This window comes from Botrytis sinoallii (assembly GCF_014898435.1).
Source record: "Botrytis sinoallii strain Bc 23 chromosome Unknown BSIN_012, whole genome shotgun sequence".
Lineage (NCBI taxonomy): Eukaryota > Fungi > Ascomycota > Leotiomycetes > Helotiales > Sclerotiniaceae > Botrytis > Botrytis sinoallii.
The window spans coordinates 426,331-655,755 of NW_024066039.1; the positions used below are offsets into that span (position 1 = coordinate 426,331).

General features: G+C 38.6%; 54 protein-coding genes across 54 annotated transcripts; 27 read left to right on the plus strand and 27 right to left on the minus strand.

The window, feature by feature from the left end:
- Positions 1-46,278: 46,278 nt before the first annotated feature.
- EAF02_007160 (uncharacterized protein) lies at positions 46,279-47,752 on the minus strand. The gene is made up of 2 exons (XM_038903208.1): positions 47,432-47,752; positions 46,279-47,326 (listed from the first exon to the last, which is right to left on the minus strand). The coding sequence occupies exons 1-2, from the start codon at positions 47,477-47,479 to the stop codon at positions 46,691-46,693; spliced, it is 684 nt and encodes a 227-aa protein (XP_038756687.1). The 5' UTR covers positions 47,480-47,752; the 3' UTR covers positions 46,279-46,690.
- A 324-nt stretch (positions 47,753-48,076) lies between these two features.
- Positions 48,077-49,352, plus strand: EAF02_007161 (uncharacterized protein; the record flags this gene model as incomplete). Its single annotated transcript, XM_038903209.1, has 5 exons — positions 48,077-48,401; positions 48,460-48,478; positions 48,530-48,604; positions 48,658-49,188; positions 49,238-49,352. 5 exons carry the CDS (start codon positions 48,077-48,079, stop codon positions 49,350-49,352), a joined length of 1,065 nt encoding a protein of 354 aa, XP_038756688.1.
- An 856-nt stretch (positions 49,353-50,208) lies between these two features.
- Positions 50,209-51,783, minus strand: EAF02_007162 (uncharacterized protein; the record flags this gene model as incomplete). The annotated part of the gene is made up of 3 exons (XM_038903210.1): positions 50,209-51,117; positions 51,171-51,602; positions 51,655-51,783. The coding sequence occupies 3 exons, from the start codon at positions 51,781-51,783 to the stop codon at positions 50,209-50,211; spliced, it is 1,470 nt and encodes a 489-aa protein (XP_038756689.1).
- Positions 51,784-52,616: 833 nt separating this feature from the next.
- Positions 52,617-53,348, minus strand: EAF02_007163 (uncharacterized protein; the record flags this gene model as incomplete). Its single annotated transcript, XM_038903211.1, has 1 exon — positions 52,617-53,348. One exon carries the CDS (start codon positions 53,346-53,348, stop codon positions 52,617-52,619), a length of 732 nt encoding a protein of 243 aa, XP_038756690.1.
- Positions 53,349-59,575: 6,227 nt separating this feature from the next.
- On the plus strand, positions 59,576-60,770 carry EAF02_007164 (uncharacterized protein; the record flags this gene model as incomplete). Its single annotated transcript, XM_038903212.1, has 2 exons — positions 59,576-59,933; positions 59,995-60,770. 2 exons carry the CDS (start codon positions 59,576-59,578, stop codon positions 60,768-60,770), a joined length of 1,134 nt encoding a protein of 377 aa, XP_038756691.1.
- A 4,644-nt stretch (positions 60,771-65,414) lies between these two features.
- On the plus strand, positions 65,415-66,471 carry EAF02_007165 (uncharacterized protein; the record flags this gene model as incomplete). The annotated part of the gene is made up of 2 exons (XM_038903213.1): positions 65,415-65,570; positions 65,629-66,471. The coding sequence occupies 2 exons, from the start codon at positions 65,415-65,417 to the stop codon at positions 66,469-66,471; spliced, it is 999 nt and encodes a 332-aa protein (XP_038756692.1).
- A 236-nt stretch (positions 66,472-66,707) lies between these two features.
- Positions 66,708-68,313, minus strand: EAF02_007166 (uncharacterized protein; the record flags this gene model as incomplete). Its single annotated transcript, XM_038903214.1, has 2 exons — positions 66,708-67,586; positions 67,684-68,313. The coding sequence occupies 2 exons, from the start codon at positions 68,311-68,313 to the stop codon at positions 66,708-66,710; spliced, it is 1,509 nt and encodes a 502-aa protein (XP_038756693.1).
- A 548-nt stretch (positions 68,314-68,861) lies between these two features.
- On the minus strand, positions 68,862-69,595 carry EAF02_007167 (uncharacterized protein; the record flags this gene model as incomplete). The annotated part of the gene is made up of 2 exons (XM_038903215.1): positions 68,862-69,352; positions 69,415-69,595. 2 exons carry the CDS (start codon positions 69,593-69,595, stop codon positions 69,168-69,170), a joined length of 366 nt encoding a protein of 121 aa, XP_038756694.1. The 3' UTR covers positions 68,862-69,167.
- Positions 69,596-69,971: 376 nt separating this feature from the next.
- Positions 69,972-72,339, minus strand: EAF02_007168 (uncharacterized protein; the record flags this gene model as incomplete). The annotated part of the gene is made up of 6 exons (XM_038903216.1): positions 69,972-70,448; positions 70,513-70,778; positions 70,827-71,098; positions 71,150-71,537; positions 71,695-72,032; positions 72,287-72,339. 6 exons carry the CDS (start codon positions 72,337-72,339, stop codon positions 69,972-69,974), a joined length of 1,794 nt encoding a protein of 597 aa, XP_038756695.1.
- A 284-nt stretch (positions 72,340-72,623) lies between these two features.
- EAF02_007169 (uncharacterized protein) lies at positions 72,624-74,401 on the minus strand (the record flags this gene model as incomplete). Its single annotated transcript, XM_038903217.1, has 3 exons — positions 72,624-73,256; positions 73,308-73,478; positions 73,526-74,401. The coding sequence occupies 3 exons, from the start codon at positions 74,399-74,401 to the stop codon at positions 72,624-72,626; spliced, it is 1,680 nt and encodes a 559-aa protein (XP_038756696.1).
- A 427-nt stretch (positions 74,402-74,828) lies between these two features.
- Positions 74,829-77,184, plus strand: EAF02_007170 (uncharacterized protein). The gene is made up of 10 exons (XM_038903218.1): positions 74,829-74,873; positions 74,940-75,153; positions 75,206-75,310; positions 75,368-75,476; positions 75,527-75,681; positions 75,736-76,085; positions 76,139-76,569; positions 76,622-76,702; positions 76,755-76,832; positions 76,889-77,184. Exons 2-10 carry the CDS (start codon positions 74,965-74,967, stop codon positions 77,050-77,052), a joined length of 1,662 nt encoding a protein of 553 aa, XP_038756697.1. The 5' UTR covers positions 74,829-74,873; positions 74,940-74,964; the 3' UTR covers positions 77,053-77,184.
- Positions 77,185-77,846: 662 nt separating this feature from the next.
- Positions 77,847-80,441, plus strand: EAF02_007171 (uncharacterized protein; the record flags this gene model as incomplete). The annotated part of the gene is made up of 6 exons (XM_038903219.1): positions 77,847-77,927; positions 77,992-78,048; positions 78,102-78,193; positions 78,246-78,868; positions 78,921-79,540; positions 79,596-80,441. 6 exons carry the CDS (start codon positions 77,847-77,849, stop codon positions 80,439-80,441), a joined length of 2,319 nt encoding a protein of 772 aa, XP_038756698.1.
- Positions 80,442-81,067: 626 nt separating this feature from the next.
- Positions 81,068-83,769, minus strand: EAF02_007172 (uncharacterized protein; the record flags this gene model as incomplete). The annotated part of the gene is made up of 7 exons (XM_038903220.1): positions 81,068-81,713; positions 81,798-82,583; positions 82,632-82,822; positions 82,873-82,907; positions 82,958-83,069; positions 83,117-83,539; positions 83,626-83,769. 7 exons carry the CDS (start codon positions 83,767-83,769, stop codon positions 81,068-81,070), a joined length of 2,337 nt encoding a protein of 778 aa, XP_038756699.1.
- Positions 83,770-89,922: 6,153 nt separating this feature from the next.
- EAF02_007173 (uncharacterized protein) lies at positions 89,923-91,445 on the plus strand. Its single transcript, XM_038903221.1, has 2 exons — positions 89,923-90,676; positions 90,731-91,445. The coding sequence occupies exons 1-2, from the start codon at positions 90,112-90,114 to the stop codon at positions 91,036-91,038; spliced, it is 873 nt and encodes a 290-aa protein (XP_038756700.1). The 5' UTR covers positions 89,923-90,111; the 3' UTR covers positions 91,039-91,445.
- Positions 91,446-93,130: 1,685 nt separating this feature from the next.
- On the minus strand, positions 93,131-93,726 carry EAF02_007174 (uncharacterized protein; the record flags this gene model as incomplete). The annotated part of the gene is made up of 2 exons (XM_038903222.1): positions 93,131-93,376; positions 93,436-93,726. 2 exons carry the CDS (start codon positions 93,724-93,726, stop codon positions 93,131-93,133), a joined length of 537 nt encoding a protein of 178 aa, XP_038756701.1.
- Positions 93,727-96,243: 2,517 nt separating this feature from the next.
- Positions 96,244-96,606, minus strand: EAF02_007175 (uncharacterized protein; the record flags this gene model as incomplete). The annotated part of the gene is made up of 2 exons (XM_038903223.1): positions 96,244-96,449; positions 96,510-96,606. 2 exons carry the CDS (start codon positions 96,604-96,606, stop codon positions 96,244-96,246), a joined length of 303 nt encoding a protein of 100 aa, XP_038756702.1.
- Positions 96,607-100,021: 3,415 nt separating this feature from the next.
- Positions 100,022-101,759, minus strand: EAF02_007176 (uncharacterized protein; the record flags this gene model as incomplete). The annotated part of the gene is made up of 4 exons (XM_038903224.1): positions 100,022-100,918; positions 100,964-101,427; positions 101,476-101,626; positions 101,676-101,759. The coding sequence occupies 4 exons, from the start codon at positions 101,757-101,759 to the stop codon at positions 100,022-100,024; spliced, it is 1,596 nt and encodes a 531-aa protein (XP_038756703.1).
- Positions 101,760-103,184: 1,425 nt separating this feature from the next.
- Positions 103,185-104,191, minus strand: EAF02_007177 (uncharacterized protein; the record flags this gene model as incomplete). Its single annotated transcript, XM_038903225.1, has 3 exons — positions 103,185-103,432; positions 103,482-103,865; positions 103,939-104,191. The coding sequence occupies 3 exons, from the start codon at positions 104,189-104,191 to the stop codon at positions 103,185-103,187; spliced, it is 885 nt and encodes a 294-aa protein (XP_038756704.1).
- A 2,481-nt stretch (positions 104,192-106,672) lies between these two features.
- On the minus strand, positions 106,673-109,891 carry EAF02_007178 (uncharacterized protein). Its single transcript, XM_038903226.1, has 2 exons — positions 108,346-109,891; positions 106,673-108,276 (listed from the first exon to the last, which is right to left on the minus strand). Exons 1-2 carry the CDS (start codon positions 108,611-108,613, stop codon positions 107,651-107,653), a joined length of 894 nt encoding a protein of 297 aa, XP_038756705.1. The 5' UTR covers positions 108,614-109,891; the 3' UTR covers positions 106,673-107,650.
- EAF02_007179 (uncharacterized protein) lies at positions 108,950-109,544 on the plus strand (the record flags this gene model as incomplete). The annotated part of the gene is made up of 2 exons (XM_038903227.1): positions 108,950-109,196; positions 109,291-109,544. 2 exons carry the CDS (start codon positions 108,950-108,952, stop codon positions 109,542-109,544), a joined length of 501 nt encoding a protein of 166 aa, XP_038756706.1.
- A 960-nt stretch (positions 109,892-110,851) lies between the features above and the next one.
- On the plus strand, positions 110,852-114,262 carry EAF02_007180 (uncharacterized protein; the record flags this gene model as incomplete). Its single annotated transcript, XM_038903228.1, has 4 exons — positions 110,852-110,961; positions 111,014-111,313; positions 111,359-112,189; positions 112,246-114,262. The coding sequence occupies 4 exons, from the start codon at positions 110,852-110,854 to the stop codon at positions 114,260-114,262; spliced, it is 3,258 nt and encodes a 1,085-aa protein (XP_038756707.1).
- Positions 114,263-115,340: 1,078 nt separating this feature from the next.
- Positions 115,341-116,559, plus strand: EAF02_007181 (uncharacterized protein; the record flags this gene model as incomplete). The annotated part of the gene is made up of 3 exons (XM_038903229.1): positions 115,341-115,752; positions 115,828-116,465; positions 116,515-116,559. The coding sequence occupies 3 exons, from the start codon at positions 115,341-115,343 to the stop codon at positions 116,557-116,559; spliced, it is 1,095 nt and encodes a 364-aa protein (XP_038756708.1).
- An 853-nt stretch (positions 116,560-117,412) lies between these two features.
- Positions 117,413-119,303, plus strand: EAF02_007182 (uncharacterized protein; the record flags this gene model as incomplete). The annotated part of the gene is made up of 5 exons (XM_038903230.1): positions 117,413-117,589; positions 117,671-117,969; positions 118,043-118,218; positions 118,279-119,180; positions 119,235-119,303. The coding sequence occupies 5 exons, from the start codon at positions 117,413-117,415 to the stop codon at positions 119,301-119,303; spliced, it is 1,623 nt and encodes a 540-aa protein (XP_038756709.1).
- Positions 119,304-119,788: 485 nt separating this feature from the next.
- On the minus strand, positions 119,789-121,118 carry EAF02_007183 (uncharacterized protein; the record flags this gene model as incomplete). Its single annotated transcript, XM_038903231.1, has 3 exons — positions 119,789-119,809; positions 119,862-120,484; positions 120,548-121,118. 3 exons carry the CDS (start codon positions 121,116-121,118, stop codon positions 119,789-119,791), a joined length of 1,215 nt encoding a protein of 404 aa, XP_038756710.1.
- A 777-nt stretch (positions 121,119-121,895) lies between these two features.
- EAF02_007184 (uncharacterized protein) lies at positions 121,896-123,615 on the minus strand (the record flags this gene model as incomplete). The annotated part of the gene is made up of 4 exons (XM_038903232.1): positions 121,896-122,317; positions 122,405-122,821; positions 122,870-122,987; positions 123,055-123,615. 4 exons carry the CDS (start codon positions 123,613-123,615, stop codon positions 121,896-121,898), a joined length of 1,518 nt encoding a protein of 505 aa, XP_038756711.1.
- Positions 123,616-130,999: 7,384 nt separating this feature from the next.
- EAF02_007185 (uncharacterized protein) lies at positions 131,000-132,028 on the minus strand (the record flags this gene model as incomplete). Its single annotated transcript, XM_038903233.1, has 1 exon — positions 131,000-132,028. The coding sequence occupies one exon, from the start codon at positions 132,026-132,028 to the stop codon at positions 131,000-131,002; it is 1,029 nt and encodes a 342-aa protein (XP_038756712.1).
- Positions 132,029-132,588: 560 nt separating this feature from the next.
- On the minus strand, positions 132,589-134,241 carry EAF02_007186 (uncharacterized protein; the record flags this gene model as incomplete). Its single annotated transcript, XM_038903234.1, has 6 exons — positions 132,589-133,361; positions 133,415-133,573; positions 133,626-133,730; positions 133,788-133,889; positions 133,944-134,110; positions 134,162-134,241. 6 exons carry the CDS (start codon positions 134,239-134,241, stop codon positions 132,589-132,591), a joined length of 1,386 nt encoding a protein of 461 aa, XP_038756713.1.
- Positions 134,242-137,067: 2,826 nt separating this feature from the next.
- On the minus strand, positions 137,068-137,853 carry EAF02_007187 (uncharacterized protein; the record flags this gene model as incomplete). The annotated part of the gene is made up of 3 exons (XM_038903235.1): positions 137,068-137,289; positions 137,398-137,636; positions 137,709-137,853. 3 exons carry the CDS (start codon positions 137,851-137,853, stop codon positions 137,068-137,070), a joined length of 606 nt encoding a protein of 201 aa, XP_038756714.1.
- A 1,289-nt stretch (positions 137,854-139,142) lies between these two features.
- EAF02_007188 (uncharacterized protein) lies at positions 139,143-140,235 on the minus strand (the record flags this gene model as incomplete). Its single annotated transcript, XM_038903236.1, has 2 exons — positions 139,143-140,003; positions 140,059-140,235. The coding sequence occupies 2 exons, from the start codon at positions 140,233-140,235 to the stop codon at positions 139,143-139,145; spliced, it is 1,038 nt and encodes a 345-aa protein (XP_038756715.1).
- A 182-nt stretch (positions 140,236-140,417) lies between these two features.
- EAF02_007189 (uncharacterized protein) lies at positions 140,418-141,911 on the plus strand (the record flags this gene model as incomplete). The annotated part of the gene is made up of 3 exons (XM_038903237.1): positions 140,418-141,247; positions 141,297-141,423; positions 141,474-141,911. Exons 1-3 carry the CDS (start codon positions 140,976-140,978, stop codon positions 141,909-141,911), a joined length of 837 nt encoding a protein of 278 aa, XP_038756716.1. The 5' UTR covers positions 140,418-140,975.
- Positions 141,912-142,073: 162 nt separating this feature from the next.
- EAF02_007190 (uncharacterized protein) lies at positions 142,074-142,588 on the plus strand (the record flags this gene model as incomplete). The annotated part of the gene is made up of 3 exons (XM_038903238.1): positions 142,074-142,193; positions 142,254-142,414; positions 142,507-142,588. The coding sequence occupies 3 exons, from the start codon at positions 142,074-142,076 to the stop codon at positions 142,586-142,588; spliced, it is 363 nt and encodes a 120-aa protein (XP_038756717.1).
- Positions 142,589-143,199: 611 nt separating this feature from the next.
- On the plus strand, positions 143,200-144,231 carry EAF02_007191 (uncharacterized protein; the record flags this gene model as incomplete). Its single annotated transcript, XM_038903239.1, has 1 exon — positions 143,200-144,231. The coding sequence occupies one exon, from the start codon at positions 143,200-143,202 to the stop codon at positions 144,229-144,231; it is 1,032 nt and encodes a 343-aa protein (XP_038756718.1).
- A 2,054-nt stretch (positions 144,232-146,285) lies between these two features.
- On the plus strand, positions 146,286-146,888 carry EAF02_007192 (uncharacterized protein; the record flags this gene model as incomplete). The annotated part of the gene is made up of 2 exons (XM_038903240.1): positions 146,286-146,502; positions 146,560-146,888. 2 exons carry the CDS (start codon positions 146,286-146,288, stop codon positions 146,886-146,888), a joined length of 546 nt encoding a protein of 181 aa, XP_038756719.1.
- A 2,189-nt stretch (positions 146,889-149,077) lies between these two features.
- On the plus strand, positions 149,078-150,047 carry EAF02_007193 (uncharacterized protein; the record flags this gene model as incomplete). The annotated part of the gene is made up of 2 exons (XM_038903241.1): positions 149,078-149,339; positions 149,404-150,047. 2 exons carry the CDS (start codon positions 149,078-149,080, stop codon positions 150,045-150,047), a joined length of 906 nt encoding a protein of 301 aa, XP_038756720.1.
- Positions 150,048-152,167: 2,120 nt separating this feature from the next.
- On the plus strand, positions 152,168-155,323 carry EAF02_007194 (uncharacterized protein; the record flags this gene model as incomplete). Its single annotated transcript, XM_038903242.1, has 1 exon — positions 152,168-155,323. The coding sequence occupies one exon, from the start codon at positions 152,168-152,170 to the stop codon at positions 155,321-155,323; it is 3,156 nt and encodes a 1,051-aa protein (XP_038756721.1).
- An 838-nt stretch (positions 155,324-156,161) lies between these two features.
- Positions 156,162-158,614, minus strand: EAF02_007195 (uncharacterized protein; the record flags this gene model as incomplete). The annotated part of the gene is made up of 12 exons (XM_038903243.1): positions 156,162-156,299; positions 156,404-156,433; positions 156,510-156,549; positions 156,620-156,684; positions 156,787-157,032; positions 157,087-157,127; positions 157,244-157,493; positions 157,564-157,673; positions 157,725-157,816; positions 157,881-157,920; positions 157,979-158,093; positions 158,207-158,614. The coding sequence occupies 12 exons, from the start codon at positions 158,612-158,614 to the stop codon at positions 156,162-156,164; spliced, it is 1,575 nt and encodes a 524-aa protein (XP_038756722.1).
- A 680-nt stretch (positions 158,615-159,294) lies between these two features.
- Positions 159,295-161,350, minus strand: EAF02_007196 (uncharacterized protein; the record flags this gene model as incomplete). Its single annotated transcript, XM_038903244.1, has 2 exons — positions 159,295-160,677; positions 160,724-161,350. The coding sequence occupies 2 exons, from the start codon at positions 161,348-161,350 to the stop codon at positions 159,295-159,297; spliced, it is 2,010 nt and encodes a 669-aa protein (XP_038756723.1).
- An 812-nt stretch (positions 161,351-162,162) lies between these two features.
- Positions 162,163-163,823, plus strand: EAF02_007197 (uncharacterized protein; the record flags this gene model as incomplete). The annotated part of the gene is made up of 3 exons (XM_038903245.1): positions 162,163-162,257; positions 162,319-163,038; positions 163,136-163,823. 3 exons carry the CDS (start codon positions 162,163-162,165, stop codon positions 163,821-163,823), a joined length of 1,503 nt encoding a protein of 500 aa, XP_038756724.1.
- A 1,148-nt stretch (positions 163,824-164,971) lies between these two features.
- EAF02_007198 (uncharacterized protein) lies at positions 164,972-165,480 on the plus strand (the record flags this gene model as incomplete). Its single annotated transcript, XM_038903246.1, has 3 exons — positions 164,972-165,244; positions 165,303-165,365; positions 165,427-165,480. 3 exons carry the CDS (start codon positions 164,972-164,974, stop codon positions 165,478-165,480), a joined length of 390 nt encoding a protein of 129 aa, XP_038756725.1.
- A 1,706-nt stretch (positions 165,481-167,186) lies between these two features.
- On the minus strand, positions 167,187-168,858 carry EAF02_007199 (uncharacterized protein). Its single transcript, XM_038903247.1, has 3 exons — positions 168,189-168,858; positions 168,045-168,135; positions 167,187-167,993 (listed from the first exon to the last, which is right to left on the minus strand). The coding sequence occupies exons 1-3, from the start codon at positions 168,728-168,730 to the stop codon at positions 167,433-167,435; spliced, it is 1,194 nt and encodes a 397-aa protein (XP_038756726.1). The 5' UTR covers positions 168,731-168,858; the 3' UTR covers positions 167,187-167,432.
- A 309-nt stretch (positions 168,859-169,167) lies between these two features.
- Positions 169,168-171,646, minus strand: EAF02_007200 (uncharacterized protein). Its single transcript, XM_038903248.1, has 3 exons — positions 171,361-171,646; positions 169,599-171,311; positions 169,168-169,549 (listed from the first exon to the last, which is right to left on the minus strand). The coding sequence occupies exons 1-3, from the start codon at positions 171,610-171,612 to the stop codon at positions 169,259-169,261; spliced, it is 2,256 nt and encodes a 751-aa protein (XP_038756727.1). The 5' UTR covers positions 171,613-171,646; the 3' UTR covers positions 169,168-169,258.
- A 92-nt stretch (positions 171,647-171,738) lies between these two features.
- Positions 171,739-173,581, plus strand: EAF02_007201 (uncharacterized protein; the record flags this gene model as incomplete). The annotated part of the gene is made up of 7 exons (XM_038903249.1): positions 171,739-172,402; positions 172,450-172,516; positions 172,573-172,681; positions 172,738-172,824; positions 172,876-172,956; positions 173,005-173,076; positions 173,132-173,581. The coding sequence occupies 7 exons, from the start codon at positions 171,739-171,741 to the stop codon at positions 173,579-173,581; spliced, it is 1,530 nt and encodes a 509-aa protein (XP_038756728.1).
- Positions 173,582-175,790: 2,209 nt separating this feature from the next.
- Positions 175,791-177,162, plus strand: EAF02_007202 (uncharacterized protein; the record flags this gene model as incomplete). The annotated part of the gene is made up of 2 exons (XM_038903250.1): positions 175,791-176,832; positions 176,882-177,162. The coding sequence occupies 2 exons, from the start codon at positions 175,791-175,793 to the stop codon at positions 177,160-177,162; spliced, it is 1,323 nt and encodes a 440-aa protein (XP_038756729.1).
- A 188-nt stretch (positions 177,163-177,350) lies between these two features.
- Positions 177,351-178,220, plus strand: EAF02_007203 (uncharacterized protein; the record flags this gene model as incomplete). The annotated part of the gene is made up of 1 exon (XM_038903251.1): positions 177,351-178,220. The coding sequence occupies one exon, from the start codon at positions 177,351-177,353 to the stop codon at positions 178,218-178,220; it is 870 nt and encodes a 289-aa protein (XP_038756730.1).
- Positions 178,221-179,978: 1,758 nt separating this feature from the next.
- EAF02_007204 (uncharacterized protein) lies at positions 179,979-181,478 on the plus strand (the record flags this gene model as incomplete). The annotated part of the gene is made up of 1 exon (XM_038903252.1): positions 179,979-181,478. One exon carries the CDS (start codon positions 179,979-179,981, stop codon positions 181,476-181,478), a length of 1,500 nt encoding a protein of 499 aa, XP_038756731.1.
- Positions 181,479-183,098: 1,620 nt separating this feature from the next.
- EAF02_007205 (uncharacterized protein) lies at positions 183,099-184,152 on the minus strand (the record flags this gene model as incomplete). The annotated part of the gene is made up of 2 exons (XM_038903253.1): positions 183,099-183,305; positions 183,550-184,152. 2 exons carry the CDS (start codon positions 184,150-184,152, stop codon positions 183,099-183,101), a joined length of 810 nt encoding a protein of 269 aa, XP_038756732.1.
- A 3,376-nt stretch (positions 184,153-187,528) lies between these two features.
- Positions 187,529-190,903, plus strand: EAF02_007206 (uncharacterized protein; the record flags this gene model as incomplete). Its single annotated transcript, XM_038903254.1, has 6 exons — positions 187,529-187,568; positions 187,630-189,599; positions 189,653-189,742; positions 189,794-189,962; positions 190,024-190,149; positions 190,200-190,903. The coding sequence occupies 6 exons, from the start codon at positions 187,529-187,531 to the stop codon at positions 190,901-190,903; spliced, it is 3,099 nt and encodes a 1,032-aa protein (XP_038756733.1).
- A 583-nt stretch (positions 190,904-191,486) lies between these two features.
- Positions 191,487-192,623, plus strand: EAF02_007207 (uncharacterized protein; the record flags this gene model as incomplete). The annotated part of the gene is made up of 1 exon (XM_038903255.1): positions 191,487-192,623. The coding sequence occupies one exon, from the start codon at positions 191,487-191,489 to the stop codon at positions 192,621-192,623; it is 1,137 nt and encodes a 378-aa protein (XP_038756734.1).
- A 3,283-nt stretch (positions 192,624-195,906) lies between these two features.
- EAF02_007208 (uncharacterized protein) lies at positions 195,907-196,830 on the plus strand (the record flags this gene model as incomplete). The annotated part of the gene is made up of 1 exon (XM_038903256.1): positions 195,907-196,830. The coding sequence occupies one exon, from the start codon at positions 195,907-195,909 to the stop codon at positions 196,828-196,830; it is 924 nt and encodes a 307-aa protein (XP_038756735.1).
- Positions 196,831-196,964: 134 nt separating this feature from the next.
- EAF02_007209 (uncharacterized protein) lies at positions 196,965-197,654 on the plus strand (the record flags this gene model as incomplete). The annotated part of the gene is made up of 1 exon (XM_038903257.1): positions 196,965-197,654. The coding sequence occupies one exon, from the start codon at positions 196,965-196,967 to the stop codon at positions 197,652-197,654; it is 690 nt and encodes a 229-aa protein (XP_038756736.1).
- Positions 197,655-198,835: 1,181 nt separating this feature from the next.
- Positions 198,836-201,379, minus strand: EAF02_007210 (uncharacterized protein; the record flags this gene model as incomplete). Its single annotated transcript, XM_038903258.1, has 4 exons — positions 198,836-199,187; positions 199,257-200,312; positions 200,471-200,692; positions 200,820-201,379. 4 exons carry the CDS (start codon positions 201,377-201,379, stop codon positions 198,836-198,838), a joined length of 2,190 nt encoding a protein of 729 aa, XP_038756737.1.
- A 1,680-nt stretch (positions 201,380-203,059) lies between these two features.
- On the minus strand, positions 203,060-203,731 carry EAF02_007211 (uncharacterized protein; the record flags this gene model as incomplete). Its single annotated transcript, XM_038903259.1, has 1 exon — positions 203,060-203,731. The coding sequence occupies one exon, from the start codon at positions 203,729-203,731 to the stop codon at positions 203,060-203,062; it is 672 nt and encodes a 223-aa protein (XP_038756738.1).
- A 1,212-nt stretch (positions 203,732-204,943) lies between these two features.
- On the plus strand, positions 204,944-206,268 carry EAF02_007212 (uncharacterized protein; the record flags this gene model as incomplete). Its single annotated transcript, XM_038903260.1, has 2 exons — positions 204,944-205,822; positions 205,970-206,268. 2 exons carry the CDS (start codon positions 204,944-204,946, stop codon positions 206,183-206,185), a joined length of 1,095 nt encoding a protein of 364 aa, XP_038756739.1. The 3' UTR covers positions 206,186-206,268.
- A 738-nt stretch (positions 206,269-207,006) lies between these two features.
- EAF02_007213 (uncharacterized protein) lies at positions 207,007-208,540 on the minus strand (the record flags this gene model as incomplete). Its single annotated transcript, XM_038903261.1, has 3 exons — positions 207,007-207,458; positions 207,529-208,213; positions 208,307-208,540. 3 exons carry the CDS (start codon positions 208,538-208,540, stop codon positions 207,007-207,009), a joined length of 1,371 nt encoding a protein of 456 aa, XP_038756740.1.
- Positions 208,541-229,425: the final 20,885 nt, after the last annotated feature.

Here is a 229,425-nt window from a genome sequence, read left to right on the forward strand (position 1 = left end):
TATATACTAAATGTTTATACTCCGAGAGCAGATGGTGAAAGGAAAAGAGAGGCCTGATCTTTGAGATATACAATATATGGAAACCGGCATATGATATCTTGAAACCGGGGAACCTCAAGCTCCCCTGTGGGGTACTCTATAGATTTATAATGATGAGAATCGGATATGATAACTTTGTAGTCTATTATATCAGATTTAATTACAAAAATAATATGAATATCTGTATATACGGAACTGAGAAAAGCCTATTGTACTTCTTTCAATGCCCAATCAATAATTAGATGTGTAGCGACTGGCCACTTGCACCAAATCATCTTCGATTCGAATGGGATACAATAGTATATATCAATCATATCCTGTGGATACAAAACAATTTCACTAATCTCCTTGCCAGATCCAGATTCTATATTAGGATATGCTCAAACTACGTGAAATCGCGTAAATACTAATTTGTTTTAATACTCTGAGAATGAGCTTTCCACTTCGAATAATCTAAGATCCACATCGATTAGCTATATGTATTCCAAACGTACTCCCAATCGATAATAATCGATCTGATTATCCGTTAATATCCGAATAATATACAAAACAAGATCCTTTAAAAGAGGATTACAACCCTTAGATAGAACAGCTACAGAATTGCTACGAGCGATATTGAGCAAAGAAACACTAAAGACAATAAACTTCTGATTAACTAATATTATATTATTATAAACAGCGGAAACGTTAGCGGTTCGTAGGCCCACTCCTTAGTATATCTAGAATACCCTTCGGGAGGTCAGACATTAAACGTTAATCACTATAAATAAATAAATAAATACTAAATATCTTACTATAATTCTTTCAAGACTCTTTCCAATATAAAAGAGGAGGGTAATAGATCGCCATAATTATAAAGATGTTTGGTTTGTTTTTTTCTACTTTTGGTAATATAACTATCTTTATTTGTTTTTATATTATAGAGAAATGATTGAGCTATAAATACTTGTTGAAAATGGTATATAGAATTAGACCTATTTCTATTTAGATAGTTTTTAATAATCTTATTATAATTCGATCTATTCTTGAGGATATATTCGAGATCCTTATAGTATTATATTCCATTTTCTTTATAGAGATAGATTTCCTCTAAGATAGTTTTTCCCTATTTTGATTGTATCCAGAGTCTGGGAGATTGTCGATAACTTTGAAGCATTACAGAATCTCTGAATAGTAGCTCGGCCTTTTCTTTATTCGATATAGCAATATATTTATTTATTATAATCAATAGAAAGCAATATATGGGGTTCAGGTTGTACTATTCAATTATTTTATATAGATCTCGATCTGATTTATCTTATTAAGGAATTTCCTTTAGTATCTCTTTTGGCCTGTTATATATATAATAAGAATGCTTTGTATTCTATAGAGTAATCGCTATTGGTTATACAGCTTCAAAGATATATATCTTGAGCGATTATACAATTGGGTATCCATTAGGGGACCGATTTTCCTATCTTCCGATTCGGTCTTTCTGTTGTTCTAATTACCTATTATAATACCTTCTGTATATTTTCGATAGCTCGATCTAGGGCTATACTTATAACTACTATTTGTGCCTTCCATTTGATTCCTATTATATTAATTAATACTATTTTTTGAAATAAAGGTAGGTCTTTCTTCCTGATATAATATATATATTGGGATCTCAGTACTGAGCTTACTCTTTATATAATAGTAAGGAGGGTATTATGATCAGATCTGTAATATATATCAGCCCTTATTTTTATATATATTTCTAGGATATTGACAAAGATTAGATCGATTATATATCCTGCTCTATATATCGCTTAATTCAGAATGTTTATAAATTTAAAACCTTTATTACTAAATCATTCCGCAAGCCGATTATTATTTATACACTGTATTTATATCTAGCTTTGAATAGTGTATAATGAGTATTAAAGTTTCCTCCTCAATGATTATATTCTTAGTTAATATCAGATCAAGAATTATCTTCAGGATTCTTAAGATATTCGGTTTTTTATATAGATTTAATAATTTAATTCTATTTATAAAAAGCTATATATAGTTTTATACTACTCCTTTCTACTAATTGTAGTATTTATAATCTAATCTTAATTTTAATATATATTATTACTTGTAGGCATCCTATTACTGAGACAGGCGGGCGGATAGGGTTCTAATAACTTTGCCCTAATCTGGCAAAGTTATATTGATTCGGGTAATAGGTTCAGATTGAGAATTAAGACATATCTCAAAGAGCTATAATACAGAATCTTCTAAGTTGAAGATATACAGAATTTTTATAGCAAGCTAGCCCGATTGGGCTCTAACTTGTTTGCATTTCGATACGAGTACTCCTTTTGGTTCTCTCCAATAAAACCAGTATATTATATAGCTTATATTGTGATATTAATTCCCCTCCTAAGAATTAAGCTCTATTGAAATGGTATAATCACAGTTTATAATCTACAGGCAGGTAGAGCCCAATCAAGTGGAACTGGGTTTTGTATAGGGTATTTATAGTAGAAGTTATGAATCAGTTTTTGTGTGTTTTTCTAAATAGCTTATAGATTCTTCAATCGATATATTATAATCGACCTAACGGATAGTATATTTCAAATAAGGTTCTTTACGACCTTTTCTTTTTTAGTAGGAATTCAGGATTTCGATAATCTTAAAATACTTGAGACTATCTATTTCTATAAAGGTGATAACAGATTATACTACTCAGAAACAGAATTATTGTATATAGGATATAGTAGATTAATATAGAAAACAGAATAAATTTTTATCAAAACCGGGAGCTCCAATTTATAGGTATAAGGTTTATCGGATTTAGGATTTTGAAGAATCTAAGATTCTTCTAATCGAGTTTCTTCTATAAGTATAGGGTCTTGATGTTTCTGGTATTCAGTTAGATTAGATTATTGGGCAGATATTTATGGATAGAGGAATAACAGGCATCAGCATTTTTCGAATATCGGGCTTGATTAATAATTAGTTTGGTTTATGATATAAGGAAATAGCTTTTATTTTAGCAATGAATTCTTCAGTATTTTATATAGTAGGACAATTATTTTGGGATAATATAAGCTCGAAGCTCTTGGAGTTAGCTTTTATAATAATAAGGAATAGTATTATTATAATGATAGTGGAAGATCTAGTCAGTTTTAAGCTTGAGGGATAAATCGAATATATAGAATAAGAGTTGAATTGAAGTCAATTTAGAAGAGCTAGGCTGAGGTTGAGATGAATTGCTTGCTTTTTCCTAGATTTTCTTTAAAGAATATTCTAGGTTTATATAGTTTATAATGAAATTCCAGTATATTCTATGCTTATAAATAAGATCGATTTAAATCGTATCTTATAGAATCATTTTAGATTAATAAAAAGAAAGTACAACCAATCAATTTAGCGATATTTCCTGTATACTTCCATCTAGTTCCATTTTCATTCTATTCCATTATAAATCAATTTGATAAGAGATACTATTATACAACTATATGATAATATGATTTTAATAATATAAGATCATATTATATGTGTATTAGTCATCAAGATATCCCTTATTTAGTAAGATATTAATAAGTGATTAGTGGACTTATTATGAATCCTCACAAGTCAAAAGCTGCCTCTGGTTGACATATAGTTGCTATGTATGCTCCTCGAGCATGTTGTGCAATATACTGGTCTTTTACTGTCGCCGACTTTCTGAGCTTGCCATATATGCCTTGCATATCAGATAGTTTTGATTTGACTAGATGAAGGATTTTGTATTGCTTTTTTTGATTGAGATAGATCGTGCTATTATCCCGCTAAGTGATCAGACTACTATTGAATTTAAGTGATATATTTGGTATAAGTATTTCATGCTCTTTTGTTATGAAATTTGCATTCTTGAGCTCAGCCTGCTTATAAACTATAAAGACTTTATTAGCTATAATGAGTATATCATCTGTTTATAATCCAACAATACCAATACTATATCGTCTTTAGTTGTATACAACAAATATAGATTGTAAATTGACTATATCATTTTGAAAGTATTGGTATAGTACTTATGATAGGTGTTAAACCAATAATTGCCTGCTTCCGGGATACTATACAATGGTTATATAACTTGCAGGATAAAACCTTCTGGAACATCCATTTCCAGTAATAATCGAGTATAAAACTTCTAAACTAAATTCGATATTGATTATATATATACTTATATAATATCGCGAATACTTATGGTATCTTGTTCTTAAATAGTTATCACCATCACTGCCAGTATAATACATTAACTGATACATTGTATTATTAGCGATTGTATTAAAACAACACTTTTTCCTTGATCTTTTCATATTTGTATAATTAATTGGGACTTGAGAAATGCTTTGTCAATTCCTTTATTCTTAATCTCATCGATAAAGCGAAAGTTAAAGATTCTTATACTTATAAGAATATCCGTAATCTTTATAAACTAAAAAACACCGTTTTCCATAAGTCTGTCAATCTTCTTCATCTTGATTCCACAAAAATTGTTGATAATATAATATTAGTAATCGCTATATAGCACTTAATGTATTATATATCATTAGGCTCATCTTTATTTAATATAAAGATTAACAATCCAATGGATATTCTGTGGATTCCGCATCTTCTCCTTTTACAAAAAATATTAATTGTATTAGGATTACTATTTAAAGGATCCATTGTTATTGAGATCGGAAATCCTTGGATATATTCAAAAGGGTTTCCTCTAGATTCCTATTCCTAATGGTAGCTGGTGAGAGGGTAGATATAACTTTGTCAGATTTTGATAAAGTTGTTTTGCTTGCATTAGGTACAGTAAGTTGCTTTTGTTGTGTTAATCCAACTTATACAGATAATATTTGTACTGATTCGGCAGATGGTTGGGATTGATTCTGAGGGCCGATTCTGTATATCCTCTACATAAGGTTTAATCTAAGTAGTATGGAATTCTGTTGATTTGCTTAATAGTTATATTATGTATATTTCATCTTTTATACCCAATAAATAATATAATTCCGTTTATCCCTTATATTCTCTCTATATCTAAACCTTCGAATTAACAGGTAAATCATATAAAGCTATTGTAGACAGTCCATTTCGCTAACTCAAAGCATCAGATATTTGTTGTATAGCTTATAGCTTATAAATCTCATTTATTGCCTTCTTGATTACTGACTATCGCTATAGAATTGTAGATGCCGGGTGGGTCAGATTCAGATATCCGTGGATATACTTTAAAGACTAGAAAATATTGGAAGTAATTCATTTGATTCTGTAATATCGTTTATTGCTTTTATAGCCATTTATAGCATTATCTCTTTTTATAATAAAACTATCAAGCTCATCAGAGATAATAGTATAACACTCTTTTGATAACTATATAATAGTATTCAACTACATCAACTGACCAGTATACTTCAACTAATACAACTCTTTGTTTTTATCAACATAGTTGTAGTATATTAAACGAATTCCTTGCTTACAAAGTTCTTCCCAGTATCATATATAATAAAATCTGGTGGACCTGTTAGAGTAGATAATAGCAATGAATCAACTAGGTGTAATATAAGCACAAAGACTTTTCATTAATTCCTCTAAACTATGAAAATTCTACAATTTATAATTGTGGCGCGGGTTGGCATCGCGGCCCGGGGTAGGCCTGCAGGGCTACTTATATATTCTCGCTAGCCCTTACGCGGATTGATTGTGACAGAGCCCCTCATTTTGTATTTCGCGTTTCGAGATATATATGTTTACCTTTTGAAATCGGTTCGTGTAACACAGAAAATGAAGTGCTGTGTGATTATATCCAGGTTGCATTTTAAAAGAAAATAAGAATATTATAAAGTCATAAATAATCAATAAACAATATTCTAATATATTCACCCGCTTTATCGATAGATCAACTAGAGGCCCTATAAGTTCCCTTTACTTTCCTGAGTGTATTTGCCGTTTCAGTAGGTCATTCTTTATCCGTTCTCTTTCCGGTCCTTATCTCATCATAACCACTCTTTAACCCGTCGGTCCCTAGGCGATTGCAGCTCGATCCGCAGCAGGCTCTGCTAATCTAATTATTCCTATATATCTTTGTTGTTCTAAGTGTATTACAATCTCTATCCTTAAAGATTTCTGTTATTATGATAAGGATTCTAACTTCCTTTATAGTTATTATCGTGTTCAAAAGAAAGTCTGCTAATTAGTATTTCCGTGATATATTTTTAATGTCAATCTTATATATTAAACTCAAGCTTTTTAGTTAATTATTTCTATTAATAATCAAGAGGAACAGGATGCTGAAAATGTACTAAAGTGTTAGAATAAATGTTATATCAAGAGTGTGGAGACCTTTTTGTAGAAAAAAGATAAGCAAAGTGGTATTAAAAAGCTAGAGTCAGTAGAAACACTATCTCTATTTATTATAAAAAAGCTAGATCGAATAGATAATCTTATAAAGCATTTTGTAGACTTCTATTAAGTTATTATTGGTTACCTCTTTATTCCTTTATAGAATTGTTTTTTACTAATATTTTGGACTTTAGAATAATTTGCTTGTATTAGATACTATTATTCCGGGTTCTATTTTGAAACTGGTGTTCATAAATGGATTTAAATGATAAGAACAAGTTCCTTACCCCGATTGTTCATCCCCACATTCTTATCACTCTCAACCCCACCCTCTGCTCCCACAGAGAATAAGGCTTTGGGTGCTGTGAACATAATAATTGATTCGAAAAGCTATCGACCCTCTTATACTGACATTAAATCATTATCTCATCCTCATTCCCGTATTCATTCCTCAATACACAAGAAAGATTGAATTAGATACCACCCCAAAGAATCTCTTTCCGATTCTAATGAGAATAATAAGAATAATATCGGGTGGTAATAGTAAACACTACTTTTCTTTACCAAACTATCGGGTACCACCCCTTAATACTTCGATATTTCCTATATCTTCAAAGGCAATATCGAATTACTATTCTTCAGATAAAGAAACATATTTGTGAGGATTCATAATAGTCCACTAAATCACTTATTAATATCTTACTAAATAAGGGGATATCTTGATGACTAATACACAATATAATATGATCTTATATTATAAAATCATATTATATATAGTTTGTATAATAGTATCTCTTATCAAATTGATTTATAATGGAATAGAATGAAATGGAACTAGATGGAAGTAGTACAGGAAATATCGCTAAATTGATTGGTTGTACTTTCTTTTTATTATCTAAAATGATTCTATAAGATAACGATTTAAATCGATCTTATTATAAGCATAGAATATACTGGAATTTCATTATAAACTATATAAACCTAGAATATTCTTTAAAGAAAATCTAGGAAAAAGCAAGCAATTCATCTCACTCAGCCTAGCTCTTCTAAATTGACTTCAATTCAACTCTTATTCTATATATTCGATTTATCCCTCAAGCTTAAACTGACTAGATCTTCCACTATCATTATAATAATACTATTCCTTATTATTATAAAAGCTAACCTCCAAGAATATTTTCTGGGGGTTTGATAGTTTTCATTTATTGATTGTAACCAGAAGGTTGATCTTTCAAGCTATCCTCCCTCCTTGTAAAACTATTCCCAAATAATTCCGAATAAAAGACAGCATCGATTATTACCGATTTCTATCTGATTTTCAATATCGGGACTATAGTGTTTTCACAAAAAGTTTAAGGTTCCTTTTATGAATTGTAATATCTATACTGGAGAGTCTGATGCCTATACGGGTTTTCCTGAAAGTATTCAATCCTGTAAACACCAGCGGATTGTTGATAATCAGCTAATAGAGGGTTGATTGTTCAGCAAAGCCTTTATAGAAATAGAGAAAAAGGAGAGTGAGAATAAGAATAAAATTGATATAAACCTTTGGTGGAGGAAAATGAGCACAATGATAGTGATATAGATAATACTATTTTTGGTATTCTTTTTCCTATACCAAATCCTTTCGATGCATAGGGTGAAAGGGTTAATTCTTGTTATAAAACCTTTTCAATACATTAATATAACAACACCTTTATGATAACGTTTTTCATATTAGTTAAAGGTATATTATTGTAAGGGACAGGCTTTATAAAAGGAATGACAACAATTCTATATACTGAGTACCGACAAGGATTCATTAATATTGATTTTGATATCCACGAGTTGAAGTCTGAAGTATTCAAGAGATATCAGAATAAATTGGTACGCTTAGTAGTAGTATATAGTATATCGATAAGTGAAGGGTTGTGTTCTTGTTCTTATTAGGATAGGAAAACAATAAAGGGAGGAACATCGTGAACAGCTTCGACTTGTTAGTGGTTCGCTTATGGATACACAGTGTAACCCTATTGTTTTGTAGGCTTTTTTCCTTTTTTCTTTCGAATTCTATATTGGTAGTTCTTCTTTTTTATTATATTCCTTTAATGCTTTTTTGCATTATTTCAGATCACAAAAAGGCTTCTTATATATCTTCTGCTGGCTGGTAGTCTTTTCTATTGAATTAGATACTAAATACCTCTATTCTTCTTTTTATATACTATAATTTTCTTCATTTCATATTCCAAGTGATTATCTATCTTCTTCTGATGGTAGTGGGTCAGCATACCCTATCGCTTATATCATAGTTCTAGTAAGGAAATATGGAAGATATTGTGAAATCTTATAGATAAATGATAGCTTGAGTTTATATATTTGATTATTAGTTTTTATATTTATTACTCGAAAGAGGGTTATAAATCTATCCGAAAACTTCTTTTGGATTAAAGTTATTTGATATTTCAGATATTTAACATTACTTTATCCCTGATATTGTATTGCTAAGGTACCGTGCTTTCTGTATTCTTTGATTTTCGATTTATAACTGCTTGCTACAATTCTTTCAATTTATTTCTTTCTTCATTGAAAAAAATGATTGCTTGTATACAGCTGGTGTCTTTTCTGTAGTATCAGTGTTCTTACTGATGTAGTGGAATATTGGTAGGAATCTGTATATCGCTTAGAATGGACTTGTATTTATTGTACTATGTCATGTAGCATTATAAGTAAACTCTGTGAGTGGTAATAGTGAAGCCTAATCGTTCTGCTAGTAATTAGAATAATAATTAATATAGTGAATCAGATTCTGGTTTTGCTACTCTATTTGCTCGTTGATTTGAGGGTGGAATGTGATAAAGAGCTTGCATTATATTCTGAGGTAAATAGAAAGCTATTCTAGAACTTGCTCACAAATTACAATCCCCTATCCAAAACAATACCCTCTAATACTCCAAAATCTTTGAACACATTTTATATCATATTTATACAAGCTTTAGCGAAGTGATCGCTTTATTAACAAATATATATCAAGCAATTTTTATAAATCTAATCAACAACTACTAAAACTATATTATAAACATTCTTACCTAATTTCGATAGGGGTAGATCTATAATAAAATCTATAGTTATCTCTTTCCAAGATCTACAGAATATGAGAAAGGTTTGCAACTTGCTGTAAGGTTTATGTCTTTTGACAGCAGTCCATTGGCATATTACATATATTTTAATATATATTTTCACATCTTTCCTCATTAAAGGCCAGAAGTATTTAGATCTCAAGATTTCTAGAATTTTAAAAACACCCCAATATCTATCCGTAGAATTATTGTAATAGGCTTCAGAATCTCTCTCTCAAAGCAGAATCTGGCAATATATAAACATTCTCATTGTATCTAAGAAGCCCATTAGCACTCACCTATTAAGATAAGGCGACTCCAGTAAAGTGCAGTCTTTGATTCAGATACTCTTTATTCTTTATAAAATCGTTATTCGCTTAGAGCCATAATAAAGCATTTCTTATTATCTCCGATACTGGCTCAAATGCTGTTTTGTTTTCTACTAAAATGCAAGCTATCCAATATGGTATTGATTGTTGCAATTAGCTTCAATCAGTGAATTTGATTATCCATGGAATGTAGGCTATACTTTTTTTTTTGTAAAAGGCCTATAACATTATATAGAGGCTCTGTCTTCTTGATGGAGGAACTTTGAAATAATTTTATAATTATTAATCTATTCCTTAGTTTATTCTGAGGGTCGAAAGTATATCATTAATATTCTCTATATCGATAATATAATCGGGACGGCGCGATGGCCTATTTGTAGAATTCAATTTCCCATTCTGTATACTATCTCGAAATCATATATAGCCAAAATCTCCGCCCACCTTGCTTATTGACTATTCAGGCTTTTCTTTATCATGAAATGCTGGAGGCTATTGTAATTCGATTAACTATAATAATATATCGACTCTCTATTGTAATAATAACGCCACTATACAAAAGCAATATATATTGCTAATAATTCTTGATTGTGAGTAAAATATCACTGTTCCACTAGATTAGCTTTTTTGAATAAAACGCAATAAAGTGTTATTATTGGATTGGTGTATTTTTTGATCCCTTCCAAAAAAAGCTATGACAATACACAACCCAATACAAGATCGAAGTATTGGTTTCGATTATCATACAGAGTAAGAGATCAAAATGCCAAAGAATAGATACCGATGTGAAAGCTCTCTTCAATATTTCGAACGCCTTTTGTACTTCGTCAATCCACTTGAACTCGATTACCGTTTCCCTTTCTACATTCCTTTCAATCAACGTAGTCATACTGTGAGCTACTGCCGAATAGGCCCTGATAAATCGTCGATAAAAGTTCGCGAAGCTAAGAAACATTTGTATATCCTTTAGGCTATTAGGTGTTAACTATTCCGTAATAGTTTGAATACATCCGGATTCCATTGTAACCCCCTCAGCTGAAACAACAAATTCTAGGAATTCGATTTTGTTGATATAAAAAACACATTTCTTTAACTTTGCAAAGAGCTTATACTCAATAAAACATACAAGCACCTATTGGATATCCACTGTATGTGTAATTCTATCTTTGGAATAGATTAGGATATTGTCGAAATATATTATATATATATTATCCGCTAATCCTGCTAGCACTTAATTGATATATATCTGAAATATTATAGAAGTATTAGTAAAATCAAAAGTATCACCTTATACTTATACTAGCTATATTACATGCGAAACGCTATCTTCCACTCATTGCCCGCTTTTATATAGATATAATGATACATATCTTTCAGATCTATTTAGTGAATATAGCACTTTATTAGAGTCGGTCTAGGGATTTACTAATAAGGGGTAAGGGAATTCGATCCTTTTTTGTAATCCGATTAAGCTCTCGATAATCGATATATAATTGATGGCCTTCCCCTTTCTTTAAAACAAACATGATAAAAGCTTCTACCGAACTAATAGATCTTTTTATCCACTCTTTCTTTTGATATTCCTCTAAATATTCTCATAGTATTACTGACTCTTCCTTTAATAAGAAATAGATTGGGCTTCATAAAGGGATTGAATCGGGCTTGAGATTAATGTGGTATTCTATAGGGTAGTGTTCAGGCAAAAGGCTATTTTCTTCTTCAAAGAAAGCTTTCTTGTATTCTTGGAATTCCTCTAGTATTTCATATAAGATTAATGCAAATATCAGGCAGCCTTCTTTTATCTTTGAGCATAATATCATCTTATTCGGAAAGATTGCAAAAACCGCTTTGCTTTCTTTTATCTCTTAATAAAATTCTTTTACAAGAATAATCTCAAGCTTGCTCAAGGTGTAGTGGTATCAAAGTAATATCGACTTCTAATCGATATCGGGATTGACTATTTGTAATTACGGGAGACCTAAGATAATATCTATTTATGGTAGGTTCAGCACTGCTGATATGAAACTATGGGTGTGGATTCTCCTTTCTCCTTTTTCATCTTTTATTTCGATGGGGAATTCGTGGTTTTTATATAATATAATTGCGATACCATTTGCTAATATAAAGGAAATGCTTTTCTTAATAGAAATCTAGTCCTATTCAATATACTTACTTTACTATATAATATTAGCTTGCACTCCTGAGTCGATGAGGTACCAAAACGCTATCGGTTTGCTATTGTTATTAAAGATTGCTATAACTATAAAGATTATCTACTTTTCCTTATATAGACTCAATATCAATAAAATACTCATTATAATTGCTGGGTCTAGATATTTCTTATACGAATAGTCTCAGATAGGTTACTTTGACAATCGGATTCTCTATATCTCCCTCTACAACATCTATATACAACATTATTCCAATAGGTCGTAGTGTAGTACCCCTTTTGTTAACATCTATAGCATATAGCGTTCCGAATGCGATCCACATACAGTATCTCAACGGGATATTTCAGGGCCTTAGGAGATTCCCTTCAAGAGGGTTGGTTGGATTCTTGGATCTCTAATTTAGTAGTTAGGGTTGGGTTGTTTTCTAGGTGGGGGTGTTTAGAAGGGTTTCGATATCGAAAAAATGATTAGTTGTGTTTGCGGGATTGCTGTGGCTTCTCTATATCTTTTCCTCGAAACAATTTCTCCACACTTTCCAATTTACAGGCTTATCTTATAAACTCATTATACAACTCAGGTTATTGTAGGGATTCCGAGATTTTTCTGGCTATACTGGGTAATAGACCTGCTAAGAGCTTTTCGATTTGAACACTCTCTGCTTTTTTGTTTGATATCTTCTTCAAGGCTTTTTAGGTAGGTTATAAATGTATTTACAATTTCTCCTTCCTTTGTCTTATATATACAATCTTTTAAATTACTTATTGCTACCTAGTTCCTTTGTTTATAATAGTATTATATATGTATTCCCTAAAGTTTTCCTAGTTTATTTCTTTGTAATTCGATTTGCTTATATATCAATGTTAAATCGCTAGAGGCTATCTTTCAAAATATTAGATGATATATTTTATCTTCTTCATATCAATAGGGAAATGGTATTTACCATCGCTTCGAAATATAATTTCTGTCTGGAAAAGAAATTCTTAGCTTCCTCGATATTCTTTCCTTCATATTATTTTAATCTCTACAACTTCAATGGTTTTTCCTGAATTAAGGTTAGCAACCTAGTAGATTGCATTCAATATAATTGCAGGTCAGCTATACTCAATCAAAATGATTATATATAAAATGCAATCCATAGCCACTTTGTAAGCTTCTTTTATAACTACCATTTCTTCTTCATTTCTCAAAGTTATTAGATCAACAATGTATCCTCGCTGTTATTAAGAGGGCATAATGAAATTGAATAAATGTTGTTGTTGATATCCTACAGAAATTAATCAACAATTTCATTGGATTGATTTTGAATCACACTACAAACATCCCACTTTCCCCTTAGAATAGATATTCTTTTTGTTGAAATCATAATGGTATTGATAATTACTTGATTAAGAAATAGTTGACGGATTATTTTATATATAGAATGAAAAGAATTGTTAAAATAAATAATAATAATGAATCAATTAGATATAATATAGCACAAAGACTTTTCATTAATTCCTCTAAACTATAAAAATTCTACAATTTATAATTGTGCATGGATTGGCGTTGCCCCGGGGTAGGCCCGTAGGGCTACTCATGTGTCCTCGCCAGCCCTTACGCGGATTGACCGTGACAGGACCAGTATAAATATCCATCCAGTATTTTCGAAATATATTGAAAATATATTTCGCAATAAACGTTGTCCAGTCATTGTGCAGCTTGAAATTGTGTACCTTCATTAATAATATATAGAATAGGGTGAATATCAATATATATAATGTCAATTATTATTAAATGATTGAAGTCAATATTATCTTATAGATTGAACTTAAATCAACCCGGTGATTTTCTGTATTTTTAATAATATTAATAGAACTTGTTGAGCTTATTAATCTCAGCTTTTAAGATATTATTATAACCAGTTCGCTATAGTATTTATAAAAGTCTATATGCCAATGAATAATCAAAGTGATGGTATAGGTATTATAGTTTTGTATCGGTAAGGTAATACTCACTACTCTTAATGATTTGTTATATGAACTACTATATATTTATTTGCCATAATAGAACTGTATACTTATTGTAGTGAATGTAAGGATAACTTTCTCCTGTTTTTATAACAATAATATCGATAATATTATTGTAATATATACCGAGACGATCCATGTTATTAAGTGATAATAGGAATAGTGTTTCTGCATTCATAATATGAAATTCGATAGTTCCTAGGGGTAGATGGAATTTGACTGATTCGAAAGATTCAGCTCTTCCGATCCCGAATACCATATTTGCGATTCCTGCTTTACTTTTGTTTAAAATAACATTCTCGATAGTTGATTTATATATCATATATTAATTGAATTCTATTATGAACTATTCCGCTATAACTATATTAACAATAATACCCTTAAACTCTTTAGAGTCATATCCGTTTATGAATATGATTTCCTCTCGAGTTTAATGTGGTTAGGGTATACATAAGTGTTTTATTAGCCAATTTCATTATAATCTCGTTACTATTAATAAGTTTTTTTGAATAACAAAGCTTGAATATAATTCTTATTTTAGTGAATCTTGAAGTTCATATTAAACGAAATAAGCGTCAACCTTCTTATTAATATCAATATCAGATTTCTCATATTATTTTGATTGGGATCTTTGTATTCATAAGAAATTACTTGAAACCTTTGTTAAAGTTTATTATTAATATCTTTAAACCACTCTTTGTATTTGTGTTATAACTTGTTACACTCCTCCTTGTTATATTTAGTTAACCAATAATTATCCTTTTTGTAAACAAAACATTTCTTTTAGTTTGTAATTTATAAATGATTATCAATCACCTCATCCAAATCCTCTATTCTGATTATATCCTTTTCCATATTAATACTTCCGATTGATGGGATACGATGACTCTCACCTGTATGTGGTGTATTCTACGAACCTTTGATCGTGCGATCGAAGAGCTAAGTAGAGTCAGTTAGAGCTAGGTGGTGGTTGTACACTAATCGGAGGCTGTATTGGGAGCAAAGATATATGTAATTGATCATTAAAGGGTAATTACAAAGATACTCAGAATAGAGGATTATTAGTAAAATGGAAATGAAAATTATTTGATAGTGGAAAGAAAATAAAAAACAGGATTAATACAAAACTATACTTTTACGAATTTGTATAGAGAGCAGAGCCAGAGTATATCACAACAAAACATTTGCAAAGCGGAACTAGCTCTTGAAATAGTAGATAATGAAGCTTCTATAATATAGCTGAATCTGACTGAAGCTTGTGTTAAGAATAAAGCCGATATTCTTAATTTAACAAATAAAAATCGATAAAACATCTTTAGGGTGTTAGTGTATAGAGTTTTTATAATCCAATAATATATATGATTTGTGGATATATTGGATTGGATATTTACAAATAATAAGGGAAGTAATAAAAAGTATATAAAAATTAGAATAATGTTTACTAGAACTAATAAGAGTATATATAGAATAGAAGGAAGAACGTTTTTAGCATTTTACCTTTGAATACACAGGAGCAGTATAGCGGCAAAGGAGCTCCAATATAGAAAGAATACTTTTAGCAAGCCATACTCAACAATACTTGATTAATATTACAACAACGGAGGATTTTAGATAAAAATCAATCCTATGATATATATATACAATACATTTTTAGTACTTTATTTCGATTACAAATTATATATTGGGGGAATGGATTTTACAAGCAGAACTTTGGTTAGTGGATTGGAAATATTATAGAAGGGCTGTCTGGCTAGGGGTTTGAAATAATAAGCCTACGAGATATAATTGGTCTTATTGTATAGAAGAGATCTGGTAAGGTAATGCGAAACAGTTATTAATTGCAAGACATAGTATATAATAATAGCAATAGCAATACTATTTATATAGCTCGAAAGGATGAATGTGTGTATCAGTTTATAATCGGATACTATAGAGCAAAGGGCATAATGGAGGTATTAAATAGACTTAAGGAGCAAACAGGAATAGAGGCATAAAGGAATAATTTTGGTTCTGGCCGGAACTTCTGAAGGTAATCATACAATAAATAATTTAATATAGTCAAAAGATTCTATAGAAGTTTAGTACTAGTGGCTTTATCACAAGTGAGCTGGGAAAGTGTTTGTAGGTGTAGTGAACCTACTTTGTGTTATAATATATTCTAGAAAGTAGTTATAATATAATTCATTTCTGCCTCTGCCCTCTATAGATCCGAGGTAATGGTACACAAGCCGAACAAAGCCAAACCAAGCGGGGGGAGCCGCCCGTAGTACAATGATAAGCACAAGGCTGGGTAGTCACATCATCAAGATCGATTGAGCGATTGTTCTAATAGCAAAAGAAGTTCTACCCACTTGGTGTATAACTCCAACCATTATGATCCTGAGAGACTCTGGATTATTGCCCAACGAGCTAATATTTGAATAGATATAAATAAGATTTGTGCTCCGATTCTACAAAGTGAACGAAAATCATTCACTAGTGATTCGTTTAGTATGGACAATCTCAATACAAAATGAATAATACTAATCTCTACAGATTAACCGGATTGATCCCAAAAGCATTAAGACTAATACTCTCCCCGCTATACTTCTTTGTAGGGAGTCATAACGATTTTATAAAAGGTATAAAGAAAAAAGCAGTTGTATTTGAATTCACATAATAGTGGAACTGTCTGCCTAATAATCATATCATAGTTTTTTTGGATGGTATTGAACAGTACTATTGAAGGCAAAAAGATAGTTTAGCTATGGCTATGCAATCTACTGGAACAATTTCCAGTAGCATCCGGTTATGGGGTGATCAACTCGCTTTTGTATGTTTTCGATGTCGAGATAGTGGGGGTGTTTTAAAAAGGTCTGGAGTATATTATCCGACTGGAGCTGGCTGGGCAGATCACTATATATATCAATAGCACCTCATTATCTGGATATATCAGGGGCAACATCTTCAACTCATCCTAATAGGCGTTTTCTGTACTGTCATGAGATTATAAGGACAAGCAAATAGCAATCCGATGGTTGCCTAAACATACTGAAATCCTTGGAAACGAGAAGGCCGATCGCTTGCCGATCTGGGCGCTCGCAGTGATTTGCATTGAAAACGATAACTTATTATTTCCCATTATTAATAGAATAAGCTCAATAACTAGAATTCTTAAATAGAAACAGAATAAAGATAATGAAAAACGAAATAAGGTTATCCTTGCCAACCGATACTATCGCTAGCACCTCAGCTATTAAGTCAAGGAATCTAAAGAACTTATTTTCCCTGCTTATTCTTTAGTAACTAGTAATACTCAGAATTGAATATAAGGACTTTGCATCCTATCACCAATACTTTCAGTATAATAATATTACCTCAGAATGCTTCTACAAATATAGTAAAAAAGTCTAAGCACCTAATACTCTATCAATACTCTCATATCTAATTCGATAACTGGCCGAACAAACCCGGCTCAATTCTGCAAAATACAAAGAGTACAATCGATTATCTCTCTTTTCTTTTGAAATCCCAATAGACTTTGCAATCTTCCTAACAATCACCAATCACTTCGAGCAATCATATTCAGTCTCTCCGAGATCCTCTGATCTCTTACTTTCATATTGCTAACCAGAACTGTACCCCCCTTTGAAACCGCTTTCCCCCTTCCACTATTATGTACAAACTATACCAAACAAAAACTGATAATATAGAGTCCTTTAGCCAACCATAAATCTGAATTATCCAGTATAAAGTAGATTGAACAGTATCAACATTGTAAGCAAGAGATAAGCGGTAGGAATACGTACAGCGTTTCTGATCGCTTCTCTCCCAACCTGCATCACAGCTATAGAAAAACGGAACACGTAGCTATACCGGCACCCCCGCTAGCATAGTCCATCCCTAGTACCCCCTGGGAGGTCGTGGCGAGCCCCTGCGGCTTGCCCCCTGGATGTAAATTAAAATAAATAAATAAATAAATAAATAAATAAATAAAATACTTCCGATTGATGTAGAATATTATATTTTCGTTTGGATAAGCCAGCTTCTATGTTATAATAACTGAATAAAGTTCTTCAAGAAGATTTGGTATATTATCAGCTAGACGAAAATAAACTAGAAAGTGTCACGGGATCACTTCTGGGAGTATTCAGAAGCTTTACCGCTGAGCTAAACGCCCAAAAGACTAGGAGGTAGAACTGGAAGTTCTACCTTACTCTCACATATATAGCAGGACAGGACAGGACAGAAAGGGCTAGTGTTACCTCGTGATATTACCCTTTCCTTAAGGTATGGTCTCCATACCATCACCTACTAGGAGGTTTCAGGATTCTGGATTCTGGATTCTAATGTCTCAGGCATTCAGACAGGCAGATAGGATCTATATATGCTAGCCCCCAGACCAATGGCCTGTAAGCTATAAGTGGGCCCCCCGCACAGCTTCACATATAACCAAGGGTAGTTCTATCTAATGTCATGGGATCACTTCTGGGAGTATTCAGAAGCTTTACCGCTGAGCTAAACGCCCAAAAGACTAGGAGGTAGAACTGGAAGTTCTACCTTACTCTTACATATATAGCAGGACAGGACAGGACAGAAAGGGCTTAGTGTCACCCCGTGACAGAAAGCATGCTGGTACTGGTATATATATATTAATAATCTTTTAATAAAGCAAATCCTTGTTCTAATTATATTACTAAATCCTTTATATAAGTGACATAATCTCGTCACCATCTATTATAGATAGTAAATAATTGATTTCCCATTATTCTCTGATTGTACTATCATACTCTTTAGTATAACAACTTCCCATTACTATATGATATTCCTTTTGTACTCGGGGCCTTTGAATGTATTTACAAATAACTTACGAATCTCCCATATCAATATTGGTATAGTCTCTAAATTTGTATGATAGAAATCAAGTGTTATATCGATAAGTATAATAGGGAATATTCTTGAAAATAGATTGTTAGGTAGATCAATATATTGGTAATTATTAAGGAATATGTTGAATTTGTATATGAAATTATCATCTTGTCCACTATATTTGTTATCTTTATCGTAAAGTTTTATAAGATTTCCGAGAAATTGACCGATATTTATAACTCTTAATAATGAATTTGGGAAGTTCTCCTGAATACCATAACTATATCCTGAATCACCTCCACCTCCTTCTTTCATACCGCCTCATCCGCCACTGTTTCCATTCCCACCATTTCCATTCCCACCATATCCGTTACCATTTTCATTCCCACCATATCCACCTTGTGAGAAACCGTTTCCTTATTTCTATTACCTTCTCCACTTTTACTTGATCTATCATCACTACTAACAGATTATTGAATAATTAATCACCTCTTTTTATTGATGGTGATATTGGTTGTGGTAATAGTAGATTGGATTGCCAAAAAGATTTTTCTGATCGAAAAAGTCCAAAAGTATTCTGAACTGTTCTCAGTGATAGTAGTTTATTCCGATTATATATTGACGTATAATTGATTTATTGGGTTCACTACTTTCTCATTAAGATAGATCCGGGTATATACTCTTTGATATTGATAATACTTTTTATCCAATATCAATATTCTTTCCCTTGGTATATAAAGGCTTGAATCCTGAAACAATTTCGATTTGTAGTAAAGCAATCAGTATCTGCGGTAGTTGATATCAATTAAAACCAGACGGTTTGGGCTAACTGCTTACTTGAAATACCTCGGGTTCTTTTAATAATTCATATATTCGTATGTCTTTTTTATTTATTCTTTTCTGTATACTTTTCAATTAAATGTAAATCCCTTATTCGCGAAAGCATCCTTAATCTCTTTATCAAACTACTCCTTATACAGTAATCGGACTGTATCAACTAAAGCATTATAAACTATCGTAGGTCATGAGCTAGTATATGAGTATATAGTATATAAGAGGGAATAGACTAATATTAGTCTATTATGGGAAGCTGGCTCGTATTAACAACTAAATAGCTATGAAACACGTGATTTTCATGAAACAGTATATTGATATTCTTATTTTTTTTTTTTTTCTATATTCGAGGGGAAAAGGCCTTATTTTATGCTTTTTCCTACTAATCTAGCTTTCCACTTTCGTTTATTTCTCGTAGATCTCTTCCTAATCCGGCCATTCCATCAAATAAAGCTTTTCTTTCTTATTCCTTATTCGATTTCGCTAGTACTATGTCGATCTTACTACGAATGGATTGAAAGAACTAATAAAGAGCTAATAAAGAATTGATTTTCAGGCCGTTCTAGGCTAAGAGCTCTCTTAAGCGACGATCATGTGATCTGATCATGTGATATTGTGATTTGCTCTTAGTATACTATATGAATATAGAACTATATATATATATAAAAAGATATATTATTATATTATTTTTTATATAAAAACAATATAAACAGATTGTATTATGTATATTTTGTATTTCACAATAAATACACTGCACAAACGTAGTTTGTATTTGAGCTTATATAAAAGATTTATACCAATTACTTGAAAAGCTTTCGAATTGAAGTGTTCGAATGTACGAAAATAATTCGACTATAGCTCATTATCATAGTAATTTGATTGTTGATATTCGTAAAGTTTGTACTTACAAAAATCTCTGACCTCTCTTATACCTACTTTCTTTGTAAAATCAATTGGGTTGTTTTGCTATCTCTTAGCTATTATATTAAAATCATCATTTATAATGACTGATGGTACAATCAACTCTGTCACGCTTCTGATATCATTGTTGGGCTTAGGCTTATGCTCTGTAGAGTCGTTTCTGTATGATCCTGCCATATTGACGGATAGCAGGTAAATAATAAGGTGAGGTGTATAAATATAATTTTGCCAAAATCTGGCAAAGTTGTATTTAGTTGTAAAAGGTGGTGCTTAGCTTGAGCTAGTAACTATTGGTTTGTACTTTTCAACACACATTGTTTTAAAGAATAAAATGTAAATTAAGATTGAGTGTAAGGGTTATCGCTATGTCGCTAACTAAACTTGGTTTTGTTAGTATTAAACCACATTGGATTAATGCTGAATACAAGAACTACCGCTATATTGCCGATGATCCTTATTTATATAAGGGTAGATATTAAACCATATTACTTTAATACAAGAGCTTATACCTTTTTAGAAAAATATCAACCTTAGTTACAAACCCACATTGCGTTTGAAATTAAGGTGCCAGATTCCTGATCTATAATATCACTGATTAGTATTGGTATCACCATAAGGATGGTGAAGTAATATAGTATTAATGATTCACACTGTTGTAATATTGCTTGAGGTTCTAAAGCTAAAGGCTACGAACGTATATACTATAGTGCGGGGGCGCTAGCGCGGTCATATGATCCCTGTCCCAATAGTATTAAAAGAAGAAACAATTTTTTCTTTGAGATGGATCTTATAGTTGTATAATCAATAAAGGGATAGCTTTTCTGTATTCTTTAAGAAGAAAATATCTTTCTAATTTCGGAATTCAAGTAATAGATCTTTAGAATCGAATACCTTCTTTTTCTTATTTAGAATATCATCGATTTGTTTAATCGATATTTGGAACATTTTATATTTCCAGTGGGTGTAAAGCCGAATAGACTTTTAGGGAGATTGTGGCTATATCCTTATTCTTTAATCTTTTAGGATAAACAGATAGATATATAGATTGGGTTTTTGAAGGAACATTTAGTAGAGCTTTTATATAGGACAGGCGGGATGGAGTGTTACAAAATTTGTAGCAAAACGAGTTATCAAACTGAAACGAGTTTGTTGCGAAATCGATACAGAGGTTGTATTTCTTAAACCAAATTATTTCTAGTACAATAGTAGTAGGCTAGCTCGGTTATATACAAAATAATCTTCTTTTTGATATAATTGTTGATTCTGAGTTCTATTTGAATATAGAAGGTAATTCGATTGTTGGGTAGGGTATTTCTATCGAATCCTATAACTTTGAATACTGTAAACAATTGGTATATTAATATTTTCTGAAAAGATATTTAATTTTAATTTATGAAAGCAATTCCTTCGTATTCGTTATTAATTATAGTATATATTAAAAGAATATCTTTTTCCAAAGTAGGGTGATGGATAGAATTATTAGATTTGTATGATTATTTAGTTATTTTTCAAAGAAAAGCTATAAATAGTAGTAGCAAATAAGCGGAGAGTATACGAAGGATTATCCTGATTACGGTTTAGATCAGGCATATCCCGTTTCCCGAATTGATTGAGTTAATTAACAAATGGGGAGGAGAGTAAAGTAGGAAACGGATAGGAACTCAGTTTCTTAAAGGATTATTTGGTATAGGGCTGATTCTTGTAGAACTGATTATAATAATAATAATTCGAAGTTGAATAGAACAAGTATCGGGATACAAACAATCTTATATCAGATAGCTAACAAAGTCACAATAATAGTATTCACCGCGTTCCTACTGCGAACCCAGATTCCTAATAGTATATTCCTTTTTTCCTAAGTTTAGATTTATTAAATCTTTAGAAATAGATTTCGGGCTAACAAATTATAAAAGCGAAATAGTAATTATTCTTCGAGATGAAGTTTTGAAAGCGATAGAATAAATACAATAAATTTATTATTAATATTAACGGAATCGATTATTGAATTGTTATAGGTAGTTAATATATTAACGAAATTTATAGGTTGAAGCAAGGTTATGCAATAGTATATCTTATAGTTTGCAAAAGATTTCTTAAAATAGGAATAGGGTTAAAATATTATCAGATATCTCTCCTTCTAAAACGAGTCTCTGGAATTCCGTAAAGAAGATATTAAAATCGAGATATCTTTGGTTTAATATATATAATTTATTCTTGTCAGAAATAAACAGCAAGTTACGCATAAGGAGTGATATATTGAAATATGTATGTCAGATCTATATATCCGGGAAGTCCGAAGAAGGAGTTTTATAGTAGTATATACATACTACACATATACTATACATATGATTTCCAACATCCCCCCTATAATAGGAATCTATTATCTAAATCACATAAACTCTATATATACATATTTATGAAGAGTCTCATTAACTTTTACAACAATACCAACATTCCAGAATTGCTTGTGGTGTTTACATCTCTAGTAGAGTTCGACAGTCTTACGATTTTAATATCGTATTGTAGTATAAGAGTATTCTTTATCTGAATCCTGTTTTCTCTATCTATATCAGATCGAATCCAATTTATCTAATAGTTCGAATATCAATCTGCTTTTGTAAAATCCTTTTTGTATATATATCAACAGATTGCTTCAGATTCGTTACCCTTCAATCATAGGATTACCTTTTTAGTATAGTAAAACCACTTAAATCTTATTGTATATGAACAGACCCTCCAGCTTATCTATTACCCTATATGGTTTTCTTAAAATAGTCAATTTGGTCAATTTGGTCAATTCATAATAAATTGACCAATTCGACCAATTTAGACAATTTTTAATAAATTCGATAAATCTGATAAATATAGTGAATCTAATGAACCTAATGAAATTATTGAAAATAAGTGTATTTGGTGATTTTTATCAATTTGGTCAATTTGGTCAATTTGGTTAATTTAATCAATTTGGTCAATTTGGTCAATTTGAGTTAAATCAATTAAAATTGATCAAAATAATTGATTTGACTAAATACAACTATTAACTCTCTTTGACACATTCGTATTCAGTATTTCAGATCTAATCCTAAACTTTTTCTATAAATTATAAAGCTAGAGTATATAAACTGTTTTATAAGGATATCAGCTGTTTATTTAGTTCCTAGAATCCATATGATATATAGTCTTTTAATGTCAATTATGTCTTTTCGAATATAGTATTATCGAATATCGATATGCTTCACACACGAGCTTATAACAACCATATCTACGGATATCCCGAAATCATATTATACAATACATACCAGCGCGATCGCTGTAGCGCTCCGAGCTGCTTGGCTCGAGAATGCTGTCGCAGCAGAATCAGAGAGGGCCGGCGAGCCAGCTATTACCTATAGGGACAGCGGGCTCCCCGATCGATCTCGATGATCGCTCTTCAATCACTGTTCCGAAGAGAGTGCGGATTAGCAACAAAAGCGCTGGTCCCTTTTTAAACTTGTTCGAAAGCGGTCAGAACATTATTGAAACAGTTGTGAAGATAGCTATTCAGAAGAAAATCGATACACAACAGAAGCGCATTGCAGACAAGGCTCTAGTATTCATCAGCTTCGAGATGATCCTTGTATAGTTCGCAGTGCAATTTGGTGGAACAGGATCTGAGCCGACTAGCAAAAGAAACTGGTACGTAGAGTATTAACACCATCACAGACGGTACAAAAGGGACCTTCAACTCGAAGCTAGTAATAGAAAGCGTGAAGCCAATTACGCAAACATATGCGGGGGATGCTTCGAATCCCCAAAACCGCAACCGCTACTTCCTCCAGTGCAACTGTGGAAGCAGGGGCTGCAAACGGCCCAAGCGGGGGATTAGTGGAGCACCGAGATTAGAACGCACAGACGAAAGACTCTTCCTCCGACTCGACGAACGAATCAAGATGGAGTCGTCCTTATGGGGGATCAGATAGGTACTAGTAAAGGCGGTCCCAGAGATTGCTACTCTAGGGGCTAGAGCTATTGCGGCAGTAACATCCACCCGAACTGGGTGGGCAGTCACAGCTTCCCCAGAAGCCCGTATAGTCCTTCTTGCGAACAAGCAACAGGCTATAGCAGCTACTAAAGCTACAGATCTTGCGATCAGTGAGCCATGGTATACATATATAGCACTAGGGGTCCCGATGATCATTACCGATCTCCTGGGAATGCCCACAGAGATTGGGGAAAAACAAATGAGGGAAGAAATCTGGTATCAGACAGGACTACGTCCAGTACGGGTAGCGAGATCCAAGCTCGGAGCAAATGAGCAGAATCGGATCACCTGGATACTATCCTTCCAGGAGCAGCTACCTCGTTGTAACCTATTCAATAAGATCCGAATGTTCCCAACAAATAGAAGACGAGCCTTAAAAAGACACAACCCAGAGTGTTAGCAATATTGTGAAAGTTGGAAATGCAAAAAAGAAGCAGTATACAGAAAGTGCGCATACCCACTATCTACTCATGAGCCAACCGGGGATTGTAATCACCCAACACAATGTGCAGGATGCCACAGGCCCTTCCCAGCGGACCATGATAACTGCCCTATCAAGCTCCAACGGGTGAATGGCAAGGACAGTGCACCCAGATCGAAAGCAGATCTAGATCATCCGACGAACAGGGGAAATCAGCACTACTATCGCCTTAGCACCAGCAGTAACAGTTCAAATACCGGTGATAGTACAAAGAAGGAAAAGGAAATCTAGAATGAATGCAGTCTCCCGACACGAAGATAACAGCAACTCGGAAAGCGATATTGGAAAAGAGTAAGCGAACGATATCTTGGGGAGCTCAACGAATAAAGAGTGAGATACGTAAGATCAACATATCATCCATAATAAAACAATAAAGATCAACAAGAATCTCAACCTTGAAGCTCTGAATAATCAGACTATAACTAGGGAACATGATACAATAATGAAAGATCTATATAAATAAATCGAATCCGCTATCTATTACCTGGATAAACATGCGGAAAAACCTCGTACCGCATACAACAGCATTACAGCGAGCGTTTGAGGAAAAGATCGATGTAATATGTATACAAGAGCCCTAGATATCCAATACACACACTCAAACATATAACGGATACCAATACCTGTCCCCAGTGACCTCCTGAAGGGGGAGCGGGATATGCGAGGAAGGGTAGGGACGCCTACGAGTAATGATATATATCAGAACTAAGACTAGACTACAAGTATTACAATTAACAGGAGAGGAGTATAGAGACTATATATGACTTTCTATAAACAGAATTAAACTACTAAATCTATATAGAAAACCGAATACCTCAGAAGTCCTGAAGATGATCCTTAACCTAATACCAACTGGGGATACGATTATTATGGGAGATTTCAATGCTCACCATATACTATTCAAGCTAGGTGTGAATACAGTGCATGATGGTAATCGCTTGCAAAATGGTTTAGCAATAAAGGCTTCAAGTTCACGAATATCCGGGTCAAGCGATATATAGAGTAGGATATGTGATTAATCTAGTCTTTTTCTAATATCCCAGAAATTATATAAGAAATAAGGGTTGATATATATTACGATTCGATTACCAATACCCTCCTTATCATTATACAAAAATGAATTTAGCATTGAGATCCCAATACGCATATCGCATCAGAGAGAAAGACCTACCTTTGTTTCAAAGAATAGTATTAGCTAATATAATAGGAATCAAACGGAAGGCATAGATAGCAGTCATAAGTATAGCCCTAAATCGAGCTGTTGAAAAATTGCAGAAAGTACTATAATAGGCAATCAAAACAACAGGAAAACTGATCGGAAAAACAGGAAAATCGGCCTTTTAATGGATACCCGATTATATGATTATTCGAGATGTATATTTCCGGAGTTGTACAATTAATAGTGATTACTCTACAGAATGCAGAGCATTCTTATTGTGCATACGATAGGCCAAAAGAGGGTACTAAAGGAAATTCCTTAATGAAATGAAATCAGATCGAAACCTATATAGAATAATCGAATAACACAATCTGAGTCCTATATACTGTTCTCTACCAATTATAGTAGATAAACGCATTGTTATATTGAATAAAGAAAAGGCCGAGCTGCTATACTCGGAGATTCTGTAATACTTTAAAGCTACCAATAATCTCCTGAACTCCGGATATAATCAAAATAGGGAAAAACTATTCTGGGGGGAGCCTATCTCCATAGAGAAAGTAGAATGTAACACTATAGGGATCTCGAGTACATCCCCGGGGACAGACCAAATCACAATAAGACTACTAAAGGTTATCTAAACGGAAATAGGCCCAGTTCTATATACCATTTTCAACAAGTATTTACAGCTCAATCACTTCTCTACAGTATGGAAGCAAGCAGAGGTAGTTATGCTACCAAAAATGGGGAAGATAGACCGAACATCCCCACGATCATAGCGGTCTATCGCTTTTCTTTTTTGTATTAGAAAGGGCCTTGAAAGGATTATAGTAAAACATCTAGTGTGGATAGTCCTAATATAAGAAATACTCAGCCTACAATATTGCAATGCCCTTCCGAAATGATCGGCTATAGACTTAGTAGTGTTGTTTGTTTATAATATAGAAATAGCACTTAACAAAGGCTACAAGATCACAATGGTTACATTAAATATATAAGAAGTATTCAATACTCTACTTAAAAACAGACTTCTAAGACGAATGAGGGGATAGAGGTTCTCATAGAACCTGATCGCTCTGATCGACTCTTTCTTAACCCAAAGGCAACTTAGGGTTAGACTTAACGAAGCAATAACTGGCTATAGTATAGTGGAATACAGTACCCCACAAGGCTCACCCCTTTTGCCAGTCCTGTACATGCTTTATCTCGCAGAGCTACTCCAGTAAGACCCTAAACTCCGATTTGGGTATGCAGACAACATCTGTCTATACCGATTATCAGCAAGCGTTCAACAAAACATTGCAATGCTAGCAAGAGATATGAAAAGCATATTCCACTGGGGAACTAGGAACAAAATAATCTTCACACCCGAAAAAATGGAGATAATCCACATAACACGGTACAAGCATTCCATCAACCCAGCATACGAAATAAACCACGATTGCATTATCTCTCCAATCGCATCAGGATCAGCTTTACAATAGCTAGGCGTGTAATTTGATCACAAGCTCACATTCAAACAGCATATCGAAACACGAGCAGTTAAAGGCTGGAAATTGGCTCATTATATCCAAGAGCTAGCCTGGATCACAAACAGACCCTCAGTAGCATTTTACGGAAAGCAGTGATCACTTGCTTATACCCAGCCCTATTCTATGGGGCAGAGGTATGGTACACAGGACAAACAAAAACCATTGGATAGCACCGAGACGGGACACTAATAGTAATAAGTGCCCAATTAAGAGAAGCAATTCTAGTTATCAATAAGGTCCTACAAATAATAATCAGAGGAATCCTCCCAGTCTAGCGAACAACCCCGATATAATGATAATAAGGGATAGTGCTCTCCCACCAGTAGAAGTAGTATTAGAACAAATAAAATGGAGAGCAACCCTCTGTGCCCAAATTATTAATCCAAAACACCCTTTTTATTACCAAGGATAAAAGCCACCTACTCCTCCGGCAGTAGGGAAGGCCAATTGCAGCCAGCCAGAACAAAGGTCCCAGGTGATCAGCTAGTGCCTTTCCCAAATCAAGGAGATGACTTTAGTAGGGCCCTACTACACACCAGGGTATCAAACGGATTCTATTAAAAGCTTTACGAAAGAGGTAGCGGCCAGAGTAGTTTCAGGAATGATAGAACAAGTGCACACACAATCAGATCACCATATTCTCTGATAAATCGGAACAGACCAACAAGGATAGGTAGGCGAGTAGGATATGGATATGTCGTATATAGAGGACAGATGGTAGTATACAAAGGAAACGGTGGGATTGCATCACAACTCTCATGTATTCGACGCAGAAGCGATTGGAGCATACCAAGGCCTCCAAGCAGCAATCAGAAATATCACCGGTATAAAACAAATGGAAATCTGTATATGCATTGATAGCATATCGGTGATATAGGGAATGAGAGGTACAGCCTCTATCACATCGCAGTGGGCTTTCCTCAAATGTCACAAACTGATGCAAACGCACTCGATCCAGATCAAATGGTCGCCAGGCCATACAGAGATCGAAGGGAATGAATATGTGGATACACTCGCTAATAAAGGGATAAGAAAATCAACCTCAGAGCATACAAATCGATCTACAGCAAGCGGTATCCGCTCTATAGCAAAAACTGCTATGGAATCGATAGTACAGACGTGGTGAATCAAACAGAAACCAATGCTCTCCAAACAGTACCAGAAATGGAATTCAAGGAGTACAAACAAATGCCCTAATAAACTAAAACTCTCACAGCTACTCTCCACCACATACTAGCAATCCATTTAGCATACAGCGATTTCGAAAACTATCACCAATAATTTAAATACAAGAAAACAACAATCCATTACTCATATAATACATACAAATCCCTCGAGTATATCATACACTACCGCAAAGTCCTTACAACCTACAAAACCTGGCCCCAGATATCAGGCTCAAATACCCACCCCGCAACCGAGTGGCTCAAGAATGACTACTGAAACAGCTAATACACACACCAGCCAAGTTCGCTGAATTTATTGCTATAACAGACCTTTTACAGGAACATATGCCCTAGAACGCTACCAGAAGAATAGGAAAAGGAAATGGAAATGAATTGACCGATCCAAGTAAACACAAATACAAAATAGGAGGCGATCGATATAGCAAAACTATAAAGAACAAAATCAATATATACAATACTCTGCACTACACTAGAATACATACAAAAGCTACCCTTACAGAATAAAGCAGCTCTCAATCAAAACATTATATAAAAAAATCGAAAACGCGTACAGAAACGCTCAGAGAATCGGAAACAAAAGCGCAAGCGTGCTAACTATGCTTGGGAGGTTACTGAGGGTATTGAGACCTCATTTTTAGGAGAGGGGGATCATGTAAATTAGAGATTATCCAGCAGTTAGCCCAACCGTAATGCCCCCTGGGAGGCTCGCCTATACGGCCCGGTTGAAAATTACTAATAATAATAATAATAATAATAATAATCTTTGTATCCACCTGATCATCTTTTATAGACTACTGAAACGATTCTTCTTTTTAATATTATTCTATTAATCCAATTTGTTAGTGCGGTGTGTAAGCATATCTACAAATAGATTATTCTTTTCAATATAATATATATAATAAAATTATAATTGACAAATAGTTCTACCCAGCACACTTGTTAAATGTTTAACTGTTTAATTAATATAAAGTATTCAAGCACTTTATAATCGATATATACTTTGATCTGGTGTAGGGATCCGGCAAGTTTGGCTTTTCAGTAATCTAGGGATTTGATGATTGCAAGCATTTCTTTATTATGAACTTTGTAGTTTAACTCGGCAGTAACTATCGTTTTCGAAAAGTAGATAACTGGTAACTATTCGTTGCTGTACTTCTAAGATAGCATACTAGTAACTATACTATCAAATATATCAGTTTCCAGTATACAAGGTAGTATATAATTGTAATACTGCAGAAGAAAAACGGAGATAAATTTATCTTTGAGTATATCAAATGCAATTTAACAAATTTTATCAAAATAGAATTTGATATTCGCTTTTGTGAGTTTATAAAAAGGTTTTTACTATTATATATAATCCTTAATGAATCGGTAATAAAAGTTACAAAAACCTAAGAACAATTGGATACCCTTTATAGTAGTGGGGTAAGTTCAAATAGTAACCACTTTCAATCTTTTCTAGATCGATTTATACATTATTTGTAGAAATAATAAAACCTAAATACTTTGTATATTTGATATTAAATTTGTACTTCTTAAAATTTACCTGAAGGCCAGCAGATTCAAATCGTTTGAGGATACACTTGATATATTCCTCATGTTTATCTTCGTTTTCAGAATATATAAGAATATTATCAAAATAAGTAATATAGAAGTCATCTAAATAATCAAATAAGACATTGTTCATATATCGTTAATAAATCGCAAGACTGTTTGTTAATCCAAAAAGTAAAACTTTGCATTTGTAGAAACCATATCAAATACGGAAAATAATATATTCTTCGAAAGCTAGATCCATATAAATATAATGGAATGCTTGTCGAATATCTAATTTGATATACACCTTTGTATTAACAAATCGTACAAGTATTTTGTTAATAAGAGGTAGAGGGTACCTGTCTTTATATATTAAAGAATTGAATAATCGGAAATCTATACAAAACCTTAAACTTCTATTCAGCTTTTTTATAAAAAGATCGGCGCTGTGAACAATACTTAACTAGATTTTATAAATCTTTAACAAGGTTTTCTGTAATGTATTCTTTAATGATCTCAAGCTATTCAAGCGATATTTTATTATAGAGGACTATATTTGAGAGCTTTTTCACCTTTTCCTTCAAATATAATCTTGTAATTATATAACCGGGAGAGAGGTAGAATATCGGATTTGCATTTAGAAAATGCTTAGTGATATTACTGATAAACTTCGAAAATCGAAGACTCCGTCTCGATATTTGCAATAACATGATTGAGAGCAGCGATAATTTCTAGTTTAGAATTATTTAAGGCAACAACTACAATTGAGATTTGATGGTTGTTGTTTTGATTAGATTTGTAAATCGAGATAATATTATCAATCTCTGTACATATAATTGTAAAGATCTCATAATCCTTGCTTCTCTTACAAATAAATTGAAATTGAGTCAGTTTAAATATATAGATATCGAATATATCGGAAATACAAAACAGAAAGGATTTGTAAAATAGATTGAATAAAGATTTGATCAAGAATAGGTTTTTTCTTCAGATTGACTGGAACCTGAGCTTCGATTGCATCTGAGATTACTATATTAATCTTTTGGGAAAGAGTAATAAGTATTTCAGGTACAATCAGTGCTATGATCAGTTGTCCATTATCAAGTCGGTGGTACATCTCTTCCAATCAAGCATTCCGATTATCAACATCTTTCTATTTCAAATGACTGATTCTGGATTGTTGAAGATTATCTCTAATTAAAAGTATATTTTTGATAAGAAAACAATAGGAGGATACTTGGGAGGCTATTTGAGATATCAATTAAAACAATCAATTTTAACTCGGATCTCTGCTAACCATTTGCGATCTAGGATTACACTATATAAACCCAAATCGGTAATGAAAAATAGCAAATAAGATTGTTTGTCGAGTATCAATTGTGGAAATTAAGAAATGTGAAATGAGTGATAGCTTCACTTTGTACACCATTATAGCTTTTGACTTCAATCAGTGATTCGAGTAATATAAAGCAAGGTTTTGAATATAAGGAATAATAATAAAAGGAGTGTCTTGTCAATAAAAGCGAAGCCATTCGCTCCGGAATCTATAAGAGATTGAGTATTATATGAATATCCGTTTTTCGAAAGTGTGCATAGTAGGTTCATAGAATCACTTCCCATTAGTTTTATTAAATCGAGAAATCTCATATCCCGGATTGTGCTTAGAAGGGAACTTTTATCTAAGCGTGTTGATTTAAACATTAATCTTTGGTAGTGCAAGCGGACTCGACAGCTTTCGCTTGCACTTTTGGTTTATATCCTCCTCGATATTTTCTTCTACATCGTAAAACTCTTCGTCTTCTCCAATTTCTTGGATTTCGGCCATAACACTTACATTACCTATGCATAGCATGAAACTGCGATTCACTCCCAATGTAGAAGCGGTAGTACTATGATTGAAATTGTTTCCTGGAAATGGAGTATTGTTTAGCTTAAAGGTTCCTATATAACCAGTAGGAGTGCGAAGAGGATATTGGATGTAAAACTGAATAGATGGGTTTGAATTACCCAATAAGCAGAGAGTGCTTCTAGAGGTAGTTGACGAATCAGTATTACTAGACGGCTTTCTAAGAGGTATCTCTTTAGTTGTTCTATAACAATTGCGTTCTCGAAGCGTAACTTCGAGTTTATCGATCTCAATAAGCTTGATAGCTAGATTCTTAACAATATAGCATTCATTAATATAAAGGCTAATAACTCGTTAGAGGAAATCGGATATTTTTCTTTCCAGATTGTAAAGAAAAGTTGTCGGATCGGTGATTTCCGCCTGTATAGCTAATAATCTAAACCTGCAATACTATACTAGGAAGTTTTCTTGTTAAATATTATTAAGCATAACCCAGTATTCGTACTCAGTTCATGCATAATCAGCTTCAACCGGGTTCTTGTAAATAACTGCAAGCTGATCGATCAATTACTATCCTATCAAGCAAGGAACTTGAGTGTACAGCAAGAACACATATTCTTATGCCTCTCCTTCCATCTGATCTACTACATAAAATCACCATTGCGCTTCCAAAATAAACGAATTTTCGTAAAGTTCGAGTCGCTCGGTGACCAATAGCTGCCAAAGGCTTGCTTTCAGCTCCACACCATCTTTGAGTTTGAATAAAGATTGATGAGCTTCGGAATATACAGACACTCTACTGCAGTAGTAGGTAAACGAGAGTGGAGTGTTCAGTGAATTTGTAGATCGCTCAACAGGGCAACCGGATTTGAGAAGGATCTGCTATCGATACTCAAAAGGAATCATCGCGAAGACTGACTTCGCGAGCAGGGGTTTTCTTGTTCTTCCTTTTCCGGTAGTAGAGATGCCCTTTCAATAGAATCGACTAGAACATCAGAAATCCGGACTCCATGATTTGCAAGGGAATCTGTGTGATATTGCTATCGGTGTCTTAGAGATTGAGATGAATAAGCAATACTAAAACTACACTGTAGCAATTTGTCTTTGAGTCTTACAATTTCATTTTGCAAGTCCTCAAAGTCTCTAAAAATCGGTATTTATTCTTTTGTAACAGAAGAGTATACGTCGACATACTACCCTCGAGAGTTAATGCCTCGATCGAGGAGTCGTTTCCAGACTATTTACCCTTTCCACATCTACCAGTATTTACATTAGAACTATAAGGACTGTAACCGTCGCTCCGTTGAGATTGACTATCGTCGACTGGGAGCACTCGGCCAGCAAGAAGAGAAGAGTGATGGAGTCCCTTTAAGGTAAATGGGTCGGATATGATAGCAATACTTGTAACTCTATATATTAAGGGTTTGTTATCTTCCATCGAATAGATTTACTCGGAATCAGCCCTCTTCCTATAAGTGATATCGAATATCCTCGATATACCCAAGAAGGTATTATGGTTATAAGGTATTATTTGATTGGCCACCAGATAGCCGTATGATTATATAATAAGTTATAAATAATGTGACACTTTGCCTTAAAAGAACTGCAAGAGCAGGGTACAATTTATCCTTAAAATCTACAACTACAGAATCGGGAGCAAAGCGCTCATAGAGCACTCCTATATACTAGCTATATACACATGATCATGCACATGCACAAACGCGCACATGAGCGATCGCAGCTGCGATTGGGTGCGATCCGTGACAATTATTGGATACTCTACAGTCCTATATAGCGATTCTCATAGTCTTTCGGAATTCTATGGCCATTTTCGTATATACAGATCTCTAATTGCTACTAACAATTGTTGTACTATATCGGATTTCGTATAGGTATTATTAATCAATTTGTTGATAGGCTTGTCTCCCATAGGTATTATCAAATCTATAGGTGCCAGTATTACTTCCCTTGTCAATTCTTTATATAGATCAATATCGAACCTTTGTATTAATAAAACTATTCTTTTTCTATTCTTCAACTACTTATTATCAGGATTCGAAAGATTTGGTCTATCTTCCTGCTTACAGCTCAAGGTATTCGGACAAATGATTTTAGTACCTGGTCTATATATAATACGGAAGTTGTATTGGGATAGAAACTCGGATTATCTAATTTGTTGTTGATTGAGGGCCTTTGTTGTAATAAAATATTCTAAGTTCTTGTGATTTGTAAAAACCTCGAACTCTTATTACAAGCTCTGAAATTCAGATCGCTATTCTTCTATTGACTTGATTATTGCTAGAAGCTCTTTATTGTAGATTTCGTAATTACACTTTGCTACTAAATACTTTAATAAAAAGTAAACTATTAGTCATAAAACATTCTTATTATTATATTGAGAAAGTACTCTTCTAAAGATTTAATCCGAAATATCAGTCTCTAAATCATATATTTGTTATAATCAAAATATATAAGAATAGATATGGTTATAAAAGCCTATTTTAGTATTTCAAAAGTATCTTTATACATTTGATCCCATACCCAGAAGATATCCTTATATAACAAGTTATTCAAAGGATAACAAATCTTCGAGAGTTTTTTATAATTATTGATAGAAATTGGCAAATCCTAGAAAAACACTATAGGTCCTTTACCGAGAGGGGTTGCTCTTAAGATATAATCGCTTTGACTTTATCGGTGTCTATTTTGATATCGTTTATAATGATAATCAGGCCTAAATACTGTATAGATGTTGTTTCGAATTCGTATTTACTGATATCGATCTGTAGGCCTGCATTAGCGAGTTTTTGGATAATTGTTTGTATATACTTCCTGTGTTTTGTCTTATTATTAGAATAAATAAGAATATTATTAAGGTATACTATATAGTATTGTCGAGTTTATGAAAAGTATATGGTTGATGTAATACTGGAAAGATGCTGATGCATTGTATAATCTAAAGAGTATAATAAGGGATTCAAATAATCCAAAATATGTAATAAAAGCTGTTTTTCATTATTTCTTTCTATGATATGCAATTTGTTGAAGGCAGCGATAATATCCAGTTTGAAGTAAATCTTAGTATTATACAATGTATTAAGAGTTTTTTGTATAATAGATAGAGGGTAGTGATTCTTTATTGTAATATTATTTAATTCTTAATAATCTTAATAGATATAGATTCCACCTTCTAACTTTACTGCTAAAAGGAGTGGTATTGTATTGTGAGATTTTGATTCCCGAATAAATCCTTTAAAGAGATTATTATCAATTCATTTTCGAATTACCTCGAGTTCTAATAATGATAATGGCCGGTTTTGAAATAAGGTAATTCTTTGTCTGGCATTAATTCGATTCTGTAATCCCAAGTTTGTTGTGGTAATAGTATCTTAGTGTTTCGAGAAAGGAAAGCTGGTAATTTATTTTGAAGTTAATTAGGGAGTATATTTTGTATCTCTTTATCACTGAGGTCTGATTTTCCTATTAAAAACTTGTATATTAGTCTCAGAGATTCTTTGTAGGTAAGCTAGTTTTATAATAATCTCAAACAAAATCCATATAAGTATAATAGCATTATAGAAAGTACTTTCGTTAGGCTATTATATTCCTGAAGTACATTTTTATAACTTTGCTTATTTTTAGTAAAGTTATTTACAAAAACATAATCGAGCTTCTATTTAAATACTATAGCCTAATCTAACTCATCCCAGATAACTCGCATTATACGAACATGTTTTATTGATAGAAAGAAATAAAGCTTGAGGTATATAACCATCAAATGTTCTTCATATTTGGGCTTATTTTGTGTTCTCGAATTATTGATAATGATATTAAAGGGATGATAATGGTTTCCTTGCTGGGTTTGGTTTCTTTGTTTTTGTTCTGCAATTTTGTTTATTACTATTAAATATATCTTTGGCTGGTTTTATATCATCTGTATTTATATATCTGTATTCCTATTACAAGTCTTTGTATAGTAATAATTTATACTAGAGGTGAGCATTGCTTCAATAGGTATATCTTATTCTATATTAGAATTTTCAAATTGTCAAGGTACGGGTAAGACTTATATTGTACCATAAGGGTAGAAGAGCTATGAAAAGTGAAAGCCCTACTTATAGGAAGTAGGGCGCGCTAGTATGCTATACCTGAGGCACGAAGGCAACTACAGATCATATAGTTGGCGTCGTGACAGTACCCCCCGCTCAAGGGCGATCGGTCCATGATCGCAATATCAATTGACCGTTTTTAGAAAACAAAATAATATTAAAATACTCTAATTTCTACTATTGGATTAAAATAAACTTTTTTGGGAGTAATAATCAATTACCAGAGCTTTTTAGGTTTGCCTCGGCCTTGATTCGGGGGTGTACTTGATGTAAGTATTAGCGGGGGATTAGGAATAGTAAATCTTTTAAAATTTATCAAGTGGGCGGTTCTGGTTTTATCTAGATTTGTTAAATGAAAAGTGATAATCATATCTTCCTAACCATAAAGATCTTCGACAGATTACTAAGATACTAAGTAATATTTCTATTTGACTTGGTAATGAAATCCGTTCTTGTTATGGCAATCAAGTAGTTTATCGAATTCCTATTGTTTCAGTTTCCTCGTTTATTTGTTTATCTCTTTCTAGGAATACGGTCTTAGTTTTGACAAGATTCGGCTTTATTAATTGCTTCTTAACCAACTAGTTTAAATAAACGGTGGGAGTAATTAAAGTAATAAATTATGGAATATTAGAAAGATCTTAAAACTAATAAAAAACTGGAGTAGATAGGCTTGTTTATAAACTTTTAGAATCTTATAGAAAACCATCCCATTTGTTATCACCTTTTTTCATCGGGTGATTAGTTTTTATATTTTTAGTACTAATCTATATTTTGTTATTTTCTTTATATAAAGGGGTGTTAATACAAATCTTGTTAGTGTAATCTTTATATTTCTAAATGAATTGAGTAGCTAGAGCTTTCAATTTTGTTAAGATGATATCAAATCGGTCTGCAATCTCATTGGCTTTTAGGAACTCGTATTTGTATTGTATAATAGATTTGGGGAAACAAGTAAAAAGGGCTCAACACCGAGGCATAAATGAAAACCGTAGTTAGCGAAGAATGGGGATATGTTGGTAATCTCTGAGATGGTATTATTAAACACAAACTCTGTGAATAGAAACCCAATCATACCAGTTATCTTGGTGAAAGTTTATAAAAACCCAAAGATATTATTCTACCATAACATTAATCCTCTCTATTATCCGTTGGACTCGGAATAGAACGAGGAGGATTATTTTAAAGTGATTGATAGATGTTTGAATAAGTACTTCCAAAATTTTGATATAAATTGTAAACCTCTATCGAATACTATATTATCAGGTACACCATATAGACAATAGATTTTTTCGATAAACCAATTAGTAAGCTTCTTTACAAATAGTTTTATAACCAGAATGAAATAATACATTTTTATTAAACAACAAATAACTATAAACAATATATTGATACTTTTTGCTATAGCATTTGCTGATTGATAACGGTGTTTGTAATATAATCAATGGAGATATTGGATCAGGGATGGAATGGTACTAGCAGGGGTTCTAGAAATCCGGGTGTGACAAGATGGGAGGCTTTGGTTCGAAAGCAGAGTTAACAGACTTGTACATAAGTTTCGATTTCCCTCAATATATTGAACTACCAATATATACGGGAGACGAAATCAATAGTTTTAATTTAACCGGGGATGTCCTGCCGGATTAATAAGTGCATTTGATATATAATCTGAATGTGAAGTTTAGTGAAAGAGAGAATAAAAGAGGTAGTTGCGATTAGAAAATTTTATTATTGATTAATCTACAATCTTGAAAAGCAATTCGAAGATCTTTTTGGATCGATAGCAGCTAATGGCAAGCAATTGGGTTCTAAAAGTGTTTTATATATAGTAATAACCAATTCGGATAATTTGTATACTTTATCGATAAGATTATTAATCAGCTTCTCAATATTGGGATAATTATACCTATAGGCATTGCGATAAGATCGATATTGTTTATTTGTTTATCAAATAAGATCCTTGAATACAATAATATCGAATACTCTTTTCAGAAGGATTATTTGTAAGTGATTCTTGATTTGGTTATTATTAGGATTAGCGTGTATAAAGCAATCTTCTACTTTCCTACTCAGTGTATTGGGATAAACTGTTTTAAGACCCAGTCTATATATAATACAAAAATTGAAATTAGTCAGAATTCAGCTTATTTAGTTTATCTTTGATTTAATATCTTTATTGATATGAAATACTCTAGATTCTTATAATCAATAATAATCTCGAATAGCTTTTGAATTTTATATAGTTTAGGTCTCCATTTTTCTAAGAATTTTGATGATAATTAGTAGTTTCTTATTATAGATCTTGTAGTTATATTCAGTAATACTATATTTTGAGAAAAAATATATAACCAGGCATAATCGGCCTTTATTGTTATACTAAAAGAGTACTCCGCCTGCAACCCAATCAGAAGTATCTATCTCGATAACTATACAGCGGTGGTAATCAAACATTGCAAGGATTGGAGTGGAGACAAAGGCATACTTCAGATTTTCAAAGGTATTTTCTTGATTAGCAGTCCAATTCCATATATTCTCTTTTTTCAGTAAGCAGTTTAAAGGTTTGTAATTTTAGAAAAATTGCAAATAAAACATTAATAGAAATTGATAAACCCTAGAAAGTATTAAAGATCTTTTAGCTTAGTTAATGATTTCCATTTAAGAATAATCTTAATCTTATCAGAGTTCATCTCAATATTATTAGAAATAATGATTAGGCTGAGGTACTTTATTCTTTTCATTTCAAATTTGTATTTATTAATGTCAATTTGTAATTCAGCGTTAATGAATTTCTGAATGATTTTGCAAACTTACTTTCAATAATCTATAACATTTTCAGAGTAGATTAAGATATCGTTTAGGTATACTATACAATTTTTATTCAGAAGATCAAAAAGAATATGATTGATATAGTTCTGAAACGAGGCAGAAGTATTACAAAGGCCGAAAGGTATCACCAGGAATTCGAATAAACCGAAACGAATTATAAAAGCAATCTTTTATTTGTGATCTTCCGCAATCCGTAGTTTATTGAATATAGCGATAATATCCAATTTAGTATAAACTTTAGTATAGCATAAAGTATCAAGAGTTTCTTTAATTAGTGACAGTGAATAACAGTTTTTAATAGTAACATTATTCAGTCCACGGTAGTTCTAGCAAATTCGAATGCCCCCCCCAGGCTTTGCAGCTAGAAGAAGTAGGGCAGCTAATCGGAAGTGGGATTTGTGAATGAATTCTTTATTTAGATTATCATCAAGCCATTTACAAACAACTTAAAGCTCGGCTAGGAACATTAGGCAATCTTTATTGTACAGGGGCTTTTTGCCTGGTATAATTTCGATCTTGTAATTTCAAAAGTGTTATGGCAAAAGCTTGTTAGTGAAGGAGGGTAAGAACCCAATGAATAGATTGCAAAGCCAGGGTGATAGTTTACTCTAAATCTCTATTATAGATAATACAAATCGATTAGTCTTTTCTATAAACTTTTTGATATCACTTCCATAATACTATAACATAATTGAATAGGATTGTTATTACTATACAATATAACTCGCAAGTTCTATCTAATTCATCCCAGATTATTTTTGTGATATAAACTTTCTGATCTTTATAGAATTGAATAAAGCTATTAGCTGTAAGAAACTTTATATTGTTCATTTTCTATTGGATATTTCGTAAGGCGTTAGTTGATTCCTTAGAGGGCTTTTGTAGCGATAGGGGGTTCAATGGGGATAAAACGTTTTGGTTTCGTAATGGTCTTTTGTATATTCTAAAGTTTACAATAATCTGCATTAGGGCTGGTTTCAGGATTGGCCGGTTTGATATCATTTTAATACGAATTTCTGTTTTTCCATTGATTTGGTGAGTATAACAATAATTTGAGTCGAATAGTATTGAATTAGCAGGATCTATATTGTAAAGATTTTTATTAGTATTCTTCTCCATAACTGGAGTTGGAGGATTGTATTCCAAAAGTATCAACTAGTCTTAAATAAAAAAAAGGAAGTCTAGAGACTTTTATCGATAACTTCTTCAGCAAAGGTACGATATAGGGTTGAAATAGATTTCTTCAAAATAAACTTCAAAATAGATTTTCTAATAAATGTACATAATATTGGATTGAGCACTATATCTATTGAGATCGGTATATCATTATAATCGGGGATAACAATTGTAGTAGAGTTAACTGGGCAGCAATATCTGGAGTAGTACGTGGACATGAACTTAAGAGTTATTGTTGCCCAATTAATGATAGGGTTATAGCGTTGAAGCTATGGAAAACCGAGGATCATAGGGTTTGCGTCAGAAAGATTGGTAATATAGAATAAGCCAATTTCTTTATAATTATTAATCTATAGATCTAACAATGCATATTGAGATAGGATATCAGAAGTTCTTTTATTTGCAAATAACAGGTTACGGGTAGTAAAGAGAGGATGTATAGGAATACTAAGCTTGGATATAAGGATTCTATTTATAAACCTATATCCCATAGCTTCACTATCTATTAAACTAATAAATAGGATAATCATATTAGATGTAAGGAAAATTTCTATTGAGATTTTAAAAGATTTGCTATTTATTGTTTTAAGATATAAAGAATCCCTAAATATAATCAATCTTTTAATCCACAAAGGCAAACTTTCTATAAAGAATCTTGATTCACAATTATAAATCGAGGTTAGTCTTTTAATATGTTTGGCTGGGGAATTGAATTTCCGCTATTATCCAAATATACAAAGCCTTCAACAAATCCACCCAGATCTCTACTACCAATAAGGATTGGAGAGGTGTATCGAAATGGTGCTGTGGCAGTTGGGAAACGATTAGCAGGTGGGAATGTATTCTAGTAAGTAGGGCTATAAGTGTTACAATAGGGTCCAGGGTTGTGATAGTGATCGGTAACAGGAAAACGGTGGACATTCAGAGCGTATTGGTTTGTAGCAGAAGGACGATCAGAATATTATATAATTCTTGAGTTGGTATTATATTTTACATTGTTGCATTGCTTTTCTTTGTAGTTGAATTTGATATGATCAGGCTTTTTGTAATAAAAACAAAGGCCAAGATCTAGATATTGTTTTTTATTGTAATATAATAAGGATTGTTGGTCTTGGTAAGCAGTATCTAGTTGTATAGGATCTTCAGAGGGATCAGGTGTAGGTATTACAGCAGCGATAGCAGGTTTCTTTTCATTGGGTTTTTTCTGATTGCTGAAGTTGATGCTTTGGTTCTTGTGTTGATTATCAAGATGAATCTTTTTCTTTAAGTTATTGTAGATATCTTGCCACTAGACTATCCATATATCAATATTAGTAGCAAAGGTTTATTAGGATAGTTAATTAAAGTATCGATTAGTTTTTATGAAACTTTGAGTTTAAAATCAACAACTTGTTGTTCAGCAGTCTTCTTGCATTTGATAACAAGCTGCTTGAATTCGGTAATAAAGTTATCAAATAGGGTCTTCTTCATTTTATATTTATTGTAATCTATGGAAGCTTTGTGTGAGAAATCTAGAATCTAGTATTGCTTGTTTAATTTATACTAGATGCTTACTACAATGCGCCATCCAAAGGGCTAAAGGTTAGAATTATATGTGTTATCTGTAATTATATCAAAGTGTATCTGATTGTTTGTATAAGTAGGGCCAGAAAGTAGGCTAGTAAGAAATGTGATTTTCTGAAACTCTAATTTATTTTTGTAATCCACGATCAAATAACGATTGATTATATTATAAAAAATCGTATACTGATCTTAGTACTTTATAATATCTTACTTATTACCACTAAACTTTTCAGAAACAATAAGATACTTGTGATGAAATAAAGCTTACGAATTATTATAAATAGTAATTTTCAATATCTCAATTGTATCTTTCAATTCGACAATCTTTGATTGAGTATCAATAGCTTGAATCTAAGCAGTAACAGTTTGGGCTTGTAATGAGCCTGTAATTGATTCGATCGATTCAAACACAGCTTGAGCAGTAATGAAGTATATAGCATTTGGATTATTAAATAGATTTGTAAAGGGAGAGATATCGGTTTCAGCGGAGTTGAGAATATAGTTCAAGAAAAGGAATTGTGGAGGTAAGCCAGATGCAGATGTTTTTGGTGTAGATGTTTGTTTATTCATCTTCGGCACTTTTTGAGACTCAAAATATCGGTGGCAGGGTGTACAATGAATCAATGGTAGATGTAATCAATACAATTGGGATAAGGTATCGATAGGGCTTTGGAAATAAAATAAGAAATAAAATTGTAATAGTTTATTTGAAGATGGTACAAACTGTTAAGGTATGGATAAAGACTTATATTGTATTATAAGGGTAGAAGAGCTATGGAAGAGTGAAGCCCTACTTATAGAAAGTAGGGCACGCTAGTATGCTGTGCCTGAGGCACGAAGGCAACTACAGATCATGTAGTTGGCGCCGTGACACAAATCCATAATTATTATCAAATTTGTTATTGTTCTTTATATATAATAACCAATAATCTTTTATCTTATAAGCTTTTTGAAAAACAATCTTTAATAATAATAATATATCCAAAACTCTTTTGGTTTTTGAATCAATATTTTGAAGAATTAAAGTATTATCAGATTGTTACTAAATCGATTTGATTATAGATACTTGAGGGCATAAGCTCCTCTTACGATAACATTACATTGTATAATATTGAGAAATAAAAGAAAGTGTTATATTTGCTCAATTTATATGCGAATTGTAATATTGTAACTATAGCAAGCCAAAAATAATTAGTATATTGAAGGAGAGTTTTGTAATAAAGAATATCCAGATTTCTAAATATAATTCTATTACTATAAATATAATAAAGTATTCCATAATAATATCTGCTATATTATTATTAACTAAGCAAAGCTGTTAATAATAGGATAAGAGTTAAATGTGAATTTTATATTGATTGATAAATGATTGATTAGTGAATACTTTATCAAAGTATTTACTATCAATCAGACTAATTATATTAAAAGGGGAAGTGTATATTGGAAACATAATAGTTTGGATAAATAGAGATTTGCTATTTATAGAACTAAGTTATAACGGCTCAGTACTATCTACAGTATATCTTATCCATTCCTTATTTCTTGATAACCTCTATGATCAATTTATTATGAAGGTGATATATTTCCCAAGAACTCGTATATGCTGTTGGATGGTGATGGTGATATTGTATTGTTGTATGGAGAGATATTAGAGACACTTTTTGAGAGTGCTAAAGAATTATTCTCGATATAACTATGGACTGTATTAAGCTGTTATCACGTGTAGGGCTGTTATTGATAATCATATTTCCAAAAGTCATTCTGATTGTAATTGCTATTACTTCGATATTGTCCACCTTGGTCGAATTATTAATTTCCTTTTCCGGCATTATTGCAATTATATTCTAATACCCCTTTTAAGGATTCTGTATTGTATTCTCTAATTACTTATTGTGTATCGATTTGTTTTTTCATATTACAATTCTAGATAGAATAATCTGGTTTCTTATAGTAATAGTAAAGGCTGAGACGACACTCCTTTTTGTATTGTTATATTTTGTTTTGGAATTTGATTATATCAAGCTTTATAGGGTTACTATATGGAGTGGTGGCAAGTGTAGGGGGGGGTTGTGTTGAATCGAGATTAATTGTGATTGTTTTTTGATAAACTTATATTGTAATGATCATTTTCCTAGTAATTCTGATTCCAAATTGTAAATTTCTTTTTCTACCTTTCAATATCATCTAGTGCGCAGGGGCTTAAGTCTATACAAATCATAAGTTTTAGTTTTTTAGAGACTTTTTGCTTTAAAATAAGAATTATTTTTTGATTAGACTTGTAATATTGATTGTCTAAATGTTCCAACTATATATAGAATATTGCAAAGGCCTGTTTCTCTGATATCTTGAGTTTATCAAACTGAATTACTGCTTCCTGTTCAAAGTCGATTGTAACATAAAGGCTATCAAGCTTTTTGAGAAACAAATCAGTAATTATATAGACCGAGTTATTTTGTAAAATATTATCAATATCTTTAATCGTTCTTGGTATGTATATTCTCCGATAAGGAAGGCTATATACAAAAGTTTCTTCTTCTTAATATCAAATACAATGATATCAGATATCCAGCAAATTTGTAATCCTTGTTTTCAAGCTAGATACTTATTCTATTATACTATTATATTAGTCTTCTCTCCTTTAAAGGTTTCCAGGTTTTTGAAGATTTATCGCTGAGTGCTAATAGGTAAATTGAAGGTCTAGTGTCACGGGGTGACACTAAGCCCTTTCTGTCCTGTCCTGTCCTGCTATATATGTGAGAGTAAGGTAGAACTTCCAGTTCTACCTCCTAGTCTTTTGGGCGTTTAGCTCAGCGGTAAAGCTTCTGAATACTCCCAGAGGTGATCCCGTGACATCTAGGCTAATGTATTTTGTAATAATTGGGAAAGCTGGTTTTGTAATACTATATTCAGTTGTATCTAGATTTGTAAGTAGATTTGTATATCAACCAGGGCTGTATGCTCGTTGCTCAGATCTATATCCATTCTAATTTGTATGTTATGAAGTGACTCTAATGAATTATTAATAATGCTATATAAATAGTATAAGTATAATTATTCATTCTTAGAAAGACTGAGCACTAGATTTTGAAGATTGGGGTTGGAGATGTTTGAAAGTTTACTTACAAGTTATTACCATTCAGCAAAAACAATTCGAATACTTGTTCTAAGATTATCGAATATTTGAACTCCGTTTTCTGCAAACGATGAATTAGGTATATCCGTTATTTTAAAGGCAAAGATAAAGATAAGGATAAAAACAAAAATAAGGATAAAGATAAAGATAAGAATGAAGATGAGAGTGAAAATGAAGTTTTTATCAGAGTATTATTATCAAAATCGAATTGCTATTGATATATAACAATAGGACCTTTAAGAAGATAGAATATATTATCACGGTGTAAGGAATAGATATTAGATTGAATATATGATATTCTACAAAGAGATTGAAAGTGGTACGATGTAACTTTGCCATATAATGACAAAGATGACTAAGCATCCACTACGCTAATATACTACGCTAGTGAACCCGTGACAATTCTAGACGTACTAAGGAGCGGGCCTACGGGTCGCTAGCGTTCCAGCCGCTCATAGTAGTGTAATGTTAGCTAATCAGGGGCTTGTTGCCTCTGGTGTTCCCCCGCTCAGTACCGCTCATGGCGATCCTGCGGCTGTTCTGTCTAAGGGTTTGTGGTCCTGTTTCAGAGGGCCTTATATTATTATTATAAACTTTCTGAATTTCAGATTTTTATTTCAAAATGTTATATTAATTTATTCAAATTATCTCAATTCTAGATTTCAAATATTTTCATTGCTTTTTTAATTTTTAATTCAATTTAATATAACATTTTATATAAATAATAAGAGCGTGCATATAGTAGGGCCGTGTACATAGTAGGGATATCGGTTGTGAGGATTCATAATAAGTCCACTAAATCACTTATTAATATCTTACTAAATAAGGGATATCTTGATGACTAATACACATATAATATGATCTTATATTATAAAATCATATTATCATATAGTTGTATAATAGTATCTCTTATCAAATTGATTTATAATGGAATAGAATGAAATGGAACTAGATGGAAGTATACAGGAAATATCGCTAAATTGATTGGTTGTACTTTCTTTTTATTATCTAAAATGATTCTATAAGATACGATTTAAATCGATCTTATTTATAAGCATAGAATATACTGGAATTTCATTATAAACTATATAAACCTAGAATATTCTTTAAAGAAAATCTAGGAAAAAGCAAGCAATTCATCTCAACTCAGCCTAGCTCTTCTAAATTGACTTCAATTCAACTCTTATTCTATATATTCGATTTATCCCTCAAGCTTAAACTGACTAGATCTTCCACTATCATTATAATAATACTATTCCTTATTATTATAAAAGCTAACCTCCAAGATCGGTTATAATAATATAATTAATAAAATAAATTATAGTATTGAAGAATAAAACACATCAAAAATGGAAAAAATGCATTTCGGCTAGTAGGAGTGCACGATAACTGTAGACATGTTTTTGAGAGGAAAGTGAAAATGCGATCATAAGCATCAGACGTACTAACATCGATGCAATATTAAATTGAGACAGTTGTACATCATAAAAAATTACTCGTTGATCCTACATGCCAGTTTCAATTTCAGCAAAAACAACAGACAATTCCCCTTTACATCTCCGCCAAATTATACCCATTACCCTTTTCCATTGCACTCTTCCAAGCATCTCTCTCTTGTATCCTCTTTCTCCACTGGAAAATCTTGGGGTACTTCTCAAAGTCCACATACTTCTTTGCAGCCAAGAAATCCATGGGCCAACTCAGCATTACATCAGACCTTCCCAAATTCTTTCCATTGAACCAGTCATCTGTCAGTTCCTTCTCCAGATATTGAAATTGAGTTGCATATTCCGGCCCGGTGAAGCTTTTATGTACGTTCGACTTGACACCACCGAGTAATATTGATAGTGGCCACGGAGATCTTCCTGCCACGATATCAAATATCAACTCAATCATTCCGATAGTTCCAATAGTCGACCCAGCGAAGGACGACAAACTCTCATCGCGAACCTTATCCTGTGCGGCAAATCTACCATCTTTATCGTACGTATCAATCAGGTATCCGAGGATTGCACTACTTTCTGCGATGGGCACATTGTCGGATGTGACAAGAACTGGGGCCTTTCCCATGAAATGAACATTTTTGAGTTCGGGTGGTGCACGACCTTCCACGCGTGTATGGCATACGAGGTTGTATTCAATTCCCAATTCTTCGAGAAACCAGAGGATTCGTTGGGATTGGGAGTCCTACATGAAGGGATGGCGTCAGCATGTGTGGGTGCATTTGGTGGGGGGACGTTGGTTTATACTCCGTAGGTTGGGACCGATGGAATGATTGCCCGGCCCACTTACATTGAGGTGGTGGAAGGTTGGGAGTCCAGGTTTGTTTGGAGACGCCATGATTAACGTCGTGTAAGATTTTCATGTAGTACTAGTGAGAAGACGATAGTCGTTAGATGCCAGATGAGGTGCCACGATTTATACATGTCGTCGTCTCCCCGGACTCATGTTTCCATCCGGCCCGTTCGGAATTGCGCGTTCTGGGGTTAAAGTTGAACTTAGAACCTTATTAGTAAGGCATTAACTTCTTTTCTTTTGTATGAACTTCGTGCCATCATACGACTCAGCGCAACCAATCTTATCTTATACTCGCCGCCATGTATACAGCTGATCAGGTGCCAGCATCGATAACAATCGATAAAACTTTGATTTAAACTTCTTCCAATTGATGATTGGTCTTGTGAAATCGAGTGGTGGGTAGTAGTCTACACAAAGCTGGGCAGAAGCATCTCCGACATGGATAACTGCATATGCAGTGAACATGCAGTGACAAGATTGTTATCGCCCGCACCCAAAGGCCTCTTGTCAAGTCACTATAATTCCTTCAGCTAGTAGTGAGGATTCATAATTGAATCATATCTTCGACTTCTTGATCACTTGCTATCCCGCTTTTTCTCTTCACACCGAGTCGTGAACTGTGTTCTTATTATGATTACCATGACTACCGTCAAACCAAAACCGATAGTTCTGCACATTGGTGACCCAGTCAAATGGAACCTTGATTTATATGAACAGTTTTCTAAGGATTTTACAATTATACGACCTTCTACAGAAGAGCGTCAACGTGATGAATTCATGAAAGGCTTGAAAGAAAACAGATGGGGCAACTTTTCCGCCATATTTAGACCGTTCTGGAATACTGGTGGTGAAATGGGTAGATGGGATTCGGAGCTCATCCCTTTAGTACCTGAATCATGCCAAATATTCGCATCTGCCGGGGCTGGTTTTGATTGGGTCGATGTAGACCTTTTGGCCGACCGAGGTATGGATTCTTGTGTGATAAGTGTTCAGCCTGTGTTACTAACGCATGATCCGGATAGGTATTTTCTATTGCAACAGGTTTGTGTGACTTTTAGATTTTCCGCATATGTAATTAATAAATTTGTGCAGCGCCACAGCTACTACCGAATCTGTAGCAGATTTCGCTATTTTCTTGATCTTAGCTACATTCAGAAACCTCACTTGGTGGGTTTACAATCTTACCTGGATCACACATTATAAGTGCTAACACACATAAGGTGCACCCAAGCTGCTCGTTCTGGTGCTGCTTCGTTCCAAGATTGCCACACCAATGCCGCAGCTATGTCTCACAATCCTCGTGGCCACACGCTAGGTATTGTTGGCTTGGGAAACATTGGCTATAACATCGCCCGGAAAGCTTTTCTGGCATTCGGAATGAAAATCCTGTACTACGACATCGTCCGAAAGACTCCATCCCAGGAAGCTGCCATTGAAGCACAATTCTTTACTGATTTGGATGGCATGCTAGCCCTTAGTGATTGCGTAGTTCTTGCTACACCTGCTTCTCCAGATGGAAGAAAACTTCTTGATCGACAGAGGTTGAGCAAGTTTAAGGAAAAAAGTAGATTTGTGAACATTGCAAGAGGTGTCTTAGTGGACGAGCAAGCATTGGCCGAAGCTGTTGAGTCAGGAAAATTGGTGGGTGTAGGACTGGATTTTCATGAGCATGAGCCCAGGGTAAACGACAGGTTAAAGGCTTCCGGGAATGTCACACTTACCAGCCATAATGCTGGTGGGACACTTGAAACGTATGCCTTTTTACATAAATTGTTTCACAGATTGCTGACACTTCTACAGCCACATTGGATTTGAGGAATTGGCAATGAAAAACATCGATGCAGTTTTGAAAGGGAGGGAGCCATTGACACCGGTGAACAAGCATTTGATTGGGAAGGCGAAGCATACTTTGTGAGGATGTATCTCGCCAAGTAGGTACTATGGCAAGTGGGCCTCGGGAAAAATATTAGGAGATACAACTACTCCGCATGTTATCCCAGAGACTTTTGAACGAAACCAGTATCTGGAAGGTTTCAAATGGTAGTCGAATCTGGAAGAATGTGGTGAAATTTGATCGCAGTTCAGTAAATGAAGGAAGGTGCATGGGAAAATTTCGAGGCATGGATTAGTTTCCAATGTTTCACATCAAGTAGCACTACGAGACTCATTCTCAAGATGAAAATTATTTGTATGGATCACATTATGCACATCTCAAAGCAGTTTTAATGATTCAATGAAATATCGATAATCAGCTATAGAATTGTCCTATTTCATGATAGCTTCAGCGAAAAGAATCAAGTTACTTGACCTTGGAAGTTCATCTGCCACTCCAAATTCAAGATAAATATCTTACCCCGAACCCCTGTTGCAATTAGAAACAAATCCTACACTGGCGGGTGAACTGATTGAAGGAATGTTGCTAAAATTGAACTCCGCGATATCTTTTGGATTGTTGATTGAAGCACCTAAAAGGCAGAAAGATTCGCCACCAATACGATAATGAAATGATTGGTTACGATATTAATCAATTGGGCGTTGGATACATTATAAACATTACATCTGTCAATCGATATGCCCAGTACCAACCCACTGGTGCCCTAGCAATTCTGACATCTGAAAGACATGCGCGGGCCTACCCAATTAGTCAAAATCAGATGCATGTTGCTAGGAAATACCAAACATCCTTCAGGGTGAAGTCTACCATCTCCTCACGCGCTGGCCAGGAACCCAGGTACGGGGTGCGCTGTCCTGGTCTACCTTCGTTGAAATGTTCAGGATTCGTCCGTGATTCCATCTGACACCACCATGTGCATCCGAACATTTCCAAACATCATCAGGCTTTTCTGGCAGTAATCCATATCTATCTTTCGATGATGACTATCCGTTGGCGATTTTCCAACAGAGCCCGGATTTGTTTGGGATGGGCAGCGGGTGACAGTCCAGGTGCAAGTGCTAGTACCGTAACTACCTGGACGTTCGTGTTCTAGCGAATCTTTGTGGCGACTATAAATAACACTCCGGACTGGAACATGGGCTTTCCTGACATCAGTATTCGACAGGTTGGTTGGTATATTACATGGTGTATTTAGCTGGTTGACATATCGCTCGTCGACAGACTTCATCCATTGAATAGACTTTCCCCACTCGTATCTATGATCTGCAAAGCAATCAGATGGATAACGACCAGTTGGATGTTCGAAGTAAGCGCCTAGTTGAAGTTGCTGGAGATTTGGTAGACCAGAAACCACTTTACCTAAGATACTATACATCATGCCGTAGTCATACCCCATCTCTTTTTCCTTTTCGGCACTTCTATTGTCGGTGTCAAAGGCGAGAGAGCGCTGATGCAAGGTGAGCTTGCGTAGTTTGGGACAGACCTCTGCTATTATGAGCGTATACATGGGCAGAATTGCTCCAAACCCGAGCGCCGGGTTTCTTTCGCCACGCGTCTTGAGAGTAAGCGTAAATCCTCCATCAAATTTAATGTCTCTCAGTAGTGAAGAGTTATTGCGTCCAATGTACGCCATAAAACGAACAAATGGATCTTTTGCAATGAACGCTGGCTGATAGCATTCTAAATCGAAAAGTTTCTCAATAGCGATACTAATAGTGGCCTTACTGGGTAACTCCTCAAACAGCGGAAAACCAGGGACATCCCATGGGTCTTCAGCTGGTGCATCCTATGACAGTCTGATACATTAAACTCATATTTGTTCTCTCCGTAAAGAATTACAATGCACTCTTGCTCCATTTGTTTGCAAACTCGCATGATACTGACAGAACGACCAAACGGGTGTATTTGAAATTCGGTCTTCTTTATGATTTGAGGACCAAATCCGTCTCGATGATGTACAGCACATTTAATTTGCCGACCAGGCTCCGAGAAATCATCAATCGTGAATTTTTTGGCTCCACTTTGAATAAGTTTGAGTTCCTCCAGGGTAGGGTTTGTAGTCCATGCAATTTCTTGAATAATGGTGTTACCATCGACATACGTCTCTGGAATAGGCGCCTGGGCCCACCCGTAACTATATTTTCGTTGAAACCTACAATGCTTGTGACCTTCGGCTTGACTCCCTGTTGCAAATAGGTACTCCCGTTTGCGAACCCTTGGGACGATAGCAACCGGTCTCAAAAGGATGAGTCGCCAAATATCATCGCGAATCTCTATTGTTTTATTAGTTCCTAGAGTCAAGATGAGAATATTGATTGCTTACCTCTAGGAAGTTTGTCGAGGAGAGCACAAACAGGCTTTGAGTTTTTGTTACTGGTTTGAGCATCATAGCATCTGTTGTCGAAGCCTTTGAAGTTGTATCAACATCCTGTATCCGTTCTTTTCTCGCCATTATGAGTGCGACAATTGCTAGACAGGCAATCTAAACGATGAAAATGTTTTTGTGATTTTGGGGTTTAGGCAAGGAGATTTTGACGTAGCTGGATAAGCTAGCTGTAGTTGAAAGGGAGCAGAATAGATAGGATAAGTCTGTTTATGACTATTGAAGGCGAATCAAATATAGGCATGTATTATTGGAGTCTTGTAGAACTATATACTAACAACATAAAGAGTGAGTTAGTTGTACTGGCGTACTAGAGTATCACGCTAGTTTAAGCGTAGTAGTGAATATGTGGCTATCACCTAATTCAAACGATGATACAACCGAGATCTTGACTGATACTGTAGGGTGGCATAGAACTAGCACTTTATACGAAATATAGTATGGGCAATTCATAGATCCGCCCAGGACTCTCAGTATTTACTAGTCTAATATGCAAACTGATATCAATTCTTCAATCTTTTTGACCTCCAACTTGAAAATTGAACATTTTTCAGTGGTGAACTGCATTCCGAACTATTGAAGATTTTGAAGACTACTGTAATAGATTACTTTGATTGAAATGTTTTGAGAAAAAGCAATACATCCACATTCATTGATTGAATAAAAATAGAGCCAAGTACTATTTGGTGAAAAATAGAAGACGTGGGTGAATTGACACATTGATTGATCATCTACTATACGAAAGAAGGAAAAAGCTGAATGATGAGAAGAATAGTTAACCTCACTAGCAACGCGCATTTTACACCATCGGGTGGTGCCCAATAAATACTGAGTCCTTTAGCATCCTCATCCCTTCATTCAGAGACATTTTCCAGTACTACGAATGCGCGAGGCGATTTATGCTACCTCGAACTCATCAACTTCGTGGTTTTTCCCCCATTCTCCTTTCTCTCTTCGCGTTCTGATTCTGCCAGTGTGCGGCTCTGGGCACGTCGTTCAACGAATCCTATCCACTTCAAAGCCATCCCCCACTCGTCCTCTGGGTGCACCAATTTTATGATATCACTACCAGGAGTATCCGGATCATATCCACACCCGGCTGGTACGAATTCATATCGGCCCAATTGTAGTTTCTGAAGATATGGAAGCGCATGAACAAGTTTCTCTACAGACTCATTTATTTGCTGGTCCCTGTCCATAACTCGCGGATCCAGCCGCTTTATTTGAGGATAGCCCCGGTCGTCGTCATGCAAAATTAGGGTATGAATGTTTTCACAAACTTCTTTGAAAATAATAGTATAAATTGGAAGAAGGTCATGAAGTCCGACTGGAATAGACTTCGTGTACTGCCATTTACCGATGATCCAGTTAAATTTTCCCTGAATGACAATTTTGGTAAACTTCGAAGCATTTTCCCGGCCAATTTCCATCAAAAATCTAGTGAATGGGTCCTGGTAAATGAAGTTTGATTTCTGTTCGTTTTTTTCTAGGTCTTTATAAGCGAATTTCAGTTTGTCTTGATCCTGTTGGAAGATCAAATCAATAGAGTGAGAAATCTGTTCTGCAGTTGGCATAGTTCCATCCTTACGTTGATGACCAGGAATCTCATCAAAATCATGCGAAATTTGGTCCATGGTGACAACACTTTGAGGTCCGGTGAAGCTTGGAGAGCCGCGTGTGTCAAAAAGAAAGGAGTTCTCCCCATAAGTACGGCAAGTCCCAATTTGCTAAGATGTTTGCAAGAACGCAGGATCGCAACTCCTGATATTGCGGTAAGAGTTATTTTCGATCGGTGAATGACCTGAACACCAAAGTCCTTACGATCATGTAAAAAGCCTTGGATTTTCCGACCTGTTTTGGTTATTGTTGTAAGCTTATTATACCCAGCTTCGATGAGTTTTGCCTCCTGCTTCGTAGGAGTTGCCGCCCAGAATATTTGTATAGGTTTATCTTCCATATACTGGGGAAGACGATGCAGTTCATATCCCTCTTGACGTGCCTCGCTCCATTGGTATCTATAGTGCAGTACTGGGGGCTCGGCCCTACCACCTTTTTCTCGAATAATAACTGGCATTATGTGTGTCTGGGGAACCAACATGTCTCTCAAGATCTTCTCTAAAACGTCTAAAATAGTTAGATAACTCTTGGGAACATAAATAAAAGCATTGGACTTACTTGTGGGAAGATCTAAAAGTCCTATTCTTTTTTTAATTGGGGAATACTTTTGAAATGAAGACTTGTTTCTCTTCCAATGCTCACTTGAGAGGGCGAAAGGATTGTCATAAACCTTAGCCTCATCATAGAGTTATAGGCATTCATTGCAAGGCGACTTATTGATGGTTTTCTGAATTGTCTTTTGGTTGAAGCACTCTGATTTGGAAATTATGAGATAATTTAAGATATTAGATTATTTCTAAGCGCTTATGTTTTAACTACATTAAAATTTTAATGTAGAAGCCGTACTTACAGCTGTGGTCCACGAGGCCGTTAGTATCATGATAATGTGAGTTAGCAAGCGAAAGATCTTGCAACCTATGCTCATTGCTTGCGTCACACTACATGGAAACTTTAGATCTCGAATTTATAGCCCCTCGCGACTTAAATATGACAAACATAGTGAGAGGCGATTTTCAAAGAGATGGTTATGTGATGGTTATGTGAGTTCTGCAAACAGATTCTTACTTGATTGTCTTCATCTGTTGGAAATAAAATGTATCAAGAACTTTGGAAGCCTCCAATTAAATGGACTAATCAATATAATTAGAATTAAAACAATTCCACTGTTCGGTGAGCACAAGAAGTCGCAGAAGTGTGTCCAAATGTACCTGTTGATGTGATGCTCCCCTGAGATTCACCTAGACACAGACGACGTCAAATTCAATTAGATCCAAGCATCCTCTACTTCCTAAGTTTCAACTCCAAAGAAAAGCGAATTGATTTTTCGTTTTGAAATTTCCTGTGAAAGAGTTGAAAATAAATTTGACCTATCGAAAATTACAACGCATAATGTTAAATCCAAGATTACCGAAGTGGAAATTTAGTGACCATTAGTTTATGTCTTGGTTGAGCTTCATTTGGTTGACGAGAAAAACTTGGCATTCACCGCCTACATGGAAGTAGGCGTGGTATGTTGTGGAACTTTGGTTTCTTGACATATTACATCATGGCGTAGAGCTCGAGACACGTTCACAGATCACCGTGACATTCAACCATTATATCAATATGAGATAGCAGATTTGCTACATTAACCACTGAATAGAGGTAATAAGTATGATTAATTTGTACATCTAGCTTTCCTCTAGATGACTTGAACGTCTGTACATAGACACTCTATAAATGGACTTTTCTGCATACAACCTCCCATCCTCATGTACTTGTGTGCATTCCCAAACCCATTCCTTTTCCGAACACGAAAGTCCATTCAATTGCAACAACTGCGGTACTATTTCGCTATCAACTTCAGGTTTCCATTCGCGAAACTGAGAGAAATCATCGGGTTCTCCATCCGGATTGTTGGTGAAATATCGGATTTCGTAGCTCCCACTCAGCTCTTTGGGTTCCAGTCGAAGTACAATAATCCAAGGAAAAACTCTTAACTTATCACTAGAAACATCTCTTGACTCATTCAGATTCGAGTGAAACTTGTTACAGTAAAAAAATCTTTGAAGCTCACTAGGACTTGGGGGTGAGCGCATTGAGAGACATGAGAATTGCACTCGGGTATCAATCGGATTGGCAGGTTGGTCCGACATTTTGCTTTGGATATCGAGGGACTCTTAGTCGGACATTTGTATGCCTATCATATGGGAAACACCTTTCATAGCTCTGGTGATGTCGGCGCTGAGACTTATATAATTATTAGCAATATTGATATCACATCAATAGTAATGTGACTATTTAGTCCTTACTGGGTTCCATACTAGTTATAACAAGCTTTTTGCACGTGAGGCTAAATCCGTGTGATCATCTGAAGCGCGGGTATCTATGCTAGCCAATGTTTCGGGGAAGTATTATCTCAGAGGACTGAATAGAAAAGGAGTCTGATGATAAGTTTCTAGACAATGGTGGGAAATGACCAAGTATCTCCTGTTTGATTCATGCCGTTTGTGTTTTAAACGCGTGTCCAAACATCACGCGAGTGACGACAGCCAGCTGGCATATTCAAGGAGTCATAAGAAATGGACGCAGTCATAATAAGTATTTAAATAGACTTGCAACGAAATTTGAGTGGTAAACTAACATCAAATTCCATATTAGATGGCAAACGATGATCATGAACCATATTGAGACGAATGAATCATCTTCAAACTATTCATCTCGATTGGCTATCAGCTTCCTATGCTGTCGTCATCTTTAAGGCCCATAAACCATGATTTCCTCCATAGTAAAGGCCTTTGCATTATTTTGAAGTTGCTCATTGATATCAATAAAAATGTCAAATTTTACCATGGTCGAGCTACATTACCAGAACAAGTTAGCCTCTCTTTCATGACGTCCATTAAAGAAGTCAACAGTTACTCAAATTGATACCCCTATCCGATCCGATTAATCCATCTCTTAATATAAGTAGCTTGAGAGAAAAAGATGACCATCTCGACTTTTTGCAAGAGCTTTGAACAATGAATCCTCTAGAGGGGCCAAAATCACAGCAGAACCACATGCAATTAACTCTATTTCCCCAAACGGAGAAGGGAATGGAGATAATGACGAGTAGGTTATCTATACAACTTTAGCGTGATGTCATGTCATGTAAAGTATTACTTCTTTTGCGGCCCAGGATGCTATTGTAGGTATAAGGGAAACATTTACACGAGAATAAGGGCTTGTGGTTTGTGGTTTGTTTTCACTTGTCATCTGTAATATGATGAAATACCAGCTGCAACTAATTATGACCGACAAATAAGTATATCACCTGGCAATTGTTTGAAAACCCGTATAGCTTGGCTTTCATATGTTTGCTTCCTCAACCTTGACATTATTCAATCATGGAAGAGTTACATGACAACAAGTCATGACTTGAAACGATGTAACGAACAATTTCAGTAATGAGAACAGTATTTGTATGGAAGATTTAGGACCTTCAATGGCCTGGTCGGGAGTCTGACAGTGATAGTTCCATAGCATTCTGAAACGAACTAAAACAATTCAAATTTACCTCATAAATTCTGGAATAGCTCTCTTGAGATTCTCGACTTTCCACCTCGAACTTGCTCTTTTTTGATCATGGATTTTCCCTTGGAAAATGTCTTTACGCCCTGTTGCGAGAACCTCACCCTCACTGATACCGGCAGCTGCCAGAATCCGCCAAGAGAACTAGCTCAATTCTTCAGCCCCGTAGTTATGAATCCCTTAGAAGCTCTAAACCATCGTCCCGAATCCTTCTCACTCCTCGATACCCTATACATAATCCAAATTACCCCAGTCTTTTGTGAAGGGAGATACCAGATGGGCAGACGACCAACACAATATTTCATTCGAGTCCCCGAGAACTCGGAGCCTGAAGATCCAAACAAGTTTGTTCGATTTGTATCCACTGGGCATTTGAGCGGAGAGAATGAATGGAAACATTTATACTTTGGGGAAGAGGGGTATGATAAGAGAGAGATTTTTGGTTGGAGGTGTGAGGATACTTGGGATCATGACTGGTCGTATGAAGTGGTAGTTTGGAAGAAGGAATAATGTTTGGAGCGTGCAAGAAGATCATTCCGCAAAGGTATTTGGGGGAATTTTGGCACAGCATATGGGTTTCATGCCAGGTTGAATAATTTACTTATATGATAATGATGGTTGGTAACGTATAAAGTAGGAGGGTTATAGGGCTATTCAGGGGAAAGCGGGGGGTGCGAAATAACGCGTTTCTCATTCACGTCTGCATTCGCAATCCCACTCTCAACTACAAACACAAGGGTTCTAGAAGAACGTGTGCAATGGACACCCAAAATCTCCCAGCGTAGAGGGATCTTGTGATATGTTATATCAATCAAACCGTTTTTTTTTACATGCGAGAAAAAAACCCCTCAGGGAGTTCTAGTGGTCATGAGCACCGAAATGCCATCCTATATCGATACCAGAAGTTTGCATGCATTGGAAGCTTGGACTGCCTAAAACATGCAAGTGATATAATTCTCACGCCTGGCAAGCTAGATGACAGATCATTGCGAGCTGCTGCAAGACGTGTACCAAAAATTGTGATAGAATAATTAAGAAGAGGTCAGGACTTAATCTTACTCAATTACAAGTCAGATGATGAGGTGAGATATCTGAGAATGATGAGACAATTGTGGGGAGTAGGATTGAACAGATGTGTACGCATATATATATTTATGAGTTGATATCCTGCTATGGGTGCTCCAAGCTCACCAGTTCTAATTCAATGGGCAAAAAAGCTTGCGTGTAATTCTCTGACATATGATCTCACAGATCTAGGCGGAGCTACAGGTGGATTGGGAGATCTGTGACTAAGTTAATCACACACGTATAACTCTTTCCATGATGCTTTCAATGATCGTTCAGTTCTAGTTCTCGTGCCAAATCATGCAAATTGTCGTATGTATGGAACATGACTGACGTTGATTATTTAAATAAGTCTCAGTAACTTTGGCAGACTGCGCTTACCACGGTCATTCTTGGAAATGTGTGTGACATGGATGTTTTGTATCAGTTTGCTCTACACAACTCCCAGATTCGTTTGAAGAAAGAATCACAGAGCAACATATGCTAAAGTTTTTGATGTGACCCTGAATTCTCAGAGGGATCTGATAGAATAATGTATCTATGAACTATGATAGTGGGAATGATGGATGGTAGTGGAGGTTTCTCGATGGGAGGGGTGAATGGGCCAAGCGAAAAGAGCAGCTCTGTAACGCCAGACACCCCATGCACTGCTTGCAATCACGTCTCTTGAAAGCGATGGAGCAATATGAAAGATAATGACTCCAAATGTTAGATGAAAACTGCACATCAGATCGTGACAACTCTCCTAGATGCATGACTTCATGAATACTCAAATGCCAACTGATTGACACGGCGACAAATGAAAATCTAAGGAAATTTAGATATCCGATAGAATAGGGGAGATCACTTGCACAGAAATCCTGCGGTAATTGCTATTTCTTGGCTAAAGCTACTTGCTTCATACAGAAGGGAGAGGGAGCAAACTCGATAAACAATATACCTACCTATGTACCAGTAAATATAATCCTAATGCGATGTCATAATAGAGTTATCTTTTCAATTTCACCAATTCTTTAAAATGTGGAGTTTTCCCCTTAAATAAGCTCAAAAATCCTTTCCCTGCCGGTAGATCAAACCCCTCTAACTTAGCGCTGACAGGGACCCCCAACTGCGCCACGGCCAGCGTGTCATTGACCACTTACAGGGCTCATCTATTACGCCATGGCCCCTTCGTTTCAATCTCCATCTAATCTTGACCACCAAACAAAAGAATCTCAAACCTTTAAAAAACAAACGTGCAGAAAAGACGAGCTGAGAAATGCACGACGACGCACAAACTAGATATCTTGAATACGAGAAAAGATGGGGGGGGGTACTGTCCTCTCTTTTGTATCTTCATTTCTTCTTTATTGATTCGTGTTGCTTGATTCAACATTCTTGGTAGGTTATTCACTCGGTCGGCCAACCTCATTGTTTTCCTGCCCTTTTTTATTATTATAACAGTTGTTTTGGTTTGCATATGCATATGAACTGGTCGATTTAACTCTCATTGTGTTGATCCAGTTTCGAAACATATATTTCGTTCTATATTTCATTCTAGTCTGTTACATTTCTAGCAGTCGTACCACACCACAGCACTCACGACGTTGATAAATTCTTCCGGGCCTCGGCCAGCAGATCCTTTAGAATGAAGATATTCTCTCTGCCGCCTATTCCTTTAATCTTATTATTTACGACCATTAATAAAGTCCTCGCACAGAAAGATAATGGAGAAGATTGTTCATGTTTTCGGACGGATAGTGCGTCATCTGGATATTTCACATACCATCGATTCCATGATTTTCGAACAGTAGCAGCAGCTTCGCAGACTGTGCCCAATTTAATTTCGAATGAAAGTGATACATCGAATGCACTGGCAACATCAGAATTCTTCTCGGGGCAGGCTTGGAATAATGATTGGTCGACGCAGAATTGGAATAATAGTGATTCAATGGAGAGTGGAAGTGGTGTGCTGATGGTTAATTCGGCAAATAATGTCTACATTGGTATGTTTTAAACTACCCTTCTCTCCTTCTGCCACTCGAGGTATTAACACGCCATTCGCAGAAACCTCTACCGATAATGATACCTCCTACAATACCTATCTTACCCTCCGTACAGCGCGTCTCGAGGGCTTCCAATCCGTAGCCGAATTCGACTCCAACGAAAAGAATTTCCAATATATGTCCGCCCGATTCCTAGCTCGAGTGGTTGGTTCCGAAGGAGCATGCGCGGGAATGTTCACTTATCTCGAGTCTGACCCTATCCAAGAAGCCGACATTGAAATTTTAACATCTGGTCCCCGTAACGTGGTCCAATACACAAACCAACCTTCCTTAAATAAAGAAGGTGATGCCGAGCCTAGAGCTACAAGCAATGCTTCAACTGCAGACGGTGCTATGGATTGGAGTGTTTGGAATATTTATCGAATGGATTGGATGCCCAAACAGACATCATGGTATGTCAATGGCGAGAGTGTGGCAAATATCACATACCAGGTTCCGAAGGATCCGAGTGGTCTGATATTGAATATGTGGAGTGATGGAGGGGAATGGACGGGAAATATGAGTTTGTATGATGAGGCGTACCTGCAAGTTCAGTGGATTGAATTGGCTTTTAATACTAGCGGGGATTTTGCGGGCAGCAAGAGAGATCTGGAGAAGAGGAAAAGCAAAGGCTGTAAGGTTGTTTGTGGAATTGATGAAGGAGTTAATGTTACGGGTACCCCGGCGTTGTTGATCAATAATACGAATGCGGCGACATTGGGATGGAAGGAGGGGACAGGGTGTATGGGGTGGGTTCCCGTGTTTGTAGTTGGGTTGGCTGCTTTTGGGTTCTTGTGATCTTTTTCATTGATGTTACGATATATAGACGGAGATCAGAAGGGTTGAGCCTCGAGCGGGAGCGATCTCCGTATTTCAATAGGTTATGATGTAATGAATGTGAGAAATTATAATTGTCTATCACATTACCCTAGCTACCTAAGTAGCATGATATCTAACCTGGCTAGAGATCCCATCTATTACTTGCTGTAGTTTGGAAGTATATCTTGAGGAAACTTGAACTTAACCTAATTCCCTCTCGGTTTTCCTAGCTCCCTCGCTTATGCACTTTAGCATTTCATCGGAGAATGGGGCCTACTCAATCTTAAAGGTCGAGGGTCTCTCGGAAAGACTTATTGAAGACACTCGTCCACTAGATTGGGGCTTACTTGAGTTAGGTAATTCTTTGTAAGATTACCTGATCTCAATCAATTTATCAAATTCTTTCGCTTACTAATTCTTCGAAATCATGATATACACACATAAATACATACCTATAGTAGCCCCCGCAGGAGCGATCACCATGGATATCTACGATACGCCTCAACTAGATTCCGTCAGCTTGGAGTGATTATGAGAATTGATGGTATCAAATTGTGATGAGCTTGAGTTTGAGATTGCCAGTGCCCTTGGGATGGTATGATAAAGAATCTGGCAATTGGGCGGATAGGTTTTGGGTTTTTTTGTTGCCATTCCCATTTGCGATCTTTGGGAATGGGATGATAGGAATCGAATGATATAGATACTTTAGAATCCCCTTTTCAAAACATTCCGAGTCTACCATGGTAAATTTTCCATATTACATACTCTGAACCATCACATTGTTCATATCTATTTTGCAAAGCGTCGTCCCAAAACTCTCTTTCAAGCTGCCCATACAAAATCTTTACCCTGAGCATTAGCTAGGATCTGGAGTTCTTCAGTGGTGTGTGCGAGCTCTTTTATGATGCCCTGGACAGATTTCTCGGATACGGAGAGAGACAATGGAAATTTAATTGCAAAGAGGGGTAAAGAAGGGTGAAAACCTACCTGGGTCAGCTTTCCGAGCTCTCCATTTACTCCGTTCAGTTTTATTTTTCCACGTGGCATACACGCTTTTGTTCAGTGAAGAAGTATCTCGTGATATTATTCACTTCTTCGTTTTCTATTCCTTGGCCCTGATTAGATTAGGGTTCTTCGTTATTGGTCTTTGTGATTCACAATCAAAATAATTAAACCTCTGGAGTTCCAATGAAAAAGATATAACTCCACGAGTGAGAAAGTTATACACAATTGCTATGCTTCTGGTTGTTGACCAAAGATATAGCAAGTTCCGTATGAGATCAGTATCCCTATGGGATTTATTATGGAAGTTTACAACACGAATCTTTGTTGTCATTGTGTTTTTTACTTCAGGTGATATCATTCTAAAGAGATAAAATCGCATCATGTTTGACTATTTTACAATTAAACTAGCTAACCTTTCCAAACATTCATAGCATTGAATTAATATACCCTTAATGATGATTTTGAAATTCAATCCAAAGACTCCTTGGGTTTATTCATCGTGCATGTCTCTTCGCGATTTGAAGATATGAGAGCTATATATGATGAGGATCGCCCGCTATTTCACCCTTACGCCACATTCACTAGAACCCGAAGAGGTAGAAAAGCCCTTCAGTAAGGTCAGTAAGATTAGGAAAGGGGTGAATGGTCGCGGACTACATCTATTTGCTTGATGTTTCACACGAGACTCTCAGTGAACTGGTGATCTATAAATTCCCGTCGACTTCTTTTCCTTACTCACAATCTAAAGTCCATGGAATAGACACAGGAGAAGCCTCCAAGCCGTAAACGCATAACACAGCAAGACAGCTCTCGACTTGGGATTTTCTGTCTCTCTCCGAGGAAACTGGTGCACGCAAGTCTTTGATCACGGAAATGTATACTGTGAATTTCACCTAAGGGATCTTTGATAGAGGAATGAAAAACTTCAAATTTTTGTTATATATTTGCAGTGATAGGACGATTTAACATTTATCCCGCTAATGATCAAAAAGTAAATTCATAGAAAAATTTTCTGCTGTGATGATATGATGATATGATACACTGATGCGTGGGTACAAGCCAGCGGCGGGGAACTATCAGAATAGATGCAGTCCGTGAACCCGCTGGTGTCGTTTGAGCTCTCTTCTGCTTCAAATGATCTCATATTTTGGTCAGGATTTAATTAAGTTCCCAAAGACTAGAAGAGTTTATACCAAAGTTTGGAAATGACTGACTTCTCAATATTCATTACCAGATCAAATAAGATGATCTTGAGCCTCTGCAATCAACTCCAGAGCGTTGAGAATACTCGCCCCATCCTTCGAATCATATAGTCGTGGTCCTGTGATGAATTAATATCCGTTCGGCTAGCCACTTTGCTCCATCACGGATTTTATATATGCAGTAGTACGATTCCAAGAAGAAACACATAGTATGGAATCCCAGAGAGGCGGAAATTTCCGAGTATGATGGCAATTAGGTTTCTCAAATACACTGTAACTTCCATTGAAAAATTCAGACCCCTCGTTTGGTTGATGTCCTGGAGGCCTTAGCTTTACAAACAACTTCGGTGCGTCTTTGATTGTCATCATCAATTGTCATCATTTGTTTCCTTTTACAATTTTGGGTGTCAGACGGCGATGTATTCTGAGTTATTGATGTGATACATTGGCTGGTGTATACAGATTACTACATTTTTTCCCCACGCGTCTTACTTTCCACGGCTCTGAATAGCTCGAGTTTAGTCTACACTCAAATCCATTATATAAAGATTGTTTAAGTTCAGAAACTCTTCAGGTTGACTTGGAAATAACTTGTAGCTTCCTTATAAGAAAGATTATCAGACATTGAAAGGGGAGGGGGCCGGGAATGAACTTAGCCGACGGTAAATTTCCGGTATCTGTTTGAAGCTGAAGAGAATCAATTTCACTAACCAGATATCAATAATGAGATCATTTATAGGAATTAGCTTGCTAACCCCCCACAGATTACTAGCTGCGCCTCACTAGCCATGATCTACTCAATACATACGTTCACCACACTTTCAACTCTAAAGGCTTAGGTATCTCTCAAATCAACAATATATAAGTCAAGTAATTTCCGCTCAGGATATGATTTATTTTGTCAAGCCATCTCTATAGCTCCTCCAACTAAAGCCGATAGATTGTAGTCATTGCTGTGCTTCGATCTATCAAATAATTTAGCAAAAATTGACCACCATCTCAACATTTTGGTTGAAGTTTGATTGTTTCACAGGAAATCTTTCCGTTCAGGCTGAATAGTAGCTTCCATGCCGTCCTAGCTTTTGAAACGGAGAATCAATTCATGTTATCTATCTTGCTCTTTGCTGTCACGATATACAATATTTTGTCTTTAATGACAGTACTAGGCTGTGTAACTAGTAAGTAAGATGGATCTTTACACCGTAAATATCTATATGTATATTCTCAATTTTTTTCATGCAAACGCTCCGCAGGTCCAAGCCAAAAAAGATTGAAGGCCTCTTCAGATAAAGGGAATCTGGTATTGTAATTTTCAAAACTAATTAGTGACTGCTCTGCTAGTATTTGATATGGATCTCCTCAGACTAATAGCAATACAATCATTAAAACCGTGAGACTGGCTAACAAGGCCTTCTACTGCAGACAGACCTAGTCTCAGATGCCCCTCTTTTGTTGATCAGCGAATCCATTCACTTTTCCGCATTTTCCAGACTCTGAAACTTTTCTCCGCACGCTCCTCAACCACTTTCCCCTTATTTAAGAGATCGAATGGTCCATTCTAATCAATAGACAAACGTGATTGACAAACCGTTCACACACATATTGTGTCTTGTGAGCTTTGTGCACAACTATGTGGCTCCTATTGAATAAATTAAGCGTGAGCTTGCGTAGATCTTAGCAGGGGAATTCTCCCGCGAAAGCCCTCGTAATTCGAGGTTCAGATAGAACTCATCATGTTTTCGATAGTAGAATTTAGCATGGAAGATTGACAACAATAAATGTACAACGACAATCGTGGGATTAGAACTGCTGTGGAATGAAAGTCAGGTCTTTGCTTAGAAATGGACCTTTCGTTTGGCAATTTGCAACAATTAATGACAGATTTAGGCGGTTCGTCATTCATAAGGTTTTGACTGCTTCTGTGAGTACACCCCGGGTCCATCGAAGAGATTCATCCGTATTAAAGTTAAAGAAGCGACTCACGTTTCGTTACCGCTACAGATGATCCGATTTAGTTTCTCACATGAACTAGTGTCACATAAGCCCATCTACCGTTCTCCACTATCATAACTTCGAAGGTTCGTAGATTGAGTCAATACCCTGGATGAAATGAATCTGAACTACAGTCGTATGATACTTGTTCGTTGATGTAACCCTACATGCGGGGCAGGTGAGGGGAAATGCGGGGAGGAATAATGTGTTACCCTAAGCATAGCTAATGTTGTTGCCATCACCATTCAAGGTGTGGTACTCCGGATATATTGAATGCTGTGTAATTCTGCGTGCCGGGATATGAGAAAGGGAGTGAAGATTTCGTTGAAGTCTATATAAAGACACAACATACTCAAAATATCTCCCAATCTTATTCATTCTTCAACCTCGGGTTTGAAATCTTAAGAAGGAAATCACATGCAAAATGGGAAAGAAGGTCATTGCCGCCGCGGTTCATGCCGCTCCAGTCTTCATGGATAAGAAAGGCAGCATCGAAAAGGTTTTGCAACTAATCAAGGAAGGAAAAGAGCAAGAAATTGAATTATTAGTCTTTCCCGAGACATTCGTTCCTGGATATCCAGTGAGTCCCTTCGATTCATTTCTTCTGCTACTCAGACTGACGCAGAACCTTTAAATAGTACTTCATTCACACCCACCCACCCCTCAAGATCGTTGATGCACAAGCTCAATATGCGGACGAAAGTGTAGTCGTCGGAAGAACAGGCGGTGATCTCCTCCCTATCATGTATCTCTGTGCCGAACTAAAAATAGCTGTGTCGATCGGAATATCAGAGCGTGTGGAAGGAGGCCACACACTGTTCAACTCGCAAGCGTTTATCGATACCGACGGAACTCTCCTCGGGGTCCATAGAAAGATTCAACCTACGCACGCCGAGCGCACGCTCTGGGCACAAGGAAGCGGAAATACCTTAAAAGTATGGCCAAGCAGCGTTGGCCGAATAGGAGGACTTGCATGTTGGGAAAATGGAATGAATAACGCACGTCAAGCATTAATCGAAGATCGACAAGAGATTCATGCTGCAGCATGGGCAGCCCTTAACACTGTATCGGGATTCGAATCGGTAGCAAACATTCAGATCGAAGCGTTGATGAAAAATCATGCATTTACAGCACAAGTATGGGTCATTTGTGCAAGTAATTATGTCGACGATAGGACTTTGGAGTGGATGGAGGAAACCCTAGGACCGCAGGATCTTGTCAAGAAGGGTGGGGGATGGAGTGCGGTTATTCATCCTTTTTGTGCTGTGTTGGCGGGTCCGCATACGGGAGCTGAGGAGAAGTTCTTGAAGGCAGAGATTAACTATGATGAACTAGGTGGCGTGAAAGTTTGGATTGATGCTAGTGGACATTATAAACGTCCTGAAATATTGAAGTTGGACGTTGATAGAAGTCCAAAATGGCCGGATGATGAAATCCTGGCAAGTGGTGCTTCTATAGACCTCAGACCTACGATGGAGTAGGAAGTCAGTAACAATTGGGGGTTCAGTATCAATGAATGTTGTTTGCTCATAGCGAGAGGCCATCCAACGGGATTTAAAAACTGAAATTCAAGACTGAAGTTTGAATTGCTTGAAACATTAATTTCAGCAACCTTGTTGTAATGTTAATGTTTGTATTGTTCCTTTATTATACATCGAGTGATTGAATCTATACTTCCTCTCGCAAGAAAACCTCAGATTTGCATAGCATCAGTCGTCTACCTCATACCCTCGTTAACTTTCTCATCTTCAGAGTCCTTAGCGATGCTTGCTTCAACGATTTCCGCAGCATGGATTATCCTTGCCCAGCTTGCGCACCCAATCATAGTCTTGCACAGATTTCCCTCTTTGTCCCTTTCTTGCATATTTTGTTCTCCAGTTTTTCCGACACCAAATTTCTTGTAGAACTGGCGTGCATGCTTAGGGGAAATCGTGTAGGGGCGGCTACCGCGATAGTACAACGAATCCTCCCTATCCCTCATAAACTCCTTTCCCCATTTAGCGATACGAACAATTTCATTTCTAAGTTTCTTTGTGTGTGCATGCTTTGAAAGAGCAAGATATCCATCCACAAGATGATGTAAGAAAAAGGATCCGTCTGAAAGCATTCTTTGAGATAGATTTGGATTACAGTGATCGAAAAGTGCGCCCTCGGGATTCATTGCTGCTTCCGCGATTTCTATTGCCGTTGACAGATATCTAAGATCGTTGGTAGCTTCGTACAATAGTGTAAATCCATGAATGGCGAATCCACTATTATATGACCATTTCGTACGTTCGATTTCCGTGGATCCATCTTCTTTAATTTTCAATTGATCCCAGATGAGTTTATCTTTTGGATCTTGCAAGTTCTCCTGAAGCCAAGTCAATAAGATTGTGGCAAACCTAAGATAAGATTCAGCTTTATCGCGAGTCTCAATGACATGAGTTGACGGCAAAGCTCTTATTCTCAAGGCCGATACAGCAGCTGGGCCAATTGAGCAAGCAGCTCGAACTGTCTTGTCTGAGAGATGCCATGCGATGCCACCTGATTCTTTCTCCGCAAATGGCATAATAAAACACTCCAGAACGTCCTTGGCTTGAAGTAAAAACTCGAGCTGCCCGTAACTTCATACGACGATACTAAAGCTTGAACGACGTGAGCGTTATCATCATAGTAAATGTCTTTATTTCCAAGGAACATCTTCCAAGCACAAATGCATGGTAGTCCTTGTTCCAGTATTCTTGCTGTACTTTTTCAACTTGATTTATTCTCGAATGCGAAAGACAGTCGGCAGCTGCATGAAGCATGATAGAGACAGGCCATAAGACATATGCGAAATCATTTTCTTTCCCCAGAGTACTTTCGTGCTCTACTTTGCCCTGGAATTGGTGTTTTTCTCTACAGTAAAAGTATTGAAAGGTCTCCTCAGCTAGAGTTCCAGATTCAGTCTCGCAGTTCTTTGCATCAAATATGTATGATTCATTTCGGAAGAATGACGAAATAGGCGGTTTGAACGGGTCCGGACGGGGTAATTGTGCCTGAAATCGCACCAAATCTTCATCACGAGGCTCGTCAACGTGTTCCACATTTTGATGAACATGTAATTCTCGGAGCTGCTCTTCCAGAGTCATTCCGACAGGTTGTTCAGGGATCAGAGACTGTTGCTGCTCTGTAGTCACTTCATCAGCTTGCTCGGAGATCGTAGACTGTTGCTGCTCTGTAGTCATTTCACCAGTTTGTTCAGAGCTCGTTGACTGTTCCTGAGGCGTGGTAGAGTCTTGATCAGGCCTCTTAATCTTTTCTTTGACTTTCCTAGTGCTCTTCTTCACGAATTGTCTCATCGTGATTTGTAATGTTATTTTGACAGTTTGGAATAATGTTTATGGAACACGGGAAAAGAAATTAAATGAGCTTGTAACTTATCTTTTATTTACACCATGCCACATAGATTTACTGTATCGCGATTGCCATGAATCTTAGCTGCGTTGCAAACAGTGCTTGGAATGCGGGCAGGGCAGGTACGCTCGGGTGCTGCACTGGGCTAAGGTTTACACAAGTGTCATTGCGCCACATTAGAAGCTCAATGGCTCAATGGCACACGAATAGAGTGCCTCGATTACCACAATTGTAATTACGACTTGTTATATGGTAATGATAAAATTAATTACTCTAGCAAATTGATGTTATCCTCGTCTAAATGTATAAAAAGCAGATACCCTATTCGATTGAAAGTTGTATTTTGATGAAGAACTAGCAAGCTACATAATTGAATACTCAAAACACTCAATGCTTTGTCGCTCCTTCCTAGATGCTCCCACATAAGGCGATCAGGAAAGAGGGTAAAACTTTTTCGATTGGTCGATCTAGGATTTTGCTTGAAGTCTATCGAGTGGTCAGCTTACTGGGGCATCTCTACTGTCCAAGATACAAGTGATGAAGTTTCGTTGACCTGCTTTGTAGTGATTTAGAGACAAGAGGTTATTTTCGTATTAGTTGTATCATTTGTCATTTGTTCCAAACATAGGCTTCCTCGACTATTTATGTCACTACTTCTTGCCAATTACCAAATTATTGAGTTCTTGTCTGAAAATTCATTGACACCTCCCTCCTTCGGCTAACTACCTCGGAGAGTGAATTCCCTATTGTGAGACCAACTTGTGTCCCTTTCGTATTTACATCCTTAACTCCACATCTCTTAAACATTGCCCTCAAATCCCACGACCGTAGTTTCCCCGTGCTTAAACGTCCTCAATCCCGTTCTGGTGATCTTCAACTGACTCCCACAATTTGGATCTGGACATGCTATCAGTCCGTCTGTGGTCATCCAATCATTGGAATGGGTGAAGCGTTGCTTTGCTGCTAGTAGAGGGAGAACCGATGCTGTGGGGTTGTTAGTTTTGGCCTAATCTATTGGTAGGGAGCTCATGAATGAAGTAACGAACATAAACTGTATATGCTAATTCCCTGGCCAGGTGGTAAATATAGCATTTCTCCCTCGAGAGTAAAATGATCACCTTCCTTGGCACCACAGAGGATTTTGGAAGAGGGAGGGCAGATAACTTCGACACGGAGATCGAAAAGCTGAAAGGAATCATCAATCGGGGTTGAAGATGTCGTCGCCATTTTTATGGTTGGGCTCGGAAGTAGAGATCGTCAAAAGATGCTGTGTGGGTAGTGGTGGTAGTAGAGTAGGCTTGGATTTGAAATCGGCTCGGAGAGTGTAACCTTAGTTCCGGGTAAGAGTATAGATTTGAGTGTGTCTTCGGGACCACAGCCTTGATATCTAACCTTACCAAATAATAAGGCTCTCAGGATCTGTCAACACAACAACCCACTGAGAGACCGAATACTATCGGCGTTCTACGGTAAAGAATCATTATTCCAGGTTCCCCGCACGATATGAAGGATCCCCCACTTTTGAACACCGATAATGGAGATAGTGACATATCGAATGCTGATTGCAGATCAATTAAGATACGAGTCAACACACTCTGACAACTTAACGAGGAAGACTGTTATCGGACAAAAGATTCCCCTCGCTCATCCAAAAGCCAGCATCGGTCATCAAACCATCCCAGATTTCCTTATCATGTAGTAAATCCGTGCTGAAATCCGGCGTGCTCCCATTTATTGAAGTTGTGTCTGTCAATTCCCCAGTGTCCTGATAGGATTGAACGGGTCTGGGGACCTGGTAGCTTGTACCCACATCGGTGTTCATTCGATTATGGAGACTCTCTAGTGACGTTGGAATGTCGGGTTGATGCGAGTGAACACCGTGATCTCGGACTTGATTGCTAGCATGGGATTTCAATCTATGGTATTTCCCAACGAGATTTTTCAAGAATCGTGCTTGCATTGCACAGCCCGTCATTTTTGTAGCACATTGTTCTGAGAAGGTATCGGATGAGAGGAGAATTGCCTGTAACGATTGAGTCTCGAGATCTGAGCGTAAATTCTTAGGAAGAGATAGCAGCAACTGCCATTGTCAGTAGTTTATTTCAGACATTGTGAAACGTTTGACAATAAACGAATGTACCCACCTTAATGAGGAATATGGCAGCATAAGCTGTCATCACATGAACAGAGTCCTGTACAAAGTAGAGCTGTTTGAGAGGCCCAATGACTTTCGATATATTCTCCAACATGCCGATTGCACTTGAAGAACATTGCCACAGTGCTGATTTCGATACTGCAGATCCTTCCTTTGCAGCTTTGAGGGATTGTTGCAAAGTATAGGAGTTGAGAAGGAGGCGGAGATGTAAGCCATAGAAGTTGACAAGGAATTGCTGAGGAGGTGCGACCATTTCTATGGAAACTTAGCGACAGGTCAGATATCAGGAAAGATTCAACAAACCATCTTCAAATTTGGGCAACCAATCCTTTTCCCAGGCGTTGAGTTCGGTGTTTAAGAGTTTAGACAAAATTTCTGACCGGAACTTTTGAGAATCTAATTTAGTCGATGACGAAAGCTCGAGAAACTCGGCACTGATTAAACGTAGACAGACAAACGCCGAGAGAAGCAGATCCCCACCAGGTACAGCGTATTCTTCTTGGTACCATTCGCTTGCTTTTGATATCAGGTTGTTTTGGTCTATCATCCAGGGTTTGTCGAGTTGTAAGCTTAAGCTTCGATCTGTTAGAGAATATGGTCAGGTTAAGAATGGGGTAAAGACTAACCTTCTGTCATAAACAAATAATACCAGCCATGTTCTCTCAATATTTCTAGCTTCCCTGATGCTTAATTCATCGGTCGAGGTCCGCGGCTTTTGTGTCACCGGTTTCAGTTCGTGCCACCCGAGCTCAATGCACATGCGAATGGCATAGCCAACGAGTAGCCAAGTGCGTATCTCAGCTGGTTCTTTCCAATAAGTAAAGATTAATATTGCTTGAACAATCTCTGTGGACTTAGCTCCCCGGGTAAATACCCTTCCGAGTAGATTTTCGGTATGCGACCTGAGTGTGGGATGAAGCGCGGGGTGAAACGCTTTAGAAGAGGCTGAAAGAATTGCAGTGAGGAGGAATGATGAACGTTGGCGAACGCAATCAAATGTATGGAGTTTAGGGTCTAATTGACAGATGTATGGATTCAGACAACGCATAAAACTATTCCCTGTCAGATTCAAAGGCAATTTTTCTCATAGTTCCGTCTTATAAGGATTTCAAATCATTGAGTCTTACCTATCGAATAAACCAAGTGCAACAGGAAAACTGAGCATGTTTACATGTGATCGGATCATTGAAGTTATCTGCACTTGGGGTTGGTGATCTCGGTGGAGGGTGAGGTCTCAGAACATCCGGCACAGAAAGAATATTCTCTAGAGAGAATTTCCCAAATTGTGCTTCCCTACTTAGTATTCCAACTTGTTGTAATCCTTCGCTGCCCCATGATTGTGAAGTTTGGGGTGGAGATGTATCTAATATACCACTTGGTATGGCGTTTGGAGGTGTTTGTCGTTCCATCTCACCACGAAGATGTGTTGCAGCTGGGGGTTGATTTAGTGACTCGGCAATGCTTCCGCTTTCAATTTGTGCATTTGGCCTCTGAACTTTTCGTCTTATCCTAAAGATAATTAGTACATAAATCATGCTGTACTGCATTTCAGTGAGATTGTGAATACTTTGTTCCAGGCTTTCTCCCTCTTCGATGCTGCTCAAATATACATTCAAGCGACTTTCGTTTGCATCGCTCACATTTCTCATCGAGCGAAGTGCTTTTACACTTTAACTTTACACTCCGGCATGTCAAACATGCTATTTGACTTCAGATTTTTTGTCATTATCAACATCTGAAAGTTCAGCTCGAATGTGACTTACCTACTAAGTTTTGAACTAGAATGGCCAGGATGTACAGACGACGACGAAGACATTGTTCTCGAACAATTTGTTGGTATAGCATTGATCAAAAGGAGAAACACCTTTCAGGCAATTCGAGTACATATAAATGAATCTAGATTCCAGGATGCAACGCACTGTTCCAGCCTAATGTCCGGGGAAGATAGAAGATAGTCAAATAGCTTATCAGTGACCTGGCTCCTAGCCTGCTATCATCCCCCCACCTTTGTACAAATTTCGCCTCTTCTCTTTCCGGGCTGTAACCCCGAGAATGCAGTTGCTCAAACGGTGAAAGTTCCAGATTACTTTGATTTTGAGTTTACTGTCTATATTCCGCTCCACAATCTCCCATAGCTTCGAAGACATCTTTAGCTCTTGATCTATTTAATACACTTTGTATCGCCCCTTTATCTTCTACGTCGAGAACAAATGAGAAAGCTTTAAGATTTTCATCGATGTGCTCGCTGATCCCCATTCTTGCGCCTATTATGACAGCCCCGACATAATCGTGGTCCAACACCCATCTTATCGCCGCACTGGAAACAGAAACGTTATGCTTGGATCCAATTTTTGCCAGAATGTTTAACAATTCTTGAAAAAGTATCCATCCTCCCCATATGTTGATCATTTCGAAATATTTTCGATGACTTGGGGTCATGTTCTCGTCGAAAAGATTGGGAGCAGGTTTTCCAACCCATTTATCAGCTAAAAACCCGCCACATAACGAGCCATAAGTGAGTAGTTTAACGTTATGTTTCCTACAGCTTTCAACCATCTTAAAAGTGGGTCTCAGATCTATCAGGGAGAACTGAACTTGGTTCGAGACTGCCTTGACACCGCTTTCCAAAATTTCGCACATGTGATCTGAGTCGAAATTGCAGAGACCCAAGCTTTGGACGTTGGGATGCATCTCTATCAATCGCGCTGCTTCCACATATTGGTGATCGTTGTACTAAATTATTTGTCAGTGCATCACCGTCAACCCTTGCCATCGTGTACATACATCTTGCCAATGAAATTGGAGCAATTCCACGCTTGTAGAGTTTATCGCAGTGAGACGCTCTGACACATTTGCATCTACAACCTCTTTTGTTACTTGGATAGGTTCGAAGACCGCCCATTTCGTCGCACAGTACATCTTCTCGGAATCTTCTTGTCCCGATCGAAATTGTCCCTAACATATGTCAGTAGGCTAGCTTGCATTAACGACACCTGACTTACGAATGTCACTTCGGCATCACCATAATGATCAGCCATATCATATGCAATAAGCCCAGAATCGACATGCTTCCTAAAATGACGATCAATCTTCGATCTAGAAGCAGTCCCCCAAGCAGGACTAGAGAATTGCCAGAGCCCCATAAACATTCTGGGTACTTCAGCCGGTCCCAATTGAAAAGATTCTAATGCACTTTTCGAAGATTGAAATCCATTTGTCCGACGAAGGATTTCATTCTTCTGTAAAGGTTGAATTTCGCTGCCAGTTCCTTCAATCAGTTTCTCGAGACAACAAAGCCCACGGTCAAAGGGGAAATCTTGCCCGCGAGCAACAGCGATTCTTCTGCAGGCATGTAGTACTTCTCGTAATGTAGCAATAGTCTTGGAATCTTCGGTATTCATGGGGCGCATTCCTGAACTGGTAAGAAGTAATTTTTGTACCGCTGTTATTGACTGTACGACATCCCCATCGATAGTTGCTAGAATATCCAGGAACTCTTCTCCTTCTGCAGTTCTTTCGTCCCACTCCAAATTGTGTATTTGTTGTATGACGCTGGTGAGAAGTTCCACACTTTCGAATCCAAATCCACAGCCCATCAGACACCTATATCGACTCTGAATTCGCTGAAGGTCTGAAGTTGGTCGTGGTGATCCGCTAGATGTGCTGAAGAGCTCCGGTATGGAAGATGGCTTCGTGTTTGCAAGGTACTTTGAAGCAAGTTTGGTGAGACCGGCTGTATTTGAAGTATTTTCTCCTAAAAGACCTCGAAGTATTGATCGTAGACCGTCCGCTGGCATATTCGCAATGATGCAGTCTGTCATCATATTAACATGAGCAGCTTTCGCTGGAGACTTCGCAGCATTTTGTTCAGTATCCATATTGACCAAATGTGGTGCAATGAAGGGAAATTCAATTGATTGATCGTTGAGAGTCTTCATCTGAATTATAATTGAAAAGTCTTTTTGTGCTCAAACTGAACTGTCTGCTTCAGAGTATATAGACCCCTCAACGATTTGCCCACTCTCCATATTTCGCCCCCAATATTTACATAATTCATCGCGAAGACGTGCATGTTTGAAAGTTATCGACAGATCTTGGTGGGGAAACACCTTATCGTCTTGAACACCGAACACGCTAAATACCCCTGAAAGAATTAGTGTTCTATTGCACGGGGTCTTAATAATCCCCGACAATTTGCCTATCACGTTTGAACACCGATCTTTACGTCCTGCTTATCTTATCAAGCACATGGATTTCAAGATACTGCAGTTTCCTAACGTACATCGACTATACCTGTTACAATATGCGGTATCTGGTGTCGAAGGGGTTCTTGAACCCTGGAGTGATATAGTATGTCGATCGAGGCCCCCTTGACATCAGTATAATTGCCTGTACTATCCTTCTAATTGAGAATAGATAACCCATTATTTAGTTTTTACTCATGACTTCAAACTCGACTGGATCCGTGGATCCAAAATCATCTTACATGATGAAGTCTGAAGTATTTTCTCATCCAGAAACTGATGTCGACGCCGAAATAGGCTCCACTGAAGATGTTCCCCCTGGGGAAGAATTGAAAAGGAACATGAAGGGGCGCCATATCAATATGATAGCTATCGCTGGTATGATCGTAGGTCATGCTCAAAAAGATCAAAGAACTGCGCACTAATGATATAAATCAGGGAACGGGACTGTTTCTGAGTTCCGGGACTACAATCGCCCAAGCTGGTCCCGCTGGTGCATGGCTTGCATACATTTTCATGGGATTCGTTACCGCAGGGGTCAGCGTAAGAGTTCCAAATTCCTTTATAGCAATGGGAAGTTGGTGATTGATTAAATGATAGTATACGACTGGAGAGATCACTGCGTTCATGCCAGTGACTGGTGGGTTCGTGCGTCATGCTACGGCATTTGTTGAGCCTGCTCTAGGAGCCGCGACTGGATGGAACTTTTGTAGGCTCTGATATCTTAATTCTCAAAGGACTTCGGCTTATTTAATTTAGGGTACACAATGGCTATTTCAGTGCCGGCGGAACTAAGTGCAGCTGCGACACTCATCCAGTTCTGGGATTCGACCACAAATCCAGCGGTTTGGATTACTGTGTTCTTGGTCGTGATAGTATGCCTCAATTTCTGTGGTGTGCGAATATATGGTGAAGTAAGACCTCTGAACTGCTCGCTTATTGTGCTGAAACTAATTGTGATTTCATAGTCCGAAGTCATTTTCGCTTCCATGAAGATTGCTCTCATCATTGGCTTGATTATTGCAGGACTAGTCGTTGATCTTGGTGGGGGACCAAAAGGAGAACGACTTGGGTTCACCTATTGGAAATCACCAGGGGCATTCAATGAATATCTAGTCAGTGGTAACACAGGGCGATTTCTGGCGTTCTGGTCCTCTCTCATTAGCGCTGCCTTTAGTTATGGCAATGTTCAAGTAGTGGCACTTTCGGGTACAGAAACGGGAAATCCCCGAAAGATAATCCCAGAAGCCACGAAGAAGACGTTCTTCCGTGTCTTCTTCTTCTATGTTTTAAGCATCTTGATAGTAGGAATGATTGTGTAAGTCATTTTTTCTATCCCGTTGTATACTTTACTTGACTAACAATTCTTAGTCCATATGACAGTGAAGCTCTATCTGTTTCTACCGGAACAGCTGCCTCATCCCCATTTGTTATTGCTTTCAAGGCCGCTGGAATCAAGGTTCTGCCTTCTATTATTAACGCTGTTGTCTGTACATCTGCTATCAGTAGTGGATCTGCTTGTATCTTCCTGGCGTCTCGTACACTCTATGGCCTAAGTGCAGATGGCCATGCTCCAAAGATCTTCATGAGGTGCAATCGATTTGGAACCCCATGGTACGCTGTTGGTCTGAGCGTGCTACCATCACCTCTTGTGTACATGGTCGTTAGTAACCAGGCATCTGTTGTGTTTGGGTGGTTTGTAAACATTACTACGGTGGCGGGCTTGATTGGATGGGTCGTCATTGAAGTTACTTACCTCAGGTTTTTCTATGCCCTGAAGCAGCAGGGCATTTCTCGAGATTGTAAGAAATTGCCCCCCCCCAGCCTTCATTTCATTTACTAATAGTGTTGTAGCTTTACCTTACAAGGGCCCCTTTCAGCCTTACATAGCATGGATCACGGGATTTATGGTCTTTTTGATTGTGCTTTTCTCTGGTAAGGTTGTTATCTTCAATAGCAATTATTTTTTTGCTAACGAGATGCTTAGGGTATGCTGTATTTTTCCCGGGAAATTTTACCGCTTCTGGGTTCTTGACATATTATATTAATATTGCAATCTTTATCGGTATGCTTCTTTCAAATCTCACATTAATACATGCTAATCAAGTCAATTATTCGTAGTTCTTTATGTGTTTTTCAAGATTTTCCTGAAATCAAAAATCATTCCACTAGAGAGCATACATTTTGAAGCAGAGCTAGAATCAATACGCAGATGGAAGTATACATCCGAGCTCGTGAAAGAGGAGCAAAGTCTCGCGAAAAGAATCTGGAATAAAGTTTTCTAACCTTGTCGCGGAAACTCTTTTTTGCGTAGTACCCATAATATATCCTCTATTTCCTGTATTTGTAGTTTTAGTTGATAATGAAAGACATTCGTTGGTCATTGTTCCTTGCCTTCACTCCTTGACAACAAACTGATTAACTTCGGTTTTGACCATGGTTTCTGTACTCCCGGTATGGTTTATGCAATTGAAAGTCTTCAATCGTATCAATGCCAACAGAGTTATACTCTTCTGTCCTAAGACTGAAGCTTATGTCTCAAAGTTGGGATGATTTGGTGGGCCCATGCGCTTTCAGACATGCTCTCTCAACAGAACTTTGATACTGTACTCTCATCCTTCATTTACCCGAATGATATCCGTCTACTAATTCTCTGGCGGCCGCCGGTAAAATACACTCCCTGCTGGTACGTACTAGACAACTCACCCGTGCTTCAATGATGCATATCCGTCCTCTACCTGAGTTGAGGTACAGAACTGATCGTCATAATGCAGATTCTCCCCGCACTCCCCCACACTTCGTGCGCGGAACATTCCTCGTGAATTTGAACACGCAATTGGCAAGCGGGAATTACTTCGGCACGTTATCCAATGTTACTTGCATTACCGGTCGTATTTAGGCTAAATAATATGTTCTCCTCAATATCTCCACTGTCGATGGAAATAATCTTCGATTTGACAACACCAAATCAGGTGATCTGGGAACATATATACTTTCTATTGTCTCATCTAAAATTGAAGTGTTCATCCTACAAGCACTCATTCAGTTTCTTAATTCAATCATCATTGTTTTGTGCATCATGAAGACCTCTAAAATACTGGGGACCATTGGAATCACTGGTGTTGTTGCACATGAATTCCCAGACTGTGTGAACGGTCCTGTTAGTACCGAATTCCAACGAACTTCATTCTGTGATGTGCTTCTACTTACAAATGACGAACTAGTTGGCCAATAACACAGTATGTGATACGACTTCAGATCCCTACACAAGAGCTGCAGCGGTAAGTAGAAGTCATGAATGCGTCACAGGTCACGTCATATTGATATTTCTTAGCTGATATCATTATTTACCTTCGCCGAGAAAGTCAACAATACGGGGAACACAAGCCCTGGAGTTCCAAGGATAGGGCTTCCATCATACGAATGGTAGGTCTTGTTAAGACTTCCTCTATTATCCTGCTAAAAGACATTTGAATAGGTGGAATGAAGCACTCCATGGCGTCGCTCGTAGTCCTGGGGCCACTTTTGCAGCTGCTGGTTCCAATTTCTCTTACTCGACGTCGTTTCCTCAACCAATCTTGATGGGAGCCACATTCGACGATGACTTAATTCACAAAGTAGCCACTCAGGTCTCTACAGAAGCAAGAGCTTTCAACAACGCTAATAGATTTGGCCTTAACTTTTGGACTCCTAACATCAACCCTTACAAAGATCCTCGATGGGGTCGTGGTCAAGAAACTCCTGGCGAAGATCCATTTCATACTTCTAGCTATGTGAATGCTCTCATAACTGGACTTCAAGGTGGACTTGATGATCTACCCTACAAGAAAGGAGTAGCGACTTGCAAACATTTTGCAGGTTATGATCTTGAGGAAAGTGATGGAGTTATAAGATATGGATTTGATGCTATTATCAAATCTCAAGATCTTAGAGACTATTATCTGCCCCCCTTTCAGCAGTGTGCCAGAGATTCAAATGTTCAGAGCGTTATGTGTAGTTATAACGCAGTGAATGGGGTCCCGACATGTGCGGATGATTGGTTGTTGCAAACGCTTTTGAGGGAACACTGGGGATGGACGGAAGAAGACCAGTGGGTAACTGGTATGTCAAGCTCTTGTTTCTCATAGAAGTACAGAAATACTAATCAGATTAGGCGATTGTGGTGCTCTCCAATTTATCTGGGATTCTCACAATTACACAATAGCTCCCGAGCAATCAGCCGCAGATGCACTAAATGCAGGGACCGATCTTGATTGTGGTACCTTCTGGCCAACCTACTTGAAATCAGCATATGAACAAGGTCTATACAATATATCTACACTTGACAGATCTCTCACCCGTCGCTATGCGTCCCTAGTTCGACTCGGATACTTTGATCCACCATCTATTCAGCCATATCGCCAAATTAGCTGGGATAACGTCTCCACACTCGCCGCTCAACAACTCGCACTGCAGGCAGCGGAAGATGGAATTGTTCTACTCAAGAATGACGGACTGCTTCCACTGAAATCGAATATCACGAATGTGGTATTGATTGGGCCATTGGCTAATGCCACGAAACAAATGCAGGGGAATTACTATGGTACAGCTCCATACTTACGTTCTCCATTGATTGCAGCACAAAATGCAGGATTCAAAGTTACGTATGTACAGGGTGCAGATATCGATTCTCAAAATACAACAGAATTTTCCGCAGCTTTATCTGCCGCACAAAGCGCTGATCTCGTCATATACGTTGGCGGAATAGATAATTCCATTGAGGCAGAAGAGATTGTATGTGCCACAGAAAAAAAAGACTTCTTCATTTAACTAACATTATTGGTGATAGGACCGAACATATATCTCCTGGCCTTCAACTCAACTATCTTTAATTAATCAGCTTGCCAACATCTCTACTCCCCTCATCGTCTCCCAAATGGGCTGCATGGTAGACTCCTCCTCCCTCCTCTCAAATACTGGAGTCAATGCACTACTTTGGGCCGGCTACCCTGGTCAAGATGGTGGAACCGCTATCTTCAACATCCTCACCGGGAAAACAGCACCAGCAGGTCGTTTACCTATTACCCAATATCCCAGCAACTACGTGGACCAAGTCAAGATGACAGATATGAACCTACAACCTAGCAGATTCAATCCTGGAAGAACTTACAAATGGTACGACGGAACGCCAGCTTTTGAATACGGATATGGATTGCAATACACAACATTTGATGTCAAAATTACTCCTCCTTCATCCAACAATACGTTCGAAATCTCCGAATTACTCGCAAATGCGTCGAATTATAAAGATCTAACACCTTTCCTCACAATTCCCATCACCGTCTCCAACACCGGTACCACAACATCAGATTACGTGGCTCTTTTCTTCTTGAATGGAACCTCTGGACCAGCACCACATCCTAAGAAATCATTAGTCGCATATACGAGGCTGCATGATATTACTGGAGGTGCGGATGCAACTGCGGAAGTAAGTTTGAATCTTGCCAGCTTGGCAAGAGGGGATTGGAATGGAGATTTGATTTTGTATCCGGGTGATTATAAAGTCGTGGTGGATATTGATGGTAAGGACGAGTGGAGTTTCACCTTGACAGGGGAGGAGGCACTTTTGGATAGTTGGCCTGAGAAGAAACAAAGTATCAAGGTGCAAGAGATGGGTGCTAGGGTAGAGTTATGATATGCTACGAAGAGGTAGAAGGAGTCAGGGGGCGCGGACTACGTGGAATGTGGATGCTTAAGGCGTCTACATGACTACGATCTGAACCCGTGTCAAAAGACCTTTGAGCTTATAAGAGAACAACATTTTTGTTCTTATAGTTCTAAAGACACATTCATTTTAACGAATTATATGATTCTCGAAATATTATAATCTAAATTTTGATGCCCGCATACTTTGTTTTTACTCAAAGAATCGAATTCCTTTATATTCGAAACTATTGCGGATAAATAATTCATAGGACTATATTCATTTGTTCCGAAATGAATTGAATGAATTGAAATGTTGAAAACATTCAGAATATTCTTATATCTTTTTTCACGAAAAAGTCAGTGTTTTTAAGACATAAAATGCTCATATTCGGGTCATTATCATAAGTCCTATTTCTGTATACCTAAAACTATCGCAAGTATATAGGCACCAAGGAGCCTTTCCTCCCATAAATGTACAGTTCCCTGAAATCCGCAAGCAAACGCTAACGCCCTACTCATAATCGTATATCATAAGAATCATAATCGAAGCAATCCATTGCTTCTCGTAATCTCTACCCGAGAATCCCAACTGTCAACCGCTCAGACCACTCTTGCTTAACCAGAAGCACAAGCAGTAGGAGGGCAATACCCATGATTACAAGAGAAACTGCAAAGACCCAAATAGCTATCATTCTCACCGGGTAATGGTCTTCCCGGTGGACTATTGGCTGGAGGTGCTTGGATAGGTGTATCTGCATATTTTGTACATGTGCATGGTCCTGGAGGACAATAAGAGTACATGCAACTGAATTCGCATAGACCAAGATAATTCCCGGGGCCAGTTCCTTCGACACAATATTTGGTGCCGGTTGGGGATGATGGTGCTGCGCTCGTTTTGGTTGTGGTGGTGGAGTTGGAAATGGTGGAAGTTATGATTGTCGTAGGGGCTGGTACAGGAGCGGGGGATGCGATAGGAGAGCCGTCCTTGTTATAAGTACAGGCTTTAGGAGGACAATAACCGCGGTTACAAGTGAAATTGCACAGACCCGCGTAGGCCGATGGATCTTCGCCTGCGAGAGGATAACCAGTTGTGTTGGTTAACGGAGGAGCAGCAATACCAGTTGCAGCGTAGCTGGTGCATTTACAAGGAGATGGGCAATAACCGAAATTGCATGAGAATTGACATAAGCCGATGAAATTTTCAGCTCCGATTCCTGCGACGCATGTCCCGGATGGTACAGATGAGGTCGTGGAGCTTGTGCTGTTGTATTCGTGTTAGATATCGAGGAACAATAAGAAAAACAATAGAAAAACAGTAAAAAATACAGTAAGGAAAAACACTTACGTATTTGTGGAAGGCTTAGTAGTGGTAGGTGGAGTCGTGACTGGTGGAGTAGTAGTTGGTGGAGTGGTAGTTGGTGGAGTGGTAGTTGGTGGAGTGGTAGTTGGTGGGGTGGTAGTTGGTGGAGTAGCAGTTGGTGGCGTCGTAGTCGAAGGCTTGGTTGTAGTAGGTGGAACAGGAGTTCCTCCTCCAGGCGGTGTCATTGTTGGCCTGATGAAACCAGTAGGCAATGATGGAGTTGCGCTACATGTACTAACATGAAGTCCAGCTGTCAAAGACGCCAAGCCATCGTGAAGAAGTGGGCCAGCTGCACTGTCTGGTACAGTTCCTACATATGCGTTGAAGTTATAAATACCACAAATACAAACATCTGTGACGTCATGACGACTAACAGATTCCAATACAATCTCAGTACCACGTTGAAGGAAGAATTGTTGCTTGCCGACCTGCATATCAACTTGGTACGCTGAAGCTCCAGCTGGTGCACTGAACTGTTGAACATTATCTCCGGATATTACTGTAACAATTCCTGGCTCTGTAAGCATCGCAACGACAAATACCGAGTCTTGCATGTCTTCCCAGCCGTTTGGTCGACCCTGAAAGTAGTTTCCACTAGCATTATTAGCAGGTACCATTGTGGTATCTGTAGCATCGCAATCAAGAGTTCGTAGGTTGGGCCGATACCAGTAAACAAGTTGGTCAGAGGTGATATACTTGTTTGGAGAAGAATCACCCGCATGGTATGCAGCAATGTATGGCTTAGCCATATCTAACCAACCATCATGAGGCCTTAAAATGTCAGTACTTATTTGTCTCGAAACAGAAAATTGTACTTACATATCATTGACCCATTTTGAATTTCCATCATCAAAATGTAATGAATCCAAGGGACCAATGTAATGGGACTCGCCATAGTCATTCCAAGTTACAATCTCGATAAATTGGGGCCCGAGTGTCAGGATTTCATTCCAACGATTAAACCATAAGAGGTCGGATGGGAAAATCCAGTTCTTGCTGTAGGGTACTTCCTTCAGGGCTGTTAGTATTATAATTGATTTTATCAATAGGGAAAACTCACTGGTCCAAAATGAGTGCTGAACCACGGAGAAACCGCTAGCAATAATGTTAATTTTTATCTCTCAATTCTGACTGTCTATACATACGTGCGATGTAAGGCTTTCCAGCTAGTGCTTCAATATAGGCCGCATCACCGGCTTCGACAGTGACGTTATGACTAGGAGTAGGTGCCTTATTATTTCCATCATTGGGCCATCCCTGAAAGGATTTAGATTTGCTTTAAATGGGGAAGAATGAGTACTCACCAGCCAATTTAAAGCGCCGTCAATAGTGCCGAAGTTTGTTCCCATCTCTGGATGGAAATTGGGAGCGAAGAAAATTGGAATACCCGCTCCAGCTCTTAGGGCAGCAATATCAAGCTGATCACCAGCAAACGAGGAAGCAAACGCCTTGCCCTCAACGAAGAGTTGCGCTGGCAGAGCTGCGTATTTTGCAATCATTTGTCCAATCTGTGTTGCCTGACTTGATGGATTCCACCAGTTGAAGTCGAAGGAAATAAAAACTTTCATCCCATTATTCGCGGCAGATTGATATGCAAAGGCGAGTTGAGTATCGGTATATGGGTCGACTCCAATATTGAGAGCAAAGGCATCGATACCAAGGGCCTTGGCACGCTGCATATCCGAGTCGTAATCTTGAGGACCTACACGCTCACCTACAATACCAATCTAAATCATATGTTAGTAAAGCAATAAGTTGAGTGATACCGCCCGATCAAGAAGAAGCCTCGAAGAGAACTTCAGTGTCTACGTACCATGAAGTGACAGAAGACAAGTCTGCCATTGTACGAATCTTTTCGCTCGAGAGAACATGCACTATGAGATGTTGGAGCTGCAATAGCAAAAGTTGCAGCGAATATTAGCAGAATTGCCTTCCAGAAAGGAGTGGCCGAGACCATCGTGTTTCTCAGGACCGTCAAGTATTCTGAGTAAAGTTATAGAAGGTCGTGGTTTGGTGATTGACTTTGCTTGTTAAGAAGGTGTGTTATGGTTGGAATGGATGTATAATCAAATGGGGAGAAGGACAGAAGCAGGTCCTTTTGTAATCTAGATGTTTTCCCGCCTAAGGACAGTAATCTACATTAACCGACATTGTACCTCCTCGGTGATTGTAGGGGTGGCCACGAGAGCACAGAAAGTTATTCACTATCAGATTGAATCAACACACTAAAGATAGATTTATCAGACGCTCCACCACCATTGGGTGAACTGATATGGTCATGAATTCTGTGTAGCGCTGTGAATAATTAAATGAATAACTAATAGCACGCGACTCCCTATATTTCGCCCTAGAATAAAGTACTAGATAGCGAAGATGAAAGACTACGTCGTAATCTTGGCGTTTTAGTCGATGTTAAACTTTGAGAATTCCAAACGCGCGTTTCCAGCACCAAGTTCTAGAATGCCACTGACTTCAAAACGAGCAGATGTTCCATGAAATCATAATAAGTGGGAAGTTATGGACTGGAAGACAGAAGACGTATCATGCGTACCTACCTCGAGCGCTCAATTATACGGCTAGAACAAAATCTGAGGTGGCTTTAAACTTTCTCTACTAGCTAAGCGGTCGGAGAATTTTGTACATGAGGACCCAGTCTCATGGGAATATAACCTCCGAATAGCCACACCGTCAGCTTGTCGATATCATCATAAGCCTTTGCACCTACATGAATAAGGGTGCACTGAACACGTTCACTACGCATCCCAATCCGAAATAATGTGGCTCCTTTGTATGGCCATATATCACCCCTGGCGAGATTCCCGCTGGGGAACCCGCTTCCAAGATTGTGGGGTATGAAACACAGTGTTTACATGGGGAAATCATTCACAACATAAAATGATAGCTTCTCGAGTTGTATTCCTCGACAAATATCGCCAGCAAGGTCATCGGGCTCAAGCAAGTCATCGAGGTGATGTTTTGACAAGAGAATGATGTCTCGGATGATCACAAGCTCAATTTTGACGGGCCGATTTAAAGTTTGAATTAGACTTCGACAACACTTCAAACTGAGAGCAACAGAGACGTCATAGAATCTCGAATCGTATTTAAATCACGGTGGCTGCATCGAGTGTAATGCAATCCGACCAGAAACACCCAAAATACCGCTGATGAAGCTTGGTTCGTCGCATTTGTCGGGAGGCAGTGAAAAGCATAACATCGGGACCGGCGAATCAAAAGTTCCGGGAAGACGCATAGACCATCGACCATTCAATTATTCTCTCATCTGATCACGTGCAGATACGATATTTTGTGATCTTTGAGCACTTATCTTCTCCAAGCGTGTTCTCCCTTTGATAAGTATCAGCATTAATACAGCTTTGACTATTAGTACCTAGCTTTGCCCATTCTTTCTTTATCAAATGCTGGAATACAGCGAGGTACCCCAGGAGCTCAGGTTGTTGTATTGATTTGATTATCGGTGCACAAGCCTCAGTCACGTGTATAAGCGTGATGACCATTGTCGTGAACGTGCGCGGTAAGAGGATCCCTGTTATTGGTACTACAGTACAGTAGAGAGCCGCTCCGCATGATTCAATTTCACGTCAAGATAAGCTTGGCGAATCCCGATGCAGTAGGATCTCGGGTTAGATTCAAGAATACGAGTGCCGATCATTAACCGATTTGCCTACTACGTGCACGTCCCTGCTATATGCACGATCTCGATCACCCATTTTGAATAACTTTAAAAATTAATAAGAATTCCAATTTATAAGATAAAGAGCTAGCAATTTAATTGATAAATGACAAGATATAATACTATCTAAAAACATAATAAAATCTTCAGATTTTGAATTTCGATGGAACTCGTAGTGCTCGCCCTCTACTAGATCGCAATATGACCTTCTCCTCTTTCCCCTTCGAATTATTAGCCTCTACAGCATCAGAGAGCTCTATAGTCTTTGTCGATGTTAGATCTATAGTAGAAGAAGCTTTGGGGAACTTTTTATCTCTTTTGATTGGAGATTTTGTTGATTTTAGAGTCTTTTTAACCTCCTCTTTTGTATCACATACAATCTAATGATCAATTTTCTTTTGTAATATTCTCTTTTTTGTTTCAATCTCTTTCTATTTCTTTTTAGCTTTCTTTTCAGCTTTTATTTGAAGCTTAGCTTTCTTCTCTTGTTCCTTTTTAAATGTTTTATCTTTTTGATACACTCTAGTTTTAATAATAGCAAAAGTGTCACGGGATCACCTCTGGGAGTATTCAGAAGCTTTACCGCTGAGCTAAACGCCCAAAAGACTAGGAGGTAGAACTGGAAGTTCTACCTTACTCTCACATATATAGCAGGACAGGACAGGACAGAAAGGGCTTAGTGTCACCCCGTGACAAAAGGTGATTATAAAAATGTACTATTCCTCTTCTCTTTAATAAGATTTAAATACTTTAAACAAACTCTTTTCCTTTTTTCAAGCTTTAGAGCCTCTTCTAAACCTTTAGATCTATATTTTTGTATAGAAGTTTCAGCTTTTAATGTAATTGTAGTTTTAAAAAGCTTTAAAATAATCTTATGGGTGGGAGTGCAACGAAATTCTAATTTCATTCTATGTATTGCTTTTGATATATACAGTATAGTAAGAGCATCCCTGCGAGTTTTAAATGATGTAAGTGGTGTAGAAGAAGCTTTCGAAGTAATATAGTCGATTGTAAGACTCCTATTTATAGGATATATACCCGTTTTTTCGAAGGATTGTAAAATATTATACTTCATATAAATAAGCTCCCAAGCCTTTTTAAATGTATCCCAAAACATATATTTTATTATACCAACAATCCTCTTACTATTTTATATCAAATTATTCAATAATGTACTGTAATTCATTGAAAGAATATCGAAGGTTTCAACATCAAGAGACTGTAGTCGATATATAAAATAAGGAAAAAGAATTAAAACAATAATCTTTAATTTATTATATTTTGAAAGGAATTCTATATTGATATAACTAGAATAACTATTGACAATAAATAGACAATATCTTCCACCTGCTTTTTGATATATAATAGGATCGAATACGTTTATAAGCTAATATAAACCAAAAGTATTCAATAACTACCCATTACTTGAAGCTCCAAAATAGACTTTATCCTTTTCCCCCATATCCTGAACCTATATATCTTATAGATTCCTTGAATCTCCTTTATAAATAAAAGCGAGAAAGAGAACTGTCCCATCAGTATATATAGCTGTTAATAGAATAATAAACTCTTTTGATTTATTTTGTTTAGCTTTTGTTACTTTGTTTTTATTATAGGCACTAATACTCATTATCCTCTTTATAATCCTTCTTATACTGATCATAAAGCCCTTTTTATTCTAATTGTATAACGTGGTTTATCAGTGCGTGGCCCATATCAGTGGATGGCTCACTTTCACCTTAATTTACATTTTCAAATTCATATTTCTTAATAATCTTTGAATCAATTGATTAAAGTTATTATAAATCTAATAATCTAGGATCTATTATATTATTTTTATAGGTTCTTATATTATGATCTGTCTTTCCACACTTGTTATAGTATTGACTAGAGGATACTTCTATATTGGAATTTCCTTTATTTTGATGTTTGTTGTGTTGAATTTGGATATTAATCTTTTGTTGAGATAATATATCTGTAGTTTCCTGTTCAGTAAGTATTTTTCCTTGATATAATTGGGTTTTTTTTATGTATCAATGTTTATTTAATATTTCATTTGCTTTTCGAAGTATATGAATCTTTACACTTAAAAGTGTATTCTCATATGCTAATCTCTCTGTACCTTTAGCTAAAGTTAGTATAGTCTCAAATAAAGGTATAGGAGAGCTCGATTGATGATAAGTTATTCGAGATTTAACTAATATTGATTAAAAGAGTGCTTCTGTAGGATTGTGAGGTATTTGAGAGATCCAAGATTTTGAATTGGGAGAAGAAGGAATAAATGTATAGATTCGAATATCTAACTTAGAAAGCACTATTTCAGGATCGAATAGGACTAATTCTGCTCCTTGAAACCCTGATTTTATATTCTGATTTATAATTAATCATTGATATATAACTTTGAAAGCTATAAAGAATTCGATCTTTGAGATATGATTGATATGTGCTTTTATAAACCTCTCAATTTGTATACCATACTTTTGTTTTAAGGTACTAAAGTATCCAATATCAAGAGGCTAGATTAAATGACTTGAATGCGGTAATAAACACATACATTTAATATTATTCTCCTTACAATAGTTCTAGAATGGTATTGATTTATAACTTTCATGCCTATCCAGCACTAGCATTCTGTATTTGCCCTTAATTCGATTTTTTGTATATTTATCGAAGTATTTCAATCATTCTAATCCTATCTCATTATTCGTTTACTTATTACTTATAAGTTTAATAGCCCAATCTGTAGGAAAATCAATTTCTGTATACCAATTAGAAAGATGCACCTGTTCTTGAATTATCAGAAATGGAGATATAGTATCTCCCTCACTATTGCCGCATATAATCGCTATAGCCCATTCTCGATTGTCTGGCTGTATAACTTTACTTTTGCTACATCTCTTAGCATCAATAACAATTATACTAGTATTTATTATTCTTATCATAAAGCTTGTTTCATTGAAATTCTATAAATCATAATCGAGAATATTATATTTTGCTTACATATTTGATATAAATCGGAACTAGTTTTCAATAAATATAGAATCTTTATAGAGAGCTTTTTGAAAATTATAAACATATTTAAAATGTGTTTTTAGCTTTATATAATATTTGATAAATCAATGAGCTCAGAGCTTTTCAATTCTTTTTGTATCTCGAGATTCAAGAATATGATTCGCTATATCTTCTACTCCCTTTTGTTTAAATACAAAACCTCTCGAATTCATATCAATTATATACTGAATAATAATTTCCTCTTCTAGTTTCAAGAGATTTTGAGATTTAGATTGAATTTCTATATAAAGAGGTATACTGTTAATTCTATGTTGTAGTGTTGATTGTAGGATATTATATAGTATTACAGCCTTTCGAATACTTAGCTTTTTATCTTTTTGAATAGCTATGATAGTGAGTAATATACAGACTTCTTTATTATTCGAATTCATTATAGGTTGTTGATAAAACGTGTATTGAAATGAGGGAGTCGAATTGAGGTGAAAGTGGGCCACCCACTGATATGGGCCACGCACTGATAAACCACGTTATATCTTTTGGTCGTATATTATATTTTATGGTTACTTTTATTAACTAAATTAAAAAAAGAGGGGCATTAGCAAGAGCGTTTTTGTTACGTAAGCGGACACAATAGGAGTTGTAAGCTTTACCACTACGCCACACACGCAATCTGTCCAAAAGGCACAGTATCAGGGATTGTTTCCTGATAGCTTACTACTATATATATATCCATATAACAGTTTTAGGTAATAAAGATCAATAATAATAGAAAATAGTTCAAACCAAATTATAAAAGTAATCAAATATAATAATATTATTGGTTTTCATATATAAATTATTAATATAATGAAGATATTGACTTTTAAGATATATTGAATGTTTTTTGATAAAATTACTAATCCAGTTTTTTTCCCACCTCTTTACCTAGAATCTCTTTTGTAAGATTTCTGATTATATAGTTTATAAAAGGAATAAATCTTTGTGTTAACTTATTGATTTAATTAACTAAAACCTTTTCCTAATTACTAAAAAGCATTTGTTTTGTATCGGAGAGGAATTGTTTTCTCGAGGTGGTTTTATTTCTATATTGTTAAGAAAGTGTGGATCAATCAATTTTAAAGAAATTAGTTATTTAAATGTATTTAAAAGCTTGAACCTTTTTTAAATAATCTAATACAAGCTTTATACAAGTTTCTAAAGATATATCATTGATGTTTGAAACTATAATATTGATATTTTCAAAGTCGTGCATGTAGTAGGGACGTGTACATAGTGGGGAAATCGGTTAGATGAGCATGAGGTTTAGCCACGTAGGGGTTGCATATTTCAGGTACATGAGGATATTGATCCAAGCAACTTTCACTTCAAGTAGTCGAAGCTTACTCTGACTTGATCGCAATTCAGTCAGCAAATCCTACGGATTAGATAGCCGTCTTGGCTGTACTGAGCCTCATTTGACTTGTTGTTTGAATAACGTCATTTCGAGATGACGCTTTAAACTTGGTATGACATGGAGATGGAGATCGCTCTCAATCTATAACAAATATAAAGTTGTTTGAAAATGTTTATATCTCACCAGCAGCATTATTCAAGATGTATTCATATCTACCATTAATAACAGCACTACTTGTGCCTTTAACCTCTGCTCAATCCGATTCTACAGCCAGCAGCGGCACTGGGTCGGGCCCCTCACAGAATGGCTCCTACTTCGAACAGTACAATCAACAGCCCAACGCTACTGGCAGTGGCCATTTAGTCGGTGCCAATACATCCGATACCCCCATGTTCCTATCATTTGTTAAGTGGGATACACAAATTAACGTCACCGAAGTCCCGTGGACCGGCAATCAAACAGTGACGAACACGGTGATATCACTCAGCGCCTCAGACAATGATTTCCCCGCCAATTCCTCATGGGAGACTTGCGTAGTTCTCTTCACAAATGTGCCCAGGAACGTGACGGTGAAAGGTCAAGATGATACCGGAGACTGCACAGCCTTGTATTCCGACGATTGCATAAGTAACTTTACTGTTGCGATTCAAGATGCGAGAGCAAAGGCTACCTCAAGAAATTCTACAGGTGTTTGTGGGGGTATGTCGTTCAATGACATACCAAGCCAATGTGCAGGATCGATACTTCTTGGATCTATTGCTCAAAGTATGTCTCACCCCCATCCTCAGACCATCAATGAATGCTAATAAATTTATACAGACATTACATCAAATCAAACTGATGGTTCAGCATGGATGTATGAATCCAGCGATCCCCATGATTCGACCAACTTGACCTTCTATGAGGAAGCGGTTACGAGAATATGGCCAATGATGCTAATTCAAAGTCCGAGCGCTAATATCGATGGAGGGGCGAGGTTCACACATGCTGGATTGAGTTGTCTGAGGGCGGAGAATGTTACTAATGGAAGCAAGGAGGTTGATGATGTTCCTGGAGCCGGGAATAGATTGTTTCTTGGTGGATGGGCATTATTGCTCGTGACGGGCGCTACGGGGTTTTTGATGTAAGCAGCAGCGGATCGTGAAGTAAATCAAAATAATTCTCACGCTTTATAAATCACTTCAGCCACGATGGGATCGATTAAGAAAAGAGTGGGTCTCTCCTAAAATGGTTCCCGCCACAAACATTGTTTCAGATGAAAAATATTGTCTACTGCACACAACATTCGCTCAAGAGCGCCTCTGAAACGTTAAAATATTCTACAATCCACCTGCCTCGCGACAAACACAACAAACACGTAATTTGTGTGAAGCAGTGGTAGCATTTAACTTTACGATGGATTCTAGCTTAATGCCTATGATGTTCACTACGCTGACTAAAATCAGAACAATACCTAGCTCTCGGTTTCCCCCTAGGTTCGGAGGTACCGAACTTGCATGAGGGATGTTTTGGAGGCATATGCATGACTTACAACCCAAATGAGAACTATCTAGACTGCTAGAACCAGAGATAATAACTTCTAAAGACTTTACTCATGGTTCCTTTGATTTGTATTTTTATTTTGAAATGGGGAAAAAATGGGGACGATTATTCAATGCGTCTAAGAGAAAATCACATCTTATATTTCTTGTTGGTGATTCGGAAAGCCCAGTTGTCTTTCAATTTGACACATTCTCTTTTGCATGAAAACTAGAACTCATTCAATACAGCCTAGCTAAACCTTTCACTCTTGTAGCCGGGCTATAATTTTACCTCGGCTCAGATGCACAGGTGAATCCTTCACATTCCTTCTTCCCGGCTTACTTTCGACCTGACTTTGAACTGACCTACATTTGATAGAATATTATCTTCTCAAAGCGTTATAATTTTCTCAGCAAGCAGATGTAAAACTTCATATAATACAAATGCCCCACTTTCTCGTTTTTCACTTCATAAGCGAGCTTTACACATCGTTGCTACAAAGAAGTGGGCTGGCAATGGCCATTAGCGAATGCTAGAAATCAAGTCTAGTGCGATGAAAGCCTCAAAGGATAATCAATCTATACCTATCCTTAGGAAATTATGCAACACCACCTAAATTGGCAATACACAGGGATTATTCATTTATCTGAACGTCAACTCGACAAATTTAGCTACCATAACTTCCAAGGTTCCTTCTGACAGTTGTGCATTTCATCTACCTTCGACAGTTCCTTATTCATCCCCATTCCTCCATGTGGTCCTTAAATGTAATATATCATACCTAATCGATGTAATGATTTCTTCTGGTATTCACCGATATTCATCCACACGATTAAAAATGGATTCGTATATACAGGCCACGAAAAACCTCGAAGCAACCATTCTTTTTTTTTAAGTATCGACAAAATCTTGATATTCTGGGAAACTGCGTCATACCCCCTTCTCCTTTATAGTCTCAAGTTTGGCTTGCCATAGTCATCAAATCACATCAATGATTTCCGTGATCTAACTCATCACTTCTCGAATATATACACACAATCTACGAGTATGCAAAACTACTATAATTTAGATTAATTACTGATTATGAAAAGTATTAATTCTTGCTCCTGGTCAGACTTTGTCTACAACTGCCATTGTAGTATGTTCGTAATTTGTTACTACTCGTCTCACAGATATAGTCGGCAAAAACAATACATAAGCGAGGCGTAGCTTATGCCCCTACCCCGCTATGGAGTCAGTGACGGCACGTACATACATCGCATTTTTATCCGGAAACCCGGTTGAAAATGAATTAGTAACTAAAGTCTAGAAAGCAATAATATTTTCAGAGAATCATCATTTCAAAAATGTTTTGCGGCATTGTCGTCTTGCTTAAGTATAAGTATATTGAAAAAACAAAGAAACCTCAGTCTAAAAAACAAGTAATGCCACACACGAAGTCGGGCCACATAAAATTCGTTCCAATCGTAATGACTTTCGACCAGTGTAACTTCGAGAAAGAAAATCAAACACACATAAGATTCCAATAGCAAAATCTTCATACTGAAATGAAACCCAAATGAGAAAAGCAAGCTTGGACTTGAACAAGATAAGGAAAAAAAGAAAAGCGCTTAGGAAAAATTATGCTCCAAAAAGAATCGAAAATTGACAGTGGAATTAGTCTCCCGAGAATCATGAAGCAAAATGAAGAAGTTCGAACTAGCCTTCTAAGCCGCAAAGAACCATAGGGCAAATACTAGTATTGCCATCACAGACGATTGGTGCTTCACCCACATTTCCTTGACAGGAAACGGTCGGCTTGTCTGGACAGAATACATCATCCACAGCCGATCGACCCCCCTTATAGTAGCAACCAGCTCCAGCGGCTTTAGGGGGAAAAGCGAAACTTCCTTCAGGATATGGGATGGGATCTGAAAGAGGATCATGACTTGTGATATTTTGGTCCTGAACAGAAAAAGTCCACTGGTTTGACATAAGTCCACATGACTTAAATTGATATCTACCAATTTTTCGATTTGCATGTACCACAGATTTCCGCTTGACTTCTTTTTATTGTCGATTTCATGCCAGAAATTCACTTGAAACATATTGTTCGGAGTAGTGGCTTCGATAGCTGGAGTAGTTGTGGATGCAACATAACTTGATGGAACAGCAATTTTCGAAGAGCGAGCAGGTGCGGCAAAAAAAGTGGTTCGTGGTGATGACGCGATTGAACTAGATGGCTGACCAATATTACTACTCCTGGATACACTGACTTGACTTGTGCTAATATATACAGAGGGTACCCACGACATAGTTTCTTCTGGTGTTTTGGAAATGGAAGTTTACTCAATTATCACAGAAGCATTAGGGACTCTTGAGGCGGATAGATATCCAATGTTAACCAACCAGGAAGGGACAATTCTATGTCTCTCACGATAGGAAAAACAAGGTGACAAGCGTCATCAAGAACTCCGTCCACAAGGCTACTTGCCAGATTGAAGGCGGCACCGAAAAGACCACCGTGCTGAACTTTTGGAAGAGGTTCACAAGGACCTTCTAGAATAGTGACCTTAACAAATGGTATCTCGATATCGTCATCACAATTTTAATCAGGATTTTTGATCATTATGGTCGGGAAAGCGCGCAACTTAGTGATACTTAGAATGTGAATTGTGGAAGCTGTAAAGATACTAGCAATGTTCTCCGAAGAACTCGGAGTGTGTCCACCTTTGAATATTGGAAACTGCAATAATTATTATTAATACTGTGCTACCCAAGGTGAAGTTGATACTTTGCAAGAATTGATAGCAATTAAAGCTGTACATACAGTAAATGTCGCAGTCGGTTTAAGAGTAATCGAGACCGAACACGATGTTCTGCTGATCTCATCCGTAGCTGTACACAAGAAAAGCAATGAGGGATCGGGAGTGGAGACAACAAGGGTACTGGTTCTAATGATGGTGATAAAACCACCAGGCTGAGTAGTAGTGAAAGAAAAATTGCTGAAATGACCTCCTGTTGATAGAGTTAAATCGCTCATGAAAAGCATTGTAGAGGAACTATGACTTGAGATAGGATTAGTTGGCAAACTAGGTGTTGAGATATATGTTTAGCGAAGAATTCAATGCCGAGAGGGGTATTAGAGGCAACGGAGATGCTGATGATTTCGGGACACCAGAAGAAAGTGAAACAGTATGATATGAAAAATTGATTGTGTAACACTAGGAGGATTCACAAACGATGAAGTGAGTCGTATTTTAGTCTCTTTAGAGGTCGTTGCATTCGAAAACCATACAGAAGACATCCTGAAAGATGGGATATAGCCAGTACTTAGACCGGAAGAAAAGATTGACATGTTTCTCTAGATTTGCGATAATGTTACAGAAGGATTCGAACTAGTGTTAGTTTTGGCATTTATATCTAATGGGACCTGGATGCTCATGCCTTGAGATGCTTTTACCAGTGACACCGAAATTGGAACCATACTGCTATTTGTAGTAAAATTTGCCGTTGGGGAGTTTATGAGGGGAACAGTCTGAGAAAAACCTGTCACTTGTCGTATGAGCTTTCTCTTGGGGACCTTTCTTGAAGATGCGAGATTGGTTGAATCGGATGTTCGAGCGCGTAGTCTCTTAAGAGATGTCCAATTGAGATCCACTAGTATATTATTCGGGTTGTTTGCATTGTACTGGATTGCGGGTTGAAAGTATGTGATAGTTCCATCTCTATTAAATCAATTTCCTTGAGAGAGTTTCTGAGCTCCAAGACCGAATGTAGCCCATGAACCTAGCATTCATTGGTCAGCAAGTTAAGAACTCATAGTTTTTGAGAGTTTCAACTACCCGCATTCTTGAATCAAGAATTGTAAGTATGGCAGAACAATGATATTTTATCAATTACTGGCTCTTTTCTTTCGTACCATTTTTTCCCAATCTTTGAAACCAAATAGGTTATACTCCAAAATTTCGGCAGATCAAAATGCGTCTTATGACTCAACGCACTTTCATATTCGAGAGAAGTTCCAGTCATGCCCTTAAACTTTGTACCAAGAAGATCTTACCACATCAATGTACGCGGGACAAAATTGGACTATGCTATACCCAACGCCCTCCCCTGGTTTCTTAATATGCAGTCGATCGATCATTGCGGCATCTGAATCAGCTTTTCTACTTTATAAGATGCTCTTTAGAGCATTTTTCAAAGTCATCCGTTGACATCGTGTCACCGCTAATGAATGAACTTTCATATAAATCAACTTCATTATCACCAGTACCGATGCTGGTTTTCCGGTAGCGTGTCAAATCACAGTACATTACCTGTAAATTGGTTTGATTAACTTTTGATTTATTTATATGTAACTGAGGATGAGTTAGAACTTTACCATGTCGGCTGCCGTCAAGAGATTTGCATTAGGGCCATTGGTAGTAGAAGGCTCAAAAACCGAATTGACAAGAGCAATAGGATCGGCTGGAAAAGCTGTCTGATATCCATTCCCATTTGAATTTGGAACAGCAAAGTTGGCCATTATGTAGTAAAATCCGTCCAAAGTACTTCTGTCAGCATAGGTCACCAGTGGGTGCATGGACTGGTAGGACCCCATAAACATTGACGTGACAATATCTTCTGATGTTTTGACTTAGACATATCGAGAATCATTTCAATAATTTATTAAAGATTCAAAAGTTCAGGAATCTGTTTTTATGGGAAACAGTTGGAAATTGAATTTGTCACGAATTTTGAAAGTTGAGAGAAATTCTGCGAATTTATATACCTCCTGGTGGATGCATATACATAGGGAATCAGGAGAAATGTTGTGCATCACTTACTTTTTACATATTGATAATTGATAGGAAAGTCCTGAAATTTTCCGCAGGCGATCCAAAGATTTTCCCCGTCAAGTCCCTGCTCTCAGTATCAGGAAAGCCCCATACATTGCCGTTAGGATCATTCTGTACAGGAGCTCCAATAGCAATTTGAGCGAGATGGCCCATTTCGAAAGCAGCAAGGGCGCCTTGATCTAAGAGTGGTAGGTATTCTGCTGCTTGTCAGTTGACCTGGACATAAAGCGAAGATTCGAGGAAAGCGGGTCAATTACTGTTACATGATGCTGAGTCGTAGTATATGCCTGCCGAAGCCTGAACTATAAGACTAGAAAGCAGAAAACCTGACTGTAAATTTTTGAGCTTGGTCATGTTGATAGATAGAACTCAGCAGATAATCACAGAATCAGAACGATGAAATGGCTGGCTTGTAATGTTGGATAGCATATGATGCTTCAAAAAAATACGAGCGCCTTTTATGCTAAATTCTTGCCAGAAGTCCCATCTTCAAGAGGCTGTGGACAAAAATGAAGTGTAACATATGTTTAAAGATCCAACTGGTGGATTCAACATATCCTAGAACATAATCGTATGCCTTCACCGAGTTTTCCCCGCACTGATCCCTCATTACTACTTGTAAACTTCACTGTCTTCGATGAATACTTTCTTTAATCCATTTTGAAACTCTTTTCCCAAGCTCCGCTCACCTCGATGCTCCTCAATCTCAACTGAGAGTTGGGAGTTAACATACATCAACCAGTAGATACCTCCCTCGCAACACCATGTCATGAGTTATTTTGGGGCATTCAGTCTTGCTCCTCAACAAGTGTCACCGTTTCAAACCTTCACAGTAAATGTGATGGTCGCAAAAGTTTCACGAAATCCTACCAACATGCGGGATCTAGAAAGAAAGGTTATACAAACGTTTGAGACGGGCTGAGCCAAATACTTCTTCACTAGTACTACAAAATTAGCAGGTTATTGTATTTATCTGCGACTTGGGTCCAACTTTTTTTCGACGCCGCCAACCAACAAGACATGCAAGCATACACATTCCTTCATTGCAGCCTTGAACTTCTTATGCATCTTGAATTTGCGGTGGTATCCATAACTCTCAATTTGACCCACTACCCAATCAAACATTCGATAAAGAACACTTGTTCTGATCCGCCAAATTCACACGTAAACTCATCATCAATGTTAGAGGCTTCAAAATCCTTACCAGAAAGGAACAAAGAGGCTGTATGCATATAACAGTAGGGTCCATACATCCCAAAAACTGGTTCTTGTACCTGGCGTTGCTTTGGTATGTGAGGCATCGGAACTCGAAGATCTACCCCGCATGTGTATTAGCACAGCGAAAAGGGATTTGGGCAGACGGAAAGCGGGACATTACCAAAATTGCACTGGTTCGTCTTTATCTTGAAACTTAACAAGATGAAATGAGATGTTGTCAGAAAACATTCGAGATTGATTCTAAGAGTACATGGTGGCTGTGTAATCATTCTACCAGCCCGAGGATTACAATCTAACCCAGCCTCATCACGAGATAACCACAACTGTTAGAAGCTCGAGTCCCAGAATCAAGCGTTCGAGGTTACTTACGGATCATTTTCAGTCACGCCTACCTCCCCTTCTTTCTCCAACTTTTGTTAATTATTATTGCGATTTCTTTTTCTCAAAGTGCTTCGAAACTGTCTCTGATATGGCCAATCGTGGGCGCAGAAGTCAGGCGGGCCTTCCCAAATCGATTGAAAAATATGTCATAATGCCTATTTGTTATGCCCTATGCGGCCCTCCTCTGGCAATTGTGATCATCAGTCTCAACTGCTATGAATTTATAAAAACGACTGATCTCAGCCCGGTGCACTATCACCATAAAAGTAAAGAGAAGATTCGACTTCGTGAGGAGGAAAGAATACGCGATGAAATACTGGCGATTGTGGGTAGAGAATGGGAGAAAGATATGGAAAGCAGGAGGGCAACAAAAGGCATTCCTGATGAGTTACAAGGGCGAGATAGGCAAGATGGAATTGTTTGGGAAGGGGAAGTAAGTCTGCAGAATGATAGCTTGTTGTGCTCGATGCCGAGAGAATTGCGAGATATAATTTGGAAAGAGATTGTGGGTGGATATTTAATTCATTTTATTTGGTTGAATGCATACAGGAGATTCGAGATTTTTAGATGCAAAGGTGTAAACGGAAAATGTATCGGACCAGCCTGCCAGGGGATCAAGAAGGGTAAAGGGGTGAAAGACCATTGGGGAAATGTGGAACTTCCTGGTCATCTGCTGGTTTGTCCGAAAATGTAAGTCAATACCTGTTCAAAGATATTTTCAGGCTGATTATTTGCAACAGGTATAAGGAGATACTTCCACTTCTAAATGGAGAAAATTATTTCCAATTCATCCAAGTCAGCAACGTTCTTCGCTTTTCCCTTATGATTTCCTTCAGCAAGTCTTCATGATTAAAAAGGCTGAATGGCTACAACCGAGTTAAGAATGCTCAATAGCCACCGTCTTTACTTTGAATTGCAGACTAATTCCGCTAGAATATACGATGGAAATCCATCAGAGCTTTGGAAAAATGACAATAAATCCTCAGCGCTGCCGAAATGTAAAAGTATGGGCGAAGGTTGCTATTGCTTACGATGCTGGCAAAAGGAAGATTGGCAGAAGCATTCCCTTGAAGCCTGCGCGCCTAGGCACACAAATTACAACGGGTTTGAGAACGTATGCTATGCATATTGGCTTCAAAATCCAGCATCAAAAACCTGGCAATAAACCATGGTCATGTTGAGCTCAGGACAATCGCTTCAGGAAACAGATACGATTAGCATGTAATCTTACATATTTCTGCTCAGAGCACATCTAGGAAATTCTTAATCTTGGCTCTTTATTACCACATACGGCAGATTACTCTCATAACCCTCAAAAAGTCATTTAATTATTCTCATGCCGCTAAGATTCTATGATAGATTCTATATAGAATTTATATCAAAAGTATGAGGTCTACCCTACAATAGCTGGAGTCCCTCCCTCCCCCAAAAAACGAATATTTAGAAAAGATATCATAATTAATCATAGGAACTACCCTTCTTCTATTAAATACCCTGACCTCATTACAGAATCTACTCCAAGACGACTAAATTCCATTCTCTTTTCTATCATAGAATCTAGGAGGTATAAGAAGAATATACCCTACCAAATAACTTCCCCCAACACCATAATTATATAGCAAACTACTGTCACAATTAACTCCATTCAACCAACTACAGTACGGCTGGATACGACATACTCGAATTACGATTAAGCTCCCACGAACCTGAGAATAAATTAGCCAGAATATGCATCACCTCTTTCACGATTATAGACAGAAGACTTTTCTCGCACCTTTAAGATCTAACACTCAAACGTATGAAAGAGACCTCAAACTTGATTTTCGCTCACATTACTGAATGTGAATATTATGGCCTCAAGTAAATGAATAGAATATGCTAGTGCCCCAATAAATGCCACTTCGTTCGAAATGACAACGAAAATAATGTACTCACCCCAAACAGCTCACTGTTGATTTGCGGGCTTCGGTTTCTCTCGAACACTCATTTCATGAGGCTTGACCTCACTGGCTCGGATTTACATGTCATATGATTTGAATGTTTCTTTATGCATCTAAGCAAAGCAACTAAAACTAATTGAAACAGAGAACACTTCGCGTAAAGACCCAAATGCCAGTATTTCGCCACAAAATGCAAGATTGATCCTCCATTCACCGAGCCCGTTCATCTCTCATTTAGCTCTAGCTCTAAATTCAACATAAGGACCATCCTTCATACTAGTAAAACTATCTTTGAGCTGATATTCCTCTTTCCTCCGTCTACTGACTTCCATATCTTCACTTCCCTCTCCGACGGTATATCCCTCTGCCATCCTCATCTCATACATAAACACCACTCTAGCCAAACTAGTCATGAGCTCAACATATGCTACGCTCTTTCCAATACATCCTCTAGGACCGATGCTGAAAGGACAGAAAGCGCTTTGAGCAAGTGCTACCGAATCTTTTGTGACCTGCGGTGAAGAAGATGGAATCCAACGTTCGGGGATGAAGGTAAAGGGAGATGGGTAGTAGGCCGGGTTGTGGTGAATGGTGTAGTGAGGAGTTCCAACTACATAGCCGGCTGGAATGTGGAGACCATCAATATCGATGCCGCCGGGAAGAACTTCACGGGGAAGAATGCCACCGACGGGTGGCGATAGACGCATTGATTCATCAACGACTGCTCGGAGGTATGCACAACTATTGAGCGTGGGACTTGAATGGATTTCTTCGACATCAGAAAATGTGGACATAATTTCTTTTGTAAGAATCTCCAATTTATCAGGATTATGAACCAGATAGAAGAAAGCAGCAGAAAGAGCTGTGGACGTGGTATCAGATCCAGCAATGATGAGTAAATTGCTCTCGCCCCAGAGTTCTGGTGTTGTGAATCCTTGTCCTGTCTCTGCATCGCGAGCATTGAGCAAGTAGTAGAAGAAATCTTTTCTGTCAGTATCAAGTCCGATCTTGGTTCTTTCGGCGGCTTGAGCTCTGCTGTATGCCATATACTTCATTCTTTGGGCATAGATCTTACGGAAGAGAATCTTGCTCAAACCAATGGTCTTGATAATCGGATATGTGCCAGTCTAATAAGTTAGTAGTGTGCCTAGGGACATTGAGTTTGTACTTACAATCAAGTGAGTGTGAGCAGCGTTTCCAATGAGATCAATCACGTGACGATTTGAAGCATTTTCCAACATCTCAAATGCTTTACCAAAACAAAGATCACCCATAACATCGAACGTCAGGTAGTTACACCAATCAGACATGTTCTGAGCAACACTCCATCCACCAGTTGACTTTTCTGCTGATGCTTTTGGTTGACCCAGATTGGTACAGAAAGTTCTGACATTGGCTAAAATATACTTCTCCATAGTCTTAATGGCGTTGTCTGAAAACGCATGGGACAGAACTCTTCTTTTTCTTGCATGACTAGCTTTGTCGATGCTGCTGTGAGTGTTGAAAGTATCTTTGGTTGGAGGAAATACCGAGTAGAATTGAGACTTCTTGACATTTGACTTGTGGCCATAGATAGTTTTCAAAGCCGTGTTGGAATTGATTGAAAGGCTATCAGGACCATATCGAAATACCGGACCTTGAAAATCAGCACCATTCAGCTCTTTGTGCGAATGAAATTACTTACCATATTTCTCATGGCATCTGTAGAACTCGAGATGCCTGTCGCCTTTCCATGCGTGGTATACTGAGTACCAATCCGTAATCTTAGCCAAGAACGGACCAGGATATTTTGCGAGAGGATGAAATGTCAGACGATAAATCGTGAGAATGGTGAGCTGCGATGCGGTCAGCTTGAATTACTTGCATCATGCAAGGGAAACTTACGTATACCGCTGAGATAGTTGTTGCAAATGCCAGAGCCCAAAAAGTTCCGCTAAGGACAAAAGACGTCGATGGAAGTTCCATCATAGCCGCGAAAGTGTGTTGATGTACAGAATAATGACTCTCAGAGTTGTTGTAATCGTAACTTAAGTATTACTCACATGCAGCTACGGCAATGCTTTCTTTATAGATCACGAGATGTGCTCAATTGATTTAAGTGCATCCACTGCATTGATCTCATGCATTCATCAACTATGATTCTGCGTACGAGTGATGCTCAGTGATTGTGAAGAATCAAGAAATAATCATGAAGTAATCATGAAGAAAGAAACATTATGAGGTGTACAAATTGACATAAGAAGGTGATACAATAATCGACACTGTACGGAACCTTCCCGGCTGAGGTACCACTAATGTATGGTTCACCCGTGATATCTCTTGGTCTGTCCGACGATAGCCGAGAAACATATCAAACGATCTAACAAAGGGACATGAAACTACTGCGCCCACAATCCATGAACACGGATTCCTCCCGCACGTTGAGGTTTGATGCCGTAATTGCGAAGTACAAAGCCGAAGGAAACCTTGAACTACCATAATGCGGGGATTCTGGGGTTGTTTTTACGTAGAAGGTGCAGGTGCGAATGTGTCCTGCGTATTAGTAATAGGGAGAAGCTAGTCTCATTGTAGTTACTTATACGAGAATCCAGTACCCGACAAACCTTTGGAAGACATAGTATCAGCCTCAAGCAACAAAAGATACCTATACGAGAGATTTGAAATTGCTGGATGAGGTTTGGAACCGAAGAGTTGTGGGGAAAATTGACGAATATATTTTCTCTGCGGGGAGCCGAATTAGTCAGCGACAATTCCTACCCATGTTGTGGAGAGCGAGGATCCTCCACAATAGCGCTACCCCATAGGGAGTTCACATAAGTTCCGATCGAAAGGCAAGCCCGTCAGCCCTAGGATAAATTTAAGAAGGATTCAGCGACGATATAGAAACATCAAAGCGTCCCTAGCATATATTATATAAAAAATACGGTCGCTTCCCGGACTCTCCTCCATACCTCGGTACCGCCCCTTCATCTCGGATGAGCCGAGAATTCTGCAGAAAACCACGACATGTGTTTCAAACGTGTCTCATTAGAACATAACAACTACAAAAGAAACATTTTGTTGCACGTCTGCGACAGCTGTCAAATACTCAAAAGTGGATTTTAGTGGGCGGATTTGTCGTTTGTTGCACATCTATGACAGCTGTCAGACGTGTCAATTGTAGAGTGGGGTTTCGCAAGTGGTGATTGAAGCTATCCAAAAAATTAGTATTTGCCGCAAAATCATTCAAATTTCGCACCCAGGCGATGGAGGACAGTTCCAATAGCCAATCGTAGTAAACATGGTTTCATTTTATTCCTTAAGATCCATTTCATACCGCAACAACGGTGTCTAGTCTATCCCAATATTTCCAAACCCCAAACACCTCATCAATCATCCATCGCATATAATTCTTTATGGTAGGCAATAACCACCATCACAAATGATATCAGTTCCAGTGCAGTAGCTTGAAGCATCACTGGCGAGGAAAAGGAATGCACCCTTCAACTCATGAGCCTCTCCTTCTCTACCCATGGGAATCTTATCCTTCCAAGTAGCCTTCGTTTCAGGTGGACAGAATTCAGAAATCTCAGTTGCAATGTAACCAGGGGAGACGGTATTGGAGCGCGCGAATCCAACCCATTCTACTGCGAGAGATTTACCTGTCATTCAATTAGCATTTCGTAAGTCGAATTTGGAATGTATACGAACATAAATGGATGACACCGGCCTTTGCAGCATTGTATGCAGCTTGCAACTGGGGAATGTTGACAATGTGGCCACTCATACTTGCGGTTGCCACAAAGCTTCCATACTTGAATCCTTCCAGTTTCTTTCCGTCAATAGTAGTACCCTCTTTCTTTTGTCTGCGCCAATGCTGGCCTGCAGCACGAGCACAGTAGAATGTTCCATCTAAATCTGTTGTTACAACCTTCTTGTAATGATCCAATTCTCCGTCAAGGGCAGGACCCTGTATCCATGGAATTCCAGAGTTTGCGATAAAGATATCGAGACGACCATTGAGATCAGTTACGGCGGTGTTGACAGCCTGTTCCACGGCTTCGTATGAGGTAACATTCACTTGGTATGCTTTGCCTATTTGATTGAATTGCGGTTAGGAATAGTCGCTACGTGAACCTGACTGATTTCGGTATGTGCGAGTACTTACAAGTAACACCGTATTCCTTCTCAATTTTCTCCGCCTCTTGAATAGCCTTCTTGTTGCTATTGTACCAAATAGCGACATTAGCTCCAGCTTCAGCGAGCGCATGCGCAACGGCGAGTCCGATACCTGCGCCTGCACCAGATACGATGGCAGTTCGTCCTTTCAGTGAAAACATGGGCAGCACCTTGGATGTATATGTGGGTGCCTCAGTGAGGTTGTGCTTAAACTTTCCATCGTTCATTGCTTCGCCGGCCATTATTGCGATTTGAGGTGTTTGTAGTTTAGAAAAATGGGAAGGGTGGTGATTTGTACTGAGGAGGGCAGAGTTGATGAGACGAGCTTGTGTTTTGAGAGCGAACAAAGGTAGCAGACACGGAAGTAGATATGTAAAAAGCTATTCACATGCGTGGATAGTGGGGTCGCACGGTAGACATGTCGTCCTAGCTTGTGCTATCTTAGCAAGGAAGATTGTCAGGGCATGGGTGGAGCGATCGTGCGAAATATATGCATTGTAAGGTGTGTTGACCAATTATCACGCAGCTGAAAGTGGGAGGAGGGGTAGGAAATGCCGCGATTGTCCGTCACAGTACACTAGTAGACAGTAGTTGATACATCCCGCCATTCTGAAAGGTGTCTTCATCGAAAAGCTTCTGCGGATGACCTCAATTTGGAGATTCCGCCGACAGAGGTAGTTGAATGAGCGATGTTGATGTCATGTTTGTTAATAAGAACAAATGATGGGAATTCTTCGGAATTGTTTACCCCTGAGGCTAACCCCACATTGCCGTTTTTACATGTTATCTTTAAGGTTAGCGTTATTCCATGATCATGCATTTAATTCTCCGCAAATTGTCATTTTTTCGTATCACGATCGAATTCACTTGTAATTTTGTCTCTAGGTCTGGAAGAGGCAGGTGTGAAGAGATTTTCGTATCCCACCGATTAGCTCAGGACCTCATATTGAGCCAGGTAACGCGGCAAACATAGCTTATCAATCGGAGCATCGTTAAACCTTCTTTGATTCTTGCTGAAGACCCAAAAGTATTTGTGGTAGACAGAGAATACCAAAAAGGAATCGATAATACTCGCGATGTAGAATGAGAGGAAGTGAAAGAAGGGGATAAAGGGTAGTATGGTTAATACATGCAACTCAAGTGAGAGTCTTGCTTCTGCGTCAGTACCAACAGTTGGATGGTAGTTTCTGAAGAAGTACTACAGCGAGTGGCAACGCTTAGCTTGGAAACATGCGGCTTAGTCTATCTACAATCTTTTGTCAAGGTTCTATCTGCCCGGTAGTCCGATGTCAGTATAGAAGCTCTAGCATCCTTACTTGTAGCTATGCCGCACTCGATAAATGCAAGGAACAGCGCATGGAACCACATCGTAGTGCTTTTCTTTACGTTGGTAGCTTCCGCTGTTGAAAACTACAGGATATGAATAACAAAATGATTCCATGAGACGAGAAGAGTTGCTACCAGAGCTTTAGTCCTAGAAAATAGTGCTAGTTAGGCGGACTGATATAACAAAATTACGGAGGGGAACATTCTTCATTAGCCCAATCTCACAAAAATACGACTTTTCCGCTCTTCTCACAACATGTGAGGCTACAGGCCTAGCAGTGCTCGGTCGTGCTCGGCTTACTTACCACGATCACTGTAAGGGATCGAATGGCCAGTATAGGATTCGTCAACGAGTAAGTCAAGGGTGAAATTACTGCCATGGGAAACTTTCCAAGATAGTAAACAAAGCTCTTTTCGCCTGCCAAGCCAAATAGAAAGAAATTATTCTAACAAATTCTGAGAATCACTCGAAATATTTCGTAACATTTCGATGGACACAAGAGATGGATAAAATGTAGCTATGCTAATGGATCATGTCTGTCCGATTCCATCGACGTCAAGGCCTACAAAAGTGTTGAACATTTCTCTACAAAAGACTGCGTGGGATGAAACCGAATACTTGAATTGTTAGGTTGGAGTCTCGAAACACTGGCTCTTTTGCTTTCAGTTCGCTGTATTTATGCTACATGCTCATGATCTTTGTTGATGATTGTGCTATTTCAAATTTGCTATTTGCATCGCTCTACACTGTGGTCAGTTTTTTTCTAGAATTTGCAGATCTACTAATGTAATAAGACTCTCCTTAAATTCCAACTGATTAACCGAAGTCTCTCTCTCTCACATATCTTCTCAACACTTCCACCATATCACGAATGAGCAATCAGGTGATACTTCTAGATTCCGCTGTACATCGTAGACAAAAATCTAGAATGTGACCCACACCCCCACCTGCCCCGCGACCCCACACCCATGAAACCACACCAGACTTCCCCAAACGAGAAGCTCCGACGCCGCCTCGAGGCCGCTCCGCCCTACCATGAAGCCATCCGAGCATTTGTCTACTCCGCCCGAATAGACACGTCATATCCGAACACTATACACCGCTGGATAGAAACGACTTTTGATATTACGGCCCGAATACATTCACATAATCCCGCATAGTGTGCATTTGTTTCGTAATCTGTGACCCTTTGAGCTCCCGTGTCATCATCTAACATGCCTTATTTCTCTTCTCTGAATCCCTGAAAGTTTTGGCTTCTTTCGCTCAGATCATTTCAAAAACCGGTTGTCTGCTCTTCAGAAGACTTGCAACCTTACAAAGCATTCGAGTGAATAAATATAACATGTTCTTGCCCTTTCAATTGTACAAGAATCAATCCTAATTAACGTTCATCCCACGCTGAATCTCTGCCTTTCGGGTGTACAGAGTGCATCATCGTTGTGTACACAGTCGAGCATTCTGGTATCTTCTACACGCATCTCCTGATGCTTCAATTTGACTTTCATAGACTTTGGAAATAAGTGCAATGAATCGATCTCGTCGTGGCTATGATGCTCGAAGCGATACAAAATAATAAGGCTGGATGAAATTCTGGAAACCATATCATAATCACAATGGTAGCCAAAAACTACAGCGCAGTCCTGTGATCACCAGCTGTTGCTCTCGCAACCGAGCCGTTCATTCGCCTCTTGTGCTGGATTTTGAAGCAAGTTACATAGTCACTTTGGCATTTTCAAGTCGACTGTCAACCAAATTCAGCTATAAATGAAATCCTTGGCACTCGCGTCGAGGAAAGCTTTCTAAAAGAGCCAAGTGCCAGATAAAGGTTTCCCCTCCACGGGCATGCAAAGTGCCATAGAGGCGAGGGATAGTGACGGCGACCTGAAAAGAAATGCTACTTAGACACAAGTGAATGTGCTTCGATGATATGCATATTTTTCTATAGTCTCCATGGATCGACCGGCCTTTTCCCTCTATTAACAGGTTTTGACTATTAGAGCGTTTATTCGCATGCATAGTGCCATCGGATGAATCATGATACACAAGGAACTGCGGTCTGAGCGAAGCTGATCACGTACTCGAACACGTGTCGTGGCAACTCACCTCTTGAACATGGCGAACGTTTAGTCGAGCTTAGACAAGGAAAACAGATGCTCTTGAGTCTTGCATAGTATTCTCAGCACTTTCCCAAGTGGCGCAGCTTATAAAGATAAAAGATAGTAAATGAAAGTATGACAGCTTGTAAGGAGACACAAGTTCATTGAATAGCTGTCGTCCTATAACTTTGCAATGCGATTTTGGTGATGGGTAGTAGTGATAACCATTACCTCATTTCTTTACTAGAAACAAATCCCCAAACAATCTGTGCTCAAGTTTATTGAGCAATCATCTGTTCTGCTGACATGCCATCATCTCCTAGCACTTTGGCCTTCTGCAAAGTAGCCACAGTCTTCTGGATAACCGCTAAATCTACGTTCTTTGTGGCACTTGCAAATCTGACCGTCTTCAACCATTCATTTGCATCCTCCTCGCTGTAATCCAACGAAGTGCTGATATATTTCACCGCCTCAGCCTGGTTCTTCTCGAAATATCTAACTCCCTTGTCGATTTTCTCAAACAAATCGTCCAACCTCTTATCTTCTGTGCTTTGAAGGACTTTTGTGCTGGCAACAATTTTCCAACTGCTCCATGGTGTATATATTTCCCCGATACGTTTGATCTCTCCATTGTCGTAGTATCGTTTGGAGGTAAAATGTTCCCACATGAAGAAATCCACTGTGCTATCGTTCACACCGTTGCGCAGTTTCTCGAACGTTTGTAAAGGAACGACCTCGAATGGTCCCTCTGACGATTGACTTTCGTTGAGCCAACCTTGCTCATCTGCAAGAACAAATCCCATCACATAGCTTCCGCTCCCGATTCTTGAGACTCCAATCTTGCCGTTCTTCAGATGTGCGATGCTATTCAATGGTCTGTTTGCGCCGGTCGAGATCGCCCAGCCTGTTTAATTCAATCAATCTGTCTGTACCATACTTGTAGAATATGCGCCTCAGAAAAGGAAAGACATACACAATGGCGTTTCAACATAAGTCCCGACAATTCTATATCCTCCATCTCCTTCCACATCAGATTTCCCCAATCCAGCTACCCAACCTTCAGTGAGACCAATACCTACATCGATTTCTCCCGAGCGTATAGATGTAATCATATGCCCAGTGCCAGATGGGAATGGGATAAATTCGGCTTCTAGACCGAAATGCTTTTCCGCAAAGTGAAGAGGGGTAGAAAAGTGCTCAGGGACGTATCCAATCTTGAGAGGGGTTTGAGTCGCAGACATGATTGGGAGCTAATTCCAGTCGCAAGTTTATTGAGGAATAATGAGTATTTTTTGATGGAGCCTCGATTAATACGTAGCTATATAGTGAAGTGATAGAGAATACCTAGTAAAAGAGCTCAAGACGGATTTCGAACGGGTATTCACCGGCATGGCGGGGTAAGTTATAGTGATCATTGCGACGCTAGAAGTTTCAGGTCTCAATTTTAGCGTGATTTTTCAGCCACACCTCCAGACCGCCACAACCTTCCATTGTCTCCGGGGATCCCAACCATCCATCTTCGACCTCCAGCTGTACCTTATCTCTTCCCCACGATTTAACACAACAACCTAAACAATATGGCTTCAGCTACTGCGCAGCGTCGTCTTCTTCAGGAATATCGCGCCCTTACAAATAACCCACCAGACGGTATTACTGCAGGTCCGGTGACAGAAGATGACTTACTTTGCTGGGAGGCTTTAATAGAAGGGCCAGAGGGTACGCCGTTCGAAGGGGGAGTGTTCGCTGCCGAGTTGCAGTTTCCCAAAGACTATCCACTTTCTCCGCCGAGTATGAGGTTTCTTGGGGAAGTTTGGCACCCCAATGGTATGATCTCCTTTCTTTTTTCTTTACTCCGACATCAACGATGTCCGACACATCGTAGCTTGGAGAGTGCAATACTGATACGTGCTATTATTAGTCTACCCCAGCGGTCTTGTCTGTATATCTATTCTCCACCCGGCTGGAGACGATCCGAACCACTATGAACATGCATCGGAGCGATGGTCACCCATACAAAGTGTCGAGAAAATCTTAATAAGTGTGATGAGTATGTTAGCGGAACCAAATGATGAGAGTCCAGCAAACGTGGAAGCTGCCAAGCAATGGAGAGAGAACAGGGCGGAATATGAACAGAAGGTTCGCGACGGATGTAGGAGAATGCTAGGATTGTAATACCGTCTGTGAATGAGGTCTTGAATTCTATGTTCATTGATTTGGGAGAAGCCGGGCTATATATACTGGCCCATGTAACGAGTCACAGGTCACTTACGGGAGACGCTTTACTTCCTAAGGCCACTCTCAAAATCGCATGGCATGTAACATGAGACTAGGGTTGAATTACATATACAGAATACTTACCACGGAAACGGAGTTTTGGAAGCGTATCGAACTACGTATCATTCGATACTAGGTGATAGGTCAAAAATGCGGGCTATACAACATGGAAATACGAGCATCATTAAGATTAATTAGCAACATTATTATGGGCTTGAAAATATTCTACGCCTCTAAATGACCAGAAGTTTCACGGTGAAGAATATTATGTAGCCCAGTACAGAAGTTTCTCCTTAACACATTCCCAAGTATGAGTATTTGTACTTTAGTTGTTACCATTGCCAACCTGGAAGTCTAAGAGGTCGTTCCCCTTTCGCTGAGTCTCGTGTTTCAACCGGCGAACAGCCTCAGAAACGCGACTACGAGTAAATGATTGGATGCAAGCGAGTGTCGAAAATGCAACCAGGTGGGCCAGAGATAAGATAACTACCTAGTACTATCTGGCTATATAGCAACGCTTGCTAATTCAAAAGCAGAAATACAGGGCGCAGACAGAATCAAAGGAAAATCTGGAGAAAAAATAAGGAGTGGTCGAGTCAAATGCCAGAGGAAGAGGCGCTGGGATTATTCTGTGAATATGCAAGTTAGAATTTAACCTACTTAGGTCCAATAAAGCTCAGTGTATATCTCGACTTATGACCAGATGAAATTAATTACGCCTTTATGGAGTATGTGGTAGGAGCCTTGCCAATTTTTGATAGTTTACGGGGCTGATATCTTAGGAAACTTGATCACGATGCTGTGAGCTGGTCAATTGCTCGCGGAGATAGACATCCTAAATAGTCAAACAAGTATCAAGCAATTCTGAAAATATGTCTTCTCGCATTCTCAGTGAGTTTGATGCGTGACTGCCAGGTTTCGCTAGAAGGGGAGGCCGCGATATCAACTAAGAAGTAGGGTTACATTGGCACCCAACTCTGCCGGACACTTGACGTGTTCTTCAATCTATACCCAATTGATACCAGCGACAACCAATAGAGACGGGAAGTCTTATTTGCACTTCACTGTGGCTTAGCTATGCGAGTCAAACCCAACTTATCCGCCGAATTTGCCTCAGCCGCGTTCTGTCGATTGATTCATATACGATGTATATCTTTCTCACCATTCCACTCTCCACATGAGATCGTGTATCAATCAATATCGACATGAGCTTTGGTTTTGGTATAGGCGACATCCTCGCGGTGATCGAGCTTGCCAAGAAGATACGAAAAGATTTCGCAGATGCTCCAAGTCAATTTAAGGATATCTCACTCGAGTAGGTGGATCTGATCACGATTTGAATTACAAAAGCTTATTGAGATCTGCAGGGTGCGAAGTCTCTCCATTGTACTTCAGGATATCGAAGATGAGCTATCATTGCCGGACCTCAATGCCAAACAGAAGAGTGAACTCAAAGAAATCATTGTCGGCTGTCGAGATGTTCTTGAGAAGTTGCAGCAAGCGTTGAGCACATATGGCGAATTCAAATCTGACTCTAGAGGTGTGGGCTGTAAGGCGAAAAGAATTTGGAAACGGTTTCAGTGGGAGCCTGATGATATCAAAGAGTTTCGAAGTCGTGTTACAACAAACGTTACTTTTTTGAATGCATTTCGGGGGAAATGTACCAAGTAATTACGTCCTTCGTATTGGAATCTCCGACTAATACAATCTAGTGAAATACTACATGAGATAAAGAACAGCGCAGACCAGTTTCATGAACGACAAAATGATCGGCAATTCAACGAGAAATCTTTAGCGATTTTGAATTGGCTTACGCCAATCAACCATGCATCTCAACAGCATGATTACATCACACAACGGCAAATAGATACAGGAAAATGGCTTCTAGATTCGCCAGTCTTCATAGAATGGGTAAATTCTGATAAGCAGAAATTGTTCTGTCCAGGTATCCCTGGTGCAGGTAAAACGATACTTACATCAATTGTTGTTGAAGAACTCAATACCCGCTTTCAAAACGACAAAGGTATTGGAATTGCGTACTTCTATTGCAACTTTCGACGCCAACATGATCAAAAGATTGATGACTTGTTATTAAGCCTTCTCAAGCAGCTCTCCAGATACCAGGCTTCACTACCAGGTGCAGTGAAGGATATGTTTGATCTACACTCACCCAGGCAGAATCGCCCGTCGACAAAGGAAATTTCTAGTGCCCTCAAGTCTGTGATCGATTCGTATTCCAAGGTTTTTATTGTCGTTGATGCTCTCGATGAATGTCAAATGACCAACGGTTGCCGAATGCAATTTCTATCAGAGATTTTCGATATTCAGGAGACATATCAGCTAAGCCTTTTCGCAACCTCGAGACATATTCCCGACGTCGAAGAAAGGTTTGGTGGCTCTTTGCGGTTGGAGATTCGAGCCAGTGATAAAGATGTTGAGAGGTACTTAGACGGTCGCATTTCGCAGTTACCTGAATATGTACGCAAAAGCACGGGCTTACAAAATGAGGTCAAGACTGCAATCGTCAAAGCAGTTGATGGAATGTATGCAACTCATCCCAATCCTAGCGGTAGACAATGCTTACCTATAGAATTTAAAGGTTTCTGCTTGCTCGACTTAATTTCGATTCTTTAAGAGGGAAAAAGTCTCCAAAGGTTATGCGGAACGCTTTGAATAGTCTTCCAACTGGATCCGACGCATACAGAGATGCGTACAAAGATGCTATGAAAAGAATTGAAGGACAGCTGGATGATGAGAGAGACCTTGCAAAGCAGGTTCTTTCGTGGATTACTTGTGCAAAAAGGCCTCTGACAACAGCAGAACTTCAAGAAGCTATTGCAGTAGAGATTGACGAGACAGAGCTTGACCAAGAAAACTTTACTGAAATCAACACAATGATTTCTGTATGTGCCGGACTGGTGACTGTTGATGAAGAAAGCAAAATAATCCGCTTAGTCCATTATACTACACAAGAATACTTCGAGCAAACGCGAGACAAATGGTTCCCTGATGCAGAAACCTTTATTACTACAATCTGCGTTACATATCTATCATTCGAAACTTTCAATACCGGTTTCTGTCTATTGTATAGAGACTTCGCAAAGCGGGTACGGTCTCATCAATTCTCCATGTATGCCGCACGATTTTGGGGGCATCACGCTGGTAAGGCTTCAATTTTAGAAAAAACATTAGAGCAGGCGCTTTTGAAATTTCTCAAAAACCAAGCAAAGGTCGACGCATCATGGCAATTAATCAATTCTAATGATGTACCGGAATCATATGTCGACCAGGGCTCGAGTCCCAGGTATTCAGGCTCTTCCTACGGCCAACGTGCGGGAAGAGGATTGACAGGAATGCATATAACAGCGTTCTTTGGACTCGAAACTGTTATACAACTGTTGCTTGATTCGGGCAAACTCGAAGTCGATCCAAGGGACTTGTTAAGCGAGGAATCGGATTTTATTCCTTATCCCAATCTTGTTAATCACGGTCGAACGCCACTCTCTTATGCGGCGAAGAAAGGGCATGAGAAGGTAGTGAATCTCTTGCTTGATACTGGCAAATTTGAGGTCGATTCTATAGATAAATTTCATCAGACGCCACTTCATTCCTCGGTTGAGAGCGGGAATGAGAACGTGGTAAAGCTTTTGCTTGACACAGGCAAAGTTGATGTCAATTTCAAAGATGGCCAAGGTCAGACGCCGTTCTATAAGGCGGCCACATCCGGGAACGAGAATGTGGTAAAGCTATTTCTTGAAACAGGCAAAGTCGAGATCGACACAATCGATAACTTTGACGAAACACCACTATTAGGTGCTATTCAAAATGGACACGAATCAATAGTGAAGCTGCTACTAAATACAGGCGCAGTAGACATTAATCAAAGTAATTACGTGCACCGAACGCCAATCTCATTTGCTGCTGAAGGAGGCTTTGAATCTATAGTAAAGCTACTTCTCGATACAAATTCAGTCAATGTCAATATTATTGATAGTTATCACGGAACGCCAATCTCATATGCTACTAAAAGGGGCTTTGAATCTATAGTAAAGCTACTTCTCGATACAAATTCAGTTAATGTCAATATTATTGATAGTTATCACGGAACGCCAATCTCATATGCTACTAAAAGGGGCTCTGAATCTATAGTAAAGCTGCTTCTCGATACAAATTCAGCTGATGTCAATATTGCTAATAGAAATCGACGAACGCCAATCTCATATGCTTTAGAACAAGGCTATGAATCCATAAGAATGCTCTTATTGAGTACAGGGAAAGTTGATATCAGTTACCTGGATCCTTCTGGTATGAACATATTCTGGTGGGTAGCTTGTTGGGGTCGTGAGCCCATTGTAAAGCAACTGCTCGATACAGGTTTCAACCTGCCAATTACACAACCAGGGCCTGTGGAGGGAGTCTGGTGGGAGGACGAGGGGAAGGTGAAACTTCTGATTAAGAGATACACTGATATGAAAATTGACATTCATCCTGCAACTGAAGAGAATATCCGAAAACTATGGCCAGGGGTCTTGGAAGACTCGCGAGGAGATTGGAATGAACAGTTGGAGAGCGTTATTTGTGAGGGAATGGCGTTTAAACGTATTATGAGCATGTGATTATAGCCAGCGCTGGCTGGGAGATACTGTTTGCTTTGTCATCCCCTGGAAGTTCATATCTTTGTATTTACTTTATCATGACTGTTTTTTTCTACCAAAATACTGAGGATTATTGCGCGATGACGGTAGTGTGATACAGTAAGCTTTTTATTAAATTTAGTCACTCCCCGTAATTCTCTTCCCCTCAATCAAGCGGGCGACATTTTGCTTGCCAAACCCAGTCAAGTTGAGTCTTCTACTACAAACTTCAATTGCAAACTACTAGTGAATATGTGAGCTGATATGGTCGTGTTTGCAATCCTAACTAATTGGAATGGACCATTCCACGCATGTTAAGAAATTCACGGATACATAGCATCAACTATGAAAGCTCTAGTCGAAGAGATCGGATGCCAAAGTTAAACATACCGTCGCATGATGATCACCGTATCATTTATCTCGAGATTTCTTTTTTCCTACAATTCTCTTCAGCGAGTATGTTGAAAGATCCGCGTATTCTGCCATAAATTGTCAGTCACGCCCTCCCTGAGCATTCTAGAAAGCGTATCGGTTGTCCTTCTACCAACATAAGCAGGAGCAATCATCACTCCGTAATGACACCACTCTTGCTGATGCTTTATAATATTTACCTGATTAATTTGCGTTGATCTATCATTCACTCTTACATGCACATTGTTCTTGGGAATTTATGGGATAAATATTTGGTAGGGCGGTGATTGACCGAAGTTAAAAGACTCGATTAATGAGATGTGGCAGTTGTGCGTTGATGAAAATACCTAGCAACTCATCACGCGAACGTTAGATTGAGAATCGTAAGACTTTAAAGAAGATCGTATGGATATATCTAGTACCCCGCAACTGGAGATGTATGCCGATCACCATAACACATTCACTATGGTCACTTATACCATAGATGGATATTTTGAGTGAACTTCATCACACGATCACATAAGACCACACAATCACTTCCTCTCCGTTTTCAATACTTTCGAACAAAACAAAATATCAAGGTTCTCTCTATTTCAATACAACGAATCAATAGCCTTTGGAACGGTCTCCAAAATAGGAGTTTTTCAAGATGTTCCTTCAGTCTGAAGAATCTCAGTTGGCGAATTTACCTAGTACACCCCTCATTTCTGTGCCCGGCCCACTCGAGGAGTTTACCCCATTCTCCCGATTACCTTTAGAATTAAGACGCAAGATCTGGGGATTCGCAGCTCTATCCCACCCAAGAATCTTTGAACTGGTATGGTGTAGCTCTGAAAATTACCTTCATCGATTGTTCAAAGTTTCGAAACAGACCAATAGTGTCCCACCAATCCTGGAAGTCAACAGAGAGGCCCGTGAAGAAGGCATGCGCACCTTCGAAAAGCGAGTATTCAATAATTGCAACACCAATACTGGAAGTCCTTTCAAAGTCGAAGGAGAAAAGCCTCAGTGTACATGGTTCAATCCCGATCTGGACACAATCTACTTTGGCGAAAATACATGTATTCGAATAGTTGCGGACTTCCTTGATTTGTACTGACAAACGAAACTTCCAAAAATTGCTTTCGCAACGAAAGCACATCTTCAAGGTTCCTGCAAATGTAATTGGATTTCTAGAGACTGGAATCCTGGTCACAGGAAGGTAACAAGTCTTCAAATTCTTCATGGCAAGCCTCCGAAAGATGCAAATTCGTCTATGTTCCCAGGCTCACCCAGCACAAGGGAGGTTTCCATCGTTCTCCCGTCTTTCATATACAGATATGCGGCAGGAGAAATGCCAAATACGATCACTTTCCGTCCTTCCGTTCATAATGTTCTTGAGATAGATGGTGTACGAATAGCTGCAGCATGGGCCAATGAAATCCATGAAATTCGATCCGGGCTTGACTTCGGATGGGGACCAAGCAGATGGAAAAATGACAGTTGTCCTGATTTCGATTTTGTTTCCTTTGCTCCAAGTTATAAAGATGGAAAGGGAAAGAAACTCAGACACGATGGTTTCCTGATGTCTTCGAAGGACTGTGAAAGAATCACTGCGCATGGAGGAGCATTTCTGGAGGATTTGAAGCTTCGTACTGGTGTTGATATACGAGTTGGGTATTGCAGCAACTCAGATGCTTACACTGGCTGGTTTGAGGCGGTGAACGAAGTCGGCCTTTTTAATGGAACTAATGAGGGTATTAAACAATGCGAATTCGAAATTTTGGCCCATTGTGTAAGTCAAACCATCAAGCTCTATCATGATCTCAACTAATATTTCTTAGCTTAATGCGAGAGATGAACCGGATGTTGGCATTGATATACTCTAGTATTACGGTGGCAAATTTTGGGGCTCTGAAATAATTCCTCATATTTATTAGCCACTTGAACAGCACAAGCAAAACGAGTTGTTGTTCAACATCTTAGATCCTAAGAAGCATTCAGCAGTCGTGATTAATAACATAGAAAAGAAACATAAGTACTCTAACATTTCCTTGTGCAATCTGCTCATGCAAATGGTGAATGATGTGTGAACTTAAGGATAACGTGAAAAATTTGTCATGAATGATGTGGTGAAAGCACTACAGCACCCTTAACTTTTGCTGAAATTGTATAATCTAGTCCTTAACCGGTTCCTACCATGCATTCAAGAAGGATTCACCATCCACATAGTAGCCATCAGATTCAATTATCTAATTATCGAATAAATATATTTGTACACTGTTGAAGTAATTAGATTCACCTTCGCAAATCCATATCTAAGTCAATGAAACACTTACAAATGAACTGCCACTAACGTGAACAACCGAGATTCAATAGTATCAATACATCCAAAGTAATAGCCAGCTGTATTGAAACTCGCTAACATGAAAGTGGCACCACTAGAGTCATTTCGCCAGTCCCCCAAAGTAATAAAGGTTTCTTGTTACATTGTCTACTTTCCTGAAAAATCATTACAGCTCCAGTTCGACTCTCCAGATCTTCTTACTCTTGACCTAGAAAAGATCAATCAAGACTTCAATGAAGGTCAAGAAAATATTACCCAAGACTTCAATGAACAATCGATTACCTCAACTTCTTTTTGAAAGTTTACCACAATACATTCTCTACTTTCAATAAATTTCCCCAAGGAACTAAATCGGAAAACACTCAAAATCACAAAGTCAGACAACATTTTACAAGATGTCTTTCTATGAACGCTTTTCCAACCCCTCCCAACCAGCACCAAGTGGAGTGGGAAGAACCAACGGTGGAGGAGGTCAAGGTGGACCATCCAATGGATCTGCTCCCACTGAGGGACAGAACCAATTCGATTCCACCGAAATGACAACCGCCACTAATGGTGGTGGTTCCTTACAGGTATGTCTTTGTTCTCTTGCTTATTCTTAGCCCTAATCATCATAGACCCCTGTTCAGAGACCCAACTAACAGCGTTCACAGAATACCGAAGCCCCTGCCCCAGCAACAGACCCCAAGGGTACAGGTAAAGGCAAGAAAAACAAGTGGGCAAAAGTCGACTTGAACGATATTGCACCAATGGCAGGTCCCTCTATTCCCGCGCAGCCAAACCTTAAGGGTGGAGGCAACTACAGGAAGGAACAATCCTTCGGTCTCCTCGTTGAGGACAATGTTGAAGCACCTCGTCCTCATGAGGGCCCTCATCGTGGTGTCAATATTGACGGAGAGTCACTTGGCGAGATCGCCGATCGCTTGAACAAGCTGGATTTGGAGAAGGCTAGGTACGTACACACTTTCTATTCACACATCACATGACATCTCCTTTCACCCATGACAGTACTAACAATACATCAGTAAGCCTTTAACGGAATTCAGACTCTTCCCGAAACTCTCGCCCGAACTGCGCTTCAAGAGTTGGAACATTGCAGCACGTTCCTTGTCGCCTCGAATCCTGGAAGTTGTATTGTATCCGGATTTTCCCTACCCACCAGGTGGCCAAAGAGATAACATTGACATGTGCGATCCCAATGGTTTGAGATAATTCAATCATAAGACATGGCACATCTCCACGCCTGGCCAGAAAGTCCCAGCCATATTACACGCCACTCGGGAATCGCGTTCCGAGGCCCAACGCGTGTACGAAAAGCGATACCTCAACAACTTTCCGGATAATTTCCCCTATCACCAGAATGACGAGCGTCCATGGACATACTACAACCCGTATGTCGATGTCATTTTCTTTGGCGATGGAATATGCATTATGCCGCTTGTCAGATTTTTCCGTCAACATTCCGAGGAAATCTTCCCTCGGCTAGCTTTCCGATGTGCGGAATTCATCGGTACTTGTAAGGAAAAATGTACCTGGGATACCTGGGAGTGGGGACACGGTGACGATTACAGTGACTGCCGTCGCGGAGTCGGCATTGGAGGCGGCGGTATTGACATCATGGGTATTCTTCACGGAAAATATCGGGAGATTGCCCTAAACTTGCTGGTTCCTGGAGTTCCGAGTGTAGAGGAGGTGTTTTTCGTGGTCAAGACGGAGTGCATGAAGTTCCCACCGGGACGGGTGCCCAGCAACTTGACCTTCCGCCCTGCCATACACAACGGCCTGACACGAAGTCAGCAGCGGAAGAGAACTGAATTTCAAGCTGAAGTTGACATAGCTAGGGCCGGAGAAGGCGTTCCTGGCTGTGGTACCAATAGATGGAACGACCATCCTCCAACTTTCAGCTTCGTCTCCATGGCTCCTCCATTAAAAGATGGCAAGGGTAAAGACCTAAAGCACGATGCAATCCATGTGCCAAGCGAGCAATTGGGTAAATTGACCTATCGCAACAACGAGTTCCTTATAGATTTAGCTGTCAAAGCTAATCTCGAGATCGTACCTAGCGCGAGAGCATACGCTGGTGAGCTGAATCGAGAAATCGGCTTGTACAATGGTACTGAAGAAGGCATTGAGCTAGCAAAGGAAGAGATCCAAAAGCAATTGGTATGTTGAATAGCCCTTGGAATACTGGTGGATTGATGCTAACACAGAATACAGCTTGTGGATATCAACGCCGATCGTCGCGGTTCCAACCACCAAGGTGGTTCTCGTGGTCGTGGTCAATAGACTGACTAAGCGGCAGATGGAGGTGTGAGGGGCTCAAATGATACATAGACGTTGAAGTCGAGGGCATCCGATTTTCTTGGGTAATATTGTCAAACATGATTTCCTGATGACAGAATGCAACCGTCTAGTATCCGTTAATCTGTTGTGGGAGAAAAAGTATCACTGCATAGAGCGTAGTGATTTCTGGGTAGTATACAATAACATTGTCTATCTGCAATCCATTGATCTCAACGCTTTGTGAAAAATGTGAGATCCACTTACTTAGATGATATCCCATAACAGTCGAACTCTGCAAGTCTCTAACATTTGAGTGATATTGGCACCACTCGAAAAGCCTGTGTATGATCTGGGCATGCGAAATCTAACTTTATTCCTGTATATGTGTCTTTATCTAAAGCAAATAACGCTTGTTAAACGCCCGTTCAATCTATATTTCTATATCCAAAATTTGTGTACATAGCCGGTAAATATTTTACAAGTCGCAATCATTCCAATCCGCAAATTCCCTGTCAAATAAAGTCAGTCAATAAGAATTTCAAGACTTAAAGAATATCTTACCACTCTTCTCTCCCTGAAATCATCATACAACCCCTCCCAAATATCTCTTCCCCTACAATCATCTCCTTCCGGCACCGGAACACACGTCGGCCCCTTTCCGATCCACTCCATGTCATCCAATTGCCACGGTTTCTCCAAAGGCCAATCGCTGAAATGAACAAACTTTGACTTCCGGAATACTTGCAATGGATCCCATACATCGGTTTCATGACCTTTTCCCCAGAAGCCTTTGTGTTTATCGACAGGTCTTCTAAATTCTCCTGTAAGAAGTGAGTATATTTGATGGTCTATTAAGCCACAGGAGTCTTTTTGCTGTGTGAGGACGGAGTTAATGATGTCCATGTCGTAGATACCCACACGGGCTTTTTTGACCTCACTTTCAAGCCGTAAGAATTCTGTGGTTGACGGTTTGATGAGCATTATGTGGGATGCTAATTGAGGTACACCTTCGGAATCAAGCCAGTATGCTCGTGGTGCAAGGAGTTGCGTTGAGTCCGACATTGGAGCAAGGAATAATTCATCCATGGATTTCAGAACAATTGAATCGGAATCTAGAACGAGAAGTCTCTCATGGGATGTCTGGTTGAAAGCTAAGAGTTTGGTGTAACTTTCCGCCCATTCATCTATTATGCATCAGCGATTAATGATCTCATGTCTTCATACGATATAGGAATAAGATTTATTACCCTGGCTACCATGTTTATGCTTCAGAATTTCCACATTCTTCAACTCCACTTTGTATTCATCTCTCGCCTGGATCAGCATCTCAGTGATAATATCCAGACCCTTCCCATTGACATCCTCGATCCATTCATCTCTCCATAATTGAGGATATATTAATACTCTTTCCGCTTTGCTCCCTAGCGTATTGAGCGACTCGAACAACATCAATGCATTACACAGATGATTTTGCGAGGTTGCATATGTAATGTATGCGTATTTGTTCCACTCAATTCCTGTCTCCTCGCCCGTCAGAGGCTCCACAACAACAGGAGCCTGTTTCAAGCATGCAGGAGTTTTATACTGAAGATGTAATTCTTTCGCTTTTCGTGTTCCATGAGGAAGTAATAAGAGTATAATCAGTCCACAAATAACGATGGGTATAGCTGTTCGTACAGGTCTTGACCGAAGTATTTGCGCGATACTTGGTTTGGCTGCTTTGGGAGGAGGTGGTTCGTCGACATCAAAATTTAGGACTGGGAGATAAGGCGAATTTTGCAAGAAATCTGGGAGATCGCGTGGTGCCTGATGCGACATACTCGATTAAGCTCAAAGAAGCTTCCAAAGATATAGAAGTATAGCCAAGGTGAGGAAACGCGTATCACGTGATAAGTATCAGAAATGCAAGATCCGTGAGTCTAAATCGAGAAAATGTTGATCTGCCTCTGTCAGACTGGTAGTTCCTTTATTTTGAGTTGAAGAATATACATACAGAAAATGCAAACCAAAAACAGTTCTAAATATCCAAAAATTCTAATTCTCACGGGATCACAAACTTTTCTCGGGCGTAAATCCCGATTGACAATAGAGCAAGCGGTCAAAACACAATGTCAAGAACGATTGATACGAGGAATCATCAGGTATGCGCCCGATAAGATGAGATGGTCAGCAGACCTCAAGATCCAAGAATAAAAATGATAAAGGGACTGTCGTGGAATCAATGGGACGCGTCAAATGGTGTTGGCTGTGGAGATGATTATTTTCGGACTTTAGTGCTTACTAAGTCGAGAGCTTGGTCTTCTTGATAGGATAGGGGTATCACGGGACTACAACAACGACAGCATCACTGATTGGAGGTGCGATTGTCCATTTCTGGGTGGTTCACGATTAAGTGATGCTATAATTTTCTATAGGATGGCTTAGAGATTGCATAAAGATTGTTTGATTTCCTACACCGCTAACCGCTACAAATAAATACTTTACAGAATTCAAAATACTCGCATGCAAATTCGAGATTTGGCGAACTTCATTTCATATCTAAGCCTAAGAACCTCGAAGAGATCACACACCTCTCACAATACGCCAATGCCCCCATCAAGCCCACTCCACTCCAACCTTGACACCATTCCCACTCTCCACGCTCAATTTGATCTCCTCCACCCACTCCGCAACTTCATCCCTGCACTCCACCACTTTCCACTCCTGTACCAATCTCGCAAGCACATATGCCATCTCCGTTAATCCCAGATTTCTTCCCGCACACATTCTAGTTCCACCTCCAAATGGTAAGTAATTCCATCCTGGCCTCAAATGTTCCCAGCGTTCTGGTCTGAACGCTTCGGGGTCGGGTTGATAACAAGGTGCTAGACGATGAAATACCCAACTGTTTGGAGTAATGAGAGTACCGGCTTTGACTAGAACTGGGGAAGTTCCTGAAGGGCCGCCACCGCGAGGGAGGATGGTATCGCAAACAGCTCCACGGGTTATGGTTGGGGCTATGGGGGTGAGACGGAGAGCTGGTCATTAATGTCAGCATTATGGTCACCTTTGTTCTCTTGATTGAACAAGGTAAAAGAGGAATAAAGTATGAAGAGAAAACCTACTCTCGTTAACAACCCATTGTAAATATCTCATCCCTTTCAAACTCTTAAATGTTAATTCTTCATCCTTCTCCCTATGTTCCGATACCTCTCTCCTCAGTTTCTCCCAAACCTTCTGATTTCTACATAACCAAAAAATCGCATTCCCAACCCCAATAGCCGTAGCTTCATGACCTGCCAAGAATACCTGCAAAGTTTGATTTCGGAGCTCTCGACGATCATCTGTTTCCTTGGCCATTTCGTGAAGGAGAATATAGCGATGATTTTCTTCTTCATCTTCTCCGTCGCTTGAACTTGACGGATCTGGATTCGTGCGTGATTTCCTGGAGGCAAGATATTCTCGGCGAAGCTCAAGTGCCTTATCAATATGTGCATCGACCAACTTATGAACTGCGCGTCTTTCTTTCTTATCCCAACGGTCTTGGTATAAGAATGATAAGGTACGGAGCTGAGATCAAATACTGATACCTCGTTGAGCATGATGGAAGGAGTTGAGAAATCTATGGGAATCAGAAGCTTCATCAGAAGATTCATCTAAAGCGTCGACAGATTGGCCAAAAATAAACTCGGTGGATGTGTCTAGAAACTGTTTTTGCCGGGTTAAAAGATTAATCACTAATGAGGGGTACGATATAGGCGGGAGTTCGGCTTACCAAATCATCGAGCAACGAACTTAAGTTCACCGTTCTTCCATCTCTTGGAATAAGCTTTAGGAACCTTTGAAGATGTATCTCAAATGCCGGAAAATTGGCCACGTTGTACCTTGTAAAGGTAGGCCGAATCAAAGCCCGGGAGTGTTCCCAAAATGGTCCGTCAGTACTGAATACGCCATCTCCTAGAAGTGGAGAGAAAGCCTTTTTTCTTAGATGATAAACCCCATAGTCCTTGAAGTTTGTACTATAATATGTTTGAAGATTTTGAGGATCGATGGTAAAGATGGTTGTTGTGCCGATAGACTCCTCAGTGTACGTGCTTCCGAGTTCATTGTGATGATTCATGATAGATTCGAGATGTTTATGATTTTTTATATTCTTCATTTTGTCAAGGAAAAGGTCGATACCGAATGGATATTTAGATGATCGCTTGGGGGGTTCTTCGCAACCATGTTCCTTCATCAATTGCTTGCGTCTTGCTCTAAGTCTTGCGGCATCAACCAGATAGCAGACGAGAAGTATAACCAAGAAGGCTCCGCCAAAATCTGAGAGGTAACCCATTACCAAAGCAATACGCTTCTATGCAGTCCTGACTGAATCGCCAGTTCAAGTTATGGATAGAAAATCAACACGGAAGTATCATTATGTGCGAGGTACCTACTACAAGTGAAGCAAAAGGTAGTAAAATTTGAGGCCAGCTTCTTATCGGCATAAAGTCACCTCTTCTTAGATTATGATTCTGCACGTTGGTGGCATATTCTTATCGCTGGAGCGATTCCAAATGATGTTGGTGAAATACTGGACACCTAACACAGCCAGCAACAATCTTACCCTATCCAACCCAACTGTTAGATCGATGTACCCACTGATGTTGGTTCGAATACTAACGGCAGCTTACATCCCGACAATCCCGGTCAATCTCATCTGCCGTCACTCGCTTTCATTAAAAGAAATGTCCCTCGAATCTATATCAGGACCATGTGTCTTTCTTTTTTGTCCGTCCATTGATGATCTGCGAAGGATGCTCCTGAAGTATAAATCACTTGCAGCACTGATAGACCTTCACCTTATCTGCTTGATGTTATACCTGTTAGATTGAAATATTTTTGAATGACACCAAGAGACTATCGTTGTTTTACCAACGTAGTCGAAATTCTCGCAAAACTGCCATGGCGAAGATTTCCCACCCTAGTACTCTGGATGATGTTCGGTTCAGATCAACACTAATCGCTCCCAGGCCGCCCCAGTTCAGTCTGAGTACGACCGCGATCTATCGCAACAATCAGACAATGCAATTGATAAGAATCTCAATTGATATCGCACAGGAAGAACGAAGGCTTCAATCGCTCAGGACTTCCTCGCAAGTGCCATTAGAATGATATATCCTGTTCTCAGGAACCTAGTCTTGTTGTGCATCGTAGAGAAATGCAGAGACCATTGCCACAAGCAGAAAGCGCAAAAAAGATCTGCTTGCTGGCGTTCTGAATGCTGAATAGATTATGAGGAACGATATGTAACAAAAGCTCCGGAACCACTGGATCGCAGCAGATTAATATACTGCAATTTCTATATCATGCTAAATCCATGACCAACCATTAGGTTCCCAAACCGGATGCCAAAAAAGACATGTTGCATATCTGATAATCCCGATTTCCGACAAAGTATTATAAAATTCCATCAATGGTCATTGTGCGGGACCGACAGAACATAAGGTTCACCATCATAATTCGAAACTCCGTCCACAACCGTCATGAAACCGACCTAGCGGCTATCCGAAAAGTATAAAGAAAAGACTTTTTGTTGCATATCTTAAATCGGTATCGGTATTTCCGCCAATATCCATTTCCGCCCGTGAGATACAATTGTTTGCTATTATGCGGATATAGCCTGGACTTTTAGATACCGCCACGAGCTAAGAAGTGGACGGAACGGATACGATGATGTTGTCGCCTCGACGAGAGTCGGTTTTGGAAAACTATTAGATATACTTGCGGGAATTAAAGATCTACTCTGTTCCGCAAGGTAGCTTCTGTATTCCAGTGAGCTTTTCCGGAAAATTGTTGTGTAAAAATCCGACGTCAAGTCAAAAATAGCATCATCGTGTCTAAAATTCCGTATCAACGGAATTCAACAGACAAAGTTGTTTCATCCTTCAACCCGGGAATCTCGCAATTTTGACTATACCCACCAGCCAAGAAACAAATCCCACCTATAGACAGCACTTAAAATCTTTTGTTGCAAATCTAGGAAATTTCAAATTCCGTGAATATCTGCCGAGACTCCTTCATGCGATGAATTCGGATCTTTGTTGTCAAGAATCAGGCGAGATATCGCCAGATATTGTTTAGTTGGCTGATAGCGGAAACCCCGTAGATAACACTTGGATGAACATTGTGGCGGTTCTAGCTATTCGTACCCACATGCTGCACTTATGAAACTCCTTCCGCTCAGAAATCTTTTTGTTGCACGTCGTAAAACCGCCACATTCCGCAGCCTCTGTGTTAGATTCTGGAATAAATGGTTAGGAAGATGCTAATGTATGAATAGTCCGTATGTGTTGGTGGAATTGTAGGATGGACGGAATCTCGGGGAATTAAGAGGAGGAAATCTAGACCTAAAAGACGGAAAGTGGCCCTATGAGATCCGCCATCAGACAATTTTGTTGCACATCGTAAAATACGATATTCCGAAACCGATAGCGATAGCGATATTTCCGCAGATTGAATCAGTGAGTAGGAGGAACGATACAGACGAAGGTGGTTAGAGTCTGGGAAAAGTGTGTAGAAAGATACTGTCTAGCAGTCTTTTCGGGGCTTGCTTATTAGCTTTCTACTATTGTGATATGATCTACCAATAAATCCTCGAGGTTTCATTCCACTAAACTCGCACCTCTGCAAGAAGATTACCGTATCTACTCGTACTTCGTACAACTAATCGGAAAATCTAACAGCACTGAGATTCTACCGAATATAGCCCGTAGGAAGAACGAACCTAAGCCCGCTCGGCCCGCCACCATCTTGAAGGAAATGGATCTTTTCTTTTTCACCATTCGGGAATATTTTTCACAGTTACGTTTATCACGCCCCCTCGGCCCCGTTCAGAGGATAGTGGCACGTATATCAGATGTTTTTGATGGAACCGGCGTTTCCGGAATTTAACAAACATCAAAATCACCGGGCAATTATAGCGTCGGAGACAAGCTAATTGCTTGAGCGGAGCGGTAGCTAACACATTCATCATATCTCGTATCTTCAATATTCCGCACTCCGTCGGGAATCGAGGGTGAAAGCCATGCCTGTGAAGTTGTATCATTAATGGTATGTCACTGCTTCATGCGAATCTACTAGGTAGCATCTAGCACAAACTGTTGTCACTTTCCGAAATCCAACCCATTCGGCTCGCAGAACTTGCAAACGGAAGATCCATTCCGTTGGTGGATACAGCTCATGATTCCAATTGAGATCATTACGATTCAAAAGTGCTTTTCATTCTTTTGTTGCATATCTTTAAAGATCCGAAAATCCGAATATTGGGTGGTTGAGACATCAGAATTTCCCACGATACTAGTTGAGGTTGTTGTTGTTGAGCCAAGTAGCAATACAGCACTACACTAACTACCTAGCTAACTCTGAAGCTCCGAAACCCCTTCATTTGATCTCGCCAATCCCGTCACCAGATTTATCACCAACACAACAAATCAACTCATCCACAATGTAAACACCGAAAACAATCTCTAATGTTGCACATCTGAATATCGCCGAATTTCAAATCTTCGGCGAAGACTTCAGTCTCCAATTCTTTACCTCCGAACAAAACAAAATAAAATCGCTACATCCGAAAATTCGGCGCTCTAATCACTCCATTTACGCTTAAAACATCGTGATATTACCCCGAATTACATATTCGATCATTATGATTGGAGGCCATAGATTCATGATTCTTTTGTTGCATATCTACTATATCCGAATTAGACCGGTCGCCGACTTCTGATTATTCCAGATAGTTTCTCACAATTTGTAATTGTTGGGTTGAGTTGAGTTGTTGTGGTGTAGTGCCAGCAGCTCGCCTCATCCGCACGGTGCTGATTTACTAGCCTAATTTGTTGGTACGCACTTACATTGTTAGAAACCCGCAGCGACCGAACTTCCGTCCATCTTTACTTAGGTACTGAGCAATGTCCGCAAACACTTCCTCGCATGCCATGCCATCGAATTAACAATCATCACCCAACTCCAACACAACTGATGCCAAAGCCAAGTTCAGCATGTTAAACCAATCATCTAATTCTCCAGAACATTTGTTGCATGTCTGTCTAAACTCCGAGATCCGTTCTTTCCATATTTTCGGACTTCAATTTTGTTGTTTTACTACAATGGTTATTGCCTTTGGTGTTTCTAAAGCTAACCCAATCTAACCCCTCCTTTGTTAAACATGGTGACATTCAAATCTCTCTAACCATAAGACCGACTCGGAGCTCGCTTGATTGATCTTCCGCCGCTCTTCGATTAACGTCCGAATATCCTATTTACGAAACAACCTTATTACCTTCTCATTTCTTTGAATCATTGGACGACATGCCTTTCCAAAATCTTCAAACCCATCTGTTGCATATCTATACAAACTCCGAGCCGGCGGATATTACCTTTCTTGCTCTTTGCATAATGTTTTCGCTCAAAATTTTACGTGATTCGGAGACAAGTCTCAAGAATTCGGCGATACAACGTGAGTTCGGAGACCGAACATTGGCGTTCCTTCCCCTCTTTGGATATCCAACAAATCAACTATTGGTATTTCCGAATTATATCATGAGACATCGGGCATTGTGTGGGAGACCTACTAATTTGGTAAGGTGAGGAGAGATGGAAAGGGTTTTGTTGCATGTCTATGTAAATCCGAAGCAATAAGATTCGGAGTTGATGTTGCCCCGACTACATGAGACTGACTAGAACAATTTTGATGTTGGGTTTGAAGGGGTGTTGAACGACTACGGAGTAAAGTCCGATATCCATAATATGCATAGTTGACGAGCTGAGATAGAAGAGCTGAGCTTGAAGATCTGTGGTCGATCAAAGAGAACATGGCCAATCGCAAAGCGGACATTGCGTTTCATCCGCAGAGCCGCATTAGTTTATCTCACTGACCCCACAACGCGTTCATTTCGTACTTCCAATAGACACATTACAACACTGCATCTATGTGTATCAAATGTTGCACATCTGAGAAATCCCGCAGCTTCGCTGTCAGATCCGCCATACCCGCAGGGTTCCATTGGTCACCTCATGCGGATCTAGATCTCATCTGATCTTCAGTTATAAGACTCAGGTAGATCTTGGGCTTGAATAAAGTACCAAATGCGGGGCAACAGGGATTGATGATTTCCCAGCTTCCTACCATTCCGGAAGTAGCGCGATGCACCTCGACGTATACACAAAGAAAGCAAAACATCAATCATGTATACGAGAGGTTTTGGAGACAGGAACATTTGTTGCATGTCTATAAAATACCGAGATCCCGGATGTAGTCAACAGAGTCAGTGACTACGTCCATTAGCAGAAATGTGGAGTTTCAGCTCAGTATTGTCCATTCTCCCGGATAATGGGCAGAGGTACGGATAAATCGACAACGGATCAAGTAAAAGAAGCAAAACGTTATTCCCATAGCATGACATTCTAGGCTTCTTGGTATACCTACTTGGTGTACCTAACCTTATTGCTAACCCAAAGTTAGCCACACCCTGGGACCGCCAAGTTCCAACACGTATATTTGGACGATTTGTTGCACATCTGACAAACTCCGAGATCTCGGATATAGGATTTTGGCAATGTTTGGCTTTATCTACGGAGTTGAAGCAGAGCTCCTTTGCTTGCGAGACCACTCTTCTCCGTTCGAGCGGAGATTCGCGGACATATCCTCGGCGGTGGAAAAAGGTGGTAAAGTCCCCCTGTCCTGGTTACATGGAAACTCAATTTACAAATTGAGGATCCTCGATATAGAATTCTGCAGTACCCTTTATTTGCTTTTAACTATCAGTCAAGCATTATATTAGTCGTTGGAGACATCTTGGAATAGATAGACAACCCGTGTGTTCTCGGCGGAGATAAATACAAATTCCGAATTTGTCTAGACACATGAAGCATATGCGTCTATGACAACGAAACATGTATACTTGATAGATAATTTACTGAATAGCCAGCAAAATCCGAGATCCTCGAAGTATAAACACGCTGTAATGAGTATTCGGAATTTTCACCACTACCTGGCCGAAGTGACCAAGACAAAGAAAATTCATCAACGACAAGTATTCTCCCCGAGCCTATCAAGTAAGCAAACCACGACTCGAGAGATATTGTTGCACATGTTACCATTCTCGCATCTTCAAGTTCCTGGTACTCTCATCGTTTCCACGAGTTGACGGAGTACATCGCTGAGTCTGCTGGAGTGTCATGAAATATTTATGGAGATTCTATGCACCCCGACCAAAAAATGGGGAATGATCCCCGGGCCTGCCAATTGCAAAGATAGATAGATCAAAAAAGATAATTTGTTGCACATCTGCTTGTCCCCGAAATCCTAGGCCTCCAATACATTTCCATGAACGAACGGGGTTTCTTCACCGAGTCCGCTGGAGTTGCACGCATATTCCCCGACGGAGGAACTCTCCAAGTCTACCAATCGTAAAGACAAATGCATGGGAAAAGTAGGTATTTTGTTGCACGTCTGAAATCATTCCCGAAATGCTAAAACTCTGATCATTTTCCACAAGTGAACGAGGCCCAATCGCCGAGTCCGCTTGCATAGCATCGAGTATCCACGAGTATCACTAATCTCCCGACGGAGGAATTTCCGTGCCTGCCAATCATGAAAACTAATAAAGGAGAAAGACTTTTCGTTGCATGTCTGTATGTCACTGAACTCCTGAAGCTTTGATATTTTCCTTGGATCAACGGAGGATATCGCCGACTCCGCTGGTGTTACATGGGAAATCCACGACCATGCCAAGTCTCCCGGAGGGAAAAATAAGTCCGGGCCTACCAATGATAAAACCGAATGAAGGAAAAAAGTTGTATTGTTGCATATCTACTGACCCCCGAGATCTGACAATCTCCATCGCCTGCGTAACTGAGTTATGCGGAGTTTTTAGCCGATGTCAAGTGCATTCGGTACTTCAGATGGGTTATTCATGCGTAAATGATGGAACTCGGCGGATAAAGTCTCCGGATGTGCTGATTGGAAAGACAAATAGATGAAATGACATTTTGTTGCACGTCTAACGGTGACCGAGATTTCGGAGATGTAAATCTCTATGAACTGTAAAAGTCCGGAGCTTGTGCTCGTAGTTCAGGTGGTAATGATGAGAATGCATTGAAACGTAGCATCTCGGCGGAGAAAGAGGGATACTTCAGAATCACGAGAAAATCGCATTATGGCTCACCAATCAAGTGAGTGGATGAAAGGGAATGGGGAGAATGAAGAGTTTGTTGCATATCTTTAGCCTCCGTTGTTTCGGCCGTAGAAGAAGGGTGTGAGACGGTGCCATAAACAGAAAGTAGGTATGAAAGTTTAATTTGATGTTGAACATGTGATGCCGAACATCCGTTGCCTATTGGTCGTGGAAAGAGTCGGTGGTAACGTGTTGTAACTTGATAGTAATGCTTCCTAGCACGAATAGACAAGTACTGCATCTTATTGTCCATTGTTCATCCTGAACCTGATGTAGTATCTTTCAAGTATATGTAGAAAAATATCGAGATTTGGTTTGCATCGGTGGTTTGTGGCATATTGCAGATATGGTAATGGACTGATTAGGCCAGTGGAAGAGGCTAATGAACGCAGAGATTATATGAATTTTCTTATTTCTATATCTATATAACTCCTTCTATTCAATCTCTAGTCTATATTTCAATACCTTCTATTCGCTCTCATCGTTAACTCTATCTCATCTTTTCTAGTTCCCCAACCATTCCCTCTTAACCACTTCCAATTCCTCTTTTAACCACTTTCCCTCTTCCTCCTCCTCATCGATAGACCCATCGAACCCATGTTCCATCCCCTCCCTCCAAACACCTTTCACTCTATCCTCCCCAAACTTCTTCCCATAAATCTCCACCAACTCCTTCGTATCCTCCCACGGAACAGCAGAATCCTTCGTCCCATGAAACGTCAATAAGTAAGGTCTCTTCACCCCCTCCTCCTTAACATCCGCATTCTCAATAACATCCTCCAACCACAGTCCCTCCTCTCCATCTCTTTTAAAAATCTCCGTCCACCTTCCTCTCTGCACCATCGTAACTGCTACTTCCAATCTCGCAGGCGGGTACGCACTAATCACTATTTTCTCACCCCCTTTGCCTATATCAGCAATATGATTATCCAAAAACCCCTCATCCATCTGCGGAACCCCAAAAGGACTTTTCGTTTCGCTAGCCTCGGAGTACCACTCCTTCCTCAAAAGCGTCATGGGGTACGCTGCCATCACTGCTTTTGGGCCATTGAATCCCTCCGTCTGTCCCCAGAAACCTTCAGGGAGAAGAGAGCTGCGGATAGCCAGATACCCTCCCGCACTTTCACCAAAAACCGCGACTTTTCCAAAATCCACAGAAAGATTGCTATTCAGCCCTGAAAGATACGACGAGAGTCCATTAACGCCAGACGCAAGCCACGTCCAAAAATCCTTCACATCCTCCAAAATCTCCTGTCCACTGGCTTCAGGCAATAACCGATAATCAGGCATAACAAAGATCGCCTCACTTTTCACCACGAGATCAACAATCCATTTAGGAAGCCATTCTGTGAAGAGTGCTGAGCCTGTGACTAAAAATCCTCCATGAAATCTCACAAGGACCGGATATTTTCCCGGGGTTGTTGAGCCAGCGATGGATTTTGGAATGAGAATGTGGGTTGGAAATTCAACGCCTTGCACGGTTTTATATGTAGTAGTGTGCAAGCTGAAGGGAGCAAGCTTGGGGTCTGACATTTTTGGAGTTGGAGGTATTGAATTCTGCTTTTTGGGATTTTGTGGAGTAAGGTAATCCCTGATGGATGATGATGAGATTGATAAGATATTTTTTGTCAGGAATACTTCGGTAAATAACTTGTGGGTTAAGACGTTGATTTTAAGTCAATGTAATGAATGGTACTACTTTCGATGATATGATTGATAAAAAAGAAGATTTCGAGAGTTGATGGTGATGCGATAGATACTTATATTCTTGCGGTCCAAAATCAATTTGTTTACTTCCCGTGGATTTTTCGGATTTTGTTGTTAATTCATTCGTACACTATGGTATTGTAAGCCGTGGTGCTATCACCGCGGGATTAATATGGGATGGGTGGGATGCCGAGAGGGAGACGAACGTCATAAATCCATGGGATTATGTAAATCTGACAAATCGAATTATTATGCTACAGTGCCATTCTTTCAAATCTCCTCATTCATATAGCAATCTTCTAGCCACAAGTGGACATATTGTCGTTACCAATCCCACATACATATCCATCCCCAGTTCATTTATAATATAGAAAACCCTAAGGCAATTAACGGCAAGGCCAATAAATACTCTCCGTTCGGTCAACCACTTCTGTCTGATTGACATCCATTAAAGTCATTCTTTGGACTGTCGTGATGGTTTCAAGTGCATCACACTCCGGATCGGTGTTCTGTAAGGTTTCAAGACAAGTTGCAAGCAAATCATCTCCTTCCCATTCAAACTTTTCATTGACTGCTATGGACTCGGAAGGTGAAACCACCGTGCGTCGAACAGCGCTTCGACCACGAATAAGCATGATACTTTCGACGGCAGGATAACACAATGTAAGCTTATAAAAAGGATTGATGGAAAGAGGACCTTCGTATGCCAACCGCTTAACTCTGAGCCAATCGAAAGAGAGAGGAGCGTGTCTACAGCTCATTCTATGACCATTACAACGAGCACATTGAGAATATATGCCATCACGTTGCCAGTCAAAGTAGATACATGGCTGGGCGCGTTGTCCTTCAGTAAGTGCACTGTCCATAAGCTCGTTCAAAGTCTTCTGGTCCCAAAACCCCATCTCAGGATCCCTTGCAAATGACAAGTCGTACCATTTCAGAGCTACTTTTCTTGACTCTTGACAAGTGTGAAGCAAAGCTGGAATTGGCGCATCCGAATAAAGTGCTGCACTCCATTTGGACTCTCGAATCTTTGTATAACGTGCTTCAGGACGGGCGAAGTGCCAAATTTGCCGTCGCACTTTTCCGGGAAGTTTTGAGAAGTACGGTAGCTTTTGAGGAGGCGCAAAATCTTCTTTTAGATCGGAAAGTCCCCACCCTACTGAAATTAGTATTTATCGAAGAAATTTCCAGCTGAGAGGAAAAGCTTACACTCGTCATCATCTTCAGGATCTGCCTCGGATTCTTCAGTCCCTTCAGTATCTTGATTGTACTCTGCTTCCTGAATTCCATCGGTCTCTTGAGCTTTTTGGGGCGATGACAGGCCTGTGGTATCAGATACTACTTCTTCCAAATCGAATAGGACCGAGCCTGCTTGAAATATCAGAGTATGTCTCTGTAGGTGGTAATAAGAGATGCTTACTGGTTTCTTCATGATCTGCTTGGCTTTCTTCGGGTTCCCCGAGTCTTTGATGTGATGATAAATCTATTAAGCCAGACTCCTCTTGAAGATCTAATAGACTTGACGCTAAATTGGAGGTTAAACGTTATTTATCGTGCAAATGGTTGATGAATTTGAACTCACAAGGCTGATGGAAACTTGCTTGAAACTTTTCACTTTCATGATTTCTTTTGACAAAGAGTGTAGTTGTTCCCTCCTCTTCTGCCAAATCCAAAAGATTCCAGTCTGGCAAAGGTCAATGATTACCTTGAAAGTTGAATGGTAGTCTGGAATTATTACAATTTTCTTGAGATTCAGTTGTCGTTGCTTTCCACTTTTCATGTTCTCCACTGTTCTTGGAAACTTTTTGAGTTGCTCGAGAGATCCTCTCAACATCCTCAATCTCTTGCGTGTCTTTGGGTGTGATTTGAGGTGCGGTCGATACTATTGCCTCTTGCCTCTGCCTCCTATGATGACCTTGTCAAAAATGATGCGATCGAGAAAGAAGAAATACTAACTGTTCTGCCATGAGATTCAAATAACGTTCCAACATTTGATCCATCCCCGAGTCCCTTGAAGGGATCGATAAACCCGCCATCTTGATTGGAATTTTTCAAGGAAACCAAGATTGTATTTGGATAGGTTGTTGTGCTGGATACTAAAGTTGGAGATATTCCTTACAAGAGATTCAAAGATGAGGGTGTGGTTGTAAACTAACCTGATTAGGCAAAACTCCATTCAGCAAGGACGACCTCTTTGGGAAGGACCACTTGAGTCTATGCCGGATATGGCCGTGTGAAGCTCAAATCGATGTGTCTCTACTCCATGTTCTCTTACCCATCATAAGCTTTTCTCATGGAAGTCACATGACAATCATTCTCTTCATGTCGAAATCCAATCTTAGGAACTCTGTCTTCTCTGCCATTCATGTTCACATCAAACTGTCATTTCCTCAACGTGAGCCAATTAATCGAAAATTTGTTTTTTAATTATGGTTTATGCGATAATCACAAGATTTTGACATTGGAACAAGCACCGACGGGATACCTTTTCCTATCGCAACGATACACGATCGAATAAAGGGAGAGCAACGTGGGAGGAACGTTGAAAAAGATCAACGCAGATAGCAGTACGAAAGGTCGCAATTTCCAGGTTATCCCTCCACCTGTGGCAATGCATCCCATATCTTCTCCCACCAATCCTTATTTCTAACAAAGCATCATCTGCCTCGTTGAAGACAAATTGATTGAATCTTGTTTACCGAATCACAATTTTTCTTATAATTCAGATGGTGTGTGTCTTATGACATATTCAGTTCTTCAACATACGCTAATACCGCAAAACTGTTGCAATTTGATCCCGTATGGACTACTTACTCAGAACGTAAGAACATTGTTCCAGTGTTGCAGCTAAAATTTATACGTTCGGTCTCTGAGATTCCTTTCTACGCTTTTTGATCTTTTTCGATATTGAACAACTTTAGCTTGAAATTTGTAAAAACGTGAAAATCTGGAGCAGGTATTGACTGTAAGATGTTCTTGGGCAAATCTCGTTGGATAGCATTTCCGCATGGTCTTGGTGGAACATCGAGGCTACTGCTAAAACTTGCCCACACACATTAGTCTGTCACTGTCCGAGGTGGAGAATTCTACTGCTTTGAGTAATATGGCTTGAGATAGTGCTTTTTCCGAACTGGAAATCGCGTTTGAAAAGCACTAGAAGTTGAGCCACTGGCAGTTCCAGAAACATGTCTTGTCGGGATGAAATTAGCGCCTGGTATATTCCCGGCGATCCTACCGTCTTTGACCACTAAATGTTTTGAAATCAGTATTTCTACTATCCTCGATATCTGATCCTGCAATTGGAGTCGACAACATCCAATACTGCTCCCAAGTGGCATGGTTGATCTGCCGCTGATTGGTAGAATCAGTAGGTATCTGATCCTTCACCTTGCGCGTTTTGAACCGCCTCTGAGACTCTACTATCTGTTCAGATTTACGATCGCTGCATTCGCTTTCATACGAAGCTCCAATATTGTCAGCATATTGTCGGAGAACCTCCAAGACGGAAAGTTCTTCTTCCATACTTACAGTCTGATGTTTAATGTGTATTTCACCGATTGCAAGGAGGTCCAATGTATATTCGTGAATATGTAAAGAGATCTTAAAAAGGTTATATCTGCTTATTTGAAGGAGAGGCTGTCAAAGCAAAGTTGTCCAGCTGTATATAGCATGCAAATGACTCGCTGTATATGACTCCAATCCACTCGCATTTCCCAGATATCGCTGAACAAATTCGGCTGCTTTACCTCGTTGTTAATTTGAAATTAAGAGAGTTAATAAATCAAAGAAATAGCCCAGGTCAATTGAAATCAAATCAGCCATCGCAAATACCGTGCAAACGCCATTCCATGAGATTGATTTCAAACGTTTTCCGCTCTCTTTATTAATATCATTGATTCAATGGTCCACTGATCTCATGCCTATTGGGTTCTATAGTGACTAGCCTCTGCAATATTCAGGGGATAGAATCTATGATTAGATGCTAGCATGAGCTTATGAAAGATGAAGTCATGGATTTGAGATAGATTCTATTTACGGTTTCTGGCCAAATTAGGCTAGAATCTGATTAGCACAAGAGTAAACCAATAATGACTTTGAAAGCATGAGAGTACTTTTCCGTCCATTAAATCGCTTTTCCAACCCTTCCGTCTTCTTTTCCAGTCCAGCAGTATCATTATTGATAATATCGTCTTTATTGTTACGCTCGTTATCCACCTTCCCCTTTTCGCTCTTGGAGGTTTTTGTTTTACTATCCATTTTTACAAGGTAACAAAATTCAAAATAATCCATAGTCCATCTATGTGTGCAAAATATCAGAGAAGTATTGCGGGGTGACTACCTTGATTTTTTTATGGTTGTTTGATGGCATTTTCCACTTTTCAAATCCAATTTTTGAGATTCGCCTATTATCTCTTCATGTCCTGGATCCGAGAAGCTAGTTGTTATTATCTTGTCTGATATCATGTTCTGTATGATTCTATTTGAGTGGCTAGTTCTGGTAGTTACATAGAGCTTGTCGTCTGTTACAGCTGGCTTGAATGTAGCTATTGAAGCAGATCAAATTTATGCCAACTGGTATATTTAAGCCTAGCTCAATATTCCTATAGGGCCGTTTTTGCTAGACTAGCAGTTGATCCCGTGATGGAGTCCGTTGCGGATACTAAACACTATTTCACGTGATTAGCTGACTACGCTTAAAGACCTCCATCAACGATGACTCTGAGCAATACATGTCACTTTATCACCTTCATCGGCTAGTAGTCTATAGAAGTCTTGATATTCTGAAATTTTATCATTGAACTGTTCTCGAATTACAATACCAATCTTCCCATTCAATACCCAACCCCCAATATTCCTTTCGCTCAAGCTCCCCCCAAAATGTTTTCCGCGCTCTCAATCATAGCCTTCAATTGCTCTTGAATGGCGTCCAATCGCTGTTTAACATACCCCCTCATTCTTTCCAATTCAATCTCCAATTCATCAATCTCCTCTCTCACACCATCTGCCTTGACCCTGTAAAATTGATGAGTTTGGTCTGCAACCCCCTTTCGTTGCTTGTAGTCAAAATCCAGATAGCCACGCTTCTATCAAAGCAACAAATTAGCACACATTCAGCACATTTGCACTTTCGTTTCCACTACCGTCAACTTCAAAGTCTCACACCTCCTTGATATGGGGCACAGTGTGCTTACCTTCTTCTGATACGCCACAGTCATCAATCTCTCCAATTCAATCTTTCCATCGTCCCTCAGCTTCTTCTCCTGCATCTCCATCTTCTCTATCTTCGCCTTCCAGACATTTAGCACCTCAAAGTTATAAAGCATGATCCTCCTCTCAACCGTTTCGAATTTCCGCGCGCGTTGGCCATCGCCGGCGACTTGAGATCTACCAGGGAAATCAACAACAGCCTCAACATTGTTGTAATCGAGGACTAAAATTCATATTTCTTAGTACGAGCCAACACATGCGACATAACGTATCTGAAAGTTAAGAAGATACTTACAATAGTAAACCCAGACGTCCCACTCGATACACTGCTGCATATCCCGGGCCGGAGTCTTCCATTCTACCTGCTTGGCACGACAGCGCTCTACTGTTGCGTCAAATTCCTCCTCGGTGCAGACGCCGCGGTAGGAAAAGCTTGTCATTGAGGACAAATTGCTTAATGTCCTCGAGTACAGATATATACTCAAGATCTGCCATTGTATTGCTGTGTCGTTGTTGGACTTTTTGTGTGGAGATAGAAGCTGTGTTGATGGAGAGAGAAACAGGATTGTAATGAGAAGGAATTGAATTTAAAGAGAAAGAAAAGTCTGTGAGTTATCCGGATTTCTTCGGGTATGATTTTATTCAGGCCTCGAGGCAGGAACTTTTGGATGTGTGAACGACTCCATGATGGGATAAGTATGCATGGGATGGAAGTTGATTTTGACTTGTAAGTATGTGTCTAGATGTTGTTTATTCCACAGACTCTGAGTGTCAGTTCCTGAATAAGACTCAGTAGGTTGCATTGCCCAGATCTATAGAAGCCAGGGAGTTCAGGTATGGATGATTTCATTGACTATTTTCAACTATTTCAACTATTAATCACATAAAAATGAGATGTTCAGATATGAACAATGAATACATCAAAGACTACAGCTATAAATGACTCGTTATTATAATCTTTCAAGCACAAATAGCCAATCCCTTAGGAAATTCATCCCATCAACCAAACAAAAGCCTTTCCATCCATCCAGTCCTAAGAATACTTGAAACCTAACTTTCTTTCGAACAACAATAATCAAGTAGATTCTTCTCTTAATAGATAGCTTAAAACACAAAGAAATCTTCCCTAGGATACTAAAAACAGCTTTTGCTTGCTCCTTATTAGTTGAATTTTCGGCTAACAAAACTCGCGAACGCAACCGATTACGAGGATATAGAAGCGAATTGTAAATATTCTCAGACAGAAGTATACATAGATCATTAGCGTGCAGTATGATGTAATGAAGAATAGACAACTATTCTTACCGCGATATTATAAGGTGTATGGTTGATGCGGTAACCCCATACATTGAGGAACTATCCAGGCTAGATCTTCCGATGAACATTCTGCGTGAAGACACAATGTAGAGCAGCGACGTGAAATTCAATGAGATTCTTTGAGATGGACTGCTTGTTGTAGACGGTAGGCTGCAATGTTTACGAGTTTTCCCTACTATTCCCATAGGAGTGACCGACCGGTGCTAAAGTTTTAACATTAAGTAACAGGCACACCTCAAAATGTTGTAAATGTTATAGGCAATATACGGCTTGAGTGCGGGAACATTGATAGGATAGGACCGACAGAAAGTGATGCTCTGACTGCCATTGATATTTATGGAATGAAAAGCACGAATTTGAGCACGCGAGAAAATTTCAATCTTTGGATAGAGCTATATGAAGCAGGGTATCATTAATCCTCATCTCCATATCCCGAGGAATGATACTCAAATTCCGAAGGTAAAGGAGCATCCCCTTCAAGATCATCATCTACATTTCTACTCACAAGCGGCTTTTGGGCTTCTACCTCCGGTATTACACTTGGACTCGCAATCGGCTGCTTTGGTGCAGATATCGGTAATTTGCCCAAGACCCTGGTCATCCAAGCCGCCCATTCCCACGGTCTATCTCTATCCCCCGGCAACGAATTGAAATATTCCCAACCCATTACACCACCGAATGTAGGATAACTCAACTTCAGATTGAGAAGGACTTCCTGCAAAGTCTCAAAAGGCACCCATCCACTACCATTCCCCGGATTGGTAACCATACCCACCACGATTTTATGTGCAGGCCACCCCCTCATCATCATCATATCATATCCAGCTGTCTTGCTCATATCCCCCCACCCGCAATAAAACTGGGTGTTGTACCATTCAATACTACTTCCTCTCATAACCTCCAGCGCTTCGTAGTTGAATCCGCTTAGGTTATGTTTTGGCAGTTCAGATACCAATGCCGCAGCCACAGGCGCAAGTGTAATGATAAATCCAGCTCCGAAATCTGCTTTCAGTCGATCAATTAATCGAATTATTCCGGCCAGAGTCATTTCTTCTTCAACATCGAGATCTAGACCATCGAGACCCCGTTCGCGGATAAGATTTCGTAAAGGAATGTAATAGAGTTCGAATGTGGCATCGTCTTGATCGAGTCGTGTGAATGAACCCTTTGCTGCCCCGCCAAGCATTCCCATTACTTTTATTCCGGAGGCTTGAAGGATTCGAAGTTCCGCCCACATGGTAACGAATCGTTCATGTTGAGGTACATGATCGTTCTGCCATTTGTTAATGCTTGCACACATAAATCAAAGAGAGATGTGGCAGATGTACCAGAGTTATATTTCCTGGGGGATCATTGAGATGAATCGCGGCGACATTGACATGTGTCACCGCGATGTTCGGTTTGGTTATGATAGGTAATATTGAACATAATTTGCCATCGGGATGATGTTGCGTCTGATAGTATATGACGATTCTAGGAGTTGTAGGAATTGGAAGGGGAGGCATTGGAGAAGAGTCGTTGTTGTTTGATTTGTTGGTGAGGTTGATGGTGGTCAGGGTCCTAGAATTAGTGTGGGGCTAGTCTGGTGGGGAACGAAGCTTATCCCGCTCGGAGTTTGACGTCGCCCTACGAATACCATTGTCACCATTGTGCAAGTGTTCATGATGGCATTGTGTGTATATCTTAGTTGTCTTGAACGAAAGACACATGCGAGGTCAACTTGTCGAGCTCAAGTTTGAATACACAACGGCGATAACGATTCTAGTTTGATGAAATTATTCCTCCTGCTCCTCAGTCTCATCCCACGATGGTTGGTGATCATCATACAGATGAGGCTGCGAGCCTTTAGGTGTGCATTTATTTATTATGATTCTATAATAATACCGCGGGAGACATTCGACGCCTTAGGAGTTCCCATTGCATTCCGTATGTTACTGGGCAGTGCGAACAGATGACCACAAGTGCTGCAGCTTCTTCGCACAACACGGTCATCAATAGAGGCTTCTCGCAGCACTTAAAAGGTATATTAAAACAATAATGCGTCCGGCAAAACACTCATCCTGCAGAGTAACAACCATCTACATCTCAGAGACTGCTTATCCTGTGCTGTCCTATGTCTCTGCATCGCGTCCATTGACCTTGGAATGGCCGCATTTCATATACCGAAGCATACAAAGGCTCCAGGCTCTACAAATCATCTTCAAAGCAGTTGAATGGCCGTGTATCACGGCAAGCTGTCTTTGTCATGAGAATCCTTTGCCACATGTGGTGCAACCCTCTAGAGCCAGGGAAATTGCCTTGCTCTGCGCAGAAAATGATACTTAAATCTGTTATTCTTACGCTGAATGGTTGTGCAGAAACATTGAAAAAGCTAAATGAAGGGGTTGGCAGACATGGAAAGGATAGACTTTCGAACAGACTTACATATTGTTTTGTGCGGGATGATTTAGCGGCCACTTGCAATATGTCGGATAGCTTACAGCATAATTTGAGCAATGCTCTTCAAGTTTGGATGTTGTATGTATGTCAAAACGCTCTAAAAAGTATGACACTGAAAGCAGAACAGGGAAGACAGTACTCGTCATCGAGCAGATATAACCCAAATGATTACGGATCAATCTGTCACGCATTTTCACACCTCACGAAAATTCGAAGGCTGTTTTGAAGATTTGTCAAAGAAAATAGATATTATAGTAAAGTTGCGTACATCAGAACCCATGAATACATTACTAATTTGATATAGATATCAAGTAAACAGCAGCCTCTTCTCCAAAGCCCTTCTTTACTGGCACAAAGATGCTTAGAGCTTAACGCCGCCAAGGCTGAATCCAGCTTTTTACTACTGAAATACAAACACAACGTTCGACTTCGTCTCCCTCGTCCGTGTCCTTGCCATTTCTCAGCATCTCAATATGCTGATGGACCTCGACATTGCGCCTCTGTGGATTCTGTCCTCTGGAAACAAGACTCTTCGAGTTGTCATAATTGTTCTACGTGTAAGGGTTGGCAGTTAATTCGAAAGAAATTCAATATTTGCAACAAATTGCTAGGATACTCCATAGCATTCACTATGTTTCTCACACGTGGTGCCGGCGGCTTTTCAATCGGCCCACTGCTGGGCTTTAGTGCCACAGCACCTACTCCTTCACCTGCTTTCCGCTTATCATATGCTACTAAATAAATGCATCCCAATCGGTACCCCTTTCAAAGGGCTCTGGATGGTAAGAGCTGGGTATACTCGGAATATGATGCCTTACGGATGCACCCCAAGTTTGATAGCTCAGGTACATCAGACTTGGGCTCAAGTATCCACATTATCAAATATGATGAACCGGACAAAGCTATGGAACAGCTCGAAGAGCTTGTAAATCATACTTTGAATGAGTTACGTATATTCTTTCAAATTCAAAACGGGAAAGCGTCGCCCAACGATTTAGACAAATCGGGCACGCCGCTATCAGAGGTACGTATCCAGAGCATATTCCACACAGGTAGTAATGTCTACTCATCTAAATGAACATAGGCTGTTTGTAGGTGGCTAATTTTTGCGTTTGACAACGAGTTCATCAAATTATTGAAAGCACGCAGCTACTCTAAGAAACAAAGACTGGCTAAGTGCCAACATGCGATCGGAACATTTCGCACATTTATCGAACATGCCAATTCCATCGGTTTGAGTACATCGTAGGTCTATTTTTTCATTATATTGAGCGCTTTCACGGTGAATCGTGGTTTGTTATAAACTTGCACATAATTCAAAGTGATAACATTTGCAGAAACATCTTGGAATCTCTCATCGAGACCCGATTTTCGTTGCCTGAAGATTTCGATGAAGGAGACTTTACAAGACTCCAGTAGAGACTTTGCAACCTCGGCGCCATCATAATGCATACGCCACGATATACCTGGAAGACAGAATTCCTTGGGATTTTTATACGCCAGACACAGCGTATCGATGGTAAATTGTGTTCACCCTTTATTTTAGACTTAGCTAGTAGTAAGCTCAGTGATTGACATGCCCACAATCCTCGAAGCAATTTTGCTACAATCTGAGAAAGGATTGGAACACGTACTCTCTCAAGATCCGTCGGCGGTCAATGAAGTTCTTTACGAGAGTGGAGAAACTACATTACATATCGCACATCAATGGCCGCAAGGATTAAGGATTCTTATTCGTGCAGGGGGTAACGTGAATCAATGCAATGATTGCGGTAAACTGCCGCTTACATTGGCAGCGAATAGAAATTGCTATTTATCAATGAAGATTCTCCTTGAGAATGGCAGCATGCTCCGCACTTACTCCCCGCAATGTTCGAGGAATATTGAGGGGTGATGATGCAAGTGATTTTTTGAGATGCTTCAGAAATCGGAGGGATTCATGGAGATCGACAATCTTTGATGATTTGATTCAAAGAAGATATGGGTTACTCGAGCTGGCCCGATATTTGATGATCACTTCTCCCACAAGCATGTCTGGATGGCCCAAAACAGACAGGGTTCTGGATGCTCAGGCTGCTGATGTGGTAGAGGAACTCAAGAGCCATAGGGTATGCATAGACACGATACCCTTCCCTACATTTCACCCAAAGACAACTACAGTCTATCACATGACAAACCTCACCCCAGAATTAGCAGAAGCTCTTTATCAATTTGGCTTCCTCGACGTAGATTCACGTGATCATGAAGTTCGCTCGCCTATATTGGCACAAACAAATTGTGAGACGTATGAAGCTTTTGATCTGCCATGTTGGCTTATCACGAATGGAGTTGATCTCACAGGAACACTGGATAAGGAGAACATGGTTACAACTTTACATCAGGTTTGCAGTTCCGTCGGAAACAATCGCAGACGTTGGATCATGGAGAACTATGAGGAAACGAAGAAGCCTCCTGAGGATATTGACCTGATGGATATGGAATTCTCGCAAACTGTCCCATTAGACCTTCTAGACGTTGATGTCATCGATTCTTATGTCTGTGCTTGCTCAATGAGTGGCTGTCTACCAATCACATGGTTTTTGGGTAATTTGCAGCTGGAGTTCAGAACTGGGAACCCTGATCACCTTTGTGGAAACCGGGAGGTATTAGGCTACGACCCGTGGGTAACGTGGCGGGGCGAGTTAATGGTGAGAATATTTGCAAAAGTGCTGGAATCAAAGTTTAGCACATGTCCCTGGCTAGTCCATAACATTATTCGACAATGTACTTTCTATAAGCTGGGACTTACGCATACGTGTAAGTGTAGTCAGAGAATTTGTCCACCTGCCAACTCGTTTACGAAAGATGAAGTATACAATATCATGGAAGAAGAGCAAGGCATGATGGAGCAGCTTCAGAGCCTCACAGCTGAGTTTGAGAAGAATTTTGCAAAGTCTGGGAAGTCACTACATTCGTTTTTGAAAGATGATTGGAAATCGAGGATGGAGGAGATCATGCCCGAGAGTACTTTAAACGAAGAGTATATGAAAGAAGTTCGAGAAATTGGTGTGATCATGCAATGAATGCTCAAAGATTTCCTCGTTGATACTGGGCAGGGAAACTATCTCCGCAATACAATACACGCGTCTAACATGAAGGCTTAAGCTCCTGTAAATCCATCCATTGTTTCAGCGGGGCATATACGGAGAGAGTTTTGATATGGAGGAAAGGAGCACTAAGTTTCCTCTGTGATAAATGAATTCACAGTTTTGTGGGCTTGGATCACGAATTTTGTTTCAAGATCAGGATGATCTTATCCTCCCCCCTTTTGTTTGTATTAGCTGTCTTAAATTTATCATTACTTTCTGCAGAACTTGTCATCTATCGACCACTTACAGCTATTTGTGAAGATTGGATAGTATTCATGGTATCAGCCAACAATTTTTTTTAACATGAAATTTGCAGATTTCCGAAAATTCTGTGTTTAGCAACATGGTTTTTGTAATATCTTCCCAACACTAACTTTTAAAAGACTATGTATTTACTTTTCAAATGGCAGGCACAAGGTGTCCAAGTTTGTCTTTAATAGGTACGGAAGCAAGTTTCTTATCCAGTATGTCCAATCTTTCACTCGTCCCAATTTTAAGACAAAGGGAGTCAGTGATATCACCAGGAGTAAAATTTTTGTCCTAGGTTCAAACTAGGTTATCCCGAGTAAGCGAGGATCAGATGTATTGTCAAAACATGAGATCATTGTTTGAATCTCTATGGCATTTTTTTTGGGGGGGGGGGGGGGGGGGTAATGGAAGTCCTGTAACGGAACTTTTTGAAATGATGTCAACCTATTATGGAGATTTGATACCATCGTTTAGTTTGTGAGAGGTATATGTGCTATTTCATTGCGAACTGATTCGTCGACTTGTTTCATGTGCTAGCTTGGTAAGCTTCGTTAGGGTAGAAGCATGTTGGCATAGCTATCATAAAGGTATTGAAGAGCTTTTATGAGTTCATTGATGGAAAGAGAGTTGTATGGCAAAGTTGAATTATCCGTCCACTTGGGCTGACTTGGGCTTGTTCTAATAATTTGTTTCCTTTTCCTTTTTTCCCATCATTTTTATTACTGTCTGAAGACCATATTTATCAAATCCTGAGAGTGTAGTGATTACTTTGAGGGGTAATAATTACCTAATACACTATCACTGATAGATACCCAGGAAATTTAATTCTTGTTCAAAACTGTAGAATATATCTTTGCATTAATGATGAGCTCAAAGAGAAGTTGCTCACTTTTTGTTTTGATGGACTTTGCTTGGATAAAAGAGGTTCTTCCTTGACAACAAAATTATCAACCATGAGAGCCACTAGGTTTGAAGCTGACTTTAGTTGATGGCATCCGTTCGTCCAAGTGTCTGAACAATGGCTGCTGGCTTCTAAGTTGTGAAAATAACTTCAAAGAATAGAGTTAATCATTGTGTATCTTAACCATGAAAAAAGTATTGTTCAATCACAAATGACTCATTGAACTGGAGTAAATTTCAGCAGTATTATGTCCCTTTTTAATGGGTGAATCTGCCATAGACACAAAATCGACATCCGTTGAAAATGGAAAAACTGAGTAACTCTCACTGGGAGGACTTCCATCTAAGAAATATGCAGAAATCCCTTTTAGCTATTGAAGCAAATCTTTATACCTGGCGTACCTAGAAATACAGTGATCTAAATGATTCTACTCACACTTATGTTAAGCTTGTCTCTCGAGTGGCTCGAAGTGTTTGTATATTCTATAATCAAAAGAGCAATCGATCGTATGATTTTGATCTTGGGTTGTCAAATTCACTCATCTGAGTGATCCCAGTCAGTGCCGCCGTATATGATTGGAAAATTCTGATGATATGGTGGGAGAATTATCGGAACTAAAATCTTATTAGCTGTAGAAACATCCAATCCGCTAGTGATACAGCATATTATAACTACGGTCTTTGGGCTCTGCAGCTTGAAAGGCTATTTAATAACCTCTCTACTCTTCAAATATATTCCTTCATCTCCAAATACTCTCATACTCTATTGACAAAATATTCAAGCACTTCCTCTAAATCCAGTTTGACCTCAACGCGATCTTACACACAGCTTATCAACCATGGAAAATTATCCATTTTACCAATCAATCGGCCGTCACCTGCAACATATGATTGTTGTCGAGTCCCGATCATATCGCGGACAAGTTAACAATGAGGAGTTTTTGGCAGTTGCTGCTTATTGGAGCGAAATGATTCAAAACAATGACTATCATCGAGCTCTTGCCCGCCCCGACTTTAATTTGTACAACATAGACTTTAAGATATGGGAACACTTTTGTGAGTTTTAGTCCATCACCTCTATCTAAGTAATCGAGAACTAACAAGCCATGACAGTCGCCATGAACACCACAGACAATTGGATATCATTCCCATGTGTCGATCCTCGCGGACCACTGGACACACCCGACATGAATCCATTCCCAGTCACTCACTATAGTCCTCGGCCAGCCGATCGTGCACCCATTGCGCCAGCCCAACAAAAGACAGCCCCTGATGTTGGCGCTTCTACTCAAACTCCAATCTCATTGGCTAGAGAACAACTTCCGGCATATCACCACGGCCTCTCCGCTAATGAGATGGAGCTATTAGCACGAAGAGAGGTCAACGAACGTTTAAGACGAGGAGTCAAAGGCCGGTCTGCCAAGCAACCGCGATTTCAGTAGGAAACGTCTAGGTGCTGGTTGAAATCACGTTCTCTGTGGTACTGATACTGCTTGTTGATCTTACTCCCTATCTTATATCGGACGGATTCTACAAGTTGTTGTGGATATACAAGGGAGCTACATTCACAAGGATGTGAGATAATGAGGTTTTGGGGGACGGGGGGGTACAGGATTCATAACGATGGATTTTGGGAAAGTGATATCAACTCAACAGGCATCTTTCCATATGATCCATTCTCTGTAGGCTATAGCAATCGACGAAGTTAGCACATTTATCAAATACGATTTTGTGTTCTCTTCCTACACTTAGAGTATTTGCATGCTCAAAACTCCATACTGATAAATTATTGATCAAGACTAAATTATTCGAGTGCATTTTCGCAGTATCGTAACCCCACGAGAGAGTTTCAATTAGATTATCAGAGTAGAAAACAAGATTTCAAGTTAGATTTTCAACACAAGCCTTGCTTCGCAGTCTTTCGAGAACTAAATTACCTTGCTATATGCCCCCTGCAGGGCAATTTTTCTATGAATATATTTGTGTATTTAACACGCCGTCTTCGCATCAAGCTTGAATAATAGATTCAACGTGGTTGGTTTTGAGATCCTTTATGATAAACGGCTGAACAAAAAACATGACTAATAAGAAACAGCTTGTTTGTATTTCCTTCCAAGCATCATTGAGGTCCTCTCGGTGGATACGTAGATTAGATTCAGTCATTCAGGAACGAATTTGAAGACAAAGTATTTTAATGAAGGAATTTCGAATGAGTCTGTCATATTTCTGAGTGGTAGAACAAGATAACTTGACGAGGAAGATATAGTGCAAGGGCGATTGGGCAATGCAAAGAAAGGAACCTTAACTTCTAGCATTATTGGTCTGAGAAATCGTAGAGATGAAGTGGCAGCTTAACTTATCAACCTCAAGTTAATGAGTTGTCTACTCTTCTTATTACTGTAACCATCTGGAATAAATCAGCATGGATCGATACTTATTCTACTTGTATTATAATTTCTGTACCTCGAGCAAATCTTGCTTTTGAAAATATGGAAAATTTCATCAGGTTGCCTCGATTCCTTTCCATCGAGATAATGTTGTGCGAGGTTCTCCCACACTCGACACGATTCCGTTCGATTCCAATCTTAGTAACGTCATCTCGGCTTCTTAATGCCCATTTTTCTGAGGGGATGCGTCGATGACGAAAAATGGCGCTTATCAATCGCTTGGAGACCAGAATTTCATAGAATAGAGCGCGGCAGAGTGCCAGCCAAGCTTTGGGAGTCTAGAAGACCGAGGATGAAAATTTGAATACTGCTCAGGGGAAGAATTGAATAGTCCATCATATGATCAAATATAGGATGCATGTAGATGAATAAATCATCTACTACGAATACATGGCCAGCGAGCAGTCGACGTTTTACTCACATCTCAGGCTGAAATTGGTTGGCTCAATGGTGCTGGATTCTTTCAATAGTGTGCTCAAGAACTTATTAGATTGTAGTATATGAATGGATTGGTCCCGTTTCATAAATTTAGATTCTTAGCAAGCGTTTCGCTAGCGGGCCATACTTGTGGATGTACCTGGGTAGTGGTGGTCTAATTGGAGACATGAAAGTTCAGATTAAACTCGTTCATTCGGCATTCAGTCGAATGGCGATAGGCTATTCGGAAAAATAAATTCACTTTGTATCCCGAGAATTTACGGCAAATGTACGGCGATCAGCCCGAAGTAGCTGGCAAGTCCTCTTTCGAAGCCGGATAAACGGAAGCCAAGATTTATACTGAAGAGAATTACTTCACTGAACTGCAAATTTTCAACCCAAACAAGGCGGAGAGAAGAGTGGCGAATGCGAAAGACACGTTATATTTGACTTACACATACGATATCGATACTTATGACACATGTGTGATGCTGTAATAAGTACCTCCACGATCTCTTGAACTTTTCTTCCGAACAGAGACTATGGCTTCGATCGCGAGAAAGTCCTTATAACCATCAGTTCTTCAAGGTTCAAACCCATTTCGACATCCATGGAGCATCTCATCTTCATAATAAATTTCAGCTTGACCGCGGCTATTTCACATACATCGAATCCTTATTATTGGAAGTCATAATCATAAACCCCTTTTATAAAGAAAAAGAAAAGTCCCTCTTAATAATTAAAGCCACGGTAGATAGATACTCGACATGGCCGATGAGATTACGCCTGTCGGCGATACACACAGAATGCCAAAATTATATGAATCGGTACTTCCAGACCTTGGTCGTCTACTTCTTAGTCAACACTTGCCATCTGTGGATGGCAAAACTGTCACAGTTGATGAGTTTGCCGCTGCAGTAGAGAAAGCAAAATCACATATTCATAGCAAGAAAGTTTTTCTTCAACTACACATACTTCGACCAGATTATGTGCAATTTCTTGTTGATAGGGAAGCTTGGGAAACATTCTGTAAGTGTTCGATTGATTATCCCGCATCTTCGAGAGAGATAAGACTAACTATCACCAACTACAGGCGGAACTCCAGCCCAGAAAGCCCATCCAAACTACAGACCCTTTCCAAGAAAAGATCCTCGAATTGATAATCCTCTTCCTCAGTATTTTGACCCCAACACTCTTACACCTGATAGTTATGGTCTCATCTATCGCGATAATTTACACCCAGATTGTCCTAACTGCAACTGTGGCATCATTTCCCGAAGTGATTCCGAGAAACAACACATATATGAAGATGGGGGTGTTCGGATGACTACACCTAAAGAAGAATATTTTGCTTATCAGAACGAGCTTGATGAGTTTCGTGAGAGACTTGAAGCTAAGTCTAAGAGACTAGGTTATAAAGACGCTGATGAGCGGTGGGAGAAGGAGTGTGAGATTCAACAGGCTGAGGAAGATGAGAGGATCAGAAATGAGGATGAGCCAAAGGGAAATTCTGATGTAGAGGCAATCAAGATCAATGAGGTGGGTATCGTGGAAAATGCAGAAGAGTCAAAGGAGACAAAGAAAAAGGTTGATCCAGTGACAATTAAGATCGACGAGGAGGAGATCCTAGAGAACGCAGAAGAGGCAAAGGAACCAAAGACAAAGACAAAAGCTACGACAGAAAAGTCGAAGGTAAAGAGTACCAATAAGCTTTGTTCTGGTTGTTTCTGCATGTAGCAACATGGTGGGGATGGTTACAATATGATGGGGCTAAGATATTGCAAGTCTAGCACTACCAGATGGTGGGGTATAGGGTACCACGGCGGCGAGTTTGTTCAAAACATGGTTTTTATTTCTCTTCATTCCAGCTGCTAGATATGAAGATATCAAGTGTTTGATATCCGAATCCAGTAGTACTCACTGAAGATGTTGCGAAAAAATTTCTTATGTCTCGGTTATTTATGAAAGCCTCTGATCTATCAGCTTTGAATGTATGACACTAGTTTGAAGGGTAATTTGAGGATGAGATTTCTCAAAAGAAAATGATGACTCCTCAATCAGAAGCTAGTATTATTTCTTTCACAACTAAAGACTAGCAAGGATGCAGATTGGGGATGTAGCCTCCTATAACTCAACTTAATTCATTTGTAATACTACTTCTCTCTACGCCTTGAAAGTGCTTTGAACATATTCTAGCCCTAGCGTTCTACTATACAAGACTATACCTTGAAGATAGCTAGGTAATGAAATGATACAAGGTAAATTTTGCCTGCAAAGAAACCCCACACAGGCGAAAAGGAGCTAGAAGTGAATAGTCGTAAAGAATATGCCACCGCAGCTGCTTTAAATAAAATAGCAATTACATCATGAGAAAAATCCCTACATGTCTTCCGTCTATGCTGCGGCTCTGAACCCTTAGTTGGCTCAGGCCTCTGAGAAAGTTCATTTCTTATAGCAGTGGAGAAGGATAGACCCTCAGATTTCGGCGAGTGGTGAGGCTGTGCATATGGAGTCAATGAATCATGACGTCATCAATCTCATGCTAATAAATCTTCTTTTGTCAACTGCAGCATTTAATCGGGAAAAGGGTGTCATTCATGAGCCCGGCGTTGGAAACATTTTGACTAACAGCACAAGCGCGTCACGTCGCAAATATAAAATCTCCGCCACTTTCTTCAAAAGCTATTCTGAGTGAGCAGGTGATATAAATCTCTTTACCATGATATCTTATGGTGAGAAGATCGCGCGGTAATCTAATTTTGCCTTTTTGCGCAAAGTTGTGTATCACCATGAATCCACAAATTTCGCAGATGTCACCTCTTCCTCTTATACCATCGCTGAACGAGGAACGACCATGGCACGGAAGGTTGAACAATGATGCAATGTTTGCACCTGAGCTGGAGAAGGAAGACAAATCGAATCAAGTGCTTCCTCACTAATGGAGATATCCCATACATCACCCTCTCTTATGATTAGCGAGAATTGACCCTATAAAGACCTGGTACAGTTATGGATAGCTCATTGCAAACCCCAGACCGCATACGCCCGAGTTTGTTGATTTTTAACATCGAAATGAAAATTAAATGAATGATCGATTGTCTTATCACTTTTCCTGACGTTTCTAAATGCTCAGCACCAAGATCGAGTTAGTCTCGTTTAAAATGATCAATTAGATAGATGTGATACGTCGAATGTGGGGGGGTGTCTTTCATAATCTTAGTCATCCACACCGCAGTATTAAGGTTACAGTAACTTATCGTAATTGTAGCAAGGGAAAACAATACCTGATGCCGTTTCCTTTTTTTTTTGCCTGATGATACACAGGGGATAACTTCATTTCACTCGTGTTTATATCTAATGAATATGAGAACCGGTAAGGAATCACCAACCAAAAACCTCAATTCGCGATGGTATTTCTTGAGGATTCAAGTCTCAAGGGCGGTTCAATATTGAAATATCGGGCGCATTCCAATCGCTCTCAGTGTAAGGGAGAAATTGTGCAAATGCCAATAAGATATCCAGGAGAAATCAATCTGACTACAAGTGGGAATGTAAGAATACATTCCTTCTCAGAACTGCCATGGCAACTTTTACATTTTGGCAGTCTCTGTTTGTTGTTTCTTTTTCGAACTTTCACCATCATTCTTTCATCAAGTTTACTTCACGACATACCCTCTAAGTAAAGTGATATCGCAAGTGCAGATATTATGCCATCATATGAGAAAGTCTTCTTCACAAATATAGTGTCATCCGCATTCATTTAGGTTTAACGACGGAGGGAAGGACGCCAAAAGCATCGAGCTTGGAATTCTGCGATAAACTCAATTGAACATTTTGTACAATTTTACATTTCGAATATGCCTCCTCCGTCTATAGGAGCAGAAGTCCCAATAGGGTCCGGAAGTATACCGTTGGGTGGGATTATTGGCATTGCCATTGGCGGTGCTATCGCATTGACTGTGCTTGGTGTTATAGCAGTCAAATATGTAAAACGAAATCATCGAAATGCAATCAAACTTCGCGGGGATAAAGTTCAAGATGACAAAAATACGAGTTCAGCTGGGCAAGCAAATCTATCGCCGTATTCACTTCCTCTGTTCGCAACTCCTTACCATTACCTTCCGCCCAGGAACGTCCCCGGTCGGCGCGGTACGGCGAAGAATACAAGCTTTGTTGACGACGATGATGAGGAGGAGGATGAAAATGTTGTCAGACCTGGTACGAAGAGATCATCCGGGCCAAAGCACCTCTTTCAGAAACATAGATCTAGTATCAGAGATTCCTGGCCATTGGCATCCAGAATTCAGACGCCCGCAACTTCGCTCCCCCATGCTCAATCAGAGAAAAACATACGAATCAATTGTGTCGCCCCACCAGGCTATGTTCTTCAGGAGCCACAGCGTCCAAAAAGGACGTTTTCGAGGAAGTCTCATGTCAAAAATTCCGATTCTGTCGAGGATATCACAATAGTCAATGGGGAGCCTAGAGTACCCCGTGGTAGGAGTCGATCCAACTCAGAAAACCAGTTATCATCAATTTTGAAATCAACATCTCAACGTCTCAGGGACACCCACAGACAATCTGTGAAGAGAAGTTGGAGCAATCTAGGAAGATTTCCAGGATCACCCCCCAAGCAAAGACTACCTAGTCCACCGTTGAACAAAGCCACAGAAAGCAGAGAAGTTCTTCTTGCACCTGAATGCTCTACATCAGACATTAGTTCTTATAAAGAGATGCAATCACCACGAACTCCAAGTCCTGGAAAGAGAGTTCCACGAGCGGCTGGTAAAGCATTCAAGAATCGAGGGCGATCACCGACACCATCCGGAGATTCAGACGACAGCCTTTGTGGCGTTGATACACCTGATCTTGTTATTCCGGCGCAGCTCACGTCACCAAGCAAAAGTGGACGAAAATTCGAACAGCGCCATCAAATGAATCTTTCTCCTACCAAGGGCTCTAATGGAGAAGTAAAGACAAACCAAGTCTCTAAAACATCACTCACAAATGATCCGTTCTTCTCCTCGGTTAAAAGGTCGAAAGTTATCCCTTCTACCACAATTTATGAGCCACAACCTCGCTCTATGAGAAAGGCTACTTTCGGCCAGGAAGAGATACGAGAGCAAGTAATAAATCATGGTGACCTGCCATTAAAGGATATTTCAGGAAATCAAAAAGGTCCACTGGTCAAGGAACCTCGATCCACTCCAACGTCAACTGAGCTCAACCCGTTCCAGTGGTCACCGAAAGAAGCTATGCAAACTCGACCCATTATAGCAAGCCCTAATAAGATCTTATCGAAGAGAAAGGGACATAAACGTTCGAATGTGATACGAATGTCTGGTTTATCTAGACCAACCAGTGTTAGTGTGGTTCATGAAGAGTCGGAAGGGGACTCTCCCGGGATGACAATGATGATATCTCGACCAACTCTCCGTGTAGTTGAGCCAAGTCCTTCATGTGCCTCAATCGCCAGCCAACGGTCCAGTGCTATGCCTCGGCCCCCGTCAGCTTCTACCTTCAATCCCAGCATCTCTATACCCTCTTTGAAGCCAGGCTCACGACATGTGTCATTGAGTCGTGAAAGGTCCGCGACACCACCTTCTTTGAAGATTAGCCCGGCTTTCGATATTCCACAACTCAAACCAGTAGAAAAACATAAACCCCCCGAGCGGGAAGTATACACCCCTACCCCACCACCTTCAAAAGTCAACTCGATTCTCAGCGCTCCTTCATTCAAGCCAATAGAACGACATATATCTGGGTCGTCAAATCCCGATGAATACTCCCCAACATTATCAGTTTGTAATTATTATGCCGAGAACTTGATTTCTGAAGTTGAGTTCTTTAAACATGCCCGATCATCACTTGCTATGAAGTCCCAAGTCCGTCGTCATATACAGAACATTGATGAAGAAATTATAAGCCCTGATACCCCAACGGATACTTTGGTTTCATTTCCGGCACTGCATCCGCCAGAACCAATCATTGAAGAAAATAGAACTCATCATCCCGATGTTCTGGAATCGTGGAGGACGGAATGTCCGCCATCACTAGCCAGCAATCCGTCGAGTTTTTCCCGAACACCAAATTCGACCATCTCAAACTCAAGAGCACCAAGCCCTAAGCGAGTGTCTTTCAATGAAATTCCAAATAATATACCACCCAACTCTGCACGATTTTCTCAGTCCTCAACTAACACCTCTAACAATGCGTTGGTTCTCGGTCCTAGACCCTTCTCGCGCGCAAACCCTCCGTCTCCATTGACTATTCCGTCCACATCCTTACCCGCACCGCCAATTCTCAGCCCACCTTTACCAATTCCTGTTCATCTTACCGGGCCCCGACCAGAAACTCACAAATCTGGGTCATTTAGCACTGCCATGACCACTCTTGCATCAAACACCCCCAACTCTACTCGTGAGTCAATTGCTACAAGCATTGGTCTCCTACGTCGAATGAACTCTGAGATTTCTTGTATCAGTGCCGGGGATACTGACTCTTCTCCGATGGTGCCTGGAATTGGTCTTGACTGGAGTGAGCGACATCGTACAAGCCGTTCATCTCGATTTTATCTCTCAATCGGCTCACCCATCGATGGAGCAGCCGTTCCAAGTTACCGCTCCTCTCTCAGTATGCTCTATCCAAATTCTTATTCTGCATATTCCAACTCGTATTTTCCTCAAGGAAATGATTCAAGTACTAGCGTCAACAGTATTGGTGAGAGGCGCCAGTCGAGGAGTGACTTGATGAATCCCAACTACGGAAATCTGCAAGAGATACTTGAGGATATCAATGCGAGTCGTGAGGGAAGCAGAGGTGCAAGCACCAGAGGCAGTAGTCCAATAGCAATGGGGAGACATGGATTAAACGTCAAGGAGAAGAAATTATCCTTGACGAATCTGACTATCCTCCCTGATGGGGAGGGAATTGGTTACATGATGGACTACAACGATAAGATGAATGAATTGTTATTGAACCCCCTTGTCTTATCGAAAACCAGACAAATATAGAGAAGAGTGAAAGTACCAAAGATACCAAAGATACACGCTGGTCCGATGCAATGATCAAGCCTCTCACGAAACTACTCGTAGGGGAAAGCAGATGGACATCCCAGCCCCAACAACCACCACCAAAGTGGGGGTGGAGTCAAGCGGTAAATGTGGCAAAAGAAAGATTTGAGTAGGAGTCCAACCGGGATAAGGAGAACGTTGTAGATAAGCGATTGGGCTGAGGAAGAAGAGATAGGTCCCGAGAGTCTTGGCTGTACGATCAAGAGGATTCTTGAGAACTTCACCGGCAACGAACGACTGTAGATGCGATTCAGAGTGAGGATAGTAGGGGAAGAGTAAGGCGAGCGACCGTTAATGCGTTTGCTGGGGATTTAATGGAGCAGAAGAGGAGAGAGAGGTTATCTGCGCATATAGTTACGTCATAAGATTTGGATATGGAGAGTTTATGGAATGCAGACGTACAGTTTGAGGGGACCACTGGTGGACGGAGGGGGTGAGAAAGAAGGAAAGATGTTCGTCTCCTTCATCGTGGGGTTTTCGTAATATATAGGATTATAGTTGATCTTTTACATCTAGCATCGAGACGGTCTCTATATCATGACGTCAATAATTTATTTAATATTCCAATATTAGTTTTCTTTGTTATCAAACTAGTTCATACGTTTAGTCATTAATTTATACTACGCGACTAGTGGGAAACTATGAAAAATCAAATTCCTCAAAAATACTTGAAACTTCTCTATACAACCACTATTCAATTTCAGAAAACCGATCGCCGAGTCTCCAAGAATCACAAACAAGATGCACTATCCGCATTTGTATCATTATCACCTGCACCTCAGCCTAAACTCTCCTTTCCCATTTCCTTCTCCAACACCTCAGTTACACCTTCATCACCATGAATAACGACTTCCGATTTCTTCAATGAATACTTAACTGGTTTTGCAGCGTTGAAAATTTCGGTTAATTCTTCGAGCTATGATTTTACGACTGTCAGTCAAAGCCCAGAGTTCATAGTGCTGAATTGGATAGATTGGGTTGGTAAATGAGATGGAAAGAGAGCTGAATGATGGTGCTTACCGTTCTGCCTTTAGTTTCTACGAAGAAGAACTATGGGGTATTAGTTGGTACGTTCTGTTGTGTGGAAACAGGGAGGAATTTGAAAGGTCAGGGCGGGGGATCTTACGTATATGAAAGCTACTTCGAGTAGATCCCAGAATATGAACCTGAACAATAATCAGCAAGTTTTTAGACTTCGAACCCTAACTCTTCAAATCATTATCAGAAACAACTCACAGATAATAATACCTCCACCCCGCCCCACTAAACGCAATCCCCGTCACAAAGTATTGTAAACCCCGCTACATTTCCCACCAGAGTATAAACCGCCCTTCCCTTTGCTCGACTCTCATACCTCAGCACCTCCACCGCAATAAAGACCCCTGCATCGGCGTCCAACCGACTGCAAACACAAATGAGAAGAGGAAAATCATGGCGATTTCAGCGTTAGATGCTGCTACTGATTTTGCGACTGTGAGGTGAGTTCCAGGATCGGTGGTTGTGTTTAAGGCGTTGAGGATTAGAATAATGAGGAAGAGAAGAGAGATGAGCGAGGTGGAAATGAGAAGCTGAGGGCGTCGGCCCCAGTGATCAGTGTAGGCTGCTCCTATGAGAGCACCGATGAAGGAGAGGACTGATTGCATGCCTTGCTGATTTGGATGAGTTGTGGAGTTGACTGAGGGATATTTGAGTGGAATGCTTACGAGAAGTAATTGGGTGTGATTATTTTTTATTCCTGCACCTGCTAGCATTTGTGGGTAGTAGTAACTGACGGGAACCTACTCAAACATCAACCCTGAAATCCCACGCTACGATTCATTCTTATAAAACTAAAAATGAAAAAGTAAAAATGACACATACCGTTACCAGTCCACTGACCAAACAGAGCAATAGCACAAGTCAGCATAGTACGATATCGAACTTCCCTCGTATCAAACAATTCTCTGAAATCCCACCATCGTTTATCAGCACCCGTTTTGGAGATCTCTTCCATCATCTCGCGGAGTTCGAGTTGCACTAAAGGAGAACTGCGATTGCCTTCACCGTGATATTTTGCCATAATGTCGAGTGCTTCTTCATGTCGATCATTTGCTACCAGCCATCTTGGACTCTGTGTCTCATTAGCATTTGTCTTTCTCATCCCCCGAGCTTTGAATTCTCAAAGAAATAAAAGAACGTACCTCTGGCAGAAACAGTACCAAGATGAAGACAATCCCCGAAAAATTCATTTGCAACCATAAAGGGATTCTCCAAGCTTGAGATCCATGGATGTAGCTCGTAGCATATGGTACTAACAACTTCAGCACTTGTTCAAGGAAAAAGGACCGGAGAATACACTAACTGAATGTCCCAGGTATAGCTCCCACGAAATAAAACGTCGTATAAACACCCGTCATCGCGCCTCGAAAAGATGGATGCGCCATTTCGCTTACACTATACACTGTGAGACTTGTCTGTTCCCCTTTCCTTCCGCTCCAAATATTCAGTGTGCACCTACTAGGGTAACGCAGAACTGGGGCCCATTGCCGCGCCGACACCTTGGGAAATTAGCGTCCTGAAAGTTTGAATGCCACACAAGTACTACCAGATACGTACCGAGCATAAATCTTCCAATCATAAAGGCTCCCAAGTTCTGACTGGTAGCTTGCACAATTGCTCCCACGATAATAACACCCGCGCCCAAGAACATACCCCATCGTCTTCCCTTCCACTAACGCGTTCATTTCTATTAGCATCCTTCTTCCAAATCCTTTTCCCACTCTCTCATGCTCTAGCTTTTCACTCCCCTTTTCTCCCACTATTCCCCAAAAAGAAACAACCTACATCAGCAGCCGGCCCCGCAAACCCCGCCCCAACCAAATTCCCAATCGTAAACATCGCATAAACAATTCCCGTCGCCGGTGTTCCCTTCGTAAGATCAAATCCAAAATAACTCCTATACTGCGCATACGAATTAATCGAGCTCATCACACTTCCATCATATCCATTAACTGCCGCGTTTAGCGTGGCCAGAAAAAGGATCACGTAGAGCTGACCCATTCTCCATGTCCACAGGCTGGGTTTTTGTTTAGCTGTCGCATCTGCTAGGGCGATATTTTGTACTGTTCTTATTGTGGTGGATGGTTCTTCGCGTTCATGATGATGTTGTTGTTCGCCACGAGCAGATGTATCTGTGTTCGGTGAAGCTTTCCATGCATCTAATTCGGTGTTTTTGGATACTGATTTCGCCATCTTGGAATGTTTTTTTATGAAGTATGATCGTATCTATGCAAAGATATCGAAGTTGATCACAAAAGCGTTGCGAGAGTAATTTTTATTGAAGCCATTCATTTGTTGTTCTAACTGACATGGAACAAAGAAATCGTATTCACTATTTATCACGAATGTACCGAAGCAAAAGATTGCATGCAGGAAAAGGTTTATATATTTTTCGATCTTATCATGGAATAGTACATAACATACCTAGGCACAGAAAAGTAAAATCCCGAAGTCTAAATCGGCACTCTTTCCCCATCCAGCGCAAACTACTTGGTCAAGAAACGCACGTTGACCGGTAATGACATGCACTGCAACGCAAACTTTACAATCATTGGTTTGAAAAGTCATAAATCGAGGGGTACAACGACGATCACTAACCTTACCCCACTTTCAACGTACGTTCATTAGGTAGATTCATGTAAAGCGATAGGAATAGATAGACATGAATGTAACGTTTCTACTTATCTGAAAGAGCTACCTACTTACTGTTGTCGTTGTGGTCTGGATCATGGTGGCGATCGTTATACCATGTGATCACGAAGGGCAGGATTATGGTCGTGCAGATTGTAGTCATAAAACAATAAATGTGATCTTTGAGGATGTAATATTTTAATTTTTTTTTAATGATACATATGTATGAGTTTTGTATACCTCTAGTCCCGACTACGATTGGGTGACCAACGTTTGAGGACAACTTCCCTCACTTTGTATTTCCCAAGTAATTCATCAACGCTATTCGCCTTAATGTTTCCATCGACAGGTGCGGGTATATCCACGTAAACCAAAATCAAAGTCTTCTTAACCTGTGTAATGACTCGATTGATGCAATGCATCCATGGCCAGCTTCTCTCCTGTTTGCCTTTCACATAATTCTGCAAGAATGGACCACTGGACCAGTAAGGATCACTGTATGATGGGAGGATCAGAACAGCGAATTCAGCATGACTAAAAACTGGACCACGATTATAAAGTAGATAATCAACCGAGAATTTTGTTCCACCACGCACGACCCAGCCCAAAGAACGGAAATGATGATAAACAACGTAATTCACGAGGAATGGATCATCCGTTGATAGACTCGGGTTTGAAGTTGGTGGGAAGTAAGACGATTTTCTGAATAATGAAAACAAATCTTGATTTGAAAGTGCGAATTTGGTGACGGGATCAAGAACAGTCAGTGCTCCTAATCCGTATGAGAGAAAGAACGCCTCTTCCATGGTTAATTGAAAGTGTTCTTGATCTTCAATCACCATATTCTCATCCATAACCAGTTCAGAGATCGTCTCTGGCTTCTCTTCGGTACTAGTCACAGCACGCTCAGGACTTGGTGGTTGCGATGGCAAGAAGGTGGTTTGTTCTACGGTTGGGGAAAATTGAACACTCTTCTGGCGGTCTGATACAGATGTAGATGAACTATTCTCAGGTACATCGCCATCAGATGCGCTGTTCTGAACAGAAACAGTGGAGGCTGGTGTCAGCGGAGCATCAATTACATTGACTTCAACGCTAGTGGCGATGGGCGTTGAACTGTCAAGGGGTATAACTTTTTCTTGTGTTGTAATTGGACTGCCATCAACCCCAATATATGTTGAGCGACTAAGGTGTTCTTTCGAGGTCTCATCTTCGATGCCAGGATTTAATTCATCAAAGGTTGCGGAAGCATCAGTTGTGGAGTTTGGGAGAGCTAGCAATTCCCGAGGACCCACCGGAGCTGAAGGTACATTAGACTTAGATACTTGTTTTTCCACAATCGTGGTAATCGTTGGTGAGAACAACAAATTCGTATTGTCTTGACGTCTCAAAAGATTAAGTTCTACGAGAGAGTTTGGCAGTGCAAGAATGCTCACGGGTCCGGTAGGTGCGATGAATGACGCGATATTTGAAGACGCAACCTCATCGGCATTCACTGCACTCGAGACAATGGCTCTTTGGCGGCTGAGTCTTACGACCTCAATAGATGAGTTGGGTAGGGCAAGCAGCTGCATTGGTCCAGTGGGCGCCTCCGGTAATGTGATGCTAGTCAACACTAACATCATCTTTGTTATCTGAGCAATGCGGAAAAGATATTTCGGCAATTGCTACTTTCGGATTTGACTCAGCAGAAGCGGGGAGATTGTCAACTTCGACTACAATGTCCTCTTCAGATGGAACAACAATGTTGGATTGGGATAATTCCTTTGCCTGTGCTTCTGCTAATAAAGTTTGATCAATAGCTTCTCTTTCTTTTCTCGCCCGCTCCCACTTGGTTTGTTGACGATCGGCACGACGTTTTCTTGTGACATCCTCGCTTGCAATCGCCTTTGAAACGCCCCGTCGCTTTTTCTCTCGCGTCAGCCAACTCGGTTCACTGCGACTCAGACTTCCCTTCCCATAGAAACCTTGCTCCCAGAGACCTCTTATAGACCGAAAGTCTGTTATATGAACGGATCGCGTTTCAGGTGAGAACCATCCTTGATAAAGGGTATCAAAATGTGACGAAGGACGATTGATTGTCTGTGACAACCAAACATAAAGAATATGGAAAAGTGAAAGTGGATTGTGGGGTATGAGAGTAGGAAGAGGAAATGTTCGAATGGGAGCAGGAAGCCCGTAAAGTTTGTTCAATTGCTGGAACTTAGAGGGCGGTCTAGGTCCAACATGTTTTGGTTTTGTGGGAGTTGTGGCCTCAATCGGAGCAACAGCCGGAGTCACTACATTTGTGTCTGCCATGATAGAAAGATGAGGCTATCGTGAGGTCATTGCGATTTCCTATTATGAATCAATGGTTAGTGACCGCTGGGTAAAATGTTTGCGCCAATTGAATCAAGTATATATAAATGTTTGCAATGCTCAGATACCGTTGTAGTCTTCTCCGAAGAGAATTGAGCGTACAGAGAGGACGAACAAAGTCAGAGCCGTCACTCTAAGCATCGAATTGAGTCATCACCGCATTGCATGACAGTCAAATTGAATTGAGCTGTCTAGATGGTATATTCCGGACCAAAAAAAGAAGAACGAACGGATAGACAACTTACAAATTACCAAAACTCTTCTCCTTCTGGTGGGAGAAGATGTTGTGGTCGATGAAATTCTTGAAAAATGGTTGTGGTGATGTTGTTGAAGAAATAAAAAATAATTTTTTCAATGTGGAAGAAATTTCGAGTTTTTGAAGTCGGCACTAAATCTTTGATCGGTAAGTGCCGCTTGATCCAAGCTCCTGCTCTCGAGCTGCTCTACTCTATTCACTCCACGCATACGTATCCGATACATAAACGCATAATTGAATATTACGTAATCTTCACGATTCAATCAATATCTGTCGGTACGAGCGCGAAGAAAGCATGGAACAGTTTTATTTTTGGCTTGAGACTCGATTTCCATGTCTTTCCATATAAACCCATAATACCGACCTGACTAGAGTGGAACCATAAGTACTCATTCTTATTCGTACTGTCATCGATGGAATTGGGCGGAGGAATTCATTCTACCCTCGAAAGCTCTTGCCGTTGAATCCAGTTCTGGTAACTGTCCCGCGTCTTGAAATGGAAAAGGAAACTTTGATATACATCATAGCCTTGGCATGTTGGACTTGGTATTTCTTCATTCTACTCGTACAAGCGATAGGCTCTACTCAATTGTAAGATTTCCACTTCATACTGCTGTAGCCTCATCGTAATCTAACATATCTTTTCTTGAAGGTTTCGTTACTACTCTTCCGTTCCCAAGCCTGCCATCTCTCCAAATTTAGACAGCGATGACATTCCCCATATCACGATTTTACGACCAGTGAAAGGGCTAGAGCCGCAATTATACGAATGCCTCGCGGCCACATTCAGACAGACATACCCTACAAATAAGTTAACAATATACTTTTGTGTTGGGTCATCCACAGATCCTGCATTCCCAGTTCTTCAACGTCTGCTGGCAGACTTTCCCGAATTTGATGCCAAAGTTTTCATTGAAGAAGAAGATCCCAACCTGAGCGGCCATGGAGGAGAAATTGGCAACCTTGGACCCAATCCCAAGATTCGGAACATGAGTCGCGGATACAGAGAGGCAAAGGGAGACATTGTGTGGATCCTCGATTGTAATGTCTGGGTTGGAACCGGTACTGCTGGACGAATGGTCGACAAGCTCTGTGGATTGAGGGCAGATGGCACAAGGATCACACCATATAAATTTGTCCACTTGTTACCATTGGTTGTAGATACAGTTGGAACCAGCACAGGTGGGGAGACTGAACAACTTCTCACAGCCGGGCAACAAATTACGTCTACAAATTCAATGGCCTCTAATATTACAAATGTTCCGAAGAACGAGTCTAATTTCGATGCAGGCGCAAGAATTGGTGGTGGACGTTTTGAAGAATCCTTTATGGCGTCTTCGCACGCTAAGTTCTACACTGCAATCAATACGGTGTCAGTTGCGCCATGCATTGTTGGCAAGTCGAATATGTTCAGGCGGTCTCATCTAAACTACCTCACCTCATCTTCTCCTGATTATTCTCCAGGATAGACTTTTCTCGGGAAATATTTGCGAAGATCATCTAATTGGAGACTTGTTATGGCGAAAGCAGGTACCGGAAGAGGAGGCTGGAGAAAGGTGGCACAAACATGGTTTGGTTCCTGGTGACTTGGCTATACAACCAATGGCTGGTATGTCAGTTCGAGAATACATCGCACGCCGAGTACGTTGGCTCAGAGTTCGAAAATGGACCGTTACACTGGCCACATTTGTTGAGCCTGGTGTTGAACCCCTTTTATGCTCAGCCTATGGCTCTTTCGCAATCACAACACTACCTTGGTTTCATGAAAACTTAAGTGTACCTCAGACATGGCTTGCTTTTGCCTTGGTTTGGTTATCAAATGTTGCCGCGTGGATGACCCTTGATTGGTTCGTCTATGCTCACCTTCATTCTGGTGCATCTATTGAGCTGGATGCAAATACGCCTTCCTTTGCACGACCTCCACAGACGAGATGCAGAAGACCCTTTAAAGAATGGGCATCTGCATGGCTCGGCAGAGAAATCCTTGCCTTACCTATTTGGACATGGGCATGTCTTGGTGGAACGACAGTAATGTGGAGAGGAAAAAAGTTCCGCGTCAATCTTGACATGAAAGTCATCGAGATCAAGGGCGAGAAGAAATCATCCACCCCTGAAATCGAAAATGGACGAGCGCACAGTAAAGATAGACAAGATTGATTGTCCTTGTATAACAGTCAAATACTACCCAATAATATATCATAATTACGATGTTGTACTGCATTTATATCTTGGCTTCGCCTACAACTCGTAAATCACCAATCATATCCAGTGACATCTCTTTACATATGTCGGTACAAGTGCGAATCCGGGGCCCCTCAATCTACAGAATAGGACCGATCGGAGACAGTGACAATTTTCCATAAAAATAATCCCTCGAATCATCGCGAGATTGTAACCTATTTTTCTGTAGGTAGGGCTTCACGAGCCATCACCAGCCTTATCGTACATGCTATATTATTCATTCTTCATAGTTCCTTCATTCGGTTTGTGTGGGCACTACTATGTTGCTTTCCAAAACCCTGCATATGCTTTCTCTCCAGTCTTGCGAGTCATCTAATCTCCCACTTTTTTGTTCCTCTTTATTGCTTGCACTAAACAATAGTATAGCACATTGGCGCATCTTTTCCCTTTCTCCTTGCACCATCACTTTATCATGACATATTCAGGTGCGCGACACAGCGGAAACCCCATCTCGTCCCAGAGTTCAGTGAAGCGTCAAGCAGCACCACATATCCCCATTCCTAACCAGGTTTAGCTCTTGGCCCCCGTAAGATATCGTCATGTATCTCGCCTACGACTTACATCTACGATATAATTCCGAGCTTGTCAGATTTAGCAGTCGCTAAAATAATAGCAGAAAAGAGTCTGAAACTAGAACTAAGGTGAATGTTGTGCCGCGATGCTAATCTGCATATTGTTTTCGATCAACTGAGAGCTGTAGCTGCTGTACATGCATACCATGCGTCTGCAAGGTGGTATTACGACTTTGAGTGCGACGAGGCTTTTATTATTGGATGAAGATTCGTGGGAAGAAGATGGGAGTGGAGAGTTTCAAGTCGGTGAGGGGATTGGAAATTGGGATTAGAAAGCGAAGTATACTGGTAGGGAGAATCTGGCAATACAATCAGACAGTGAAAAGATATTTTGGGAAGATATCAAAGTCGAAGGAGGAAATAAAAGAAGTAAAAGAGCAAGTTCCGGAACGTTGAAGTGATTTTGAGAGAAATACTCTCGGTCTTTTTACCAGAGAGGATGGGCTTAACGGTGTGTGGAACTTCTCACTTCCCTATCTTCCCTTCGCCGGTATGAACATAACTAATTGTATAGCTGCAGACGAGAGGAGTTACAAATGCAACTACAACGTCCCAAGCCGCGAACTCCCTCGTTTCGTGCCGCCGATCAGAGTCAGATTTGTCGAGAGCGAGATTGACGTTGGTCTTGTGCAGTCGGTGCTTGATATAGAGATTGAGGAAGACTCGGGGGCATATACTTTAGTGGGAATTTGTGAGGATATGGATATGGATATGACGGAAGTGGAAGAGGTGGAAGAGAGAAAGGGAATTGGGGAGGGTGTTGAGGTGTGTTTATTTCTTTGCTCTACTAGTGGGCTTGAGGATGGAGCTTATGAGAATTTAGGCTCGAGGTGCGGATGTGAAGGAGATTCAGGAATTGAAGGCGGTGAAGGGGGTGAAGGATGAGGTATGTGCATGTCATAATTTGTATGAATTATAAGGGAACTGAGCAGACCATAGTAAACAAGGAGTCAAACGCTCGCAAAGAGTGTGAAGGGAAGCATGATACGAGAAGACGTTGATTTTTCTGAAGGAATATGGGTATCAGTACGGCTTATGAATTTGTAAGTTTAGGTGCTGTCTATTTTCTAGTACATACATCATCAATTTTCAATCAGTTCCCGCAATCAATGTTCTAATTGTCTCAAGGCTTTCGTTACTATATACTATATACTATATATTCTTTGAGATGATATTTCCCTTTCACGAGCTGTCAAATTGCAAATGTAGGAATCTACATCCTTTTGTGTTTCCCACACGGAAAGCAGGAAAATACAAAGATGCCTTCAATGGTAAGAGGGAGTGCAGTGTGGTCATCAAATTCTCTAGCTTCGGATTTTGTATTGGCTGTGGTACATACGGATGTTGGAAGCTCTCCATCAATATGACATTGAATCCACTTTATTTAGACGGGATTTGGAGCAACTGCGATAATTGATGTCAAAATGAGTGTCTGGCATGTGCAAGGTATATCAAGCTACGAATAGGCAGGCGAAAATTATTTCATGGAATCTATCCAAGTCATGACGGATGTGTAAATGAAAGTCTGATCTTGGTTTTCTTCGGGGTATGATTCCCCTTTTTTATGGCGAACAGTCATCGCGTAACTCGACACATTTCTTTTCACGCTTCTGTCTCTAAATGAGTGCTATCTGGTCACTCTTAACGGCGATATGATACTAGATATATTGAGAATATACTAAATTGATTCCATCTAGATTCCAAAGATCAAAATTATGTATCTTTGATTACATAACAGTCAAATGATATCAATTTACCTGTTCTTTCCCAGCTGTCAAAATATATTCATAATCCCAGATAGCGAAGTAGAAAATCCGTCATCGAGAAATCATCCCTCGTACTGTATAATCTCAAATTTGCGGATTCTACCAGCCCTACTTCTAGTCAATCACTTGGCTTCACTAGGTAGCTAGCTAGAATTTTCAGTTACTCTTCATACAGAGTTGGTGCAACAAGCTTTTCAAGAGTTAGTAGTTTAACCTCTTATCAGATCTTCATTATTATTGTGACAGAGGAAGGAGTTAGTCTCAATAGGGGTATAATGTATCGTAAGATTGGTTTTCAAGCCCTTAGGGATATGGTTGGCATAACATAATGGTAGCCAATTGCATTGTGATTAAATTATTTTTCTGTGACTAGATATCATTCAAGAAACATCAAACTAGTATTAATCCAAACAATCTCAAACTGTATCTTAATTTCACCTATCAAACAAGTAAATTCCAAGCGAATTCTCCTCTTCTATCATGGTAAATCTAGTTTCTTGTCCGCACTGGACATAATATACTCAGCACAGCACATGCATCCCCCAGAAAAAGACAACCTTGGTCTCTCCTTCTCTTCCTCTTCTTCTTCATCCCTCCTTCTCCCTCTCCCCAAGAAAATCCATAATCCACACTCCACACTCCACACTCTCCAATCACAGCACCCAATACGCAGAACTCCCATTTATATAATATTTTCTTTCAGATACATTGCTTACTATTCCAAAAATGCAATGGAATAAGTATAACAGTATCATGTAGTCGAGCGTCATTCTCTTTCGCAGGATTTCGAGACTCTTTTATATCAAGATTTGAATGGCTTGTGAGTATCTAGAGACTTTGTATAGGGGCAAAGTAATGATGATTATTGTTTTAATATATGTAAAGAAGTTCTCCCACAAGTACGGATGTAGATAATTGTGTACGATAATATCTCTTTAATGAATTAGAAAATAAGTATTACTTATCAACTCCACGCTATCTATGAAAACACTTCAATTTTTAGGATATTATGAAACATTTCAAGTGCCGAAGGATTTAATTGGATAGATCTTTCATTCATGAGTACCCAAACGCCAGCCATGTCATATTAAGACACTTTCCTCCTAAACTCCCCAGCATAATATAATGCTCCATCGACTTTTCCTCCCATATTTTTTCATAATATCGTAGTCCTCCATCTTCTCCATCTACCACTTCTTAGCCTCAACGCCCTCGGGAGGTTGAATCTTGACAGGAGCTTTCTTAACATCCGACCAATTAGTACTCAGAGCAGTGCCATTACTTTCTTGGAAACTCTTCATCATAGCTCTCTTAGTATCTGGATCCGCATCTTTATAAAGCTTTTTGAAGAAAGAATCCATGGGATCACCACCTTCCCCATCACTATCTCCGCCTGTATCCTTTGCTCCTTCTTTCTTTTCGGATTTAAGAGCAGATGAGGCGAGGGCATCCCAATCCTTTGGACCATTGCGAGAGGACGTTGGGTAAGAGGGAGCCTTTTCGGTGGAGGGATTTAAGACTGCAGCGGGGATTTCGGACTTCTTTTCTTCCGTGGATGCAGTGATGATAGGCTCACTTCCTTCTAGTTTAGACCACTTAAGGCCTTGCTTTGTCTTATATAATTCAATCTCGATTTTGAAAGGAGTGATGTTGAACTTGCTCTGCGAGGGATCGATTTGAGCGAAAAGTGGTGAAGCAGTGAAATCGTATGTGTTGCCAGTTTGTCCGACTGGGAATGAAACTTCAACCTATGACATGTTAGTTGCTGTAAATTTGGAAGCTCGTAGATAATCTCATACCTGTCCTTCTTCGATATTAATTTGTGCAGTATCTTTTGCGACGCCCTTAGCATAAATAGTGATTGTGACCTTCGAGTTGGATTGAATCCACCTGCAGAATCTATTAGTTCCTCATTTTATAACTTCGAAAGCAGATGTCCGTACTCTTGTCTAATATTTTCCTTTGCAGTTACTGCAGGAGCGGATGACGGAGCATTCGAGGAACCCTCCACACCTTTGCCCTTAGAATCTTTTACTTGCGGCTTGACAGCAGCCTGCTTATTAGGAACTTCCTTCACAGTGCACTTGTTACATTCCGCGTCCTCACCACCTGCGTTATCGTAATCCATCTTGACCTTTGCTTGCCACATAGTCAAAGCCTTTTCTTTCGGATTTTTTTGCATGCACCAAGCCAGACATAATCTTGCATCTCCATATCTGCCTAGACCATGCAGAGCAACTGCGCGACGAAAGTGAGCGGTACCGATGAGTTCGCGTCGAGAACGAGCGATAGCTGCATGGACGGCGGCATCGGCATCTGCGAGTGCCGCTTCGTAATTCTTAGCACGTTGGTGCGCTATAGATCTGGAAATGAGGTAGTTTGGAGAAGTAGGACTTTCGGCGATGGCTTTGGTTAAGTATTCGATGGCCGCGGGGTAATCTTTCTTGTCGATGGCGGCAGCGCCGAGAGCTGCTTGGGTTGACATGATGTGTTTGTGTATTTGATAATATTTGAGATTATGAGTTTATTTTGATTTGTCGTGGAATTATTTAATCTGGATGTTCGAGAATGATGAGAAAACTTTTGGAGAAGAAACGGGGGAGATGAATTCATTTATAGATTTGATCTGTTGGTAATTGATTGAACTGGAAAGTTCGATAGTTCAATCTGCAGCCTCGTCGGTAGCCTGTAGTGCGGCGCTATGTGGAGCATACAAGCCACCCAACTGGACCAATTGAAGAATGGTAAATATTCACATTGGCGGGGTATGATTTAGTACCGAAGCTAGATCGGAGCTTGGTCGTCTAGCGTTAAGGTTATCTAGGTAGGTATTATTACATATAGCTAGTTTCTATCGACCTATATGTGAGTATTCACTAAAAGATATATCACCTACCTCGTCAAGTATGATGTAAGTAAGTCCACGGGTATTTAGGTGTTATTACAATAGCTATTATCTAGTCATTATGCCACTCCAAAACCTGAATTAGATCGTCTCCCCCCCCCTCCGTCATTACAAAAGTTTGACATCTCCATATTTCTTGGCGAATAATCCCAATGCTTTCATTGGAAAGATGAATTTATAATTAGGATATGAGATCATGCAACTCTTATTGAAAACACCCTCAATGGCCTCTTGGAGCCATTCTCCATTAGCTTGTTGCCGGCTCATGATAAGCTTCAATCCCCTTTCGATTGGTGCACGATCTGGGTAGTTGGCCTCAATCAAAGCGATACATGCCCAAGCTGTCTGTACAACTTGAGAACCAGATGGATGCTCAATATATTCTGCTTGCTCACAGGACTGAAGAGATGTTAGAACTATTTGTAATCATAAGTGAGAGGCTACATACCTTATAGCTTTCCGACCATCCACCATCACTTCTTTGCTTGGAAATGAAAAAGTCACATCCTTTTCTGACATGCTCGCTATTCTCGTAGGTTTCTCCAATACTTGCAAGACTTTCCAGAGCAAACATTCCAGCATATGTGAAACAAATACCCCAACTGCCATACCAGCTACCATTGGCATATTGTGCTCTTCGAATATATTCAATAGCTCTACCCTTGAAAGCTTTGATTTCGGATGCGCGATAATCCGGATAGTATTTTGAGAACAATGATAATGCTGTGACTACAGCGGTTGTGCACTCGGGGTAATCGTATTCGATCATGATTCTACCGAATACCTCAGCTGCATTTAACATTTCCAAGGCTTCTGAACCTCGAGTTGGCTCATAAGATGCACAGCCACCGGATTTATTCTGGTATGTGAGAAGAGTATCAACGGCATCAAAAATTCGTTGGTCTTCCAGCAAAGTTGGATAACCAGGCGTTCGTTGTAGAAGTAAAACGGCTTTCAAAGCTTCGGAGATGCAGTCACTGACAGCATATCCTTGATCTTTGTTACTGAAGCCCCATGCTCCTTTTCGTTGTTGACGATAGCAAATATCTTGATCGTCGACATTCTCTCGAATTTGTTGATCCTCAAGGAACTCGAGCGCTTTAGTCAACATAGGTCTCCATCTTGGATCTTCAGCCAAACCAGCATCCATCACGGCTTGAATTAAAAATGCCGTATCCCAGCATTGTACTCCATTTGTTCCATTCATCAGCATACCTTCGTCCTTGACCCACATAAAGTCAGCCATTCGTTCTCGATGTCGTTGTACCGAATACGCATTAGGACCCTCTCGAATATAGCACGCAAGGAAGTTCATGGGTCCATTAACAGGCCCGAGATTGGAAAAATCGGTATTCTTATCTTCCATTTGAATCAGTTTGAATACCCAATCTTCGGCTTGCTTTGCCAAAGCATCAGTCCGGAGATATGGGTTGTAGATATTGACGAGAAACCAATTTGCTGTGTTTAGGAGCCATGATTTGGGATGATAATTGTCTCCCGGATGAATGCTGTTTCGGTTTCCTGCCCAATCGATAGCTGTATATGGTTCGACAAAAAGCTCTTGTCGTAACTGCTCAACAATGGGTGTCGTTTTATATGCAAACTTCTTCGACCAGATGAATGACATGGGTGCATAAACTTGGCGCATGTGAATCCACCATCTCCAAGGATGGAAAGGTACCCAGTTAGGTAACAACCAAAACTCTGGCGGCACGGGATTGACTATATCCCATTGACAAACACCGAGTACGCTCAGCCAAAACTTAGCCCAATGCGGTCCATTCTTAGCACCACCAAGCTTGTGTAATGTTCCTCTAGCCTTAACCATTCGTTCGTCCTCTTCGCTGACTCCGACTAAACGGAGAACAGTATAGTTCATGGCAGTCCCGAAAACGCTACTCTCTGCCTCAATGTGTAGCCCCCATCCCCCATCATCTGGATGTGCTCGCGCAAATAGATAATTTTTTATTTCTGTCGCAATATGATCCGGGATTGGAGTTTCGGTGACAGTCCAAGTGATAACCAAGCCGGGAAGCAGAAACATTGGTCCACCATATTCACATGCCCAATTGCCTGGGGGAAGCTGGAGTTGTTGAAAGAATTCGAGGCAATTATTGACGGAATCAAGAGGACTCTGAGCTTTTGGTTGATCCGGTAAACCCTGTCCATACCGTTAGCAATGGTGTTATAGCAAGGTACAATTTCCATACTGTTGGCAATCCTAAGAAATACTTGTCTGCAGTTGTTTGAGGCCATTCCGCAGCATCTTCGTCATTTTCAAGGTAATGCCATGTCTGCCTACCTCTTTCGTCGAGTAAACGCCATCGCGAGTAATCTGTACGTTCCTGTAACTTTGGCCGTTTTGTAGTCTGCGTAGTATTCGAAGATTCAAATGATCTTTTTTCGCCCGTCTTTGCCTTGGTCTCGGTGTCACCCATAGGATTAAGTTTCGTTCTCGCCATAGTAAGAAAGGTTTAATTGGAACGCCGATATGATACGATTGTCAAAATATAAACTGTATAATTCTAATAAAGTTACGAGCTTTGGTGGACCCCTAGATATTTCAGGGGCCATTAAGGCGGTCAAGAATGGCAGCTAAAGGTCACCCCATTTTAGCGTATTCCACATTTTCTCGTCTCCCGTCTTCCCCGCGGATCTTCAAATGTTCCAATTTTAGACATCAGACGTCAAACATTCAAACATTCGAACATCTGAAAAATAATGTGAAAAATCTTCTTCAAACATCAACGGTTGATAAGGATGCACTTCTAGCTGATAGATGCGGAACTACATTTAAGAATGCTATGGACTTTGATCGTTTACAGCATATTCTGAAGGATACGCCGTCTTCATCATCTCAATTGCTACATGATTTACCTTCCAATAAACTAATCAGTGAATTAGATTCTACAGATCACAGTGATGAACAGAAATCCACGTCATCTCAACACGGAAAACACAGTAACGATACCAATCCGTTGACACCACCATTATCAACGCCCGAGAAGATTGAAGGTCTGAATCCAAGGAACACTTCTACACCATCTTACCAAACAGGATCTGCCATATGCAAAATCGAAGAAATTTGCGAGGCCATGACCGATTGTATTATCGGAAGAAGGAACCAATTTTCCATCCATTTAAAATCTCGAAGTCTGGGCACGAAAAATGTAATTCCAGGGAGCAAAGAAGTTTTTGGTTCAAGGGTTGTGCAGTTTCCCAGTTCCTCGCCTCGAGAGGCGTGGAAATTTGGTAGATCTGATGTCTCTGTTTGACAACCCTTACTAATATCAATATAGTTGCGTTGCTACGGATTCTGGAGCTCTCTCATGAGGCGCTTGTCACTGGAAATATCATCAGCAAGAGGTATACTATCATCACTTGGCACTGATGTCCGTTTCAGACTGACAATGCATCATTAGGGACATGTATTATCGAGACCCGGAGCTTTTTACGAAACAAGCAATTGTCGATCGTTTCGTAGATGACATCGCGTGTACTCTTGGACTGAAGCGCGACGCTCTGAATGTGGTCAGTGAACTCCTCGCCGCAACAGCGTCAATTCTTGGCTAACTCGCACTTCGCAGATGGCCGCTGCCAAAGGATTAGTTACAGGCTGGTTTACTATGAAGAGAAAGAATCAGTTCATAATGGATTATTCATCAGCAGCAGATGTTTGCTCCTAAGGACTCTCTTTGTGTCATACCTTCTCACTAGTTTTGCAGTCACAACTAGTACCATGGGTAAACGAAATAGAAGAGATGGACCTCTCGCAGGTTAAATGGATACTGGTAATTGAGAAAGAGGTTGGGCACACTTTAATGCGAGCTTACAATATCACTGACTGCAAATAGGCGACGTTTCGCACATTGGCAGAAAAGCGATATTGGGAATATTGCAATGCGGGGAGAGGGATATTACTTACAGTATGTATTTCGGAGTACTTCTTCTGTAATATTGCACAGGGCCTAATCATAACAGGCAAAAGGTTATCCTGATATACAAAGTCGACAGTTTCTCCACTATTTGGCGAAGCATTATCCAATAATACCGATATATGCTTTGGTGGACTTTGATCCTGACGGTCTAGGCATTATGTCCACGTACAAACATGGCTCTGTCGCACTCGCACATGAAAACGAAAATCTATCCGTCCCCTCGATGCGTTGGCTAGGACTTAAAAGTAAGGACATGATGCAAGGAGGAAAAGAGAACGAGGGCTTACTAAAGTTATCGGAACGCGACAGACGACTCGCAGTGAAGATGCTGCAAAGAGATGTTTGTCAACCGGGCGGAGATGAAAACGAATGGAGAAGAGAGATTCAAGTCATGTTGATGCTAAATAAGAAGGCGGAAATCCAGATTATTGGAAACGGCAATGCATTAGAGAATTGGCTGAATGAAAGTTTGGGAAAAGAAAAAATAAACTGAAAGTATTACGAGAAACAATTCTTTAATGGATCAACAAATTTATGAAACATTGGAATTTTTTTTTTGAGTGAGATCACAAACAAGTCGCGAAATACCTAGTACACAGACTAAAAACGTCGAAATTTTACCTTTCTATCTACCCAGTACACGACGTCATCACCTATCAAAATTGGGCAGTTTCAAAAATCAAACATCATGGCTCAAAAAGTCCAAAAAGTCCAAAAAGATAATTAAATCAACCACGCGCTATATTTCTCTACTCCACGTGAGCTGTGGCTTACCACACGATCTTGACGGTCACCGGGCCAGGGCTCCAGGTCAAGGTACTACAGGGACTGGGACTTGCCAACACGGCTATACAGCCGATTTTATGTGTTGACGAGAAAAGTGATGTGGTTCGGGTATTTGTATGGAGGAAGGCGGTGGCGGGGTGAATATGTGTGGTATGGGTTGGGGAATGGGTGGGAAGTGATCATGGGACGAGATGAGATGGGATGAGATGGTGTGGTTTGTTTGGGGATGTACCTTGGGTGAAGACTGGTGATACGTATGTTCAAACGGTATGATGAGTGATATTTCTGCTGCTTTGTATGTTTTTGTTTGTGGAATCAGCTGTGCTTGCTAGATGCAGTGGTTTTCGCGTTTGAATTTGTAATATATGCCGCTCGTGAATGCCAGCGGGATAAAATGATGTTAAGGTGACGATTGGGAAACATGTTCATATTATATTGCAATTAGCTATTCGTCGTAATCTTCTAATCTCCTAGTGGAAAATAGCAACACCGATGGAGTGATCTTGGGTATTGTATATTTTGGGGGTGTTAGAAAAACACTCTCGCATATATTTTGCGCTCAGCTCTCAAGTTACTTATTTGTTTGTGTAACTTTTTGTGACTTGTTTTTTCAATGATTTGGTGCTGAGATCTTTTGGATAGAATGACTTAATAGAAGCCTCCATGGAGGCATTCTTACTAATTTAATAAAGCTTTAGTAACCCATTCTATTGTCGTCTAATCTATCTTTGGGCATACTTGTGTATATAATCATGAGCTATATGTCTTGTGAAGAACACAAAATCCATCATTTTGGATTTCGATAAAACTAGATAATTTTGAGGAATTTATGGAATGAATTGCATGATGCATGTTCTGATTAGAAGAGTATCTTCACATTGGTATGAGGAAAGAATATTACCCTGTCAAGTGTCTAGAGGGATCAAACTGATCTTCTTCCATCACTTGATAATTTTACCGGCAATGAACCATCAAGTTTTTTCCACGACACTGTATTGTTTCTTGATCCTGCAGCATGTTTGCTTGGGGTAGAAAGCATTATGTTATTGTATTTCCCCAACTCCTGAGCCCTTGGGGATTCTGAATGCTTTATGGGATTATCTTCAGATATGACCTCATGATGACTGAATGAATATGCCCATGCTGGACTGACTATAAACTGTTGCGAACTCTTCATGTTTTTTTTAATATCTTTTTCTCTCAAAGGTGTTAATCTAATTCTTTGCCCATAAGTTGTTGTAGAAGAACAAGATATTCACTCTCTACACTGGAACCAAGGACTACTCACTCTGAGCTTTTAAACTTACATCTATATATTAACAAGTCAATATTCTCATCAGATCATAGAGAAGTAGTACATTCTTGGTCATTATGTATGGATCATAATATTACTTTCTTGGCTTTGATCATCACATCTGGATCTCGAAATTCAATAGCAGTTTTACTGTTACGATTTATATAATCTATGCTAATTGAATACTACAGCAGCTACAAAGCCTTCATCAATCTTTGAATCTCCAATCAACTTATCAGAAGAACAGCCACTTGTAATGATTCCAAACATGCATCTTAGCCACATTTCAATAATAATTTAAATTAGTTTCTCTGTCAGGACATGAATCATGTGTGACTATGAAGGAACCATAGTAGCTAGCGAAGTGCTAAGTCTCGAGAACCCCATCATCAGTGCTGCTTTTTATGGTTTTTATGACATCAAACATTGTGATAATTTAGATTCAATTACTTGTACTTTCATCCGTTCATTTAATACTAATAAAAAACTATACAAGACCAAAGTCAGTTGTCTTCTTGACGTTTTCGAGAACTTCTATTCCAACAGTACTTTTGTCCTGAAAGACAACAAATCGATTCTACAACCTCCCTATCCACACGCAGCCACATTTCAGATCAACGTCATGGTCGATATCACCAACAGGATCGAAGAAGCCGAGCGCCTCAAATCTCTGAACCCTTTGAGCTGCGAAGTAAAATTCACAGAGATAAATGACCCAGCTCGAAGACTATCAGAAGTAATTCTAGATAATTACCGAGTACTGCGTCGCATCATTGACTGCATAGAGGAAGCTCTTCGGCGACGGTGGACCAAAAAATCAAACGCGCAGCGACGTAAAATATTGCAGGATTGTGATATTGAACTATCTGAAACACATCACGCAGACTACACACAACTTTTTCGATGGCAGATGAACCCTGACAAAGATCCGACTTCTTCTATGCAATCGAACTCTGAAATCCTGAGTCATCGAAGTGATTTTCTACATCCACACCTGAACGTCGAAGATCTCACTAAGGTGAAGTCTATGCTCCTACTGATCAATTCTCGAGGTCGCAATCCTTCTCATCTCTATGCGAACGCAGATCTCAGGGTATCAGACTTGGGTGTTGTCGGTGGTTTTTTATCCTTAAAGTTTTTGAAGGATCATAATTTACTGCTCGAAGGAGAATCGGCGGAAACTTATGGACGGCTAGTTAAGTGGACAGACAAAAAGATGAAGGAAAGGATCCTGGCAGGGTTCCAATATTTGCCATATGAGGGTTTACTGATTCTTGAAATCCAGTACACTCTTTATTTGTTCCTTGTGAATTGGTGTCAGGCGCTTCTCCAGGACATTGAAATTGCCACAATATGGATGCTTCCTGTTGAACCAGAGCCACCGCTACTGGTGAAAACTTCCGATAATACAACGATAGCTTCAATAGCCATGGAGACGCCATATCGATTGCCCTCCGAGCTGGATTTCAATCGTCTGCGAGCTGTAGTCACTGCCAAGCGACTTAGTGCGGAAGATTACATCCACGATTTGAGGGAGGACCCCGGTATCTTCGCTGATGCTATGATGGAAGCAAGTGACCATAGACTAGAGAGAGTACTAGATGATGAGGGCAGAGCTGATTCATTTGTAAGCACGCCAGAATTCTGGGAAGGTGTCACTCGGCGTGTGGTAATGGATGCATGTTTTGACATAATGAGCTGAGATATCATAAGCAAACAACTCGAGCGAGCGCCTAGCTATGCTTCAGGGCAAATATTCCGCTTTTATTCATCCGGAAAGTTGTCTACCAGAAGAGTTTCTAAAGAAGTTGTTGAGCTTTAAGAGCGTGCTCAAATTCATACAAGCGGGATCTAGGAGTAACTTGACTCAGGGACTTCCAGCTTCCTTGCCTTTTCGCGATGAGTTACATCGAGGATCGGAAATTTCTAGTTGCGGAGAAGTTACTCAAAGATTTGGCAGAGGATATTCTAAGAGCGAAGATCTTATGATTTAGCTTTTCGAGACAATATTTTCTCCAGAAAAAAAGACGTCCCTAAGTTTATCTGCAATCATGGATGAGATCGAGCACATGATTGAACAGGATCTCGAATTAAAGGTGAAAATCACACCGTGGGTATCCCTAGTACTTTCTGATCTGGGACTAATTATTCGATTTGGACATGAGCTAGATCTTTATCTACCATGGGCAACAGGTTTCCAATAGACATGGAAACACACAAGAACTGGCTCAAAAATGACTTGCGAGACCGGTGTTCAGAATTACAAAGGACACAGCATTATTTAACATTCGCTTTTGAGTCATTGAAAGCGCTAGGAGACCCTACTGATGGAAGGTCCCTCTATCCATGTGACCAGCGGCGAATCAAGAAGATTACGGAGGCAATGCAAAGTGCTGAGGGAAGGTTAGACTATTTTTGGACGAAGCTGGATTTCGAATATCGCCGAGTCTCCCGCAGAACTTTGAATAAGAGTGTTGGCCATATATTTACCAATATTCGGACTGTAGAGAGGACACCTGATTGGATTGCGCCAACCAGACCAACAAGAGTCTTTCCTAAAAGTTTCCAAGCTCCTACCATGCCGCAGTTCTCTACTGATGAGCTAATATCCAGCTTTGTTGCTCCTCGAGAGAAAATCAAGCCAAAAACCGGCGGAGAACCTACCTCCTCTGCGAGCATTGTTGAAGATACCTCAGAGGCACTGACATTCAAGCCCAAAGAACGAATCTACAAGCTCAAAGCGAGAGCTCTGAAAGTGTTTAAAGTTCTCTTTTTCCAACCTTCTGAGAGTAACATTCCAGGGGATCTACCTTGGACCGAGTTCAAGTACGCTATGGGAGCAATGGGCTTTAGCGTACACAAGCTTGATGGCTTGGCATGTGAATTCACTCCTCCTTCGACTGAAGAATATGAAGGAAGACATGGCATACAGGTACATGAGCCGCATTCTCCGGGTAGTACGGCTAAGATCCCTTTTCAACTTGCAAGGAGCATGGGAAGGAGATTGAGCTACACTTATGGATGGAATGGTGGGATGTTTGTGAGTGACTAGGCAGGGAATGGAAGGGCAACGCAGACTACGACAATCTATCTTGTATGGATGAAACCTTGATTATATGAGGAAGGAAGCGAAGGCATAATTGGATATGAAAAGTGTTGTGGAAATCTATGGATAACAATATGGGATGATTCGGATTGGTTAAAATTAAGTGCAAGTTTCCGAGGTTTAGTATAGAACAGGATTGATTATTAGAGATGTTTTGTTTGTTGCTATGAACTTCCTAGCCATTCTCATGCTATTTTGTGAAAATTGGTGACTGGCAAAATACCGTATCCAGATGAATCTGAGCAGTGAGGAGCCAAGCAATGTTTTCAAAGAGTGCCAGATCATACAAGAAATTGAAGAAGCCAGAGGCATCGAATACTACCAGCGATCGACATCGTCAGGAGATATTTGCTACCAATAATGACTAGAATGTTGTTGCTGCAGTCAAAAACGACCTCCAGAGCCACTTTTGATACCGGTCGCTTGCGCGATCCCTACTGGGATCCTCGCCATCTCCTTCTGTAAGACTCTAGACAGTCTGACATGGGTGGGGATATAAGACATTGACTCTTTTACAAGACTTTGGCACAGAAACTGTATCTTGAAATCTCGAAATCCACGCATAGTAACAACAGTCCAATGCCTGCAGTTCCGAAAGCCAGATTAGTGACCTCCGGTCAAATATTCGAAGTGACTCTTCACTTCCCAAAATCATTCTCTGTTTGTTGTGACTAGAGCAACGTATATATTTCCAGCGGTAAATTATTTCCAAGAAAGGATATGAATACTCAAGTGGAACGCAATAGTTATTCTCATCAGTTCTACTGGATCAGAGAGCAAATCTTATAATCTGGCCCATGGATCCATGCGTTTACAATATGCTTAGTCGGCATAATTTCAAGCTTCGCTAAATCAGAAGATGATCCACTATTTTTTGAGCTAACTCCATCTCGGTTAATTCTATTCGTCCCGACTGAACCGTTACCATGAGCCAAAGCTCAACAACCATACTCATTCAAAAATTAGTCAGTCCAAAAGAGAAGCAAATTGAATAAGACAATAAAAAGAGGAAAAAGAAGTTGGTCAAAATGGCAAAAGAAGAACCTGGCGAGGGAACCCAGAAGCGACATTAGACTTGCTGTACTGAAACTACGTCAATCAGTCGAGTAGATATTAGTAGCGGCCGCTATTATTGAACTACAAGAGTATTCATGACTTATCGAGAGTATGACAATTTTCTTGGTGTATGTAGTTTACAAGATTCGGTCCCTCGTTTGTATATGTATGCGGGAGTGGTTACCTTCTGTACACTGTAGATTTCATTCTGTATTTGTTATCGAAAAGGAGAGGGAGGCGTTGATGGAAAATGATTTGATCTGGAAAAATACTCTTATTGAATGATGAGCTGGGGATTTAGAACTATATCAAGACATGTATGATTAATGATGAAAGATACAGTTTGGCTTTCGCTGCTTCGATTTCACTGCGAAGTAAACATTTTATGTCTCGAGCTCCGATTACATGTATCAAATGTTACGTCAAGGCAAAGCGAAATTACCAGTCAAACCATGGTCTTTGAACATGACTCCTGGTTGGACAGACAAAGGTGATGGAGCCACCAGAGTCTTGCTCTGGAATTAAGTACACGTAACACACACGTGAAAGTCATGTGTCGTCCGTGCCGCTCGCTTATCTCTCAGTACTATGTATGATATAAATACCTCTACCCCACCAAACGATTTCATCTCCCTTCATCGTTCCATCATGCCAATAGTTAGCAAGACGTACAGTCGAAGAAGGGGTGGTTGTCACCAACGCGCTTGTGATAGGACACGGATTGGCGCAAGAGGCTTGACAAATATCTCATCTTACCGACCCGGATTTGGACGTGGATTCAGGCATCCCTCCGTGCCCGAAGTTACTTGTAACAGTTTTCCATTTAGCAAATGCTATCAATGCCGTTCTATGCAAGATCTACGTCTTCAAAAGTCCATCACCGAATCTGCGGATACAGATCTGTCATTAACAGTCCCCAAATTTCATCAATTTCCACTCTTACCAGTGGAAATTCAGTCAGAAATCTGGTCTTTCGCAGCTCTACACCCTCGTACCATTCCTATTTTGACTCACTGGATACCTCCCGAGAATCTAGATACATCAATTTCGCCACATCGAGGAAACGCGGGGAGCATTAACATTACCCCCCTCTCTCGAATCCCCCCTCTTTTGCACACATGTTCTAGCTCACGAGCAATAGCGCTTCTCAAATACCGCATCATGGGTAACGAGCCTCGTTATCTAGGTGAGGATCTGTTTGATGATGAATATCTTGATGAAAATGGTCTTCTCATTGATGGCAATTATGAGATTACTCGAGGATTTTACATCAATCCCTCAGTTGACATATTGTACTTCACTTCACATGTAGAAGATCATTATTTCAAACATAACACTAACTGGAATGGAAACGAGCCCAAAGATTTGAAAGCAGGCATATTCGCGGAAACTCTCCATTTTCCAGTCGATGATGTGTTAGATTTGTTAACGGGGTCTGAGATTGATAAAGAAATCAGATATTTGGCTTTTGATCTCGATCTCCCCGGAGTGGGACACAGGATCTTAGGAGATTCTGGTTTAGCGTTAAGTCCTATTGGAAATTGGACGGGTCTGGAGAGAGTGATATTCTGTTTGGGGGGTATTGATGGTGTTAACAACGCGGCCGAAAAAGATGAATTTCCAAAAGACTCAAAAGGAAAAGGGAAAGAAACATTCCCCGTTGACAAAAGACACGAATATAGTTCCTCAGTCATAGATTTCGAGAAAGAGACAAAACTTTACGGGATTCGGGAATCCTTCACCGGCCCGTCGGCAGGGAAAGGCAACGCCTTGTTCAAAAAATGCATATCTAAATACTCGCAATTTTCTGGAGATTTGGTTTCTCAATCAGAAGAATGGTTCGAATGTCTCAAACCGACCGGGAGTTTAGGTGTAGACGGACGGCCTGCTGTTAGTTATACGGGTACATTAGGGTTGGGGTCTCTCGGGCAAAACGGTGACATGGAGGGGGGAGAAAGACTGGATATACTACCAGTTATAGGTTTTGGGGTAGTGAGTAATTACATCAGTGGTGAAGAAAGAGACCGTTGTGGATTGGAAGAAAATCCATTTGAGAAAATGTGTTATGATGGGTATGTATCATTTGAGAAAGATGAGGCCAACGAGAACAGTGTCTTTGGGTGTTCGGTGGTTATGGGTGAAGACTGATCTTATTGGGCGGGAAGTGGCCAGGAGAGCATAAATTATGTTACATTTCATCAGTATCAAACTCTTTCTTTACCTCTGTTCGTTATTCTGAAAAGGGAACCTCCCTTGCCGCGTATCTTCGTACTCTACAACGCACAATCGGTGGGTGACTCTGACATCGATTTCTACAAGCTCCATACCCGTTTTCTCTCTCTTCAATCAAAAGCCATTCAAATGCCAAAAAACTCTCATTCTCTATCTTTTTGACTGCAACAACTCTTGAATACTTTACACAAACTTTATTTATCTTTTTATCCTCTACTTCTATATTCTTCAGTACTCCAAATATACTTCCTCGTCCCACCACCTCAACCCCGCCCCTTTCTCTTCATCAGCTTCCGGTACCATACCGGACTCTAAGTTGCACATCGGAGATAATCTCACATGCTATTCTTATTCCCAGCTCATGTCACGTTTCCCAAACGCGTCGCAGAGACCGTTCACATCAGATATGCAACAAAACCTATGGTCAGAGAGAGTCATGTGATTTTCATTTTAGTCAATAGGGAATTGATTGAGCTAAATACTTCTGGTTATGTGAGAGGAGTGTAGTATTTATAGAGTTTTGGGTATTGAAGATCTATTTGAGGAAAAGTAAACTCATTTCCTAATAGCATTCATGAATATCAATTTTCATCCGCGAGTGCTTCGTAGAATATGTTTGCTGGACGATGCAATTGGAGGTTTTGATAGATATGAATATGTGTGGCTTTCAATTGATACCTGGATATAGTGAGTTTAATGGAATTCTGATTTTGTTCGAAAATGTTGGAATCTGGATGCATAGCTTTAGTACATTTAACGTTCCATTTTCATACTTAGAAATAAATCCTCCGTCTTCGAATTGTAGAGATTTGATGAAGATTCAAGACACCAATTCTGATATAAATAGATACAGATTTGGAGATAAATGAAAACTGCACGATGACGAATCTTTCTATCTGTTCCCCATGGCTAGTTGCTAAAACTTACGATCAACGTATCGCGTGGTCTGTCTTAAGGTACTCTTACCAGAAGAAGGTGGGATCTTTGATAGCCGCTATATATGATGGAATGGTAGCATGATATTGGGGAACAAAGCACAATTTAAGGAAACCCTAAAGAAAGTAAAGTTAAAGTTCATGATGTATATCGTTAGTGAAACTCATAAGCTCGTGGAGTTTAACGGCAACAATTTCAATTGCATGAGAGTACTGGAACCTACCGCTTCAGCTCTCCAGACTAATAGATACTACTGAACCCCCTGTCAGCGAAGCATCTCACACCCTTCCCCTCCACAAACATGTCAAAAGTTACACCGTGAACAAAAAACTTCACAACATCAAACCAGCAAAAACCATCGAAAATTTGTAGGAAACAAATCTATTGAATTTAAAGCCGAATATAAAGCTAAAACTAGCAAGATTATTCAAGCCTTCCTATCTATAAAGCTGCCAAAAGCTAGCTATAATAATGATACCATATCGGTATCTATTATGTATCTATTTTCCACGCAATCATCAATTATGATTTTCAACAAACGAAATTTTCTTGACCCCGTTCACTCTCTCATTACCCCTCCGCCACAGCAGCATCCCACGCTTAAAAAGGAGAATAGGTATAATCATTTCCCAAATTGCTGAGACTTCCATCTGCATTGCACAAGGAACCTTGCGGCTCGAGGTTGTAGTCGGAGGTGCACATGAACCAGGAATAGCGGGAGACCCAGGAGAGGTTGTCCATCCAGGGCATGACTTGGCCGATGAAACTTTCTTGTTGGGCTTCTGTGGCTGGGTCCCAGAGGGCGAACTGTGAGGGAGGAGGGTTAGCGGATGATCAGATGAAAGGATGGTTGAGGGCTGCGGATGTGAAGTTGGATTTTGGGGAGAGGGAATGCGTAGGGGAAATGTGTGTTTAAATGAATGATGATGGAGTAATTCATGGGATGGTGAAAATAGTTTGTTATGGGGAATTGCTTGTAATGGCAGGGAACAATTGACAAGAGAAGCTGTGACAAAGAAAAGAAGGGGATGAAAAGGAAAGAATATCATACCTCAGTAACCCAGATTGGACGATTTCCACCAGCCGCATAAGCGGCACCAACATAGTTATAAAAGTCCGCCAAGTAATTTTGACCTCCAACACTCTCATACCAATGAATTGGCACAAAGTCAATCTGGCAGCCTGTGCATAAGCTCAAGAAAGATTGTAGCCAAGGCAATCCGCTAGGACCATTTGTAACTTGGGGGGCACCCAATGCAGCACGGCCTGCAAAAGGTTGAATGTAGGTCTTCCAGGCATTGACAGCTTGTTGAGGGCTCATGCATGATTGACCTCCTCCACATGCATCGGGTTCATTGAAGGCCATGATGTGACCGGTACCACGAGCAATGGCAGTATTGACGTTGGCGGCCCAAACGGAGGTGTGATCGGAGGAGTCGGACCAGAGACAAGGGATGAATTCCATGGAGGTGGGGAAGGAGGTTGGCATGTAGGAATCCCAGTTCCAGGCCCAGTTGACTTGGGAACCGCCGCCGTTGAAGTGTTGGATGAGGGAGACATCGTTGAAGGGGACACCTCGCTTAGGCCAGGTGGCGAGAGTGATTTGGGCGAGGAAGGCCAGGAGGAGAACGGAGAGTTGCATGATGGTATTCATGATGTATATACTGTGATTGATTAGCTTGTGCCAGGGAGTTGGGTACAGAACTGATTGGAAAGGGAAAGGTGGAACTTACGTTCAGAACCCAAGAAGATATCTAGAACTCAATCGCTAACGTCTATGATGAAACAAAAGGCTTTTGCGATTAGTTAGAGCCAGGTGCAAATGTTGCAATGAGGGTATATTGCTGTTCCATGACAGAGTAATCTGAAGGGTGCAGACAGAGTGTGGATTTGAACTTACTCGATTGTATGGAAGGAGGAAAAAGAGTAGAGTAGAAGTGCTGCTGGTACTAAAAAGAAAGGAGAGATCGAGGGAAGAAGGGAAGAAGGGAGCTCTTTTATATCCCTTCATAACTATGAGTTAATTGGGAATCTGGAGCTAAAAAAAATTGTTGAACTAGTTTTGACCAGGGTAGCAAGGGATATTCCGATATTAGAAGAGCTTTTGATGCTGTTGATGCTGTTGATGGGCCGACAAGGTGTCGGTATTGATATTGAATCAGCGCTAGGAAAGAGTGCATATGGTTAACTTGCTCAATTGATACTGTTGAAGGGACCCACAAGCTTCTAGCTTAGGTCAAGTTTAGGTGAATGGTTATTCTGAGGGTTGGTGAAATTTCGACAAATTTCGACTAGTTCCTACGACTAGACGTTGACTACTAGGTAGGTAGTAGTCGAATCTATAAAGCTATTTCAGGATGCAAGAGGTATTCAAATGAGTTTATCTTGAGGGCAATGAACAAGATCGGACAAAGTTCAACAGTGATATAATCGGATAAGTAGATAAAATGAGGACTAGTTTGATCTTCCTGAGGCTTTAAGGCGGCATTCAAAAGAAATCTCTGCTACCCTCGAGGGAGTTTTGTAAATTAGGGTGCATGGAAACAATTCAAAAGAATTCCCATCTTATCTAGATACACTATGAAACTTTCTGAAGAAAAAAAAATTCCGATCTCTAGCAGCTGCTTCGATCCAGAGTAGTAGTTCTTGTAATATTTTGTGCATGGAGAAATTCTCATATCATTCACTTATAACTCCATCCAGGTTCGGAGTGTATATTCATCTGGACTAGGATTTTTTTTTTTTTTTTTGATAGACAAGCGAATGCCTTGACAAACACTAGCTAATAATGTTCTAGAGAATAAAAACGAATCGATCATGAGTATGACATGCACAAAGAGAGCAAAGAGATGATCCTATGAGATATGAAGGTAGAGGTGAAGCAAGAACCATGGAAAACAGATAATTTTCCATCAACACAACCATATATCGACAATAGTTGTAGGGCGCATCTAGAGCTCAGTTAAATACCACTATGAAAACATGAACTGAAGAACAAAGTCAAGAAAGAATTTGGTTTACCAAGCAGACTTGAAAGCAATGAAGAGTTTAGCTTTCAGGCAACAGCCGATAAACATACAACAATAAATATAGCTGATAAGAATCCAAATTGTTGATAACGCTCACAACGTGATAGATATCACGTGTATGGAAGCATTGGCTCCAGGACTTCTGGATATGTTTCAGCCTTAACATATCAGCCATGTTCCACTCCTAGGAACACCTCCTTCATGGTGCAGAATCCTTCGAGCACTCTGCATCAGATAGATCTATATAGGGGAAAAAAATCTCCAATTGATAATTGAGTGGCTGAAGTAGCCCTACCCCAGATTTTCGCATCCCCTTGATTATATTAGTCAAAAGGTTAAAACGACGACTTTGCTAAAACTGTTGATCTCAGGGTATTTCTAACCCATTGCAGAAGTTCGACCTGTCGATACTCAAACATATGGCATTTGAAGATAATCCTCTACGTTTCTCGTAAAATATCATGATTGATAAGAAATAATCAATAAAGGGATGCTGTCGCTCAACTTAGGAGCAACCTTAACCCTCGAATCAGGCTTGACCGCCACACCGCTTAACCTATAGAGGGTACAAATTATGATGTTCTGAGTCAATAAGGGGGAACTGGCAAGGGGTAAGAAGCAGTGACAGAGACACATGTGAAGTCCGAGCCATGACTTGGGCACAGTGATAATAAAACTGTTAATGAACTTCCCGTTGGAAGAGTATGGGAACATTCAAGTCAACACAAGCCATGAAGGAATAAATATGGTGACGGAGTAGCATCGTAGTAGTGTCAATACATGATATCATGTATTACATAATCCATTACAAACAGAAATCAAAAGTGGCTAAAAGTGGCTAAAGGTGGTCATCAATCCTTAGTGGTGATATGCGCTCACTCTGGACGAAAAAACGAGCACACAAAAAAAACAGTATTATTTCCAAAATTATCTATCTAAATCAAAAATCGATATTTTGATTTTAAATTGGAATATATTATAATGAAGCTTATAAGTTATAATATCTCTTCAGGTTATCTATTTTATTTTGTTATTTCAAATTATTATTGAATTTTGAATTAATAGTGTTTTGAAGAAAGTCTTGATTTTGGCGGGCTTGGTGTGCCCGTTTTTTCGTCCAGAGTGAGATGCGTAACCGATATATGATATATAAATAATGTGTATACCATGTAAAATATTTATACCATGTAAATAGTTTTACATAGTGTACCGCCTTGTCCCATATTAACATCATGTAAATATTTTTACATAGTGTATACACCATGTAAAATATCGTGTGGCGTAGCTATAGAAAAGGCTTGAAAATCTAAAAAATGTGGAACTCCAATATTAACTTATTAGATAATTACCTAATCAAGTTAATACTGAATTTTTTTTTTCATCGAGGCAATATATACTACCACTATACTACAGGGAATATTGATTTGAATAAAATAGCCTAGTAATATAAAAAAATATTCAATATTCGAAAAAAAAAATCAAAAAAAAAAATTTAATAAAAAAAATTATTGCTTAATAAGCATGTAAAAAAGTTTACATCATGTAAAGAATTTTATACTGTATATACATCATTTACCGGTTACGCATAGCTCCCACTAAGGATGGCCACAGGTGGCTAAAAGTGGCTTGTTCCACTCCATACAGAATGATTTCCCAATGTCACCCAATCAGAATTGATATAAACAAAATCATTCTCCACTTCTCTGATAAGAACATCCAGATCTAGAATTGATGCTTGGAACCTTGTTATTTAATTGCCCGAGCACTTGAATTTATTTCTTGGGTTATACCAAAACCTCAATTGATCAACCAACAACTGAGAACCCTGAGCCAAACACAGTAATGGTCACACACTTTTCTGATAAACTGACTATGCATTATCTCAGATCTGTTTTGGTAGAAAGGTGATACAGAAAGTCATAAGGAGATATATCTTGTCGAACATCTCATCCACACGGCAAAACCACGAACTCGTCCTACCAAAATCGATCCCAAGTCACCATGAAGTTTGCAAAGGAATTGGAGCAAAGCCTCGTGCCTGGTATGATATTCATTGCTATTTACGTATCTTTCAGCTCGAATTGCTCCTAATGATCGTATAGAATGGCGAGTAAAATATCTCGATTATAAGCAAGGCAAGAAGAAGGTCAAAGCAGTCGCTCGTGCAACCAATCGTATAAATTCAACCCCTCGATCAGATGCGCGAACGAATCTGAATCCTCAAAGTGACAGTATATACGGTGCTACATCTCCTCTCGCCCCAAGAAAGCCTCAACCGTCTGGAAGGTTTAATGGTACGACCAACCGACCTCAATCAGCTTCTGGGAGGGAAGATGAGGCATCTCACGGAACTGGAGCGGAAACGGCGTCATCGAACCCTGCTACATCGATACCAATCGCAAGCAGGCATGTATCAACAGAACATGCACATGATGGAATGTACGGCAGCTTTGTGCCAACTCCTCCTGCGATGGACATGCACAATTTCGAACTTCCAGATCCAGCGATACAAGCTGACTCTCCCCTCGAATCCTCAGAGTGCATAATGTCCACCGTCACAAGTAGGAAAAATTCTTTGGAGATTGAAGTACCATCAAGAACCCCAGAAAGGAACCCTATATCAGCCTATCAGAGCGCATATGAAGTAGGTACAACAGAAAGTCCGACTAGACCTAAGTTTGCTTCACTAAGGGCCCCCGGGTCGCGCGCTGAATCCCATGATATTCATGGACAGCCGATCCTGAAGCGAATCTTCTCAGTCGGCACTCCCTTATCTAAATCTCACAGTCGTCCTGACGTCGATATGGTTGCCTTTGATCATGTCCGAATACGTCAGCAAGAATTTCTCTCTTGGATGGATAAGGAGCTTGAAAAGGTCGAAACTTTCTACAGGTCCAAGGAGGATGAGGCGGGAATCAGATTACAAGTCTTGAGAGAACAGTTGCATGAGATGCGAAACCGCAGGATACAAGAAGTGGCAGACGCAGAACATGCGAGGTCAATACGTAAAGATGACGAGCGTTCAGTAATGGGAAGGATTTCTCGTGATCATTCTGGAGATGAAGATCTCAACGGGCATCCTTCTCAAGAACATCGAATTGCTTGGCTGGCGCCTTTCGGGAGAATGGTAGATAATGCAAAAGCAACAGCACTGGGGCCACATCCAGGAGCCAACTCTAGGGCATTAGCTAGTATGAGAAACTCACCTGAGTTGCAGTTTAAGTCTCATCCAAACGATGGAGTTGCAACCAACGGCAATCGCGACTATGTAAGACGGCCTTACGAAAACGATGTATCCTATCGAACCGCGAAACGAAAGTTGAAGCTGGCTTTACAAGAACATTACCGAGGTATGGAACTTCTAAAGTCCTATGCGCTCTTGAACCGGACTGCGTTTCGTAAGATCAACAAAAAATATGACAAGGCAACCAATGCGCACCCCCCTCTTCGGTTCATGACGGAAAAGGTTAGCAAGGCATGGTTCGTCAATAGCGATGTACTTGATGGGCACATACATACGGTTGAAGATTTGTACGCACGATATTTTGAAAAGGGTAATCATAAAATTGCTGTTGGGAAATTGCGCAAAACCGTTGGAAAGTCGATGGACCAATCCGGTAGTGCATTCAGAAATGGGGTGCTGATTGGAATTGGTGCTGTCTTTTCGATTCAGGGAATCATCTCCGGCAGTGAATACTTGGATCACCCTGATCCCACGATCCGATTTCAAACCGGCTATCTGCTGCAAATATACGGTGGTTACTTTCTCGGTTTATATTTATTTTCATTGTTCTGTTTCGATTGCAGTGTTTGGACTCGACACAAAATTAACTACAAATTCGTTTTTGAATTTGATCCTCGGCATGATCTGGATTGGCGGCAACTTAGCGAATTTCCAGCATTTCTTATCCTTCTATTCGGACTGTTTTTGTGGATCAACTTCTCTGGCTATGGGACACCAGAAATGTTTATATACTATCCCATCATTTTGATTTTCGTGACAGTCATGATAATATTTATGCCTGCCCCTATAATTTTTCACAGAAGCCGGAAATGGTTTGTTTATTCTCATGTAGGTCTCTCATTATCATTTTACTACATAAATTTCGTACTCACCTATAATAGTGGCGCTTACTTTTGGCTGGATTATACCCCGTAGAGTTTAGAGATTTCTTCTTGGGTGATATGTATTGCTCCCTCACCTATTTAACGAGTGTAAGTTTCTCCGTCAAATGAATCATAGATCAAATCTCACGCATTGAACAGAATATAGAGCTCTTTTTCTGCCTTTATGCGACGTCCTGGCACAATCCTACGAAATGTAATTCTACAAACTCTCGTCTTCTTGGATTTTTTTCGACCTTACCAGCTATATGGCGTTTACTTCAATGCTTCCGACGTTATCGTGATACCAAAAATATGTTCCCTCATTTAGGTAAACAATTACTTCAGATAATTCAACGTCATAAACATCCTTATGCTAATCAATATGATAGTCAATGGTGGTAAATATGCTATGACCATAGTATACTATGTCACTTTGAGCATCTACAGAATAGATAGAGACAGAACGAATTTAATCGTGTTCAGCTTTTTTGCTACATTGAATGCGATATACGTCAGTGAGTATTATGTCTTTAATGATTCGAGATCTCTTACTGATCAAACACAGGTACCTGGGATCTTTTGATGGATTGGTCTCTGCTTCAACCTGGTGCTAACAAACCACTTCTTCGCGATGTTAGAGGATTCAAAAGTACCTGGTGGTACTATGCAGCTATGATTGTCGATCCAATCCTTCGATTCAATTGGATATTTTATTCGATATATACGCACGACCTCCAGCACAGCAGTACCGTATCCTTTTTTGTCGGATTTTCTGAAATCACTCGTAGAGGCATGTGGACATTATTTCGTGTCGAGAATGAACACTGCTCCAACGTCGCTCGTTTCAAAGCATTTCGCGATGTCGCATTGCCATATGATCTGGAGTCCGGAGAATCTTCCGATTCTCAGCCTATTACTCCTGCTGAAACAAATGAGATATCATCGGTACTTGATAGAGAGCGTACTCATACTAGTGGTCTCTCACAACAGCAAACCAGTACCAGTTCGGCACGCCGTCGTCCACAAAGAACTTTTACTAAAGTTTTGGCCGATGCTCATATCCAAGATTTTCAAAAGAAGAAGAAACCTGCTGCGAATAATGGCAAGGGTTTGGACGGAACTGATGAGACTGATGTCGATATGGACCGCGCTACTAGTAGTGAGGATGATGATGATGAGCAAGATGCACAAGATCGTCTGGATGCGGGTAGCTTAGTTAGAGGTGCACAAGGCAAAGGAGGAAGGAGAAAGAGTCGAAGGGCGATCTGAGCATAATATGATGGTAGGCAATGTTAGTCTTTATATTGACAGATGTGATGAGTTATGATGGAGTTTACTTAATAGTTGGGGCCCGGTTATTTATCTTTTGTCTATAGATCAAACGAACTTCTTAAACCCTGGATATCGAATCCTCCTTCCTATACAACGATATCGGATGATGTTGACTGGGAGCCATTAGTAATTCCCTGATTTGGGAGAGCAGTCCTGTGTTGATAGATTATCACGTGTTTCTCCGTTTCGTGGCTGTGCCGCTCGCTAAACTTTCCCGGATGATATAAATTACCTACAACCTCCATCTTCTTCGCTTACACTTTCTCTTCATCATCACCTTGCAGATTATCCTCTTAACCATCAATTTCCAATGCCAAGACGGAAAAGGACCGCCCGCAAATACACAGTACCACGCACTCCTCGCACTCCTCGCAGGCCGCTGATGGGAAAAATTTGTTGCTACAGGACCGTGCTTCCGCCAACACAGAGTGTAGAATATACTCGACTGCCAAGCAAAAATTGTAGCCAATGCCATAATTTGCACATGAAAAATACCTTGCCCTCAAATTCGGAGCAGATCATGGCCCCCACTACATTTCACCAATTTGCACTGCTTCCAGTCGAGATTCAAACAGAGATTTGGAAGCTTGCCGCCAGATCTGCAACTGATGAATCGCGTGTCATACCAATTGTTGTTCATTGGACGCCTGGTTGCTCGAGTCAAAGGTACAATGGAATGAAGAATAAGACTCCTCTCTTTCTGACACCCATTTCTGTCATACCTCCGCTATTGCATGTCTGTTCCATCTCTCGCTCACTAGCTCTACCTATCTATGAGCTTGTGAGCATGTCCAATAAACCTGGTCATCAAGATAAGATCAACGCCATGGGCGTTCGACTCAGTGCACCATCCACGTACAGCGATGAAGCAACAGGCATCTACATTAATCTCAAGAAGGATGTCGTTTATTTTACAAATCATGATATTTTTGACAAAACGGGGAATCAACATTTCCCAATGTCAAATACACATGCAGATTTGGAAGATCGTCTTATATACGAGCCACAGTTTTTTCAACCTTGCTCAGACCTTTTGTTTCCCGTGAATGATGCGCTTCGTCTGTTATTTGGGGACATGGATGTAAGGAAAGAATTGAGAAACATCGGATTCAGCTTTGATATTCCAGTGAAGAGACATCATTCCTGCTGGGGGGGATTGAGTAAGGATTTCTACGGAATACGAAGAATTGTTTTCGTATCTGAAGCAAAGGGGGAGAAGAGATCACTACGAAATGGGAAAGTACATGGCACCCACGCCGCAGCGTCTACCTCCAAAGTCCTCAAGTTCACGACTCCCTCGCCTTATATCAGAAATAAATGTTTTGAAACTTACAAAGACCGCTTTCATAGTCAAGGAGATCACATGCGAGATGGGTGGGATTATATGATGGTTAATGCCCGAGAACAGTTTTTCCAACCGCTGATTAATGGATTCACGGGACCTCGGATGACTGGGCCGGGCCCCGGCAGAAATTGGTTGCAGTGGGGAGTACATGGATTGGTACCTTTTGGATGGAAAGGTACGGGAGTGGGAGAGGAGTGGGAGGAGGATGGGGGTGAGGAATGGAATCATGAACATATAGGGCCGAGAGTGGAGTTTTTGGTTGAGGATGGGAAGGATAGCAATAGGGCGATGAGGGATATCTTTTTGGTTTGATGGGATGCTTGGGATTTGTTATTCAATGTTTGGAGAAATGTTTCGTGATCTGAGGGTAAAGAGTTTCTTTGTTATGCTATCTACAGCGTGTCAACCGCTAATTTTGTAATTTGCCTTTTCGTCAGTAAAATGAATATATGTCTTACACATCTCATTTCGATTTTCATTATTCCGCTACCCACTGAGTCTTCAAGATCGCTCGAACCAGATCAATAAGGTTCCGGACCTAAAATCATAGGTATCACCAACTTCCTTTACGAAAAAAGCATACACCTTTGATACTTGAATACCCAACATGCTATCATTACATTCCTCCTCATTATATCCTCTACACCTATAATCATTTACACAGCGAAATACAATACAACCTTCCTCCAGAGGCTAATACCATACTCACAGACGAACTTGGCATTCACAAGCCAACCACATATGCTTACTAGTATATCGAGAGAGCTCACTCATTCTTATCATAATTTCCCAAGGAAAATAAGTAGACACATTGAATTGCAATTTTAATAAGAACTTTGATTGCGGAAAAGAGAACTAGAACTAAATTATTGACAATTCAAATACGAAATCAAAATTCTCTAAGATTGGCGACTCTAGAGATGGTAGAATCTTGCGCTTGAAAATTGTTAGAGAATGGGTACGTCAGAATGTTTCTGTCACACAAGATGGCAAAAATGTACCCATGAAATCAATATACTGTTTGGAAAATGAGAGATTAAATTATTCTATTGATGTAATCCCTGACCCGAGAGATGACTGGCCCCTTTGTGATTCGCGCCTTATGTAAATACAGTATATTGATATTTCTGTGCTTTAGAATGCAGGATTGATGGTCAGAGGAAGTGATGTATCATCGAATTTTATGCGCATTTGTGACATATTCGGGAGTATCGTCATCAAAAAATGATTCATGCTTGATGCTCGAGGCTTAGAGAGGAAGTTTCAAAAAGTGTATTATAAGGAGGAATTTCCTCAATACTGTTATTTAGAGATCATAGTGTTATGCAGATTTTTAACACTTCAGATCATTTTATTTACACGTTTCGATATGAGCTATTCATGCTTCGTGAGACTCAATACCGGAATCGAAATTCTATTTTTGACTTTAGCTTAATATTTGTACAAATGAGAATCGTAGTTAAGTCAATTCATCTATACAGTCAAAACCCATCGATTCTATGCTCCTGGACATAGAATTAGTATAATTTCAACAAATTTTGATCAGGTTATCATTTCTATTAGTAAAATTGATTTTTCTTACATAGATCAGTTTAGTTGATTTGATGATACATTATGAGCTCACTGGTCATTCATTATCCTCCAATTCTAATCTACTTCATTTGAGTGGTTCCGTTATTTCAAAAGCTATTTTCTGCTTCTACATTTGCTATATCTGGAATATAACCTTACATACTTCACATCTCATTTGAAGACGTGATGAGTTCATAACGAAAATATATAGTTACTCAAAAAGACAACCAGTTTTGATATAATCCTACTCTCGTATTGATAAGTGTCAACAAAGTCCACAATAATACCCCTTACACGTGATCACATTACCCGAGTTGTCAAGCTGAAGAAACCAGACAACTATTTCAACCCCCTTCCAAACAATGAAAAACAACTTTCTAGAACCTGAATTACATTCAAAATAGCAATCTAATCTCTAATATAATAATTTCATAAATACTCAACCATCTAATCAATGAATAATAACCTCTATTCCTTGTAAACTCACTCCCATCCTATTTTCCCTGCACAAACCCAATATTCCAATTAAATCCCAGTGCTGAGAACTAAATAATCAATTCTAACTAATCACCTCCACCTCAGCCTTGTTTAAGTAAGTGCTCAGCCGCTTTTACCCTTCAAATTACCGCACCAGAGGGAATTTTGTGGGGGAGATTTTGTTTCTTCTTTCTTTCTTTCTTGAGTAATCACAACCATAACGCACTTTCAACACAACGACTGTGATATCAACCACTTCTATTGCATTAGCTTGCGCCATATTTTAGGTTCTTATCAGTCTTTAGAGACTGATATTCTGGTTGTTTAGAGTTGTTTTGGTGGTTTGGAATTGTTTACTGGGTGAGTTTGTTATACTCTTCTATTTCTAGGTGATATTTTTGGTACATATTATTGAAAGAGTTTGAGATTGTTTCTATCGTTATATAACTCTTCTCTATGAGACTCCAAACTTCTCGTTTGAATCTAGGAACAGGTTGAAGACTGGTTTGAATTGATATTACTGGGTTTTTTGGTCTTTCATCCATTATATTTTGATGAAAGTAATACTCTTGTGGTTTTTCTTTCATCATCTTCTACTACTAGATGATGTGATCAAAGTGGACTGGGTCTCTATTTTTCCTTCTATTGTTACCTACTTTTGTTTCTTTTCTATCTTCCAACTTAGGATACTTTGATGAGAGTAGTATGGTTAGGTACTTTTGCCTGTTATTCAACTCATAGCTTCTCTGGCAAATCACACTCCATGAGAGTAGTTCAAATATGTTTTCAAATTCTTGAACTTTCTTAAACTTTCTCAGTAGAAAGCTATTTCTCATGTTCATCAGCATTATCTCACATACCTTGATTCTTCCAGCTTGTCATGCTTCGACAATAGTAGTTCTATTGTTAAAGTTTCAACTTTAAGTTCTCTACTCTTCGTAGATGTATATGGATATTTTGAGGTCTTTGACTTTGTTCTATCTTGTTCTCTAGCTCTTTGAATCTATCATGCTTCGACGAGAGTTGTGTCAAAATGTCCCCTCTTATTGAAAGTTCTCTACTACTTGCACAGGTAGACAAAGATTTGTAGGATCTTTTACTATTCTCTGTTTCTGATCTACTTCTCCCAACTTATCATACTTCGACGATAGTACACAAGGATCTAACTTGATCCATATACTAACATGCTAAAACAGAAAAATGTACTCTCCCAACTCCCCAAGTAACCAATTCCGCCCGAACAATTGCCTCTTCAAATTCACTGACATCCCATCAGATTTCTCCCGCCCTCTTCCCCCCCCCCCTCTCTCCTCCTAGACCACCTCCTCCATTATCCTACCTAGCCGGACACAATATCCCCGCCTCAGTCCCCGAACTGAGCGAGGATACCGTCCTCCGCGCTTCACTAGACGGCAGCCTCGACGATATTCACTACCCGGCAAATCTAATCCCCGACCCGCGCTCCTCTACCGAAACCCCACAAATCTCCCACTATATAATCTCCTCACCTTCCCCAACCTCTCTCTTCCACCAACCTCGCATCACCATGGCTCCCCCCCAACTTTCTCGCTCCGCCACCTCTCCCGATCTCTCAGCTCCATCAACCATCTCTCCCATCTCCGAGCTACAAGAATACGCCCCAAATCGCGATGGCGCCATCAGTCGCACAGATCGCTATTCTCGAGTTCTCCCAGCAATGCCTCCTCACCCTCTAACCGCACCACCCCCCATCCCAACCATTCCCTCCTCCTCCTCATCCACCATGTTCAACTCCTCCCGCCCCAGCGGTCTCCGCCACGTAACTTTCGCGCACGAAACCGACACCCTCTCACTCACCTCCTCGCATCCCTCTCAAACCTCGTCCTCCATCCTCCCCTCCAACCCCACCTCCCCACCCCGAAAACACCGCTTCAACCTCACTCTCGCGCATCAAAAAATGCAAAAAGCATTTTCCACCCTGCGAATACATACCCACAGCATCTCCCCGAAACCCAGCTTACTGCTTCAAAAAAAATCTTCTCATTCCACCCTCTTCACTTCTGGATCTGGATCTGGATCTTCCCCACTCTCCACTTGTGACGACTCGGCAGATGAACCCACAAGACCGAAAACCGCACCTTCATCTTCGTCATCTTTTGGATTTGGCAATTTTCCTGCGATGCCGGGTGCATTTTCGAAGGATAAGAGAGATGCGAGAGGAGGGAAAGAAATGCAGATCGGTGCGCCAACAGGCATGGTGAAGAAGACACCCGAGGAAATCCAGCAGATGTTGAGGGAAATGGGGGTGAAGAGTGAGGATTTACCTTTTGTTGCGGGCTCTTCTACTTCTACTATTCTTGCTCCTTCTCACTCCGCTGGTGATGATGGTAACGAAACCAATAACACCGCATCTCCATTCCAAACCCAATCCACCATCCAGGAACCCCTCACCCTCCCTCCCGACTCTCCAAGACCAGAAACCCACGCGTAATAAGCGCCGTGCAACGAGGAAAACTTCCCGCTCTCTCTGCTTTCCCTCATTCCTTCACCCGCCCCACACGCTCTTCCTCCCTGTCCTCTCCTCACTGCGGTCCCTCTGTTCCTTTCCCCGTCCGAGACCTCACAATGAAACCCGTTGGATGGTTCAGCACTGCTCCTATGGACGATATCCGCGCTACCCTCGCACCAACACTCAAGGAAGATTTCTTAAAACCCGACGAGATCGATGGGTTTTTGGCGCAGTTGGTGAAAGATTTCGAAGTCATTGTGAAAGTGAGAAAGTGGAGGAGTGACAAACTGGATGAGGAGATTGAGGGGTTGAGGGAGTGTGCGGTGGAGGGGGAAGATGAAGATGAAGATGAAGATGATGAGGGAGATGAAGATATTGAGGATGGAGAAGCAGAAGAAGAAGAAGAACCCTACATCTGGGGCGCAAACGGCGAACCCCACCCTGATTTCGTAGACGGCGGCTGGGGCCAAGAGGAAATTAGCAGTGCGGGGGTTGGCGCACGCTGGTTTGTATTCGACGATATGGAGAATGTATTGGGGGGACCAAAGTGTCCGATTACGCATGCGGTTGATGGGTTTGAGGATGCGGAGCAGGAGCAGGAGCAGGAGCAGGATGGAGGAGATGGTGAGGTTGCGGGAGAGGAGAGAGAGATTGTGGATGAGGAGATTAGGAGAGGAGAAATGAGTACGACGCTTTTGAGCCCGATTGAAGAGGGGTGTGGAGAGGAGGAGGGAGAGGAGGGGTTTGATGAGGATGCGCGACAGCTTTCTCAGGAGGAGATTTTGAAGAGAGAGGGATTACTTTGAATGAAGGAATGGGTGGTGGATGGGGTTTTATTTTCATTTTCATTTCCATTCTTCGAGGATTCGAAGTGTTCGAAGTGTTCTGGGGATTGGATCAAGATTAAGATTCTTTGGAAGTACTGGAATCAAAAAACTTGGGTTACTGCGATTGGGAATTTGATCAAGAAGTTTGGCATCTTTCTCAGAAGGAAATCTTGAGGAGAGAAGGATTACTTTGAACGATGGAATGAATGGTGGATGGGGTTTTATTTTCATTGTATTTTCATTTTAATTTCATTTTCATTTTCTTCTGCGAACAATCCTACGTATTCTAACAATTGAATAAATAACAACATTCTCCGAAAACACCAAATCCAAAAACTCAGATCATCACAATTAGCAATTCAATCAAGAAACCCAGCATCTTTCTCAGCCAGAGATCTTCAGAAGAGACGGAATACTTTGACCGATAAACCCTCTTTCCACTTCATCGTATCCATATGCATATGTACTCTTAAAAACTATATAGGTTTTAATTTAATTTTAGTTTTATGAAAGGGAAAGAAAGGAAGGAAGGAAGGAAATTTGATGAATTGGGGAGTGCATGAACAATGATGTTTTTTGCCTTGAAAATGCTGAATTCGATAGGATGGGGTTACTGTATTTGGGAGTTTGGGGAAGATGTTATTTTCATGATACCAGGCAGGCGGAGACTTTGCGTTTTGCGTTGCTTGGTACATGGGAGGATCTGGTGCCTCTGAATGGGGTTTTATTTAATTGAATATGAGAAATTGGGATATTATATTTGAGGTGGTTGGATTGTAGGATGTGATGTGATGTGACGTGATATGATTCGGAATATTCGCAGGTGACATAGATGATAATGAATACTGATAAGAACTTTGACAAGAGTACAAATAATCAGTCATTGGAAATCATTACATAATCACAAATTAAATCTATCTATCCGTCTAGACGATCCAAATATCAACTCCTATAGCTCTTGTGTAAGTATCAAAGTCCCCAGGATACTATACTTAATATTTCCACCTCCCAACCCCAACTCCAACGCTGAAAAACTTCAAAATCCAAATTTCAAATCGCCATGCATACCAATCCCGAGTCATAATCCATTAACTCTCCGAAAACATCCCCCCGGGATCATTCCCCTTCTGGCCTCATGCCCTTTCCTCATCCCCACAACTCTAAACTCTCCTCCCTCCTCCCTTCTTCCCACCCATCCCACACTCATCAACTCCACCGCCGTCCACATCCACAAATCTTAACTGTGTCTCCAACACCCATTCCGGCAATGGAATCTTCCCTCTCACTCCCCCTGGTAATAGTCTTCCAAACTCGCTATCCCTCGTTGCTGCCAGGATGGCCGAGAAACTTTTATTATGCGAACGTCCGTTAATATGATACGCGTATGCGCCCAGAGAATTCGCGATAAGTGCTACGAATATTGCTATTCCGTAGGAGAGGAGAAGAGTTGAGGAATGGTAGGCGTATATGTTTATGGACATTGTGGAGAGGACTGAAGTATTCACGGAAGGGCTGTATATGTTGGTTAGCATTTCTTCTCTCTGATAGAAGTCTGATGAGAATAATGAAAGGAAAACATACGACAATAAATTGCTATTCAAAAATCCACACGTAACATTCCAGGCTAATTCCTCCACCAACTCTTCTAGAGTCGCATTTCCCGCTAAACTAATATCCTGCGCCCTCTGATCACTAACCGCCGTGTTATTGTTTCTCAAAGGGTCATTACTCTTTCTTTCAAAAAACGCATCCAAATCTGAGCTACCAAGCAAGGATGTATGAGCGATCTGCGTTGTGATTTCCGAGAAATACGTAGATGGAAGACCGGGAGCTGAAGGTTCAGCTTGGAAAATACCCATTGTGCCAACCATCAGATCTGCAATTGACCACATGTAAGCTGAGTATGCATGTTGAACCATGAGGGAGTTGGAGAGGGGAGTGTTCATATCGGGATAAGGAACTGGATTAAGGACGGAGAGGGATTTGGATGTGACGGTTTGGATTCCTTCTTCGAAATTAATGTTGATATCGTATGATGCGTTGTAGAGCGTACAAATTGTGTAGTGATTTTCTGTTTGAAAGGATTTTGATCGAGTGTATCTTGAATAGCCCATCCAGAGTTGATTTGAAGCATTCTGAGGTTGTTGAAGTCGGGCTTGAGGGATTACTGTAACGCCGTGGTTGGGCAATGAGCTATTGTCATAATTTCCCAGGTTAGGAACAAAAGCGTAGTAATAATTTGATACTTCTGTAACCGATCCGGTGATGTTGGCGATAGATTCATCTCGAAGATTTTGTATGATCGTAGCAGTAGTTGAATCAGCCTCGTTACATTTGACAATAGGTCCGTAAAACTGTACATCATATGTTGCATTCGAGAAGGGTGCATTTATTGGAAGAATTTCTCCTTGCGTTGCAGTGGCCGTTGACAAACGTGTAATGATCGTTCGTGGGCCAAGAAATAGTTCATTTTGTACACCATCTGTAACATTTACAGGCGCTGAGTATGTAAATCTTGCAGGTTGATCATGACCATACATATCGAGGGAAGAGACATTGGCGTATGTATGAATGGATTTGGTGCTGGGTACAACGTAGAGTGTACCGGGAGTAAGCAGAGAGCCAATGGGTAGACACCTGTATTAGAATGAGTACAAAACTTTCATGATAGCCGGCCACAATTTCGTGGCTTCACTCCTCAAGTTCAGATCGAAGAGACGGCAAAGCTGATGAGATATAGCAGACTCAAGTAACATTGAAATATGCCACACATAACAAAATCAAAATAGACTAACCATGCAGCTATCGCAATTAAAGATCCCAGCTTAAGCTTCCAAAGCATTTCTGTATTCAAAATTGATAAAACAGATGTATCGGCAACGAAAGCAGCATCGAGACAGTTAACGGAAACTTTAGTATCCTTATGGTACAAAGATTTCCAAAGCCATTGTGTATAAGCAAATCCAACTGAGCTGACGAGACATACTTGTGAAACAAAAGCAAAGGTTGTTCCATATCTAAGTTTTTGTGTTAATCCAGTTGTTATTATGGCAGACATGAGAAATAGGAAATGAAGGTTGAGAAATAAAGGGTAAGAATTGAGAAGTGTTGCTGAGAGATGTCGATGCAACTAGAAGAACTTACCTCAAAGTCCACTGTTGAGAAAAATCATCTCCAACTTGTTTTCCTACCATGCGACTATAAAATACATGATGAGCAATACTAGCGATGATTCCAATAAATAAATTCCCACCCATCAAAATTGGTGAGCGCCAGAAAATACCATCATGATGTTGGTGATGGTGACTTGGTTCCGAATCTCCCACCAAGTCCTCTTCCTGTGTGTCGAATGGTCTGATTGTTGAATGACTTCTCCCAGTATTGGAATGCCCGGATTTCGTAGAATGAGCTGATTGTAGCGAATCCATTCGAACGGGATATGGTCTTTTTTCTTCGTCTTCCATATCGATTGTATGGAAAGCATATGAAGTTTCTTGATCATGATTTGTCTTGGAAGAGTCATGCAATTCGATTCTTTGGTCCTCCATTTCGATCGTATGGAAAGTATATGAGGATTCTTGATCGCGGTCTGTTTTAGGAAGATAATGCGATTCGTTTCTTTGATCCTTCATTTCGATAACATCCTGCGAATCTGAGGCCTCGTGATTGTGATTGGACATAGGCAGATGTTGATTAGAACTCATGGGATAAGAAGTCCTCTGGCCTGCCATAACGACCGAATAGTAAAGTTTGTGGTCATGAAAAAGTGAATTACACAAAGGTGAATTATATTCCGCGACCAGCGCAATCTAAAGCAAAGGGTCTTCTAGAGACCCTCTCATGTGCGTGATTCGAAAATTCAGGAGCTTAATTTTGAGGGTATTTGCTCTTGAATATATTCCGAATCGATCGAAGTCTCGACTTCCCATCCACTTTCGAAAACTCTAATTGATTAAAAGCACGACGACGAGTTGTAAGCGAAAGTTTCTTTGGCTGGTAAGTATTGATTTTGGTACAGATTCAGTCTTCGTATCCATATATGTGAAACTTTGTAAAGTTCATAAGGCATAGTGTAAGCTTGAACACGAAATTGGAGAAATGGGTGAACCCATCCGATGTTGACAAGACGATAACGGTGGAAATTGCAAGTATGGCTGAATTATGGAGGTGGCGTAGCCCCCAGAGAATCATGATTTTATATCAATCATTACTTGATCATTAGGAAATCAAGTAGTTTCAGATTCGAATACGTGGAAATAGAATATCGTGCATGCTTCCTGCGAATGTAACATGGCAAGAGAAGGATTTGACGACGGCAAGGTTAAGGTTAAATTCTCGCCCAGTATAGTTACCGAAAATGTAAGCACATTATTAAGACATGATAGAACGAAGAGATTGAGAGAAACTGCAGCCAGACAGTTATTTGAAATGATCAAGTCGTCGATCAAGTCATTGAATTCTATGCGATGAGCCCATTCTTGTTGTCAATGCTGTCAATGTTGTCTGACAAATGTTGTGTAAATGTTGTGTATGGATGGTTCCGTGTGGTTTTGTGTGGAGGAATCCAGTTGGGCATTTATTACCAGCCACGTGCCAGCATGCTGGAAAGTGCACGTGGATCCATATACATATACATATTCTGGCCTTGACATGATATCTCTCCAGCTGCCAACGACAACCATTCATGCCCAGAATAGCATCGTCAAATGAATGGACGAGTGGATGAATGGAATAAATTGGAAATCTTCGAATACGTAGATGATGAAACAATGAGACAATGCATCTTATTTATCGAGACAAATTATAAACTCAATTTTCATCGGTGTTTCAACCCCTGGCCCGCCTTCAAATGATAACGTGAACGAACCATTTCCGAAGCTCACCCGGAAATCCATCAATCACCATCAAGAACTCGGAATCTTACATCCTCCTTAATTTTCGACCTTTCAGATTGTATCTCGGTCCCGATACTCCGGATGCTCCGTTCGTATGTAGAGCATCTACTGCATCTACTAGGCATTCCTTCTTGTCTTCCTGTATGTCAAGATGAATCGTCTTCATTCCTCAATACTATTATCCAGTAGGTTCTATCATGAACCTTTGTTAAGCTACACCATTCACACCATCAATATCGACTGATCTACAGCCCCTCACCCCAGACCGCCTCATATATCCATACCTCTTCCTCCCACACCTCGAAGACCAGATCTTCATGTCCTAAAATCATTGTTGATTCTTCTCTATCACACTTAACTGTCAAATCTACACTCTCCACACCTTCTACATCCTCCACGTGCACCTATCAAGACACCTCCACCTCCCCCCTCTCAAGCCCGTCTCATCTTCCTCCCTCTCACAACAAAACACCGGGTCTTCATATCCTCTCAATCCCAAGAATCCACTCCCACCCCCTCCTTCAATACCACCTCTTCAACATCCTCCCATCCCTCACTTGCCCAAAAATATCCTCCCACCCATTTCCTCCTCTCTTCATCATCCATCCTCATCCATTTCCCCACCACCTTTGTTGGAAAACATCGATTACTAAACGCCATATGAGCTTCCCCTCCCTCTTTCAACACTCTATGCATCTCCTCAAAAACTTTGATCGGTTGAGTCAGATAATCCACCGATACATTGCACATCACCACATCCATAGAATCATTCTCAACCCCCTCCAATTTCGGGTCAAGATTCAAATCTTTGACAAAATACTTGGTAAGATGTTCATTTCTCTGTAATTCTGCTTCGTTCATCCCAATTCCTATCATGGTGATTGGTTTGAGTGATGAAGGTAAATGCGAAACCCATGATGAACAGATATCCAGAACAGATGATTTGGGCGTGATGAAGGTCGCATAGTAGTGTTTCAACATGGATATAGCGCCATCATCAATGTGTTGAACAAATCTTGGTTGAGAATACCATTCTGTATCTGGAGATTCATCTTGTCGATGGAAATCTGAAGGGGTAAAATTGAATGTTGTTGGATAGAGGGATCGAGGAAGTGGTGTAATCTTTGGTAGAAGGAACGTTGGCGAGGAATTGCTGGTCATTGTTCTGGTACAGGCAAGACTTTGAATGGTATAAGAAGGTTTTATAATTTTTCGGAAGACTGCTGCTGATTTAATCGAATGACGATACATTGATATCATTTACATATCTCGTAGGAATTTATTTCTTTTGTAGTTTATTCCAACTTCATGATAAAGAAAAGTTGACGAGTAGGAATTTGAGTGGTGACCTAAGCAAAGAAAATGGTATCGTCATGGAAGCTTAAATATACTCGTGACATCTTGACAAAAATTAAATATATCCCATCTCATACCATCTTACCCCATCTCGTTCCATCCAACACAAAAATTGATTCTTATAAACCTCACCGTCTTTCGTTCCCTTTACATTTCTTATTTCAATTATCTATTATCTATACCGTACCTTAACCTAGTTGTTAAAGTATTAACCTTATCATTCGATAAAAATGACTGTGCTCCAGACCAGTTTGAATATGGTGCCTTTACCCCGAATATCGAACAATCAATTGTATCAGAAGAAGATTCATGATAGAAATAACTAATGACGCTCCGCTGGCTCCCCGAGGGCCACTGCCGTGGAGGCAGACTGTTTGTATGGAAAGTTGTAATGATTTCCACTCATTCAGTATGAAAGAATGCTTTCCCCACGGATCCTCTTATTCTCACCCCGTATTGCTTTGACCGTCTCAAGTTTTCCCACGTCTTCATCTCAAACTTCATCCTTGATTCACAATCAATTGAGAAAGTCTCGATTCTCCTCACCAGCTAAAAACAAGCTTTACGCATTGATATATGAAAGACAACAGACACATACCTAGGGCAGCTTGTTCCGAGAACTTTCATTGAAAATCAGAGCTAGTGTTCTGAAATGAGAATTCTCAGTATCCAAGACGTGGCTCAAGTTTCGCCAATTCAGGAACAAACAGTATGAAACTATATTGTACGAATACTAAAAGCTCAGTCGATTGTCAAAGTCTGGGCATCTGGAAACCTTTGACGGAAAGTCACGATCTTTGGTTCCCGCATTGATGTTTCATTTCTCACAAGATATACTTCTTCAGCCCTGTGAGACTGGCAGAACAGACCTTTGACATCGGGACCGACGAATTGACAGTTTGAGATGTTTTGAATGAAGGAGTTCGATATATTGTCGTGTATTATGTATAGATACATTTTTGTACCCGGCCTTTCTTTTTCTTTTTCAATTGGTTGATTGATTTTTAAACATACAAAATGCATTCTTCATCACTCATTGCGATAACATCATTCATAGCATTCTCAAATGCGAAAGCAAGTGTTCAATTCGATATCCTAGATTCTATATCACATGCACAATGTTCGAGTTCCATTCTCTCGTCTTCATATTCTATATGTCCTTCAAATCTCGAATTATCGCGGAACAAACATTACCCAAGTAAATCCTCACAGCTTCTCTCCATCAACAGCAATGAATCCAGTACAACTTTATCCACATCATCAACACCTTCACCATGGCATTACCCACCCGTTTGTTCCAACATAACCTCCGCCTCCCCTAAAACTCCTCAATTCTGCGTCTACACATCCACAACCTTCGCCTCAGGCCGCGGCATCTCTCTCCTCACCACCCCAAAGATCGCCTCCAAAATCGCCTCCCTCCCCGCCTTCACCTCCTCACTCTCCTTCCAACCCCTCTACAACTCCTCAAACCCTGCACCCTTTGAAACCCGCCAACTTCCCGGCAGAGGAATGGGCGTAATAGCCACCCGCCCCATCAAACGCGGCACCATCCTCTTCGCCTATCCCACCATCGGAATCTACCACAACTCCGCATTTCCCCGATCCCACAACTCCTCCTCTCTCTCTCTAAACAACACATCTCTCTTCTCCCTCTCCGCCACCCAACTTCCCCCTTCCACCTCAAATCACCTCTATTCCCTCGCAGCGCACGAACCGCACCGCCAGCTCCACAACGGCGAAGGCATCATCGGCCGTCTCAACACCAATACCTTCGGAGAAGACTTCCTCGGCCAAGAACACAGCATTGTTGTTCCTGAAACCGCGCGATTAAATCACGATTGTAGACCTAATGCGAATTATTACTTCGACGCAAGAACACTAATACATTACACGGTTGCGGGGCGGGAGATTGCGGCGGGGGAGGAAATCACTATTACATGTACGTATCCCCATTTCCCCCCTCGATATTTCCGCTATTCCGAAAACTCACATGAAAGATTTCAATGCTCCAAAAAGAAGCACGCTAACAATTCTCCATAGACACCAACCCCCTCATCCCCTCTGGTTCGCGCCGCTCTGCCCTCCACCACTCCTGGGGCTTCCACTGCACCTGTCCCCACTGTCTGCAGCCCACCCCCCAACGCCAGCACTCCAACCATCGCATCCTCACGATCCTCTCCCTCCAATCGTCTCTCGAATACAATTCCTCATCCCTATCTCCCCCGGCGGATTTCCTCGCGAAATCGCTGTATCTGATTGAATTGTATGGGATGGAGGGACTGCAGAGTCATGTCGGAGATGGATATCGCAGTGCGGCGTTGGCGTATAGTGTGCTGGGGAGGGAGTGGGAGACGAGGTTGTATGTGGAGAGGGCGGTGGAGGCGTTGGGGGGGAGTGAGGGGTGGAGGGGGGAGGGGGTGAGAGAGATGAGGAGGTGGGTGAGGGTGAGGGGAGGGGTGAGGGGACATTGGAGTTGGAGGAGGGGGTTTGGGTCGGGGTTAAGTGGCGAGGAGAAAGAAAAGGGAGAGGGAGAGGGAGAGGGAGAGGGAGAGGGGGGAGAAGGTAGTTGTGGATGTGGAAATAAAAATGAGAAAGATGAGTTGTGATAATATTTAGATGTAGAGGTAGATGTAGATGAAGATATAAAGAATACTGATAATGAACTTTATAACTTTTATTCTGATTTATATCCCTATTACAGAGTAAATATTAATATTCCTATTTTCTTATACTCAACTAATAACTTTATATATGCTACCCTTTAAAAATGAAAAACGCCATCTACACTATACTCCGCTGCCACCCCATGCCCGAATGCGCCTAAAAGCCCAAGTATCCTGTTCCTATATGAAAAAAAAAGCATTTTATCCATCTCATCATTATATCTTGATGTCCATTCGACTGCCAGATTTTCCCCTCAAATCATCATATCATCTCTTCTTCTTTTAATTTCTTTCCTTTCTCAATCCCAATCCCAGTATTTCTATTCAACATTCCCAATTCATCCATCACACCTCCCCTGCATCTATCTCCCTCTACTCAAGAACGCAAGAATTCCATCTCCCTACCCCTCATTTTCAATTAATCCCCTCCATCGCATGCCCCGACGGTCCCTGAACCGCATAATCACACGTGACAAACGCTCTATCCACCTCTGGCAAGCCCTCACAACAATACTGCAACGTTTCCGCGACATCGTGAGCCTCCTCGAGCGTCGTTCCCTCGGACAACAAAATATCGACTTCGACCCACACCCCATCGCCCGCATGATACGCCGTGATGCTTTTGTATCCGTTGACGAGAGGGGCAAAGCGCCACGCGAGAAATGTGAGTTTTTGCTGCAGACGATCGTCGACGGCGGAACCGGTGAGGCGGAAGATGTTTTCGAGACAGGTGGATGCCCAGTCGTAGATGATGAAGAGGGAGAGGAGTCCGGCGCCGAGGGGGTCGAGCCACCAGAGATTGGCGGCGTGGCCGATGTAGGGGAAGATGAGGGAGAGTGTGTTGAAGACGACGTCGGTTTTGCAGTCTTTAATTCATGTTAGTGAGTGGGATTGTATCTTTGTGTTGAGATAGTTTAGGAATCTAGATATACATACCTTGAGCTAAAGCTTGTACTTGAGTAGTTTTGATCCTGATACATCCGAACCAGATGAGTCCCTTAAGACCAATTGTACCAGCCATTGACGCAATAGCAATAACGGGTAATTCCTTTGCTTCATGCGGACCCTTGGACATGAGTTTCTGGGCAGATTCTTGAAGGATTTGCAGGAATGAAATAATCATGATGATTGAGAAGACCAGAATCCCAATTGGTTCCAATCTTTTTCTTCCCACGGGAAATTTCCGTTTCAAGCTCATCAATCGCCACTGCACCAATCGATTTGTCGTGAATACAATAACCGTACACAAAAGATCAAGAGCGGAATCCACCAACGAAGCAATGAGAGAAAGAGACGAGGAATAGAAAGCCGCCACCGCCTTTGCAACTAGCAAGATGATATTTGCGATAACATTTATATTGATTGCCCATTTTGCGCTTCTTCGAGCTTTTTGACGTTTCTCTTGTTCGGCATCTGGTAAGAAAGGTTCGACAAATCCTTGGGTATCTTGTAATGCGCCACCACCTTCTGCAACTCCGTCTCCGTTATCATCTCGCGGATCGAAGGATTCGAGGATATCATCTGCAAGGGCTTGAACGAGAGCATTCACTTCGAGCCAGTCATCCAGACGATTATTTTGTTCTTCGTAAAAGCTACGGACGGATTTTGGCATTTCCTTGAGCTGTGGGAAGAATTAGTGAGATGTTCCATTTTGCACATATATGGATATATTTGAGTATGTGGAGAGGATAAAACAAAGTGGAAAATAACATACCTCTTCATCTTTCTTGCGGAAGCCCTCCAAACTCGAACTTTTCACTCCATCTAATAATTTCGTCTTAAATTCTTCTCGCCTTCGATCATCTGGCTCCAATGGTCCATGATCGCGAAATCTATATTTCCTATCTTTTGATGGTCTGCCTTGTTCTACGTCTCGGCGGAGATAGGTACTTTGTTTGGCATCATGTGCATTATCATTTCCTGTTGTGCGGCTTCGATGACCTACCATGTTGAATTATGATATCGATACTGTCGATGTAGATGGAGGGAAGACAGGAAGAAAAAGAATACAAGAATAAAAGATTGAACGAATAGAAAAAGAAAGTCAATTGATATATTTACCACGAATTAATGTATCATGGAAGTCATGATCCCTTCATCTTACCTAGTACTTACTACTGCGAAGCACATTTATTGACCTTGGTTTTTGATGGTGGTGGAACATTCATGATGTCATTTTATGTCACTGAGAAGCCAACGTGGATCATTATCGGTGCCGTGAGATGCGGATGTGATAGTGAAACATTTAGACAACCAGACAGCGAGGATACATGTCTATAAATATTCTCTCTGATAGATTGATATCTTCAGACGATACATCAGACATCGGTGTTGTGTAGAAGGCATACTTTTATATTGTCTGTTGGAATCTCTTATCTGCGAGATTGTTCTTCCTGAATCCTAGGAGTCCTGGATTATTCTCCGGGGTACATCTTGGCATAGATGGGAAAGTGGAGATTTAAGAATGCACAGATTTGTACCGGGAGCTATCTTTGGTAACAGTGCAATTGTTCAGAGAGAAGATCACTCGCAGTCGTAGTAGTTGGATGTCCTTTGATCATCATATAAAGATGTTGAGCAACACGACGATATGTTGAATTTTAAAAGCTGTCGGTTGGTTGATACTTATATTTTCGAGTCAGAATTTCAATATAATAAACACAAACTGATTCATTGATCGCTTGACTTTCCCCTGCCAAGTTTGATGAGGGGCGAGAAATCTGTTATCTTAGTGCGAGGTACAAGGGACGGATTAGCGGTCCGAAGCGATGATAATTCATCATAATAATGAATGAGACTATCGTATAATAAATACAAATCACGACTAGTCTACAGGACCAAGCACACCACATCGTCGATTGAGTCAAGAGACTTAACACACAATATTCTCGAGTTATGAGTTGCAGCCGAACACACATATCACCAACTCGTAAGTCAAAACACCAAACACATCGCAGCGTCATCAACCAACTTAATAGACTTAGGGCTAGTTTGGATGTACAAATCCGCACTGGATCCACTGAATATTCCGCTCTTTTGAAAGTAGATTTTGAATTTATATTTGAATATCAAATCGCAAATTCCATCAAATAATCCGCATTTCAATAAATTTAATGTATTTCGAGGTAGGAAGAAGGTGGATTACTTTAAAATAATACTAAATAATTCATGTTTTTCATCAAATTTGTATAGAAAAACAAAAATGCGAATTAAAAACAAGAACTAGAAAAAGCAATCCTCGTTTTCAATCTGATAAATAATTCGCATTTTTATAGGCTCTTATAGACCTTTTATTTTATATTCATATAATATTATAATAATATTAGTATTTCAAATATCTAAGTTTATAAAGTATCTTTATTTTTCTTCAAATCGTTTCTGATTTCGATTAAAATTACTTTATATTTCTATTCCCTATATACTAGAATATATATAGTTTAGTTTAAAAGTAGATTCTTCAATATTCTTTTTATTATAGTTTTAGATTCTATTAATGATTTAGATTATAAACTGTCTTTTTCTTATTCATAATGAATGATGATGAGATTGATGATTCTGAATAGTTTATTCCTATCTTGATTTATAATTTAGCTGCTGTTATTGGCTCTTTTTATTGTACTCTAATTTCGAAAAAAAGAACTGGTATTCCTGGTGAATTTAAAATACAATCTCTTCTTGATTCTAAACATTTTTAATATTATCAAGAATAATTGTGTATGTCTTATATACTTTTCAACTTTTGATTAAGTTTTATTATGAAAAAACAAAGCTATAATATTCTTAATATATTTTAATTAATCAAAAACTATATGTATTTCTTTATATTATAGGTTAATATAAAACTATATAGTATAGCTAAAGTCTTTTCTTATTCTAAAGAAATAATTTATAGATACAAAAAACACTTTATATAAATCTACTTATTAGTTTATTCTAATATATTTTAAAATAGTTTTATTAAGTTTTAGATGCTATAATGATATTATACCTATTAGTAGTAAAGCTACTGGATTCAACTATATAATTCGCTTTTCTCGAATAATAGAAAATGAAAAATATCATATATATTTTGCGAATTATCTAGGAGCTCTTAATATACCTTTATTCCAGCAATAATACCTTTCAAAGATCGATCTACTTATTTTTATCGAAAAGGGTATACTACATAGAATATTCTTATAATAATTATTTTCAATTTACAATTTTGCTATATATTAATCGATTAAAAAGATTCTGCAAATGATCAAAAGATGCTTTCAAATGCTTTGATTTTAAAAGGTTTACGAATTCCAGAAGATTATTATTATCTAGATAATGCAGAATATATAAATATTAGACAGATTCTTATTCTATTCAAAAGAATAAGATATTATCTATAAAAGCAATTGGAATCTAATAAGATATCCAAAATACTAGAAAAGCTTTTCAACTTTCAATACTCTTTTTTATAAAATGAAATTAAGAGAATTTTTGGAATACTCAAAATGCGCTTTCTATTTCTAATACAATAATAAAAATATCTATATACAATTCAAATACGTATAGTTTATACTTTGTATGCTTTATATAACTTTATTCAACAAAATAGCTTTGAAGAAGATTTATTTGAAGTTCATTTGATTGTATTATTGATTATGTTCTAAGCATTATAGATAATATAATAATGAATTCAAGTAGTAATAAATTAGATTTTATTTTGTTATAATTTATAAATTATTTTCAATAAGGAATTATAGAGGCTATATAGAGAGATTATTATAAAATGAAAAGAATTCGAAAAGTGCGAGAGAAAGAAAAGCAATATTGTATTAAAATAGAATTTGATAAGTATATATAATTAGAATAAAAAGTAATTATCAGGGTTTCTTCATTTACCATTATTTTCTATTATAGCTTTTGATGTTTCTTCGAATTCTTAAGGAGTTGAGAGAGATCTTCTTTCCATTCTGTATAATAAAATAGATTCCAAGCTTGCTTATATCTCATCCTATCTTTAGGAATCCAAAATCCATATCTTTTGGATTATAGCTTTATTAAAGATCCATTATTCTTTAGATCCAGAAAGCTTAATATTACTTTCTTTCTCTAACTTCAAAATATTAGAGCTCTAAAAAGCAAGATTTCTTTAAATAGTATATTATTAATAACTGAATATTTTATAAGGGAGTTTATTAGGATATAAATATACTCTATTAATATATTAATAATTTAATATAATAATAAATAAAGGATAATAAGTAAAAAATAACTAGAGAGAAATAATTAATAAAAAAAAATCAAAATAAACCTATTTAATGAATCTTTTATCTATAAAAAATCCAAAAATTCTTTATCAATTTTTTTGTTTAGACTTTTTAAATTAATTATAAATTGTTTATACTAACTTTCCAAGCTCTAATTCAATCAAAATTCCAGAAAGTCCAATTATCTAAATTTATATATTAGTATTTATAGAATCAATAAATATTATACCTTTATATTTATTTTAATTCTTAATTGATATTCAAATCTTTCAAATTAATCTTTTCAAGCTTTTAACTTTATTATTCTTTTCTTTATTATTAGATTCCTCCTTTTTCTTTTCCTTTTTTTTATTAATATCGATTTCTCAATTCTCAAAATCTATTTCGGAATTATCTGATTCAGATTTTGATACAGGGTTATCATTATTTTAAACAAGATTTTTTGTTTTTAATACTTTTCTAAATAAAGTTAATTAAAATCAGATTTTTATTTAAATCCATATACTAGGATTATTACATTTCAATATTCAATCGAATTTATACAACCATTTTATCTTATTTATTTTTCAATACCTTTAAAAAATCAGAAGTTTTGTAAAGCACTTTCAAAATATAAAAAAATCTGATGCTTTTTTTTATCTTTCTCTTTTTTGACTTCTAGCTTTTTAGATATCATTCTTGCCTTTCGATTACATACATTTCTAGCTTTTTGTTTTTACAAATATTCTTCTTACTTTCCCTATAGCTTCTTTTTATTAGATTTAATTATTATTAATATCTTTTTGATTTTTTGAAGCTTAAAAAAAATTCAATATTATAAATATAATACTTATTATTATTATTATTATTATTATTCCTAAAAGTGCATTGTTTATATTGTTTATAATATTTTCGTATTTGGAATAATTATATTTCATAAGAAATAAGTAATATGATTAATTAAATTATATAATACATAATATATTAATTTATAAACATATATTTCTAAATATTTAATTTTTCAATACTTATTCCTTTCACCCCCATTCTTAAAGCTTTTTAAATATACACCCCTTAAATATTTAAAACCTTTTTTATAATAAACTAAAATAATTCAAATCTAAGCCTTGAAAATGCTATATTCCAGGAAATTCTATAGCTATAATATAAACTATAAACACATTATATAGAGAAGCTATATTACATACTAATATCGAAAAGAGATTAATAAATAAATAAAAACTAGATATAAATAAAAGATTACCTTTTTTTAAAAATAAGAATGTAAAGAAAGCTTTGAAAATAAAGGTTCAAAATACAAAAAAGTAATCTAAAAAAGGAAAAGCAGAAGTTGCTAAAAGAATTTATTAATAAAAAGTGAAGAATAAATAAATCTTTTTTTGATTTTTAAATTTCTTTTTTATTAATTAAATATAGCGATTATATTATAAAAAATTAAAAAATATCAAAAATCAATTGAATTGCTTTTGAAAAAAGCCTCTTTCAATATTTAGTTAAAAAGATTTCAAATCAATTTGTACTTAATAAAAAATGTTAGAAATGGAATACTATTGTTTTTGTAGTAATTTAAGAGGCAGCTGAATTCTTTATAATTATTCATTTTGAGAATACATTTTCTATTCTTTTTATTTATTAATTGAGTAGATTATTGATTTAATTTATAATACTATAACATTATACATTTTATGCAAAAAGGCAAACTATTAAAGATACAGATAGCATTTTTCTTTAAAGAATGATAGAGCTAATAATCTCTGTTATTAATAGATATTATATCTTGAGAGGCTAAACTTTATAGTTTTCTTATTAGCCATTTTTCACTAGCTGTTTCTTATTAGTTGTTTCTCATTAGCTGTTTTTCACTAGTTGTTTTTTACTTGTTATTTCTCATTAGCTAGCTATTATATACTTATATTCTTTATTTTATATATCTAGAACTAATGAATAGATATTATTTGTACTTATATATTATTAATATCAAATAAGATAAAGGTATTGAAAAATATAATATTAATATCTAATTGAATAAATACAAAGGTTACATTGATAAAAATATATAATAAAGAAATAGAATGAATAGAATGCCAAATTAAAAGCTATTAGAATTTGGAAGCCATTTTTTATTTAAAGCTTATTATAAAAAAACAAATAATAGAGGTATTTTATTATTTTTCTTTTTGTGCTGCTTTTTAAGCTTTTTACAAATCTTATTCACAATTCTACTTGAAATGAGTCTATACACATAAATATTAACAGTTTACTATAAGATTGGCAAACATTAGATATTAGATATTATAGGAAATCAATAAGCTTGAAAGTAATATCAATCTTTAAAGATTTATATTTGCTAGGATAATTTTATGCAATTATATAATATACTTAATACTAAAGGAGTAATGGATTATCGACTTGAGTATATAAGACGCTAGAGTGGTTTCTCGATTATAAAATCTCTTAAAGATTTATTAATATAAAATAAACTATCTGCAACTTCAAAGAAATAGTTTTTCAAGGCCTTTTCAATAATATATAGCTTGTAATAGATTGTTTATATTACTCTATTTCTAACTATAAATCAATTAATAATAAAATACATCTCAAAAATATGAATTCCTTACCTTATATATCCTAGAGCTATATTTATTTATCTTTTAGTGCTTTATTTGAGAAAGGTATAGAGCATATTAAATTAGTAAGATTATTCTTCTCATCTAAAGAAACAATTATTTATTATATTAAAGCTATAGGATGATATACAAATTTATTACTAGCTATACGAGTTTCGAATAGAAATTGAAGAATTGACCAGCTCTTTATATAATGACTTCGATATCAACAATATTTTCAATTATTAACTTTGCTTACTTGTAGAAGCATTTTCTATAGATAATCAGATGCATAAGGCTGCATAATATCATTCTTTTTATTAAATCTAATATCCTAATCAGATAGATTAAAAAGATACCGATACTCTATATAACATTCCTTAATCTAAATCAAATCAATTAGATTAAATAAACAATAAAAAAAAGGATGTTCATACCAAATTGATTTTCTTTTTAATTTGATTATTAATTAGATTCTTATTACTATTAATGCATATCTTGTACTTTAAAACAATAGCTTATGCAAATTGATTATAATAAAATGTTTTCTATTCAGTGAATTGATTTGATTATTAATTAGTCTTCTATAGATAACTTTGTATTAAGTTTAAAAGAAGCTTTTTGTAGGGTTTCCATTTGAACTGATTTGTAGATTTCTTTGAAATATCTTTGGTCTCAGTTTCCGGATCCACTGATTTATCCTCCCTTTCAATAGTATTGGTAAAGAGATTCTTTTCACTTTCTGAATTACTATAGGTGTTATGTTTTGGGTCTTGATTAATATTGTAGCTATTATCGATATCCCTCTCATTGTCATTGTTGATTGATTGATTGATTGATGATTTCATTTACGTCCATCTTCAGTCTAAGACTATATAGGACGGCTAGGCCTCTAGAGGCTCTAGCGGATAACTTTTTATTCTACAAAAATGGATATATACGATTTAGGGAAGTAAAAACAAATGCTGGGGACAGTGCCCGCTCATTATACACATTGTATATAATAAGAAAATTGTGAAAATTAAGAAATTGTAAGGAAATCAAAGCCTTCTCTTATTTTTTCTAATTATTTCTTTTTATTCTCTTCTCCTTCTCCTTTTCTATTATTATTCCTCCTTTATCTTATCTTATATGAGAGCCCTAACCAAATGCCATATTCTTATAGTGATTTTAGTAATATTAATGAATTTAATAGCTAATTCAATATCTACTTTTATATAGAATAAAAATTATATAATAATTTTAAATAATGATATATTCTTGAATATTTCTTTTCTCTCTATTTTGTATATGAGATAATTAATAAGGAGCTATTATAGAGCCTCAATATTACTATATATACATTTGTTATTAAAAAATTTGAATCAATATAAATAAGATTTGATATATCCATAACCTAATTTGAATTGAAAATATGTACTAACAGTATTTCACTTGGTTTTGCTTGATAGCTTGATTTTCGATTCTATTTTTTATGAAAATAGCTTTGAATAAATCAAAAAGAATTAATTTGATTTGAGTTTGTATTGATTGAGAATAAAAAGCCATTAATCTGAATCATATTCTTTGATCATTATATCTAAAAGTCTAAAACTTGTTTTATTTGAAATAAAATATATTATAATTGCTTTCTTTACTAGTTTATCTATTAGCTCATTTTTTTCTACTAAAGTATATTCTGAAACCCAATTTAGAAATACTTTAGCTCCTTTTGCTTTGATGATTTCCACTACTTTGATTACTCGAATCTGATAGACCTATCCAGAATGATCTAATAGTGTTTTTAAGCAATATAGATTAGCTTGGTTATCCAAATATATCTTGAATTTATTGCCAATACAAGCAATTGTACTAACATATTCAATAACTTTAATACTCCTGTAAAGCTCTTTATTATACATTAATTGATTACTATTAATATTCAATTATTATTAATATAAAATTCAATTATTTAATTATATTATAATTATATCTATATTTATATTTATTCCTTTTTTAGTAGAAGAAATATCAATATAAATATAGGTAGTATTTTTATCTCTATAATTAAAAACAATATTATAAAGAATAGTAATATCTTCTTTTGATAAATTACTAATATTAACTCTAAAGAGAATTTCCTTTTTCCATAAAGGGAAGTTGAAGTAAATAATCTTTTCAAATAAAATAGAATTGAGATTCTGATTTATTAATTCTCTAATTCTATCAAGTTGGATTGATTTATATTGTTTTCTTTAAGAAATAGGAATTACTTCCAAATCGGTTTGATATTGAACTAATATTTCTTTTTTAATATTGATTGGATAATTTGGTGAGAGTTTAGCTAGATGAAATGTATATTGCTTAATATTTGAATCTAATCGAATTTTTGGGGGCTTTAGGTTTGCTTCTATTTCCATTAAAAGGATTGGGATTGTTTTAAAGATTCCTAATATCTTTCGAAAAGCTAGGTTTTGAAGTGATTATATTATATTTTTAAAATGAGTTTAATCTTTTTATTAAATTATTAATTTGTAATTAGCTATATTAGTTATATATGCTATATATAATTATCTAAAAGCTTTAGAATTAAGACTCTTTTTGGTATTAGCTAATCAAATTATTTAATAGAAGATACTTTTCGCTTATATAATTCGAATATTAATATATTAATCGAATTTGAGATTCGGATTGAACTATATTTCCAGTTATTTAATAAGAGATTAGAATATAATTATTTCCAAATTGGATAGTGTAATTAGATATTTTTTTATCAATTTGAATAATGAAAGTGTATTAACTCTATTTTTGCTAAATCGAATTAGATTGCATTTCTAGAATTAAATTTATAGATTTGTTTTATAATTCTTTCTAAAGTTTTAATATTCTTTTTCTATGTAGATAAATATGTGATTAAAGCAATATCATTTATATAAAAAAGAAACTTGATTGAATTGAATAAAAAGAGCTTTCTGATATATATAAGGAAGAGAATTGGAAAAATCGGGCTGCCTTGTGGTATTCTGGTTGAAATTGGTTTGAAAGATTTGATTTGATTATTAAAAGATAATTTCAATTGTTTTTGTTGAAGAAATAAGGCTATTCAGACTATCAGATTTATAGGCAGTTTTAGCTTCTTACAAATATTTAATAGTTGATTTCTCGAAATATGATTGAATACTCCTTTTATATCTATAAATAATATTGAGGTCTTTTTATTGGCTTGCTTATTTCTTTCAATTTCTGTAATCAATAAAAGTATAGTATCGATTACTGATTTCTTTTAATATCCTCTTATTTGACTCTTATAAAGGAAATAAATTATTTCCACTAAATATCCTAATTGTTGAGCTAAAATCCTTTTACTTATTTTACCTAGATAATTTAAGAGTATAATTACTTTATATACTTTTAAAAAGGAATAATCTAGTTTAAAAGCTTTCTTCAAAATAGCTTCTATAGCTTGTTTCCAATATTTCGAATAATATTCTAAATTAATAAGTTTATTAAAGAGAATAAAAAAGGTTTATAGGATTGCTTTATAAACCTTTATAATAATCTCTTAAGTAATTTTATTTGAGCTAGGGGTTTTTCCTTGGATTTTGATTGAATAGGTATTACTTAATTCGATTTGAATAAGATTAGGCTATTCCTATTGCTTAGATTGTTTATACCTTTTCCATTATGGTTTTGGAATAATAAGAGGAGATAGAAATAGAATTGATCTGAAAGCAGAGCATTTTTCTTTGAAAGAGCTTTTTGTTGTAATATTCAGTATCCTTTAATCTTGAAAATCTTTAATATAAATCATTACTTTGAAAATTGTCTTTATATTCTCTTTTTCTAGAAACTTATTCCAATAATCCTTTTTTGCTATTTTAATAGCTTGAAAATACTTGTTTCTAGCAATTCGATATTTTTTCTTAGAACTATGATTTTTTAAATCTGATTTAATTTTTTGCTTTACTTTTTTTAGCTCTTTTCAAAGATCTTTCAATTCAGATATCCACTATAGTTTGACCTTTTTGATTAAAACAATTTTAGATATATATTTTTCTATTGTTTTTTGAATAATTTTAATAAATTTGTTTGCTATTTGATCTAAAGTTAGATAATGATTATCTTTGTTTTTCAAAAGGTTTAAGGAATCCTCTTTAATTGAAAGGATTAATTCTAAATTCGATAGAATAGGGGAATATAAGGATTTCGATTTGAATATTGATTTGAACTTTTCCCAATTTGCTAGTTTAGTATTGTATTTAGCTATTGATTTAGTATTAAAAGTATTTAGATCTTCTTTTTCTTTTAATTCGAATAATATTCCTGCATAATCAAATTCTGTATCTGAAAGCATTTACTAATTATAAATTTGAGAAAAGATTCTCTTTAATATTAGTATTAAATTAAAAATATTTGGATTAAAGAGATTAGTTCAATAGAAAATACTGATTCCGAGCTTGTTTAAAAGAATAAGATTCTGATCTTCAAACCATTCAGCTAATTGATCAGCGTTTTCGCTTTTCTTCGAAAAAGAATCCTATTATAAATGATAAGCATTGAAGTCATCTAAAAGAATGATTTCTTATATAATAGATATATTATATAAATACCTTTTGATTATAAAACCTTTCTTTTTAGCTTAATCAGCTTTGTTGTATATATTAATAATTTGAAAGATTTTGTTTCCATTTTAATAATTGAAAATCTGTATATCAGAATCTATTGGAGAATCGGAAGCTAGATTGATTGTAGCTTGAAGAGTTTTTGATATATATAGTAGTATATGTAACCAGTAATTAGGATTGAGTCTTGATAATATTTATATGAAATTGGAGTGTATAATAGATCTTGAATTTGAATAATCGATTCCGTTTTTAATAATTCAAGATTCTTGAATTATAATAAAATCGATATTAAGTTCTATTACAAGCTATAAAATATTCTCTATAGCTTGTAAATTTCGATTAAGATTTATTTGAAGGATTCAAATATTAATGTAATTTATTAATAAATAATATTCGATTTTTGTTGAATAATCTGATAGATTTCATATATTTTCAAATTTGCTGTATGATTCCTTTAGCAATTCGAGTATTTTACTTTTAAGTATTAATAAAACTTTTCTCTAATATTATATATCATATATAAGTATATTAATATAATATACTTACCTCTACATAATCCATAAAAAGAATTCTTTCTACAATAGGTATCCTGATGTCCAAATCCTTGATATTTCTGATATTGTATAATTGGTTTTGATTTATAAAATTATTCTACTCTTATATTACTTTTAGCAATATATAATTGCTTTTAAATAGCTAATTCTACTTCTGATTTTATAGCAAAAGTAATAACGATAATACCCTCTCGTTAATAAGCTTTTCTAAAAACGGATATAAGCTAAAAGGAGATTTCTATAGACTTGAAGTCTGAATTAAAGGTTTTGATTTCATCAAATATAAGATTCATTCCTTTTGTATCTGAGAATTCTTTAATTAGGATTTTGTGAATAATGACTTTGTACCATTCTTAATCCTTTTAGATTCTTTCGAATTTGATAATATTACTTTAAATCGCTTTCTTTTTTAATAAGAATTATAATATAAAGGGATTATTTGTTATAATAATGATATTATTATTAAAGGATATAATTACTGCTGCAATAACTAGCTCTTTGATTTCAATCTTTTAAAAAGCTTTATTTATTTTATTTCAAATAATTAAAAAGAAAAAGGAGATAGGGTTTGGAAAATCTGGTTTGATTAAGATAATTCGTTTTTGAATAAGGTTAGATTTCTTTTCTATATTAATAGATATAATGTTTTTCCCTTTAGGAACTAAATTCCATTCTTCTTTTTTTGAAATATCAGCGTATATTGGTTTCAATATAATAATAATGTAAGCGAAACTTGGTACTAGTTATATGACCTCTTTCTATAGCTAGTATTTATAGGTCTTCTTTGTGTAGTTTAAAGAAAGCAATCAGTTTCTATTTATTTTCTTATATATTTTGTGATATGCTATATAAAGCCTTCTCCTCCTTTTCTCCGCCAGAGGTGTTATATTTTAGTGATTTATTTGTGGTATTTGTAAAGGACTATTTTATGATTCTATTATCTTCTACTTATTTATATTGGTGATCTATATAGGGAGAAGAATGTTAAAAGATCAGGAAGTATATATGAATTTAAGCTTTTGAATTGCTTCAAAAAGCAGAAAGTTATTGGTTTGGAAAAATCGATAGGAAATGGGGGAACGAGGAGTTATCTAGTATTGCGAAAGAGTCGGACGATGTTAGTTTGATGATGGATGGAGAGGGGGAAAAGCAATCTCCCTCTCAAAACCGATTTGTGGTCTTGTACGAGCCTGAAACAGGATAGTATTGTTCTTAAATGGATTATATCTTATTATTGCGGAAAGGCTACAAAAACAATTCGTGGGAATCTTTTCGATGGTACTTGTGGGAATCTGGATAAACAATTTGATTTGAGGAGGAAAGTTTTCTTTTATAAAGTGAATCTAAAAAGAATTAGGTAAGATTCATTTTTTGTATTTAGATATGAAAAATTTTAAATTCTTTGAGAAACCTTTTAGCTTTTCGGTATTGCTTATATTTAAGTGGGATCTGATTGTTTTAAGAAATTCAAAATAGTTTATAATGAGATTGAAGGAGAATTGTTATTTAATCTAAATAAAAGATTACTTATAGGAAAGATTTATTCAATTCAAGATCAGAATATCCAGAAGTATTTCTAAGAGAAATCTATGGTTAAGGCTCCCTATAACAAGATACCAAACTATATTTTTTTAATTTTTTTTTCTTTTATAAGGTTTAAGGGAATAGAAGTTATGGAGAATATAATTTTACCGAATTTTGGTAAAGTTATTAGGAGAGGGGATGAGAGAATCTGTACTTATATCATATTCAAAAGTACTATTTATTTAATTACTCAATTACTTCTTATATTATATTAATATAGTTCTGTATAGAATAACAATTAATCAATAATATATCTACTCCTGATTTTGGAATTAAGTTTCGGGATAATAATCTATTTATTGTAAAATCTAAATTCTCAAATTTATTATTCGATATTGATATTATTAGTATTGATAATTAAAAAAAGGACTTTCCGGAATTAAATATAGCTCTAGCTAATCGAAAGACAAATGATAACAAGAAATTCAATAAAAGTTTCAACCTAAAATAAATGAAAGGGAACCTCAATATCGAATAGCTCACAACCTGCTTGAACTATTTCTTTAAAGCTTTTACATCTCCAGTTTCTCTTTCTGAAATAACTAGAATGTTATGATTCAAAGGTTTCAATACTATTGAATAATACAAGGAGATGGAATACCTTCTTTGGAATTATCAAATACAAGTCGAAGACTTTTGAATATATATATTTTTTTAAATGGAATACTCACTTCAAAAGAAGATTAAAGTTATAAAGAAATAGTAAACAGAAAGATAGAATTGGGAAAAGTATTTCAAACTTGTTTTTCTTAAAAAGTATTTTAATAATAATTTTATTTAGAAAATGTATTCCTATAACTATTTGCAAAAGCTTATCAAAAAGTACAAAAAAAAGGAAGGTACAGAAGTTGAGGATTTTGATTACTATATTTGATAATTTAATTAGATTGTATAACAACTTATCAAGAATAAAACCTTAACAAAAAATAAAGTTACTGAACTTTTTCTCAGAAATATATAGTCTAAAGTTTTTTAAAGGTATATTATTATAATCAAATATAATATAAAACAATCCAATACAATGAATTGGGATAAAGTATATAATTGGGTGGTATAGTATATAGAATCTGAGTCTCAATATATTCTTCTCAATGCTAGTGATAGCGAGGATTCTGATTTCAATGAATTGCTGGAATCTGTTATTCCAGTTAAAAAGATGTGAGAAAGAAAGAAAGTTTTAGTAATTCAAAGGATGGATGAGATAGAGAAAATGATTGAGGCTTTGAAAGATCTTATATTCTTTCTAAAGAAACGAATTATAATAGAATCTAGGACTAAAAAAAAGATTAAGATAAAAAGGATTCTTTTTGATTCTAATATTATAGAAATATCTCAGATTGCAATCCATAAGTCAATTCAGGTTTCCCCCTTTGCTATTATCAATACAGTTATTGATAATACTATTATCAATCTCAAAATATTGGAAGCTGTATATTTAATTTATAAAAAGATATACTATGATTACAATAATAAATAACCTGAAGATAAGGAATATAATTTTAAGAAAGATTATTCAATCTTTCGAGAATATATTGAAAGAGGATTTGTATATTATAATAAAATAGGTTAATTGAACTAGAGATCTAAAAACAAGTCAGATAATCCTATTTCAGTTATGTATGACAGTAGAAGCAATCTGAATCTAATCAAGAAAATCAGAATACAAGTTTTTCAGAATAACTAAATAAAGTCTAAGGAAGATAAGGAGATTATACAATTTGTGAATATAAAGGGTAAATTAATCAATATCCTAATGAATAACAAGACATATACAGTCCAAGAGTATATCAATATTACAGAAGATGTATAAAGAAGGCAAGACAAACTATCACACAACAACTCAGATAAGGTAACGAAGTATATCCAAATATCTTTTCAAAACCTTTTATTTTACTTATAGATAAAATCCTTAAGTTTAGTTGTTAACAATTTATTGTTGATATATTGTTACAAGGTACTGTATAAAAAAGTCCTAGGGATATTCAATCTTATAATGCAGAAAACCTTATCATGGAGATTATAATTGAAAAGGTATTAGACAAAACCAAAAAACCAAAACGGAAAATAATCTTTTATATAATGAATAATGGTTATGGCACAGTGGAAACCATTGATTGAGAAATACTTTCAACCGAGATCCTAGTTATTATAGGTTTTATTATCAAGGAATGTCCTAATATATAAAAAAGGTAAACTATAAAGGTAAACAATCCAATAAAATCTTCAATACTTGATAGTTTCACAATAAAAATGATTAATGAATTTCCTATTCTTTTCAAACTAATAAAATATATTAAAGTTTTAGAGATAATTCATTCGAAAGCCATTTATAATACAATAAATATACCCTTTTAGGATGATAGGAAAAACTTTTTTTATATTAGAATATTTCTTAATGATTATAGATCTATCAAAGCAATCCCAGATTCCAAATCGATAATCAACTTAATCGACGCTGGTCTAGTAATAAAGCTGAACCTCCCGATAAGCTTAGTACAAATTACGGTTGTTAGTATTAGCCCTATAGAAATAAGCATCAAAGGACTTTACAAGGATGTACAAATATCTCTCGATAGCATATCAAATATCATCAGTTTATTCGTAATGAAGAACACATGCAATAATTTGCTTTTGAGAATGCTATGAATCATTACAGATGAAGTTATCTTTATATATAAAAATGGAAGCTAATACATTACGGTTGTAGACAACGATAGAGAGAATCAAGCAAGTGTATAGTATACTGAACAAAAGATTTCCATTCCTTTTCGTTCTACAGGAAATTAGAGTCTGATGCTTTTAAAGAGCAGTATGTCAAAATGGATATGAGTTTCTTATCAAAACATAACTTTGCTAAAATCTAGCAAAGTTATATTAGGTTACATATCAATACCCTATACAAGAATAAGGCGATCAAGATATTTTCTTCAAGTCAATCTGGGAATCTGACAGATAAAGGATTGGGAGAAAGAAATAATTGGTTAGAAAGGTATAGGGAACGGAATCCTTACCTGCATCCGTCAGAGAAATAAAAAGATTATCTTATCCCTTAATTCAATAAAGAATTGGAAAGCTATTGATTAACTTCAAAAAAACAGAAAAAGATTGACTTTGGGGAAATACTTTCTGCCTAAAAACAAAAACTATTGTTTATATATTTGCTAAATCAAGAAGGAGCTTTCGCTTTTAATTAGATTTATATAGAATGCGTATAGAAAGAAGTAATCCCTTTACAGAAAATCCGGACTGTTTTTTACAAAGCATAACAAATGCCTAGTTTTCCAGTTCCAAAAGTTCTGATTGAAACTATTTCGAAAATACTTTATAAGAAAATAAACTAAGGAATTCTCGAGTATGCAGATAGCTCTTACAGAAATCCATAATTTTTGATTAAGAAAAAGACTCCTAATGCTTATCAACTAATAAATATAATAATAGAATTTAATAAATACTCGATTAAAGATATTAACTTACCTCCAGATACTAATACCTTCACGGAAAATTTTGCAGGATATCGAATTGTGTTTTTAATCGATTTCTTTTCAGATTACAACCAGATTTCATTAATTATGGAAAGTTGTGATATAATTATGTTTTAAATATTTCTCGGATTGCTACACTATACTACACTACTTTAAAGTACTATAAACTCCATTATCCAATTCTATAGAATCATTATAAAAATTTTGGGTGATCTAGTATTCGGAATAGTAATGCCATTCCTGGACAATATAGGGATAAAGGGATTTAAGACTAATTTCGATAACAAAAAGTAATTCCTGGAATACGAAAATTTATCCTCGAATATATTCAAGGAATCAATAAAACTCTAAAATGTATAGAAAGAACAGGATATTCGATTAATACAAAATCAAAATGGTATTATGATGGTATAGAAATCGTTGGATATATAGTTGGTTTTGAAAGGCGGATTCTACAATAATCGAAGATTGCTCGGATTATAGATTAACCTAAATTTAAGGATGTTATTGAAGTATAAATGTTTCTGGGAATATGTATATACTATCACATATGGATCGAAAAATTCGCTCAGAAAGCTAAATCATTATATTGCTTATTAAAGAAAAATTAAGAGTTTATTTAAACAAGAAAATAAACAAAAGCTATAGAATTACTGAAAGCTGAGTTGACTAAACCCCCTGCTCTAATATTATTAAACTATGAAGATATCTTGATTGTCGGGATGATTATCTTAAGTATAAATATTAACCTTGATAATTAAAGTATAACTTTAAATCAAGAATTCAATGATAAGTATACAATAACTAGGTTTAAGAATAGTTTATAGAATAATATAGAAAAGAATTATGATGCTATAAAAAGAGAGTATAAAAGAATATTTAAGGCTTTTCGAAAGTGTAGATACGATTTGTATAAAGTTCATTTTATTCTCGAAACTGATACTAAAATCCTTATTGCTCAATTGAACAGGGTTATAACAGATCTCTCAGAAATGCTAGTGATAAGATGGATTATGTGGATTAGGCTCTTTGACTTTGAAGTTCGATATGTAAAAGGGACAACCCATATTGCAGCGGATAAACTTTTCTATAGATCGAGTACTTTATTCGAATTTCAATAAGAAAAAGCTTAAGATAATGATATTGATAAATGGATTATTGATAAGCTAAATAATATTCAAGATATCCTTGTCCCTTATAACTTTATCAAAAACCGGTAAAGTTATGTATTAGAGTTGATCTATAATAAGGATAGTCAAGAAATAGCTAAATACCTAACAATGCTATAAAAGCCTGAAGATATAATAAAAGAGGCCTTCAGAAACTTCAAGAAAAGAGCTTTCGGTTTTTATATTCACAACAATTGCTTTTTCAAGATTGGCATAAAATAGTTACCTTTAAAGAAGGTGATTGATAATTAGAAAGAATAAAATAAGTTTATCGGAAATCTATATAAGGTATATAAACATAAAGATGTGGAAAGCACTTTTAATAAGATATTCTGTTTGTATTATTAGATAGGGATATATAAAATTATCAAGAAATTTATTAATTTCTATTCAAATTATCAATTTCAATAATCGAATCTTCAAGAAGAGCTTTTATATCCTATATAAGTAAATACATATTGGCAAAAATGTAATTTAGATATTATGTATATACCTCCTGATAATAATTACAAATATCTTGTACTTCTGAAAAATGATTTGTTAGGATAAATGAAAAGAAAGACATTTCGGAATACGATCTTACAAGCTGTAGCTGCTTTTATTTGAAGTATTGTTTATCGATATTCCGTTTTTGATAAGATTTCGATTGATGAAGGATTGGAGAATAAAATGTATATAATGTATTTCCTGAAAAAATATGATATATAACGAATACAAATTCTGTATACAATTTTAAAGTAAATAGCCAAATTGAAAGAGGGTATTGATTTATTACTAATAGATTATTTAAATGATAAATGAAAAGGAAGGTTGACTTAAACATCTCAATACAATATTGTTTGCTAATAGGATTATAATACATTAACCGATTAATCTCACTCTATTCTATATAATCTATAATTGTTATCTAATATTGTTTATCGAAACAAAATTTTGCACCTAGAGAATTCTTGATTAGGAATCTGTAACAACCTGAACGGAATTGTTAGTATTGTGTTTTCGATAACTGGAAATATGGGATATTGATATGGAAGAAGCTGTATTCTGAAAAAAGTGTTATTGTTTAAATAAGAAAGTGTGTTTTGATAAAGATAATAATACAATAAACAAAAATATTATGGCAGGGGATATTGTATTCTAATACAATCCATAGTTAAAAATTGATATGTCGTGAGAAAGGAAGCTTGTATATTAATGGTTTGGGCTATATTGAATAGTGATTGCTAATCTGGACAAAAGTGTTTATATTCTAGAAGAGATGGATGGCATTCCAATTGACGGAACCTATACAGATTCTTGCCTTAAGAAATTTGTCAAAAGAGAAGGGGAATATCTGCCTATTTCCGAAGAAAGAAATGAGAAGGAGGATAATTAATCGAAATATAAGGACTCATTAAAAGCCTTGTTGAAATTATGTCGATCGGATCGAATAGATCAATATTTTGATAATATAGAAATAATGATGGATCATATATAAATAGATGTCACGAGAGAATTAGCCTATATAAACCCAATTAGCTTAATGCTATCGGTGATATCACTTTAGCGTGATAATAGACGAAACTCCTAAAGCTTCGATAATTATCTCAAAAGGTTTAATTGTATATTTGTGGAAATTCCGGTTATCAGTTCATCAACAAGAGCAGTGTTTTTCCTTATACAATAGGAAGGGTAGGTGCTTGTCAAAAATTTAGATAGGGAAGGGTGTTTGTTTTTATCCTTGTTTGAAAATTTCAAATCTTTTTTTCTTCTAGAATTTACTTTTGAGTATATCTTCTCTCTTATTCTATAAAAGAATAAGGAGAATTGGAAAAGCTAGATAAAGATGTTTTTATAAAAAGATAAATACTTCTCCTTTTGTTCCAAGATTGATTATCTATATTTACTTTGTATTCTTTTTATATTATATTAATTCTGTTTTCTTCACAATTTCGTTTTTCCTCAATTATAAACCCTTTATTTTACTTAAGGGAAGATACTTACTGTTTATTTTAAAGTAACTCCCTTTTTTAGTTAGTTCAAAGAGCCTCTATAATTTTGTTACTTTTTGGCAAAGTTATTTTTTATACGAAAATCCTTCACAATAACGGACCAACCTGAAGACAACAGTATTTCAAAGTAGTTTGAAGATATAGATCTAGTTATCAATATTTGGATATCAATTACAATACATGCAACGCAATACGGTGATAACGATTGATGACATTCAACTGATTAACATATTAAACACTTTCAAGGCTATCCGAAGATTTCCCAAGGAACTTTAATATACAAAGTTTACAGAATTCAATGCCTAAACGAAAAACATAAAAGGCAAAAGCTGATACCCTAACAGAAATAGTTATAATATTAATCCTATAAGACAATCTATATATTAAGGTATATATAACAACAAAGCAGATAAAGATTGACAATAAGGATATCCTTATACAAATAGAAAAATCCTGTGAACTGAGGCAAAAGGCTATTAACAAGATTAGTGTATATTGGGATCGCTTTCAAAAAGGCATTACATTTGCTACAATCCTCATTATGATTTATGGAATTAAGTTTCAGAATGAGCTTTTCAAGCTAGTCAGAATAGTTGATTTTGAGATAGTACTGGAATTAGTCAACAGAGAACTTATATATAGATTGATAGCAAAACCAAAAGCAGGTATCCGGGTCAATAGATATCTGATGCCCTTTGAATTCAAGAGTACCCTTAGAATTCTTGATAAAGATCTTCCCCGATATTGTTTTTAAATGGGATGATGAGTAACGATATAAACTCAACCTCCGATATAATATAATTGGTATACTAGGAAAGGCTAGTATAGACTATTCCGAGGATACCCTACCTAGTGGAAATTCTATTATTGAATTTCAAAATGTCCCATCTTCTTTATCTTTCGAAGATATTATCACTAATCTGGAAAGGTAGAAGAGATTCGGTATACTAATAGTTGATAAAGATATCGAGCCCCTCTAGAATGTCTAATGGATAAGATTGTACCTCGACAAGGTAATTTTTCAGAGAAGGAAAGTAATATATTAGAGGATAAGGAGAAGACAGATATCGTCTAACTCAAAGCTTGTAAGTGTGGTTAAGAGGTATTAAATTCTCAGGATTAATTTTATATACTTAAAAAGAAATATATTATAAAGCAAATCGATTGATAAATAATGATAATACTAATTGATCAAATACTTTTTAATCTTTGTAGGTATTATATTTACTAACTTGTTAGTATTCTTGATCTCAAAGTGGTTTGTATTAATTGAAAAGTATTATTCAAATGCCTTTAGTATGTATACAAGAATTGGGATCGAATTGACAATATCTGTATTCACAAAAAGTACTTCTATTGGTTTAAGGAAAGCCTTATAGCTAGTAAAGAACAAAGAAATAAACTCTTCGATATTTTCAAATTCAAATCTGTCAACCGAAATACTGCTGTATTAGTATTAGCACAAGCTTTTTTGGCTGGGTTAACCAATGTTCATAAGATTGGTGCTTATGTACCAAAGAAATAATATCTTTATTTTCACGAGGAGACTTTTATACTATTGATTCAAGAATCTATAAAAATGTATTACTACTATAACCGC

What these genes read in the sequence shown, in the direction of transcription:
- EAF02_007173 (XM_038903221.1), top strand. Translation starts at nt 90,112, where the DNA reads ATGTATTCATATCTACCATTAATAACAGCACTACTTGTGCCTTTAACC. An exon ending in TCTTGGATCTATTGCTCAAA is followed by an intron (nt 90,677 to 90,730) that starts GTATGTCTCACC and finishes AAATTTATACAG; the next exon opens with ACATTACATCAAATCAAACT.
- EAF02_007170 (XM_038903218.1), top strand. Translation starts at nt 74,965, where the DNA reads ATGACTTCAAACTCGACTGGATCCGTGGATCCAAAATCATCTTACATG. An exon ending in CGCGACTGGATGGAACTTTT is followed by an intron (nt 75,477 to 75,526) that starts GTAGGCTCTGAT and finishes TATTTAATTTAG; the next exon opens with GGTACACAATGGCTATTTCA. An exon ending in TTTGATTGTGCTTTTCTCTG is followed by an intron (nt 76,703 to 76,754) that starts GTAAGGTTGTTA and finishes CGAGATGCTTAG; the next exon opens with GGTATGCTGTATTTTTCCCG.
- EAF02_007200 (XM_038903248.1), bottom strand. Translation starts at nt 171,612, where the DNA reads ATGGCGAGAACGAAACTTAATCCTATGGGTGACACCGAGACCAAGGCA. An exon ending in ATTTCTTAGGATTGCCAACA is followed by an intron (nt 171,312 to 171,360) that starts GTATGGAAATTG and finishes CGGTATGGACAG; the next exon opens with GGTTTACCGGATCAACCAAA. An exon ending in GATGGTCGGAAAGCTATAAG is followed by an intron (nt 169,550 to 169,598) that starts GTATGTAGCCTC and finishes ACATCTCTTCAG; the next exon opens with TCCTGTGAGCAAGCAGAATA.
- EAF02_007199 (XM_038903247.1), bottom strand. Translation starts at nt 168,730, where the DNA reads ATGTCAACCCAAGCAGCTCTCGGCGCTGCCGCCATCGACAAGAAAGAT. An exon ending in AAGGAAAATATTAGACAAGA is followed by an intron (nt 168,136 to 168,188) that starts GTACGGACATCT and finishes TAGATTCTGCAG; the next exon opens with GTGGATTCAATCCAACTCGA. An exon ending in TTAATATCGAAGAAGGACAG is followed by an intron (nt 167,994 to 168,044) that starts GTATGAGATTAT and finishes AACATGTCATAG; the next exon opens with GTTGAAGTTTCATTCCCAGT.
- EAF02_007160 (XM_038903208.1), bottom strand. Translation starts at nt 47,479, where the DNA reads ATGGCGTCTCCAAACAAACCTGGACTCCCAACCTTCCACCACCTCAAT. An exon ending in CAACCTTCCACCACCTCAAT is followed by an intron (nt 47,327 to 47,431) that starts GTAAGTGGGCCG and finishes CCCTTCATGTAG; the next exon opens with GACTCCCAATCCCAACGAAT.
- EAF02_007178 (XM_038903226.1), bottom strand. Translation starts at nt 108,613, where the DNA reads ATGTCTGCGACTCAAACCCCTCTCAAGATTGGATACGTCCCTGAGCAC. An exon ending in TTATGTTGAAACGCCATTGT is followed by an intron (nt 108,277 to 108,345) that starts GTATGTCTTTCC and finishes TGAATTAAACAG; the next exon opens with GCTGGGCGATCTCGACCGGC.